Source organism: Brienomyrus brachyistius, chromosome 17 (genome assembly GCF_023856365.1).
Source record: "Brienomyrus brachyistius isolate T26 chromosome 17, BBRACH_0.4, whole genome shotgun sequence".
Classification (NCBI taxonomy): Eukaryota; Metazoa; Chordata; class Actinopteri; order Osteoglossiformes; family Mormyridae; genus Brienomyrus; species Brienomyrus brachyistius.
This window is the reverse complement of record NC_064549.1, coordinates 10298874-10553829: the sequence shown is the minus strand read 5'-3', so window position 1 is coordinate 10553829 and position 254956 is coordinate 10298874. Positions and strand designations below refer to the sequence as shown.

At 45.7% G+C, this 254956-nt stretch overlaps 17 protein-coding genes and 1 non-coding gene across 48 annotated transcripts; 12 read left to right on the top strand and 6 right to left on the bottom strand.

The window, feature by feature from the left end:
* Window positions 1–10183: 10183 nt before the first annotated feature.
* fosb (FBJ murine osteosarcoma viral oncogene homolog B) lies at window positions 10184–19108 on the top strand. Of its 3 annotated transcripts, XM_048980814.1 has the most exons (6): window positions 10184–10487; window positions 10821–10975; window positions 12625–12960; window positions 13231–13338; window positions 13595–13903; window positions 14040–19108. In XM_048980814.1, exons 1-6 carry the CDS (start codon window positions 10424–10426, stop codon window positions 14103–14105), a joined length of 1038 nt encoding a protein of 345 aa, XP_048836771.1. In that variant the 5' UTR covers window positions 10184–10423; the 3' UTR covers window positions 14106–19108. The 3 variants fall into 3 exon arrangements, with proteins under 3 accessions (XP_048836771.1, XP_048836770.1, XP_048836772.1); XM_048980813.1 differs by having other exon boundaries at window positions 13595–19108; XM_048980815.1 differs by lacking the exon at window positions 10184–10487 and having other exon boundaries at window positions 10725–10975.
* Window positions 19109–21534: 2426 nt separating this feature from the next.
* Window positions 21535–28807, top strand: c17h19orf47 (chromosome 17 C19orf47 homolog). Of its 3 annotated transcripts, none has more exons than XM_048981561.1 (8): window positions 21535–21579; window positions 22957–23044; window positions 23852–23966; window positions 24364–24445; window positions 24591–24716; window positions 25033–25179; window positions 26934–27010; window positions 27124–28807. In XM_048981561.1, exons 1-8 carry the CDS (start codon window positions 21561–21563, stop codon window positions 27709–27711), a joined length of 1242 nt encoding a protein of 413 aa, XP_048837518.1. In that variant the 5' UTR covers window positions 21535–21560; the 3' UTR covers window positions 27712–28807. The 3 variants fall into 3 exon arrangements, with proteins under 3 accessions (XP_048837518.1, XP_048837515.1, XP_048837516.1); XM_048981558.1 differs by lacking the exon at window positions 21535–21579 and adding an exon at window positions 22718–22849 and having other exon boundaries at window positions 24549–24716; XM_048981559.1 differs by lacking the exon at window positions 21535–21579 and adding an exon at window positions 22724–22849.
* Window positions 27563–48436, top strand: ttc9b (tetratricopeptide repeat domain 9B). 2 transcript variants are annotated; one of them, XM_048981563.1, is made up of 4 exons: window positions 27563–27612; window positions 31671–32131; window positions 44458–44640; window positions 44910–48436. In XM_048981563.1, exons 2-4 carry the CDS (start codon window positions 31753–31755, stop codon window positions 45002–45004), a joined length of 657 nt encoding a protein of 218 aa, XP_048837520.1. In that variant the 5' UTR covers window positions 27563–27612; window positions 31671–31752; the 3' UTR covers window positions 45005–48436. The 2 variants fall into 2 exon arrangements, with proteins under 2 accessions (XP_048837520.1, XP_048837519.1); XM_048981562.1 differs by lacking the exon at window positions 27563–27612 and adding an exon at window positions 28945–29862.
* Window positions 48437–51060: 2624 nt separating this feature from the next.
* map3k10 (mitogen-activated protein kinase kinase kinase 10) lies at window positions 51061–74730 on the bottom strand. Its single transcript, XM_048981758.1, has 11 exons — window positions 71590–74730; window positions 61128–61308; window positions 60851–60999; window positions 59921–60096; window positions 58945–59191; window positions 58722–58844; window positions 58178–58316; window positions 55562–55674; window positions 54862–55094; window positions 53631–54156; window positions 51061–53104 (listed from the first exon to the last, which is right to left on the bottom strand). Exons 1-11 carry the CDS (start codon window positions 72443–72445, stop codon window positions 52713–52715), a joined length of 3135 nt encoding a protein of 1044 aa, XP_048837715.1. The 5' UTR covers window positions 72446–74730; the 3' UTR covers window positions 51061–52712.
* A 7753-nt stretch (window positions 74731–82483) lies between these two features.
* On the top strand, window positions 82484–130411 carry sipa1l3 (signal-induced proliferation-associated 1 like 3). 5 transcript variants are annotated; one of them, XM_048980466.1, is made up of 23 exons: window positions 82484–82664; window positions 98889–98981; window positions 99173–99277; window positions 103216–104825; window positions 105995–106125; window positions 107369–107557; window positions 107733–107907; window positions 108002–108105; window positions 111465–111622; window positions 111828–112410; window positions 114809–115083; window positions 118402–118644; window positions 119577–119753; window positions 124481–124605; window positions 124978–125096; window positions 125246–125673; window positions 126328–126555; window positions 127185–127347; window positions 127588–127768; window positions 128003–128152; window positions 128747–128873; window positions 129187–129242; window positions 129340–130411. In XM_048980466.1, exons 4-23 carry the CDS (start codon window positions 103496–103498, stop codon window positions 129534–129536), a joined length of 5139 nt encoding a protein of 1712 aa, XP_048836423.1. In that variant the 5' UTR covers window positions 82484–82664; window positions 98889–98981; window positions 99173–99277; window positions 103216–103495; the 3' UTR covers window positions 129537–130411. The 5 variants fall into 5 exon arrangements, with proteins under 5 accessions (XP_048836423.1, XP_048836422.1, XP_048836426.1 ...); XM_048980465.1 differs by lacking the exon at window positions 98889–98981; XM_048980469.1 differs by lacking the exon at window positions 98889–98981 and having other exon boundaries at window positions 129161–129242.
* Window positions 130412–133477: 3066 nt separating this feature from the next.
* Window positions 133478–138612, bottom strand: LOC125711509 (meiosis initiator protein-like). Its single transcript, XM_048980470.1, has 12 exons — window positions 138589–138612; window positions 137627–137670; window positions 137446–137524; window positions 137153–137261; window positions 136902–137033; window positions 135804–136046; window positions 135613–135712; window positions 135051–135274; window positions 134867–134949; window positions 134563–134759; window positions 134376–134465; window positions 133478–134288 (listed from the first exon to the last, which is right to left on the bottom strand). Exons 2-12 carry the CDS (start codon window positions 137659–137661, stop codon window positions 134105–134107), a joined length of 1476 nt encoding a protein of 491 aa, XP_048836427.1. The 5' UTR covers window positions 137662–137670; window positions 138589–138612; the 3' UTR covers window positions 133478–134104.
* A 904-nt stretch (window positions 138613–139516) lies between these two features.
* On the top strand, window positions 139517–146632 carry qpctla (glutaminyl-peptide cyclotransferase-like a). The gene is made up of 7 exons (XM_048981453.1): window positions 139517–140713; window positions 141425–141571; window positions 142091–142384; window positions 144119–144280; window positions 144375–144474; window positions 145219–145335; window positions 145727–146632. Exons 1-7 carry the CDS (start codon window positions 140501–140503, stop codon window positions 145870–145872), a joined length of 1179 nt encoding a protein of 392 aa, XP_048837410.1. The 5' UTR covers window positions 139517–140500; the 3' UTR covers window positions 145873–146632.
* A 454-nt stretch (window positions 146633–147086) lies between these two features.
* Window positions 147087–149495, bottom strand: six9 (SIX homeobox 9). Its single transcript, XM_048981454.1, has 4 exons — window positions 149411–149495; window positions 148491–149038; window positions 147858–148021; window positions 147087–147354 (listed from the first exon to the last, which is right to left on the bottom strand). Exons 2-4 carry the CDS (start codon window positions 148872–148874, stop codon window positions 147201–147203), a joined length of 702 nt encoding a protein of 233 aa, XP_048837411.1. The 5' UTR covers window positions 148875–149038; window positions 149411–149495; the 3' UTR covers window positions 147087–147200.
* Window positions 149496–149950: 455 nt separating this feature from the next.
* On the bottom strand, window positions 149951–158042 carry six5 (SIX homeobox 5). The gene is made up of 3 exons (XM_048981421.1): window positions 157291–158042; window positions 154731–156301; window positions 149951–154507 (listed from the first exon to the last, which is right to left on the bottom strand). The coding sequence occupies exons 1-3, from the start codon at window positions 157983–157985 to the stop codon at window positions 153831–153833; spliced, it is 2943 nt and encodes a 980-aa protein (XP_048837378.1). The 5' UTR covers window positions 157986–158042; the 3' UTR covers window positions 149951–153830.
* A 4713-nt stretch (window positions 158043–162755) lies between these two features.
* On the top strand, window positions 162756–173372 carry LOC125711944 (uncharacterized). Of its 12 annotated transcripts, none has more exons than XM_048981419.1 (19): window positions 162756–163609; window positions 165038–165141; window positions 165405–165625; window positions 165939–166027; window positions 166391–166509; window positions 166828–167048; window positions 167284–167433; window positions 167754–167882; window positions 168032–168079; window positions 168168–168293; window positions 168390–168560; window positions 169714–169820; window positions 170094–170132; window positions 170289–170567; window positions 170828–171138; window positions 171258–171436; window positions 172183–172355; window positions 172591–172808; window positions 172980–173372. In XM_048981419.1, exons 1-19 carry the CDS (start codon window positions 163110–163112, stop codon window positions 173228–173230), a joined length of 3435 nt encoding a protein of 1144 aa, XP_048837376.1. In that variant the 5' UTR covers window positions 162756–163109; the 3' UTR covers window positions 173231–173372. The 12 variants fall into 12 exon arrangements, with proteins under 12 accessions (XP_048837376.1, XP_048837374.1, XP_048837375.1 ...); XM_048981417.1 differs by having other exon boundaries at window positions 170211–170567; XM_048981418.1 differs by having other exon boundaries at window positions 170055–170132.
* Window positions 173373–175446: 2074 nt separating this feature from the next.
* On the top strand, window positions 175447–179377 carry tbcb (tubulin folding cofactor B). The gene is made up of 6 exons (XM_048981720.1): window positions 175447–175850; window positions 176393–176536; window positions 176915–177011; window positions 178106–178297; window positions 178436–178508; window positions 178602–179377. Exons 1-6 carry the CDS (start codon window positions 175731–175733, stop codon window positions 178714–178716), a joined length of 741 nt encoding a protein of 246 aa, XP_048837677.1. The 5' UTR covers window positions 175447–175730; the 3' UTR covers window positions 178717–179377.
* Window positions 179378–180670: 1293 nt separating this feature from the next.
* sdhaf1 (succinate dehydrogenase complex assembly factor 1) lies at window positions 180671–182092 on the top strand. Of its 2 annotated transcripts, none has more exons than XM_048980993.1 (2): window positions 180671–180830; window positions 181557–182092. In XM_048980993.1, the coding sequence occupies exon 2, from the start codon at window positions 181559–181561 to the stop codon at window positions 181823–181825; it is 267 nt and encodes an 88-aa protein (XP_048836950.1). In that variant the 5' UTR covers window positions 180671–180830; window positions 181557–181558; the 3' UTR covers window positions 181826–182092. The 2 variants fall into 2 exon arrangements, with proteins under 2 accessions (XP_048836950.1, XP_048836951.1); XM_048980994.1 differs by having other exon boundaries at window positions 180678–180734.
* A 395-nt stretch (window positions 182093–182487) lies between these two features.
* On the top strand, window positions 182488–194393 carry clptm1 (CLPTM1 regulator of GABA type A receptor forward trafficking). Of its 2 annotated transcripts, none has more exons than XM_048981189.1 (14): window positions 182488–182578; window positions 185491–185633; window positions 187610–187733; window positions 187988–188146; window positions 188316–188433; window positions 188864–188949; window positions 189044–189164; window positions 189520–189764; window positions 190223–190316; window positions 190624–190814; window positions 190927–191022; window positions 192394–192529; window positions 192656–192823; window positions 193140–194393. In XM_048981189.1, exons 1-14 carry the CDS (start codon window positions 182525–182527, stop codon window positions 193316–193318), a joined length of 1914 nt encoding a protein of 637 aa, XP_048837146.1. In that variant the 5' UTR covers window positions 182488–182524; the 3' UTR covers window positions 193319–194393. The 2 variants fall into 2 exon arrangements, with proteins under 2 accessions (XP_048837146.1, XP_048837147.1); XM_048981190.1 differs by having other exon boundaries at window positions 182500–182563.
* Window positions 194394–199777: 5384 nt separating this feature from the next.
* Window positions 199778–208877, top strand: LOC125712372 (endonuclease domain-containing 1 protein-like). 3 transcript variants are annotated; one of them, XM_048982336.1, is made up of 4 exons: window positions 199778–199925; window positions 206968–207294; window positions 207701–207911; window positions 208584–208877. In XM_048982336.1, exons 2-4 carry the CDS (start codon window positions 206980–206982, stop codon window positions 208586–208588), a joined length of 531 nt encoding a protein of 176 aa, XP_048838293.1. In that variant the 5' UTR covers window positions 199778–199925; window positions 206968–206979; the 3' UTR covers window positions 208589–208877. The 3 variants fall into 3 exon arrangements, with proteins under 3 accessions (XP_048838293.1, XP_048838291.1, XP_048838292.1); XM_048982334.1 differs by lacking the exons at window positions 199778–199925; window positions 208584–208877 and adding an exon at window positions 205829–205946 and having other exon boundaries at window positions 207701–208531; XM_048982335.1 differs by lacking the exons at window positions 199778–199925; window positions 208584–208877 and adding an exon at window positions 205877–205946 and having other exon boundaries at window positions 206943–207294; window positions 207701–208531.
* Window positions 208878–217645: 8768 nt separating this feature from the next.
* relb (v-rel avian reticuloendotheliosis viral oncogene homolog B) lies at window positions 217646–229205 on the top strand. 3 transcript variants are annotated; one of them, XM_048980732.1, is made up of 10 exons: window positions 217646–217697; window positions 219709–219875; window positions 221731–222015; window positions 222771–222931; window positions 223110–223201; window positions 224977–225108; window positions 225643–225747; window positions 225943–226158; window positions 226760–226831; window positions 227834–229205. In XM_048980732.1, exons 2-10 carry the CDS (start codon window positions 219741–219743, stop codon window positions 228379–228381), a joined length of 1746 nt encoding a protein of 581 aa, XP_048836689.1. In that variant the 5' UTR covers window positions 217646–217697; window positions 219709–219740; the 3' UTR covers window positions 228382–229205. The 3 variants fall into 3 exon arrangements, with proteins under 3 accessions (XP_048836689.1, XP_048836688.1, XP_048836690.1); XM_048980731.1 differs by lacking the exon at window positions 217646–217697 and adding an exon at window positions 218047–218607; XM_048980733.1 differs by lacking the exons at window positions 217646–217697; window positions 219709–219875 and adding an exon at window positions 219920–220924.
* Window positions 229206–241546: 12341 nt separating this feature from the next.
* On the bottom strand, window positions 241547–244506 carry mrpl28 (mitochondrial ribosomal protein L28). The gene is made up of 6 exons (XM_048981316.1): window positions 244361–244506; window positions 243845–244157; window positions 243578–243730; window positions 243104–243238; window positions 242318–242404; window positions 241547–242205 (listed from the first exon to the last, which is right to left on the bottom strand). Exons 2-6 carry the CDS (start codon window positions 244130–244132, stop codon window positions 242113–242115), a joined length of 756 nt encoding a protein of 251 aa, XP_048837273.1. The 5' UTR covers window positions 244133–244157; window positions 244361–244506; the 3' UTR covers window positions 241547–242112.
* A 42-nt stretch (window positions 244507–244548) lies between these two features.
* gemin7 (gem (nuclear organelle) associated protein 7) lies at window positions 244549–248159 on the top strand. Of its 5 annotated transcripts, none has more exons than XM_048981319.1 (2): window positions 244549–244842; window positions 246184–248159. In XM_048981319.1, the coding sequence occupies exon 2, from the start codon at window positions 246228–246230 to the stop codon at window positions 246612–246614; it is 387 nt and encodes a 128-aa protein (XP_048837276.1). In that variant the 5' UTR covers window positions 244549–244842; window positions 246184–246227; the 3' UTR covers window positions 246615–248159. The 5 variants fall into 5 exon arrangements, with proteins under 5 accessions (XP_048837276.1, XP_048837275.1, XP_048837274.1 ...); XM_048981318.1 differs by lacking the exon at window positions 244549–244842 and adding an exon at window positions 245814–245977 and having other exon boundaries at window positions 246190–248159; XM_048981317.1 differs by lacking the exon at window positions 244549–244842 and adding an exon at window positions 245820–245977.
* On the bottom strand, window positions 244719–244805 carry trnastop-uca (transfer RNA opal suppressor (anticodon UCA)). The gene has a single exon. It is a non-coding gene; the product is annotated as a tRNA-Sec (tRNA).
* Window positions 248160–254956: the final 6797 nt, after the last annotated feature.

Below are 254956 nucleotides of genomic sequence, written 5' to 3'. Positions count from 1 at the left end.
ACGTGTGCGAGAGGGCGACATTCCTTTCCTCCGCCTCTCCCTCTATCTTTCGTCCCTCACTCTGCCTCTGTCTCTCTCCCAGCATAAAATTCACGCTGTTGCTGGCGGGTCCACGATGGGCTGCCGTTGGCATGATCTGGCTGCAGTATATATCTAAAAAAAAGTGATTAAAATGCTTCTGGGACAAAAGGCAGACATAATGTATGACATTCTCCACCCCTCCCCCAAAATCCAAGGCAAGCACAAAATGTGCAGTACTCTCTGTGCACGAAGTAACACATTTCGCCCAAAAAGAAATCATTCGAAATGTTAAAAATGTGGCTATAAAGGTACAGTTCATAATTCTGAACGGATGTAAAATTAAAGCACTTCTATGATCCCATCACTTTACGCATGAAAATCACATACTTTCATGATACAACCTCGTGTCCTGTTTTTACCTGTTTTTTTTTTTTCTTTTTTTCTCCCTGCTCAAGTTTAATCTCCTCGAACTGTACTGTGCAGTCAGCTGTCCCCCCCCCCCCCCCCATGCTTGCTTCTCTCGGAGAGGTAGCCTCACAGATCCCTGGGAGGTACCGATACAGCAGGATGGCCGAGAAGCATATTCCTCTCAGATGCCAATTACGCCCCACCGCAGGTGACTAATGACACGGCCAGGGCATAAAGCCGGCCCACGTACGGCTTATAGGACACGTCCTGTGCTTTGTGCTCTTGACGTATGTAATGAAAAAACTGAAAAGCGTTCTGCTTTAACCATTTACTGCAACCAGTTCAGGCTTGGCTGGGTCTAACTGCATTTTCCCGTATAGGATTCCCCCCCCGCTACCACTGGCCGATGCTGCTCACTTTCCTAATTATACTTGCGCCCTGTGGATTCTTTACCTCGGTCGGCTTTCTCCTCCCTGCCATCCTTCTCTGCTCCTACCCCTTCTTCCCCCTCCATCCTGCCACATTCTCAGCTCCCCCCCCCGCCCCCCCCCGCCATTCTCCCTACCCTGCCAGCCCTCTTCTGCCTCTGTCGGGTTAGCTGCTCTGCCACCCTCTGAGTCTGTTCTTAGCCCAGCTGGTATTCTGTGCGGTAATAGCGGGGGTGGGCACAGGAATAGTGCTGGAGTTGTAATGTGTAACATGGGGGCGGAGGCGGGCGGTGGGGGGGGGGGGGGCGGTACTGGGGAGGGTGGGTACTGCGAAAGTCATGCAGCCATGGCGATGGCACGGCACGTGAAAACGCTGCCAAGATGTAAATTTAGTTCTGGCTCACAATGTTGATACACGCAATACTACCAAGGTATCGTCAGAGGATGTATTTAAAGATGTACTGATCACAGCCCGGTTCTTTTAAACGTACAAAGTATATTTCTATTCAAGGAACTGCCCACGGCTTTTAAGGGGGTTTTAAGATAAGCGACTACATGTAAATATCAGACCCCTCTATTTCTCTGTCGTTCATCTGTTCTCATAATACGGCGTTTTTCTTAAATGACGTGTGGATGTACGCTGTGCTGCTCGCTCCCGGGTATGTGTGTCGTCGTCCCCCCCCCCCGTTGGTTTAGGTCAGGGGTGCTTTGGTGCACAGGGTTACTCAGGCCAGATCCCAGAGATCTCCGCTAAAAACAGGGCCTCGTCTAACCCCGTTAAATTAGTAAAATTTAAACATGGAGCTGCCATTTGTTTCGTATTTTACAGGATCGTCCCATATTTAAAAATAAAATGCCGTGACCCATTCTGGAAATCAGTTAAAATCGTATTGATGGGGATCGGTCAAAATTTTTTATCGTCGCCACTCCCCCGCACTGCCCCCCACCCAGTCCGTGTCGACGTGCTTCTGCTTATGTGGGGTGCTCTTTGCCAACAAGGGTCACTTAGGCCTTTAACGCAGAGCTGAAAGCTTCACCAGTGATCGTACAAAGTTCCATAACTACGGCAATATATTTTCTCGGAATACAATGTTGATATATTAAGCTTATTAGCGTATTTATTGATTTGCTAACTTTATCCGGAATGTGGGGAGGGGGGGGGGGGGGGCTCAGTGGGTTAAGCCTTGTGTCCGTGATTAAAAGATCATTAGTTCAAATCCCCAGGGCTGGTGGATTAATGCTACTATTACATTACAAGCCTGCTCTCCCCTGTGTGCATCTCATGAAGATGGGAGAGACAATATTTCATGGAAATATTTTGTTACAGCTGAAGAACTGCCCAGTTACTCAAGTGTGCCAGTTTTAAGTTCTTTGAAAAGTTAAGTGAACAAAAAAAAACATATAAAAACATTTTTTCTGGGCGTAATGATTGGGTCAACTCAACAGTGTTAGCATATGGCCTCTTGACCTGGCCCGTTTAGGGATTTCTTTATCGGCTACATATGAACGTGGTGATGATCCCATCCAAGCCTGGCTCAGATGTTTAAGTCATGGCCGGTCTGGGCTGCTAATGGCCAACAGTCAGGTTTCCTGCTAGCCGCATTCCAAATGCATGGCTGCACGATTAGCTCACACTACACACTCAGTGTTGTTTGGAAGCTGTCATTGCTAACTGCAACAACCACCATTTGAAAGGTTTTTAAAGTCGCATATATACAAATTTATATTAATTCGTTGTGAGGCCCCAAAATGCTCCTCCTCTAGGTCATACGACCCCCCCCCCCCCCCCACCCACCCCAAGTGGGGCCCCCTAGGTGAAATTGCTGTGGACTTTCGGAATGTAACGAAAGTTGATCATTGCGTTGCATGAGGGCTGAGTGAGTTTTGGCTCCTCATGCTGTAACATATGATGATTAAATCTGAATTTACATCACTGGCGGTCTCATCTCAAAAACAGAAAAAAATGCACTGAGCTTTGGAAACTTGCTCCTCAATTATAGTCCACAAATAACTGACATTTCAATTCGTTGTTGTACTAATTTCAGTGTTCAGTACAAGTATAAAACACAAACCGAGACAAATCCCTGACAGACACTGTATTACCTGCCCCCTGCGTATCACAGAGCCTTAGAAAGTTCTTTTCGAATAACATTCCATTGGTTGGGCTCCTCTGTCGTGGACTCATGTATGTTTTCTTTCGTTTCTTGGTTCAGCTTGCAATCCAGTGGTTGTCTCACCCAGGGCGCGGCGAAGGAGAACACCCTCACTTTGAAGTAGATGCAGAGCGGGAAGGAGGCGAGAGGAGGCCAGGAAAATAAAGACGGGCTGGGGGGGGGGGGACATCTCATCTCACCTGACGTGTTCAGTGACATATCCGTCCCGCATCTTCCACCTGCTCCCCCTCCACTGCCGCTTCTTAATCCATCAAAAAACAGCACTTTTTATAGCTGTTACATAACAGAGACACTGAGAGATGCAACGGGAACCGGGAAGGGGGGGGGGGGCATCAGTTTGGCTCCATCAGCCCACTCCTTAGCTCCCTTTCCTTCCCTCACTTCTCAAGCTGTGCTTCCCTCCCTGGCAGCTGGCCAGCTGAAAGTAGGATACATTTGACGTGCTTGAGGTTACTGCTGTCTGAGTCACATTGCGCTACTGAATACTAACCATCCATTCAAACCCACTGATGAGCATGGCAACGCTCGGGAGGATATGCGCATTTAGTCGCAATCCCTTAAATGAAACGACACCGTAACGCACAGCAAAAGCTCCATTAATTCCCGGAATATCATGAAAATATTAGCAATGCTAATGTGTAGCATTACCTCCAGTCAGTATCTAAGACCAAGAACTGTCTACAGACAAATACAATGTATTTAATATGTAGACATTCTTTTTCTATAAATAAGTCTTACATTTTCAGTTAAACCATCTTTGAATCTCAGTCTTTTAATTATAATATGATTACATTACATCTCAAAGAAGGGATTAGTAGATAATCAAGTATTGAAATGTGCTCAGTTACTTAATCTGTGCTTTGAGATTCAGAATAATAGCAGTTCAGCACTACTGCGTCATAAAAAATAGGTGTAACATCAGAGAGTACTATAATACACTGAAACAGTTCCAGGACTTAAGCAAATTTCAGGAACTCCCAGCTAACACCCGTTTCCATTGTGACTTATTATTACATTAACTACACCGGTAACACAAGCCAAGTGTCACACCCTTTACATAAATACTTAAAAGACAAAGGATTGTCACATAACACTTTCTGAAAAGGCATGTAAGATGTTATCCTGGCACCTTGAACAAATAACACTTGAGGGTAGACACCGATGATTTAAGAAAGTGAAAGCTGGATATCTGACTATTGAATAAAAATGTTAATTATATCAAATTCTGCATGAACTAGATTCTAGAACCTAGTAGAGAAGCTAAGGCCTCAGTTTTGAGCAGTACATGTGGGGGGTTTTTTCACCTTAAGATTACTAAACTTAGTTGAAGTTTTCCTTTCACTTCACCTCCCAAGGAACCAAGCTGCGAGACAATTCATAGCAAATCAGTGGAATTTTTCTCTTGTTTCGCGAGCCCGCGGTGACCCACTAAAACCAGTAACACAAAACAACAAAAATCTGCATGGTGACCAGGAAAACCTGCCTTTCATTTGCTGCTGCACAGACAGCCCACCTTCCCCCCCCCCCCCCCCCAGTCCAGCAGCCAAGCGTAACACAGACAGACAGGGAGCGATGACCTCATGTCGCTCTCCACCAACCCAGATGTTTCCAGCCAGATCAGCGTGTTTCCCTGACCCAACCAGACACTCTCAGACAGCAGACCGAAGATGACAAAAGCAAACACAGGAACAGGCCACATAAAGAATAGCAGAATCCTATAGCTCTATAGCATTATGCTAGCAACACAAATATCGTGGGTCCAGATTCCAAAAAAATACATATTAACTGTGACCTTTCTCTCGAGGGTAAGTCACTTTGGATCAGGTAAATGTATGTAGAATGCAGCTTGTATTCGGAAAGTAAAATGTAAATAAGAAAGGATTAGTCTGCACTACAGACTCTGAAAATCATTTTATGTCCATTAGAAAGTACAGGAAAGAACACTCTAATAACACAATGAGTACACTACACACAGAAATACATTTTAGAGTTTTATTCAGACATGAAACATAACAAAAAGCTCGCAGTTAGTGGTTGAAACCGGTAAGTTTAAAGGTTATTTGTAGAGAAGGGAAATGCTGTTTTTCTTTTTTCCACTCCTATTGCATTTCTCTTAAGTTACACATGCATTTGTGTTTTCCTAGGCAAAAAAAAAAATTTAAATTGCAGACTTCTGTCTTGCCAATATAGCCACATCTGAGCTTCTGTTCACAGGCGAAGAGCGAGTCGGGGACAGCGAGACCAGAGATCCACCTATGTTAACCTCAGCGTATCAAATAACATGAGTTTTGTGAGGCTGGTGTGGCCCAGGTCAGTGGCCGCTGTGCGTATGATCCTGGCCGTGACAGTCTACCTTAAAGTTGCGACACTTTGCACAGCCCTGTCTTAAGCTGTCTGAGAAACTGAAGGAGGTGAAGACAAAGTGTAAAAACCATACCGCTCAGAAGAGGCGCAGGAGAGCAGCTAGTTACACTGGGACTGTGCCGAAAACTGACATAGTTATGTAACACAACAGTCCGGGTATGCAGACAGAATCTCAACAGCTCTGCGCTGCAGCAAAACGAGACTGGTTGCCTGGTTACAAATATTTGGACAGGAAAAGTAGGCCAGGCTGTATTTTGGGTGGGGGCAGGTCATGTGATGAGGGTGAGACTCTCCTGAAGGCAGCTTCTCACGCTGCTGTAAGAAACGGATGCAAAACCCAGAGGATTCATGGCCTGTGTAGTTTTTATATGGCTCCTGTTAATACCTGCTCTCTTATTTTGTTCTCAGCACGTACACATACATGCCTACCAGAAAAACAGAAACTTTATTTATGTAACCCCTCGCCAGATGCAAGCCAGCCTCCCAACACAACCCACGGAAAACCTTACTGAATAAGAGACAAGTCTGTTTTGCTCATTGCACATGGGCAAACATACACATACGACAGACTGCGCTAACTCAAAACAGAAGATGCATAGACTCAGACCTGGGCTAGAACACATATAAACTGCATGTGATTTGCCTAATATTCCTCATGGCCACAACATGACAGTCACAACTCAGCAAAAAGTCATGTGTCTTCCTGTGACTGTGGGGGGGGGGGGTGTTATGCTGTGGTTCCTCACTATTAACACAGGTGTTTATTTCTCACACATCTTTTATAGGGCAATAAAACCCTTTTGAGATGACTAGTTAGTTATTAATGTCTCATTTACTTCTTAGTAGAGCATTTTTTTCAGAATAAATCGGATGTCAATCCTATAGATTTCAGTTAAGCATTCCTAACACTAATCCATTACCGCTGCAAGGCAAGATCTATTTGCAATCTAATATCACACCCTACGTTTACATCTACGTCATTGCATTTGAAAGGATTTAAATAGACATGCCTAGTTCAAATATAGATTTAATGAATTATAGATTTGCATTCAGTATACAATGAAAAAAAAAATAATAATAAAAAAAAATAATATATATATATATTATTATATTATATTATATATAGAATGGAATTTACAAAAAAAAAAAAACCTCAGGCCCATTTCCAAGAAATTAGAGGACAATGTGTTTATGGAGTTTTACTTTTCTTTCCATGTTGGGCAGTTTTCCTTCCGCAGTTCAAAAAACGTGCATTTTAAGGTTAATTATCATCTGTAAATTTCCCGAAGTGTATGCATTTGTAATTAACTGGCACACACAATACATAAATAGCATCACTAAATTGTTTTGGAACACCATAAAATTACAATATTGTGCAAACATTTGCCTTAGCCATGAAATATTGTCAGCTTGCAGCATTTATACTTGCATCCATTTTCTGTAACCGCTTGTCCTATTCAGGGTCGCGGGAGGTCCGGAGCCAAAGGCAGGGAACAATCCAGTACGGGGAGCCAGCCCATACCGGAGTCCCCGGAGGAAACCCCACGACGACACGGAGGGAACATGCAAACTCCACACACATGGAACCCTGGCGGAGACTCGAACCCAGTCGCAAAAGCAACAGTACTAACCACTGCGCCACAGCATTAAACTTCCTAAATTGTTTATATGTGCTACACAATTGAATACATGTACACAACGTATGTCAATAAACTTTGTTAAACTACATTTTATTCACAGACTAACGTAAATACATTGCTATAAACCCCCGCCAACCGAAGAAGTAACAGCTGTATAGAGCGGAAATGCTATTTTAGCTAGCCTAGCTTATCAGCAAGAAACAAACTCCAAATCGTCTCCCAGCCTGTTGTTCTCGGGGTCACAGGCGTTTCAAATGTTAGACACAAACATGTTAAATGTTGCAACACTTCAGTAAAACCTGAGTTTGTCCAAGTGCCTTTGGCGGTATTATCTGATTAGTTTGTGTATACGATTCAACAAACGCTAACGCTTACGCTTGTCACTCAAACTCTTTGTGTCCCTCCCCGCGCCCGTTACTACGGAAACCGGTTGCTAAGTGACAAAAACAAAAAAAGACCCAACTCGAACGTCTTAACGTCAGGCGTTTTGTAACGGCGTCTCTATGGCAACACAACGTTGTGTACACATGCAGACTCGTTGTGGTAGAGAGGGGCTGGAATAAAATCACATGGCGCCGAGTGGGGAAGCTTTCGGATGAGCTCTAATAATATTAGTACATGTATTTAAATTACTTTCAGCAGTATTTTAAACTAAATATTGGTGAATGCATGCTCACTGATGTGTCTCCTCGAATTCATCGTGCGTTTAATTACGTTTAGTTTAACCCAAAGCACGAGAAAATGCAGTAATGCAGCAACATAGCAAATTCCCTAGTTGCTTACGTATTGTTAATTTCAGTTAATGTGGACAGCTATTTACGACATACTAGGTTTTTACATTGTCGTTTTCGGGGTGGTTTAGATTACTTAGGAGCGGATTTAGATGACAAAAAGTAACGATAGCAATGTTGACTTTTATGACAAGGCGTACAGTTATATTTTCTCGCTGTACTTGACTATACCAGGACTAGACCGTTACTTTAGGCCAATAGATTTAAACATATTTGCATGTTATCTCACTGACCCAAAAGGCGAAATTTCGTGCCCCTGGAGACCCACTTTTGTCCCATACTCGTGTGAAAGGCATTGCATGAGGCATGACGTACTATTCGTCTTCACTATACTGCGTGGAGTTTGGGCAACCGGTTTAACGGGGCACAAGACGGTTGGCTGGGCTGCTATGATCTCACTCGTCGATCTTTCACGAACATCGGCTATCCGGATTACTCATCTCGATTGAACACTGACACAGGACTGAACGTTCCCCGTCGGTGACGTTGCTTAGCTGAGTAATTGTTGTTACCCCCTCTCGCTCCCAGCGCTGTTACACGCGCGAATACACGGTCCCCTCCCAGTGACATTTCGCGGCATTTCAATTATTTGATTATTTTTTTTCCACCCAAGTTGTTCAGCGTTTGTCTATCTGCAGCCCCCTTTCCACCTCCCACCTGCCATATTCTCTACGAAGTACTTAACAATGAATCACTATCTGTCCGTTGGAGTTCGGAAGCGGATGATGCTATATTGACAGCATCATTGGCATATTATTTCCGTCATTCCAACCCACTGCCCAAGTTGAAGCGCTTTACACGAGAGTCTGTTTACGTGCACATTTCTTGTAAAACATCTAGCTGATAATAAAAACGCTCCTGTGCTCATTCTTCGGGATTTACAATCTTTCTCCAGTGGCACATTCTCCAGAAATTACACATTAGGCTACACGATTTTCGTTTGTGACAAGTGGGCATGGAAGATGGATGGATATACACATATCCATAAATAAAAATGTATGCTACTTTCAGTTATCTTTTACGCTATATCGATGTTAAAGAAACCCGTCAAGGATCAACATAATTCATTTCAAAGTATTTGAGATTTTCTATTCATCGAAGTTTAACAGTTCAAAAGATACATTTCCTTAACAATATTATATTCTATTTGTAACGCACCTGAAAATACGCATTTTTCTCCTTATCGTGTAAAATGAAACCAGTCAATAACAGTGATGTTAGTTTTCATTCACGGCTCCGATAACATGAAAATCCCCGACATCTGTCAATCTCATTGTTAATTATAACCAAAACGACAATAAATTAGTACCAGCGACAAACAGCAGAGTTTTTGGTTACTACTGATGAAACGCGGAAATAGCCTATTATAAGGGGTCTACCGTTCGCTATAGACCAATGCGCATGAAATAAACATGTTTCAGTAAAACACATTTCAATCAATTACAATAAGCAAATTCAAGTACTGATATATTTGTATTTTCTTCAAAATTTACCTCAGCAAGTGTTTTATGAAGAATCGAAACACCCAGTGTAACGCAGTGAATCAAACTGCACAGAAGCAAGCACTGAATGCGCTGGGACTCATTAAAGGCGTGTCCATGAAATGCGTTTTTTTTCCAAAGAGGTTATCCGTAGGTTACTACCGGCAAGTTCTCCTATTTCATGTCACCTACAAAACGTGACAGAGAACGATACAAAGCGCATTCAAGGTCACAAAACGTGTAAATGATCTGTCTGCTGATGCAATATAAAATGAATAGGTGTACTACACATGGTACATAAGTTTTTTTCTATCCCTTTTCTCTGAATTAATCACATTAATATCAAATAAAGCATATTTAACCATTTCCAATAGCAATACGAATCACAGTCATACAACAATAATAATAATAATAATAATAATAATAGTGACAGAATTCGTGACGCTAACAGTTAATTCCTTATTATAGGGTTTTAATAGTGTAATGAGTTAATTACAGCAGCATTTATATTTACAACGACCGCAGAGGTAATCAGTCAGATCATGCTACTTCAACAGAAGTAAAGCTAACATGGTTTCCTTTCTCAATGTTTCCCCCTAATAGGACGTAAGCGCTGAATTTCGTTAAGAGTACAAAGTAAAGCACAATAGTTTTCATTCATTTTCCTTTAAAAAGTGGGAAATCTCTAGTTGCTTTGATAGTAAAAGTTTCTATTATTAACCGCCCGCGAGCCCTGTACCATTTCTGTGGGAGAGGGAATCCCTAAACGTCATCGCCTTGGATACCAAACAAAAATATAGACATATATGGGCATGTACGTCATCGGAACACCGAGGGCGGAACTAGGAGCTCCTACAATGCTTCGTGTTCAGTCCGATTCATTCATAAAGACGAGACGCCGCTACAGTGGACTGTGCTACTATAAAGTGCGTCCGACAGACAAACAGGATTATTATCTGGATTTATAAACACCTGTATACATTTTTATTACTTCTGACCAAAGGAAAATCATATTAGTGGATCGTCTTTTGTCTCGCATCAAGGAATCTATACAATAAAAATCATCCCGGAAACTTGAAGGAATTTACTATAAACACAACCCGGATTGCCTTCTTAATGCAACTGTTTTGGACGGGAATCGAGAGCATCTCGCAGGAGTTCAATAAAGAAACTAGAGGAGGTAAATTTTAACGCTGTTTATTACATGAACATAGCTAACGTAATGCATCGAGTCATCACATTTTGCAGTTATTCTTAAAGTATACTTAAATGACATTTGTTTAACTGTTCTTATTGTAGATGATTAATGAATGCGCGTACAATTCTTAAAAAACGGAAATATCTCTTACTGCCTACCGAAGAAAGTGCTAATTAACGATTTAACATTTCACTACATAAAAACTGAAATACACTTAAGTATTCCGAGACGGTGGATTGTTTCTGTACCTGAGAACTTATGTGCATGCGTGTGAGAGTAATGTCACACAGCTGATTTTTTCCCCCGGAATTGCAGGTGTCTCGGCGTCTCTCTGCTCCCCCAGGGAGATGTTCCAAGGCTTCCCCGGCGACCTCGATTCCGGCTCCCGCGGTAGCTCTTCTCCGTCTATCGATTCCCAGTATCTATCTTCCGTGGAATCCTTCGGCAGCCCACCGGCCACTAGTGCACAAGTAAGGCACCTTTTTTCATTACGCTCTTAGAAGCCAGCACGGATAGCAATGTCGAATTGTTCGAAATAAAACAATTATGTAAGTAGCAATTATGTTTGCGTTGCATTCATTAATTCGAATAGTTTTAAGTACTAAAATAGATCAAGATAAACTGATTGCTAGAATGCGGTTGCAGAAGATGCGTACTTGCAAAATCTGCTAGTTTACGAATGGAGATATGCTGTCTACCAGCACCATTACGGAATTCGCATTATTTCGGTTTTTTAAATTTTTACACAGTCAAGCATATATTTGGCATCGTGCTCTGAATGAAGGGAATTCATAAACTACGTTTTTATTATCTAGTTTCGCATCAAATATGTGCACTATATGAGAAAGCATTCTATGCACATTGCTTCGGTTCAATCCGATGCAATCAACTCGCGTATAATGTACGTTACAGCATCTAATTTTAGCACCTAACCCGCGCGTTTGGGTAAAGGATTTTTTTTTTTGCTGAACGTCTCCGAAACATATTCCACTTTTTCTGTTTCCACTCTTCCATCCTGAGAAAAGAGACGGTTCGTTTCACATTGCGGAGGTTGACAAGTCAGCAACTAAAGGCTACAGAATCTCACGGCAACGTGTTAGATTTCCAACACGCTACGTAACGGATGACAGTGCCTCGGAACGCTCTGACTGACGCTCGCGACGCACACGCGCGGCTCCGCCCTCGCACGGCTTTCTCGGCTCGCAGTTGCTTCGCGAGGCTCGCTGTGACGTACATGCTTTCTATTTTGGAGTGTTACGTCGCGTTGCTAAGGGGAACCCGGAGGGGGGGAGGAAAGGAGGAAGGAGGAAGGGGGGAATATTCGAGAGTTTTCATTGGTTTGTGCGCGGTCCCCTAGAGCTCGTACCCCGTTCCTCATACGATTTTAGAAGAATGCTAATTAAGTCCGAGCTCATTGCAGTATAACGGATTGCTTATGAGCTGAATTAAGCACCAGCAGGAATGATTTAGGGTTGCGTATAATTTATTTATTTATTTTAGCGTGTGATGCAGACGCGCTATATTTGTCCCTTGCTGTGCCAGCTATGCGGATTCATATACATTTACTATTTCAGTCGCAGGAATCCGCTTCTCGATTGTGTCACACGGAAACGAAAAAAAAAATCTTTGTCTTTGCTAGAACTTACATTTAACTTAATAACAACATGTTAAAAACATTTCCCATGTCTTTCAAACTCTTGCGTTCTTGTGCATTTTATGCGTTATTCTGTATATGTATTAACTCAAAATACATACATACATACAGACAGACATATAATGTATATTAAAAGATAAACCTACATATAAATAAAATGAACGTCTTTTGCAAAACAGCAGACAAAAAGCATAATCATTAACAAACACACAACATAAAGCAAGATGGCCAGACTTCCCAAAAACAGCAGCTGTGGCACTGTTGAAGGTATCTAGTATTGACTCATATTTTCAGAGTGTCTGAAATGTATTTTGAATACATTTTGTATATGTACCATGGCAAATGATGAATATATAATTTATTTAGATGACTCATAAAATGAATATAAATATATTAGCATTTATTTGGATGGGCCTAGGCTATCAATCGCTCTTGTTTTAGTCACATTTGTGTTCGTGCACGCAGGAGTGTGCGTCTACTGTGGGCGGAGCAGTGGTGGGCAGTGGGAGTTGTGGGGGCGGGGCAGGAGTGGAGATGCCCGGCTCCTTCGTGCCCACAGTGACGGCCATCACCACCAGCCAGGATCTGCAGTGGATGGTGCAGCCAACACTCATCTCCTCTGTGGCACCAGGCCAGAGTGGCACGGGAAGCTCCGCTATGCCCCAAGCAGCCTCGCTTGACCCGTATGACCTACCGGGCCCGAGCTACTCGTCCGGGCCCTCCTTCCCTGCTCCTAGCGGTGACACCCCTGGGCCGATCCGCCAGTCCCGTACGCGCAGCCGGAGAACAAGAGATGAGACTGTGAGTGGAGGTGGCTTGAGGGCTTTTTTTTTGGGGGGGGGGGAGGGGGGTGCCATGATGATTCTCCCCAGTTCTTGGACCTAACTCATAATCCTGCAGTGATTTCATTTTTCTCATGTATTACATTCTAAAAGTGCACATATAAAACAAAAGTAAGATATGGAATGAGGTGTAAAGTTTTGCACGCACACTGCACAGCTGCTACTCTGTTTCTTCTTGTCAGTGTAAGGAAACTAAACTTGGTTGTCCACCCTTCCCCCCATTACATAGCTCACCCCAGAGGAAGAGGAAAAGAGGCGCGTGCGTCGTGAGCGAAACAAGCTGGCTGCCGCCAAATGCCGGAACCGGCGCCGTGAGCTCACAGACAGGCTGCAGTCGGTGAGCCCCGTCACACGTACCCGTCAGCACGGCCACGATAAAAATCATGTTATACAGTGCATTACGCTAACTATAAAATAGGCTTTATGATAATTAGCGGGTGTCAGTAATAATTACACGGAAGAAAATAAAGGGGTTGATGATTATGAGAAGGGGATCATTAGTAAGGAGGACTGTTATTAGGGTGGCGATTATGCTCCTCTATTTTATTTTTGTCACTCTCTCACTTTCTTTTCCGCTGCCATATCCCCTGCAGGAGACAGACATATTGGAGGAAGAGAAGGCAGAGCTCGAGGCAGAGATCTCAGAGCTGCAGAAAGAGAAGGAGCGTCTCGAGTTTGTTCTGGTTGCCCATCAGCCTGGTTGCAAAATCCCGTACCACGAGGAGCAGGTGCCCTCGCAGCTCCCGCAGTCCACGCAGCCGCAACAGCCGGCCGTGTCCATCGTGGGCCTGACTGTGAAGGAGGACACTTTCTACCTGCCTCCCGCCTACACCCCCCACCCCTCTGCGCAGCCACCGCAGCCCGTGCAGCCACCGCAGCAACAACCGGGGATGATGCAGGAGGTAGCCTTTTCTAGTTCTTTCTATGCGCAGAATGAGCCTACAGTGGGCGGCCCGTGCCTGGTGGCTGATGCTGGTACTCATGACATCGGCAGCTGCAACCCCTCATACACATCTTCATTTGTCTTCACCTACCCAGAGGGAGCCTGCGGGGTCAGCGCAAACCAGCGGAACAGCGGCAGTGATCAGTCCTCTGATTCCTTGAACTCTCCCTCCCTACTTGCGCTTTAAGAAAACCCCGGGGACACACGCGCACGCGCGCGCGCAGACAGCCGTACATGCACACGCCAAAAACACCCAACCACGCGCACGGAGACGGTAGGACCACGGTAACGGCGGCAACACGGGGCGGCACACGAAGCCCCCGTTCCTTGATACGGATATACAAATGCATTGATACGCAATTAGCCTCGTAAAAACTCATCCTCAGTCAATAGTCTCGAGATCATTTAATAATTTACAACAATAAAACAAAAGTTTGCTCACTGAAAAAAAGTAGCTTTCGTCCTGCCGCTGTTTTGTGTGTATTCTTCATATAATCGAACCAGTGCCCATCTATGCAGTTAATGAATTGTAAATAATTCTCACTCCTCATTTGCATTTCTGCGGCTTCCGTATAGAAAGAAACTTTATTTATTTGCTAAGCAAACGATCATATTGCGAAAAGTCCTCCCCATGTTTTGGTTGCAGCTTCCGAGACCACTATAGCTTTTCGCTAGTGCACCTTTTAGATGTTACACGTTCCTGACGAGATCTGTCAGCTTTTAAGGATGACTTTGAATACCACCTCGAACCTCATACAAACGCATATTCATTTCAATCGTGCATAGAAGCACAAATGCTAACGCTCACACATTTGAGCACTTATCCTCTCCCATTTCCCCCTCCTGTTCTGCTCCTCCTCTCCTCTCTCCTGCTGGGCTAGTTCCCGTGGTGGCTTTCATAACTTTCTGTCTTTCTCTGCCTCTCCGTGCTGACTGTACAGAATGTATTTGTTTAAATGGGAATAGGAAAAAGACTATTTTTTTCGAACAGACTGCAAACCAGTCCCTCACTCCACCCACCCCGTCCATCAGAGTCCACTGTGTGACTTCTTCTCCATTCGTTCGGACATGGAAAGGGGTTGACCGTACCCCTGCCCCCCGTTCTATTTTTTTTCCCTCTGTCCATCTCCCCCATCTCTGTTTCTTCTGTCTCCCCTTTCCTGTCTGTCTGTTTTTCTCCGTCTCTGAAGTCCTCGGCCCCTGAGAGCCCACCGGGCACTTCCAGTTCCTGGGACCTCGACTGAGAGCCAGCTATGCCCCCCTGCCACGCCCCTGCTGTCCCCCAGGCCACGCACTGTCTCGGAAGAGCTGCAGGGAGTTTCGCAAAAGCAGCAATTTCAGTTCGGCAAAAAATAAAATAACCCACCGGAGCAAAGTTCATGCAAAGTGGCGAAGATCCTATTTAAAGGAAACCTGCGGATGCGTGACAAACAAAATGCAAAAAAACCAAGCGAGAGAGACTTGAAAGTTTTAATGCTGTTTCACATATGGTGGGAGATTACTCAATCGGGAGCAATGAGGCGCTTGAAACTGAAGACAGAGTAATGGACGAAGTTTAAAATTAAAAGCGTGAGTGAAAGGGGAAAAGGAGCAATCCAGGAAAATGCAGCAAGCAAGAGGGAAATCATGCTGTTTTCATCCGTAAACCTTCCACTCCACCTGCGGCATTCTGGGAAATACTGCAGCCCTGCCTATCAGCCCCAGCTCCATGCTCATGCGCAATGTTGCCACCATCCTCTGATAACCGTCATTCATTGTCATTTGCTTTGGTTTTTTCCAGTTAAGTGTTTTTTATTATTGTTGTTGTTGTTATTAATAATTATTATTTCTAGTTTTGCAGTTGTTTTGTATTTGTATTACTGGTGGGAAAAAAATGCCAAAATGTGGCTTATTTGATGGTAATAAGGAAAAGGGGGGAGGGCCAATACCATTTCCGTCCCCTTTGCTTGTTTTGTATGACTTTGTTGTCGTTTGTATCTCCGTTTGCCGTCGCTCAGCGACGCTTTGCGAAATGCTTGAGGTTAGGCGGCAATTTTTCAAAAAGTGTTTTTTAAAATGTCAGAGTTAAAAATTTTTCGAAGCTTCTCAATATTTAGGGAAGCGGCCTCAGTGTTTCCTGAATGCCTTCCTCACGCGCACCGCCCCCGGTATAAGCGATGAGGGAATAAGGCTTTTGATTGGCAGGATGATCTGGCGGCCGCCACGCCCCTTTGGTTTCTTTCTGGGAGGCTAATAAGGAAAACAGTGACGGACACGCAGAAGGAGAGAGAAGAAAAGAAAATGTATTTTTGGTGTATGTACTTGGAATTTTTTCTGTGAATTTGTTTGTTTTTTGAGTTTGAGCGAGGGAAATTACCTGTCTCTACTCGAAACTCTTGCCTGATTCTGATGCTGCCGAACAAATGGGACCCGAAGCTTCTTGGTGTTCATGTTATTATCTTATATACTATTACTGCTATTGTTACTATTATTTTAGTAATATACGTTTGGCAACTTCAGAGGCACGTCTTGCACTTTGGACATTTTTATACGTTGAAGCAAATACTTAAGAATACTATATGCATATATATACATGAATGTGTGTATATATAGGTATATATACAGTGATTGTAAAGTGTGAATGTTTGGAATAAGAGTAATTTAATGTTTTCTCAATGAAGAATATGGTTGAGGATAACATAACGTTCACCGTTTGTTTAGATATGAATATTTTTCTAAAACAAGAAAATAGATGAATAGAGGAAAAACTTTCCATAAATATGAAAAGCTTTTCACTGCCTAGGACCTTGCTTTGTGTTTAAATGTGTACACAGATATACATATATATATATTAAAAATATATACTATAAATGTATGTATATATAAAGAGAATATGAAGGTGGTCACTGCTTATTTGTCTGTTGTGATCACAGTTTCATCACAGCTCTGGACCTGGCGGTGTGCCGTCGCTGTAAAAATCCATCTAACAGGTGTCACAAAACACAAAAATAAACGTGAATCAGGTGCTCAAAATCAAGTTACTCACGCTTCAAAGGAATCTTCAACGGTTCACAGTACAATAGGAAAACTTCTGTTGGAAACTTGGGTTGTACATTTGTTCTGCTTTTGTTTTGCTTTATCCGATGTGCTTTGATTAGTACAAAGTGAACTATTTTACTACGATGCTAAGCTGATTTTCCATAGATGTCTTTGTTTTTATATTTTTAACTTCTACCAGACATTTGGTGGACGGTAGCTATGTGTGATGGTCTCTGCTTTCCAGGTAAATCCACCAGTTTTTTTTTCCAGACTGGAAATTTTAAACTTGTATGTAAGTAAACCTGCATCTGGGACCAAAAAACAATGGAGAACAAAAGCGCAGAGGCCCAGGACACGTGGTCTTTCCCAGCCTGACTGTCATCTTCAGGAGGCTAATGTATTGTTAAAGAACCACAGTTCAGCTTCATTTCGTTTCGTTTTAGTGGGCCGTCCCTTTAAGATGTGAAGTGCTTTTTAGGGATTTATTTGAATCCCTTTATGTTAAAAGTTCTTTGTAGATAATTATTCTTCAGCGCTAGGCAGACCTTTCTCATCAAGGTAAACAAAATAACTAGCAAAGCTACCGGGGATAAGTTACATTATTTCAACACAGTAAATCATAATAGACCCCAGAAATAACGTGTGCCTTTGTGTGTGTTTTTTTTTTGTCATATTTATGATAATTATTATTATAAATAATTAGCAGGCTATTATGAATCTTACCGCCTGCCCATTTCTAGTCTATGAAAAATGGTGGATTTGAACTGGATTTACAGTACAATGTGAAATTCCAGACATGTGGTACACGAAAATAGACCAGCTTTATGGACACATGCACAAACACAAGCGCATACACAGACTCATTTCAAATGCTGGAAATAGTTGTGGAGACACTTTCTTAGCACATAATAATTCAGACCTCTTGAAGAAGCCTGGTTTTACTCATGTTTTGAATAAATCAGGCCAGAAACTGTCATTTTAAGTCTATGACCTGGTTCAAAGGCCTTGTTCTTTGAATGTTAGTTTTAAAAAATGAACCGGTGGCTATTGGTGCTTTGCTAGAAGATAATTTTTATGCCTGAACTCTATAAAGCGTTTTTGGGGTTGTTTGGGATTAGGAGGCAAAAACAACTGGGCGATGGGCTGCGTGAATTCTGGACAGTAGTAAATTGTAGCTATATTGTTTGCTTTTCGCAATATGAGATTATTGGTTATGGAGACAATGTAAAAAAATACAGACAATGTAAAAGTCTAGAATTTCCCCATGTGACCTATAAAGTCCATTATAATTGTAATTTAATTTGGACCTGCTATGTCCTATAGCCCAGCCCAGTGTTTGGACTTCCCACACCATCCCACCGTCAAAGATCTAGCTGAACGATTTGCGTCACCCAGTGCTCTGATGGGGCAGAAGCAGAGAAATTGCCCTCCTGGACTGCCTGTGGAGGCAGGCCTGCCAGGACCAGGAATGGAATCATTTATATGAGGTGCTAACTGAAAATCGCTTATGGCCTTGAAGTGTTGTTTGTGGTTAAGGATTTTACTTTTTCTCTCTTCAAACTAATTTTGAATAGGCAAAGGGTCATGCGTGCTGACCAGCAGTCTTGCCCCATGGAAACTAAGATTTAGACGTGAGAGTCTAGACACGTAACCACTACGCTAATGTTGCTGAGTAAATTAGCTTGGTAAGATGTTGGTACCCTTGACGTGATTGTATTTGCCACCTTGCATAATTGAGGTTTGGAGGTGAGAAGGACCACGCAGTGCATACGCTTATATGTAAATGTGTATATTATATATATTATATGTAATATTCTATAAATATTATTTTCTATATTTTGTCATTTTGATGATAAACGGGATATTGTCGCATAAAATATGACCCGGCAATCTCACACATCCAGCAACGGCTGTCTTTCTATTGGTAGAGAAGATTAGTCATTAATAAACTTTGTTGAAGCCAAGTGTTGCAACTGATTTAATTGATTATATGAGGTAATTGATTACATGAAGGGGATTTTTACAACACAGGCCCCCGCAGCTAGTGCTGGCCTGGGACGGTTTTAGCATTTATGGGTTTTTTACATTTCTGTTCAGTTGTCTTAAAATCTCAGTACTTATTTGATAAAAAAAAAAAATAATAAAACCCTGTGCAATAATACATTGAATTATGCGACATCCTGCAGGTTGTTGGGGGTCATGATAAAGGGAGAAAATGCTATTGTGTATGTGTGTGTGTGTGTGTGTGAATGGGGTCGATGCTTTGCAATATCAATGTGACCGACAGACGTCCTGTAACTGTCATTTTTAAAATCTATTGCCAATTACAAGAAGCGCTTTGCTAATGTTGTGATTTGCAGGTTGTCAAATGCACTTTATAAATTCACGACAGGGGACCTAATTGCAGAAAAAAAGGGAAAAAACGGAACTGTAATGCAATATTTTTGTCCTCTGGGAGTAACATGTAGCTAATGAATTTTTAAGAGTAAATGCTTACACTTCTGTGTATATTCAGTGTGTTTTATAAACGTGCTTTGCAGCCCTTGAACTGATACAATACCATGCAATGTTTTTCGGCATTATTTTTCATCTGTGCTCCGGTTAGTACATCACTGTTACACTAAAGGCTTCTTAAAGTTGATACTATGTGAGGGAAGATATTCTTTGAGGGACCGTTCATGTTCCGCTATCAATACTGTGAAGTCATGTAGTGGCTCTCATAGACGTTCATGATTATGAACGGCCCCTGCATCAACGATTTAGTAACCCCTTTGCCTTCCACAAATTAAAACAAACAAACAAACAAATCATTTTCTGGGAGCAGTTTATGTAAATATTGCTTTACTCCTGGTTACATATGTGTTTGCTGCAAGGGGTACGGTACGTGTGGCCATGAGGGGGTTGACGTTTACTAAGGTGATATTTTAAGCAATTTTGATTTAAATGGGAAACATGACTGTTTAGGAAAATTTGTACCGCGGTGATAATGGCCGGACACAACGTGTGCTTACAAAGACACTGTAAGTGTTGTTGAAAGACTGGTTCAGGTGGGTTACAGCTTAGCGGTCTTTGATTACAAAATGTGTCTCCTTTGTTTTAAATTGTATAACTATCAATTAAAGATGTATTACATAGTAATTGTACAATATCTGATTTTTTTTATGTTAGTGCTCAATAAGGGGAAGAGTGTTGTGCGACCATACCTTATTTGTTTCCAAATGGTTGCTGATTCCACAGATGACCTCTAAATTCGTTTCCCTGTCGTGTACTATTTAACAGTATTGCTTCCTTACCCGGACATTGATAATGCAATTTATATAACAGCCTTCTCCATCTATCGCATATACTTCGCCCTCTCTTTAAGAGAGCGGGGAACACCGACTCGGTTTTAAATAACCGTGAAAGCCGAGCGTGCGCCCCCTTTTGGAACTATTAACGACCTGTCCTGTTCTTTTTGTGTAAATCCGTAAAATAAATAGTAACTCGCTGACATTAATGTGGCCAGTAGTTCTCATTATATATTTTCCTATGTATTTCTGAACGCCGCACGTTGGTTCACGTCGCATCTGGAAGATGCGGGTCAAAATCCAGCCCCACCTTCATTACGCGTGGCGTTTGTCCATTTTTATGAGTACTTTTACAATCCCATGAGTTACCGTCAACTACCGAACCTAAACTGCAATGGAGCAAGGTCCCAATGAAATGCACTCTATTTGTGCACCTTTCTGTTACCAGGAAAGATTCCTGATCGCTGACACAATGTCTCAATTCAAATTTTATAATGAAAAAGATGTGTTTGTATAGTGTTGCCGTTTTTGGTAAATAATAGAGGCCCATCCGGTTTAATATGTAAATAGAGCCCAATCTCATGTCATTGAAAGGAGTGTTGGTGCTCTCTAGTGGTAGTTACATATATATTACAAAGACGAAATGGTTTTATAATAAACATGACGGTGTAGTTATGGCTAGATATTTAAGACACGTTGTTGTTCAAATTAATGGTCAGTGAAGTCAGATATACAAATGGGAAAACAAAATACTGTACAAACATTTTTAGTAATAGTGATACAATTGGAATGCAAAAACTTTACATGTTACCCTCAAGAGTACGTATTTATCGGCGCTGATTTGGTCCCTACCAATGTTCAAACCAAACTTACGCCCTGATTAATTTAATCTATATTCACGGTTAGTTAATCCCAAGAAACACTAGACGCACCGCGAGCAAAATATCTGTCTGACATTCTCACACACGCGCGCGCACACACTAGGGTGAGCACCTAAACCATGTCAGGCGGGACACTTTGAGCTGATCAAGTCATCTATACCCAAACCCATTGCAGACACAAGCACTCCACATAATCAGGGCTGTGAATCAAATGTATTACTCTGGATGTGCGAGGACACGATACTACCGAATACTGTGTAACACTTAATTTTAAATCTAAATTAGAAGTGAAGCTTATACGATGTGGCTGGCAGGCCAAAGTCCAGAATTCGGACGAATCGGAATTCTCCGCTGCGTTGCCGAAATTTGTCGAGTGGAAACCGGTTATTTCGTCATCTAATCGACCGGAAGCCGCTGTGATTCAACAAAGATGGCGTCTGTAACAACGGGTAAGTGACAGCGGACCCTACTAACCACTTCAATAAATCGGCAACGCGGTGATGGTTTTTAGTAAGTGAATGCTGTTATGAACTGAGTTTTTATATGTCTTTTGCATTTCCAATGTTAATATTTGTCAAGGAAGAAAGAGTTCTTAGTCCGATTTGGTTTGAATGACACAAAGAACAAGCTGTGTTGTTTGATTAAAAAAATACATCTGCATTATAAATGGTTTGATTTCCGAGGACTGGCTGATATGGGGGGTTAAAGGCACTATGTGGTGTGTAAGAGTTAGGAGTACCGAAACAGTTTCTTAACTTTGATTGCTTGCCTTTGAAGTCACGATACGAACACAATAACTAGTTCTGGTGCTCTTGGTACTCTGAATTGGTATGCACATGTTTGCTAGAGGAACCAGTCGGTCTAGCTACTAGTATTCATGAAATAAATGAGATAGAGCTTTTGTAACTGTGTCAACAGTTTGCGAATGTATGTAGCTGTATAAATATTTGTGAGATTACCAGTAAAACAAATAGTAGCTGGCAACAAAAGAACTCAGATCCTTAATAATGTTTTGCTTTTAAATTTGTGACCATGCATTCTTCATAAGCTCAAAAGAGCGTAAGTCTTGGCTTATAGTTCCTCAGCTATTCTATTCGCCACGTCAAATTTGTTTTTCGCGACAGAAATAACTGGAAAGGAGTGTGCTTGTACTAGTTTGGGGAAAATGCCGCATTGAATGCCCAGCGGACCCGAGCGTGGGACACGCGACCTCATCGGTCTAAAAATAACTTCCAGCTGCCCCATCTAAGCATGTGTCGCCTCTTTTCAACATGGCATCTCCTCAGTTATTTTTGCGCCTGCATTCGCCTAGTAACGGATTAATCGTGAAGGATTTAATTCTCCATCGCGTGCTTTTAAGATAATTAGCACTGAGAAGTATAGAGCAGTGTGACATTTAGGGATGTATATTCATAGCGTGGAGGATGCGGTTTTCAGTTGCAGGGAGATCCTGCATAGTGCCTAGTCACTGAAGCTGAAATCCTCCATTAAAGTTTTCTGCTGTATAACTGTGTAAAATTGTATATGGAAGCTAATAAATTGAATAAAAAAATAATGTAAATATTCTTTTTTATTCCAATAATCATAACAACACTTTTTGGGGGCATAGTGGCATGTATAACAAGCAAGACACAACCGCTTGTTTATGATGATTTATGGAAAATAAAATATGTTTTCGCCCTGCAGATTCTTTTAGTTACAAAGGTCACCTTTTGAAATGTAAGTGCATGTAAGTTGCAGATCGGTTTATTGTAGGCTACTGAAGCCGGCTGTTGTAAAATTGTTGCGATTCCTGAATCCACTCTCTCTTCCACCTCTCTCACCAGCCACTTCTGAGTGGATCCAGTTCTTCAAGGATGCTGGGATTCCTCCCGGTCTGGCTGTGAACTACGCCCTGTCGTTTGTGGATAACAGGTGATAAGTGTGTGAGAGATCTCTAAGAAGGTCTACTTATAAAGTTGTCAGTGTGTGTACTTCACAGATGTCGATAGCATGAAAGCAGTCGGACATTTAAAATGCATTTCGAGCAGTGTCTATACTACAGTAATGGTTCAGGGTTTTATTTTGTACTTGCGTCTTTTATTGTCTGTTGACAGGTACGAGGGTGCAAACAGTGCTTTTATGTAAGATGTCACAGTCTGCGCTTCGGAATTCTAGAGGCAGTATTCATAACTGCACTTAATGTAGTCAAGCCTCAAGCTGTCAGGAATGGTTAAACGTTTAAGGAGGATTAATAACCGTTTTGCAGACACCTCTGTGATCAATGATAATATAATATGGGTTGTCATCAGTCATATGATGCATGTTTATTTGAAAGCTGATCTCCTTCTTCGTTTCCAGATTAGCTGGTTACTGGTATCGCTTGTGATATTTTATCTGTTGGAGTGAATTGAGTCTATCTCTAAATGAAAGCGTGATTTGAAAAAAAATCTTTAGTGTAATTTGATACTGTACAGTATAGCTGTGGGCAGCATGGCGGCTTGGGGGGGGGGGGGGGGGTAGCACTGGTGCCTCACACCTCCCGGGTGGGTGATGCACGTCCCTCCTTCGCTGCGTGTGTATGTGCAGTTTGCATATTCTCCCGGTCATACTCTAGTTTCCCCTCTCAGCCCAAAAGTCATGCAGTCGAAATAATCCACTGACCGAGACGAGCAGGTAGCAGGTGGATTGGCATTGTGTCTGTTTGCAGCAATAGTAACTTGGGGGTTCTTTTACTGGCAGGATCCAGAAGACCATGCTTATGGATCTCAGTAAGGAGATCATGATGGACTTGGGCATCACTGTCATCGGTGACATCATCGCCATCCTCAAGCACGCGAAGCAAGTGTACAGACAGGTGTGGCTGTGTACAGACGGGTGTGCTGTTCGTGTATAAAATATAATCCAAGAGATTAAACTAAATCCTTTGTTACTGACTCTTTCATTGCTTTAAAATATAATGGCCATTATTTCATTCCGTTCAATTTCCGCAGTATATGTTACGCTATCAAGATGTAGGTGCTCTGAGTTCCTGGAAAGCAGATGAGAGATTCTTTGCTTTGGGGTTTGTTTTTGAATTAAGAGAACAGAAGGAGGCTGTGAAATCAACTGGGCGGGGTTATTTATGTGATGTCAGGCATCTCCTGGTTTAACCTCGACATTTAGTTGGCCAGAAGTAACTTAAGGCAGTTTTCTGTACTGGGTGTATTCTGAAAGTAATCGAAACATTTACTCCATGGTTCCCCCCCATCCAGGACATGTGTAAGATGGCCACAGAGGCCATAACGTCGGGACAGACTAGCGTTCAAGCCGAATTGAGGAGAACTGCCAACACACGTGAGCGTCTTCCTGATTAAAACGGCACCGTTTACTGTCATGTAACTTTTTTCTTTTTTGTGTGTACGTGTCATATACCTAATCGTTGCTTGTCTTGGTGAAGATGCTCACGCCTTGTTCGTTGATCACCCCCGCCCCCCACCAGCCGCCACACGAATGATCGCCAACGCATTGAGCAGAGAGTCCCCCCCAAGCACTCCGGTCCGTCGCCCCGACAACTGCCTCTCCGTAACAGTGTCAAACAAGCAGGCGGCCAAGAGCAGCAAAGCAGGTGTGGTACAAATATTTCTGCGGGTGACGTTATCAGATACTCCCTTCCTATATCTTTGCAGGCTTCGGGCCTGCGATGACACGTCACGATGTAATCGGGATTATATGGCCATAATCCCCAGGGCTATAGATGATGAGTGAAACATTTGTCCGGACGCTGGGTTTTCGGTACTGTACGGACAAATGTTTCACCCGTCATCTAAAGCCCTGGGGATTATGGCGCATGCGTCATGTAATCGTGATCATATCGTGACGTGATCCTGACAGCTCTGGTAAGCCCCATCTCATCACTCACCCCCCCCCCCCCCCACGATCAGTGTTGAGCCGGACGGAGGATGAGGGCAGCGGCGTCCCAGTGAAGCGGAGGCGAGTGACGGCAGAAATCGAGGGGAAGTACATCATCAACATGCCCAAGGGGACGACGGCGCGGACCCGCCGCATCCTGGAGCAGCAGGCCAAGAGAGGTGCTGATAAAACGGCCCTCAGTCTCAAGAGTCGGCCCCCCGAATGTTTATGGCCCATTAGCTGTCCACCCTGAATTCGCTGTACCCCGGTCTCCAAGATTTTACCTAACATCAGCCGTGAAATGTCCCAAGAAATGCTTCTAACTTGACGTTCATGTATAAAATATCGCAGCTGCCTGTAGAATTTCCCTGGTCTCTGTTGACGTCACTTTAAGTGAAAGGGCCAGTTAGAATATAAGCAAAATGTCTGGTCACTAATATTTGAAAAAAGAAAAGCTTAGTTTTTCTGCACTTATGAGCATTATGAATATATATGGTCTCACTAGAGGTTTGGGTCCCATGAAAGCACATCACACTGGGCCCCTAACCCGGACCAATCCACCTAACCCAGACCAATCCAATTATGTTGTATATTTTTAAAGACCCCTGTCACTCGGGGGCACTTGGAATTTTCATACCTCACCCCAACCCCCTGTATGCAGAACAAATCATCATCCACTGGTTTAAAAAGAAATTCATCTGTATTATGTGAATATAAAAACGTCAACTAGCACCATGTGTTGCAAGAATAGGAGACAGGAAGAGAGACAGAGATGGTGGAGATGGATGTGAGAGAAGCAGGGAGGAGGAGTGAAGGCGAAGGAGAAGAGCGTTTGCACGCGTGCGCGGGCGGGCGGGCGGACAAGGCAGACCTGGGGTCACTGGGAGGTGCCGCGTCAGACCCCCGGCACGTTTCCTGGGAATGAGAGAAACCAGCCCAGCCTTACTGATTTATTGAATTATTCCTGCTGAAACGACCAGCTGGTGTCTGCTGTTGACATAATAGGCTGTCTTGATATCCCGCATTCATTAAGGAATATATTTATAGGTGAATTTTGGGCAAACGGTCCTACTCCCGATTTGCATAGTGAGAACGGAGATCCGTCTAGAGACTTAAGATCAGGGCTCTAATATTGGCACTGATCCAGTGTCCCAATTAAATATATTTATAGGTAGTTTTTAAACAGATTTGGGACACCACGTTTGTAAAAGAGGACATTTTGAAAATGAAGAGTTAGATTTTGAGTCTTTGGACTACATTAAACCTGTACATGGGCCAGTCCGTTATTAAGCAGTATTGTCGATAGCTGGCTGTTACTCAGCGACTCATTTTCCAATTTCTGTTTTTGAATTCTACCCGGATTGATTTGAGTCAATTCTTTTTCTGCTCAAAGTCAAGTCAAGTCAAGTCCAGTGGGACTTCATTATGATGCCGTCCAAACAGAGGTGTACAGTGACGAGAAATAATGTTCCCCCAGGTTCACAGAGCAACATACAGCCGAGGAAGGGTGGCAGGGGGGGGTCCTTTAATGGGTCACTCATGAGGACAAAACAAAAACTAGGATAATATTTCAAAAGAATTTCCCTTTTTAAACCAATGGATGATGATTTGTTCTGCTTATTGAGATTTCAGTTTTTTTTTTTTTTTTTTTTTAAAAAGTAGGATTTCCTCTGTAAGCATGGGGTCTTATTTGAGATTTGAGGGACTTTATGATTAGAATTTACGCCAGAACCAAGAGTGAAAACAAAAGAAAATTGTGAAAGATCTGTAGTAGTTCACTCTGCGAGAATATAGGTGTCGTTTAAGGGGAAAATGTGGCAGATTTACTGGAACTGTGTATGTGTTTTTCTCGCAGAACTGGAAAATCTCAAATGATGAGAAGCTAAGGATACTTTCCTTTTTAAAAGAATGTTGTTTATCGATGTCTTTTTAGAGAAGGCATTGAAACGTACCTCGGTGTTTGAGCGGCTCGGAGCCGAGACCAAAGCGGACACTACCACCGGGAGCAAGGTGAGCCCTCCGCGTGCCTCCGCGCCTCCTCGCCTCGTTAAGGGCCGATTGGGGAAGGTCCGCCTCAGCCTCTGACCGTCTCCATGTCCGATTCTCCGTGTCCTGCTCCGCAGCCGACGGGAGTCTTCAGCCGGTTGGGCGAAGGTGACGCAGAGGAGGATGAGGAGACGACGGCAGCGAAGGTGGTGAAAGGGGAGGAGGCGGAGAGCGACGAGGAGGGCTCCGTGTTGCAGTATGCCGGCGTCCTTAAGCGGCCACCGGCCTCGCAAAAAAAAGGCCCCGCCCCCTCAAGCCAACTGCCCCGCAGGCTGCTCGGCAAGAAGGTCCCCATCACTCTGCGCCGGCTGGGCAAAAATCAAACCAAATCAAAGCCGCCCGCCACCCCATTCGCCCCCACTCCCCCCGCCCCCTCTACCGCTCGCGCCCCTGCCCTCAAACGCAGCATCCTGAAGAGACTCGGCAAAGTGCCCCCATCGCACGGCTCCGCCGACGCCGTGGGTGCCCCCCCGCCCGCCCCCCCGCAGCCCTCGGACACGCAGGACAGTCGCATCACCAGCACCAGAAGCAAGGGCGGCTTGGCCTTCATGCTGGCCAGCTCTAAGGTGAGCAGCAGCACTGGGGCGCTGGACTGCCAGGGGGCCCAGATGGACCACGCTGGGACGGTCAGCGTCTTTAAGAGGCTGGGCATCAAGAGGACCTGAAACAGGCCTGACCGATGGCGTAGGGCGTCCTTTTTATCCCCTAAACTCCTTACAGTCTCGGTACATTATTCTGATTAAAGAGAAACAGCCATAGCAGTGATGCTCGAGGCGTCCCGACACTCCGGCGATGAAGCGGCACGGGATCCAGGCCGGCTTCATTCCATCTGGGTCCTGCAGGAACGATCTTTGCCTTTTTAATTACCTCATTTCCTGTCCCTTTATTTTTGGCTATTTCGTTTTTCATCGATTTTTAAATATTCTTTTTTTTACACCTAAACCATTGCCTTATTCATGGCAGTTGTTTTTTTTAAAGAATATTTAGGGCATGGTGGAGACAATGCTGGAATCTCATGGTTCCGCACAGTTTCGCAAATGTAGGCGATTTCAGCCTAATCGGGTTTATTCATAAACATCGTATTAACCCACGTGAAGCGAAATAGTTGCGACAGTAACGTAAGAGTGGCAGGCAGGACAGTTCTCCACGGGTGGGGGGGGGGGGAGGGGGGTTTGCCAGCTAACGGGTTGGCATCAGCGGTGCTGCTTCATGCCCTTGGCTGCTCCCTTTTGACAGGCGAATTATCGGGCAGCTATTTTTTATTTTATTTTATTACCTTCATCTTCTCTGCAGCTGAACAGTGTTCTTCCCCAGTTGCCAGATGGCCGTTTGTTCAGTGGGGAATTTAACCCATATGTAGTGTTAATCACCCAGAGAACACCAGGCAAATTGGTCGAGTGATGAATCCTGTCCGCCTGTCCACTCGGTTTCGTGACGTCACACGAGCGGCGTGGATGTGTGTGTTTTTTGTTCCCCTTTGTTGCCAACTTAACCAGCATCAGCTTAGAGTCGAAAGAGCTTCAGATTCATCAATACACTTCCTGAGGTGGCTGTAGATTTTGCGCGATTTAAGCCAATTTTTCTATGCGTGTTATAACATGCATAGTACCTTAATTAGGCCTATGTAAAGTAATTAGCCATACATTTTATTTTGATGTGACACTGTAACTGTGTAATTTTTTAATATGTAATGGAACTGGTTAGTAGTTTCTTTGTCATGCCGAAATGCTCCTGAGATGATAAAAAAAAGGTTCAAAATCATCTAATGGCATTTTCCTGCTTCAGTCTTTCCAAACTATTAAAGAGTAACTTCTGCCATCTTAAGACGGGGGTATTGAATGAACCAAATGGTAGCCTTCGGGAGGGGTCTCTCAGTTGGTTCCAAAAAAAGTGGTGGTGTAACGTATGTGTGATTAATGCCGGCACATGCCGCTCCTTCTGTGAGAAGGTGAACACTGCAACCTGGTGGTAGGTTATTTAACGTGCGTATGCTGTTTTTTTTGTCCAGTCAGTCCCTAATTAGGCTCCTTAGCTAATCTTTGGTCAGTTCTGTTACCTGATGGCTAAAATTAGAACTCTGTAAGAACTCTATGGACGTGTATTTTTATCCATCGATTTGTTTTGTTTTGCTTTTCAAAACAACGGGCGAGGGGCTATAAGCAAAAAGCTGTTAATTCTGCAGTTAATTCTCTGTCAAAAAGCAGAGAGAGTAGCTATGTTGAAGTAGGTAGCATAATGAAGGTTAATTACCACAAAATGCCAAAGAGTCATGGTTGGGCCAGGGCGTGGACTGAGAACCTCAAACATAAGGAATGTTCCCTTTCTGTGCAGCAGTTCTTCCCTGATCGTGACGCTTATTCACCATTGGTCTTTACAGACTTTTCAAAGTCAGCGGTAAAGATGCCTTTTCAGAATATGACCTCCCTTGTTGAAAAGTGCTCAGAATCACATGTATTATTCACTTTGTCCTGCAACGTGGAAGCACAATGAGGGGTATTAACTGACTGCACCATTTTGTTGGCAAAGACCAGCGACCTTCTGAAGCAGATCCACGCTGTGACAGTGAGCGGTTGCATGTGTAAGCCTCGCGATTCCATCCATCCGCCCATGATCCCATTGTAAGTAGGCAGATAAAAAAACTTCCCTTCCTGCACAGCGGTTCCTAGCCGATCCATGTGATGCGTTCCCCTAGACTCCACCTTTTAGACTCATTGCCAAATAAAAATGTTCAACGCGGATGGAAAAATACACGATACCACCACACAATCGCTTAGACAATGTGAAGTGCTTGGTTGCACATTCATCCCGCTGTTCTGGTATGGCCATTCTTTTTAGAATGATTTAAATTTTGTAATCTGTGGTGTTTGGATAATTACTGTAACATATGGAACGCTTTCAGAAGGGTACGTGTCATCCTTCTAAATTGCCCTTTCAGTCACTTTGGTACGTTAATCAGGAAATGACTTGATTGCATTTAAAATTTTATGAATAGAGACGGAATCAGCATCGTTACCATGGTTTCGCCATATCTTCAGTATGGTCTGACTTCAGATCTGCGGAAAATAAAGTTAATGATGTCCAGGACGATAACATCTTTGGATCTGCGATTGCAAGCTTTTGTTTTTAGCATGCCTTTGGCTAGTTCTTTTCTTTCATTGGATGTATTTTGACCGAGCGAGAGACTGGCTGGATTTAGTTGCTCCCGAACACATTTAATCTTGCGGCGTAAGCAAGTAAACAAGTTCTGATCCTGCACGCGCATATAAGTGAAGAAAAATATACCCGCTGCTATTTGTTTTGTTTTTTTAATCACTGCAGATTTATTTATGATGCAGCTTTTTATATACGGTAGTGACAGGCCTATATTTACGACAGTGGATGTTACAATACCAACATATTTATCAGTATAAAGCCTCTGCAATATCTAACGTACACTACATTAGTCTATAGGTATATAAAAGTTCGTTTTGATTGCTTTGACTCACATTGAAGCACAATATCAATTATTTGATGGTCTCCATCAACATTAGTAGCGATGATCACATCACTAACAACATTAATAATAAATAATCTTGTTTGCTTATTATTTGTCTATTTGTTTTACTACAACTAAAAATTAAGTGGACTTCGATTTACTTTTAATGCTGATCTACTTCCAAAAATGTACTGGAATAAAAAAACAGAAGCGATTTTCGGCAATCCAGTCAGCAGGGGCGAAAGAGCGCACGGTCGTTTAATAAAACGCTGACATTTCCAAAAGTATTATTTCAGTCTTAAGACAAAGTAACTATTCATCACTTCTTATTTTGCATGCACGCCCATTCTATAAATATGAATACAACTCTGCATGTAAAACAAACCAAAAACCAAATCACTTTGTAGCACGTCTCTCCAAGTAGAAACTAACGCAAGCGCGGTGTCTGTATAATGATACGTTTTCTACGTAATGATTTATGTAGGATATTTTTGGATTCAGCAAAAAGTAGGGGCCGACTGACCCTCCAAGTTGAGTGGTAATGCAGGAGACACAAAACACGGGGTCATAATTCAGGGCATCGTCGTAGTTCGTAGAGTCTAACGCGACCAAAACTATACGACGTCGTGTTTAAGCATGTTATTTTGTACGTAAGTTATTTTCCATGACCTTTGTTGCTGCAACAGGAGTGCACGGTCGTGCTGTTTTCCTGGTAGCGCGGCGTGCACGGTTGCGTGGTTCCTACGCCGGTGGTGCTGCAGACCTACACGACTCCGCTTTTTCCCACAATGCAGCGCGGCCCCAGCCTAAGTTCGCTGTCTGTGGTGCTGAAGCTGCGCGGACCGGCGGCTCGATCTCAAAAGGGAAAACAAAATCTGGCGATCGTCCTTCTCAGGCATCCTTCTCTGCAACACCACTGAGCCAGTGCACACCGAGGGATAAAAGCAGCACTAAAGAAGCAAAGAAAACAAAGCAAGCAAAAAAAAAATAATAATAAAAGGTTTTCGTGCATTATTCATAGGGAATTCTCACACTACGTTTTGCATTGCATATATGCGTGTGCTGTCTTTTATGTACGCCCCTGTTACTCGGTTTTGTAGCTGAATCCACTATTCCGTTTTTCTTTTGCCTCGTACCCTTTATGCACAGCACGCTGATCCAGTCTTTAGAAAGAAAGCTGACGCTGGTGCCCGAGCATCATGGCTTTCTGCTATCGGGCGCATTGAACGATATGGAAGCCAAGCAGCACTCGATCAAGAGCCTAAAGAGCTACCCGGAGACGGGGGGCCGGAGCCTAGCAGCGGCAGCGGGTGGGGACGTCGGCGGAGGTGGAGTAGGGTATCGTGCCGGAGCGGAACTGGAGATGGACGCCAAGATACAGAAAGCGGTGGACTTTAAAGCGGAGGGTCATCGCTGTTACAAGGAGAAGAAATTTCGGGAAGCGATCGGGAAGTACCACCGGGCACTGCTGCAGCTCAAGGGGGTTCATGTCGCCGAAGGGACCACGGGCTCCGAGGTCAACCTGCTGAACCAAGCCGCGGCCAAGCTTACGGAGGAGCAGCAGAGAGCTGTTGAGAGCACGGAAATCGAGTGCTACGACAGCCTGACGGGTAAGACGGAGCCTCCGTCAGCCTTGGCAGCAGAGCGCCTTTTGCTCCATCTTTTCTGGGAATCTAGTTCTTCCCACTGCCATTGTTCGCTCCAGCTTGCAGCTATGAGAGGAGATGGGGGGAATCGTGGCATTGCTAGGTGTAGGCCGGCATTGTTGCTGGGCTGCTCATTTGGGATCCAATTAATCTGATTTTTCCTTTCACTAATAAGAGTGTATTTATATGGAAAATATGGCAATAAATGCCGTCAAAAGCGCTCGTCGCTTTCGGTTATCTACTCTACTCTGCTACTCTGCTTTTTTTCGGTTATGTTTTCCTGTGCTTCAATCTGTTCGTAATAGAAATGTCCCCCCCCTCCCGATGTTATGGATCATTAATCATTGATCACGCCTGTTTCACTGTACCGTATTCGGTTTTATTCTGCATGCGCATTACACCCCGTGTTCTTTGTCTGTTTAGTTTTGAGTCTAGTTGTTAAACACACGCCTTTATAAGGTTCTCTTCAGCTATTTTAAACGTCCCCTTTGTCTTAGTCCCCAACTCGCATTTGGTAACCCCTCTTGCTCTTGAGCATTCCCCGCATCATTATCCGTGATGTTTTGCTTGCAATATGCACCACTAGTGACAGGCAAGATTACCTGTCGGTTAGGTGATCTGTCAGGTTCGAGCTTATCCTATACGTGTACGACGGAAATATCGCAGCCCTGAGCACTAGGCTATAAGTCGCGAGCACAATATGTTTCTATATACTGCTCTGATCACATTGCACCACTTCGGTGTTATGAGGGATTCTGTGAGAGCATGTTGTTTGATCACAGGTGTAGATTTGGGAGGGGATGGGGGGGGGGGGGGGGGGTCACAGCGGGGGAGCGTGACATCCCCATTATGGGGAGGCGTGTTGGATTTTTCTATAGGTGGGGTAGCAGTATGCTAATCAATGTCTTCATCAAGCATACTTACACGTTAGTCAATTCAGTTTAGTTAAGAAATGTACATTTTGCGGTGAGATTTTGACCATACTGGGGAAATAGTTCTGGTTTATTTTATTACTTCAATTATGTACGGATTAGAATGATTTTGTATGCAGCCAGTGTGTGATTTTGAAGATGCAGGAGAACTGACCTTCCATCAGCTGGCCAGTGCAGTTTTAAAAGAGCGATAACTCCTCCGAAGCTGACCGCTGCAGCATCCTCACGCCCCGCAGCCTGTGTCGTGCGGGGACGAGGCGCGCTTCCATCTGCTTTTATTTCTCTGTTTATTTTCGGTGCTCATCTGGCAGTTCGGTCTTCTCCCTATCAGTTGTTGCTGGAGGCCCGGTGAGGTGTGAAGGATAAAAGGGAGGGGTGGAGGGGGGGGGGGCTGTTTTTACTGCCGCTGCCGTGGGCTTTTATTTTTCTTTCCCGTTCCGCCATTCGAGCCGCTTTTCCTGCGCTTTCAGGCTTTGCATTGCGGACGCCGCGAGATGTGAAATTGAATCATTATATTTGGACGCAGTGGTTTCTACAAACTCTCACAAAGGACTTTTAAAAAGCAGGAGTAGATCGCCGCCCCTAGTTTTAGGGACAGGCTGGGGAGGGGGGGGGGGGGGTAAATGGTGCTGTAAGGCGGGCTTTCGGCAGGAGACAGAACGGACGGCATTATATCTCCTGCATTTATATTTGACGTGCTGTATACGGAGAGCAGCAGGTGTTGGGTGCTGGAAAGGAGCAAAGGATGGAATCCAGAAATCCGATATCCTGTTATTTCCCCCACATCGCTCACAATGACACCAGTAAACTTTGACACATTGTCCTGTAGTGAGTGCATCCCTGTCCCTGTGCCCCTCGGGACTGCCGGTTTGGCGATGTAGGGTCTCCTTTATCACGTCCTTAGGAACTTTATTGAAGGCGATGAACGACAAGGGATGGCGAATACTCACAATCTATGGATTGTCGCACCAGTGAGGCGAAGTCCGGTAACAGGGATGGGGCAGTGGGGAGGGATGGGAAAAATAAATAAGGAAAAATAAATAACGAAGATAGAAAAGACAGAAAGAGAAATAGTGCATAATAACCTATTTCATGTTAAAATCAGTATGATGTAAAGTCTGTTGAATCTGAACTATTTCCTGATATTCCTCATTATTATAAAAGGTGTTTTTTTGTTGTTTCCTTATTTGACGAGACATCACAAGCTGCCCCATTGAGGCTTTGTATTGCAGCTCTAAGTCGGTTGTTTTATTTTCCGCTTTGCACGCACTCTAACTTAGACGCCTGGGTCAGCGGCCGCGCCCTTCATCGCACGGCTATTTAAAGGCTTCGCAGCGCCGATGGAGCGGCAAAGTGCGCCGGGAATGAGCCCCGCGGTCCGTGCAGCGTGCGGAAAGGGCGTCGTCCCCGTCCGACGCTCGTCCGCGTTTGCGCACTCTAAACAAACACGGGCACTCGCGTCCAAGCCTGTTTAGTTTGTTTTGTAGGTGTCGTTACATCGACGAAGGTTTTGCCGTTTTTGAACTCTAAATCAGCTGCGTAGTTGATGTTTTTTATCACTTAACGAGCTGGCCTGGCTGATGACACTCAGGAAGAGCATAATAATATAATGATTATTCATTAATAGCTAAAAATATTTCACCCTATATATGTCCGGCTAATGAAACTCATAAATTTTCCTCTTAATCTCAGCAAATGGAGACAGTGAGCCTCGGTCTACCTCGTAGGTAGGGCAGTTCTACGTTCCTTTTATATCTGATGTTCTATTGCTGGGTCTGTGCTTTATATTTCTACGCTGAAAGGTGAAATCAGCATTTTTGTTACATCATCTCTATTACCCCTCGTTACCATCAATGGTAACAAAGGGCTTAAAAGGATTTATCTAATGTCATGTGAACTTACAATGAACCTCTTAGCCCCTCAGACAAAAGGAAAATCCCAAACTTCTCTTCTTCTTCCTCTGCCAAAAAACGCCACATGTCAAGAGAAATAAAAGAACATGAAGTGAAATGGAGGGGGGGGGGGAGGGGGGGGGCTGCGCGGGCTTGCTTCTTCTCACGTGGGGAGAGAGAGCTGAGGCCTCCGAGTGCCAGGTTTGCAGATGGCATGGCCTTGGCACAGGGCTCGGCTGGGCACTGAACCTATTGTACTGTACCATTCCTTATCACATTCACTGTACTGCGCTGTGTACTGACCCATTCATTGTACTATGCCGTCAGCTTCTACGGCTTACACTGTGCATGGTTGTTCCCTACCAATCACAGTGCTGTCCTGTCCAGTGCAGCACTCTCTGTACTGTCCCCTACTGATCACAGCACTGTCCTGTCCAGTGCAGCACTCTCTGTACTGTCCCCTACCGATCACAGCACCATCCTGTCCAGTGCAGCACTCTCTGTACTATCCCCTACTGATCACAGCACTGTCCTGTCCAGTGCAGCACTCTCTGTACTATCCCCTACTGATCACAGCACTGTCCTGTCCAGTGCAGCACTCTCTGTACTGTCCCCTACTGATCACAGCACTGTCCTGTCCAGTGCAGCACTCTCTGTACTATCCCCTACTGATCACAGCACTGTCCTGTCCAGTGCAGCACTCTCTGTACTATCCCCTACTGATCACAGCACTGTCCTGTCCAGTGCAGCACTCTCTGTACTGTCCCCTACCGATCACAGCACCATCCTGTCCAGTGCAGCACTCTCTGTACTATCCCCTACTGATCACAGCACTGTCCTGTCCAGTGCAGCACTCTCTGTACTATCCCCTACTGATCACAGCACTGTCCTGTCCAGTGCAGCACTCTCTGTACTGTCCCCTACTGATCACAGCACTGTCCTGTCCAGTGCAGCACTCTCTGTACTATCCCCTACTGATCACAGCACTGTCCTGTCCAGTGCAGCACTCTCTGTACTGTCCCCTACCTATCACAGCGCTATCCTGTCCAGTGCAGCACTCTCTGTACTGTCCCCTACCGATCACAGCACTGTCCTGTCCAGTGCAGCACTCTCTGTACTGTCCCCTACCGATCACAGCACCGTCCTGTCCAGTGCAGCACTCTCTGTACTATCCCCTACCGATCACAGCACTGTCCTGTCCAGTGCAGCACTCTCTGTACTGTCCCCTACCTATCACAGCGCTATCCTGTCCAGTGCAGCACTCTCTGTACTGTCCCCTACCGATCACAGCACTGTCCTGTCCACGGTAGCACTCTCTGTACTCTCAATACTATACTCTGTTTCCCAACACAACACTCACTGTACTCTCTCCTACACCAATAACTGTACTCAGAATTCCAGTACTACACTCAGCTGCAGTAACTATACTCAGTTTTCCACCACAGCACTCATAGTACTCTCCCCTGCATCATTCAGTATACTCAGTATTTTAGTACAACCCTCACCGTACTCTCCCCTACACCATTCACTATACTCAGTATTCTAGTACAAACCTTTATTGTTCCCTCCCCAATAGCAATCACCATACTCAATGTCCCAGTACAACTCATTGTACTGTCTCCTACACTAATCACTATGCCCACTTTTCCAGTACAACACTGACTGTACTCCTACTCTCTTCTACCCCATTTTCTATGCTGAGTTGTTCACTACAACACTCTCCGCACTCTCAAGTGCATCATTCATTCTACTCAGTAATTCAGTACAAAAGTTATTGTTCTGTACTCACACTCCATTCTCTATAATGCATTGCCCGCTACCATATTTACTGTACTATACTTTACATCATTAATTTTTCTGTGTGCGTTGTTCTTCAGCTTATTCACGATTTCATTATTTACAGTACTGTACCCTATGTTATTCACAATACTACAGTATATTCAGTCAGGTATAGTGTAATGCTCTGCGCTTTTTTCATTATCTATGAACTGCTTTAACGTAGTATAGAGGGAACAAAGGAAGGAGGAAGTGAGGATATGAGGTAATGGGTGAGGGGCGCGTGAAGTTTTGGTCATCAAAAGGAAAAAAACGATGAAAGGTATCTGGGGAGATGTTCTCTAATTATTATGTTAATTGGCGATATTTTTGCCTGTGATTTTTTTTCCCCTTTGTATGTAGGAGGATGTGAGGAGCTGCAAAAGCGCTCATTTAAATGCTCAGTAAGGGCAGGAGGGCTCTTGTCGGGCTGGTAAATAAGGGCCAGTTGTTTGTGCGAGCGTGTGAGAGCGTTAGCGTTAGCGACAGGGATAGAGAGTGGGAGAATGGGCGGGGGGGGGGGGGAGTAGCGGGGCCCTTATTTGGTTTGCAGTGGGAAGCCACAACATAGCAGCTGGAGGCAGAAACAGATGCCCAAGAAAATGACACAATAAACATGCCGAGAAAGACGAAATAAGCGACAGCAGAATCGCCTCTGTCTGAGACCATATTCCACTTTGAGAATTTAAACAAATAACCATTACGGCACGCCGTCGACACCTCAGATGTCCGTAGCAAGACTCGGTGGAATATAACGTTTGCATTAGCGTTATTTTTAACCCCTGGCAGAAAGATGGCGTGCGAAAATGAATCCCTGGGTTTCTGCTTTTTTTGTAATTTAAGGCTTAATTGTTCCAGCTGTACTGCATTTACAGGTGGTACTGACTGGCGAAGCAGACGCACCGAGACGTGTCGGTTGGGAACAGCACTCTAGCTTTCAGGAGCCTCTGTCAAATATCTGAGCGTGACACAGCAGCTGCTGATGGTGTAGTAACAGTCGCTTGTACCGGTGCAGTAGTGACCAGACGTGGTTTTCATTCGACAGCATGTAAATGGTCGCCCCGCGTTCGTTTCTCTGGACTTTGTTGTGTTGCAGCTTCTTCTGGGGCTTGGTGGGCTTGGACAGCTGCTTTTACTGAGCGCAGCATTTCCTCGCTTCCCTGCAGCCCCCCCCTGACCCATTCTATGCTCTGTATTATGGGACATTAGGGCACTTGAGGACAGCATTCTGCACTGTGATCCCCCGATCCAGCCGGATGTCCCACACAGAGACCGAATTCAACGCCTGGACTCATGTGTCCTGTACTATAACATTCACCGTAACAGGACATGTGTAACACTCCAGCCCCATACTTACAGTACACACAAGAGTAATGGTGCCTCTCTCACACAGTGAATGTGACTTTCAGCATTTGTAGGGAGACCAAGTGTCAGAACCATTTCTTCATGAATAATGAAGCGACTGACAGGAGTGCTGACTCATCTTATGTTTGCTTTCGGATGCACCAGAGAGGTTTACAGGAAAAGGAAAACCATCAATATTTCAGGCGCATTAAAACACAGTATGAACATGGATGACCTTCCACGTTGTTAACAGTCGGATAGGACCGTTGGTTTGGGGTGCCGTTTTTTTTCCCCTTCCAATCTTTGCAGTACGTATAGTTTCCCGGGATGACTCTGGCACACACAGTTACTGAGGCATGCACCAGCTCACAGAGACATAAACCATAACCCTTGTTCGTGGGTGGGCACCCGGAATCGGCCCTGAGTGGTACCACAGAAAACGATGCTCTGACCACGCCTCCCCGTGCATTGTCATGTCACAGCTTCGCGTTCTGTTTCCGCATTCCAAGACCGAAAAAGAATGGCGAGAGGGGCTGGAAAAGAACAGCACCATTTTTATTTATGTTGAGCCATTGTGTTCCAGAATTGGAACTTCTTGCCTATGATGTAATGCTGTGCCAGAAAGTCCTGTTATTAATCTGGAATTGAGTCTTATCTCACCTGAACAGTCAGGGAAGGCGACAGAGAGCAAAGACGGAGGCAGTGGGAGGGCGACAGAAGGGAAGCGAGGATGTAGGAAAGAAAAACATTCCCTGGGTCATAAATGAGGCAAATTATCACAGCGAAAAAAGACCTGAGCAAAAAAATGATAAAGGCTGGACAAAATAAGCAGGACGTTGGCAGTGTCCAATGAAAAACATATATATTCCGAAATCCATTATTTCAGGAGCAGGAAAAGCGCAGCGTTTCTCAGAAACCGCTTTACAAAATAAACCTAAAACAGCATAATCCCTTATCACCACACGTACAAAATTGTAGTTACACTGCTGTCAGTGAACAGTTTAGTATTTTAAATCGTCTTAGGTGGATTGTTGTCAGCGAGGCAAATGTCAGTGTCGCAAACTAATATCACTTTATATTCACAATTAACAAGGATGTTAGTAATCATTAAGTTTATATAATTAGCGATATAACGTAATCCGTACAAATGACCATCATGAATACAAATGTTAACTAGTACAAACATAAATACTAGTTACAATAAATGACTTCATAAAACATCTTTACCATTGGTAAATTAGATGTCAAATGCTGTCAAGTAGACAGAGGAGAATGGGTCTATTCTTTCGATAGTATAAAGTCACAATCTTTGAAAAATATATACGATATAGTAGGAAAGATACCACAGTCTTTGAAGGGAATTTCACAGTGCTCCCTTGTCCTTCAAGTATGATCTTTTGTGACGATATTCAGATTTACAAAAGGATCTATCCATTTTCTGTTCTGTGACCCATCCATAAGAGCCAGCTACTGGGAAGATGAAGAAACATCTTCCTACATTGGCGTGACATTGCATTGCATGGTACATTAACTGAAGAATAGGAGTGGGCGGAGCTGGCGTAGGGGTGAGCAAATCGCGGAGGACTTGATGGCTACCAAAAGGACAATTTTCAGGTGATGATGATAAGTGCCTGTCAGAGATAACTTAAGAGCAGTCCCCGCGTTCCACATGAAGGAGAGGACGCGTCGGTCACGTGCGGAGGGCAGGGATCAGGAGAAGGTTATGATCCGTGAAAGGATTTTAAAGGTGGTGAAAAATTCGCCGAAGGCGAAGGAGATCCAGTCTGTGTCAGGGAGGTGAAAAACACAGCCAGAGGGCGGGTGTCAGGAAAACTGATGGGCGCCAGCGTCTGCCAGAGAACTAATTACGCCAAGACGGACAGGAGTGTAATCACCGCCTGCCAAGACTGGGTTTAAATTAGCTACTCCTCAAGTTTTTGACTTGTCAGAAATGTTTTTGACAGAAATGTCTTCCCAGGTTAGGTTTTAATAAGCGTAATAGAAGGCAGTGGGTAGGAATCCCTATTATAATTAATGCATGTTTTATTTCATGTATCCCTCTATTAAAGGATGCAGCATCTTAAATACACATTGTAAGGACCACACATACACCCCCATATGTATATAACAACCAACCAATTCTTGTATGTGTCGTATTCCGAAAACAAACGAAAAAATACTGTGGCAGATATTTCTATTTAGCATTGTTTTTTTAGCTTAACGGTGCGTCCGTCTTCCAAGGTGGAAAAAAAAGAATTTGCCAAGGCCCAGCAGAAGAAAACAGGCATATCGAGGGCTGATCGAAACCTATGACGCTGACGCATTAGCTGTTAGCGAAAGATGCGGTCATCATAGCTCCAGAGAGTGACCTGAGATTTCCATTTGCTCTCTCCTGGCAGACGTTGGTACATCCATTAGCTTTCATCCTCACCCTATCTCCGTAGGAGGATGGTAGTCTGACAGCGTCTGACATGGAGCCACAAACTCCCAGCTGTTTGCTTGCTGTGAACTTCGAGGCAATAAAACATAAGAAAGTAGGAGTTCCGCCTGGTTCTGTGTTTGGGTTCATTCCCCTTTTTGTGCAGGCTGTATGTGGAGTTTTATGAGAATGAGTGCATTGTTAAACCATGTTCCATGGATATTTTTGTGTAGTCTGGAATTATGTAATCAGTTCTATATCCTGCCATTGGTGGCGTTCTGCTCTGGCTTGACCTCACACTATTAACATGTCCTCCTGCAAAATTCAGTAGCTACTTTTTTTTTTATATCTCAATGCTGACACCTTGTTGTTTTCATCTCCCTGAGGCACCGAGCCCAGTGGTCAGTGCCAAGCGCCAAGCGAAGCCCGGCAGGCGATTAGGGAGACGGTGAGGAAGAGTGTAAACGAGAGAGCTAGGATAGCCATTAAGCAATTAGAGGCAGAAACTGGATCCACTGAAAGCTTTTTCCCAGAGTCCAATGGGAGGCATTGAAGTGAGAAAGGGATGGGTCACGAGTGGCCGTTTGCCTCTTTAGCATCGGCGATGGTTGGAGGAGCTGATGAATGGCTGCACATATTGGGAATCCCTCCAGACCTCCAGGCCCAGCGCCAACCTGTTTACACCCGTGAGTGCCTGTATTTGTTACCACACAGGACTGAACTATTCACTTGGAAGTCGTCTCTGCCTCGCTTTTTTCCCGGTAGCCGTAGTTACCTGCTAGGCGCTACTTGCCGTGCCTTGTTCGTGGCCATGCCTTGTTTAGTAAGCCTGGAGACTCCGATAAAGCTCTGCATGGGTTTCTCTCTCCATCACTTCCTGAAGAGGAGGTAGGTGCCATCACACAAAATTTAGGCCTCTGGGCCGGGAGGATATTTAAAAAAATTTAAATCAGTGTTTTTTTTTCAGAGATAAGAATGTTCCAGTAGCTATAAATACTAGTAATACAGTGACATCACAGCTGCCTGTCCGTTCAGTCAGTCATCAAAGCATCGTCATGTATTCTTTTCTCAGTCGGTGTGCGTCTTGTAAGGCTTGTAGTGCTTTTTCTTTCACATGTGTCATGTAATTATTTACACAGCACTGCTTCATATCTAATATGCTCTCTGCTTTTGTTTAGCAAGTCTAGCCGTTCTATTGTCATTTTCAGGCCTGGTGTCTGTAACTGAGTTTCTCCTCATTGTGTTGTTCCTCAAAGGAAGAAACATGTGCCCCCCTGCCCACCTCCCTCCCAAGACCCTCCTACTCTTGTATTTTCATGGAGGGGTGGGGGGGGGGGGGACTGTCAGGCCTGAGAAGAGCATGAGTGCTGAAACACACACACACGTCTCCTTGCATAACCTCCCCTCCTGCACAGTTTTGGTCACGTTGACCCCCCCCCCCCCCCCCCCCCCCCAACTCCCCCTTGGTCTCTCAGTCCTGACTCATTCCTGCTCCCAGTTAATCACTCCTGACTCATGCCAGTAGCAGGGATGTCTCTGCATGTGTTGATGGGCAGGGGCGGGAGAACTAGTGGGGTGGGGGGGCACATGGGTGTAATGGGCGTGTGCTGGGGTGTTCCATGAGAAGTGGCGACCCAGGGGAAGCCTTAAGTAGCTGGAGAGCTCAGGTGGGGGGGGGGCTTTTCCGACGTCTGTCCTCTACGACCTTCATAGGCTGAGACCTCACCAGGGTGACGTCATGCACACACCCAGAATCCTCGTTTTCGGAGACCCAGAGCGCTGCCGGGCCCCGCCCTTATTTCATTATTATTATCTCGTTTTTTGTAATTTTGCCGATTAGCAGATGCTTTTACCTGACGGCGAAGATCCCTAGTGGAAATGCTACGAAACTTCGATCCTACCCTCTGTCCCCTAAACAGAAGCAGAGGAGGCAAAGCTGGTACATCTACCGGCTTTGCGTTTGCTTGAAAGCCACTCTGCTTACAGAGGGGCTCGCTGGCAGTATCTGATTCGCGAAATTAAAATGTGAAATAAAGCGGATTGTCTTTTTCCCCCTGGCTTCTTTTTAACACACGGCCTTCAAGTCAGGCCAGGAAGTGATCAGGGCGTCTTTTCTGGCAGACAGAGCGATATACTGTGCATCTGTCTAACAGGCATTTATACCAGGGGCGGTTTACAATTTTCCTGGCCTGTCTCCAGTGCTGTGGTCCCCCTGCAGGCCTCCTGTAGTCAATCTAACACCGTGTTTTATGATCTGGCTCTTGCAGTCTGCTGGGTTTTTCCACTGATTAAATCTCGGCTCAAAAACCGCTGTCCGTTTAACCGACGGAACAGACTGAAAAGATCCGATTAAGCTGCTTCATTAAATTATGACATATGAAGCACCATGTAGCATGCAGGTCCGGAGATATGGGTGTGTTTTTTTCTTCAAGGCACAGACCATAATGTAACATCTGCTGAGGGCCAGAATCTCCTGTATTGCTCATTTAGACATTTGATCTGGGTTCTGCGACAGGCTCCATCCATCCATCCATCCATCTGTCTTCCGTAGCTGCTTGTTAGGATTATGGTGATGCTGGAGCTCATCCCAGGACACACAGGGCACAAGGCAGGGGATGCCCTGGACTGAATGCCGGTCCATCCGAGGGCACTCACTCGCACACATAATATCTCGCTATGGGCAGTTTTTTCTTTTGGGCCACGGTAAGAAATCGGATTATCGGCAGGAATCCCGCGCCGGCGCCCTAGAAGCGAAACGCTAAGGTGTTTCCCGCTGAGCCGCCGTAAGCGCGTGGGCTTATAACAACAGCTGCCTGATGTTTCTAAGACGTCATTCGCCCTTTGCTTCTATCCGGCGTCAGTCATTGGGCATCTTAATAAAGGCTGATCGACTGGAAGCTCGTTTTAAATGAACAGCGGCCAACCATTTGATACCTTTCAAGACCCGCCCTGCCAAAGCCTGCTGTACATTTATATAAATTTAACATGCAAATTTTTGCCCCTCCCCTCTGTCTGAGTGTGGAGTTTGTATCTTCTGCCCACGGTATGTGAATATTCTCCAGGTGCTCCAGATTCCTCAGGGTTAAATTTAAGTTTCTTTAAATTGCTAATAGAGCATGAGAGTGTGTTTGAGTATAGGTGTGAGGAACTACCTTATATGGTATACCCTAACCCCAACACTAACCCTAACCCTAGCCCTATCAGGACCCTGACCAGGATAATGGAGTATAGGTTCATGTACAAGGGCGGAGCCACAAGGGCACTGGCCCTAGCTGAATGCTGATTGGCCCCTAGACTGCCCTTTCCCCTGTCACTTACCAAGGCATAACACATCATTGGCTAATGAATGATAAGGTTGGCCTCTTTGTATGAATTATGACCTCCATCAGGCCCTCCACTTTAATAAATCCTAGAATGGATGGATGGATGGCTGTGGAGTTTTATTCAGACATACAGCTGTGTACCTTACTAGCCAAACAGCACTGCAATAACACACAATAAACCTGAGCGCTGTTTGCAGTGTTGCAGTTGCCATGACCTTCAGCAATTCACCTGCATGGGCAGTGAATCAACTTTACATAAGCTGTTGTCCAGAGTTTCATCCAGAGGTGGATAGTAGCAGTCCAGAAAGTACAAATCCAGACCAAGGCTTTGATCCAACTAACCGGTTGAGTATAAAGAGTCAAAGTCACAGAGTACTCAACTGGTTGGTTGAAACAAAACCTTGATGTGAATTTTTACTTTCTGGACTCGAACTGTCCACCTCTGGTTTCATCTACGTCTTCGCAGCTCCAGTCCATCCTGTGCCCACAAAGCTCTCATACAGCAAAACACATACATTTCTTGTATGTTTAGATAACGAATGCCATCTGTCCTCCTGTATCCCAGCATGCCTCTTGCAGTCAGAGCTGGTCAACTATGAGCGAGTGAAGGAGTACTGCCTGAAGGTACTCAGCCACCAGCAAGACCACTTCAAGGCCATGTACCGCGCCGGCATCGCCTACTACCACCTGGGCGACTACGAGTGCGCCCTGCGCTACCTGCGCGACGCCAAGAGCCGCGAGCCCACAGGTAGGCAGACCCGATACCCCAGTACTGTCACCATGGGAACCTCTGAGGGGAAATTCCTTCCAGGATGACGTAGATCAGGATGATCATTGACTGCCTCATACTTCCATATCTGCTCATAAAACATGGAGTTCTGTTGTAATATCCCTGCAGGAAATACAGGCTACGATAAAATGTTGATGCTGATTGCATGAGATGGTCTAGTGTAACCCTCGTCCTGCTTCTTTCTTTTTCTATCCCTCTCTCTCTCTCTCTCTCTCTTTCCCTCCCAGACACTAATGTGTTGCGGTATATCCAGCTGACAGAAATGAAAATGAACAAGAGTGGCCTGCGGGAGCGAGAGAGTGGCAAAGAGGTGGTGGGCTAAGCTCCTCACCCCATTGCTTCCAGTCTAACCCCTCCTTCTGCTTCATCTCCTCCTCCTCCTCCTCCACAATATCCCAATACTCACTATTTCCTCCTTTTCGCTAAACACCTGTGTCCCAGATATGCTGGGACCATAGCGCCACCTAGTGACAGGGGCAAGCCATGCATTCATTCTCCCATCATCCTCCTTATGAGACACACAGACACGCACACACACACACACACACACACACACACACACACACACACAAAAACGACAACACACCTCCCCGTGCTTTCGGACTATCCGCCCAAGCTCATTCTGAGCAAACATGCAAGCCAACAAAATAAACAGGTGACATTTAAATGGGAATTACAATCACGTCCATTCAGCGGTCGAACACGAATTAAAAAAAAATACATGGGACGTTGTTCAGCTATTAAAAAAAATACAAACAAAAAAAATGTACGATGTTTATGTATGTAAGTTTTCTTTCTTATTATTATTTGAAAGATGAGACTACAGAAGGGATTTAGGTGCCAGTGTGTGACTTTACGAGCCACGGTCGCTCGGGAAAGAGGGACGACGGAGTGAAAGAGGCCGCCAGGAAGTCGCAGGTCAAGGCGGCGTCAAACGCAGCACTGTGCCCAAATCGCGCTATGATTCACACCTACTCAGAGAAACAGTGCCCCCCGCCCCACCTCAGGCTATACCACCAAAACAAGAGGGGAGGAGAGAGGTTATGTAAGGATGTAGCCTCTGTCTTTTTGATACTGCAAAGAAGCTGGCCTGTTTTTGATTAATACTATTTTCCTTTTCTTAACTTTCTCGTTCAATTTGGGACTGTTTGACTTCAAGGGCTAATTCCGTGTTCGTAGTTTCTTTGTTGGCTTTTGATTTGACTCGATGTTCTTGATGTCATTAACATTGTAATTCCGATACTTTTTTTCTAAAGGAAATACGAGCATCTCTTATTTTATGGTTCTGAAGCAAAACTCTGTTCTTATATCCTGATCTGTCATCGACTGGTATATCCTGATCTGTCATCGACTGGTATATCCTGATCTGTCATCGACTGGTATATCCTGATCTGTCATCGACTGGTATATCCTGATCTGTCATCGACTGGTATATCCTGATCTGTCATCGACTGGTATATCCTGATCTGTCAATGACTGGTGTTTGTGTTTATTTCACACTTGTCCCACCTTGAGATCTGTGACCGTGTCGGACGTTTCACTATCATAGACCCACCCTTCCCCCCCTCCCCACAATGCCCAGTATGAAATCACTGGAGAGGGTCTCCTCCATTAGTGTCAGAATGAGGAACCTCTCAAACCCCACATTTCGCCGCTCTGCCGTTGCCCGGTCCGCCATTCAGAATCGCGTTGCGTGAGGTGTTGGTGAACGGTGGACCACCATATAATGCAAAGGTGTTGTCTGTGCAGAAAATACTACTACTAACATCTGAGACTGTTCATTAATTTGCCTGTCAGAATCGTGTATTTGCCATTTGAGATTCTTATTTATTTTTCATGTTTAAAGTAAGCTGTCAATGTCACAAATGGGTAAAATATTAGTAAAACTGTAATACTGCTACAACAAGATCTGTACTTAGTCTAATAACATTAAGAATAAAGGAGTTCATGGGAGTTTATATTAGCAAAACTATAGATCTAGTAAATAGCCAAGTCTAAAGTCTGACCCTCCTGCTTCTCAGGGCCAATGGGTCCAGCTGGAGTGGGGGCACACGGCCCATTCATCAACTATATTGTTGGGAGGGTCTTGGGGGGGGGGGATTCCGATCTCACACTTCTTCCCGTGCCGAAGATCCCCTTGCGCCGGCACACAACCCACCTAGCCAGACTTACTGTGGCTTAACAAAGAATGAGGAAAAGCGTTTTCCTGAGCTTAGCAGCGCTTGAGGGGACGAACCAGGTTTCGGTTGCTGGACTTTTGCTAAAACTGACCTGCATGGCGATGGATTAGAAAAAAAAATGTGGCATGGTGCCCAAGTAGTGCACGCACAGGCCGGGGGGGCATGTGGCCTTCCCCAGCGGCTCCTCATCTCTACACTCCTCTTGTTCTCGTCATCTGTGCTGATGAACTCCTTAAATGGGTCAGGGAGGGGGGGGGGGGCGAGATAATCGGTGGCCCATCAATAGTCAGCTTGCCTAAGCAGTAAGTCCCCAGAAGGCTTTGCAGGGACTGTAGCACAGATTCATGAAAGCAGCTAGGGGGCGCTGTCACGACACATGGACTACGGTCAATAACGACTTACCACTTAACCGGATCAGGCATAACAAACAAAGTGTGACAAATGTACAACCTCTGAGCAAATTGAATAAATACACAATTAAGCAAATAACTGGACCAGGCTGTTTCTCGCTGACTTAATACTGCAAATCGGAGATATATCACTTTAATCCAGAGGTGTAATACAGATGTATAGGAGCTCGTTTCCTAAAGAGAAGCCCAGGGAAGCCAAGCCTGTTGACATGCAATGTTTTCTCTGCATTTCTTTGAGGTTGGAACCGTGTTATAATGTTGCCACGGCATCGCAGAGATGTACTTACGTGTCATCTGATGCATAAAACTGCTGTGCCGCTCCCTCTCTCTCTCTCTCTCTCTCTCCCTCTCTCTCCCTCTCTCTCTCTCCCTGTTTCTCTCTCTTTCTTGCACTGGGAAGAGAGCAGTGGCAGATAGTAGCACACTGAGGTCACACTGTCTGGCTCCCAGGGGGTTCAGATTGTCCGCTTGGGACCCATGCGAAGGCTCACGTCTGAAGAGTAAGCCCCGCCCCCTGTCCCTCCCATGCCCCACCCCTGCCCCGCCCCTTCTCAGCCCCACCCCATACCATGTGCTGCATCCCGCCTTCCCACCACAGGCGGCACCTGTATCTGTGCATCGAGAGAGGCTCCTTCCTGTCAAACCTTTGGTGGATCACATCCAGGCAGAACAACAAAAGCACAACTCGAGAAACGTAGACAAGTAAATCGCTGCGTGTTTTGCTTTGATGTCACTTTCCGTATATGTTTGTTGACTGTCCAAGTGAGGATTTTTTGTGGTTTTAAAATTATTGTAAAAAAAAATGGTTGTGCTGATAAAAAAAAAAAGCTTTATTTAATAGGACTGATTTATTTATCTTTGAAAAGTGGTGGAGGAGAGAGTGTAAGGGTCATAAATATGGCAGGCACCTTTAGGCAACGTGCATCCCTGGAAGCTTCCGGAAGTTTGTCCACTCTGTGTTCTGTGTGGGACCTGAATCATGTCTCTGGCCTCCGAGACGCCATACGGAAGGCTGAGGATCCGGAGCGTGCCATCTTAGAAGCTTCCAGAAGCAGACTCCATCTTCAGGGGATGGACATTGATCCTGCGTTTGGTTGTGTAAAAGAGACATTTTTCTGAGAGACTTTTGAATGGAATGATGTGAGACCCAAAAAAAAAAAAGAACCGCAAGCCTGGGAATGCGCTATAGATTGGCATTTGAAGAAAACATGAAATAAAGTTTAAAAAGGGAAGTGAGTGTGCCGCTGTTTTGTGTCATTCGCAGTGAACATCGCGGGGAATTCTCTGGTTTTTTGGTCGATGTACAGAAATTTGAAGAAAAGCACACAAAAGTTTGCTAAGCTAAATTTCTGGAGGTCATTAGCTTTACTGATTGTACTGTAATTTAACAGAAACCACCAAAACCTCTTTTTTTAATGGGAAAAAAAACAGACAACAAGCATTGGGGCATGGTGGCACAGCGCTTAGCGCTGTCACCTCATGTCTCCAGCACCAACGCTTCAGTCTCTGCTATGGTTCCGTGTGTGGAGTTCTGAGGTTCTCTGTGTCATCGTCGGGCTTCCTCTCGGTACTCTTGTTTCCCCCTGCAAAACAAAACCATGCTGAGGTTAATTGCAGTTGCCAAAGTGTGCACAGGAGTGAGTGAATGGTGTGTGAGTGAATGGTGTGTGAGTGAATGGTGTGTGAGTGAATGGTGTGTGTATGTGCCCTGAGTTGGGTTGGAGCCCCGTCCTGGGTTGTTCCCTGCTTTGTGCCCTGCGATGGGTTGGAGCCCCATCCTGGGTTGTGCCCTGCTTTGTGCCCTGCGATGGGTTGGAGCCCCATTCTGGGTTGTTCCCTGCCTTGTGCCCATATGCTGTGGGCAGCCCTGACTAGGACAAGTAGTTACAGAAGATGGGTGATTGAAAAAATCTAAACTAATTTGTGAGTTAACGATATTGTGGAAATGAATCTCTTCGGTTTTGTTCTTAATGAGATAACAAACAAAGCACAAAACACGCACACACTCCAGAAGGAAGCGGTGATCTTCTGGGCACGTTAACCTGCAGTATCTGCCAGCAAAATATGAAGCACTTATTGCCTCCACCCATGTTGATAAAAATCAGCACTTGCTGGATCTCCATGTTAAAATTTTGGGAACATCTCGGCTTCCTGCTGTTACCTGAGCAGCAGCACCTGCCCTTGTCTCCGTGGCCCAAATTTCTTTTCCCAATTCTGCTGTACTGTCATTTTCCAGTCCATTGCCCCCTTCCCGTTCAACCCCCATCCACCCCCACTCTCCCTCAATTGCCTCTCCTAAGGTAGTAATCTGTGTGTCACTATTGACTACCCAGCTTAACGGCTTCCTGTTGGGGAAGGAGGCAGGGAGAGTGACGGGGGAGGGAGCATCAGTGTGTGTATAGAAGCTGAGAATTGTCTGAGGGAAGATTGAGGTTGAGGGAAAAAGAAAAAGTGAGGATTTAAGATAAGCTGGAGCATTATGGGTAATAGTACAATACACTGATTACAGCTCCTTCTGTCGACCAACAAGAAAACACAAAGGTCAGGCCACCATGTTTGGTGTGTCTGGGTGAACGCATGGGTTTGCTTTTTCTGGGGCCACTTCAGGGCCCTCAACCCCCCAGTACAGTGACTGTTTGTGGCCCCATGCAAAGGCGTGATCTAAGTGCCGGTAGACCGAAATTCTACCTCAAGCAAGAGTAAAAGACGATGACTAGTGTGTTCTTCTGTGCCTCGAATGTGTTGCACGCTGAAGGTGCACTCAGTCATTTTCCACCCACTTCTCCAGCGTTAAACACATTTTGACGAACGTGTCCTTTGTCTGCATTTTTAGTGCCCTCACCTCTCGTTCTCTTCCCCCCTCCGTTGCTTTCCGGCTCTTTGTCATGGCTTTTAATAGCATTGCCATGGAAGTGAAATGGTGTTGCTAGGTAACTAGCTGGCGTCTGGACGAGCGTTCGAGTGGAGGCTGAGCCACCAGACAGAGTGGTGAGTGTACGTGTGCCCGTGCGACTGCCCGTGCGAGGCGGTGTGTTCGCAGCTATGAACAACGTCGCATGTGTGCGATTTGCTCATTTTTTGGTGTATGTGCATGAGCCGAGTGAATCCGTGAGTGCGTGTGTGACTTCCTCCATGTCTTTACTTTAAATCTCTGCATTTTGTGGGTTACAGATCAGCCACACACACTTATCAGTCCTCGGTGGCATGGCTTCTGTCATGGCTGTTGCCACTGTCACACATTCAACAGGATAAAGTGTAGAAAACTCATACAAAACAGCCCCGCAAGTGAAACAGGGCTAAGGTTTACGCGCATACATACCGTACAAATCCATCCTGCCCATTTACATCAATGTCAACTTCAATTATGAGCTAAATCTTGAAAATCTGTTGCAGCACATGCAACTAATGCAGAATGTATTTACCTTCGGAAACATATGAAGACAATGTAATACTGCAACCGTACAACATTTTCTCAGTATTTCGTAATCACATGACTGGCAATTATACTTTTAAGGTCTGGCGGCATCTAGTGGACGACTTATGTATTTGCCGCTGAAGAGGAAGTGTTCTGACTTGCGTTCAGAAATGAAAATGCATTCACATCAAACGGTAAAAAAAAGACATTGGAAGCATAGGAAAGTGGAGGGTATTACCTGTAGTCTGTGTACTCCTGAAACGTTCCTGACCCAAGCTGTTACAACAGAACACCCAGCTGTAGAAAAGGGTAAATCTCCAAGTCACTATATTCAGCAAAACGCACGCAAGTCATTTCAGCAACACAGCATACATCAGTGGTCAATGGTCATTTATTCACACCTTGACAAGTAGGCTAATCATTCATTTATGATCAGACAGCTGCACTCAATGACATCATTTAGCCTCAAACTCCAGAGGTGTGGATCCACGCGCTTCATAACGGAACATCTGTCAATTGTCCAACAAAGGTAGAAGCTTGGTTTGTTTGTTGTTCTGCTTTATATATATTTACATATATATACAGACAAATATATACAGAAAATCCCTGGGGAAAGGTTCATGAGAACAATAATTAATTAAATCCTTTTAGTAATAACAATAATTATAATAAATATTCTGAATGTTCTCAGTCAGGGGGAAATGTAATCAATTTGATTCAGCTACCTAAAATCACCGTGTCCAAATAATAACAACAGAGTTCTGAAAAATAACAAAAAACATAAACACTTCAAAGAGATTCTGTACATTGTATGTCTGCTACACTGTAATGTGTCTTTAAAAAACAAACAAACAAACAAAAAAAAAACTGGAAAGACAACAAAAAAATGCCAGTTCAACAACACAGCTACTGGCACATAATAAATAGTTTCTTTGCTCTGCCGATGGCGTGAGGTACGAGACGCACACTTCTGTGCGGACAGCGGGAAAAGCTCACGGCATCCTTCACATCTGTGTTTGCAGTACTACAAGACAAAAGCGGGCACGTTCGTTTCTTTTGTTTTGTTCGTCCATCTCTTTATCTCTTCCCACTGTATGTTTGTTTACTTTTCACTGACTGATTGAGTCCAGAGATCAAAGGGAAAAGCCCGGCCTGGCTTTGTCGTCCAACAGGAATGCCTGATTTGCAGTGCAGAACAGGTAGTGCGAGCTGAACGAGTGAGAGCTGTTTGCCGCCCGTAGCGACGACCTGCTCTGAGGGATACTCCCTATTTTTGTCCTCTGTTTGCTTCTCCTCACCCTCCCCGTATTGCGCTGTAGTGGGACCTTCCTCCTCACCTAATCTGCATTGCCAAGACTGAAAAGCTCAGTCCAGCTGCAGAGTCAGGGCCACGGATGAGGTTCTAATCCCACCTTACATTTGAAGCCATTTCCACTGCACAAGAACTGTGTCATGTTGATGTGGTGACACAGAACTCTTCTGCACACTACATCTGCTGAGTACAGGCTACAGTAGCACGATGGCTCGGACTTTTATGAATGGCTGCTGGATCGCACACACAGACACCCATTTGGAAAGTATCTAGAATAGAAAGTAAAATGGGGTAGTTTGGGGTGATATGTTGTGGCTTGCTGGCTCAGTGGAGCGGTGGTTGAATGTTCTTCCTGTGATGTGATGCTCTCTGGCTATTCTAGTTTTTTTTAGAATTTCTAGAATTCCAAAGACATGCATTTAGGTGAATTGCTCATAGTATGCGTGCGTGCGAAGCAAAGTTTCCCAAGCTGGTCCTTGGGAATCGCCAGACAGTACACATTTTTTGCTGGGAGGGAGCAAAAATGTAGACTGTGTGGAAAAGAGAGGTGAGGGAGCAAAAACATGGACCGTCTTTGGGGTCCATGAGGACCAGGTTAGGAAACACTGCTGTAAAGGACTGGCATGCAGCCCCAATCCCCCTGACACCCCCCCCCAACCTTATGTAGTGCTTGGGGTGGTGGCGGGTGGGGTGAGAGTGAGGATGCTGGTGCGCTAGGAGAAGTGCTGCCCGCACAGGGTGGTGCCCGCCTGCTGCCCACACAGCGGCACAGTGCTGTCCTGGCTCTGTCCCTCCATGTCCATGTCCAGCAGGGACGGCCTGGCTCCGCCCACGCCGCTGTCCCCTGAACCCAGTGGGCTGTCGCAGCTGCTGCCCGGCGAGGAGCTCAGCGTACGGGACAGTGACGGCAGCTTCCAGGGGTCCATGCGGGGGCGTGCTGGCGTGGGGCGTGGTCGTGCCGCAAACTCCAGCGTCTTGGGCCTCTCAGGGGCGCCTGTGTCCTCGGGGTCCAGCGTCAGGGGGGGTGGAGCCTTGCGGCGGGGAGCCACGGGAAACAGAGTGGAGGGATCGGGCAGCCGAGGTATTTCCAGGGTTTCCTGAGAGGCTGGGGGAGAAGGAGACCCCCAGTTACAGGAATGATGTATTTAAATCTCTCCTAGGATAATGATGCAGTGCAAGAGTTAAGAGCTGATAATTATTTCCAGAGGAATTAATAAAAATAACAATAAATGTTTAAAGCAAGTACCCATGATATACTATCAAGGGGTGATACTAGTCTGTTTTTTAAGGTGGGGGGCAAAACTAGGGGCCTGATTCATAAAGAGGCCCAACTTTATCTTCAGGCAATGATATGTTTTGCATTGGTAAGTGACCGGAGAGGAGGGCCAATCAGCATTCAGGGGGGGCAGTCCTCATGTACACGCCCCTGTACAGGGAAATAAAAACCAGGAGGGACTTGTACCCCGCCCCACAGTATTTAATTTAGCTTCAGTAGCCCCCCTCCCCCCCAAACAATAGACCTTTGGTCAAAGACAAAGAGGTTACTGGCTTCTTTTCTTATAAATGGTTTTAAAATTTTTTGTTAATTATTATCTGTCTTGCTGACAGTTGGTCATTTGAGTTGCATTCACCTGTCTTCTGTGTGGGGGAGGTGAGAGGGGGCAGTGGCGCGCTGCCATCTGAGGGGGTGCGGCGGTGGCCCAGCGTTTGCGTGCGCGGCCGGATGGCCCCGTCGGAGGGGGTGCGGCGGTGCCCGCGGCTGTGCCCGCGGCTGTGAGCCATGGCGGCCGACACATGCGTGGGCGTCAGCGACTGATTGGGCTCGCGCTTGAAGCTCTCCGCCCGCAGGTCCAGAAGGGGGTTGAGAGCGGGGGCCTGGACGGGCGGCGAGTGTCTGACGGGCGTGGCCTGTGGCGGATCGTCGGGGTCCGAGGGCAGCAGCGACTTGGTGGAGTTGCAGTCGGACAGCGAGGACAGCGAGAGCAGCGTGACGGAGGGCGACGGGTCCAAGCTGGGTAGGATGGAGTCATGTGCCCGGCCGTGCGACAGCGAGCGGCTCGGCGGCGACGTGCTGCGGCGGAAGCGGCCCGCCCGCTGAAACAGCCCCTCCTTCTTCCTGCGCTGCTCCTCACGCAGGTCCTGCTCGTCCTGGGACACCTGAAAACCGCAAGGGGGACACTGTCATGTCACGTCACCACCTGCTTATCACAGCCATTCGCTCTCTACTTCCTGTCTGCATCTTATGTGCCAGACGGGGGCGCTGGAGGGGCAGGGAGACCCTGGCACAGTGTTTCCCAATTGGGGACCCACGTTTTTGTAGGGAGCAAAAATGTGGACTACATGGCAGGGAGCTTGGAGGGAGCAAAAACATGGACTAACTGTGGACTGGATTGGGAAACACTGCCCTGGCAGATTCAGGGAGCCCAGCACTTGACAAGGGTGGCATCCAACTCCCTGAGCCTAAGTCATTGGCCAGTAGGGTTAGGAGCCTTAATGACATAAACACACCGCACCAAGCAGAAAATATCAAACGCTCAGCAGCTTGGTCAGCACACCTACTATAAATGGTTATTGTCCAAATTAAACCGCTTAGCTAAGTAACGGCGTGCCGTAGAGAGTGACCGGGAGCACATTTTTAGCAGATGGATGCAAGATCCAGAGCGGCTGACAGCGACAGTTTGTTTGTCCCTTCTTTTGTTTGCGTTTCGTTTGATCCCCCGTCGCTGCCACTTTCAAGCTGCTCACTCTGATACGCTGCTAACAAGAGCTTCTCTGAACAAATAACTGCTAACTCTGTTCTTTGTTTTTGTCCAAGCGGCAATGGGGAGGTGAGCACCCCCTCCCTCGCAACCCCCGCAGTACCTGCATCCTGCCCAGCTGCAGCAGATCGTGCCCCAGTGCCACAGAGGCCAGCACAGACGCACAGCCCAGCAGCAGCATGTCGCTCTTCTTGCGCTGGCTGCAGCGGCGGGACAGGTCCGGCCCCCCCCATGCGGTTGGGCCCACCCCCACCCAGGAGGGGCCGCCGTCCTCCACACCCCCGTTACTGTCGGCCTCCAGGGACATGGAGGAGTCCTGGGACTCGCAATGCTCCTCTGCAAGGGAGGCATGTAGGGAGATAAATGAAAGCTGATCACTGATAGATAGATAGATAGATAGATAGATAGATAGATAGATAGATAGATAGATAGATAGATAGATAGATAGATAGATAGATAGATAGATAGATAGATAGATAGATAGATAGATAGATAGATAGATAGATAGATAGATAGATTATCTATCTATCTATCTATCTGATAGATAGATAGATAGATTATCTATCTATCTATCTATCTGATAGATAGATAGATAGATGGATGGATGGATGGATGGATGGATGGATGGATGGGTGGGTGGATGGGTGGATGGGTTTCTGATGTGTAATGTAGAATGTTTAACTGCATAGACTCACAATAAAGACTAGTGGAAACAATGGAAATACAAAGAATAGACACACAGTGGCCCATTGGTAACGGGGCTGGGGACCAGCGGCCGACCGGGAAGAAAGGTGCCAACCTACCCATCTCGTTGAGGCTGGAGAAGGCGGCACACATGGGGACATGTTTCGGGGACTTGCCCAGATTGGGGGCACTGGAGGACCACTGCTTGCATCCCTCCCCCAGAGACTTCAACCTGCAGCAGGAAAGATAAAGAGAAGGTCCAGCGCGAGCCGCCACTGCTTAGATCACAGTCACCCAGCGATGCGAAAAAGCAGAAATGAGCATAGAGGTGTATCTCTGTAGATGCCGAACAAATCAAATAAGAGATCAGTTCCTGATTTCACTTCCTATCGTTACTTTCATGTTCTCAGTCAAGGACTTGTGTTTAGGTGTAGGGTTGATGCTGAAAGCCCAGGGAAGAAGACTGCATACAAATCAGGGTCCTCCATCTATGTCGGACAAAAGTTAAAACAGGCCACTTGTGCTTCTGTGCACGTGAAATGGAGCCATGGCACAAGACTGCTATGCGGAAACAGCACGAGCAGCAGAGGAGAGGCTTAAATGTCTTTTTATCGTGCTGCCTGCAGGCAGCAGGATTCTCAGCTTACTCTCAGCTTAATTGATACGTTTTGGAGGGAAAGTCTAAACTGGCCAAGAAAAAAATATATACTCGATGGCGTTTAATGTCATGAGGCCCCAAGGGCAGGGACTGATAATGTGTCATAATAAACTGCAACGAGAGTGACAGTCTGCAGAAATAAAGGATGCACTCATTGGATGACAGTCCTCGGCTGTGACCCGCACTCAGGGGACGAAGGCCAACCTCTTGGGGGCTGTCAGCTGGTCACTACACGCAAACCACCCACATCAGCGGGTAAATGGCATTGATTAGCTGGGGGGGGGGTGTATGGTTGGCCCCCCTTTTGAGGTGATGTTCACAGGGTGCCCTGGGGTGCTTAGAGAACGTTAACAGGGTTCTTTATGGCTTTGGGACCTTTCCTGCTGCCTGGATCTGCATTAGAAGAGAAGACCGATACCTGAAGTTCATGGCCATGCAGGGGTGGAACTGGGAATTTTGGGCCCATTGACAAAATATCACCTTGGGGTCCCACAGTGCATTCTGCCAAATTTGGGGGTGGGGGGGTCACCCTCAGGTCCCTTGTAGTCCAGGGCATGAGGAAACATAAGCCACACCCCCTGGCGATGACCCCTTTTTCCCCCTTTCACCGAAAGAAAAACAGACCTACAGGTTCAATTAATTTTAGAAGAAGATGCTTTTATCCAATGAGAATGCAGGGTCAGACAGTTCCTGGAGATATAAGGGCCTTGCTCAAAGACACAAGGTTACAATCACTCTGCCAGTCCTGGGATTTGAACTCCTGCAGTCTGTGGACAATTTACACCTTGCTTTTAGCAAGCAAGCCCACTACCTTTTTTTTCTATAGTGTTTGAATGCTCGGGGGGGTTGGGCAGCCAGCTGACCTTGGAACCCGCCCCCAGATTTTATTTCTCCCTATTTGGGACTTTTTGGTTCCTCTCCTCTATTGGCATCCGGCTGTCAGTAGGTACTTTCACACGAAGTTCCAGAACCCGGTCCTGGTTTACAAGGCACTGGCCTATCTTGGCTTTTGTAGTTCCTGAACGCTTTTGTGTGTTGCTTTCACACTGCACAACAGGAACTGGGACCTTTATGCTAAATAAGCAGGGGAGACGCAAAAAATTAAACTTCACGCATAATTTCATACAAAATTACACCGCCATGCCAAAATGATAGAGAATAAATAACTCATTTCGTTAGTTGTTTGTTAATCATCAGGGCCTTTTATTTATATTTTATTTACATGACCCATGATTCTTATTAAATCTGGCCATTAGATTGATCTTTCGTTTTCCTTAGAATAAAAAAATTATGTAATATTATCCCGCTAATAAGTGCTGGCAAGTTTCATTGCCAGTCTGGTAATATTAGACAAAAGTATATTGGTTAGTGATCGAATTTTCCGATGCAAGAATATGGAGACGCAAGTAAAAAAATGCTCCAGTAAATCTCTTTTTCCGCACTTCTGTGACACTTCCAAGTTAGCGGTGGTGCTTGTGGTCGACCAATCAGCAAGCTCTGGCTGTAAGTGCCGACCAATCAGCAAGCTCTAACTGTAAGAGCCTCCCTAGTAATTCATGTTCCAACAAAAAGTACCGAGTCTGGAGTAGGTAGTAAAAAAGGGTTCTGGAAGTGCCTCGGAGGAACTAAAACTGGCCCAAGTTCCTGTGGTGTGAACGCGACAAAAGTCCCTAATTCTGGAAAAAGGTTCTGGCTCCAGAAAAAAATCCCAGCAGTGCGAAAGCACCTTTTCTTTCATTTCTTTGTCTTCGCTTTTGCCTGTTTTTGAATTATTCTCTATAAATGATACAGCTCCCCATGCAAAGCTCCTTGGGGTGACTCTGTTGTGAAAGACGCTATATAAAAATAAACTGAAGTAAAGGAATATATGTCGGCCAGACCATTCCAGCGGACTACATGCTGCGCTGCAGTACTTGCGCATGCCTCCATTTGAGCCATTTCGTCTGGAGGTTTTGCTGATCCCCGTCTGAAGGCTGCACTCTCAGGAACTCAAGCCAAACACCGCTGGGCTCGCCAGTGGCGCAGTTTACGCAGCCTGTTTACACGGCGGCGTATCCGCGAGCGGCACCCCACCTACCTGTCCTCCCCGCCAGGCCGCTCCCTCTGGTGGGTGGAGCTTGGGCCCCAAGTCCGGCCCTTCTTCTTGTGGACCGTCAGGTCCTCCTTCTTACACACGGCGCTGCGGCCCCAGGTCTTGCTCCCGTCGCTGGGCGTCACTGTGCGGCACATGCCGGTGTTATTATACACACCGGGCACAGGCGAAACCCTCTGCGTACACGAAACGAAAACACTGGAGGCTGACCGGACACCCCCCCCTTCGGCCAGTTGAGCTCATCTTTGCCTTGGTGCTGAGCCATGCGGGTGGTTAAACCTGAATGGCCCAGAGCCAGGTTGGGTTTCATCGAGTTTCGCTTCTCATTTAACGGCATCAGTGTACCGTGGCTGTGACACGTACTGCATCTCTGTCCTAGTCTACGTATTTTTATGCATCTCTTTGTGCTTCAGTGTTAATGACGCTCATCGGAAGGTGCTTCATGCTTCTCCAACATAGTAGAGCCGTAATTTAGAGCTGCCGTCCCACTGCCTGCACACCACGGCTCGCTCCCCGATCTCACACTCACAGCGTATGGCTCTTAGGCGGGGAATCACTCCAGGACTGGCTGGGGGGGTGGTGCTCTCAGAGCCTTGAGGTTTCCTCTTGTCTACACTGGGAGAGGCCTGTACTGTGATTTTGTGCTCAAATCCTAAAAGGAAAAAAAAACAAGGAAAAAGGCACTCAGGCACTTATAACCTCCTAATTGGCTGGATGTACACCTTGGCAGACGCAATTCCCCCTCCAGTCACCAGAGGGCAGACTGATGCGGTTGCCATCACGGCCCATCTTCAGCAGGCGGCTCTTCTTGAAGTGGCCCTTCCGCTTCTTGACCCGCGGCTTCTCCTGGTACATCTGGTGGATGATGATGTTCAGCTCGCGCTCCACGATGTCGATCTCCCGCTCGGCCAGCTCCTGCTCGCGCCGTCGGAGCAGCTCCTCCTGCTCGCGCTGCTCCTCAGCCGCTCGCGCCAGCGCCTCCTCCCAGGACCGGAGCTCCTAGAGATCGGAAAAGAGTGAAGAAGACGGTGGATCAGAGACGTGAGGCCGATGCTGCCTTCACGGAATTATGATAAATACAAGTTGCCGACTTGGAAGTTGCACATGTTTGCCCCCTCAACTCATACTTACAAGTGTCAAATTCTGAAAAAAAAAACCTGATACCTCAGTTCCCAATTTGGAACGACCTTTAACCTTTCAATATAGCAGACAAAAGGACACTTTCAGTTGTGGATGGTACGTATTTGCTTCTTTTTAGCAACAAAACTATCGTTGTAATCTGTGTACACCTTACTTGGTACAGAACAACACTACTTATCTGTCTATCCAAAGCAAATGGACCGTAGCACAGTGCAAAGATATCAACTTCACATCAGCTCACGTTAGCTGAAATTTTGCATCCACTGCTTTTTCATTTTGCTCTGATAGCAAAGCATTTCAGTACGACATACTCGTGATTCCAACTTGTGGGAAGTAAGATCTTCCAACTAGCACATGAAATGAGCGTGAGACACAGGTAAACTGAACGTAAAAGTGAGGAGAACTTCTTCGAAGTTCTTCATGGATGTTTTCCATTCTACATCTATGATGTAAGGGCTACAGGTAAAAGATTTCTGCAACACACAGTGAAAAAAACCTTCTCCAGACACAGTTAAGACACCCCCCCCCACGCGGTACAAGTGTAGATATTCCTTCAACCCCCTCCAGCTGCACCATCTCTTCCCTAACCTTCTCCTTGGCCCGCAGCTCATCGAACATCTGCTGGATCTCCAGCCTCCAGTCCTCTTGTAGAGAGTGGAAGGACTCGAGTGGCATCTGGAACATGGCCAACTGCTCGATGGCCTGCATCTGAGACAAGATGCTGCTGAAGGAAGGGCGACTGTGAGGGACAGGGCTCCAGCACTCTGACGCAGGGAGAAGAAGAGCAGAGGAGAAGAAATGATGGGGTTAAAGGAGGAAGAGATGCTGAGAAAATTACATTTAACCAAGCATCTTATAGCAACTGACATTCCTGGAATTCCTAAAACCAGTTATTCTCACACATCTCTTATGGTACAAAATGACAGAGATTTTGCTAAAATAAACCCCACAAACCCCACACTTCTTACAGAAAAAAAACTACATTTATTTACAATATCTTTATTCACATCGACATTAATTCCATCTGTATTTCTCCCTGAGTAAATTTTTTGCAAAATGTGTAACTGTGTGAAATGCGTGTTTGTGTCGAACAATACAAGCCATCTAAGATTCATTTAAATGCCCTGCGTTCATTTCACAAACAGTCCTACATATACGTAAATGATTATAACTCCAACTTGGCTAATGCTCCTTTAAGAATCGGAAACATATGAACAGGCCTGAATACAGAGAATAAGAAACAAAGAGCAAAGAAGAAAAAAAGTAACAAAATCAACAGAAAATACGCAAAAACATACAAATCAGGACCAAAGCAGTGACAGTAACTGTTATCTAAAAAGTGTCAGCTACAAATCTGTCAGGTATGGGCAAAAAAGCAAGTCTGACAGTTACACATAATTCATCCCACCACTAGGGGCAACAAAGTCAGATACTGGGAGATTTATTGTGGATATTGGAATGACATAGAGATAATAAGTGCGTGCCGATTGTCAGTGTGCATAGAGCAAACATTCTTACCTTCCAGGAGGCGAGCGAATGGCTCTGGACAGGTGGAGGGGATGGGCAGGGTTAGCTTACTCATGGCTACTCCATAGGCTACTGCCAGGGCATCGATTTCCCGGTAAGGAACCTCTCCTGTCAGCAGCTCCCATAACAGCACCCCAAAACTGAGAAAGAGAGATCATAGCTGCTATTCAGGCTAGCCCACAGTAAACGCCTTGTATGGTCTCCTGGTTGCCTCTTCCTTCATTGCCCCACCTAAGCCGATTATCTATGTGCCACCCCTGTCTCCTACCTCCAGACATCACTGCTCTTGGAGAACAGGGACAGCTTGATGACCTCGGGGGCCATCCAGGCATAGGTGCCCGCCGCACTCATTTTGGTGGTGCAGTGCCACTCCCGTGCCAGTCCAAAGTCTGTGATCTTCAGGGTCTTGCCAAACAAGTCATCCCTCTCCATTTTTTCCAGAATCAAAACTGCAAAGGAGACAAGAGAGTTGTGGTAGGTATCGGCAAAAAAAAAAAAAACACATATTTGAGCTCAAAACACCAGGCAGTCATCCAGATGTTCCCTGTTATATTACAGCCCTCTTCAGGTGAATCTGTGCAAAACTTTTACTTGAAATAACCCAGCCTGAGATGAACATATACCTCAAATCTTTAGGAAAAAGACCCGCATCACATAAACCTAACAGCAAACAGAAATTAAGTAGCTAAAGGTCTGAGCAGATGTATTCATATTAGCATTTTGCACCACTAGCCTGTTTTATAAGGCTTGGTTTGCCGCGGGGGGTGGATTGAGTTGGACCCGGTCTTTTGGAGAAAAGTTCAGGGGCGATTCTAGGATTTTTTTTTTGGTAGGGAGCATAAGAGGAACCATAATTCATACAGAGGGGCCAATGACTATGTTTTGGTTCAGTAAGTGACAGGGGAGGAGGCCAATCAGGGGCCAGTAACTTTTCAGCTGGGGACAGTGCCTCTGTGGCCCCGCCCCTGAGGAGGATCCATTACGACATGGTAAACATAACATAAAGGTGAACGTGGTGTAAGAGAGATGTTCACTGCTGCACACAAGCAGACCTCTGTAGCCAGGAACCGACTGTCCTTTTTGTTTTCCGATCCAGCGTGACACACAAAACCGAAACCCAATTTGTGGCACGTGCAGATTTCTTGAAGATTTGTGCTGAAATATCCCACCAAGCCACTGAATAAGCTACCCGTTAGGAAGCCTGCGATGCATCGTAAGACGAGGATTACACGCAACTCTGGTTAACAAATACTGCCTTATCGGTACAGTAATCTCAGTTGCTGTGGGGTGCGTGATTAACATAAGATAACCCAGCGATTTCTCTGTTCATTACTCAGGTGAAGTTGTTTGGACGTCTCGCTGTTTCACACGAGGCTGCATCTCATATGAGGCAGTGATGGACCTCCGGAGCACTCCTGGGTACGGCCACAGGGCCACTGAGTGGAAGATCTCTGTGGCAGAAGAGTCTGTAGGGGTGACTCAATGGAAATAATTCAAAGTGAGGGTTCAATACAGGGGACGGCATGGAAGTTCAGTAGGTAAAGCCTGATCTCTGTAAGTGGAGTCTGCAGGTTCACCTCATGCTGCTCATTTACTGAAGGTACTTCTTCCAGTTCAAAAGCATGTAATTAGGCTAACGGGTGTTTCCACAGTATATTGCACCATGACAGACAGGCATCCCATATAGCAAGAGACTGGGATAGACCACATGCCCCCGTTTGACCCTGACTCAGGATAAGCATTCGGGTTGGATAATTCAGCCACAGGTTTTTTTTTTATATGAGACATATTAATTCGCTTCAAACTGACTGAAAAATGTCCACTGACAATTTCCGTGCCACCACATCCAGACTGATTTGTGCTTTGCTTTTCAGACAGAAATCCCGCTCTTTTGACACACAAAGAGACAATTGACAATTACGATTCGTAACCCAGTGGAGGGAAATTAGTTTGCATACAAGGTCACCTGTGTTCATGTGCCTCATAGGAGAGTAAGATGGGATATGAGATCACTAATGAATTCCTATGTACCTGTATTCATACTTGTACAATGGTCAAATAAAGTATCATCACTAAACAACTGGAGAAAATTTGTTTTAGGTGTTTGTTTTAGCATGGATGAGGTTATATTCATATGCTGCATTTTTTCATGCGTCTCCGACTGAGAGAATGCTAAGTACGGCTACAGTGACAGTTCGGGAGTTTTGCTGCAGTCATCTGAGAGAATTATTAACAGCGCACTGACCTGAAGTCATTTTCAACACGTCCCGGCTTACTGAGCGATTCCGAGCTGGATTTCATACTTCCTCCTACATTTCCGCTTGCGGACAGGCTATGGAAATGTTTTGAGTGTCAACAGGGCTGACTGGTTTGAGGGGAGGGAGCGTGTTTGCCCTTATCTCCAGGCCTATGCAAAGAGAGGTGGAGAGTCCACAGCCTGGCTTTTGTTTGATCAAGAGCCCGACCAAACCTACCTACACGGGTGTGCTTAGTACAGCTGCTGCATTTAACTTGGTTACTCATATGGGTGTTTTCCAATACCAATACACAGGCCCGAAGAGTGTGTCTCCGAAGATATAACATACTCAACCAGAATTAATATTTTTTAGCTATTATCATGGCAAAGCACAAAATGGCTTGCATGCTCTGATTGTCAGCAAGTAGTTCAAGAAGCCACATCGAATACAGAAAGTGTTTGTTTGGTTAACCTTTGTTCCGTGATGTTATTATTATTGAAAAAATCTTTTTAAATATTATTAAATGAAATATAAATGAAATGAAACAACAGGGGTATACCCTATGATACTAGCTATTCAACATATTTCAAGGTTCTTCTTATTGTCCTTACTGGAATCTATCATGACAGAATACTGAAGCCAATTCAAAAAATAAAAATATAAATGTAAATGTAAACACTACATGAAAGGCACATATACAATGGCAGAACTGTAATACTGTGAGATAAGCCTTTTTCAGGCTAATGAAGATGGTTGTGTTCTTGTGCCAGGCACCCTTCACAACCAACATGGAGAACCTGCTGTTTGCTTGCGCCGTTTTTCATTAGCTGTTAGCATTATCCATTAGCATTAGCTGTTAGCATTATCCATTAGCATTAGCTGTTAGCATTATCCGTTAGCATTATCTGCTAGCATTAGCACGTGCGGGGGGTCTCGTGCCCTTAGCGCTGCCAAGCTCCGGTCTGTGGAACGGCGCCAGACCGGGGGACTACGCAGCACTGTCTTCAGAGTGCCTTGGCGGTAGCGAGAGGCCCCGTGTGATCTGAGACGGGGAGCCCACTATGCTGGAGAACTGCATATCTGTTTGTGTGCATGCGTTTGTGTTTCTGTTTGTTAAGCTGAAGTATCATCTGAGGCAAAAAAAAACAGAGAAAATGAAAATAGGGGCAGGCTGCTGACAATGATAATAAGCCATTGTCCCCCCTCCCACTCCTAGCCATGCTCCTAGAACCCCCTCCTCCTGCCTCCTCGTTTTCTAATTCACTGCGTCTGTCACGGTGAGGGACAGCGGTCTCCCTAAGGCTGTGTTTGTGCGTAAGAGAAAGGGGAGGGGTCAGGGAGAGGCAGGGGCCAGGGCCTTGGGGGGGTAGTCTTTGCGTGGGTGCCCTTGCAGGCCGTGTACAGTGACATGGTACATGTTGATAAAGAGGTGATTGGATGAGACTATGGAGACCCTTTTTCTGGACGGGTGAGGCAGTTACTGGCATGCTGGGGGGGGGGGGGGGGGTGGACTCTAGTGTTATGTAACTAAAATTCAGCTGTTGTTGTCATGTCGCCACACAAGCCACAGCAATATCCTAGAAGGGGTTAATTAGCCCATGTTGCTAAACAACAACAGCTAACACCTGTTTTCACAGCTACCCCTTTACAGGAACCACATGGTCTCAAAGATGCTCAGTTCGTCCGTCGCCTGATGCGCCTGGGCTACCAGATCGGTGCTGCAAATACACACCTGCTTCATAGCTGCCGTTGACCGCCGACTGCCGTTAGGTAAGAACGTGGGCTTGTTAGGTCATCAGCTCAGGCCCCAGAAGCTACCTGGTGGTTTGCACCCTTAGATAAATTACTTAACCCAAACTGCCCCAGTAAAAACACCTGTTCGTATGTAGCAGTGGATAAAATGGCTGAAGCTGATCTGGATGAAAACGTTACCTAAGACAATAACCGTGATGTTCCCGTTCTCCGCTGTTTTCTACAGTTACACTGTGGTGCCCTCAAGTGTGGTATGGCTGCCAGTCCCAGGTTAAGCTAGACTGCGCCCTCTCCTCCTACTGTTCCTTTGTTTACCACCCTCTGCCAAGCAGCCCCCTCACCCTGGCTCCTTACAGGTTTATAACATTTTTCAAGATCCGATTCCAGTGTGACACGGCCAATGTGATCCTGAAGGAGCCTTCTGAGCACGCTGCTTCAATAACAAGGGCTCTGTTTAATGGAGAGCCCCCGCCCTGCCGGGTAATCGCTCTCCCCCTGCCTGCATTTTCCTGCAATTTCTGGTGGAAAGTCGATGGAAAAGTCAGCCAGTGAAATATGCATGTTAAACATCCTCCATATCAACATTTGGTGATGCTACTTTTAGTCGTTATGCTCCGATCCAGTGGAACAGCCTTCCTGAGGATGGAAAGGGTCCTGAAAATAGTGACATTTAAAATAAAATAAAATAAAAACTAAAAACTCATCTATCTAATCTGGCTTTTATGTAATGTCTTATTTTCTCATGATTTCCGTATTTATGCCAGTAAAATTTTTTTGTTGTTTCAGTCTTTTATTGTTTAATTTTTATTAATAATAATACTATTTTATTATTTTTTTTTCTTTTTATTATGTAGAATTTCAGTTTAGAACTTTTTTATAATAACAAAATCAAATCACTTTTATTGTCATGTGACTTGTCACCAGTACACAGGTCCAATGCTTGTGTCGGTCGCCTATAAAAACACTTTGAGTTGAGTTGTTTGATTGATTGACCTTGCAGGGTCATGGTTATGAAGCGACCAGGCACCCACCGCAGGAGGCAAAGGGGCGGGCCGAGAACATCCTGGATGGGACACTAGTCTGCCGCAAGACACCACTCGATGGCGACACCACCTACTGGTGAGAGTCAGTCAAATTCACTTCTCTGGGAGTCCTATGCTAGCATGGCTAGGAGGAGCTGTGGGTGAGATCTGCTGGTCAACGGGGGTTAGGAGGGCGTAGCCTAGGATAGCATATGCATTTTTCAGCGGGGGGGGTGGAGGAGGGGCAATGTTCTTGCACGAATGATTCATAATGTGACACTGTAGAATGGGAGACGTTAGTCTCAAATAAAAATCACACAGCAGAAACACAGGGGTCAAGTGTCAGGCTCACTGGAGGCTGTGGGGTTGCAGCGTCTGTCTGTCTGAGCCGCGCTGTTGGGTAGCCGGCTGCCATGCTATTGTTCCTTAATGTACCACCCCCCCGCCCCCAATCCCACAATCCCCGGAGACGTGGTAGGCCTGTATTTTCACTTCATTACCACACGGAGAAAAAAACCTCCTCACTGGCCTGCTTTTGAAGTGACCCCCTCCCCACCCTACCCCACTATCCAGCTTCCCAGAATGCAGCTGTCACTTACTAAAGGCACTGGCACTCAGGAGGATAGAGGGAATGAGCAAAGAGGAAAAGAAGGGAGAGTGGAGCAGAGACGGAGGAGGGCGGAAAAAGGAGGAAATCAGACTAGGATTTGGGGGGTGGGTGGGCAGCAATAGAATTAGGAGATATGAGAAGGGGAATCAATTACTCCAGCACTCCGAAAGTCCACAGAAGACCACACCATAACCACCAAGACGTCTTCTCCTTATCATGGATACTGTGTTTCACTCACAATGATTGTAATAATCATAATCTATCTATAAAGAGATGATGGTCTGCTCAGGTGGTCACTATAGCTTTTATCGACTATTTTATCTTCGAGCTATATGAAGAAAAGACTTCTCAGCCAAAGCATCTGCTCAATAACATTAAGTCTCTAAAACAAGTGCATATCTCACCTGAATCGCCTGAACGTCTTAGTAGCTGCATATTTCTGAGCATATCAGGCCTGTGATGTTACATGTATTCACTGTGTGCTGTTCAATGCATCGCTTTCGGTTTGCTACGCACAATGAAATGAAGGAATACATTTATGGAAACGGGCGGAACCTAAATTCACAAGTAGGTGATCGACAAGGAAAACACTATGCTGATTGTGGCTGTGACCTGGTTACGGTCAGTGGCTCGTAGTCGGCAGTTTGGGAACATTTCGCTTTCCCAGTAAATAACACCAACACTGGAGAGAGAGTAGTGGATACGACGAAGACTGTCTGTTGGGTCTGTTATACAGACATGTTGCTGGAAACACATCCAACACTTGAGACAACATCACCCGAGTGTGTGGACAGCAGAAGCAAGGCAAAAACAGCCTCTGCAAGTTAGTCTCCCTTTGGGATTAAGGCTATAGGGGTGTTTGTCGGTACAGGTGACTATACTCAGTAACAGAGAACGTGGGATTCTGACGGGCATCTGTCTGTGGGCAGACTAACTTGCAGTTCATTATGGTTGTCATAATTTAATATTTTTTATTTTTCCTATAGAGGGTTCCATGGTATTGCAGTGGTTAGCACTATTGCCTCACACCTCTGGGACCTCAGTTCAAGAGGCGTCCAGGGTTCCATGTGTGGTGTTTGAGGGTTCTCCCTGTGTCATCATGGGGTTCCTTCCAGGTGTTCTAGTCCCCCCCCCCCCCCCCCAAGTCCAAAATCATACCAAGGTTAACTGGAGTTACCAAATTGCCCGTAGGTTTGTGTATGTCCTGCAATGGGTTAGCACCCCATCCAAGGTTGTTCCCTGCCTTGTTCCCTGATTTCAAAGCAAATTATGTTTATCCTTCTGTATCAAAACTGCACTGAACCCAAAATCGAGGTTTGTGCCAAACCATGAATTCTATTCTTGCTACCTTGCATTTGTCTCATCTTTAAACGTACCTGTTTTCTGTTGCTATTGCTGAAAATGCAAACTAAAAGCTTTATCGTTCATACTGGGGAATCACACATAACTCCTCAAGATTCGACCAGTGGGACTGAACAAAGCAAACCCACAACTGCTGCAAAACACACTCAGCCACACCTCGGGTAAAACCACAATTGTTTAGGCAGGTGGGGGGGGGGGGGGGGGTGAGACAGGATCTCGCAGACCAAAAGCAGCCACCCCAGCTTAATTCACAGCAAAACCAGCAAGTGCAGCAGAACCCAGCTCCATAGCTGCACACGTTCTCAATGTGCTCCCTGGCCAGCTGGCTACAATCCTGCCCTGCCCCCCCCTGCAGGACTGAGGTCTAGGGTGTCCTCCCAGGCTTAATAATCACACTCAGCCAGCCTATATCTGCTCGCCTAGTAAAATCTGCGCATCCCATGGGATCGCTTCCCACTTTCTCTCGCCGTCCAGCCTTGAGGGGTCTCCCGAGCCACTGAGATCCGTTTAGAGGAAGATCCTGATTCGCTATGCCGTGCAGACGCTGTGACCTGGCTTTACTGCCGGCAGCTGACCACTGCTCGGCCTCCTGGCTGACATCAGCTGGGAGCACCTCCCCCCTCCTCCTGCTGACTCTGTGAGACCAGGGACACCCAGTGCAAGGTCCCCAGCAGAGGCGTGCAACTCCATCGCCCACGGCCACCTCCCGTGCCTGCCGGTACCCAGATGTTTTCCAACAATGCCCCTCTTGCAGAAGGCCCTGGTCGCTGGTACCCGTGCCGGGTGTCTAACTGTCCCTCCCCCGCCCCACCAGGGCTCCCACATGCCACTCCACGCTTCACCACGGAGACCTCAGACGCTGGGGCTGCACGGTGGCTGCGTCGACATCACAGGCATGATCTTCAGGGGTTTTCCAGTGCAAACCCTCAACGTTACCATGACGTTAGCGTGGCTCCCATCATCTCCTGGTTTGGCGATTGGGGTCTCAGCAGATCCCACCCATTACCATCATCGCTTAGCTCTGTCCGAATCCAAAAACACACGGCGAGAGCCGCCGTCTGGCGATTAATCTGTGTCGCTGCGAGCTGGGAAACCACAGGCCCCGTTTTTTGATGTAACACTTCAACCTGTCCCAGTTAATCTCTTTTCGCCAGTTGATAATTAATAAAACAGAAAAAGGACTTAACTAAAAGGCAAAAGAAAACTGCTCCACGTTTACGTTCCCATGGAGCGGAACGGCGCTGGGATTTTGTCGCTTTTTTGTACTTTGCCCTCTGTGCGAATAACCCCGTACGAACCTGTGTAAACTAACCCCTCCCCCAACCATTGTCCACTCCCTCCCCAGCTTGTACCAGGCTTTTTTTATCCCCTCTTTACTCAGCCCCTACTCTTCATTTTTTTCATCCCACGGTTCAAGGTCTACAGTACGTAACACACCTCCCTCTGTGGCCTTCCCCAGGCTCCCCTAGTGACCCTTGTCGTTGTCAGGCCGTCCCTGGCTTCAGCGTGTGATAGAGGGGTCATTGTTGCTGCCCTGCAGCACTCTCGGCTGGGCTACAGTTTTCCTCTGTCTGAACCTGATGCTGGCGATTGTCTCGCCAGATCTTGCCCTGGGATTGGGTCCCATAACTCCTACAACATGAAGACGCCAACCATCTCCAGCTTCAAGCTTCTTTTCTTAGAGCTGTCTCCTCTCTGCTTACAGAGTTCCAAACGTGGAATGTTTAGTCACACGTCACGGGCATTTCTGTCAAAGTCAGGCGTGATCCTGTTTACACAGCACTGCCCTCAGCATCTCGGCGTTCAGCTAACATGCCAGTGCTTCATCTGAGGCGCTGAGCTGTTGCCAGAGCTCATTAAAACCGCAGCGCTGCGCGACGTCAAATTACAGGAGCAAAAAAACGACACAAAGCGACTCAAAACTCAGATGACATTCAAAATTATTCAAAATATTTCAAAGAGGGATAGAGAAGGGGATTGGATATCTTTGAAGTCAGGCTCACCATCCAGATTGTGTTCCAGATCTCTTCTGGTCTATGGAACGAAGCCAAGTGCTGAGAGTTTATCAAAACCAAGGGAACCTCTGTTTTTTTAAAGGAACATACCCGCTTAGTGTCCAGCTAAGCACTCTTTGATTTTCCACCCTGACCTATTTACCCACAAGCTGGTTAGCAGACAAGGCAAAAGCCTCGTTTGCATTTCAAAACACACGTTCATTTCAGGCCCAAACAAAGCTGACTGCATGTTAACCAAGCCTTTATTGGTGTCCTGTCCGATGCCAGATGAAAATAATTAATGGCCTTGAAAACGTACACCTCCCTGGCACTTTCTGGAGTACCGCCCCGGGCCCCAAGCTGCATTTTGTTGACCAGTGCAACTGATGAGTGTGTCACCAGCAACTGGGTCACCACGACACTCCTTTCAGTTCGGTGGATAGGGGCTGTCCCCAAGCCATTGAAACACACCTGGTCTGAGTAGGCACAAAGACGTTAGGCGTTACGAAAACCATCATAGCCCCTCCACACTACAGTCACACCCCAATAGGGGAGATGTCCTCATAATACATCATATTGGCAAGATTACAGTGTGTAATATTTATATTTATGCAGCATGCTACTCTAGATGAAGCTTTGCTAAATATATGCCAATAACAATTAAAAAAGTCAATCTGAGCACATTTCCGTATAACCAAGACTCTATAGACCTGACAGCCATGTGCATTAAACCACTTAGATGCTAGATGGAGTCTGGCTAATGATTTAATGACACAGAACAACCGCAAATTCCAATGCACTTAACCTCTGCGGCAGAACATATGTGCCCTCATGTGTTCTATCACAGGTAATAGTGTGATAAGCCGCTGGTTCCTGTCACCATGTAAGTCAATGATTCCCTGGGGGTGAAGGGAAGGGTGAGAGCGATAGATGACACAGCGCTTGGCACGTTTCCCAGAGGTTTTGGGAAGGTGGTGTTGGTGGGGGTGGCGGTAACTGGGACAGGACTGTGGGAGGGTGGTGCACACGGCCGGGAGTCCTGGCTCTGTGCTGAGCAGGGCTACATTTTGAAAAGGATACATGAGACCCACACACCTGGACAATAAGCTAGGGTGTAACTTTAGACTCCCCAGGGCTGCCATTTTCTTTTTCTTTCACATTCTCCTCCTTGCACGAGCTCTGGTGCTTCAGCGTGTAACGATCCCGAGTCGCGGAGTTGATATTTACAGGATGGAAAACGGCCGTGTGACTCGACAGCCCTGTACCAACACCTCAGCAGAGACTAAAGGGTCTACTTTTTGTCATACTAATGGTTTGGCTACGGTAACTGACATGTCGCTTTCAAATCTTTAAGGATCATGATTAGTTTTTTAAAGCCTTGAGAAACACAAAGAGATGGATGTCTCTAAGTGCTCACAGCAGACCAATTTGAAGGTCTGGTATCAACGTATTCCTTCACATGCCAACACACAAACGTACAATAAAGGTTCTCATCCAGCACTAAGTGACAGATCTCCCGAGATATGCATGCATAATCTGAAGGGTTAACACAAAGCTATTCAAATCACTATCCTCAAGGGCTGAGGTTTTCCAACCTTTCTTTACCTGTAAGCCAGGTGTGAAGCCTCTGTAGCCAATCATAATCAGGAATTATTAAACTGACTGCCCAGGAGAATTAACAACAAGGCCTGGATTTGGAATCGAGGGCCTGATTTGAAGAGCTCCGGTTAATGTATCCAAAGACACTACTCACTATTGCTGGATTTGAGGTCCCTGTGGATGATGGGCACTATCGCCTGGTTGTGCAGGTAGTCCATGCCTGTGGCAATCTGCACGGCCCAGTTGACCAGAACCCGTGGCGGCACCTTCTTCCCAGCCAGCGCCCGGTTGAGGGCACCTCCTCTGGCGTACTCCATCACCAGGCACAGGTTGGGCTCCCGCAGACAGACACCGCGTAGAGCGATAATGTTGGGGTGTCGTATCATCCAGAAGAGACGAGCCTCCTGCCGCACGCTCTCAGCCGTAGCACTGATGTCTTCATCCGGGTCCTGGCGAGCGGCCTTGACCGCCACCTCCTCGCCTCGCCAGATACCCTTGTAGACTTTACCAAAACCACCGGCGCCAATCACTTCTTCCAGATGAAGTTCCGCAAAGTCTATCTCAAGGGGGCTCTCGCCACCCGCCACCAAACTACCCGAAAGTTGGGGGTAGCTGGAATCTCGCCGGGTCACGTAGTTACTGGGGAAGATGCCCACCTTGTCCTGGATCTTACCCGTCCACCAGCCCTCATCCCCAGACACCTTGGAATCTTTGGAGAGTACTTCCAGCAGATCTCCACGCCGCAACGTGAGCTCCTCGTCGGCGGTCGCCTCGTAGTCAAACACTGCCGTCCAGAAGGGGTTGGGGCCGCCTTCGTGGTGGAGGTGGGAGTCAGGCGAGCCTGACGAGGACACGGCGGAGGAATCCCAGCTGCTGCCATTCTCAGCCGGCCCGGCACAACGAGCCCGACCTTCTACCGGGGGACCGGAGGAAGAGGCCTGCAGGCAGCACCCACAGTTGGTGCAAGGCAAGGGGGCGGCACCGGCGTTCATTCTCGCATACGGGTCCATGGTGGCCTGCAGGTTACCGGTGTGGGTTCAATAGCTGGCACAGATTGTGATTCAGCGCAGGCAGAAAATCCATGTATGGCCCATTCAGCCTTTCTTCATGAGAGATGAGAAATCGACAAAGCTGCTGTGCTACTGTCCCATGGCACTGGGATGGTCAAAAAAAGTTAGGATCGTCAGATTTATCCCTGCCGCATCCTTGATATGTTATAATTTATTATAGCTGGCATTTTCTGAAGGGGGGGGGGGGGGGGGTTCTTAGGAGATGAGCTAACTGTAAATCTGTGACTCACGAGAAAACAGTGCAGAGAAAGTTCACGCTTTCCCATCCTGCTCTTCCAAGAGCATATGTCAGGTGGCCACAGACCTCACTTAAAGTTATTTAAGCATCTTGTCTGTACTTAATATATATTCCCAAAGAAACTCTTTAGAGCACTTAGGTTCAGCCTTTGATAATGGTGCCTTTGATTTGAATACTTGTAGCTGATTAATCTCATATGACAGCAGGCCTGCAGAAGGCAGGCCTTTGTAGCGTATAGCTTTTCAGAGACAGCTACGGTGATCTTTAGTCTTTCCGGACACCGCTGCGTTGTATTGCATCACAACAGTCTCGAATATGGGGTGCTGCATAATCGGAGTTGAAAACAAAAACGGTGATCGCTTCCGATTGTAAGACGATTTCTTTCATGATTGGTCTCATAGATAAATTGTTTATTAACCACCATTAATACGGTCTAAGAAATGACACGTCCATGTCTCGGAATGTATAAAACCAGCACCTATTGCTATAGGTATAAGACAAACCAGAGATTAAACTGAATCCGTTTATAATAAACCCTTATAACATATTATTCAATTAAAGAAATAAATACATCTCGATTTGTTTAATAATTAGTTACAACTAGGTACAAAACGATCGGTTCACATTGGCGAACACTACATTATCTGTAGCCGACATAAGCCCGACACTCTCAATTTAGTTATACTCCTTAAACCGGATAACAGGCTGACAGTCAATCAGTAACCAAGCACGGAATTTCGCTTAATGGTTAAAAATATTATACGGAAAAAACCTCAGACGTGTAAGCCGAGCGTTATTGCCCTTGTTGGTCGCTGCCTTGAGTTAATCCCGCACACTGCTACGCATAAGCCCGTTTAATACCCATAAATAGTGGTTAAGAAAATCACTCTTCCATTTTACAAAGTGCAATTACATAGGACACATAATAATTAGGTGCCCGTTCATTTGGCATTAGGCCTCTATGAATGAACGTATAATAACTATTCGGCGGTCATATATTACTTAGTCATTTTGATAAAAATGTTCACGGAGTCCCACCGGATAGATTACACAGTAGTCAGAATGAATACCCTAATCCTGGGTATGTTTACCCGTTTAAACAGCGCAAGATAAATGGCAATGAAACGGTGAAACCATAACCTGTCCCTTTCGTTTAAAATGTTTTGCTAGTCTGGCTGTTCACGGCTGCGTCCATAAAGCTCAAATTATTATCGCGAACAGATGCAGCAAATTGCTCTACATTTTGACACCGAGAAAACGATTTTTGTTGCATTTCTGCTCGATAACATTATTCGCAGTGGTAAGGTAGTCATCATCCATTCATTTTGGTGGAACAGAGCAACCTACCCTATCCTTCTCTTCCGATCCACATAGCTATTCACATGCATGCAAGCATATACCTTCCTGGACACTCATATCCTCATAACTAACGGAGCTCCCCCGTGGCAAAACAACGTCTGGCGTTTATAATAGCGCAGTGTTGATCTTGGGAAGTCAAAATTCATGACGCGAAGAAAACGGACGATTAAATCTTCTTCGGCGATGAGTTTCCTTTGGCTATCGAGAAGTCCGTGGAAGAACAATCCACCATCTTCATTGTAATAATATTAAGCATAATAACGACACTGAAAGCAACACAAGTTATAATCCAGTAACTCCGGTTCCGCTGCTATGAATATTCAAAAACAAAATACTTGGTCCATCGGTTATATCGTGACACCGGCAGTTAATTGTATGTACTATATTCCATCCGAAATCCTCGTCGCATGGGCGTGTGAATGTGTCCCTCTGAGTCCACCTTGTTTTTACAGTACTACAACATCATATCCCTCGATTTAATGCGAGCTATTCTACAAGGTTTGTGTCCCTTGGGGTCACTCAGTTGGCCATTTCCCAATCGAAATCAAAGTATTTTCTTCCCCACGAAAATGTTCCATTCAGCGGACCGAGCTGTCATCGGTTGCGGCTGACTTTGTATCCAAATACACCAGCTGGATCGGGGGTGGGGAATCCACGGGGATTCTGGGAAATGTAGTTGTTGCGATATCAAGGAAGCTCATACATACTGGTTACTGGGAAATAGGGATGGCACCTGCATTAAACTGTAAGCTTGGAAAGGGTTACTTAAACCTATTAAAATGATGAGGGAAGCAGCACTGTTGAAATTAATTACATAGCGACAGGGCTGCCATGGAAGTATTGTTATGTTACTACATAACAATACTATGTAGTAAGTGAACAATAAGTAAATTAAAAACCCGTGTCGTATATCCTGCTACTCGTCTTCCGCGTGTAACCCTTCATATTTTCTTGATTCGCAAACTGTAATTTACATTTGCCCTTTGGAAAAGTTCCCGTATTTACTGCTTCCTTCTGTTTTTGAGTTGATTTTAATGCACGACACTGTTATTAACTGCTGGCGTAAACATCTGTTTCGAAAAACATTTTTAAAATATATTTTTACTAATTTAATTTAATGTGTCTGTGGGGGAACTTCACAGGTGATTTTAACATTGTAAGACAACAAAAAGAAATGTTTGCGAATTTGCTAGCTGCATCTGAGGCACTGGGGTTCCTGATTGGATACGCGTACAAAGTTCTCTGTTCCTGATTGGTTGGCATAAGTTCAATCCAACGTGTGACAAGAAAGAAACGGAGCCGCCGGGAGCTTTGCTTTATGACAGGGGAAGTACGTGTTGGCTTAAAAAAACCCTTTCCTGACATGGGCCACCAGCAATACAACACTGGTCTAGAGAGCACAGCAGAGGTGCTGCTTCCTGGGATCACTCAAGCGAATGACTCCTTATGATATTGTACTGTTGTAGCCTTGAAAGTACACTGATATACTGTATTTCAGTATGAAACTCCAGCTTCAGGAAAGTCCTAGAGAGTATCATTAAGGTAGAGAGCACCAAACACACCCCTGTCACCACCTGTTCTCCCTCCTGCCCTCTGGAAAGAGATACAGGCCAATTTGCTCCCCTATGTCTAGACTGAGGAATGGATTCCATCCCAAAGTCATCTACCATCTTAACCAGGCAAGAAACAACAAACTCAAATAACGTCACCCCAGCACACCCCACGAGCATTCTGTATGTACCCATCTGTCAACCTGTCCCCCCTCCCCCCCCCCAAAAACAACTGACTGTTCACAGAACTGCTGCTTTCTAACTATATGACTGACGGTAATTTACACTGTTATATATTGTATATGATAGTGTGTGTGTGTGTGTGCGTGTGCCTACAAAAGGCTTTGGCTGTTTCAGCTCTTCCTAGAATCTTCGGTAACCACACAATATACCACATGTTGAGCTCTGCCACAGGCACACGTTGGTTGGCTAATACCTCGTAAAAATTAATTTCAGGAGCTGGCAGCGAAATTTAACAAATAATGTACTTGGAATGGTTGGTATGCTCCCCAGGAAAAGGTTTGGAAAACAAGACTATTTTTCTAACCTTCCAACTAGATATAGATTTTTATTTTTTTTCACTTATTATTGTATTAATGTGCACCTTGAATAAGTGGGCTTGTCATTATGTCTATGGCTGCTGTTAATGATGAGATAAATGCAGTCATCTTCCCTTCTATGTGACGCAGAACAACTCACGAGCAACAAAGGAATATTCACCAAATGCAGTGGAATCAAAGATCAAGGGAACACTGGCTGTTTAGTGAAATTTAAAACGTTGTAGAATTTTCATTTCCTTTAACTCATAATGTTTGCCTGTTTATATATGTTGCTTCCAAAATAAAGCACGGGTATGTTCATTTATCACGTTATCAGGTTCTCCCATCGTCTGCTCCTGTACCTGCTGATGTTGCCACGTTACACCCTCACCTGCAGGTTTACAAATGATTTGCATTTGACTTTGATTTGGACAGGATATGTTTATCTCAAAGTTCAGTAAAGCACAGAAATCTAAATGCCATATAAGTGACATTGTAGCAAAACCAGATTTTGGACTTCTTTTGGGAAGCACACCCATAATCTCATTCCCCCATTGTGTGACTTAAATCTATTTATTTAGGCTCTAATGTGTGTCTGACGCATCGACAGCAGTGGTTTTAATCCCAGTTCTGCTCTGTGTGTGGACTTTGCACGCTTTCCCTGTGTTGTGTGGGTTACCTCTGGTTTTCTCCTGCAAATGTGCATTTTGGCTATCTGGTATCTCTGATTTGCCCATAGTGTGTGTGCGTGTGTGTGTGTGTGTAGGTTATGTATATATTAAATTGTGGGGACCAAAATCTGTTATTGTAACCTTGTGGGGACATTTTTTCGGTCCCCCAAAGAGGAAACTCAATTTTATAAAAAAAAAAAAAAAAAAGGTTAAGGCTGGGTTGGGGTTAGTGTTGCCATGGTTCCAGTTAGCGTTACGCGCATAGGAATGAACGGAGAGTCCCCACAGAGATATAGATACCCAGTCTTTGTGTGTGTGTGTGTGTGTGTGTGTGTGTGTGTGCCCAGTGATCGCATATCACCCAGGGTGGTCCAATACCTTGTACCCTATGCACCCTTAATAGGCTCCCACCCCTCATGACTGGATTTAAGTGACTGGAAGATGGATTAATTGCTTGTAAGTCGGTAGCTAGGTAGCTTAAGCACTCATTGTTTTTATGGTGATGGCATAGCGCCCATCGGAAATAAGCAATCTAGTCATTTGTTTTACTGGATAATATAACATTCTTGTATGTGTGATGCTGAATTAGACCACTGATAAAACATCTGTCCTTGATTTGTACATTTTATATAAATATAAACATTTTTAAGAATTTGGGCAGTTTAAATAAAACTAGCAATATAAAAACAATTGCATTACTTATCCTATTGTGGGTTTGATTCCCACTGGATTCCAATTTTCCTCCCACGGTCCAAACATTTGTGATCAGGTGACTTAGTGCCGCTGAATCACCCATTAAATTGACCCCTAAATTAGCATAAAATAAAGCAATTGAACAAAAATAGCAAGACATCTGATATTGCTGTTATTCTGTTTCCTTTTCAAAGGGTGACACTTAAGAGGGATAGTTTCACTCTCTCCCATTATGGTCTCCTTGGTAGCAACAACCAAGGAAATTTTTTGAGTGAACAGAAGCTGTTCAGGGGTAGGGTTGGCTCTGGCCCTACAAGGTGGGGAATGAGAACTTTTGAGAGCACAATCCCTGAAAAGAGGTAAATTGTACAAGCATTCCCTCCAGCTGGTGTCAAGCTTTCCTTTAACAGACTGAGGTGGAAGCTGGAATTCAACTTCCACCTATCCACGTTGCATAATTGCTTATCCAGTAGAAGGTCACGGCCAGCCCGAACCTTATGCCAGGAAGCAGGAGGCACGAAGCGTGCGGCACCCCAGACAAAATCCCGGCACCCGTCAAACAAGAAATAATCATCTCATTGAGTCACAAAGAGAAGATAAGAGATGGTGATGGGTGATTCAGTAGGTTAGGACTCTTTGCTTGTGTTTGGAAGCTCACTGGCTCAAATCCAATACTTGGCAGAGTGGTTTTACAGTTGGGCTCTTGAGCAAGGCCCTTATCCCCAATTGCTCCAGAAACTGGTTTCCCCTGCTTTCTCAATTATACGTTGCTTTGGATAAAAAACATCGCTAAACATATTGTAAGATTATATGTATCACTTAACTAAATCATCCATTTATCCATCTGTTTTCCAACTACTTACTTGACAAGGTTAGCAACATCAAAGCAAATATATATTTTTCTATTTATAAAGCCAGCTATTGGGACAGCATGGCTTTTCGTGGGTTTGCACAATAACCTCACAATGCTTGTGAGTTTGATTCCCACCATTAGGAAACCTGGTTAATTACCATGCTGTCCTTGTACTTTACCTGCTTTTGGATAATTGTCCTGACTGCCATGAGAAATTATGCCTCTCATTAAAGTGAGAGATCACGTAACAGTTGAACGTTCGACAGCCACCTTTCCCTGTCTAATTGGCCCTCTGGATTTTGCTGTGCCTGCACAGACAATTAGGCATGATGGGAGGGGGGGTTTCATGTCACTTGGAGGTCTTTGGAAGGACATAATGTCTAATTTAGTCATCAAAAACCTGAGAAATAAGAGAAATGTCTTTCAGTTAACTCTGAATATCGCTGGAAAAGACAATATATAAAATAGCAATTGTGTGTTTTACAAGGCAGCTATTTGCTGCATTATTCATCCTTAATGTACCTTCCCAAAAAGAATTGATCTATGAATGTATTTGATGGTCCCCGTGTTTCTATGGAAACATGTAAACATGAGGGTTAGTGACTCTAGAAAATCAGCATTTATGAATTGTGAACAGAATCAATCCATTTATGATCGCTATTCCAGCTCGTGGTTTTAATTTTAACTCTGAAGACCAGGGACAGCATTAGACTTTGACTCCTTCTGCTGTCTGTGACTTTTCCTTGGCTATTGCTACCAAAGGAGACTATAATTGGAGAGAGTGAAGCTGGCCCTCTCAGGTGTCACCCTCTGAAAAGTGAAAGGTCGGAAATATAGGCAGTATTTGCCAATAAAGAGTATGGGCAAGCCCCATGAGCGATCAACATTAAAGGGACCCCCCCCCCAGAGTTTTTCTAGGACCTGGTATCTCTGACCCAGTCTGGGATCAGTTCCAAGGAGGCATGAATCTCCTCTGGAGGTGAGTCGTACCCATTGTTGCTCAGAGATTAACAGAAATGCCAATGCCAGCCAAACTAGTGTCGCTGGAGGGTGGGGGGCAGAGGGGTATTCACCCCCGGGGTCATCACATTAGGGAGGGCCCATTGTAAAATTTACCAAGGGGGGTCCTCCCCCCCCCCCCCCCGTCCCACAAAAATGCGCAAAATGCCAAAAAAGTTCAATTGTGTCCATATATTATGGTATATAATAACCAACAGTCTCTGAAGACTTATACTTTAAAATATAGATTTTTAAATATTGCTCCTTTTCTGAAATCAGACCCCTAAAACAATCCCTAAGTGCAGCTGACCTCCCACATCAAGGCACATCAATGAAAGCAAATAACAAAGTATGATGGAGGAGGAACTCGTTTGTCTCCCTTTATGTTGTGTGGAATATTTTAACTCCTGTATGTTTTTCACTTCACAAATATTTATTTAATAAAGTGAGAGAAATTATATATACATTTGGTATATAGATTTCACAGAAATTAACTGATTTATTATACAGCTTGGCGGTTCTTTTTGGATCCCTTCACTGTTTTTATTCAACCTGTGAATATAGTATAGGCCACCAGATGGCACCATTGGGCTGCCAGACGCATTCGTCTTCTGGAAACTTCCAGTTCTGGACCTGTGGCAACTCCAGAGTATTTTCAGGGGAGGTGCATGGATGCGAGGGGGGATAAGTAGATTATTGAGATATAACAACCAGTGAAATACCACTGATGAGGAATAGAGATTTGTCTATTTACATCATCACAGGAGTGCATTGTGGGTGGCATTTTTGGGATATCAGAACCACGTATGGAGTTGCATATGCAGAGAACAAGAATTCTCTCCAGATTCAGTCTCATACTCAATAAGTACCAGAGTGCTCCAGGCAGCTGGAAAGCACAAGCCTGCATGACTGGATACGTCATCTGCTCTTGTTTCCCTGTCATGGTTACAGCCTCTTCTGCTCCATCTCTACCCGATCTGGTCTCTGGGATGGTGTTTGAAGCATTATCTGCTCTGCTGGTGCTGATGGAGTGAGTGATGCAGAATGGCAGCTATGACAGCCTGTGGGAGGCGTAGGGCAACTGGAGCTGCAGGCTCTGAAACCCTAAATGTTAGTTGCAGGGATTGGTGATAAACTACAGAGGGTCTTAAGTCAAACCTTTTAAATAACTGGTTCAGCTGATTGATAATCACCAGGTTCCCCTGGGTTGCATTCCCAATCTACCCTAAGTCATTCTATATTGTTAAAAACCAGATGAATGTTCTGCAACTAGCAAAAAAGTGGAAGTGGCCCACAGATTCTGCACCCCCATTGTTGTAGTAGACGCAGTGAGTGCAGGAGGGTGTCGATCATGCCGTGCTCTTTCACAAAAGTGGCTGAAGAAGAAGCCATCGGTGTGTGTGGGCGGGAAGCAGGGCTTGATCTGACAGGGGATGCACACAGATGTCACTAGCACCCCATTGGAAAAAAACTTATAAAAACCATCCCTTTGAAAATATACCAAACCCCTCGGGATCCGCCTATTTTTTTTCCGTAATTCTCACTCATGTAAAGCTAAATCTACCTACTTTATCAGGGGTACGGAACTGACAGACTCCAGACAGAAACACAATGATCCTGACAGGTCCCTGACCAGGACAAAATAGTATTTTCAGGGGCATTTAGCATTAAATATTTTCTTTGTTTAATTAGTTCTCACGTGGAATCATTTTTGCAAATTATTCCTACCTTTGAATAAAAATGTACGAAGCGCAACTTTTTAAGAAAATGGGGGGATGTATGCCTATTAGTTTTATACTGTTTATCTTTACAAATCACTAAGAATACCACCTGTAAAAAATCATTAAACACGATTTTTCTACAAAATCTAGAAGGACCAGTCAAATCACAACGTACCCCAGCCCCACAGCTCTCACTTTGCAGAATGTCATATCACTCCGATTTTACTGCACCACGGAGCACGGTTGTTGAACCGCATTCGCATCATTTCATTTCACACACAATCCTGTAGATGTCGCTATACAACGATGAAATGAAGCGAAGCCAGGTCGTATATCCGGTGTATCATTGACCGCTTTTGCGTTTTGCCCCAGGTCCTTACTGAAGGAGTTGCCTCGCTTTGCCCAATTAAGGATTTAAAAAATCCATGAAGTTCCCAAAAACCAAGACACGAAACTTTGCTTTCAAATCACTATCTACACCCATATTTGCTTAAACAGTGCAAATAAGAGCGCAGCTCTGGTTTGGTATAATCCTGGCTGTCATTCCAGTCATTGCAGTCCTTTATTTCTGCTGCTGTCAGTCACGCGTAAGAGTAAACCTGTAATTCCTATTTAATTTCCTACTTATGCAATATTTCACACGAATCGCTAATCTGGCCGAGTCGCATAACGGATAGGTCAATACTTATTTACACCGAAACCCACACAGGCTGATAATGTTGAATGAATTATACCATGTTGCTGCAGAATAGCTAAACACTATGTAATTCATTACGTAATGTTCGACACAACAGATCAAATATCGGCATCTGGTATAAAACACATTAAATGCTGACATAAAGGTCCAGGCGTCATCATTTTACGTCCCAAGTAGGGATTAATCTACCAAAAATTCAAAAATTGACAAGCTCGTGATGATAAATGATAAATATTTTTTCTAATACTACACTGAGGCAAGTCTGATTAACAAATACAGACCTGCCTTATTTGCGGTTTTTTACATACAGGTATGGTATTCCGTGGGTTTTCCACAATAATCAAAGATAGAAAAACTGATTTGCTTGTTCAGATGAGAAAACGAATAAATTAAAACTCCGGCATTTCAAGAATTTCGCTTTGTATCTTATATGAGTGTCCCTATATTAACAGGGATGCCCCGATGAATGGTATGGAAACACTGTGAAAATATAAGTATAAACGGCACCATAGCCCTGCAGTGCCAGTGCAAGCGACATAGACCTACAGAAAGAAAACGTACAACCACAACCCCGCATTTTACGCTGCCGCACATTACACGCTGCACAGACGGCAGTCAATCTGCGAGTACAACACGCATGTTCGCGCAGGCGCAGTGGGGGCGCGAGAGTGTGAGACCGGGGTGCCGCGGTTTCGGTTGGTTGGGAAGGCAATAGCTTGCAGCCAGTGTAAGGAGTGGTGGGTCTAGGGACGACGGGTGACGGTCAACCTTACTTATGTGGATTGTGATTGTTTCAGTGGGGAACATAAGTTATCCTTAAGAGCAAGAAGCACTCCGAGGTAAGAGACTACTTGTCCGCCAGTCTCCCTGTTAAAACTATACACTTAGTAATTGTCCGTCTCTGGTGGGAATACAGCTAGCTGTGTTCAAAGTAGCTAACTGGCGTGCTAGTTAACTCTAATGCGCACAGACATCCTTTGCTTGCTAGGTACCTAGCTACGCGCGTGGACTGATCTCCAACCATACTCGTTTTTTACCGTTGCCGCAGGTTGTATCCTTGTTTTAGTGTAGGTCGATTTCATTATCGCTAGATTTTATTCGTACCATATTACTTTCTCTCCAGTTACATTTCACAAAGTACATACTATGCCTGGTTCTTCCTGATATGCCCTTTTATTTGTACGCATGCGTGACGGTGTCGCGTAGTCCGCAGGCTTTGTAGTTTTTCTTGACTTTGTGTTGCAGTGACGTACGGGGCTGTGTGTAAATATGCGAACTACAAGTTCCATGTAATATCACGCAACCCCCCCCCCCCCCAACTCTTTTAGTGCCATATGTGAGACGCTGCTAGTTGGTCATGTAAATAAGTAGTAAGGAGTTTCTGATCAGCTTTACTGTAGGCAGATGGTTAAAGCTGTAAAGTTATGAATATCTTGAAACGAGGGCTCCCTGTCCTTGATGGTTTAATACGCAATTAACACAGCTAATCTTTGAGGAGAAGGGATAGTTGAAGATCTATCGTGCATTCGGCGTTTTGTAATTTGAACCCCATTAAAGTTTAACTTTTCCCTGGAATTATTACATTTAGACGTTTCCGTATTACGACTGTGCGCCGTGTGAAATCAGTGCGTTTAAGGTGCGGCTTAGTTTCTCCAGTTTCACCCCTGAGAGCTGCTGTAGTCGGGCGGTGGGTCTGAACGGGAAAGCCCGTCTCCGATGCCGTTTTTCCTGCTTTTTGCCGGAGGATCCGAAGTGGCGTTTGCTGCCTACATGACTTTATATCGCTGCCGGAGAGGCTGTGCTGGGCTGACGAGTTTCGGTATGCGGGGCAGGCAGGCGAGAGGGCGGGCGGGGGTGGAAAACATGGGAGCGCAGGGGGCGACGTGAGCGTCGCCGGTGCGATGTATTTAACAGCTCGCTGCAAACTACGGGGTATAATACTTAAAATATACAAAAGAAAAGATAAAAGCCTTTTTTGCATAAACGCGGGGAGCGTCCCTTTTCCTTTCTTCACTTTAATTTGAGTTTGGTTTTTCTAGTAAAACGGTATTGCTGATGATCACGGTGGTTTATACAAAATATCATGGGGCGGTTATTTTTATTGGATAACTTTACATATATGTCCTTTAATAACGTGAAATAGCTATGTCAATTTAGAACTAATATTAGTGATCATCACGATCTTGTCTTTTTCTTGATACGTATTCTTGAGATTTTGGTGTCCTGATCATTCAAGCACTTGAATATATTGCGTTTAGCAAATATACAGAGTAAGGATTAATTTCCCATGCAACTATTGCTGCATCTAATGCACAGCATGTTCGTCTTCTAAATATTTACGCTGGACAGGGTCACTGGGTACACGGTGTATATTATGTGTTTTTTGGACAAACTAAATGCAATATACAGTATTCATTATGCAATTGTAATATGAAAAATGAGAATAAGGGTATAGAGTTTAAACTGTTGGTAAAATTTTATTTGTTGACTGCTCTTAAGGAAGCGGCTTGATGACATAAGAGTTTCTTGTGCCATTTACTTGTCCTAGTGATTTGTTGACTGAGAAATTATGTTGCAAAGGGGCTAGTGACTTGCTGTCGAGATGTTATATGGTGTGAAAGGCAAATGGTTTAGGAATATCCTGAGAAGAGCTCTGTGGTGCTTGCGAATTGCTGTCAGTATGCAGAAGCTGTTGTAATTCTTTATGGCTTAATTTTCTTAAAACAAGGAACTTTAAATAGACTCAATGTGTTTTATTCTGTTTAATGATGTCAGCATGGGAAATAAATGGATTATTAGATGCAGTTGGTACTCGTGGCTGATCTGGATAAGAGTGGTGACGCTGTAATTTTGGGAGTATTTATAAACGAAGATATTGGGCAAATCGTTTAAAAAGGAAAGAGAATTTCAGACTTTGCAAGACTCAGAATGACAAGTCCATCTGCTTTTGATTGGGCCAGAGGAAGAGGGGTGGTGTTTGTGTCAGACTAACAAACTTTTATGACCGAGTAAATGCGCTTTTGATCTAGGAGTTCGTTTTTTTTTTCTTTCTGGGAAAATGCCGGCGCTCTGCACTCTTTAACGAGTGTAACATACACACCTTTTCACTTGAGGCTCACACTACTGTCAATTGAAACTCAATAGTGAAAGTTCCATATGCACGAGTTTGCTCTGATAACGTTATCCGACGTGCTGTTTTTGAAATGCAGCCACATGCATATCAGTACAATCTCTTACACAACTGGTTGTGCATTTCCTGCATGCATAATTAAGGAAGCTTTTCTGAACTAAAAAAAAATCCATATATAACAAATAACGCGCAGAACTGTTTTGGAATCTCATCACTTCGGTGCTTCACTTGTTCATTTCGTACACGTATTCCTGAAATTATTCACCTTAGAACGTGTGTACCCCCCCCCCCCCCCCATGCAATTTAAGGAGAGAGTGGGGGCTCCCAATCCAGGGCTGCCTGGGGTTGTTTGACTACAGTAAATATAGCCTGTTGGTTTTAGCAGGAGGATAAACACAGATGTCAAGTGAGCTGGGTCTCCTACTGGCCACAGTCTCTCTTTTTTTTCCCCTCCCCTTGTAGGCTGCCGTATGGGGAGAAGCGGAGCTTTCAGAGCTCCGGCCGATCTTTAAAAGCGGGTCTCTGCATGCGCAGGCGCTCCTGGTTAGCGATGGTGGCGGCCGAGGACAGGAACGCTGCGGTTAGGAGGTTGCGTCCCACTAGGGGCCTCCCCGGGGGACTCTTGGGTGGGGAACTTCAAGCGGCATACTGAAGTGAAAAATTTTTCAGCTGTTTAATTAGGCCGAGCGCTCAACCACGAGCCGCCCGAGCCTCCTCGGGTCATCCACGGGAGCGTTTCGGCACCGAGACCTCAGGATATGTTCCCACTCTCGCTTCTGTGAAAGAGGTTGACTTTTATCACTTTGTTGTGACTCCCCGTGGAGAATCTATGTGCCCGTTGCGTTGGCATCCGTTCTTGTCCACGCTCCCTAACAGAGTGTCAAAAACCCAGCTCTTATGACCCACCCTCCTGCCTCCCCCTTCTCACATATTCTCTGAATAGCTTGGTATTTTTTATTTTTTTTTAAACCCTCTCTAAGTAGAAAATGAGAAATATTGGGTTATTTAATTTGGCTCAGCGGAATGTGGTGCTACAGAATGGGACTCGCGCTCAGCTTGGAGAGCGAGACCGGCTAAATTCCTCTTAGGAGCTGGGCAGATTTGGATTTGGGATTTATAACATCCTGGATGTGTAAGGGTCTCTTATAGGCCTAGATTTTTTTTTTCCGTACTTCAATTACGCTCAAGGATGGATTCATTTCTTCCCGAACAGTCGAGTGCTTCTTCATCTAATGCAAAGCTGTGCCAGTGAGTAATTGCTCTCCTGACCAGAATTAAAATGGGGGGGGGGGGGGGGAGTTCCACTGCATAATATTTGCTCCTTGTTTTGTTGGCCGCTTTTCAGATCGCAAGTCTGGCCAACCTATGGAGGCAATATCGGAAGACTGTGTTACATTGCACAGTGTGGGAGAAACGTTGGATGCTTGTTGGGGTGGAGGTCAGCGGAGAAGAGAAGGTGTTGGTGGGGGGCTGGGGGGGGGGCGGCGATTTTACTGCTAGAGGAAATGAGTCTGAGCCTGGGAGATGACAGGCCGTGAATCATCGCTGGTCATTTTTTTTGAGCACTTAGGTTGGTGTTAGTGTGTGAACAAGCGTCGTGAGCGTGAGCCAGATGCTGCTTGAAGTTCGTAGAGCGCTGCGTTGGAAGTCAGTATCGCGTCGATGTCTCTTGCACACCAAGAGGCTTTGAAGCAGTTTCATGGCAAGCAGGAATGAGAACAAACTGCCCTGGAGCTGTTTTCCTGTTACAGTCAAGGTCCTGGCTTAGGGTTATATGCTGATACTGCTGCTGGAATGACTTGTTTAGTGAGTATTTGATGTTGCGTTGGATCTTCCAACATCTTGCCTTAAAATAGGGAAATGCCAGATTTACAGGAGTTCATTAACGTAAAAGTCGTATCAGTAAAGCCTTTTCTTATAGGAGTGAAAGAAATGCTTAAATTAGCCAAATAACTCTAGTGATAAAGAATGTTAAGGGTTGTGGAATGTGGACATGGTGGGTGGTGTGTGGTTCTGTGAGTTAGGATTCTGTGCCTGTGATCAGAAGGTCATTGGTTCGAATCCCTTAGTCTGTAGAATGAAGTAACCGTTTCGTCCTTAAACCCAGCTGCTTTGATTTTCGATTGTACAGTGGTACCTTGGAACACGAACTTAATTTGTTGGTTGAGTTGCGATTTGGGGGCGGCATGGTGGTGCAGTTGTTAGCACTGTTGCTTCACACTTCTGCGACCCGGGTTCGAGTCTCCGCCTGGGTTACATGTGTGTGGAGTTTGCATGTTCTCCCCATGTAGTCGTGGGGTTTCCTCCGGGTACTCTGGTTTCCCCCCCACAGTCCAAAAACATGCTGAGGCTAATTGGAGTTGCTAAATTGCCCGTAGGTGTGCATGTGTGAGTGAATGGTGTGTGAGTGTGCCCTGCGATGGGCTGGCCCTCCAACCTGGGTTATTCCCTGCCTCATGCCCATTGCTTCCATGATAGGCTCCGGCCCCCCCGCGACCCAGTAGGATAAGTGGTTTGGAAAATGGATGGATGGATGAGTTGCGATTTGGTCAAGGTCCAAGTCGGAGTTCCCCATAAAAAGTAATTTAAATGAATATAATCCGTCCCAGACTCCCAAATGATTGTCTATTTAAACTTATCTACCTAACTAACTAATAATAAAAAGCATTAACAATCAATTTAAAAGTTATGAAAAAGCACACATACAAAAGCAATAAACACAGAATAAATGACAATCCCACATTCAAAAGTGAGGTCAGACACATGTGCATCACCTTCAAGTCTTGCTATAATCTCCTTTTTAAGTTCTTCAGTTACTCTCACTACTTTCCTCTTTGGTTTGCTGCTATCACTGCAAACTTTCTTAGGGGCCGTGATCACTGTGTCGCTAAACATGCTCTAAATAAAGCACTCGGTGGAGAGTTACCGCGAGACTGAGAGCGATTCACAGGCATCAGCATCCCAGTAGATCCGTTTGTCTTTGTTATAGTCCGTCAGAGACGCGTCTCGATCGTACAAGTTTTAGCAGGAATGGTTGAATTCCTAGTTATCGGTCAAGGTACAAGTTTAAAAAAAAAAAAGAAAAGAATCGACAGACCCTTTCGATGTCCGAGTTGGTCGGGTTAACATGCATTCGAGTTCCAAGGTTCTGCTGTACGTTACTTTGGACAAAAAGTATCTGCTATATAAAACGTAAATGCGAACGATCCTTTTTATTTTCGGAAAGATTAAACTCGGGGCCCCGCTGTACACTCGGTTAACATAAATGTTCCCGTGTATGAATGACTGCGTTTCCCATTTACAGTATTTCGGTAAGCTACTCTTCCGAGGGAAGAAAATGCAGGAGCGGCTCTCCGCCAAGCGAGGCCGTCGTTGACTGGACCACGAAGCGGCATGATGGAATGCGACCTCGCAACGGCCCGATTCATGCGGCTTTCTGGTCCGTGGCGGGCCCCCGGTATGGAGTGGGGCCCATAAAAAGAAAGAGAAAAAAAATCTGTGCCCATTATGTAGTTTTTCTAGCAAGTGACAATGGAGGAGTTGAGCTTTGTAGCATGTGCTGGTGGTGCTGTCAGGCGGTGGTGAGGGGTGGGGGAGTCAGATTGCCAGGCTTAGGCTGTTGGGAGTTCCACCAGATGCTTCAGATCCACCAAACCCCCTTTTCCCCCGCTAAAATTGGCTAAAACTGAGAGAGAGAGAGACCAATCAGGAATAACCTTGAAACTTCTGCACAGCAGACCCTGCTCCGCTTTCTCAGCCAATACGCCGTCCTCCGTCCCCTGTGCCGCGAGCGTTTCTGATACTGGGAGCAAGACGGTTCTCCTGGGGTTTCAGGGGGGGGCTGGTCTGGAGAAGACCTTGCTAGCCTTGACGATATCCTCTCTGGCAGCACAGGATTGGGTCCGGCTTGTTTAAGGAGGGTTAGCTCGGCTCTCGGATCACGAGGTTCTCTGAACAGCACGCCGTGATCGATGTGCTGACAGTTCAGCACGGCGCAGTGTGAAAAGGGTCATTTACAAACCTCTCGCCTCTCCTGTGTCGTGGTTGTGGGCGGACCTTAAAGGTTCCTGTTAAGGTCTTGGGTCCCAACCTTTGAGCTGACCTCCCATAATTCCAGCTTGTCGTTTTAATGGTTAACTGCAAGTCCAGGGCGGTAGCTGAGGAGTTAGTGCAGCAGTGTAGATTTCATGCCTTTTAAGTGCTAGTTCAGATGTCATCTGTCCCCCAAGGGACTGAATTGGTTTCTGTCCTTTTTGGTCTTTTAAAAAAAATAAATAAAAATATCCAGAGGGTAAGGATACCTGCGTATTACCCCACACGCCGCGTTCGAATGTGACGTACAGACAGGCACCGCTGATTTATTTATTTTTTTCCATTGCTAATTTGTTTATTGTTGTCCTAAATGTAACTCAGCCGGACTCATTGTCATTTACAGTCTCGTTTGTTCTCTGTTGAATTGGATTCTCAGGAAGGAAGTCGTGGGTATTTTTCAGTAGAATGGGTGACGTAGCTCTTCATACAAGGGATGGTGTATGTGAATGAGCATGAATGTTCTCGCAGCCTGCCGTGGATTATGTCCTTATTGTGTCCCAGATCGTCGGCAGGCTGTAGGATTAGAGCTTCCTCTGGCCTCGTGATTCCTACCGCGCCACCCTTTCCCAAGCCGTCCCGGAAGGGACACAGGAAGCAGGCGGGAGAGATGGTTTTTATTGTTTGTTGGACTCTGTTGTAAGTGTGGTGCTGTTTATCTGTGTTGGGGGAGCGATAAAGAGATCTCTGGGCTGTTGGTGGGGGCGAGGAGAGTGAAATATAAGGGGGCGTGTCTCCTGTGACTGGGGCTGTACCACTTCCCCACCCCCCCTACGCCGGGGCTAAAGACGGGACAGAAACGCTGGGGGTGCCCAGGGGCGAGGGTGGATCCCGAGCGTGTGTGCAGGAAAGTGCTCCCATCCCAGCCGCATCTCCGGGAGCGCTGGGCGTTCCTATGTGGCACAGCAGGGTGGCGCTGCTGGTTTCGGTCGTTTTCGGTGGGGCGGGGTTTGGGATCTCGGCGGTAAAGAACGCCGGCGGCTGAGGCATGTGCGTGCTCCGGGGGCTGCTGCTCCTGTGCCGTCGCGTCTCCTGGTCCCGCGGTATCTGAGCGGCTCGCTCATGCGCGCAGCCGCTCTCTCGCGGTCGCATGCATGGCGTGAAGCCTTCCGACCGCCAAAGCCCCAGGCAGGCGCTGCCAACACCTCTGGCCTGTGGCACCTTCGGTTTTCACAGTCACACTCGCTTTCCGAATGGCTCGGTGACGCCAGCAAATGTAACTGTAAAGGGTTTGGGGCGTCCAGGCAGCCCCCCCCATCTCTGTCTGGTTAACACAGCTCTGTGTCCACCCCCCCCCCAAAATAAATGTACACTAATTGCTCTAAATGGTGTCCATTCATTTTCATTGAATCTGGTCCCCCCCCCCAGTTAAAGCTCAGCCGCTCTGTTCATAAGCCGAGCTGGTGACTCTCCTGGCCGTAACGTTGCCTTCCGATTGGCCTGCTACACGCAGCCCCCCCACCCCCCATTACCTACACAGAGGTGTGCCGTTTATATGCAGACTGTAAATATCAGCCATTAAGAAGTAGTTCTCCGGCCATCAGACCAAGCTGCCCCCCACACACACACACACACACACACACACACACACACACACACACACACACGCAAACTTTTTGGGTGGTAGTTAGCTCACGGTTAAGAAATGTCAGTATTCCAGCATGTGCGTGTTGTAGCAGAGTGTGGCTTTATATCGTGCTGATTATCACTGCTGGCGTGTTCCCTGCAGGTTCCTTCTGGAAAGTTCCTCCGAGGGGCTTTCCTCTGCAGGTAGAGGCTCCTCCTCCGTGAACCTGAATGGCGATGACTCAGCAAAGAGCAGGCCATCTAAAATGTGGCGGGAGGGGGAGGGGGGGGGAACAGAGGCTAATGTTCCATGTTTAGCGAGTGGACCATGTCCGTAGAGGCTGAACCCGACATTACGGCGGCTGGGTGACGCTCTATTCTCTCCTCAAGCGGAATGCCACCCTGCCCCCCCCACCTTTCCCCTTGTGTCTAGTTTTTCCATGGCCTGGCAGGGTGTCCAGTGAAGGCGGCCACTTTGTTCCGAGCACTGTCCGGCATGATAGAGTGCAGTGTCGTGTAGGAAACTGATGTGGTGGGGGTGACTCCCACCAGGACAACTGTGACTCCTGGGGGTAGTTTGTGAGGATGTGAGGGAAGCCCTTGGGGTTACGAGGAGGCGGGGGCTGTGTTTGTGAAGGCAGGTTGAGCGGGAGCCCCCTGCGAGTTCCTGTGCCTGACCTCAGACAGCAAACAAAGGCTCTCTTTGATGAGCTAACTGCCATGTGTTGGGGGGGTTGACATTGTACTTTAACCCACTTAACGCACAAGCTTCTGCGTTAATCTGCACTCCGTCCTATCCTTCACCTCTGCACGACCATTTATCTTGTGCCTGAACACTCAGCTTGGCATTTGTCTGTCTTTGGGGTGTGTGTGTGGCCCCCCCCGTAGTCCTCCGCCCTCTGCCCTGAACACACTGGACGGCGTTCAGTTCATTCCTGGTTGGTGCCGCTTGCTTCGCTCCGTGGTTTTGTCCTCGGCGTGTCTGAACCTGCACATGGCTCCTCTCTTTATTTACATGGTGTCTCCTTTCTACATCTTTACACCTTTGTTTTGTCTGGCTGCTAGCCCCGCCCCATCCCCTTGGGGGCGCTGTGGGTATTAATGGAGGTGGGAGGTTGTTGACTGAGCTCATCGCCATGACATCAGCCCACTCCTCATGCCTGGTATTACTTCTGCAGTGCCACTGCACAAGGGGGACCGGGCTGGCTTCCGCTAGCATCCGCGGCTGTTGTCGCCCACCCCCCCCCGCCATCATTGTTAGCGGCACGTGAATAATAGATGGCTCTCCCTAATGAAAGAGGGGAGGGGCTACCTCCAAGATGGTGCGGGGGCTGGAAGAGCGAGCCGGGAATTTTATGGGGTTTAACTTGCATAAGTTTGCCGGCTCTGCTTTTTAAAGCCGTGTTTCGAGAGCGGGAGAGAGGCGCAAACGGGCGGATGGGGGTCGGGAGGAGGGGCAAGGCGGAGGGAGAAGGAAAATGTGGGGTGGGGGGGAGGTGGCACGGGTTCGGGGCACCGGAGGGGGGCCCGCGCGCCATCTGGGCGCGGTGCGGCGCCATGGATCTGCCGGGCTTCTCACAGCCGGGCCACACTGCCCTTGGAGCAGAATAGCAATTAGCGTCGGCTTTCTCTGCTCTGTCTGCCGACCTGTAGGAGGCGCTAGAGGGGCCCGCAGCTGCACCGAGGAGGCTGGGGTCAGTGCATGGCAGCGGCCTGTAACTTGGGTGTTTATTGTGGGGGGGTGGTGGGGGTGGACTGGCTTCTCAGAGAGTCAATATTGGCTTTGGACAGCACCTGGGTTTCGGTTTCAGGGCGGATCGGGTTGGGCGGTGAGAGAGAGGCTCAGCTTCGGTGTGCTACCGTGCCATCGCAAGCCTCCCCCCGACCCAGCCATGTAGCACCTGCTGCCCCTGAAAAGGGAAGCTACCACCTTCTCTTTTTTTTCCTGTCTCTTCCCACCTCCCTTCTTGCTGAGGAAGTTCTGTACTCGTCGTAGCCCCAGAGCTTTCGCTTGTCCTGAAGGCTCTCTGTGACTGCTTTCCCCCACAGCTAAAGCCATAACAAACAGCCCTTACCCCATCCCACCCGGGGAGAGGCCACCCACCAGAGTGGGATTTTGGGACTACAGGCAAACCCCCTCCCCCTTTCACTTCCTCCATCTGTCTACATCACACCCTCTGGGAGGTGGATCTAGGTGGGAGGGAGGTACACGTGCCAGTTTAACAGCACCTCAAAGCGCGGTGGCTTGGGTGGAAGCACCACGCTCTTCACCCCTGGTTGACATAGCCCCCGCCCCCCCCCCCCAACATGCCGATGGCCACCCATGAGGTCTGTGAAGCTCCCTCTTGTGTATGTTGACTCTTTGGATGGGGCTGGGTCCCAACGGCAGTATGGTGTGACAGTGGGTTTGTATCTCACCCAGATTCAACTTGGCGCTCTATTTGGTGTTTGTTTGTTCTCTCTCCTCCCTATAGCGCCGCCCTGCTGGTGGTCGGTACCTGCCGTGAGCTAAGTACCCCGCCTCCACCTGTCGCTGATTTCACAAAAATGCAAGTTTCTGTATCTCTGTGTGGAGAAGGGGCGGTTCCCCATTGGCCCTGTGGCCGCCTGCCACCTGCCGCTGCTGTCTGTAACGCACCAGGAAGTAGGCCTGTATCTGTGCGGCACAAGGGGAGAGTCTGAGTGCCAGAAGCCAGTTGGCTGCCTTTTGTTGTGGGGCATGTGGGAGCCTGCTGGCAAAGCCTGGGGCACATTAAAAATGATAACGATAATACAATAAATTCACCCCTCCCTTCTTCACGGTGTAGACAGGTGGTTTTGCTTTATCGAAGGAAGAGATAACAAAGAAGTGTGTGTGTGTGTGTGTTTGAAAGAGGCAGAGTAAAATAGGAAATGTGCTCTTTAAATTTAACTAGATGATGGAAAACTGAAGATTACTAACCAAGTTAACTGACCTTTCTTCACCTTTCCCCGTGTAACACAGGCGTACATCTAGTCAGACTGGAATGCGGGTAGATTAATCGCACATCCGTCTATCTGGCAGAGTCAGACAGTCAGCCATACTGCTGGTGTACTCTGTCCTCCAGTAGAGTGTTCGGCCTATAAGCTCCCATACCTGCGTACCTTCTCTTCCCTGTTGAGCCGGGAAATTCTTGGGCTGGTACTGAATCCTGCCGCTTCCTAACTTGACTGTGGCTAGGAGAAGAGGGGTGATGGAGGGCTTAGGGTGCTACTGCCCTCCACCCTGACTTGGTCTTTTCTCTCTGATTGGGCTTTAGGAGGGTGTGGACTCTTTGCCCTTTTGACCCAAGTCCTGCTCCTCTCTCCGTCCTTACAGCCGCTGCTTCCCCTTCCATCCATACACCGGTGTCAGGGTCCTGTACCTGCGGGCTAGGAGAAGAGGACAGAGGGACCGGGGTTTGTTTCAGAGGGTGACACCCCCGCGTTCGGTGTCCGTTTAAACCTCACGCTCCTCAGAATGGAGGATGTTGGGTGTGGGCGGTTCTCTGCCTGCCTTCGCTCAAAAAAAAAAAAAAAAAACAACGGCCAATCTATCATCAGTCATGGTTGCAGTGGCTGTCTGAGTCAGCGTTACTCATCGTTGTCACGTGCGCTTCGTCCCTGTCGGGTTCGGAACGGAACTGCACGGGCCACATTTCCGAGGATCGAGTCACAGGCCTCCCCGCCTTCCCCGGCGGCTCAGACAGCGCCGGCCTCCTCTCTCGAGCCGAAGCGCTAATTGATGAATTCCATTCCAGTTCCCCCGGATCCTTTAGTTTTGGTTTAACGTGCTGCTATAGCTGACAGATAAAGTGCTAAAACAAGTAAAGCGATGAATGAACCATTAATAGGGCTGGACTGTTCGTTATCTGCAAAATTTAAGGTTGTGGTGGGTGGATGTTGTTTGGATGCTGAGTCCCACATTAAACCTCATGCAGAAACTATCAGGCAGCAGGGTTTGGACCTTGCCGCCACATCCTCTGTTGGTAGAAAGGATCCCAGCGTTTGACACGTTTAGAGTGACCTCCTAATTCCTCTCGTTCCTCTCCAGTTCGATGCCTAAATCGAGCAGGATTGGAAGCGGCTTTCTGTGTAAGAATGTGGAGCTGCGCTCCGTTTGTTGAGCTGGCTTTAGAAGCGGGCGCGCGTTAACCCCCCCCCCCCCCCACCCGGCCTCATTCCCAGGCTCTCATGCCAACTCCGCGTCTCCCGTTTCCACACACAAACCGGTCCGGCAAACAATGTGCCACGATACTGGGGGGGGGGGGGGTGGTCCGCAGGGGCCATCCTGCCTGCCAGTTTCCCACCCGTTTCCAGTCCCCCCCCCCGCCCACCCTGGTGAGTAACGAGGTCAAACCCAATATTGGCCTCCCGCAGATTCGGGCCGCTTTTGCTGGGCCGGGCCTGACCTGCTCCACTTCCGCAGACGGGACAGGAGCCGGCGTGTGGACGGCCCAGCTCCGAGAATCAGGGCTGCCGTTCCGCGGGACGCCTTCCGGGAGTGAACGGCGACGCATCCAGCCCTAATTCTGTGCTCGAGCACCTGCTGCTTTCGGCAAGCTGCTCCGCCCTATAACTGAATTCCTTCGGCCCTGATTCTTCCTCTCTGCTCTGACTGTCCTGACTGGTCTGCTCCGCGCCCTGGCGCTGTGCCTGACCCATGCGGGAGGCTTAGCTGCACTATCATTAAATAATGACATTCTTGTCATCGCCGTCACCGGTGTCGCTCTCCCATTGGCCAGGAGCCCTTATCTGGGTCACATGACTCCCATACGCCCCATTAGAAGCTCCGTCCCACAATGGAGCACTCAGAGTTCGTTAACAAGGGGTAAGTGATCTGCGGAGATGTCTGTGAGCCCCCCCAACCCCCTGCTGGGGGCAGACAAGCGGGCCTCAGTGGGTGGTAGCCCTTCTGTCGCACCCCGTACTCCTAGTGGCCTTATTCATGGGGACAGAGGGAGCCGAGGGGACAGTCTGGGGCAAGGAAGGGACAACAGTGTCACAGATGTCCTTTGTCTCTGGTACTGTGCTGTGTACTTTGCACGGAGTCTCTCTGCAGGCACCAGCCGCGCGCCGTACCGCTAATGGTGTGCACTCGCGCTATTATGTATCTCCTGGGGGGAGGGAGTGGGGATGAGCAGGGACGGGGCGAGTCCACAGCCGCTTTGGTGTCCATGCGGGAACTGATTTTTAGAACTTCTCAAAGAGAATCGCATCAAAGAACCTTTAAATTAAACCAAGCCAAAATGAAATCAGATCAGTCGCTATTAACTGCATCTGGGGCCTAAAACTTAGTTTGAAGGCTCTTATTTGTTTGTCCTGGGTGGGATTGCATGGGAAACGTGATCTTGAGGGGTGTCCTAATCCCGCCAAATCCACACACTATTTCCTCCCCCAGGACGACAGCTCCAGCACCTCCCAGCTTAAAGTTCAGAAAATCATCTAGCCGCTGTGTGTTTTATACTTTAACCAGCAGTTTACCGTGTGCTAATCCTGAGATTACCGCGGTAAGATCCGGGTGTTGCTGTAGCGATGCGCTCGCGTCCAGGCCTCTCAGAGCTCCACTCCAGATGCTTTTACGCCCATCAGCATTCCCATTTATCCCAATTACCATGTCTGGAAGCTTCCGGAAGCTCCTGCCCCCGAAGGCCTGCTAAGCACCGATTTTGACATAAGGGGGCAGCTGGTGGTTCGCAGTCATTGTGAGTGAAACGATGGGGGTGGGGAGGGACGCAGTAGGGTTGGGCAATTAATCGGAAATTAATCAAAACCGACATTCAGAACCTCTAATCGACAAAATCTTGCCCATGTCGGTTAATTTGCTTTTTTAAAATTGCTGACTGAGGAACTCCAGTGGCTTGTACCAAAGAAAAACGCAGTTTCCATTGTTTGGACACATTGTGGTTTTAGTGAAGACGACACTGAACACAAAGGTCAAATGTAAACACTGCGGAAAAACAGTTTCCGTTACTAAAGGTAATACCACCAATTTAAATTATTTAAATACAGTGGAAGCTGCATATAGTGATCACGTTACAATGATCAACTGCTTAGACGGATCATAAAGCTCGGGACAGAATCATTCCTGTACAAATACTATTTAAATAATTAGCTTTTAATAATCACGTCGTCTGCTTACAGTGTTCATTTTAGGTCTTTTATACGTAATATATAGAAAAATTAAGTGGTGATTTTTATTTTCCTTGCCTCCTTTGCCTTGTGGTAACCCCATCTGCTTCTGGTTAGCTACCCATGGCTAATGCTGCATGCACAGAAAGCATGATGGGAAAAAGCGAGTTATTTTCTCTCATTGATGAATGTAGACTCTTCGAGGTTTATGGTAACCTGAACAACTAGCCAGTAATTTCTAATTAATAATAATGGATGGGTGGATAAATGAAGTGACTCGAGTTTTAATTGCGATCTGGTCGGAAGAACAGATACAAGAAGATCAGGATAACATAAGAAATAAAGTATTTTGTATAATTTACCATGACATCGCGGTATTGGACATTTTTCGACTATTGAAATGCGATTTTGTTGTAATAAATATTGGGGTATTTATTAAAGAAAAAAGGAGGTTTTTCACAAACCCATCTACGAGTGATTTAAACAGCAAGGTTAAACGGTGATTTCCTCGAAGAACGCATGCAGCACTCATGCAAAAGCAGTGGAGTTGAACTGTAAACTGATTTTTCAACATATACTAGATGATCTTGAAAAGGAAAACGTTTGTAAGAATTGCCTGTGCATAACATATGATGTAGGTATTATTATCGCAGGTTCTCCAGTCCGACCATTTTTTCGAATTAGGTACAACGTACCTGGTCATTTGTTGTGAGAGTTTAACCCCTGGTCTGTAGCAGGGAATGCAGGAATGCTGTGCTGGGTTCCATGTTGGGTCAGTTCTGGGTCAGGACAGGCTGGTTCTGGGCCAGACAAGTTCTAGGTCAGGCGGGTTCTAGGTCAGGCACTTCACGTTTGAGTGTGTGATCCTTGGAGTTGGAGATGGGGGGATGGGAGGAAGGGAGAGGTTGGGCTCCACACTGAGCTGGTGTCCCTCTCTGTCCCCCCCCCCCCCCTTTGAACTGCGGGTATGCGCACATGAAAGCCCCATTACTCAGAGGGGTGGCTGCTTCTCATTCATGTCTGAATCGAGTTGCTCATACTGTGGGATGATGGCAGAGCAAACTTTATTAATTGCGTGTGACCACTTCTGCGTGTGTGTTTGTACAAGTTGGGGGCCTCGTTAGCATTACAAGGGCCCCCGCCCCCCAGTCCTAAGGGCATGATCCACATGCAGGTCAGCGCGGGGAGCTGTCGGAAATGTAGATCAGCTACCATCTCCATAGCAAAGGATCAAAGTACGCTGGAGGGAAAGACCAGCCCCCCCAGGCTCTTAAATATCAATGCAGAGTGGAGCTCTCAGCTGGGGGGGGGGCGGGGGTCACTATCAGGGGCTGGTACAGCTGCTTTGTCCTCCACGACGGCAAACCACTGATGAAGATGACGACGATGATGATTTCGTACCTGGAACAGGATGTTATGCATTTTAACGCCAGTCATCTTTGACTGTAGGCTTTAAGAACACAGCTGGGGGGGGTGCAGTTATGTAACTGGAGGAGGCTTCTGCCTGTGAGGCTTTTCTTCTTTATTTATTCCTATCTACCTATCAGTCTGTGTGTCTGTTATCAGTCTATCTGACTTGAGGTTGGCGGTGTCGGGCTGCGTGGAGAGACGTGCGGCAGCCGGCTTCGTCTGTTCCCTACTCTTCTCTTCTGGTTTTTTTTTCTCCCCCCCCAGTGTTAACAGCCTGCTGTATTCCTACTATGACACGCGTCAGGTTGTCAGCGTGTCAGCTTGCATGTGGGGTTCGTAAGGCTCCTGCGTCACGGGCCACTTCCACACGTGCTGCTCTCCATCGCTGTCTCTTCTGCAGATTACAGAAACCACAGCTAATGGCCCTTTCGCTAAATATACCCCACAGAGACTCTGCCTGCCTGCCTGTCTGTCTGTCTGTTTCTCTCGGTCTGTCTGGCTGCTGCCCTGTCTGTCTCTCTGTCCCCCTGCCTTCGTCACACTCATTCCGTCCTCGCTGCTGCGGGCGAAACTCTATTATGGTTTGTTGACCGGATCGCTCAGCCACAGAACCGGGCCTCTGGAGCCAGGAGTGTCATTTCTACTTGGGGGGGATCCGTAATAACATTTGGCCTCTACCTGTCATGCTCTCACTGGAGTCCTGCTAAGGCTGAGATGGTATTGATGAATGATTTAACAGATCATTGAGCCCCGTGCCTGTCGTTGAGGTGATACCATCTGTCTGCTGTTAGTGCTGCACATGCCGGATGGCCCCCGTGGGGTTCTGTTACAGGTAAGGGGGGGCGTTAGCAACTGACGGGGGTGTATTCACAGGTTGGGTGCTTTCGGGTGCAGGGAAGTGGGGGGGGGGGAGCCAACCCCTATTGTATTATAACTCATTACATATAAGTAGAGTAAGTCGAGGCTTGTCGACCTCTGTGCCCTGTAGCAGGCGTCCTCTGACCCCTTCTCCTCACCTTCTAGGCTGTCGGCATCTACCTCAGAGAAGCCCGGCCCACCCCCACTCGCCGATCCGCAGACGTGCATCCCTCAGCAAGCCCCCCAGCCCCGTTCTGCTCCGCTGACCAGGTACCTGGACGCCCACGTGCTAGGCAGCGGTGTTGGTGATCAGGTTGCATGTTTGACACCAGCCTCGCTGCCCCCCCCCCACCAAAGCACCCATCAGTGGGAGTTAGGAATGCTGAGAGCTTTGTCTCTGGTAGAAGTCTCTGAAGGCTTTGGGAACCAAGTTAGAAACTTTCCATAGGAATTAATGGGGAATTTCCCAGAATTTTGCAACCCAAGCAGTGTGTGGCTCAGCAGGTTAGGCCTCTGTGCCTGCGATTAGAAAGGTCGCTGGTTCGAATCCCATTCTTGATGGGATAGTTACATCTCCAGCAGAGGTCCCTGCATAGGACCCCAAGCTTCACTTTCGAGTGAGTGAGTGAGTTATGTGTCTGTTCTCTGCCATCAGCTCGCTTGGAAGGAGCCGCTGTCCTTAAGCCAAAAAATAAAGAGAGAGAGCGAGCGAGCATAGCGACGCTCTCAGAAGCTGGTCTCCAATCTGACGTTGCCGCGGACGCCTCAGGAACGTTGTATGCCTCTGGTTAAAACCAAAAATACAGCAACATAGATGCATACTGTCGAGGGCTGCAGGGGGGGAGGTGGGTGAAAGCTGTGAGTCTCAGATCCTTCATACCAGATTATCATCTTTATGATAATAAATGAGACAGGCTCCCCCTTCCTTCACTTAATAGTATGAGCCCCCCCCCCCCCAGGAATGTGGGTCTGAGGGTTCCGGGCGACCCGTAACTGCGCAGCCAAGCGTGAGCGGCAGTGGGTCCCGTGTGCGCAAACACGTCCCTCACGTGCGCCTCTGCCTGTCGCCGTGGATACGGAAGCCTATGAATGTGTGTGTGTCATCCGTGGGACGCGTGTGCTGACGAATGCCTCCTTACTCCTCTCCCCTAATGGGCATCCAATCCGCCAGTCTGTGCCCATTCTTGCTGGGGTGCCACGAGGGGAAGAGGGACCCTCACACATGCACGACTGGAGAAAATGTAGTAAAAACATTGGTTTAGTTATTTCTTGGTTATTTTTCAGCAATCGATTAACCGTCTAATGAAAGGTCACCATTGATTTGTGTGAGGATGTCTGCTGTTTAAATAGCCCTGCCCTAAGCTCCGCCCACGTCCCGCCCTTTCCATGTGCCGCTCACCCAGACACGCCCACCCTCAGACCACACACACAGCACAGCTCCACCTGGGTGCTGGCTGGTGTAGGCCACATGCTTCTGGTTTCTGCAGAAGGTGTGCGAGCTCCTATCCCAGCCTCTCCGGATGATACATCGGCCTGGTGGCCGTCCCCAGTGTCCCGCCGAGGATCCGGCCCTAGGCAGGATTACGCGATGTGACCAGAATGTCCTGCTTTTTTCCCTCGGCCGTTTAAAGGAAGGTCATGGTGACGTGTTCGTAGTTTCAGCACCCTGACCGGAAGAGTCGAGGCCGGAAGGCCAGCGTGACCTGGAGAACACCACTGCCCTGAGCCTTTCCGGAGCATTCTGTCGAGACATCTCAGCTCCCCGCCATCCCCACTCTTGAAATAAATCATGTCTCAGGATCTCTGGGGCAGCACCCGGCAGAGGCAGTGACGGACTGGCTCCATGCCCTTCGGTACGCTCACGGTCACCTCCAGCAGGCCCTCGCTCGCTTACTCCCTGCTTGGCCCGAGAGCTCATCCCTTGAATTATCCAGTTGGTACGACGATGGGCAGATACTGCAGGAAGTATCCCACAATTCTTAATCCTAGAACGGCTGCGGAGGCAGAATGGCTGGCCGCGGCGGGGGTGTCTGACGATGGCCGACACTGAAAGAGGCTATATCACCTGACCCCCCCCCGCCCCTCCCCCAATGTTTCCTCATTTGTCCCTGCCCTTGAATTCTGTTTTCTCTCTGGGGTGGGCCGGCTTGTCGCAGCGGATCCTCAGCACATCCCGTGACGCCCTCCGCCCTCCCCCTCCTCATCTCACCTACACGCCTTGCGGCAAAGAGAAACCCTCCCCACCTCTGATTCTAAAAATTAAAATACAAATTCAAATTCCCTAATTCCCAGTAGCAGTGCCCCTAATGTATAATCATCCCGGCCTGTAATTCCCCCCCACCCCATGCGCCATCTTTACTGTGATTAAGTAGATATAATTACATCTCGTGCGTTTATTTGCGGTTTGTTGGATTAGGTTGCAGGAACTCTGAAGCATTTTTTTAACCCACAAATGAAAGAGGAGAGCAACACCCAGTAATGCCTTTGGAAGCTCAATTAATTACTGGTTGAGTAATTAAAAGGAGTTAAAGTGTGCCGTTCGTCTGTGGCCGGGCCGTTCTGAACCCGGGGCATTTTGGCGTCTGGTCGTCTCATAAGCAGCTCTAATCCCGCCAATCAGCACTGTGCAGGGAGGGTTTCTCTTCTGCCGTATATCCACCTGGTTCTCTCTCTGGACGGGCATGGGGTAAGATCTGTGTTCTGGGGAAGGTCCACTGCCACATCTTTGGGAAAATCCCCTGAACGGACTCTTGGTAAACCGTCGCTGAACGGACTCTTGGAGCGGTCGCGGGTGGTGCGAGGTTACCTCGACCGCGAACGCGGGTGCTGGGTGCCAGTGGAGTCTGTGGGATTTGGGGGGCGGTCAGAAGAGAGCTGCCAGAGGAAAGCCGGAAATCCGTATCGCTCTCGAGGGGACGACACTCTGTGGGAGACTCACCAACAGTGTGGGGGTTTCCCCTTCCCTGTCCCGCTTTCTGGCAATAGAAAGAGACCGTTCCCGGGGGGGTGACTCGCGGGAAATGGGGCCGACGTTCTGATTTATCCCATATTTGCTGCAGACCATCTGGTGCCCTGTAAACGGGCTCTGCTCTGTGTGGCATGTTTACACTGATCGTCTGTCAGATTAAACTGTGGCTTTCCTGAGGTAACGGTAGTTTGGCCCAGTTGGACATGGGGTCCATGCCCAGCCCCATCAGAGGAATGCGCACGTGGCAGACGCCGCCCAGCCGCTCCCACCAGAGAACTGGGTATGTGGGGGAGGAGGCATGGGGGTGATGTTAGGGTCCCCATCACGCTGAGTCTCCTCCCATGACACTGCAAATGTACCGTGTTGATCTCGCCGGGAGACGCAGAGAGGGAGCAGGCGGGGGGGGAGAGCGAATCGCTGACACTGTGCGAGGGGGTGGGGGCTCTACAAGCAGCTTTGCGAAAGTAGGTCATACTTTATTTTAATGGCTTGTTTGTGCTGCGAGGAAACGGCTGCGGCGGCGAGCGGAAAAGGCAGCAATGAAGGGTCATTTCACACGGCTCATCTGCCTAATCCGGGCTCCTCCGAGAACATTCCTGCTGTCCCTACATTCCCAGTCGCCCCCCTCAACTTAATTCCTCTCTCATTCTTAGTAGTGCCCCGCTGCCCCGTAACGCAGTCTGTCCTTCACGCCGTTTGTGTTCCTGAAGTAGGTCACAGCAGGTTAAAGACGTTGGTTGCCGGGATTTACTCTACGCCAAAGGGGACCACAGCCAAGGACGCGGTAAAGCTGTGGTCCGGCAGTGAGCTCCGGGAACCGGGTCGGGTGTCTGCCCACCGATCCGACTGCACTCGCAATCTAACGGGTCTGAGCCAAGGTGCCTGCAAGGTGCCTCGTTCTGTGGTAGACCCCCATCCAGGCAAGAAGAATGACTTAAGTTATTGTACTTGAGGGTGGTGGCCACGCCTCCGGTCACGCCCCCAGCCCCACCTTCAGCCAAGCAGGATTATAACTTCTGTGGTTCTCTCCATTCCCCTTTAGCTTGTCATAGCAGCGATTTTTGCACTCCCTAGGTGCTGCTGGTGCTGCTTTGGGTTTGGGGGGTATCTCTGTTGTCTGTAGCCTGATTCCCCTTCCTGTCAATTCTTCTTTAGGCTGGTTGTTCTCAGTCCAGCGGTTGCAGTCACAGTGGGGGGGCGCGACCTTACTCACAGCGACCTGTCTGTGTTTCTTCCGCAGGTCTGAGCCGTTGGTGTGCTGAGCCCAGCGCTGTGCCAGTAGCGGAGCCCAGGGGAGGAGACGACCCCACCTCTCATCATCGCCCCTCCCCCAGCGATGCGTGCGGGAGGCGGCCCAAGGGACAGCACGCCTCCGCGGCCTCTCCTCTCCTCCTCTTCCTCCTGCAGCTGCTCGTTGTCCTCCTCCTCCCCTACCCCCCCACCGCGCCCCCACCCTGCGGCAGGATGCCTGCCCCTTCCCCTCCTGCTCTCCCCCAGGCCCTGAGCTCTGCCCCAAGACCATGAGCTCGTACAGAGACCGAACACATTGCGCCCCTGAGCTGCTGGAGGTGGAGGGGGGGCCTCCCAGCTTCTGCTCCCTGCCTCCTTCCTCCCAGACCCCCCTGTCGGACTTCCACATGTCCAACGGGCACTCTCCGTCCGAACCATCGGCCCCCCCTCGGGTGTGCGTGCCCAAGATGGGCGTACGAGCACGCATTGCCGAGTGGCCCCCCCGACGGGAGCGCTCACAGGAGTCGCTACTGGAGAACGGGCATGGAGGGCAGTCGGGACCCCCTCTGGGGCGTGGCACCGTGCCCCGCATCACGCGTCTGCAGTCGAAGGACGTGGAATTCCGGGACGGGATTCGGGGCGGCTCTCCCAGGCTCTTTCGACCGGCAGCGCCACTGCGTCAGCGTTCGAGCAGCGAGGTGACCCTGAGCGAGCAGGACGATGCGGAGGCGGAGGTACGGGCAGGGCTGTTCCGCGAGTACGGCAGCACCTCCTCCATCGACGTGCAGGGTGTCCCAGAGCAGAGCTTCTTCGACATGCTCAGCCAGTTCCACCAGGAACGGCCCGACCAGCGCAGCACTGCCCCCGCGCATCTTGGGGAGCTCCTTCGGGTCGAAAACTCTGCCCCCAATACTGCCCCCAGCCCCGCCCTCCAGGCTGTGAGCCCCACCCCCCGCCTCGATGAAGGCCCCCTCCGGGTTAGGAAGAAGAGTGGTGGCACAGAGTCTTCACTGGGCACGTCGTCGCTGTTCCGTAAACTGCGCAGCTCCAGCCGAACCGAGGTGGAAACGGTGCGGGGCGACCTGGACGAAGGGCGCCCCCCAGAGGCCAGGAGGACCTGGCACTGCCCAAAGAGTTTTGCCCACTTCGACGTGCAGAGCATGTTGTTCGACCTGCATGAGGCCTCCAGCCAGCGTGCCCACGTGGCACAACGGCGCAACACCGCCACCGGGGCGTCAGCTGCCTCTACTGTTTCCCCCCCCGCCGTCGAGCCTGGCTTCTCCAGCACAGAGGACCTGCTCTGCCCAGAGTTGGCTCCCCCTCTTGGCTCGGAGGCTTGCGACGACACTCTGGCGCCGCTGCTGCTCAGCTGCCCACACTTCTGCAACGAGACTGGCGGCTGCTCCGAGCGCAATGTCAGCTTCCTGAGCTCGTGGGCGGGGGTGGGGCCGGCGGGGGCAGGGCCGGCGGTGGGCACGCGCTGCGCCAACGCCAGCGTCTCGGTGCTGGAGGTGCCCCCCGATCAGCAGCTGTCCACCCGCCTCGAGCGTTTCAAGCACTACAGCATTGAGCATGTGGACCTGGGCGCGCGCTACTACCGGGACTACTTCCACGGCCGCGGTAAGCACCCGTGCCGGTGTCTCCCTCCGCGCACTCTATGTAAATAATGGGAGGCTCACAGAGAACCTTCTGGAGGCCTGGAAACAAGGCCGGAGTCGTATCCGATGGCTTAATTCAAGATTTACCCACTAGAAATTGGCAGCAGCAAATAATGAATCTTGGCTCAGGTTGGATTTAATAAGTCCAAATGCATGATTTTGATACCATAATAAAATAAAACACAAAATAATTTCAGATCATCTTGAGGGGGCAGTGTGTAATTCAATGGGCTGAGCCTTTGTGTGTTCAGAAGGTCGCTGGTTCAAGTTCAGCCTCGGCACGTCTGCGGGTCTTTTGAGGAAGGCCTTTGAACCCCAACTCCCTGCGGCGCAACACCAGGTGGCTATAGTTCACGGCCCAGCTTACTCTGGCCTTCAGAGAGCAAGCTGGTGGAGGCTTGAAGAGAATTTCCCCATAGGGATCAATAAACTAACAATTGTTGTTATTTATTTATAAGGGTTTTGGGGTTTTGGCTATTTGGGTACCCCTGCCTGTGAGCGGGAACCTCACCTTCATTGCCATGCTGGTCTCTGACTGATTTCGTTACGAATTTTGCATTTTGGTACTTAGTTTTTATGGGAAAATTGAGGGTGAAATTGACCAATATTTTTGGTCGAACTGTTGAATTCCAATAGGTAATTTTAGTGCGGTTTTTGAAGCAATGACAAGGTTGGCAAAAAGAGTGAGAAATATCCTAGATTTTCAGAGGCATGATGCGTTGAATTTGAAGTGTTTCGGCCCAGTCTTTGCACTCTTCTCTAGTCAGTACGCTTACCTGCCGGTACCTTCTAGAAAACATCTGGCGGCAGAGCGTGCTTCGAGATGACCCCAGAGGCCATCCCGCGAGCGTAGTCTTACGTGTCACCACCATGCAGACAGAAGTTGCCTTTGTACGGTGCAGCCGCGGCTGTAGCGACACGGCTAACTTTACCGCCGCGGTCCCGCTCGCGGTTACCTAACAATGTAATCGCTGTTGGAATCCGCGCTGGTGGTTGAAAGCGATTTGTCAGGCTGCCACCCGACGACAAAGATGCCTCTGTCTGTGCTCAGAGTGTTTTTTTGTTTTTAAGTAACTTTTGTCGCGGGAGTTTCATGCCTGTATTTCACCCTGCCCCCCCCACCAACGCCAGAGCACTCAACCTACTTTGGGACAGACGAGAAGTTGGGTGCAGTGGCTGTCAGCATTCGCAGGGAGAAGCTGGAGGACACCAAGGACTTGAAGGACCAGTACCAGTACCGGCTCATCTTACGGACCAACGAGGTACTGCCTGTCCCGTGTGTGATGATGTGAGACCCCCCCCCCCCCGAGTAGTGATCAGGAGATGGCGGGAAATTCATTACGGGCTTACAGAGAACCTTCATGAACCCTGGAAATGAGACTTCCCGACGCACGGTCTCGCCCATTCTGAACAGAACCAGAACTCCTTTGGCACCCGATTGCCCTGAGCCCAATCAGGATTCTGCTTCTTCCGGTCCCTTTGGCATCTGAAACGGCAGCGTGATACTTGTTGATGCTCTTTCTCCCCGCGACTGTAGTGCAGGACGGAGACTGATCTCTCTCTGACTATACCCGCCCTCGGTCGAGCTCGACTTTTGGGGGTTGCATGTGTGCCTCCGTGTGAAAGAATTCCGGATCTCCATTTCGCCGTGCCTCTTGTTGCTGTCCCTCTCACCCAGCCCCCCCTCGCTCCTCTGATCTGCTGAGTAATGCCTCTGGGTCTCGCTTCCGGCCCGGTGGCTCCTAGAGGGATCACACGGCTGCCTGGCCGCATCAGCTCAGCAGGGCACAGGTGGCGCTGCCTGTGTATACAGCCCTCTGGGCATCGGGACGCATTATGTCAGTGGCACGTAACACGGCACTGTGCCAGCCCCCCCCCCCACCCCGGCTTGCAGATTCACCTGACCTCACTGGTTTTAATGTAACCGTCACAATGCCGGCCCCCAAAACTACTAATAGCCTACCGAGCAATTACAGTGATACCATTCAGAGTACTCACACCGGGAACAAGAGAGAAAGATTACAGTACAAACAGGAAGTGAATAAATGCCCCCTCCCCCGTAAAAAATGACTGCCCCAAAGTCATCCAGATCAACGGTAAACAAGCAACAATCACAGTTCCTAATCAATAGTCAGCGATTTAAAACAAGTATGTTGTACTACTACATATAACTGGCAAATCTCTGTTATAAACTTAATACCATTGAGGTGTGACTAACAGGGTAATAAATGCTTTTTATATGCTTGTTTAATTATTGAAACTTTGCTCCCTTTATGAATCAGACAACCAAGAATGTGCAAACTAACCTTCCGTTTATGATTTTGATGGGAGTTAAAGTAGTTGCTTAGTGGAGTGGGAGGGTCACTGGCTAAATAGATTTAATATACTGCACTGACGTGGCTGCGGGTTCGAGTTTCTGTGTAATGTTATGTCACATGGTCCGTCCGTCTTCTTCTTGCTGTCCTCCTCCCTCTCGTCACTGTCCTCGCCTCTGCTTGCCTGCAGATGGTGACACTGCGTGGGTCAATCCTGGAGGATGCAGTGCCTTCAACGGCGCGGCACGGCACAGCGCGGGGGTTACCGCTGAAGGAGCTGCTGGAGTGCGTCGCCCCCGAACTGAGTGTGTCCTGCCTGCGGTTGGCGCTGAACACTCCCAAGGTCACCGAGCAGCTGCTCAAGCTGGACGAGCAAGGGGTGAGTGTCTGTCTGGCAAGGGGAGGTCAAGGGTCAAAGGTCACGGAGGACGACAAATGGCCGACAAGTGGGGTGAATGAGCAGAGCGGGGGGGTCAGGGAGGTCGGCCGGATGATCGACAGGCGGAATTGTGCAGGGCTGGGTGTTCACGTGTACCGTAACCCCCGCCCTATAGCTGAGCCAGAAGCAAAAGGTGGGAATTCTGCTATGCCGAGCCGGCCAGAGCACAGAGGAGGAGATGTACAACAATGAGGAGGCGACGCCCGCCTTTCGCGCCTTTCTCGACCTGCTGGGGGAGCAGGTGTGCCTGCGAGGGTTCACCAAGTACGCCGCCCAGCTGGACACCAAGAGTAAGAACCCCCCCCCACCACCACTCTCAACTCCCCGCTGCCGTGCTTATGCTCAATATCCAGCGCGGCTGATTGACTGCCCATGTGTTTGCAGCGGACTCAACAGGCACGCACTCCTTGTACACCACCTACCTGGACTATGAGGTCATGTTCCACGTGTCCACCATGCTGCCCTACATGCCCAACAACCCGCAGCAGGTAGGGGAGCTGTGCGCGCACACACACACACACACACACACACACACGCACACGCACACACGCAGACACGCGCACGCGAGTGGCCTTTACAGGAATCCAAACATGTTATTGTATCCTCTATGGCGCGAGGCATAGGAGCCCGACCGGCTCCACTGGTTACCGCCGCTCTTGTTGTTGATGTTCATCTTCCTCTTTCGTTTTCAGGCCTCGCTCGCAGCAGGGTGTGGCCGCCCGTTTTTGAGAGTAGGGGGAAAAAAAATGCCGCGCCGTAACCGGCAACACCAGCCCCCGCTCTCCCCACGACTGAGCGTGTGTGTGTGTGTGTGTGTGTGTGTGTGCTCCTCATGTACGTGTGGGATTATCGATTCCTTCGTGCAGTATTTCCGCTCGTCTCTGTAGCAGAGGCAGGATTTTCTAAGGCTTTCTTTTAAATATCCAGGGTTTTTTTTTGGCAAGACCGGCCGAGCGCCGAACCGTACAGAGTGTTTGTGTGCCAGGGTGGCGGGTTTGTGCAGCGAGACGTGTAACCCAGGAACTGGCTGCAAGAACAGCCGGATGCGGGAACACATTAGACCTCCAGGGGGCAGTGTTACATCACCGCACTGCACATGTTACCCAGCGGTCTGCCTTGTGTTTTCGGGTAACATCTCGAGTGAACTCAGAGATGACTGCGAGATTTATGAGCTCCAGCTTTAATCCAGAGCGTGGGTGGGCGGTTGGACGTGTGGGTGGGAAGCTGGGGGAGCGAGGACGGGGGGGGGGGCGGGCATACCTATCAAAGAGGCTGTTGTTCCGGAAGCAGATGCAAATGTCGAGCACGGTGAAGGAGGTGCTCTGGTACAATGGGGGTGGTTCTGAAGCAGCAGAGGTCCCTCCCACGTAATAAATCCCTTTTGTCAACATGGGGTTTCGTCCCGCTGAGTGTTGACCTCAAACGCACGAGGATGTGTGTTTGCATGCTGTCTGAAACGCATTAGCATTCTGGCTTGCAGTTGTGTGTTCCCAAAGAACCGTATGACCAAGAGAATCAAATTTAATACCGAGGTGAGTGCCTCATACTGCCTGCGAAGGGGTACAGCATGCCTGTGAATGACATCACCCATCTTAGTCTGAGACAGCATATAATAAAAAGTGCCACTATGACGTAACTATGTTAGTAGGGGTCGTCACAATTTGCCTGCTTTTTGTCACTCTGTGCTATTCTGTGCGCTTCCCTGAATTTTTACAGGCCTTCACCCTGCTGATGTACAGAATTTTGCAAAAGTCTGTTTCAAAGCCTCCCCTAAGGTGACCCCAGTATTTGCAGCAGCCATTCAATGTACCCAAATGCTTGTTACTTCGACCGTTAGCATCTATGCCTCGTTAAATTGTTTAGCTCATTAAATTAAGTGAGCTGGTGATGAAATTTCACAAATGCATGGAATGGCTGGGGTGCCCCCGAGGAGAGGTTTGGGAACTGAAGCGGTGTTCATCTATCATTCCAGTAAGATGTCAGTAACTTTTTGGAGAATAGAAGAATTTCTTAGTAATCTTTTTTAACGTGTTGCCATTAATTTGTTAAATTGTGTTCGAATGTTAAATTGTGCTTTTTTTTTCCTCGAGCAGATGTACGCTTGTTGCAGATAAATAGCTTTGAACATTTTCTTTGGCTACTGAAGACTTCTGCTCAGTCATGTATCTTTCAACAAAATAATAGCAACTTCTGAAAAGTGTTGTCTGGGATCATCCAAGCTAGCCCCCCCCCCCCCCCCCCCCGTTTAGGGGCGTAGGCATGAGCATGCACTGTCGCGGGTCTTGGGGACGGGTTGTGTCACTCAGTGTGACATAACCGCGCGGCCCACTCGGACGGTGACGCGGGTTCGTGTCTACATGTGTTATTAATAGCGTGGGATTAATGCGGCGTTGTTCTGCTCTGTGCCCTGGCAGAAAGGCTGCCTCACACGTCTTTGCATGCCGAGTAGTGGCATGCATCAAATTGTCACATTTTTTTTAATTGGGGTAACTGGAAGGTAGAGGAAAGGGATTCAGTGGAAAGGAATTAGATGTTTAATTTGAAGGGAATTGGGGAGGGGGGACAAATGAAATGGAAAATGAAAACTTTGGCGATTTTGAAATTTATGCTTTTAAAATTTCAAAATTTTATGAAATTTTGAAATTGCACAAGTACGAAAACAGGGACATTGGAATGGTTCTTATCCCGTCTGGATGTCCTTTGAGACACAAGCATGCACACACACACACACACACACCACACACACACACACACACACACACACACACACACACACACACACACACACACACACACACACAAACCTGCACTCGTACCCTTATGGGGACCGTCCATTCACTCGTATGTACAAAACCCAAATCCCAACTGACAACCTTAACCCTACCCAGCCCCAATCTTAACCATAAGTAACCAAGCAAAATACAAGACATGTCATTTTTAGTTTTTGATCGCAGTCACAGATTCTTATAAAATTGAGTTCCCCTTATGAGGACAAAAAAAGATGAGTCCCCACAATGTCAGAATAACAATTTTTTTACCACATTGTGGAGACATTTGGTCCCAACAATATAATGTATACCTGGACCACAGACGCAAGACAGAACCACACATATGCAGTTGAGAGTGTACCTTGGGTTCAGAGCACAGGGTCAGGATTTTTCTCTGGCAAAGTGAAGCATTTCAGGGGGGTTAATGGATGAAACATGTGACTATTCTGCCCAGGATGGGATTCAAACCAACAACATTCTGATCATAGGCATGAACAATCCCCCCCCCCTTCCGTGCCAGTCAGTGTGAATTCGAAATGCAGTAGTTCTGTAGATGCAACTTAACGCTTCAGTTAAATTTCACAAATGTGTTGCCAAAAGTAGAGAGACTGATCTGGGTTTGACACTGCGGCCAAAACTCACCAGCCAGTTCCTGGGGATTGTTTCAGTTCTCGATCATCAAAGGCTGTCAGGCTGTATTCGGATGTCACACATTCTGACATGTTGCCATCATTCTAAAGTGTCGCCTGTAGCTCGCAGGGTCGATCAAATACCCAGCTGCCGCAGAGGTTGATGGCACCAGGAAAGCGCGTCAGAGCTCTTGAGATGAGAGCGCAGTGCCCAGTTTCACTCCCTTCTTTAACCGTGTTTTTTTTTCTAGAATGTTTTGAGAAGTACATGGTTTGTTACTTTGCCCGGGCAGCTGATAGTATTACGTCAAAAAAAAAAAAACAGACAAAATTCCAGGCAAGAATCAAATTTAAATGACCAACTATTCATCTTGCAAATGACGCTCATGGTCCAGCGCCGTTCCAAGCTTTTATTTTCACACCGTCTGAGATTGTGACCTTCCTCCTCAGCTCCTGAGGAAGAGGCACATCGGCAACGACATCGTCACCATCATCTTCCAGGAGCCTGGCGCCCTGCCCTTCACTCCGCAGAACATCCGCTCGCAGTTCCAACACGTCTTCGTCATCGTTCGTGTGCACAACCCCTGCACCGATGACGTTTCCTACAGGTACAGAACGTTCCATGTCCTTCAAGTCTCAGACGCTTCTTGTCTGCTCACTTGCTACAGTTGTCGTACGTTTACTGAGTGGCATTCTTGAATGTTTCTGGAATGTTGACCGCCCAGGTAGAACATTTTTTCCATAATGGTTGCCATGACGCCATAATTACACACGATTGCCTGATCGATCGTCCCCCGCCCTTGCAATCCGCAGCGTGGCTGTGACGCGCATGAAGGACGTGCCCATGTTTGGGCCACCCATCCCCAATGGCGTGACCTTCCGCAACCCGGAAGTGTTCCGGGACTTCCTGCTGGCCAAGGTGATCAACGCGGAGACCGCCGCCCACAAGTCGGAGAAGTTCCATACCATGGCCAGGCGCACGCGGCAGGAGTACCTTCGCGACCTGGTGGAGAACTGTGCCAGCGGCACCTTCCTGGACTCGGCAGGAAAGCTCAACAACCTCATATCGCTGGCCTCCAAGAAACGGGAGCGGGCGCGAGCCCGCGAGGGAGCCGAGCTGGGAGCCCTGGGGGCCGTGACCTGGCGCGTGAAGGCCCAAGACTTCAGTGGGGGCGGGGCGGAACTGGCCTGCGTGCTGGGCATGTCCGGCGAATACGTCGTGCTGGTGGACTGCGCCACCAAGGAGGTGGTCTTCAACTGCTATTGCGCTGACGTCATCGGCTGGACTCCTGAACGCCTGGCCCTGAAGATTTACTATGGCCGGGGTGACCACATCGCCGCCAGGGTGGCCGAGGGCTGTGCCCAGGACATACGGGAGATCGTCCAACGGCTGAAGGTGAGGAGGGGTGGAGCTTGAAAGGGAGCGGAGCCACTTAGAGGCGCACCTCATGTCCTATAGAACAGTGGTATTCAGACTCTGTTTTGACAGAGCTCCCCTAGAGCTGATATATTTGTCCTGATTTCCCATTCCCCCGCCACGCAAACACACCCCAAATTAACTTAACACATATATTTTTTTCATAATTCACCATCATATAATATGTACAGACATATAATGTGTTCACATTAGTTTTAATATTTCTAAAAGCTGCAATTTTGAAATAGTTTTGCCTTCAGAACTGTAGAAGCCTTTCGGATGACAGGTGAAACATTTAAGGACATCAAAAAAAGTAGTACAGGTGCATTCGATTCAATCCTTTAAGATATAAGATGTTTGCCTAGGGATGGTCAGAATGACGATATTACATCATGATTGATCTCGGAGACGTCCCCGATCAACTGTTGGTGCAAATCATCAAGTTCTTGATGTTTGTCTGCCACTAACGTTGCCAAATTTCACATAGAACTCCAAAGGCCAGTGATAACGTGGGTCCGTGCTACGTTGCCAAACCGGCAGAATGATTGAATCGGAATCAAATGGCTGAGCTGATTGGCTGAATTATATCATGCGTCTCTATCATAGTGTCTCTTTAATGCGTGATACATTTGAAAAACAAATCAATGTGAATGGTACTAAAAAAGGACTGGACTTGAGTAGTATGACAGTGGTTTGTCTATGCATAGTCAGATATTTCACAAAGCTGAGCTATCTGTGAACGTGGTCAGCATTTCCAGAGGTAATACAACAAATCTATTCAGCCACCTTACAAGGAAGCATCTAACACAACTGTTAAACAACTGTTTAAAATAAAGTTTAACTCTAAACTCCTAACTTTAATGACCATTTAAAATATATTGCAGTACCCAAGTGTTTTAAATTATGCTAATGGTTAAATCCCTTGGCTCGTTTCAGTCTGAATATTCTTGACCGTACATTTCAAAATTGGGAAGTCATGGATTGTGATTGTTACGAAGGTTGCCATGTGATTATTTTTTTTTCTTTTAGAACAATTGCCCATCCCTAGGTCTGCCTCCACCTCAAACCCGCTGTTCTTTCATTGTCCAACAGGGGGGCGCACCCCGCATTTTGAATACCACTGCTGGGTGATGGATTCGTTTTCAGTTTTGCTTTTCTCAAACTATTGCCGCGAGTCATGAGGTGTTGGCATGTGCTTGCCGGTGTGAGAATTCCTGGCAAACGAACAGATTTGTTACACAATGGCATTTATTTGGCAAAGAAACGAAAACATAAATTCGCATACATTTGCATGGTGTCACCCAGAAGCCGAGGTTCACTGATGTCTGACGCACAAGACGAACCCAGTGCAATCGTTACTTCTCCTGTGAACGAGCTTTCTAGTCATCCAAAAATTGGCAGCTGAACACTTAACGGTTTCCTTTGTCGTTCTTTTGTTCGATTTGATGTATCCTAGATAAGATTAGATTTATGCCCAGAGAGAAATTCATTGACATACAGTGAAAGACGAACACACAGTGCGCGGATCCAAATTTTAGCCCATTTAATTGTTTTGCTTTAGTCTGGATTTAAAGCTTAAGCAAATTGCCAATTCTGGCAGTTTTTCTTGACCCTGTTAGTCATGTTATTAGTCTTCATGGCCTGATTAAGTTACAGTAGGGGATGGGTTCGAACACCAAACAGACAAATTGTCAAGGAGCAGCTTCTGCCCTGTTTAAGCCACTGAACTGACCCGATTTTATTTATAGTCTGCATTGCAATTGTTTGTTTGTATCTAGTAGCTGGTTGCCATGTTTGCTCTCTCAGTGGGTGCATGGTAGGTGCACTACCAGTCAAGTCTTTGCATACCGCAGGGTTTTACCGCTTTTCCATTTATTTCATAAACGGCAGATTTTTTTTATTCTTCTTAAGCATCGGAAAATTGAGTGAACAACTATAAATGAAAACATAAGTCAAATAAAACAAGTTTCCTTTATAACATGGAAAGAGGATGCAACAGTGCATGTTAACTGGTTGTGTGGCGATGGCGTTGTCAAATTCTAGGCTGTCCTTTAACTTTAAATGCATTAGCTAACTGTTACATCCCCTGAAACAGAGCAGTATTTAATGTCGCTTGTGGAAAGAATGCCGCGTTTTCTCTGCTGTTATAACTGTTACAGGATGGTCCTTTGATGAATCAAAGAGATACGACACTTTCTTGCTGATAAAGGTTCCCAAATGGTGAACACAGAGCATATTTATTTGTTAGCAAAGAATTCTGAGCGTGTTTTTAGTAAATATGAAGTGAGTAACATGCATGTGCAGGAAATCTCAGTGTGTGCAAAAAATTGTGTCTGGTAGTGCATGCAAATTACTAGCTTTGTGCCCCCCACCCCAGGCCCTGACGGTGGGCTGTGAGACGGTGGACATGACTCTTCGGCGGAACGGTCTGGGTCAGCTGGGGTTCCACGTGCGGCTGGACGGCACCGTGGCCGAGGTGGAGGAGTACGGTTTTGCCTGGCAGGCCGGCCTGCGGCAGGGCAGCCGCCTGGTGGAGATCTGCAAGGTGGCCGCCGTCACGCTGTCCCACGAGCAGATGATCGACCTGCTGCGCACCTCCGTGACCGTCAAGGTGGTCATCATCCCGCCGTACGACGAGGGAGGGCCGCGCAGGTGAGGTTCCGGTCGGGTGCGGGGGAAGCCAGCAGGCTATAAGCGCGAATTTGGATTCCGGGAGCTGGTGGGGAGGGGGAGGGGGGGGTGCATTGCGTGGGTGTCAGCCTGGTGGGGGTCGCGTCGTCAGGAGCTGCTTCTGCTGCTGTAGCATCCTGCGAAAGGCTGGGGGGGTGCGTGTGAAGGAAATTTCACGCCCCTCCCCTCTGCTCCCTGAGGCAGGCCCCCCCCCCCCAACTCACTCGTTGCTGGATAAAGTCGCCTCATCCACCGTAGCCTGGAAACAAGGCCTGAGATGTGTGTGTGTGTCCCTATTGGGCAGATGCTTAGAGGCATGGACACTGCTCCCTGATCAGACTGGGGGGGGGAATCACCCAGTAAGCAAAGGTCACTCATACACAGACCTGAACTGGTTGCTGATTAGGCCCTGGTGTGATCATCCATCCATCCGTCCATCCATGCCCCCCCCCCAGGGCACCTCTCTCTGAAATGTTCCAGAGAAACAGATTGTGGGAGATTAAGACCAGAAACTGGAGGAAAAAAGAAGAGTAACGAAAAGCAGGGGATGAGCAACTGATGCTCAGTCTGTGTGGGGGGGGGGGGGCATAAAAGGCAGCTAGAAGGTGTTTGGGGAAGGTAGCAAAGCGCACTGATCGCGAGGCATGCCTGAACACTGCCTAGGTGTGAGAGGGAGAGTGGGTTGGTGAGAGAGAGAGAGCAAGAGAAAGAAAAGGGTGCTTTTCTCTCCCTCCCTTTCCTCCTCCTCCTCTCTTCCTACTGGAGGAGAGACAGCGAGGACGAGTGTGAGAGGAGCACAGGGACGTGGGGAGAGAGAGGGAGAGGGAAGGCGCGCGCGTGTGTGTGTGTGTGTGTGCGCGCCTGCATGCGCGTGTGTGTCTGTGCGCCAGAGAGACAGCGCGTCAGGACAATGGCAGCGGAACTGAAGCCTGGCGCTGGTGTCTCCACGGGCAGAGGTGGGAGTCGGGGGGCGAGGGGATGTAGACGGGCGGGCAGGCGGGCGGACAAAGCTGTGTCGGGGAGGAAGGAGGCAAGGGGGGGGGGGAGAAACACAGCCGTCGTGGCGATCAGTGTTACGACCGCTCCCTTAGCTTGTGTTTTGGCTGCTTCTGCCTCGCTTACCCCTGGCCTGCTGCCTCCGCTTGCAGGTTTGTGTGTCTCCCTGTGTGTGTGTGTGTGTGTGTGTGTGTTTCTGTCTGTCTGTTATTACTGTAAAACGCTTCTAATTCAAACAGTCGGGATCGATGCTTAACATCCCCAGAGCATCCGGCTCGCCACAACACGTTTTCCCGTAATTACCTGACCGGAGGTGTCGGCATGTCCTAACTCCGTGTGCGTTCGGTGTCTTCCTGAACGCCGCGGGTTTGCCCGGACTGGTCTCGGATAGGGCGCTGCGGACCGCGGTCGGCCCCCAGACTTAATCCGAAAACGGGATTCGCGCCAAGGGGAAAGTCACGGCGATGCGATTACATCACGATTCCGATAACGTGATGATGGGGAGCCGCGGTCGGAAGCTGGATGCGAAGGTGAGGCTGTGTGAGGTGTGAAGTTCGCAGGGGAACATGGGAGACGTAGTTTAGTGTTTGGTGATGGCTGGGTACGCAGCTGGGGTGGAGGTTACCTGGGGATGACAGCAGGAAAGTTGACAGTCCAGTTAAAGGAGGAGGGGTCGGCGTTAAGGCAAAAATAGCCCCTGTTTGGGGTCATGATGCCCAGATTGTGGGGGTCAGATGTGTATCCATGGTAACAACATGCTGTGTTTATGTGCACTGTTTTTGTTTCTCATTTCCTGTCATTCCCGTCGTTCGGTTGTTAAAGTGTGGGAAGATGAAAACTGCAAACCGGGGTCCAGCAGGACCAGAAGTATCACAGCAGCAGGATTTAATCATGGGCCTCTGCGCTTCCGTCTTAGTTAATCAAAATGTGTAAGAGTCTGACCCTGAATTGAATTTGACAAAATCAAATCCGCTGCCGTATTTATTTTGATACTTCGCTGATCTTTAATTACTCTTGCAGTAGAGAGGATGACGAGGGCAGCAGTGGAGAACATACCTTTTGCTTTTCATTTTCAGTGCTTCTGCTGGACTTGGGACTTGGCCAGACGAGGTTGTACTGGATTTATTGTGTGTGTGTGTGTGTATGTGTGTGTGTGTGTGTGTGTGTGTGTCCTGAGCTGGCTTGCATAAAGAGTTTAGGTATTTACTAGTACATTTACCGCCCACAAATCTCTCTGTTGTACTTGTTTTCCTGATCGTTCTCCAGCGTGTTTTGCTTCCTGTGTCTCGGATGTTGAGGAGAAGCACCTGCTGGGGTCAAGGGTCAGAGGTCAGGCTTGTGCCATCAGAGGTACAATGGCTGCACTGTTTACCACTGTACACCAGTTGTTAGGAAGACGGTTGAATCTAGTTCTACAAGATTTCTTCTCGAGCTGTTTCCCCCCCCCCCCCCCCCCCCGCCCCCCCATGGCTAGCTAGAGATTTTCCGCTGATAACACAGGGAGGTTGAATAACGGAAGACTGGTACAACATGAAACGGGCACTGATGTCTGCAGCATTAGTGCTCTCCGCATGGCAGTTGCTGAAGGTCGATCCAGTGGACTGTGAGTTTGCAGGAAAGGCTGTCATGGGGGGTTAGAGTCTACACACACACCCGGGGGGGGAGGATTCACATGCTTGCATGCGAAGGCTGCACAGCTGGGTCTCAGATGAATGACCTCTCCCTCCCCCGCCCTTCTGTGTCACCCAGCTCTGTCTGCTGATGGCCAGCAGGCTGGACTTGGGTGACCTTACTTTGGCGAGGTGGGGGGGGGGGGGGGCGCACACCCCATAAAAATTAGCATTTTCGTCCACGTTAAGGGCGACCTTTTTCGGACGAGGGCTGGCAAGTGTGTGGCGTTCAACAGAAAAATGCCGGGCTTTGTCTGTTAAATCTCTTTAATCTGCCGTTTCCGTGACGATGGTGGTACTGCTGTCCCTATAGCTTTAGCCGCAGTATGTGTCTGTGTTTATGCAATTTTTTGGGGAGGAGGGGAGGGGGTGTTACTGAGTAAGTACCTGCAGTGGTTCAGAAAACTCCGTAAGGCCCGTATAATCCACGAGTTGTTCGAGCTCGAGGGTGACATCATCGCCGAAGTAATGAGGGGAAGTTCTGGTTGGGGAGGAGGATGCTGGCATGTCCCAGCATGCTGCTCGTGGGGGGGGGTGTTGCTCTTCCTGCACTCGGTGATTAGTGCAGCTGGTACGCGTGTGGGTGTGTGCACTGCCATGCGTTCGCGTGACCCTGCCCCCGTGCATCTTATAGGGGCTGCACTGAAGAGTACGAAATGAAGACGGTGGAGCAGAAAGCCGAGCCGGAGCCAGTGGCGGCAGTGTACCGCCCCTCCCACCGCACTCCCGCCTGGCGCTGGGACAGCCCCCCCGCCACCCACAGTGCCGCCACTCCTCAACGCTGGACCCCAGTGGGGCCTCCACAGTCCCTGCCTCGTACCCATAAGGTCGCGGTGCCCATCCCATACAGGGAGGTCCAGCACCTTCCCACCAAGAGGTGAGACTGGCAAGAAGAGAAAGTGTGCTGTGTCTGTCCATAGCTGCTTATACAGGAAGTGCGGGGCACAGGAAGTGCAGAATCCAGGAAGTGCAGAGCCCAGGAAGTGCAGGGCACAGAGCAGGGGACATCTTGGATGGGATTCCAGTGCAGCACAGAGCACATGCATGTTTTTCTCTCTCTCTCTCTCTCTCTCTCTCTCTCTCTTGCTCGCTCTCTCTCTTTCTCTCTCATATACACACACACTTTGAGACACCATTTCACCTAACGGCTAAATGGAGGATTGTTCCATTTGTACCACGCCTGCTCGTTATACTATAAAGAGCCGAGCTAACTGCCAGCATTTGTTAGCCGTAAAACTAAAACCGTCGAGGAACCGCTGCCCCGCGACACTGGCGCAGCCCCTGCAGACTTGACGTTTCCCGGGGTGACGGCCGCTCCGCGAGCTCCATCTGCAGCGTCGGCCCCCGTCTTTGGCTGCGGCGTCAGGCCATGCTGCCGTTCCTGTCCCCCGCGGTGCCTGTGCTTCCGCACTCTGCGCTCTCGATCCTCTGCCGTCTGAACCTCTGGAAAAGGTTTCTGCTTCCGCGGAGCCCGTTTAGCGGAATGAACGCCTTTGCGTTTCCTGCTCCGATACGATCGCGGTAAACATTTGTCAGCATATTGAGTTTAGCGGTAAGTTGACACAAACTGGGTTGTATGTATAATTAGCAGATAAATATGCATGTGGAACACTGTGGGTTTAAAAATACTTTGTCTTTGCTGTACATTAGTATTAATGAATACATAGTAGTGACAGAAATAGCACTTGCAAGTTTGAAAGAGGGGAGCATAATTTTGCTGGCGCTAAATGTGCCTCCGGATAAGCTCTGAAGTGTACTTATGGATGCCTTATCTGATCACTCTCCCTCCACATTCTGCCTCCCCTCCAGGCCAGTGAGCTTCCCTGAAAATCATTACAACATCCCTCCGACAGGGGGCGACAGAGTGCTTCCGTACCGCAACCCCTCGGCCAGCTTCTCTGCTCCGAGTTCAACGCTGGCCACAGCTGGGCTCGGGGGGCCAGGTCTAGGTGGGCCTTTTGTGCGCTACAAACCTTCCCCCGACAGGTCAGTTCTTTGAGTGACGACTTGCTCTGCCAGTCCTTGTGTAGCTCATGCCCGGCCAAAGCAAACAACCTTGGCTCAGCACCATGAAAACATGTCATGATTTGTGCTCTTGAATAGAATGTAGCATTGAATTTTCTTGCTGATTGACGGACTAATATTTGTGCAACTATACCTCATTTGTCGCACCCCTCAAATGAACCGCACCTAGAATAACAACCAGAGAAATTCCTCTTCCAGAGATACTAATGAACACTTAGAGGTGTTGAAAGCAGCTACAAAGACAATCTCTTGCATGATCTGGCAACCATTAGTTAGTAACCTGCTTGGTTTTCCATCCATCCATTTTTCAAACCGCTTATCCTGCTGGGTCGCGGGGGGTCCGGAGCCTATCCCGGAATCAATGGGCACGAGGCAGGGAACAACCCAGGATGGGGGGGCCAGCCCATCGCAGGTCACACTCACACACCATTCACTCACACATGCACTTCTACGGGCAATTTAGCAACTCCAATTAGCCTCAGCATGTCTTTGGACTGTGGGGGGAAACCGGAGTACCCGGAGGAAACCCCACGACGATATGGGGAGAACATGCAAACTCTACACACATGTGACCCAGGCGGAGACTCGAACCCGGGTCCCAGAGGTGTGAGGCAACAGTGCTAACAACTGCACCACCATGCCGCCCCCCCTTCGTGCTTGGTTTTATCTTTGGTTTTATCTAAGTCACAATTTTGAGGCCATTCTTAGCATTAAGAGGAAAATCTCGTTCTACAAGTTGTCGGTCTTGTTTCAGAGGGTTGTTTTGTGCCTGGAATTTTCCGTCGCATCTTTTTGCTTGCAGTCGAAACGAGCGACTGGCTCAGGATGGGCTCACTCGCAAAGGCCCACAGGTCCCAGCTTTCCTGTCTCAGTTTCAATCGCATCTCTCATCTAATGTCTCTTATATGGGCTGTTATGTTAAGTGAGACTAATGCATTTCTAAAGCAACGGCAGAAATCTGGCTGATGATGTTTACGGGGATAAGCACAGACTGTTCCCTCCTCCTACGATTTTCTGTGTGTGTGTGTGTCTGCGCCTCCATATGTTTGCGCATGCCTGAACTTGGCTGTCTCTCTGCCTGCTTGATTCTCTCTACTTACTCTACGCCCATCAGTTTGCAGTCCCTCCCCAGGGCTTCATGCTCGGATCTGTCACCTTCTCCCTCCAAGGTTGTTATTTTGACCTTCATTGGCCTGAACTTGGTGTGGCTGCAGTTTTTGTTTTTTTTCCGGGCTGCAGAATTTCCTTTCCCTTAGTAACCTGTCTGTAGGTGTCGCATGTGCGGTTAAATGCTTACATAGAGGCAAACGCACGCATTGGCTAGTTTGCTGTTGGACTCAGCCATTTGGATGGCTGCCCTGATTCTTTTTGGGGGAGGGATTTATTCCGGCAACTGTACTGTTCTCCAGTATAAATTCTCTGCAGAAACGAGATCGGAATGTTGCTGGTTCAAATCCTTGGGTTGATAGTGATTTCACCACTGGTTGCTCTCACCTCGCCAGTTGCTCTAGGGGCTTAACATTTTAAGTATCAACCAGTATTTTTTTTCCCCTTTTCAACTACTGATCACCAAGTAAGATATTTATACATTTCAGTTAACAGGGCAAACTCCCTACATTTAGTGTTGTAGCGGCGCTGCTCGAGTAATGATGAGAACTGCTATATATAATGGTCATGTTGCTCAAACAAAGGCAGTGCTACTATGTTGCAGAAAGGAATCCGCAGCCAACAGGATGCACACAAATCTGCTTGTTCAGTCCGCTGCCAAAATAAATATAATAAAGGAATCAATCATAAAATATCACTGCATACCCCGACTAGCCGTAGCTGTTATTAAAAAGTACGCAAGTCTCCAATACAAAATAACAATGGAGCACAGATAAAGTAGTAATTAACCAAACTTTAGGAACAATACAAGTCTGAAGACATCTAGTTTGCATAAATTTTACTGTGTTCAAACGCAAGAAAAATCAACACTAGTCTCGCATACATTGCACTCGGTACTACATACAGTACTGCACATGGCATTTTCTATCAAGCCATTTTTATATAATATAACAAAACATATATTTTATGCCCCTGTATGTTCAAAGGTACTACTGTATACATTGGGAACACAGTGTTTCAGGCTTATTGAAAATGCAAAATTGACGGCACTGAATGTAAAAGTTTAAAAGTTCATGTGAGAAACGTGAGATTCCACGGCCATAAAGGCAGCTGAGACATGAGTGTGAGGCTGGTTGGTGAGACAAATGCGCGGCATACATCAGCCAAGACTTTAAAGATTATATGCTTTTATGTGATCCAAATCATTTTCGGTATTGCTTTTGGCTTACGTGCTGTCTGCGAATTTCTGCGATCTTTCAGCAAACGCCAAAAGTATTCCTGTTTAATTGATGACAGGCAACTTGTGAATGACCGGAACTACGAATGTCAAATGCGCAGATCTGATTTCAACACAACCGACGTGACTGCGCCCACGTATGACTAGCCATCACATCACCCTCACTACTGTTCACTGTATGTCGCACTAAGGCTACTGGAATTTTTGAGATTTTTCGGGGTTGGATCGGTTTCTTAAAGAATAATGTTACACCGACTTTTATTCTGCGGAAATCGAAAGATTAATCTGCTGACCAGATTGAATAGTAAATTCTAAACGTTTCATGGGTTGTATAAATAAAAGGCTGTGTCTTCGTTTGATCGTGATTAATCCCCCCAATAACTAAGAAATAATTAATTAATAAAACAACTTTGCTTATCCTCCATTGTTTACGGGTGGCGCTGTAGGTTTGTATTAAAATACGTGCTTATTTAGCATAAAGGTTCCTGTTGCACAGTAGGTCAGCAACACACGAAAGTGGCCTGGAGCTGCAGAAGTTCCCGGTGGAAATTGCATTCCCTTCTTCTGTTTGATTAATGACGTCAGCGATTAGTCAATAGCTACTTGACTTTTTCGACGCAGCTGTCGACTTCAAAGAAATCTGAAGTCTTGCAACCCCCTAGCTGGTAGCAATTATGACTAAGAGATAGCTGCTCAGAGTTATGTTCACAGACAGTGACTGACGCTTGCCACTTCTCCAGAAGGCCTTTTGTAGCTGGGAGGTGCTGTAGCACATAGGACATCTCTTAAATTTGCGTAGCCTCCCCCTGCTTTGCTCCACTGCAATACCTGCAGTGCTGGTGCCTCGCACTTTTGCGTCTCTGCGAGCGCCCGGGGCAGCTTGGCCTCCGTCCCGCAGGCCTGACAGGCAGCGCGCCGAGTACCGTGGCGTACGTGCGGTGTTTCCGGGGAAACTCCGGGTTTCTCGGCGCGTGGCAGCGATTGATGGCTGCCAGGCCGGCGGGGAGTGGGGACAGCCGGTTTACCAACCCTGCAGGTAGTGACCACGACCAGAGCCAAATGAGACGTAAGAGGAAATCATTACTATGCCAGCTTTTCCTGTTCATCTAGTGAAGTGAGCGTTCACCTGTTTTTTTTCTTTTTTTGGTGTCAAGGAAGGTTTACGTCTGTACAGACTGTGTTCTTATTGACAGTGAATATGTAACCTTTGATATCACCAGTACAAGATAATAAATTGGTAAGCTAATACCCAGTTTGTTTCTCCCAAGCCCCTCCTTCAGAACATGGCGTCAGTGGTGTGGTTTGTTTGTGCTTGAGTCCATCACAGGATTTGGTTGCCATGGCAATGTTTTGGATCATGCTAAATACATGCATTGTGGGCAGTGCCAGTTACAGACAGGGGGCGCAATTGGTGAAGCTTACGTAGGGCAGCATATGGACTGCAGGCAGTACTGATTGTGGTGTATATATTGAGTGTTACGTTAGAGCTCTCATCAGGTTCATAGTCTGGTCTTTTAATGAGCTGTAGAGTGTCAACTTCCTGTGTAGACAGGAAGTGCCTGTAAAGCGGCATCTCAGAGGGTTTGTCCCAGCCGAGGGTCTCGAGCAGCAGTGATGTTGGAGGCTGGAGTTTGCAGGCCTTTCCACTGTGTCCTGAAGACCTTCTCTGTGACCAGCATAACTGTCCAGTGAGGACTTGACACTGGACCACATGAAGCCTGGATTGGGTCGCTGTAGCTTATGCTGACATTGGTCAGATTTGTGCATGTGTACTGGAACAGTGAGGTCCACGATTCCCAACTGCCTTACATGAAACCCTTAGCTTGGCAACCGCGATGTAAAAGTTGGGAACTGACTCTGGGTTGGACCACGGACTCGCTGCTTGGCGCACCGCTGCACTGATGGTCCGTGTAATTAGGGGATATAATTAGAATGCTGAGCTGACTCATGTCTCCTGACCACACATCCATTCATGAGCCTTCTGTGTTTGTAGTGTCTCTATCCAGGAGCAGGGGCAGTCAGTATGTCTGAATAGTAGTGGTGGAGATTTCAGATCCATAGAGTATAAATCCAGGCCAAGATTTTGTTTCAACCAACCAGTTGAGTATAAAGAGTCACAGTCACAGAGTACTCAACTGGTTAGTTTGAAGCAAAATCTTGGCCTGGACCTGAAATCTCCATCTCTGCTGACTAGTAGTAGTGGTGGTGGTGTCTCCCTGGCCACTGAGTGCATCTCTAAGACATTTGCAGTTCTTGCATGCTTTCCTTCGATTGGCCAGCTCACCGGACATGCTGGCCTGTACCTCAGCATCGACCGGTAGTAACGGGCCTCTCTCCCTCACAGGTACGGCATGTCGCAGCGCCCCCTACTGGGCTACGAGCCGCACATGAACCTGGACATGGCATCGAGCGGGGAGTCGTCGTCCGGATTCACCAGTCAGGGCAGCACCATGGAGCGGATCAAACCGGGTATGGCCCCCCTCCACTTCTCTGCTGCCCGCCACCTTGCAGCGCCACCCTCCGCAAATGATACCCTTCAGAAACCAAAGTCAGTACTTCATACATCAACAAACAAGGGGGCTCCCCTGGAGACTTGTGGCCAGTCTGATTTACAGCTGCCTGTGGCGACTGCCCTCTGGTGGTCTTGGAAGTGAAAAATTGCACTAGGGCCATTGTGCCTGTTAAGATGAAGCCTCCGTCTTTCAATGGTGGAATGCTCCGGAATGATTTGACGTGGACCCCATCCTCTTGGAATATATTGTAATGCATTGCAGGTTACTAGCAGCGTATTTAATATATGCCCTCAGTCTCATTAACACGTCTTGCCACATGCCTCCCCAGAACCCCTATGGCACATGCCGGTGTCCTCACGGGTGCCCCCTGTGGGTGGGGGAGGGACGCAGAAGCGTTCAAGCCGGCAGGATCCCCCCGGGAAGGACTCTCCCAACCGCCACTCAAAGGTGAGCGGAAAGCGGTCCTGAGTTTGACTTTGAGGTTTGACGCTAAACAAGATGATCTTTTATGTGTCTTGGTTGATGTTGCTTTTTTTTTTTTTGCGCTCTGACTTATTTCATTTGTGTCTCGTTTCCTGCACCTCTCTGTACGTCAGGGGGAGGCCCAGTACTCCAGCCACTCCAGCAGCAACACGCTGTCCAGCAACGCCTCTAGCAGCCACAGTGAGGAGCGCTGGTTTGACGGCGGCATGGGCGGCTCGGGGGGGCTGGGCGACCCGGCGGAGCCAGACCTGGACCCCCTAGCCAAGGGCGGCTCCAGCGACAGCGGCATCGACGCCTCCACCCTTTACACCCCGAGCCCCGGCACCAAGCCGGTGAAGCCGCCCCGTAGCCACCTCAGCTCCCAGAAGCCCCTGCACGGCTCGGCCACCTACAGCGGCCTCCAGGAGCTCGCCAGCCGTTCTGGGGATGGTCGGAGGAGGGAGTCGTCCCCGGCCCTGCCTGCCTCGTCCAGCCAGAGCAAGAATTACCGCACTCGCACATTCCCACCACCGGGGGCCTCGGCGGACTCCTTTAAGCCCAGGTGTGGATTCCTGTGTGTTCTACAGCAGTCATGTCTGCCTCTAATGCCTGATGCGTCCCAAAACCAAGTAGACACTAACGCGTCGAGAGGGGAGCCGCCTAAGAAGCCCACGAGTCCCTCCCTATATTCCCAGGAGTTCCCACCTCCTCCCCCAAATGTCTCCTCCGCCTTCCCATCATCCTGCTCCTCACTGATTGACCTCCAGTTAACCTTGCTTGCAGTGCACTCGTTAGCCAAATCCCAGCAAGGGGGCCGATGACGGCCCTTTGTTCCGGCCCGAAAGCGCATTCTTTCCCGCCCACCCCCATCGCCTGGCTGCTCGCAGATGGTCCAGCTGGGATGGGGGGAATTAAAAGGTCGTGTCTATAACTGGGACAGGCTTGCCTGTCTCAGCACTACTCACGCAGAGTCGATATTCTGGGGGGGGGGGAGGGGGGGGGTGTACCCACGGGGGGGCAGGTACAGCAGAAGGGCACAGCAAGGGTTCTGCAGTCGTAGATGGATGCACTGAGTGATGAAGGCTTAGTAGGTGTAGTATATTTTTTGTAGTAGTAGTAGTATGTTTAGTAAATATCTATTTGGTTGGCAGCTGACTTGACTGTGGGGAAAATGGGCGCAGTTCCACGACTGACCCATTCTGTGTTTCTTCTACAGCCGGGCCTGCTACACCCCACAGGGGTACAAGACCCCACCGGCAGACAAATCGCGGCCTGTGAGGGCCACCACCATCACACCGACCTTGGGGACGTCGCAGCAGTTGTCCAGCTCCGTGCCCAAGACCTCTTACAGCAAGAGCAAACACAACGCCTGGCAGCACCACCAGAGCTCCGCCACGGCCAGCACCTGCACCGGCAGCAGCTCCGACAGCAGCAACAGCAAGAAGTATGCCAGCTTATTTACGGGATGCTCTCTGTGGAACTGTAACTGCGGGATTCAGGATGGTCTGTGCTGAATTTGGGAGTGTCTCTGCGGGATTCAGGATGGTCTGTGCTGAATTTGGGAGTGTCTCTGTGGGATTCAGGATGGTCTGTGCTGAATTTGGGAGTGTCTCTGTGGGATTCAGGATGGTCTGTGCTGAATTTGGGAGTGTCTCTGTGGGATTCAGGATGGTCTGTGCTGAATTTGGGAGTGTCTCTGTGGGATTCAGGATGGTCTGTGCTGAATTTGGGAGTGTCTCTGTGGGATTCAGGATGGTCTCTCTGGGATTCAGGATGGTCTCTGCAGTATTCCAGATTCTTTTTGCCCTACGCGTTCTCTGTGGGATTGTCTGTATGGGATAGTCTTTCTCTCACAGAGATTCTGGATTCTTTCTGTATGATGGTCTCTGGGATCGTCTCTACCTGATAAATCGTCTCTATCGCCTCTTCGTCTTTTGAATAGATCTGTACTTTGTCTTACATTGGAGGGTCTTTGTATACTTTCTTTATTTTTTTACTCCTAATCTCTGTCTTTGCACTTTATGGCGGTAGTTGATCACGTTTTGATAGCGTTGTCCGCACTCGTGCGTTCAGGCAGGTGGACGTGAATTCGAAGAACGTATTCGGCCAGCCGCGCCTCCGCGCCTCCCTGAGGGACCTCCGCTCTCCCAGGCGTTCCCACAAGAGCACTATCGAGGACGACCTGAAGAAGCTCATCATCATGGACCAGCCCAGCGAGGCGCCTCACAGAGATGCGGTGAGGGCCGCGGGAATGCGGGCATGCGCAGTCACACCAGTGCATGTCGGCACGTACACATGTCTAACAAACCAAGCAGCTGCTTTGGGCCCAGCGGCCACCAGGGGGCGCCCTATGTGACACATCTGTCAGAATGCGAAGAGAAATAACATATGACAACTAGCTTGTGTCAGATGTAATAAGCAGTATTTCCTTAGACCTGTCTGCTGTTGCTCAGTCTGTCACCCCAAACGTCCGCAGTCTCCTCGGCGGAGCCTCCAGCGCACCTTCTCGGACGAGAGCCTCTGCAGTGGCCGGCGGGACTCCAGCTTCGCCAGCGCGACGCTGTTCGACACGCCGACCACGCAGAGTGACCTGCTGTTCACCTGCACGCTGCCCACGCGCCGACACGCCCACAGCTCGCACGTGCCCAGTAAGAAGGGTGAGTGTCGCTTTGCGTCGGCCAGTCGGCAGGCTCTTGCTCAGGAAGCCTACTTTGCTGACCCTGGGATATGAACCTTCCGTTTACAGGCCCGGCGTCCAACCCGCATGCCGCCTGTTTTACCATTGACTCCCTCCAGCGCAGTATTGGCACTTTGCCGCGCCGTGCGATGGAGTGTTTTCGTTCTTGGCCTCATACCTGGGCAATCTTACGAAATGTATCGTTCGTTTGCAGTACCGCTGTCTGCCTCTGAGCTGTCATTGACGGAGGTGCGTGACAAAGTGCCCCCGCTCCGCCGTCTGGACCCCGGACTCATGCCCCTCCCTGACACAGCCTGTGGCCTGGAGTGGGCTAGCTTGGTCAACGCCGCTAAAGCCTACGAGGGTGAGGAGGATTCTGGGAAAAGGATACGATTCTCTCTCTCTCTCTCTCTCTCTCTCTCTCTCTGCATATTTGTGTCTCTGTCTAATTTACAAAAGAGTTGGTGGGTGGACGTCTCGGTATCGCTAAACGCAGAGTCCACACAGTCCACCCTCTCAGCGGTGTCACCTGACACTCCTGGGAGGCAGGAAGCTGATTTGTCTCACTGGCGAGCTCACAAAGCTCCTCTGTCTGTGTGCCGTCCGTCAGTCGTCCTGTGGCCCGTTTCACCCTCTCGTCGGGTGGAGAGACTCAAGGAAACCCTGTCATTAATATATCTACCTGGCTGATGCATAATCCTGGGGCTCACAAACCACCTTGGCCCAGTTACGGGTCTTTTGGATGGGCTTTGCAGTAAAAGTTCTCCCTTAGGGACCACTGGTTGTAAAAGCCACTTGTGAAGACAAGGAAATCTTTGTCCCCGCCCCTGTGTAAACCCCCCCACCCCCCTCACTTTTTCTACCTATGCTGTATGCTATAGATTGTTTCCACTGTGACTGAAATGAATGATGGCAGTACTTACGATGCATTTTTCCTGGGGGGGGTTGTGTATTACAGTGCAGAGGGCGGTGTCCCTCTTCTCCCTCAGTGAGCCACCAGTGGGGGCCACAGACCTGCGACTGGCCCCCAGCCCGATCCATTTTCATACGGCCCAGACCCCTCGCACGACACCGACCTTCGGCAGGTAACATACACCATTATCGACACCACCCATCACCCACACATGCATACCAGTGGTGAGATGTACGACCACGCACAGCTGCTCTCTCTCACCCACATGGAGACAAAGATTTCTCTGCAGTGCTCTGCAGTGTCGCGATTCAGCTGAAGTGCCATCTTGTGGTCGCATTTGGTACTGCAACTTGGATTTAGCGACTGAGCCTTACGTAGCGGTTCGTTTTTTTTTTTCCTTCTTTCGCCCAGCTGTGCTAAATCTGTTCTCTTAATGGGCACATACGGCTGTTTTTTCAGTGACGAAATCCCCAGTGATCTTTCAGGCCGCCTCTACCACCTGGAGGTGATGCTGAAGCAGCTAAACTGCGATCTAGAGAAGGTGAGTCCCATCCTCTCCGGTTCCAGCACTGTCGAGAAGAAGAACCTTGTGTTCCTGCGTATTATTTTTAACGCGCGTTCCTCGTCTCGTCCTCCAGGAGAAGCAGGACAAGGTGGCCCTGCTGGCAGAGATGGCCAACCTGCGGGAGAACAACCAGCGGCTTCAGGAGGAGTCACTGTCGGCCAGCGAGCAGCTTCGCAAGTTCAGCCAGATGCTCACTGCCGCCCAGGGAGACAGGAAGTGACATCGGCACTGAGACAGGCCAGCTTCCACCGGCCCTGCGTGTGGCATTAGTGAGAGGTGGAAGGGAAAGGTGGATAAGGAGGGACTGGAAAAAGCAGGGAAGACAGGAAAACTGGCATAAAGGAATAGGACTCTTCCCAGGCTTGAATTTTTGAAGAAAAATGGTAACAGTGGATAAAGCTGTTTGAATGGGGGAACTGTATAGATTGTGGTACGATGAATGAGACCCGATTGGTCACACTGTCTGGTCACGTGTTGCCCCCGATCATGTCTCGTTAAGGTACTGCTACGCTACCCAGACCCCTCCCACCTCACCCCACCCTCCCCCCCCCCAAAGGAAGGTTTGCTGCAAACTCGCTGGATGCAGTTAAACGAAAGGGGTGGAGCAGACCACCGGGATACCTGCGGAAGGGGGACTGTTAAACACTACCCTGTTCCTCCTCTTTCCAGTTCTTCCCCAAAAGCACCTCCTCACTTGTCTGACCCGATCGATGTTGTAAAGATCGAGGTTGTACAGAGTATCTCCAGCCCTGCCTGATTTGGACAGAGACCGTCCAGGCCCCTCGTTTCCAGGTCCTGGTCGGTGTGAGATGCAGCAGGGCGGGCATATATGGAGGCAGCTACCCTGTGATATACCCGAGTTAGCTTGGCTTTGACTGGAACAGGTACAATATTTAGTTAATATTATTATTGTCTAAGTCTTAAATGTATAGAAACACATAACAGCTTGTATTGTCGGAATATGTCCAAGATTTTTTTATTGCAATTGTTGTTTTTTTTTCCACTCTTACTGTTGATTTTTATTATATAGAAGTCTTATTTAATCCTCTGTCAGCACTAATCCTTGCCGTTTATGAAAAACCGAGCTGTTGGTCATTGTCCCTAGAGGTCTATAAGAAGTAAAATAGCCAAAAAAAAAAAAAAAACATTTGCAGGCATGTACTCATTCATGTCCAGGCTGGTAAATGAGAGACTGGACTAACTAAATATAGCCAAGTTTCTAAGAACCAATTTCCCATGCTGCGTGGCAGAGCATTTACGAGAATTCATGGCACTGTGCGAGCGGGAACGGTACTATAGTCTTTGCTCTGCTGTATGACCTTCTGAAACAGGCGTAGCATGTTATACCTAATGCATAGAACTGTCAAACAGCAGATGAATATCCAAAGTCTAAGATCACGCAGGATTAGAGAACGAAGGAATCGAAATCCACATCTGATAGCTGGCGCACCCTTAAAATGACCCAAGTTTACGTCATTCACGCTCGAGGTCAGTAAAGTTCTTTGATCTCCTCGTATAAATATCATTTTGATAACCGGGGGGATATTAACATGGTCCTTTGAGTGCACAGATGCTATTGGTTTCTGACAGAGTTGTCCTACTGCATTACGTGGGGGGCAGTTTTATAAATACTGCCCTTACGAAATTTTGGCAATGTGATGCAGCATTGCATATGTCCTGCCAGCGTAATGCGACGACTGAGTTGGTGCAGGACACTAAAGAAAAAGCATTGAATAGCACAAGGTAAACGATCCCTCTGTTAGCTGAAGATGCACATTGAAAATGTGCAATGATGTGTACTCAAATTCATTACTTTCATATAAATTTTTTCAGTACTAAGGGGCTAGATAAATATCTGAATCTTTTATGCTGTACGGTGAATACTTATGATTACTTGTATCTATGCACAGTGGTTGGTCTTGCCATCAGGTGTGAGGGTAACACTCTGTATCTGTATGGACGGACTCAGAAGGGCCCAAATCTCCCGCACGCCGGACGACCTTGTCGCTCACACCACTCAGCAAAAATCCAACAGCCACGTGAAATCGAACAACCGAGATGAATAACTCCAAGAAGATACAGCCCGTAAACTCTCAAAACTGCTGGTCACGACGGATCCAGGCTGTAATCCCTGCTGCCACGGCAAACTGGAATTTAATGAGTGAATATGTCATGGGATGGTTACCAGTTTTTTGCAATAATTCCGGACGATGTTGTTCACTTGTCGGACCCATTTTGCTGTCAGTTTTGAATTGCACTCTTCGGTACTTGCAAAATCGTGTTTGTGGGCGTGTGCGTGTAGACGTCCTGCGGGCGACTTAAAGGTAAATTGGCAACAGGAAGTGACATCACCTGTCGCTCCACAGTTTATCCTATACTGTGGTATCGGATTGTACAGTCTACACTGTATTTAGCTAGGTGTGTATTGACTCTTCTAACACTTCTTAAGATTTAAATACCTCCCAGCAAATACCTGTGTACTAAGTGAACTCAAAGACACTATATTTCTATGACTAGATGCGTAGTTTATATTCCTACACAAATATATTTTTCTGAGCAATTTGTCAGAGAATTTGCGATACGATTCGGGTGAGGGGGGCAGGGTCTGTGATATTTAAGTTGTTTGTCACGGAAAGGGTGGTTGAGTGCAGTCTAAGCTAAAACTGACATTAAAATGTTGTAAGCCCCCCCCACCAAAAAAACGGAACTGTTATGCTAACTTTGAGGCCGCTTGTGAGCTTGTGCAATACCAAGGCAGGGTTAGCATCTCTCCTTTCCAGATCAGGCCCATCTCAGAACTCTTGTCGCTCAGTACTGTTCAACACGGCTGACAAAGTCCACCCCTGTGTCCCCACAAACCTGTACTCTGAACCAACTGGAATCCTCCGTTATTTCTCAGGAGCCTTGCAAATACAAACCGTACTATTTATTTCTATTTATTGTTAATGTGTACGGGTAAACCTGTACCACAGCTGTTGCCAATGACTGGATAAGTGCAAGAGATGCTACTCTGTGACCATTAGGGTTATTTTCGTTTTTTGGTTGTTTTTTTGGTTATACCTGACTGAAATCACCCACTCAAAAAAATATTCTCCAAACGCACAGGCAGACGGTCGGTCTCCTCCTGTCATTTTTCCTCACCACAAAGCGATATATTCATGTAATTGCTACGTCTCTAATGACCCATCTTCAGACGGTATGGTTGAAGTCCTCACATTTGTACTGTAATTACTGTCACAGCCACAAAGCAACTGGAATCTTGTCACGGGTGATATAAGCAGGGATTCTGTTTATGCTTAGACGTTGGATCAGAATGCAAAAGCAGGCTGTGATTCATTGTTCGCACCATCATTGTCTTAAGTTTTTTTTTTTCCCCCTCGTGTTCCTGAAAATTTTTTATTTTTTTTTTAAGTTGGAAAAAAGTCCATGTTTAAAATACTAATTACCATATTCTAATGCTTTGATGTTACACATGCAACAATTATTAATGGAAATTTTAAAAATGGTCAAATTGTATGTAATTTGTATTATGTGTAATATTTTGATAATTTATTTTTGAAACGCATTGGCGATTTTGCAAAGTGAAAAAGGAAAAAAGCGAAATTTAGATGGTACTTTTTTTTTTTTTTTGTAAATGGTCAGATTTTTTTGTACAAAGCTGATTTTAATGTTTCGGGTGTGTTTTCAGTTTCTCTTCATTTATATGTCGGGTACTTTCTGCATGAAGCAGGATTCTATTCTGTGGACAAAAACTTTCCGCTGATCTCTTTGGATGTTGTTTTAATGCGTGTATATTGAATAGTGTAAATTATGTTTTCATTATTTTATAAGAAAAATATATTAAAAAGAAAAAATATTTCCTAATGTGGGAATCTGTTTTATTTAACTTGTAACCATAGTTTTTTTTTTTGTAGATTTTTGTATGTTTGTTCTTTCATCTTTTTTTGTCCTTGGACATGTACTGGGAACACAAAATAAATGTCTCATATAATTTGTTGATTTGCTGACATTTATATTGTCTTCCTCGTGAGATATTACGCCAGGTGTGAGAATGTGACTGCCGTTGGTGATACTGCCCCCTCTGTCCTTCAAGGTGTAACTGCGCCATCACACAGATTCCACACTAAAGGTCTGGATGAAAATGCCACTGCACAATCCCAAGCGTCCCAACTCTAACAGCAGCAGTATTTTTGAACAAAACCTTTTATTGAGGAAAATGGTAACATTTCAGATACTATTAAAATCACACAAACCACTGTATTTTATGCAGAATAGACAAATCCACAGAATCTTCCCAAACTCTGTTGTTCAGCTAGAACATTTACAAATAACTAGCAAGTGGCACAGAGTAGAGCAGCAAAATAACACAACACAATAAACCGTCACAAAGAATAGAATTTACAAAGAAGTACCATAGGCACAAAAATGCAGGGCTATGGCTTCTACCCTAAATTACAATATCAATTAATTTAACAAATAATTCTAAAACAACTCCACAGAATCCTTACACTCAACTCACCCTAGTTTTAGTCTCACGAAAAATGTACTCTTCATTTTTCACTTCCAATAATGTTCTAAGAATTTAGTCAAATTCCATTTAGGCAGAGAGAGACATGGATTGACAGACTAAATTCACAGGTTAAACTTGTACTTCTAGTGCGCTAGGGATTGGTCACTGAGTTTTTAAAAATATGTGCCACCTGCTTTTATCTGCAGTATTTTCATTTTTTTATTTAATGTTTACTGTTTAAAATGATTATTGCTTGATGGACAGATTTTTAGTATTGGCATTTACACGAGCACTTGTGCATTGTGGGTAATTCCACACTGAGCGGGAGTTAAATGTTCTCTGTGCAGCTCAGCGTGTGAGAGTGCCTTTGGAGCATTGCTCTGGCTGCAGTGTAGTCCCTGTGAGCCAGCAGTGTGTGTAGAGGGCTTGGGACAACATCTTCCTCCCCTTCCACCTCACCCTTCAGCTTCACATTGCGATTCTGCTGGCAGCTAAAGCGGCGAGCCTTCATGCTACGGAACAAAAAACATTTTGGGTCAACTTACACCATTTCACGCTCTTTAACGAGTCTGTGCTGCTTTTGAACATGATCTGCAGACCTGTACACGCGCTTCTCCTGCTTGGGCATGATGTGCCACAGATTCGCCAGCTCCTTCGTGACCACAGTGGACGGGGTGCCAGGATGGCAGCTGTTTAGATACATGCCAAGAGAGAGTTTTTGTTACAGATGACTGTGTGGCTGGGGGCTGAGATTAAAGAGGCTACAAGTCTCCCAGAGACCCTCACCGCAGGTAAACCTTCCTGTTGACGCGACAGAACATGATGAAGCCGTTGATGCATTTCTTTTTCAACCTGGAGTGGCTGCCTGGCCACCTACTGATGGTGGATCTTTTCCACGAAGGGCCCCGCTGGGTAGGGCTCCAGTTTGAGTCTTCATCGTCCCTCTGAGAATCCAGCTCTTCGCCATTCCTCAGCTGGAGGACCTGGGGTAGGATCGAGATGTCATTGGCGACAGTAGGGCATGCCAAAAGCGGCCTTGTTCACCATCGAGCTTCCTCCTCTTCTGTGAAAACGCTGCTGAGTGCTCTACCGGATCATCCAGGGAACGTTCCGGCGAGCTGGGAGCTTTGGCAGGGCTGGCTTTGGGGCTGACCCAGACATCTTCAAATAGTGCTGCAAGAAAAAAAAATGGTAGGTTTCCTGTAAAAAAAAATAAAATAGAAAACCCATTGTGTGTCTAAATGTCTTTGTGCGAGTGGATGCTTTTCACACACCTTGCAAGTAATCTTGCCCTTCAGGCAGCAGGTGGCTGGTGACGCCCCGGGAAGGAGAGTTGAGGAGGGAGGGGCTGATATTCAGACTCTCTTGAGTGTCAGAGACTGGGAACAGAGCCAACGGGGATGTCCATTCAAGTGAAGACCCTATGGTAGGAGGGTGCTTCTTATGCACTGAGGTGGTTGACCCCAGCATGTGGTCCTTCAGGAGAATTCCTTCAGTCCTGTGACGTACACAGAGGACAACATGGGACCAGCACACAGCAACCATGACAAAAAAGTTCGGAACAAATTTGTCACATTTAATGCAAAAACAAAAGAGGCTTTAGATGATCTGAGAAGCTCAGGCAAGTTTGTTTTTAGAGCAAATTGAGAAACTTATTGAGAAGGTTGAGATAAATACTATAAGGCTGATGTCATAATACAGGAAAATCCTCCACCTTATGTGTCTGAAAATGAAATTTATGTTATGAAGTCTGTGCCTCAAAAGCATGTTGTATGAAACAGCATTTGCTTTAGCGTAAAAGCCAGATGCAACAACAGAAATGGTGCCAGCACTTACCCGGACAATGGAGAGTCTAGGAAGCTGTCCTCTTCGCTGCCTGTGTGGGCTTCACAGTGGTCACAAATATGTTTTTCAGCCTCTTTTTCCAGGCCCTGGCCTGAATTTTTTGACAGAAGGATTCATTTTAAAATTCTGACTTGAACCACCAAAATTCACAAGACTGAGCCATAAATGGATGACGGTCTCACCTCTGTGTGGAACAGTCTGTGTCACCAGCTGGCTGAGACTGAATCCTGAGTCCAGAGAGCTCGGCAGAGAGTCACTGTCCTGCACTGGTTGTGCCTCTTCATAAACAGATCGGCGCTCTGCCCAATCACTGCATCCACTCTTCACCGATTGGATGTCAGTGGCATCATCGTCTTCACTGACGCTCTCATTTGTCTCCAACATGTAGTGTCTCCTTTGCTTGTCTTGCACATCTGCCCATAACTCTAGCATTTGTATTTCAAAAGTTACTTGCCAGTACAAAACGGAACACAATGCTTCCACGTTGATTTTAGCAGTGCATGCGTGAAAAATCCTCACATAGCTTTTCACGGAGGAACTATAGACAGCATCCTGCTGGTATGGAAACTGCACAGCCTCAGTCCGCAAGTCCCTCCAGCGAATAGTGAGGACAGCAGAGATATCATGGGAACCTCCCTACCTACCACATATACAAGTAACGCCGCAGCAACAGAGTCCACTCCTTCACACATTACCCTCTCCTCCCATCGTATAGCCTGTTCACCCCCCCCCCCTTCCATCTGGAAAAAGGTTCCGAAACATTCTGCCCACCTCCACCAGGGTCTGCAGCAGTTTTTTTCCCCTCAAGCTATCAGACTTCCCACCGACCTCATAAACACTGATACTGTAAGTGCTCATTTACACTACACTGATTTCTGTTAACTCTTTTATTTCCTGATGTACATTTTATTCTCTCCTTATTCTTCCCCAGTATGTACTGTTCGCTGTTTGTTCTCAACTGTTCCTTTTTCTGACCGTATACTGCTCCATAGAAACGCAGTTTCGTTTCACATGTGAGAAATGACAATTAAGCAACGTAACTTGATTCATATGTATATACTTTGTTACACAACACACAAGCCAAAAGAGAACCACTACATTGTAACTAAATGTGCTACTAATGTTCTAATAATATAAGGTAAACTGATATGTAGAAATAAGTCTTAGTCATAAGCTATACTGTGATTAGTATAGAAAACATATATATATATATATGCTAGAACAAAAAAGGACAGTTCTATTTACAAATCATTGCACTTTCAAAGCAGTTTGGCTCTTACCTATGTTGAGAGGGGGCTTGTGAGGCTTGCCACATGTGTGCTTAAGTTGGGCTCGGTGGCAGTTAGCGGGTGGACGTAGTTCTGCATTCGTCTCTGAAAGGATGCTCTCACCTGAGTCAGAATCCCCACGAACTGCAATCAGACAAACATGTGCAGACAAGGTCAGGTCAGCAAATAAGGGCAGACCATCGGGGCCTTGGTATTCCGTGCCACATCGCTAAGATCTGTGCCTGAAATGCAGCTCCCATCACCTGTGCCATGAGCCTTGGGGAGGCAGTGGGATGGCAGGTGAGCCTGTAGCTTCTGTATGTGGCTCCAGAGGAAGTCCAGGTAACGCAGCACATGGGCCAGTGTTTCCTTCTGTTGGGGAGAGAAAGGCCAGATGGGACTGAATGGTGGAGAAGTGGGAGTGGTGGATGAGGGGGGTTCCAAGTCATGTGTCATCTAGACAAAAGAACCAGCTCCAGTCATGGAACTGCACCATATCTCAAAGCCCTGACGCTAAGCAAATAGGTGACAGATACAGAAATAGTGTCCAAAGTACTTTGGTGAGCATGGCGCCTCTGATGGGGAGCATAGCAGCGATCTCTTTCAGGCTGGCACAAAGGTCTCGTTCTTCCTTCCTGCGGGAAGATGCTCATATGCATTGGGCTGTTTATCAACGTATTTGCATCCAATAATCCAGTTACGGCCACGCGGTGATTTTAGGAGGCATGCGGATGTACCTTCGGTCTCCTCGTCGGGATCTCCTAGGCGCCATATCCTTTCTCTGTCGTTAGAGGGGGCTGATGAGCTACGCACGAAAGACAAACGCCGGTCGAAGACAACTTAGAGGGGGGGGGGCGGATTCGCGGGTTTTCGCTGTCCATCGGCTCTTAATTTTCCCATTAAAACCCATATTAGGATGATGAAGCACTTCACGTGGTGTCCCCGTTTCCCCAAGTTTAATTTTGCCGTGCGCTACATGTTGCCGACCGGTGATGGTGGTGGTCACATACCCATCGGCCAGCGTCGGACAAGCTAATATCAAACGTAATCATTACAGACAGAGGTGTAAAGTACTTTCTGGAAATGAACTTTACACCCATGTCTGTAATGGATCACTTTTGTAACTTCTCCAACGCTGTCACAGGCCCACTGGGAAAATCCCCGGTACGCCAGGTGGCCAGCCCGGCCCTGCACGCAATTCAATGTACTTTCTATACATTCTAGGATTTTGATTGCAAAACGAGACCTGGGAGTCACTTTTCTTAGAAAGGGTCAACTTGAATGTACCAAGTTGGGCAAATTAACAAACCATATATAAAAATATACAACAAAATATGAAATTGACCTATACAATACAATACATAGTAATATATATATATATATATATATATATATATATATATATATATATATATATATATATATATATATATATTACTATGACTATACATAAACTTTATAAAGTGACTATACATAAACTTTTAACAGGTTACTATCACTATTTCCTGGCAAAGCTGAAACATTCATACAATGCAGGTACACTACCACTTTTTCATTATGAAAATAACACAAATAACAATAATAATTTATTTTAAAATATATATATATGTGTGTGTGTGTGTGTGCTACACTTTAAGGAACGAACTGGTATAAAAACTCGTCGTTAAGTAATTTGCTATATTAAAAATGTATGTAATACCTGAGCCGCTTGAAAGTGCTTAACTTGCCTCGTCTCGTGTGACGGACAGTGCTCGCGGACGCGCACTCGCTGTCCGCGAGCGCCAGGCTCTGCCTGAATGGACGCCTCGCAGCTCAAGCGGCACGTCATTGGTTGTCACCGTTGCCATGCAGCTAGCCTTCGTAGCCAAAGACACTTTCTATAAGATAAGGTGTTTCTTTGCCATGCTGCTTTATCACAGGGTTGCCGACTCTCACGCATCTGACCTGACACTCACGGTTTCTGATTATTGATAATTGATTATTGTAGTAAATGAAGTTTATTTAGGTGAGGTATTTAAAAACATGAATTTGGAAGGTCACGGGATCGAATCCTTTGGTTGGTGCAGTAATGATACCGCTATTGGGCACTTCAGCAACGTGCTAGATGCTGGCTGACCTGCTATCTGTCCCTCAAAATTTAAGCAAAGCGATTGCTAAATAATGTTATACATTTACTGCAAGCCTGCACACAAGCCTGGTGCTAAGTTAATGCCATCAGCAGTAGATATATTACGATTCATATTTTCTCAGATTTCAGAATTACGCAGTACAGCAAAACTTACTGTACTTTTATCGGTATCGTTCAGAATTGCTTCTACATTATCAGAAAAGCAATGTACCACCGATACATCTCGCCTGATTTTTGGTCATGTTGCGTTGCTTTTGGAAAAATTTAGGAATGTAAGTTTCCCAGGGTCGGGCAACCCTGCCCAAAGGTCACTTGAAACCCCACCTTTAGTAACGACAGGCGTCCATCTGGCTTTGTGGGCGTGGCGTTAATGTCAAATAGGATCATATTCAAACCCCTTGTTCAATTCAAACATGCACTATCCTTAACAATAATGAATGATTATTATGACAGGCGATATGAAATAGCCGAGAAATGTGCCTGTCCCTTTAAGAGAGGGCTGGTTCGTCATCTGTATAACGAGACGGAAGTGGGAGTTGGATTAATTGGGAAGTGTTTGCGGGTGTCATTTAATGCTGTTTGGATCGTGTTTTTTTGTTCTTTAATTTATCATTCACTCTTTTTTCCCTTGATTGGTTTTTACAATGTCATGTTCAAAACTCTACGAGACCAATATGCCAGAAAGGGATGCAGATACGGTCTGGGGGTTGAACACGGAGAAGTGAATGTATTGACCAGTCTGGTTTTACGTGTAGTAATTTATCATGTTTTTTTTCTTTCATATTAACATTAGGTGTGATTGTGCCTTAATTTGAAGATGTCTTTTATATGTCAGTATATCTACTCAGTAGACAAAAGTCGTTGCTTTTTATAGCCTATAGTAAAATCGCGGCGGAACGACATGCGCCGTGTTACCTTGATTTTTACAGAGCAGTATTTTTTAACTACTCTCTTTAAAATAGCAGGGAGTCCCGAATAAACTCGATGCTGGCCAGTCACTTTTGCCCCGTTACGGAAACGCTGCAGAGCAACTTAAAAAAAAACCTTCCGACGTGGTCTAACAGTGGGAAGATTATCTCGCCTTTTCGGCCAAACTCTCACTCGGCAATCGATTACCTCATATCCTGGTTTAAAGCAGAAACAAGCCAAAGAGGCAGGTTTGGAATGAATTACATGCATCGGAGATCGGTTGATGTGATCTGTCTCCCAACGACACACATCATCACGGAGTACAGCATGCTACTATAATATAAAAAATATAGAAAGAAATTGTATGGACCACGTGGGCAGCTACTCTGAAAGTGTAATCGTAAATACAGAGTGTGCTTTCACTGACGTGTACCATGCATGCGCAGGATCCGGACTGATAACTTCTTTTTTTAAATCAACACCGTGCACGGATCTGTGGGTGCAGTACGCGTGCTTTCCAGTAAAGCACCCAGGGACGCCGTAGCTGGGAGGCTTCCTGCCCAGCCGCATTAATATGTCAAAAAGCATCCGGAGGTACAAGAGCGGAGCGGCCGGCAACGGCGTGGCGCTCGGCCGCTGCGAGCGGATCCGGATGCCCCGGGCGAAGGTGCTGCTGTGCTGCCTGTGCGGGTTGCTGGCCGTGGCCATCGCGCTCGGCTTCTACATGTCCGGCGACTTAAGCAGCAGCAGCACACGGACCCACGCCGTGGATCTAACCAAAGACAAGGTGTGTGCTGCAACGTAATCGCATCTGTTAAACCGTCCGATTTATGTAATTGTTGCCAAAGTCTCGTTCAAAATCACTTGCTGATTATTTTGACTCTGATAAATTGGATGAATGTGTCCTGCTTTAAAGCAAGCATTTCCTTAAGTTGCGTTAGAAATGGACAGGCAGATTTCACTGCGCGATTCTCTGGTAGGTTTAATAAGTGGCTGTGGTCATACTGCCATATGGACGGTTTCCATTGATGGGGAGGCAAATACTGAAAACGATTCGGAGTTTGGCATCTGGACAAGACAGTGTCCTGTTTACCATTTTGTCCTGCTGGATGAAACTGGCTTGTCATTTAAGACACGATGATAAACTTATGTGACTATCTTTTCTCAGGGTTAACATCTCTCATGCATCTGCGGTGACAGGCCCGCCTTCTGACTCGCGCGAGAAAATTTGCGGGAAATCTGTATTATTCCATTATAAACCAAAAATTACAGACTATTTGCAAGGTAATAAAACTGTTACATACATTTAATGCGCTTTCAGACTTGTCTAGAATTGAAAGTCTCAGGCCAGCCAGCTGACCAAACTTGGCAGCCCCGCTTCCTGTCATTACTCCACAGATTCACATGTTCCGCCAGGCCTTGCAATATATCAGCATTCTGTCGTCTTCGTCCTTCCCCTGTCACACTCCTGCCTGCATTTTTCTCCCGCCCCGCCCAGTCGTCTCACAGGCCTTCGAAGCTGTCTGCGGCCCAGGTGAAGCGGCTCGCCTCCCATGTCAGCCTGACCCGCTTATGGGAGACCTACCTCCGGCCGTTCCTCAGAGAGAGGCTGCCGGGCACCACGGGCAGCAAGCTGGTGCGCCAGGTGGGCCCCGGGGGGCCTCGAAAAAATGCCTGTTTAATTGCGCTTCAGTCAGTTCGTGTTTCTTTTCTGTGGGGGGACTGAGATAAACCCATTCTTGGGGCCCTACCTACAACATAAATTGCTGCTGTAAGGACCAGAAGAATAAATTGGGACCCCCTAAAATTTTGGGCCCTTTGGCGGTTGCCCAGATTGGCCCTTGCATCCATCCAGCCTTATACACAATACTACACATTTCCTAATATGTTTTTAAAGAAACAGCACAGCATTCTACACGAGGATGCAAACTCAAGTCAAGTGAAGGTTTATTTGTCATTTCAGCCATATACACAGTATACAGTGAAACAAAACCTTGTTCCTACTGGGCCAAGGTGTGCAAAAAAAAAAAACTGCCGTGTTTTACTGGAAATACTATATTTAGTAATACTACTGCTGCCACTGCTTGTTCCTGGTGTGCTTTATTTCCCCGTCTTGTTTATCGCCCTCCTGCCTTCTCGCGACTCCGTGGCTCGTCGCTTTTAGCACATCGTCTCCCAGCTGAGTTCCCTGTCTGCGGGCTGGTTGGTGGAGACGGACCCCTTCAGCTCCCCCACGCCGCACGGCCCCGTCACCTTTTCCAACGTGCTGGCGGTTCTGGACCCCGCCGCGCCTCGCCGGCTGCTGCTGGCCTGCCACTACGACTCCAAGGCCATCCAGCCGCCGCGGGGCAAGGCGCAGAAGCCGTTCGTGGGAGCCAGTGACTCGGCCGTGCCCTGTGCCATGATCCTGGAGCTGGTCACTGCTCTGGACGGCCAGCTGAAAAGCCTCACCCAGCAGGTACCCGCGACGAGCAACAATTCGCCGCGGTTATTTACCGCGCTGAGCAAGAACATATCAACTATTTGAGTCGGCCGTTCGCCTTTTTGTTTTAGAACTGTAGTAACAACCTCATTCTTTTTTAACAGTCAGTGGAAGTTTTCTATTGGTATAGAGTGTGGTTTGTGGGTTAGTGGGTTTGGATGCAGTGTCTCAGGTCAGAAGGTTGCCGATTCAAATCCCATGGTTGAGCAAGGCCCTTAATCTCCAGTGGCTCCGGGCACTGTATAAATCTGCTTCCTCTCAAAAATGTACATCGCTTTAAATAACAACCTCTGCTAAATGAATAAAAATGTAAATCAGTGTCTTAGGCTTTTAATTATTATAATAAAACAAATTTATGCAAGTAGCCTAACTCTAATGATCAAACGTTTAACCACGTCCTTCTCTAGAACGGTTTAACTGAGTACTGCCAATTTTACATTAACCAACATTTTTGGCATTTCTGTAGGAAATCGGGTGGGATAAATGTTTCAATACAAGCTCTCGTTTACCTTACCTGAATGTGGCAAGCTGTAATGAATGCCGGACAGGCTGGGTTTTGGCCGCGGGGACGGTGTGGAGTATAATAGCAGGCGGGGGGGGGGAGAGAGGAGGAGTTTAAGGGGGGAGGAGTTTCGCCGAGGGTGTCAGAGGGAAAAAAAACAACACTTAGTGTAATTAATTTTTTAAATGTATTTTTATATAGTGCACAGTCAGATGCCTGTGAGCTGCATCATTCAGTGAGGGAATAATGACAGTAATGGGAGACGCTTGGGAGAGGGTGAGACACTGCAGGCACTGCGGAGAGTTTTAGGTGCCGACAGAGGGTGTATTTGCCCGGGTCCCCTTGCCCCCCCCCCCCCCCCCCCCCCCCTCGCACAGAAAAACTGCTGACAGCAGCTGCAGTGGGACTGTGGCAGCTGCTTTAAGCGCTGATTTATAGCTACATGGCAGCTCTGCTTGGCTGAATTACCGTCATGCTGCCTCCTGGAACAACAAATAGAAAAGAAAGCAGGTATTCCTGTAAATGGGGAGACGGCAGCCACACCAACACTTTGATGCCAAGAGCTGGGAAACAAGACATATTTCTTCCTGACATCTCTGCTACCCCCCCCCCCTCCACCTGATAATACTTTGAGATTTAAAAAAAAAAAAAAAACAGTGAATATTACTTAGTATTATTATTAAATTCATCGCCAGTGTTAGTTTCACTGGCTGATTCACTGGTGCCGTGACTTTGCTCCTGGTCTCCTTATCCCATCTGGGATGTAGCCTAGCTTATGGCCTGGGCATTCCGCTGATATCTGTAATGAAGTACATCTTCCTGGTGTAATCATATAGGGGGCCTTGGAGTGGCTCAGTGGACAGTCTTGGTGTCATTTCCTCTCTGAATCGCACCTCTACTCTGTGTGTATGGAGTTGGCGCGTTGTGTTTTAGTTGGGCCTGCTCCTCATATTCCAGTTTCTAGATTGGCCATAGTGAATGTTTTTTTGTGTGTTTGGGGCTTATGATGAACTGGCTTCCTGTCCGGTGTTAACCGCAGCCCTGACCAGGATAACCTTTTGGATGGATGGATGGATGGATGGGTGAAAGTTGGGGTTGAATAAGAACACCCACTTTAAGTCTGGCTTTATTTTCAAGGGGGAAAGCCGGTGGCTGTTGTTACTCGCTCGTGTTCATTCCCTTCTCCTCTTGTGCATCCATGACCGCAGAAGGTGCCGTTGACTCTGCAGCTTGTTTTCTTCGACGGCGAGGAGGCTTTCCAGGAGTGGACGGCCACAGACTCCTTGTACGGTTCCCGTCACCTGGCCGAACGTATGTCACGCACCAGTCATCCAGCAGGAGGCCCGCATGCCACACTGCTCCAGGCCGTGGTCAGTGCCTGTCAGGCTCGGACGTGTTCATGTGTGCTGTGAAGTGCGCAGTCCGCTCTCTGGCTGTAATTCACACAGTTATTCATTCTTCCAGGATTTGTTTGTTCTACTGGACCTGATTGGGGCCCCCGACCCACTGTTCGTCAATCACTTTGACAACACTGCCCGCTGGTTTGACCGGCTCATCACAGCAGGTGAGACGTTCACAGAATACTGTGAGGTGAAAATGCATTTTAATACAGTGCACCTAATGTGACAGACATCATAGCCTACCTTAAACATGCTTAGAACACTTACATTAGCCTACATTTGGGCAAAATCATTAACACAAAGCCTATTTTATAATAAAGTGTTAAATATCTTGTGTAATTTATTGAATAATGCACTGAAAGTGGAAAAACAGAATGGAATTGGAATACCCTTCGTAAATTGGTAATATCGTAACGGACCATATCGTAACCCGGGGAGCGTCTGTACTGTGTAAATCCACCTGACCCAATGCTTCGTCCATTATTTGTGTCCTTGAAAATGACAAGATGTATCCAAAATTGTCTATATATGGGGAAAAAAACAAAAGTTGGGGGCTGGCATTCTGTATTAGAAGTTTTGTAGCTTTGCTTAGAGGAGCTTTTGTTTGGTCACCTTCTTCACGAGTATTGTTGGTTGTGCTGAAATGTCGAATCGCTTCACATCCAGTGCAGACTGTTGTACGTTGAACGTTATTACAGGCTCAATGCAGCTGTAGCTTGTTGTATGATATTCTCCATCTCAAGTATTGATTAAGCGCCTTATATGCTCGCTTATTTGACAGAGTCCCTTGGAGCTCACAGCTCTCATCACATTTGTGAAAACACTCCTTTATTATTGCAATCGATTACACGCTTTCCATCCCCCCCCCCAATCTACCACTTAACATCTCCCTCTCCTCCCCACTACAGAGAAACGATTGCACAAGTTGGGCCTGCTGTCTTCCCACCCCAGTGAGCAGAGCTACTTCCGGAAGGATGTGTACCTGGGCCCCGTACAGGATGACCACATCCCTTTCTTACAGAGGGGTGAGCGAGCTCACCACGCACTGGTGCTGTAACGGTCCTGCGGTCGCTGAGAGAGGCAGGAGTGCTGGAGCGCTTGGAATGTGTGTGAAGCTGTTTCTGCGCGATCACATTGAGATTTAGGGCATTTTTTGCAACTATTTTAGCCTTAGGGCCCATATCATTACTTGGTCAGTATGCCAAAACCCAAATTCCTTATAAAATTTGTCAACGGGATGGGAGACTAGGAATTCTTATTTTATTTTATTTTTCAAATCATGCTCTCCACAACCCACTGAAAATAGACTTACAACCCATGAACTGAGAAACACTGATTTAGGCTGTACTACTAAATAGGTTATGAAACCACATGACACGCCTCTCTGTTCCTGCCCCCCCCTTCCCAAATATACAGGGGTCCCTGTGCTTCATCTCATCGCTACGCCTTTCCCCTCCTTCTGGCACACGCTGCAGGATACCGAGGAGAACATGCACGCTCCCACCGTGGAGAACCTGACGAAGATCATGATGGTGTTCTTGGCGGAGTACCTGGGGTTCTGAGAGACCCGTTACAGTGGGGGGTGGGGGGGGGGGAGAGGACCTTGCCTTGTCTTGTTCCAGCAGCTGTGTCCTAATTAGGCATCACGTGCTCATACACCCTGCCATCCAGATGCGCTCGGCGCTTTGTCATCTCTTGGCTCGCAGCTGCTCGGACAACATGGAGCCTGGGCACAGGATAGCGCATGGCCTGGGCACACAAACTTGACGAGGTGGTTTAACATACATATAAGCCAATCAGAAATGGCCACAGGCTGAAGCCACGCCCTCACTCAGTTCCCATTGGCTAAAATATTACTGCTCAGAGTAGCAGCTCATCTCTGTCTAGCTGGTTTTCAGTTAGGAGCTGCTCTGTGCCATGAGGAAGAGGTGAATTGTGTGACCGCTGGAAGTGTGAGTTCCTCCCTCTCTGCTCTGGGAACAGATACTAATACCACAGATTCCGTTCTTATCGGGCTTCTGTTTACTATTCTGAAAGGTTTAAGAAAGGGAACAAAACGTGGAAGTTATTCAACCGAGTCCCTTTTGCCCAGTTCTTTAAAGAAATGAAATATGTATACATATATTTTTAGAAGAGAAAGTATTCAATCTAGAATTTATAATTTGTTTCTGAATGTGGTTTTGAAGCACATTTGTCGTTATGGGACGTTTTTCATAAGGAGTATGATCGAAGTTTGGTACTAATGGTTGGCCTTTATGACCTATTAATGACGGAAGCCATAACTGTCTTTAAAAATGTATTAAAGTCAGACTTTGCATGAAAGATTGCTTATCAGTATAGTGGATTACACAATGTTACACTGCATAGCAACCACTCTGCTTCCCGTTCTGACAGGCACCATTAAAACAAGCAGGGCCCGTTCACCCCTCATTGCTAAATAGGTTAAAGCATTTAGTAGTTATGAGTGGACGATCGTGAGCCTTATACTGTCTCTTCCTTTTATAACACCCTCGTACGATGATTCGGTAGTTGCGCCCCCGAGATCCGAGTCTTTGAGGTATGGGCAAAGCCCTTAGAAAACACTTCAGCAACTCCGAACTGTGTTATAATGATGAGTATGAAAGGAGCTTATGGAAATGCAAGGCTTGGCAGGTCATGCACCATATGCCCACAGCGTTATTCTGTATTAATCGATTAATGAGCAGGAATGCTGCTTGTGAGTCTGCTTTATATTCAGTGCATGACACTTGTACAAAACATTAAGCTGTTTATTCACTATAAAAAGGCATTAAGTACAGATATGCAAAGTAACTAAAACAGGCTAAAACAGCAGACAGTCCGATCATCATGAGTGAATCTCCTCAGGAGTATCCTACTGAGGTTCCCACCTTCATAACTGCCCTCCACCCAGGACGCCCACTGGGGGCTGACGGGAAGGGGGGTGCGGGCAGCTGTACAAAGTGACTGGGCTCCTTGGATGGGGGAAGTCTTCATCGGAACTTGCATATCCTGCTCCGGGGGTCCTATCTGACCCCTCTTCTTCCCTGAGAAAGTACATTTGCTTAATTTGGTGAAATCGAGATTATTTGCCAATGTTTTTGTGTAACTTTTGTTCTGGCATATATGGCCATAGTACAAGTCAATTGTGTCTTTTTGTTAGTCAGTGAATTTCACCTATGTCCATTTTGCAAGGATTATACATCCTTGTAGTTTTACACATTTTCTTATTTGTAATGAAAAAAAAAAGATTTTCCACTGAGAACTTTGCACAAGCAATGGTACATCCATCCAGTCTATTATCGTGAGAGCTTAATCCTCACAGATCTAAAAGGTGTCTGAAAACATTTCATCAGCAGGGGGCAGTATTAGTCAACTTTTAAGAGAGGCAGACTGACCTTGTAGGAAGATGGCAAAAGACAAAAATAAGAAAACTTTGAAGTGTGATTTCTTTCCTATGTCAACGGTGTCCGATTTTAAGGGAAAAAAGAAAACCAAAATGACGATGATAATGCAGAAAGAGAAAATAATTCAAACACCCAGCTCTCACCTATACCGGCACTGGGCGGCCCGATCCCTCTGGCGCCGGTTCTTGAACCAGTTGCTGACCTGTGTCGCAGTGAGGCCGGTGGCAGCCGCTAGGTCTCGCTTCTCACGGGGCGATGGATACGGTTTGTGGCAATACCACTCTCTGAGCATGCTGCGAGATTTCTCCTGTGGGACGGTGTGCGGGCACACACGCAGGACAGAAACACTGCATTGTCTGTCTGACCCACACATATAGACATAAGCAATATCAGCAATATATCAAATTATCACATACTTATACCACCGATTCCTTTGTTTTGAATAGCGTTCATACTTCGGTGTTTAAATATTTACATTTCCTGGTCAATAATTAAAATTACTACAGATTCATATCTAAATTTTCGACTTGCCTGTTTATCGGACAGTCAAATTTATTCGTCATATCTACACTCTTAAAGATTGCACAGCACACATTAAAAGTTACAGCAATTTTACCTACATTTTAAAATTGTCCACCGATCAATTGTCGGTTTTATCGATCTATGAGGTTACAACTGTACACCGGACATTAAAAGGAACAGTACTCTTCTGGTCCGTCGTATGAGACTGCACACCAATGCTATACAATTCAGCCATACTTTAGAAGTTAGTCTACCTTAAAGCAGTAACTCGTCTCCTCTCCGTCCCAAATGGTCCTGGGCAAGGGAAACTTGCGCCGCACGCGATACTTGCCCACGGCCCCCAGGGGGCGCCCCCGCTGCCGTTCAGCCTCTAGATAATGCGCACGCAGCCAAAGCTGCTGCAGAAGTGGGTGACTGCAGGGAGAGAAGTGAAAGCCCTCCAGAAGGCTGTAGAGCTCTGTGAAGCGGCCCTGGTGGAAAACCACAGCCGCGCGGGCCTTCAGCACGCTCTCCTGCCCTTGCAGGCTCGACCAGGCCGGGAGTGAGGACAGGAAGGCCGCCAGGCGCTCCATACTGCCACTCTGCAGGAGCACCTCGCAAACGCACGCCACCTGCTCCGCCGAGAAGCTGGACGTCATGGCGACGGGGCAGTGGGATGGGGCGAGTCGGCCTTTGATGGGTCTCCAAGAGTTTGGCGTCCGATCGTTTGATGCAGGTTCTTCCGAGCAGAGCGAAGAGGGAACCACAGGTAGGCAGGCCAGAGGATCAGAAGCAACACCTTTGGATGACTGGGATCCGCACACTTCGGGGAGGAACCCAAATGGGGGGAAAAAACCAAAACAAAAAAAAAGCTTCAAGCCAGGATTATCCTGCTTGTAGGACAGACGCAGTCAGCGTTAAGAGGGAGCTTTTCACAAGTATTGCCCGTTAGAAAGTCAGATTGGCAGAAAATACCTACACCTCTCAGATTTAGAGGATGAAAAAATGGCAAAAACATTTCCCATGAAGTGTCGCTACTGCCGTTCTTTTATTTTTTACGCAATAATGAATTGCAACATGCATGAGCGATAAGCTGGAATTCAGGAATTGATCTCTGGGTGAAAATCACAAAAAATAAAATGACATCAACAAAAAACAAAATGAGATTAAGAGTCAAAGCGAAAATATAACCAACCTCACACAGGTGTCGGTTTCCGTGGTTCCGTTGGATCGGATGCGCCCAATGCGACTGGCTGTCTTGATAAGCACGCCTATGTTTCTGAGAGTTCAGATGCAAAGTAAATATTCTCCTGGGCTGCGGATCTTCTACTGGTCCCTCCCATGTCTCACACTTCACAGGTAATATGAGAACATAGGGGTTAAAGCAACACACGTGCAGCGACGCGCAAAAGGCTGACGCACTCTCCCGCTTGTGTACGCGCGCACACACACACACACATACACACACGGGGCATAGTTACAGTAACCTCATCTGCTCAGACAGGCGCAGAGACATGCACCAGTAAAATCAGCACTTCTCAGTTTCACTCCTGCCCATCTGCAGAAAAGTGATCAGGGCAGTATGTAAACAAAGCACTGAACATTTAAATCAGAATTGAACCTCATTTCCAAGTCAAACTGGAGGGGGTTTACATGCTTGCTCGCTTATGGATAAGTACACACGCTACATTTACAGGACTCACTTGATGTAAAGACAAAAAACAAGACGATTCCATTCATTTTAAATGTTTATTACAATATCAATTAAATGGTTTATAAAAATAATACCTTTAAGTACAAAAATGTATTAAAAAATGAGGTGTTCTCCACCTTGAAACCAATTGTGTTTAAATACATCCCTCTACTAAAGCTTTGGTTACAAACGGCTGTGTTTGCGGATGTGTGGTGTGGAAGTGGGAGCAGAGGTAATCCAAAGAAACACCAATGACACCAGAGGATCCCGGGGGAGGAGCACAAGCGCACCAATGACATCGCGTGTAAGAACATGACAGGCAGGTACATTTAACTGTAACAGCTTCCATCATTGGGAGAATGTCCCCCCCCAATGCACACGGACACAGACAGACACATGTATTCCCTTGATCTACAAATAGTGTGCACAGCTTAAACACAATGTTTGTACATGACACAGCAGACACCCCCCACACACACACACACCTGAACACCAATACAAGTTCAAAAAAAATAAAAAAATAATAATAATAATAAAAATACACAATTCACAGAATACAAACCTTTGGTAAAGAATTCCTAAACAACTTTAAGTCCTATTTAGAATATATATTTATATATGCGTGCATATAAATGCTTAAAGTTAGTTTAACAGAATAGGTGTAGTTTCTATCGAGCGCCTACTTTTAGTCAGAGATCATCCTGAGGGATTGTAATACTTCCAAAGCGGAGGCCAATTCTGAGGATGCAGTGGAAGAGGTTAGACACAGGCACAGTAACACTGGCAGAGATTCAAGAGCGACCAAGAGCCAGACAGATGCTCTCCGAACTGATTTATGTCAGTCGACAGTGTAGCAAAAATAAGTCTCTTAGGTTCCTCCTTCTGTGCGACTCCCTCCAAATGTTTAAAATCTGACAAGCGACATCACAACTGAGACCCAGTACTGGTTGAAATAGATCAATCAATAGGACTTTAAAAACACAAAAGGCTTCTATTTTAGCAAGCTCACTTTCTCTGCCCAACTCAATCTAGATCATTTATAATCGACGACATGATTCAAACTGCGCCACAGCCTGTACGCCCCAGTACGAGAGCATCAGGTGACGTCATCATAGTGCAGGCAGACAATGAGGATGGATTCCCTTCAACCTGAAGGCCAAGTAACATTCTCTGAAATGCAGAGAACTCGTTTTCTATGTCCAGGCCAGTAATTTAAAAGTGATTCATTTGAAATGTTTGAAACCCCCCAAAAAAAAAAAAAAAAACCACACACTATAAAAACAGTGGAAACCTCCATGCATTCAATCAAGATTTCATACTGATTGGGAGGGAAAGGTTCAGTCAAGTGCAAGAGTTCATGGAAAGTTACTTTCTCAAAGCAACTCAGAAGACGTTCCTCACAAAGCTACGGACCCATAAAATGGTATAAAAAAAAAAAAAAAATTTAACGTATGGACAACTACAAGAGAATGCCAGACCAAGTGTACCTCTCAGACTGCAAGATGTTAAGGCAGGCAGAAATCTAGCATAGAATATCTAGAATCTAGAATATGATCAGCACAAGAGAACAATGACAGCAGCAGTGATGAAGCAGAATTAATAACACCAACTTCTTGTACAGGAGGGTCAGTGCAACTGTCCCTCAGTCTCAACACAAAACTCCCCCGAACAGCCAGGAAAAAAAAAAAAAAAAAATCCTATAACCGTAAACGGTAACGTCCAACTGAAGCCATTTATAAGTATATAAAACATATATTTTAGCCACCAGAGCATGATTTAAGTGTAACTTCAACAGAATGAAAGTGTCCTTCGCTGCTTGTGAACCGTTACACAATCACTCTGCTGTCCTGCAGACGAGCCTTCATGAACTGGAAACCTGGTGCCCTGCCGGTGTAAAATTTGGCAGAAAGACCACCTGTAACAGCAATCAGTGCTAACTCCACTCCGAAGCACTATCGATAGAGTATTTCTGCTCACCAGTAAAAATAATTATAAAATTATTAAATCATGAGATCCTCAGTGATTATTATTATTATTACAATAGCCTGGATTACAGTGATTAAAGGTACCATTACAGGAGGGAAAAAAAAAAATTCCTGCAGAAACTCAGACTGCCAGATGCGTAGAGCATATAATCATTTTCACAAAATTAATGCAAAATTGTACCTCAGCATCAAACATTTCGGGTGGCGGCCCCAAACAAAATGGAGTGATCTTTTAAGTCTGGCTATTTCAGGTTTCCGGAGCAGATATCAGGTGTGAATGTTGACGTCTGGAAATACATCTTTACAGAAACAAAACGTAAATCACTCAACGAAAAAATAAGACTAAACATTAACAAAAAAAAAAAACAAAAAAAAAAAAACTGCAACAACCCACAAACAAAACGCTCAAAACAAAACATTGCATGCTACTTCGGTTCAATGTTTTTTTTGTTTTTTTACACAAATAAAGTAATTAGAAAGTAATGCTATATTTATATATATAAATAAAGATGATTAAAAAAAACCTAAATCTGAAGTGTTTGATTGCATAGTGTAACAAAAAAAATACTTTATCAGTTAAAGTGTTCCTGTTTGTCTGACCTTTTAACCAAAAAGTCAATAAAATTTACAGAATTAAGATCCCAAATGTACCAACTGGAGATATCACAGCCTCTAGCATAAATTTCCGGTGGTTAAAACATTTACGGTACAACCAGCTCCGTAATGCAGTCTAAGACTTCTTGACCGAAATTTAAACTCATAACCAAATCATGACAGGCATGTAAAACACTACAAAAACAACACACTGTCTATGTTCTCCTGGTTAAGAGACCGACATGGCAGGGGTCAGTCGGCATTTCTCGTCAGGCTGCAAAGGGCCAAATGAAGCGGCGATAATGACGTCTAAACTAAGTTATGTGGGGACGCTCTCACAACTGTTAAATATTAGTGTTAACAGAAAGACTAAGTCAGTATGTCAGCAAATGTTGTGTCCAATAGCCGATTTAACATTCGGAAAACCAGCTTAGAGTAGCCTTTGTGTGTAGTGTGGTGCTCTTTGAGGCTGGGGAACTTAAATAAGAGTTAAAAGCACTTGGACATGGAGGAAGATCGTAAGATAAGTCAGTCTGCTTTGTGCTTGTGTGCTTATACGGTCGACACCACTGCATACAAGACATTAAACACCAACTTCCACCTATGTTGCGCCGACAGCCCTATAACGCATTCATACATCTCTCTTTTTCATCCTGTTGGATCTTATTTCATTATGTAATGCACACAATTCATTCATGCAAATTATGTGTAACACGACACTGAATATTTAATCAACTAAATTAGCAGTTAATATGCTTAATATACGTTTTATAACTTTCTTTGCATAATGAAATAAGATCCCAATAGAACACATTTGTATACATTTGCAAACCTATACATGGACTATCAGCATTAACACAATAACCTGTGGTTTTTTTATGATTATGTAAAATACTTTTACATGTTAATGTCTTGGTTACCATGGCAATGCTGACAGTGCTTTTCTTTACAAGACCTTGCCGGGGCAGAGATCATCAGGCTGGCGGGACGACCAGCCAAGAGGCACTGTGTGATGTCATCATTAAAGCATGCTGACGGAGGGCCGGAATTCCCCTATGGATGTTTGCGCTTAGCTGGGAAGTTGAGTTCCTGAGGCCGGAACAGGCAACAGCTGACAAGGCCACACTGGCCTCGTCTAATGCCGACAGCTCCGCAGCTAGGGGGCAGCACACGCTCTCCAGCCAATGGTCATTCTCCATTACAAACCCCTCACGCTCTGACCATTATCTGGACACTTCGTGGCCGCAGAAGATCCCTTAAACACGGCGATGGTGAATCTGGGAGTGTTTCGGGTTTGGAACTGTACAGATCCAATGGAGAAGACCCGGGTTACGACACGCTCATTACAAACCTAGGTCCTCATCCACGGGTACGGACTGGAGCTGTGTTAGGATTTTGGGGTCCTGGTCCATGTCCTCTGGGTCGTCCAGTTGCGACGTACCGCCCGCCTCCTGGTCAGGAGATGGGGTGTGGAGAAGGAGGCCCTCACCAACAGGAAGGGCGAGCAGAGCCGAGTCCTGGGGAAGGTCCCCCTTCCCCCGGACGTCAAACAGAGCCAGGCCTGTGGACGCAGAGAGGGACACGGGGCTCCAGGTGGACGGGGGCAGCTCAGAGGCGATAGGCATACTGGGGCTGAGTGTCAGAATGCTCTTCGGGCTATGTGCAGGCTGCGGGGGGGTGACGCCGCCGGCCGGGCTGTGCGGGGCGATCTCCGAGGCCAAGGCAGACGAGGAACCCTGGCCGGGGCCGGAGTAGAGCGCGGAAGAGCCAACTAAACCTAGCGGGCCTTCCGGAGACTCGAAGGAGCTGGTGGATGAGAGGGCGGTGGGCGCAAGGGAGATGACGGGCGCAAGTGCGATGCCCCCGTTGGTGGGCGCGGGGCCCTCTGGGGCAGGTTTGCCAGGCAGGTTGGCGAGCTGAACCCCAGCAGGTAACGTCAGGATCAATTTTCCCTGCTGGATGCTTAACCCGGTCAGGATGGGGGTTCCAGTCATACCACCAGCGAGGAGGAGGTTCCCAGCTGGGGGCAGGGTTTAGAAGGAAAGGAACACAGATTTTGCATAAGCGCAAGCATCATGCAGAGACATGAACCAGCATACATACTTCGATTTTAATATCTGCCCATTTATTTAGCTCACTCACATGCAGAATGAGTCAGGACTAGCAGAAATGCTCTGATGTGTTAATAGTAGAAGATCGATGTAACGATCGAATCAACGGTAAGTGATTTGTTGGTGACTGACCTGGAGGAGTTTTGGGAAGCTGAAATACTCCGGAACTCAGTAGCTGGACCCCAGCAGCGCCACTGGCTGGGGTCGACAGGCTCTGCAGCTGCTGGCCAACTCTAAAGGTTCCCTGGGTGACGCCCGCACCTGCGCCAGTGCGGGAGGCGAGGATCTGAATGGTGCCTCCTGGGGAGGAGAGCGAGAGGGAGGGGGCAGTAGGGACCACCTGTGAAAAGGAAAGGGGTCCTGGGGTAACTGCGGCCATGGAGGTCACTGGGAGGAGCTGGGGTAACGAGACGAGCTGGGATGTAGCGGTCAGCCCTGCTTGGGAGATGGGGACGACCTGCGTGGGTGAGGATATGGGGATCACTTGGGCGCCGGGTATCTGGAGGGCCTGTGCTTGGGGGAGTGCGGACGTGGAGGCCACCTGGTCACCCAGCTGGAGGGTCAGACCCGGCTGAGTGGCCGTCAGAGGGATGGTGACGCCGCCGTCGCCAAGCGCAGGGGAACCGGCCGGCTGCTGGGGCTGTACGAGACTGGGGCTGATGTGAAACGTCTGGGCTGGGAAACTGGGAATAGAAGCTTGGGGGAGCTGGGAGGAAAGGGGAGATACTGGGACCAGCTGCGAACAGGGGGAGACCTGGGGGCCGGCGTGCTGCACCAGCTGTGACACGGGGATGCCCTGGATCGATGGGACCACCTGAGGCAGGGAGAGCACCTGTGGGGATGAGGAGGCTGATGCGGACGACACCACCTGGCAGACCTGACCACTGGAGGTCAGCTGCGAGGCAGTGGAGGCGAGCACCACGATTTCTGGCTGCTGGGTGCAGAGAGGGACCACCTGACTGGAGTGGATTAGGCCCGGCTGGGACACAGTGCTTTGGATGGATTGAGTTTCCGGGAGTTTACATTTCTGGGCAAAAACCAGGGATGGGAGAGAGCTAGGGGAGGACAGGTTGGAAGAGGACGAGGAGGAAGAGGAGGGGGACAAGGAATTCGGAGATAAGGCTTGAGTGTCTTCTGCTTTACGGCCTTCCTGAATGGGAAGGGAGTTGAGGAAGTCTACGGTGGGCTGAACAGAAGGAACGGCGCCTTCAGCCGCCTTGGCATCGGTAGGCAATGGGAGAGAGATGGTTGTGCTGGAACCGTTGCCACTGTTGAGTACGATGGCAGGCAGACTGGCCTGCGCTTGCAGTGGGTTAACTGCCGGCTCCTCCAGGCCCAAATCCACACAGGCAGACGGTTTGGATATAACCTGAGCCCCATTAAGAAGAAGAGAGGAGTTGGTAGCAACCGAGCTCAGGGTGATGGTGTGGCCGTCTCCCAGTGTCAGCCCATTAATGATGACCCCGCCTCCAGTTCCCGAGAGCAGGGAACTTCCATTGAGGAGCAGTGGATGTGGGGCAGTGATGAAGCTCCCTGTACCATTGAGAAGTAACTGGCCTCCTGTGCTGCAGGGGGCACTAGAGATTGATATGACTGATGCGGTCTGGCAGCCAGGGTCTTCCTGAGACATGGATGTTACGGCAATGTCGTCAAGACCACACCTACTGGACTCATCCTCTGTGCTGTGATTGCCATCCGACTCACTGAAAGAAAAGAAAAAAGGGAAAGTGTTAAACGTAAACAACCATATATAAACTATATACGGAAGTGAGTAAAGTGCAAATTATTAATAGAAAATATTTTCAAATTTTACACATTCGCATGCAACCAGTGGGAAACGTTACGATATTCCCAGATTAAACAAATGATGTAAATAATTACTTGGTAATGACAATACAACTTCATATTCCTTCCGAACACCAGGAACACTGCCAGGCTGAACACATGACAGCCAGGATCTCCCCCCTATCTCTGACATGAATTAACAGCAGTAACTCCGGCATCTCCTTCTCACTTTTCGCCTCCCCTGCCCTCCCTGCCGCCCCGGTCCGCTGGGACACGGTTTCGGGAAACCTGAGCCGAGCAGGGCGCCATCGAGCTCACATTTCACAACAAAGTAACACGCTTCTCAGCCCGGGACGGCGACCTCACCTCGCCTCATCACTTTCACTACCAGCTCATTCAATCCGCCGGCCATTAAGGCAAAGTTCATAAAAACATCCGCATCTCCGCAAACGGATGTTTTTCTTTGTAAACAACACAGGCCTATAATAAACGACACATTCAGTGCAACGAAACCCCAATCCAGACGGGACCTGATGTTGTTCATGCTTAATTATTACTGGAAAACGTACGACCTACAGCTTCATGCAGATCATATGAGGCGGCGAGGATGATTCCAGTCCGTGAAGCATTTATATTTTACATTTACTGAGCGGATCCTGCTTATTTTTCCGGTGTGTTTAATCTTTATAATCAACCACCTAATAATGGAACTAAACGCTTATCATTGCATGGTCACTGATTTCTGCATAATTTACAGCGGACATAAACGCGGATGGATGATTACGGACGCGACCTAAAAATTTTGCTCTGGCGCCCGTCGTTGAAAAAAAAAAACATAGTTTTTATTAATATATTACAGAATAAAAAGTTAACAAAAAGGGGGAGGTTGCGCCGGACGCTGTCGTACCTTTTGCTGTTGGTGCCGGATGGGGTCCGGTCTCTCTGCCGGCGGTTCTTGAACCAGTTGCTGACCTGGGTGAGCGAGAGCCCGGTGATCTTGGCCAAGTGCCGCTTCTCATCCGGAGTCGGGTACCTGTTGCTGGTGTAGCACTCCTTCAGGGCGTTGCGGGACTTCTCTTTGAAGCAGTACACAGTCTCCTCTCCGTCCCATATCGTCTTGGGCAGTGGGAACTTCTTGCGCAGCCTGTATTTGTCCACGGCTCCCAGGCTGCGACCCCGGGACCTCTCCGCCTCTTTATACCGCGCCCGCAAGTACAGGTCCTGCAGGAACCCATGGTTGCTCGGGTGGAAGTCGCGGCTCTCCAGTATGGCGTACAGCTCTTTGAATTCCTCCCGGTGGAAGGAGACCAGCGCCTGGGCCTTCAGCAGGGTCTCGTTGCCACGTAGCAGGTCGGCCGACGAAGGGATGGTGGAGAGGAACCGACCCAGGCGGTCCACGTTGCCCGCCTGCAGCAGCGCCTCGCAGACACACGCCACTTGCTCCGTGGAGAAGCTGAGCGCCGAACTCTGGAAAGTTTGCAGCAGTTGCTCCGAAACATCATCAACCTCCGCCTTCTCTTCTTTCAGCTTCCCGGACTCCGGAGACAACTTCTCCGGGCTGTTCTCTGTTTGTGCCCCTTCCTCCAGAGAAAAGGAAGCCATTTTAGTGTAAATTTTTTTCCCTCCCCAGTTCCTCCTCTCTCCCCGCCGACGAGCGTCTCCGGCCGCTCCGCACGTCACGCCCCTGCGTCTCTCCGACCCCCTTTGGGGACTCCGTGCCACGAACGCTCACTCTAAAACTAAACCATTTACCAAAACAAATTAATCAGCCAGTATTAACTATACTAATAGAGAAGCAAAAAGTCTTAATGAGCCATCTAAGTTTAGAGAAAGAACAGCGGATTAGCTGCGAAAATCCCTTCTACTGCAATTTGTTTTTACTGATCAATGGCGAATCATCTACATATTTATATATTTATGTTTTGCTTGTTTCCTGTAAAGTTAAGATATAAGAATAAATACGCAGCTTTTTTGTAACCAATGAGATTGACTAGTAATTTAACAAATATACTATTTTCACTGCATAGGGCTGGGAATAACAGCGGGTATGCTATAACACGGAAAGTGACCTAAACCTTATCCTTGTGTTATACAAATAAAGCGCATGTGTTTGAGTAACTGATTAAAAGTTTCCAAACATTTCTGAGTATGCATTTTTGTCCGTTATAAAGCAAAAGAAAGGAAAAATGAAAACAGAAAGTAGTTAGTTATTTTATTTCGTCTCCCAACCACATTGTTGACCGGGTTGTGGGAGGGCCTGGAGGCAGGGCTGGACTGGGATTAAAAATCAGCCCTCAACTTTTGCCCATACATGCCCCCCATACATACATACCCACAACGTGAGTTTTTCCTGAGGGGATCCTATGACAAATTTTGCTAGCCCACAGCCCCGGCAGCCCACATAAAAATTGCCCGGTATTCCAGATGCAGAGGTGCAGTCTCTCTTCTGTCTGGGGGCTATATGTGGGAAAAGGTAGTCTTTCACTCTGAATATCAGTCCACTGCGGGACAATGCACAGAATGGGCAATTTAGTAACGGTAATGAGCCTAAATGAATTTGGACTTGGAGTGAATCAGAATCAGAAAGTCTTTCATCATCCTGGGGAGAGGTTGTTTGAAATACTGCACTGAACACAACCACACAATAAAGATGAAAATAGACAATGCAGCATGCCGCATACATGTGTGACTCAGTGGGCTAAGCCTCTGTGATCGGAAGGTTGCTGGTTCAAGCCTATTCTCAGCCTGCCTGCAGGTCTGTGAATCACGTAACCTTCAGCTCCGTGGGCACCACAACAGGTGTCTTCTCGTCTCAGCCAGCTTGCGGTCACCTGCAGAGAGCAAGTTGAGGGAAGCATAAAGGGAATGTTTCCATGGGGATCAATAACATATCGCTTGCAACAATTTATGTATAAAAGTAAATGTCTAGCACATTAAGATGGTGATAAATAGGTGGGAGAATATAAGTGCAGTAGAAATTGCAATAGAAAGATAAACTTGTGAGCGGAGAGACACTGAGAGAACAATTGAACTCTACTGAGCTATTGAATTATCATGCAAAACAGATTTGGGATTTTTTCCAAAAGGATATTTTGAAACAATATTTTTCATTTTTTATTTAATATTTAGCCCACAATACTATATAACAACTTAAGTGTCTACAGACTGTACCTGTTGTGTATATGCAGTGTTTTTTTCTTTCATTATATCAGTATTTTTGTGGATTAAGTATAGTAATAAAAATGATAATGTTACGTAATTAAAATGACACCCTGTAAGGGAACGTGTCCCTTTAGAGATCTGGATACAGCTGATGGATCTTAGCCTCTGACCCTGTTTGTTGTTTCCGTCACTGCAGCAGGAAACCAAATGATCCTTTAGCTCAGGCTCCACCATGCAAATGTTCAGTGTCTAGAATAGAATGCAGCTGAATGCATACCCACCATGCACTGCGGCACTGGCTTTAGCTGCAGTTCTGAGGCAGTGAAAATACATTTTTTTTAGTGTAAACCTTCTTACCTAAGCTTAACAATATTTGGATAAATGCAGAACACCTCTCTCCGTATTTATTATTGTGTGGCAGTGAAACACTGCTTCCTAGACAGTGGTATATAGTATTTTTGTATGAAGCAGAGTACCTGAACACGTGTGCCGGTGTGATCTAGAACGTGTCAGAGTGCCTGTGTAACTCCTGATGTGGATAGGTGCACGTATACACATACAGGCAGAGAGACATTGGGTAATGGGGCAGGACCAGCTACCCACATCTTTACTAATACACTGGAATGTAAACTTCTCCAGAGAGCACAGACAGTCAGACTTGGACTGCAGCTCTCCACATCATCCTGACACTAAGCCCTACCTGTTCAGCCCTGTCAGTCACACCAGCACTTACAACGGCAGCATTTGGTAGCTTTACAATGGTGGGACTTTGACCTTTTTTGTGTCCAGACATGCTCACTAACCCTTAGGCCGGTGTGGAAGATTGTGGGAATGTTAATTTAAAATATTAGCAACGACTAAAGCATTACTGTATTCATCATGCACACCATATATGCACATAGTAATATAGTCTCATTGCAATATACGTCATGCATGTATAGGACTTATGAAGGATTGGCGTCCCATCCTGGGTTATTCCCTGCCTCGCACTCATAGCTTCCAGAACAGACTACGGACTCTGGCAAGCCTGTGTGGAACAAGTAGGTATGAAAAATGGATGGATGGTGGGTGGATATAATATATAATTTCTAGAAATAAAGCGAATGAAAGAACCAATCTTGTTTTTCCAAGCCCTCTTTGTCGTCCAATCAATTATTTTCCTTGTTGATTTCTTGTCGACATTTCAGTGTAGTACCATCAGGATTACATGTGACTGAGTTTTAATTGAATATGGCTTTAAGATGTTAACAGCTGAAACATTTATAGAACAATAGAATAAGTCAATGGAAATGAACTGAAGTTATATATATATATATATATATATATATATATATATATATATATATATATATATATATATATATATATATATATAAAGTAACTGTGATTTTAAATAGCTTATATTAGGAGATGGTCAGTAACATTGTGGCTCAATGCATAGCACTATTGCCTGACACCTCCGGGGTTGGTGTCAGAATCCCATCTTTGCAATGTGTGTGTGTTGGGGGGGGGGGGGGGGATGCATGTCTGGGACTTCTCTAGAGTAAATCTGTCAGTCAAGTTAGGCCAATTGATGCTTCTAAATTGCACATAATGTATGATTTTGTGTGTGTGCCCTAAGATGCACTGCTGTCCCAGACATGCTGTATCCTAGCCTTGTTGCATATGCTGCACAACGTTACCATGAGCAGAATAAGTGGTTAGAAGATTGAATTTTTAAGAGGTTATTTTACCATAACTAAATCCTTTCCCCACATTAGACAGTTTCTCTACTTTCCAAACTCCTTATGTAGTATTTTAATATCCAGAAGCTTTTACAAATTGCAGAATATCGCCACCTCTTGGCCATAATGGAGAACTGCTCTATGATGCTTTCCGAGACGCCTCTGTGATTGGCTGACTAGGTCTGCTTTATGTAATTCCCCTTCCTGTCGTTCTCCCTACACGTACCCCCGCCCCAGAAATACGTTCCCGATTGTTTAATCCCGTACGTGCTACTTGTCGCTATTGTATGTGATTGGTTTGGAAGCCTAGTATGTGGGTGGGTGGAATATTTCAGAATTGGGCAACTGAGCTGCCCGTTTATTTTATGTTGCAGTGCAAGTTACATGAAACAAAAACGATATCTTGTTCTTCATATATCAGACGTGGACAGACTGTTTGTACACTAATTCACTAGCTACGTGTATAACATGCGCCTTGCGGCGTATATTTGCTATTTCTCAATGACGCCTGTAGAAGGTTTTATTCACAGTGTTGCCTTATTCAGTTATTCACAGTATCAGAGCCTTTCCTTATTGGAGAATCATTGTAACGAGGTCGAATTCAGGTCAGTTCAGGATAAATGGACGGTGGCCGTAGGCGGCGGGGGCGTGGCGCTGGCCGGGTTGTGCGGGGTGACCTCCGGGGCCAGGGCAGGCGGCCAACCGTGGTCATAAAAATTCGGAGAACATGTTAAATGTTTTAGAAAATTCTCTGGTTACCAGGATAGTGATTATATTTCAATATCGCAGTAATATTTCTAAGTCCTTCAAAAGATAATTCTTTATCGCAGGCTTCTTTTTCTATTTCAGTTATAGAAGGTGTACTGATATTTATGGTCATGAGGTTCTTGTGACGGGTGCTGGCAAGTATAGCGGTTATCCTGTACTAAACTCTGCAGAATTCCCCCCCCCCCCATTTCCATCCATCCATCCATCCATTTTCCAAACCGCTTATCCTATTGGGTCGCGGGGGCCCGGAGCCTATCCCGGAATCAATGGGCACGAGGCAGGGAACAACCCAGGATGGGGGGCCAGCCCATCGCAGGGCACACTCACACACCATTCACTCACACATGCACACCTATGGGCAATTCAGCCCCCCCCATTTCATTCAATATAAATACATGTTTGATATTACAATAAAGGTTGCCTTAAATTAATGATAAGTATTGGTTTATTTTCACGACGGTGTGATAAATTATAGTTCCAAATGTACTTTTATGACGTTGTAAATATCGGTAAGACTTTGAGCACAATACATAGCTTTATTAGAATTGATTGAGTGTAGATGTTTTGTATTAATTATCATATAATATTTATTTTGGTCTATTTCATTACATATAAGAAAAGCCACACAGAAAAATATGAAAACGAAATTTTGTTATAGCTTTTTAGGTTAGGAGTTGATGGTGCTTTTATTTTGAAAGGGTAACTTTGCAGACGTCAAGACACGTTGCAAAATGCCGAATGTACGCGGTCTTCTGTGGCTGTCTGTAATGGTAAAAATATAAATAATGCAATGTTTGTAGGCGGGAAATATAAACGCTTTCATTACTGACGGCTGAAAGCGGCTTCCCATAAAATATAAACGTGTGAATTATCGACGTGTTTCTTTCCGTGTGAATTTTTTTACATCTATAGGTGTGAAACAACAAGTCGTAAAATGTGTGGTGTGCGCATGCGCGATGCCAGTGTGCGCGTGTAGATAATGCTCGTAGTGGTGGAATGGGGCGAAGGAAAGCAATATACTAAAATGGCTTAATTTCCTCGGGAGTTAGGAGTGCAGACAACGAACACCACGATGTTGTCTCCTGAGTCTGCAAAGCTGAAGAAAGAGAAGGCGGAGGTTGACGGTGTTTCGGAACTGCCGCTGCAAACTTCGGCGCTCGGCTTTTCCCCGGACCAAGTGGAGAGTATCTGCGAGGCGCTGATGGAGGGGGGCAACGTGGACCTCCTGGGTCGGTTCCTCTCCACCATCCCTCCGTCGGCCGACCTGCTACGTGGCAACGAGACCCTGCTGAAGGCCCAGGCGCTGGTCTCCTTCCACCGGGAGGAATTCAAAGAGCTGTATGCCATACTAGAGAGCCGCGACTTCCACCCGAGCAACCATAGGTTCCTGCAGGACCTGTACTTGCGGGCGCGGTATAAAGAGGCGGAGAGGTCCCGGGGTCGCAGCCTGGGAGCCCTGGATAAATGCAGGCTCCGGAAGAAGTACCCACTGCCAAACACGATATGGGACGGAGAGAAGTCCCGCAACGCCCAGAAGGAGTGCTACACCAGCGATAGGTACTCGACTTGGGGGTGAGAGGGGGATTGGATCAAAAAGTTCTGCATCTGCATTAACACGTGAAATTTATACGCCTTAAGACGACAGAAAATACCATGGTAACACATCCGTTTTGAACATCTTAAGGTGTTTAAAATTATGTTACCACTACATCAGATTCTGAAGGGAACCGATACATTCAATCATTAGAAGAGAGAAAACAATTCCTCACTCAGTATAGCTTGTATGAATTGAGGTTAAGAAATAATATTGATTGGATTGGGCTTAAGAACTATTTATTTACATTGTCATTAGTAACATCTGAATTTTTGTAGGCTGCTAGTTTTTGAGAGAAGATGTACCTCGTGTGCTATATCATACTTATTCATTTAACATGGTGTGTTCGCCTAACTGCCCACTAGATGGCAACATTAGAGCACAAATTCCAAACTATTGATTTTTAAATAGATGGACACGAGAGAATTGCGTTGATTTTGATGTAGAGCTGGTATTATTAACGGCTTCTGATTCATAACGTCTTTAGTGCAGACAAGGGGTATTTTTTTGTAATGGCGATGGGAATTTTATTTTACATTGTGACTGAAAAACCAATTGAGATTGGTTTGAGTAAGAATATCAGGGTAAAAAGGTGTGTGTGTGTGTGTGTGTGTGTGTGAGAGAGAGAGAGAGAGAGAGAGTATAAAATTGAGAGACCACAGCAACATTATTAGTTTGTTATTTATCAGTTTATGTGAATGCATCTGTGGAAGATATACATTTTTTTGCAAACTCCAGCCTAGTCCTTCCCTGCTTTTCATTGATGAAGGCCTTCTTTCATGCTTTGTGGGTCTTTAAGAGCTTCTAGCAGTCATAACTGTCCTGACAGTGCACTTCACACTACGGAGCATTTCCCATTCCTTTTGAAGGTCACTTGAGGTCATCCTCAAATTCGAGGCACTGCCGGATAAATTGACAGTCATATGTGGCATCTCTAGCTTCTGCCCTCAACCTGCCTGGTTTTTCATTGTTCCCAGTGTCTCCTGCTTCACCTTTTACTTGTGTACTGCTGTCTCGGAGCCGAGAAGCAGCCTGCCTCACAGTGTAGCCTTCTGCCAGCAGAAACAGGATTAAACCAGGATTTAAGAATGCAGATTATTAAAAAAATAAATAGTGGTCTCTTAATTTTCTCAGAGTTGTATATCTCATATATATGTGCGTGTGTGTGTGTGTGTGTGTAAATGCGTACATGTGTGTGTTTTTTTGTGTGTATGTGGTAATTTACTTCTTTGCAGAATCTGGTGTTATATTAAAATTTGCAACGGGAACATTCCATGAAAATCCTCTATCATGAAAAGCCTTTATCAGACACCATGTGAAAAACTGGCTCCTTTGAACCGTTTTTATACAATTTGTTTTCTGCCTATATGTTATGCATATTCTTCATAATGACTTTGGGTGTTTAGGCGAGATCCGGAGCCTGGGAGGGTAGAACCAGCTAGAGAGCGACTCACCACGATCCGACTGGCTGTTCTTCCGAATGGCCAAGATTCAGTATTTTTACCAAGAGGTAAGTTATGGGATCAGGCTTAGACATGGATGGCAAAGAAATAATGGATAAGGAATCTTACGACTTAACCATCACAAGGATACTTAACTGAGGCAAATGCAATAAAGATGAATTTTATAAAATGAACAATCTAGAGTAGCTTTTGTTTTTAAGGGGTCAGTGTCGCATTGTGAGTAGCAGCCTAATTGTGAGTGTTGTGACATCACAAGGGAACCTGTAAAGCACTTATAATATTTGTGGTTTTTCTCTCTCTTCCTTCACAGTGGGATCATTAATTAAAAAAATCGTGGTTCCACTCTCCATGCCAGAGAGCACGTTTATTGAAAAAATAAGGGCAGAATTCCCTAGTTTACGAGGTGACTTCTGCCTTTGCAGAGTCAACAGACTTAGGAAAATCCAGCAGCTGGAGCTTACCTCTGTCTGTCCCGCTGCAATTAAAGCATGTCCTTTACTGCGAAGATCGGCCGTGTACATCAGACCGATGGTATGTTATTGTCACCTGAATCAACTTGCAGAGCCTCCCTGTGTGAACCTTTTGTGTGTTAAATGTATGTGTGACTGCTGAAAAAGCAATAAATAACGATTAATCACAAAAAATACTTGCAGGACCTCGCAAATATTACTCTGGCTATGACACTGTAGCGTTTTATCAGTGAATGAAACGTGCAAACTCACATCGAGAGTCAATTGCAGAATCTTGTAGTTTCTTAAAGCATGCCTAGACTTCTATTTATCTGTAAGAGGCATGTATAGTGTGACTAATCTAAGAATATGTTGCTTTGTCCTCAATTTAACAGGAAAACAGGGAGGAGGTCGAGAATGTGCATCAAGTGGGGGGTGGGAATGGAATGGAGTGGGAAAGCCAAGACATGGAGGAACAGAAAAGGTTGGAGGAGGAAGTTTTATTTTTGTACAAATAATATTGGATGTATCCTCCTTGTATCCTACTTTTTATTGCAGTCAATAGCCAACCTAATGTTTGAAGGAAGGAAACATCGCCGATGTACTCTAGCTAGCTGAGATTTAAAAAAAAGAAAGAAAAAGATTATATGAAAATGAGTCATTTTAGCTTGCATAGTTACGGTTAGTATGCTAATATTTTGCTACTTCAGGTGTTACAGTAAATATTAGTACCTGGATCATTAAGTGAAAAGCCCCTATCTGCACCTGGAGAAAAACTGGCACCTTCAAACTGTTTATTTCAAATATTATAACATGAGTGATTTTCTGCATGTGTGTTATGTCAAAGACTTCGCGTGTTTAGGCGAGATGAGGAGCACGGGAGCACAGGACCGGTCAGACGGCGGATGACTGCAATACGACTGGCTGCTCTTCCAAACAGCCGAGATACACTCTTATTTCCAAGAGGTAAGTTGGCGGATCTGGCTTCGACACGGGCGAAGGCGAGATCGCTTTATTTAACCACTGCTTATGGCTTAACCATCACGAAAATGCTTCACTTAGACAAATGCATGAAAGAAGAACAAACTATAGCTTTAATTTTTAAAGGATCTTTGTCACACTGAGTAGCAGCCTAATTGTGAGTACTGTGACATCATTTCCAAAAAATTAAGCTCTGTTGTTTTCAGTAACTCAGTTTTGAGTTTTGTAAATTGGTCAAAGTATTGACAAGGGAACCTGCAAAGCACTTACAACATTTGTGGTTTTCTCTCTCTTCCTTAACAGCGGGATTATCCATAAAGAAAATCGTGGTGCCACTCTCCATGCCAGAGAGCGCATTTATTGAGAAAATAAGGGCAGAATTCCCTAGTTTACGAGGTGACTTTCAGCTTTGTAGAGTCAACAGACAAAGGGAAATCCGCCAGCTGCAGCTCTCCCCTGTCTGTCCCTCGGCTATAAAAGCGTGTCCTTTACTGCGAAGATCGGCCGTGTACATCAGACCAATGGTATGTTACTGTTCAATGAATCAACTTGCAGGGCCTCCCAAATGTCACGTAGGTTATAACACAGTGACATTTTATAAGTAAACGACACATGCAGTCTCTCGCATGTACAGGTCAATAGCGGAATCTTCTGATTTTCTTAAATCATGGTTTTAAAACGCCTCGTCTTCTGTTGCAGTTGGAAGAGGCACGGATGGTATGACTAACGGGAGAATACGTTTTATCGTCAATTTAACAGGGGTCTGGGGAGGAGGGAGTCGGGAATGTGAATGTAGTGGGGGATGGAGTTGGAAAGGAGTGGGAGAAGCACAGCGGGTTGGAGGAACCAAACGTGCTGGAGGAGGAGGAGGAGGACGAGGAGGAGGAACGAAACGAGTTGAAGGAGGAGGTATGAGATGAGTCTTTGGTTGGTATCCATACTGTAAGACTGTCGGAACACTCTTAGGCAATGTATTTAGTCATTATTTTCCATTATCAGTTAATTTATTTGTGTCATTACAATGTAGGTCAATGATCTACATCCCTGCCGTACTTTTAGAGCGTACTCACACTAGCCGATCGGTACCTCGCCCAGGCATGTTTCATCCCCAAAGTCCACTACGTTTGACTTTCACTCCTCCTTTTGTGAATGACTGCATTAGGATGGATGCATAGAGTAACTGTCATTCATGCTTTTCGGTTCATCGAAAGCACATTCTGTGATTTCAGGACATGATTACAGATCAGGCCGACGATAAAGCAGTAGAGAGAGTGAGTGTGGGCTTGCTGGAATGCCGTGTCCTGCCCGGACAGCAGAATGAAGAGCATCGGCATTCGCCGGTACTAGACCGAGAAATGGTAGGAAAACGCAGGCGCAGTGGTATGGCCAGCTCGCACTCTGCTAAATAAGGGAAATGTTGATTTTCGCAGCAAAGACTCAGTTTTACGCCATTCTTCTTTGGGTCATTGTGATTGATCAGTTAAAATTAAGTTTCATATGACAACAGGAGAGACGACGAAGGCAGTTTCTGGAGCGTGAGCTGAGAAGAATAGAGGTAAGTTAGTCACGTATCGCCGTATAATACTATAATTCCTGTATTGATACTTATCACATAATATGTGTTTACATGAAATTGTTTATAGGCTATAAATACCAGGAAGAAAATGATGAATTCCATACCAGAGCCTGACAATGGGGTAACAGTCCAGTTTAAGTATCCTGACGGTAGCTTAAGACGGAGACGCTTCCTTCCTAGCCAACCTTTCCAGGTAATTTCTGTACCCCTGCGTCTTGTTCTTCTCCGTTTACAGCTACCTACACTTTATTTTTTAAAGCGATTAATTGATATAAATTTCACTTTCCAGCATATAGTTGCCTTTGCGGGCAGTGAAGAAATGGCTAGTGAAATATTTACGCTTCAGAAGGCTATGTCCTGTACCTCACTGCAAAGCACCCAAAGAGGTTCACTGGCAGACAATGGCATCACTGCACCGTGTACTCTGTACATTCTGTGGATGTTGGGGGACGCACTGGAGGTGAGTGCCTTTGGTGTGCATCAGTTGTGCGCTGTTCTGTGAGGATATCATTATATTTGCTGTATTAATGTATTAATATGCTCCGCATTTTGACTGCTAAATGCATTGGACAGCCCCCCCCCCCGCCCTCCAATGGGCTCACCACCTGTAGGAGGGGCCAAAGGGGTCGGGTGCAGTGTGAGTTGGGCAGTAGCCGAAGGCGGGGACCTTGGCGGTCTGACCCTCGGCTGCAGAAGCTAGCTCTAGGGACATGGAATGTCACCTCTCTGGTGGGGAAGGAGCCTGAGCTGGTGTGTGAGGTTGTGAGGTTCCGACTAGATATAGTCGGGCTCACCTCGACGCACGGCTTGGGCTCTGGAACTTGAGGGGGGTTAGACCCTTTTCCACTCTGGAGTTGCCCACGGGGAGAGGCGCCGAGCGGGGGTGGGCATACTTATTGCCCCCTGGCTGAGTGCCTGTACATTGGGGTATTCTGCGGTGGACAAGAGGGTAGCCTCCCTTTGCCTTCGGGTGGAGGGACGGGTCCTGACTGTTGTTTGTGCTTATGCGCCAAATGGCGGTCCCCCTCTTCAAGAAAGGGGACTGGAGGGTGTGTTCCAACTATAGGGGGATCACACTCCTTAGCCTCCCCGGTAAGGTCTATTTGAGGGTCCTGGAGAGGAGGGTCCGTCGGATTGTCAAACCTCGGATTCAGGAGGAGCAGCGTGGTTTTTGCCCTGGCTGTGGAACAGTGGACCAGACAGAGTCCTGAAGGGTGTGTTGGAGTTTTCCCAACCATTCTGCATGTGCTTTGTGGACTTGGAGAAGGCATTCGACTGTGTCCCTTGGGGAGTCCTGTGGGGGGTGCTCTGGGAGTATGGGGTGCTGGGCTTCCTTATAAGGGCTGTTCGGCCTCCGTACAACCGGTGTCAGAGCTTGGTCCGCATTATCGGCAGTAAGTTGGACTTGATTCCGGTGAGGGTTAGCAGTGTTTTCATTTTGGCTGGACTTCTTAGGAGAAACAATTAGCCATTTCCATGGGTAGTTAGCTGATTTGGGTAGACTTCTTCTTAATTGCTTTGGCAGCTCCTTGCCATAAATTGGGATGTGAAGTTGTGTGTGAAATTAAATGAGCTTTAATGCAGGTTAACATTGTCTTATCAATTGATTTCAGGATATTAAGTCAAACTCCTTCGCAGCACATGAGCAGACGCAAGCTGCACCACCTACCACAGTCCCCACCTTCTCCCCTGCTCCCCCTCCACCGGTCACAGTCCCCACCTTCTCCCCTGCTCCCCTTCTACCGGTCACAGTCCCCACCTTCTCCCCTGCTCCCCTTCTACCGGTCACAGTCCCCACCTTCTCCCCTGCTCCCCTTCTACCGGTCACAGTCCCCACCATCTCCCCTGCTCCCCCTCCACCGGTCACAGTCCCCTCCTTTTCCCCTCCTCTCCTTCCACCGGTCACAGTCCCCTCCTTTTCCCCTCCTCTCCTTCCACCGGTCACAGTCCCCACCATCTCCCCTGCTCCCCCTCCACCGGTCACAGTCCCCACCTTCTCCCCTGCTCCCCCTCCACCGGTCACAGTCCCCACCTTCTCCCCTGCTCCCCCTCCACTGGTCACAGTCCCCAGCATCTCCCCTGCTCCCCTTCTACCGGTCACAGTCCCCACCATCTCCCCTGCTCCCCCTCCACCGGTCACAGTCCCCTCCTTTTCCCCTCCTCTCCTTCCACCAGTCACAGTCCCCACCATCTCCCCTGCTCCCCCTCCACCGGTCACAGTCCCCTCCTTTTCCCCTCCTCTCCTTCCACCGGTCTCAGTCCCCACCCTTTCCCCTGATCCCTCTCCACCTGTCACAGTAACAACCTTTTCCCCTCCTCCCCCTCCACCCATTATAGTCCCCTCTTTTTCCTGTCCTCCCCCTCTACCTGTCACAGTCCCCACCCTTTCCCCTGCTCCCCCTCCCACCCCCAGTCCCTCTAATATCTCCTCCACTCCGTCAAGCCCAGACCTGCAGAACGCTGAAGAGTAGGTACCTGCACACAATGACCACGTCATTATTTGAGCCATATATACTTGTATTATGCAGATAATATAATACTGCTATCTCATACAGTATAATGTATTAATTATGATATAATTATGTTGTTCCTAAGAGCAAAGTGCAAACATATATTTAAAAAAATAATGATAAATCTGCATGCTGACTTAGCAGAACTTAAAATAGCGTTTGTGTGTATTTCAGTAGTGAAACATTTCTTCTGCTTTTTCCCTCTCCCTCCATACAGACCTTTCGTCATTGCTTCTGCACTAAAGACACTGAAGTCAAGGGTTCACCCTCTTGCTCCCTCGGCTAACCAGATAAATGTTCTTCGTAATGAAGAGTTTGACTGTGCTTTGAGAGCCTTTAGGCGGCCTGCCTTTGACCCAGAGTCAAAACTGGACATTGTTTTTATTGATGAGGATGGTCTGGGAGACGGGGCCGCAGATGGCGGAGGGCCTACCAGGGAGTTTTGCAGACTCTTGATGGGACAAATCCAAGAGCACCAAATATTTGAAGGCCCTCAAGAAGCTCGCACCCTGGTCCTCGACAGTGTTGGTATGTTTAAAGAAAAGGAACCGATTTGATATTCATTAAAAAAAACTGTACAAATCAGATCAACACAGCTTTATTTTGATATTACTATGATCACTTATCCAGTGTCTTTTTTTTTCTAGCCCTTCACAACAACATGTACAGAATTGTGGGCCAAATGTTGGCCGTTTGCCTGATCCAGGGAGGTGTGTCACCTAACTTTTTCTCAAGAAGGCTTTTCAGCCAAGCCTTTGGTCTTCCGTCTGTCCCAGCGACCACTGAGGAAGTGGTAGACCGCGGCCTAAAGGCTAAACTGGAGAAGGCAAGTTTAGAAATCATTATACACTTTTGACATGCTCTTGCCTTTCGCTTTGAAATACTAGGAGTGTCCTTTATTGGTGAAACGGTTATTCAGTGAAGTCCATTTGAAGGTAACTATTATAAAAGCCATGCTCCCATTTTGAGATTTCTAGTAGGTGGGTCTGGCTGTTTCCGTAATATCAACAGTGCAAGGCCCTGGAAACGTCACATACTCATAATCACAGTGAAATGGCTTGAGATTTTTAGTTTAGTTGGCAATTCCTTCTTATAATTAAGCAATAACATACGAGAAAGTGTGCAGTTGGACTCAGTTGATTTGGTCGTAGGCACGAGACCGCAGATAACCACAGCTGTGATGTATTGGAGTACAACTGCATGACTTCCAGTATGTTATTCCTTTTATACAATAATTCACTGAGTAGCATTTATTAGGTAACAGTAATAAGCCACAATGGATAATACTTTTGATAGTTTAAACATTAACGGTCCTCCGCAATAAAAAAAAAATAGTTCCCACCAGGCGACTGTTGCCAAGCAAGAGACATTTCAACTCACAGGTCACTCGCTCCCAACTACTTTGCATCATTTAAACTTGACTAAGTAGCGCTTCTCGGATACACCTGTGAAGCGGAGTGATACATCTGATGTGAAATGTCCAAGTGCAGTAATACTCTGATGACAGCACTCGTAGAGCAGCTCTTGTCCAATCAGATTTCTCGGTTGGAAGTAACTGTTGCATAATTTCAGATAAGCAGTGCAGAGACACTTGACGATGCCAGACAGGCTGTTAATGAAGCAGCGGATGAGTTGGATCCGATGGGAGCTCTATGGCACCTCCAGTCCTTGGAGCAAAGGAAAGAGCTGATAGAGGCTGCTGTCCAGTTTTACTGTGAGAGGCGAATCCAAGCAGCCCTCCAACAGTAAGTTGTCTGTGCTGTATTACAAGCGGAAAAAGTTCGACGACAACTGCTGCAAACCAAGTTTACATGACCCCTGCTACCCCTGCACTTTTCTCAAATGCATTTTACCTTCAGTTGATCTTTACACATTTTGAATTATTCGTTCCACTCTAATTAAAACATTTTAAGTTCAGCATGATGGTATTGGAGTAATAATATAAGGTACAGTATAGATCTTTCTTTTTTTTTGCATCAGACTCAAAGAAGGACTGAGTACTCTTGGTGTCCTGGAAGAAGTGACGTCACACCCTCAAGCTTTTGAGAAAATCTTCCTGCAGGATACAACATCCCTGAAGGCCAGTGATATCGTGGGGCTTTTCCAGGCCAGATCTAGATCATTGCCAGGGTCAAATCGGAGGCGGCTGGAAGCCAGAGCTATTGCCTTTTGGAAGGATTGGCTTCTGGAGGTAGAAGGTATGGAGCCCTGTGTCGGTTATTTCCAAATGCCTGTATATTCCATGAATTAAATAGGATACGTCTTTATTTTCTTTCATACAGCCTACTACTGGCTTTGATCCACTCTTTTGTCAATCCTCTTGCAATGTTGTTTTTTTTTTTTTTTTTTTTTGTCGTCTTTCTGTACAGGCGGACTAACCCACCCAATCGATCTTGAGGATGTTCTCATTTTTGCCACAGGCCTGCGCCGAATCCCAGCAATGGGTTTTGTGACACAGCCAGAACTGGCATTTCTCCACCCAGAGGATGGACTAGCTAGATTCCCAAAGGCAAACACATGTTCACTGGTGCTCCATCTACCTGTGGGACAGTCTTACACTGAATTCAAAAATAACATGGAGCTTGGAATAGGCTCTGGGGAGTGCCGAGTGTTACAGTGAATGTTTGGTATTCTGAATTCTTTTGTTTTTCTATGAAAAAACAGCATGTAGAATAATACTTTTACAGAAACACGTTTGATGACAAGCAATTGTATATGGTCTGTTCATTTTATTTTAATTAAACTTGAACAGTGAATTTTGAGACTGCTTGCTTATTCCAAGGCATATCGACAGTGTGATGACATGAGAACCTGTTTAAAAGTGTCATTTCCTAAACTGTCACTAGCTTCACCCAAATGATTTATATATTACCTGAGGTGTTCCAACTGTTCATTGTTAGGCTGCTTAGTCTATTGTCTTTTGAGGCAATTCACTAGAGGATGGTCTTTGGAAATCTTTAAGGATATTTTGAAATAATATTTTTTATTTTCTATTTAATATTTAGCCCATGATACTATATAACAACTTAAGTGTCTACAGACTGTACCTGTTGTGTATATGCAGTTTTTTTCTTTCATTACATCAGTATTTTTGTGGATGAAATATAGTAATATAAATGATAATGTTACGTAATTAAAATGACACCCTGTAAGGGAACGTGTCCCTTTAGAGATCTGGATACAGCTGATGGATCTTAGCCTCTGACCCTGTTTGTTGTTTCCGTCACTGCAGCAGGAAACCAAATGATCCTTCAGCTCAGGCTCCACCATGCAAATGTTCAGTGTCCAGAACAGAATGCAGCTGAATGCACACCCACCATGCACTGCGGCACTGGCTTTAGCTGCAGTTCTGAGGCAGTGAAAATACATTTTTTTTGTGTAAACCTTCTTACTTAAGCTTAATATTTGAATAAACGCAGAACACCTCTCTCCGTATTTATTAGTGTAGCAGTGAAACACTGTTTCCTAGACAGTGATATATAGTATTTTTGTATGAAGCAGAGTACCTGAACACGTGTGCTGGTGTGATCTAGAACGTGTCAGAGTGCCTGTGTAACTCCTGATGTGGATAGGTGCACGTATACACATACAGGCAGAGAGACATTGGGTAATGGGGCAGGACCAGCTGCCCACATCTTTACTAATACACTGGAATGTAAACTTCTCCAGAGAGCACAGACAGTCAGACTTGGACTGCAGCTCTCCACATCATCCTGACACTAAGCCCTACCTGTTCAGCCCTGTCAGTCACACCAGCACTTACAACGGCAGCATTTGGTAGCCTTTGAGTGGCAGACCTTTTTTTATGTCCAGACATGCTCACAAACCTTCGCAAAACCCAATGATCTATATTATCCCACTATGATCTGAGAAACTTCCAAAGATCATCTTGTGATGTTACTACATGCTTGGCTTTCTCAGTCTTTAAGTGCCCCCCCCCCAATGATCACCCATCTGGATTTTGTCTGGACAGCCTTTTTTTCCAGCGCTCTGTCTGGACTGCTGTTGGGTGTCGTCCTTTTGAACACCCCTGTCCTCCTTTTTCCCTCCTCCCTATCCGTCTGCCTTACAATTACTAGCACTATGCTCTCCCGCCCCCAACTCACTGGGTAGCACTGCTGCCTCACACCTCCTGGGCTGGTGTCACAATCCCGTCTTTGGAATGTGTGTATGAGTGTGTGAATGTGTTCATGCATGTCCTCTATGTTTCACTGGGCTTTCCCCAGGGTAATCCAGTCTGTTGACAGTCCAAAACATGCAGTTAGACTAATAGAAACCTCTAAATTGCACGGTGTGTGTGTGTGTGTGTGTGTGTGTGTGTGTGTGTGTGTGTGTGTGTGTGTGTGTGTGTGTGTGTGTGTGTGTGTGTGTGTGTGTGTGTGTGTGTGTGTGTGTGTGTGTGTGTGTGTGTGTGTGTTTTCTGTGTGCCCTAAGATGAACTGCCATCCCATCCAGGGTGCACCGTTGCCTTGTCCATATGCTGCACAGGATGGGCTCCTGCTACCCTGATCAGAATAACAGGTTATTAGACGGATTTTAAGAGGTAATTTTGCCTACTTAAATCATTTTCCAAACTCCTTAAACAAATATTTTAATAGCCTGAAGCTTTCATAAATTGTAGAATATCCCCACCCTGTGGCCGTAATGGAGAACTGCTCTACAATGATTTCCAAAACACCTCTGTGATTGGCTGGCTATAATTGTTTTACGTAATTCCTCTTCCTTTCTTTTTCCGTATACGCCTTCCCACTCAATAAAGTACAATTCCGATTGGTTAATCCCGTACCTCGTCTTGTCACCCTTGTCTGTGATTGGTTTTGTCGCTCAGACTGTGGGTGGGTGGAATGTTCCAGAATTGGGCGGCTGAGGAATCGCCTCCTTGGTTGTATGTTGCCTTGCAGTTACGCGAAACAAAACCGACCGTCACGCTTAAGTCAGAAGCCAAGGTAGTCGCACGTGGAATGGCTATGCCTGCCATATTTTACTAGCTACCTGTATAGCATGCTCCTAGTAGCATATAGTAGCATTTTCTAAACGACGTCAGTAAGGAGTATTTTTTTCGCAGTGGTCAAGTAATTGCTTGTTCGGAAGACAGTGAAAGAATAGACAATATACGGAAAATGGACGGCGGCGTGACAGTGATCACCAACCCCACTGTAACGGTGCGGCTCACTAGCACACTCAATTCGTTCGAGGTAAATCGACGATTCAACAGAGGCATGACAATCGCTGAGTTCAAGGTAAGTGCATTTCAGGACACTGCAAGCGAGGCAATGTACTCACTTGGCCTGTATTGCATATTTGCAAGGAATATGTTAACATAAATCGCATCAGTAGTATTAAAGTTAGCTAACGGACTTTGTATTAGGCTTGCACTAGTTGTCTAAATGATTGCTTAAAATAATTGCGTATTAGGTTACGTCTTTGTAAAGACTTATGAACTGCGTATTTCTGTTTTGTCGCTCATCCATTTCTTATTATTTTAGCTATAGGGTTCGCCGGTATCCTGCAAAACGTTAGAAACAGTCCATTGATTAAACTTAATGTTTGAATCGACTAAGAGCCACATTTTATCGATTCTTTACCCGTAGCTGTCATTGTTTTCTCCATTCAGCGGTCATGCATGCAAAAGGTACATTGGGTGGGGCAGAGCTGCCCCGCCCCCATGCCAAAATCTGTTTGGGAATTTAGTGCGCGCGTGTTTGTACCTTATTCCCCATGCTCATGAAGATTAAAATAAATATAGATAAATACAATTTTTATTGATTTTTGTGTATTTCAGACCAAATTAGAATTGGTGATTGGTACCCCAGCTTCTTGCATGGACCTCCAGCTGTTCAGTGTCTCGGACAAGTTTTTGCAGAAGCTGGATGACAACGAGGCCCTGCTAGGCTCTTACCCTGTGGATGACGACTGCAGGATCCATGTATGTAGCGTACTGATTTGGCTGTGGCTTCCACCTAGGAAATCTTGTGTTCACTTATAATCGAGTCTGTTTCTTTTATTTTCCTGCACTTTGTTCTCATGCCCCTTATAACGAATCCCGAGTAGTCGTGGGATCAAAAAATACAGAAATACCGAATGCACATGGTTTTAATCCTAGGCCAATTGCATCCTCTTTGTCATGACATTTGAAGAGGGTTTGGCAGTTTTCGATGTTTGGCTCTCCCGAATCGCAGAAAAATGACATTGCCGAACATTTCTGAGAAACAATCTGGAGGTGGTTACAGCAAATGCTGGTGTTTTGTGAGTTACAAAATGAACATGTGTTGACTGAACAGATTCCTTTTCATTGTGTATGCAGGTGATTGACCGGAGTGGTGCCCAGACTGGCGAGTACACTGACTTGTCAAAGGTGGAGAAATATGAGATTGCTGAAGATGCCTATGAAAAAAGAACAGGTATACAGGTTATAGCCTGACTACGGGCTCGTCTGGTGCGCATATCTGGAGAATATTTACAGCGGGAAGAAGTAGACTTCAAAAGATGACTGATTTGGTTATTTTCCCTTCACGTCACTAAGTTTGTTTATAATAACAATGGTGGCAAATTGTATTGATGGGTTCAAAGGTTGTTTCATACTTTCCGTGTAGCTCTACTTGTTTCCTGGCAAATTTTACAACATCTTCTACAGTTGCAGAAAAATGCAAAGCATCTTACAGTGCTGTTGACACAGTTATATTTACCAAGATAAAAGAATTGGAATAGTCTGTTTAAATGTCTTTTTTTTTTTAATCTCCATAATGTTGACAGAGGAAAAGCTTTTTTTTTTTTATCCCAACACCAGTTGCTTAGTATTGATGCCTCCATGGACAGACATAATTTTCAGTTTAATTCCTTCTTGGACTTTGCACTTGTATCATTGTGGTGAGTGACTTGGGGAATGCAACCAGGAAGTAGCTATCTTTAGGAGACCGACTGCTATAATACCGCTTCTGCCGCCACAAAACACTGATATTATAGTTTCATACAGTGATACATGATAGTTTGTACAATATTACTCATCTGCTTTTCATTTACTCACCTGTATGCTATTGAATGTTTGTTTTCTTCCCCTCATCACAAGCTGCTAGCTCATCATGACACAAACACTAAGTCACTTTTCATAACCACTTGCACTAATTATCTGTTATTTTGTTATATCTGTTATAGTAATCAGTTACTTTGTTAGATTTATTTTGTTATTCTGTTTTGCAGTGTTACTCTGTTCTTTTTACGCTCTTTACTGTCTCGTCTTTAATCCTCTTGTTGCACTGAGCATGTTTAAGACAAAAGAATTTCCCTTGGGATAAATAAAGTTCATCTTATCTTATCCTATGCTATCTTATCTCATCTTATCTTATCCTATCTCATCTTATCCTATCCAGTCCTAACTTATCTTATCTTATTGTAATTCGCCTTGGTGTATAGCAACCATCATTAAATCCATTTCCAAAAAATTACAGCAGTAATTGCGAAATGGCTGGTTGTGACTGAGGATTATTGCTTCTCTCAGACTCGGCGCGTTCCTTCCTGAAGAAGAAAAAGGTGGGGCGTTTCAATGAGGAGGAGGAGTCGCGACGGGAGGCGGAGCAGGTGAAGCGCGAGGAGGAGGAGAAAACCGCTGCGGCTGCTATCGCCGTCGGCAGCCGCTGCCAGGTGCAAGTTGTTGGGCAACCAACCAAGATCGGCACTGTGATGTATGTCGGTGAGTATGATTAGATTAGCCGCTGATGGTCTGCTGTGACATAACTCACAATGTCCTTGTGTATTTACACTTCGCACGGGAATATATCGAGTATTTAGGTCATCAGGATGTCTTCTTTTTTTGTTGTTTTAATTGCAGGGACTACAGATTTCAAGCCAGGTTACTGGGTGGGTGTGAAGTACGATGAGCCACTGGGCAAGAATGATGGCAGGTGAGGAGAACTACAGTACATGCACAGCCGATTGGTAATCACATTTCTTCTGAGCATAAGTCTGATACTCTGAAGCTTGGTTTCCTTTTACAGCGTCAATGGGAAACGCTATTTTGAATGCCAGGCCAAATATGGGGCTTTTGTGAAGCCGATGGCAGTGGCAGTGGGAGATTTTCCTGAGGAAGACTACGGTCTGGATGAGATGTAAGACTGGTCAGGCCAAGCATCAAACGGAACGGACACAACGGGAACCTGCCTGCGGGGCCTGGTTGAAACGGAAGCCGCTGCCAGCTGATGTTTATTTGTTGCTACCATTGTCTTTGTTTTGTTTAAGATGGTAGTGGAGATCTCGGTTCCGTCTTCTGAAACTTAACATGCTTCTGTCTCAACTGTAGTTTTGCGCAGATGGCAACAGTCGTAACTCCATCATTTTATAATGACAGTCACCGTTCTAATCAAGGATTAGATGTAAACATTGATGTGTAAGATCCACCGCTCATGTGGTTTGGCTTTATTCAGTATTAACGTCTTACCTTTTTAGATGACGGGAGGGTAGCTTGATAGGAAAGTGGAGCTACACCAGATGGATGCCCAAACCATGTTTTTTTTTTTTTATTTTTATCAGCAGTACTGATCTAGAGTCAGCATTTTGTGAAAACGTCTTGCTCAGCATCTTTCAGACCTTATCTTTTCGGCTGATCAGCTGTTTTTTGTTCTCAACATAACCATTTTTTGCTGCATAATAGTGGAATAATTAATTTAATTTGGGTGGCTCTGTGCCACTTGTCACGGGGAATGAAGAAACGGTTTTTGCCCATAATTATTTTTGTATTTGAATCAGTTGTCGGATTAAAGCTTTGAATACACTACTTTGGCTTACATGGTATCATTTTAGACCAGAAACATGTAATTGGTCATTTACAGGAGGGTTGTAAGTTTTATCTTAGTTTAAAGCTCTGATGAAAAACAAACTTAATCCTTTAATGGTACAATGAGTACAATATCTATGCTTGGTTGGGCACTGGTGTTATTTTTTTAGACATTTCTCATGGTCCATCACCGTAAGACACCTTTTTGGTAGCAGTGTACACACCAGTCTAAGATACCCTTTGATATTTACACATTTGCCTGAATTGTATCCCAAATGCACAACAGTGATAGTTAAGCAGTGCTTAGTGGAGTTTTTAAATATATTTTGTAACCAAGTTACAGTTTTTCAGTCATTCAAATACAATTTGTTTAGTTGTTGATTTTTTTTTTGTTGTTTTTGAACATCACAAAATAACCATTCAGTCTGATATCTGGTAAGTCCTTGAAAACTGAAGGGCCCCTTTACCACAGAAGGGTATGCTCACAGGTCCCTCACAGGTGCTGCTGCTTGGTGAGTTGATGTTGCACACACATTTCTCTGGCAATGAACCCCTCATCACACAGTGACTTGAATGGGGGTCAGACGAAGACCCAGAGGTGTCTTATCTTTGGAATAATGAAACCACTGTTGCATGTTTCCAAAATGCTGAATTGACTTGTGTTTCTGTGAAGTACTGATCATTTGTGTTCCAGGACATTTTCAATCAAACAAAATATGTACCTTCGAAATCAAAATTTAATATTTTCAGGCCACTTAAGCTTTTTAATTAGAATGCTTAATTATATTATTTAAATGAGTACCAATTAATTATTTACAATATATGAGGGGAAAATACTGAATTAGACCCCGACCAGTTCTTATTTATATGATCACGAATTACTGGTAGGAAATCTCAAGCAGTGTGATTTACATCAAATTTCCACAATAAGTAGTTGACCTGACCTTGACAACTGGGAGGTTGTTGGTTAAAGGCCAAGGAACTTAAATAGCCTCGGTAAAATTACATACATTTATTTGAAGGAAAAATAGAATTTAACGGTATCCACTCTCCATTGGATAAACGAGTATGAGATGTTTAAATGTGATTAGCACAGTTTAATTTATATTAATTAAATCTGTATAATTCTGTTAAAGTTAACAATCAGAAAACATTAAAATATAATTATATATATTCTGTATCTGTATCACATGGCTTCAATGCTCACATTTGGCGCTTTCCTTTTGGAACTTTAATTTTGAAGAAATTAAAAGCGTCCATACCGGAAGTGTGTCACTGTGTACGGAAGCCGTGGCGAACAGAAAGTCCAAGTTCGCATTTTTCGGCGTGGAGCTTGCTGGCTTGCTCTTTGGCATAGGTGAACCGAAATAACTCTTTGTTTTTTACAAGTACATTTATAACTTGTACTTCTATAGAATTATATCCGGATTGTACTACGCACAATACGTACAAGGTAAAGAAATTGCAGGAGATTTAAGATAACGGTCCATAAGACGTTCACATCGTTTTCCACTAGCTTATAAAACCATTGGGTGGGATATCTTTACAGAGTAGAATAAATTCTGAGATTCTTAATTTTTATGTTGCGCCACAGTCCCAGTGATCGATTAGTATCCCGGCCACATTGTGCTCCTCTTTATGTCGTCTGTTTACGGTCATTAATAAAGGTCATGTTAAGTAGCATTATTGCAAATGCAAGGATTGCATATTTCAGTACCTCAAGAATCTTCCAGTCAGTATAGTACTGGTGATTCTCACTAAATCGTATTGGACGCACAATATGCAGGGCAGAGGTTTAATTTTAGCTGGGTAGTTCGTTGCTGGTCATGTTCTGGTAGAGGGTGTATAGTCAACACGTGTTAACGTGTTAGTCATCACCCGCACATTTCAGGCAGCACTGACCCAGCGTGGCTGCATGGTGACAGAAACAGTCATGTTCTATATTAGATTGAATAGGTGTTATTATCGTGATAATAACATTGTAAAACAATCCATGTCTTTATACTTTTAAATCAGTTAAATGATATTCATATCTATTATTGAAATCCCAAACATAAGTCCTGCTTCAGATCTACCTATCGATTGCTCTTCTAAACGTAGTTGTGTTTAAAGTCATATTCTTAAAACCTCATCTTGTTTTTCTTCTGCTCACCACCGCGTTTTCCCCCTCCTTCCACAGCCATGGTGCGCTACAGTAAGTTGCAGAAACAAGTGCTTGCACTGTACCGGCAGTTACTGCGGGCTGGACAGAACAAGCCTGGCTTTCTGCCCCGCATCCGGACAGAGTTCCGGAAAAATGCGTGCATCCCAAAGAACAATGTTATGCACATCGAGTACCTGTATCGACGCGGCCAGCGGCAACTTGAGCTGATGAAAGATGCTAATACCAAACAGCTCGGTGCTTTTTCCAGAACCTGCGAAGATGACCGGCTGTTACCGGATCCTTAGGAGGTCAAATTTATCACGATTGATGTGTCTGTTATGGGACTTAAGAAGCTATAGACAGACAAAAAGCACCACAACAAAGACAGCTGCTTGGATTTAGTATGTACCCAGACAAGAAACCTATGACTAATGAAAATGTTACCTATTTCATAGGTACAGTAATGGCTGGAAGCTCAATGGGCTTGGACTCAAATCATATCTGTGTACATTTTACTAGTATTTTGAATACTTAAAAGTTACGGAAATGCTAATAAATTGTTTATATATCAACATTTCTTTTTAAATCACAAACTTTGTATTAGAATGTGGGGGAAATCCTCGACTAGGAAGTAGTATCGTTTGAGCCAAGTCTATTGCAAGAATATTCAAGATGGTAAAGGATTCCGAAGGTTTAGCTACATATGAATGTTGCAGGGATGTAAGGTCATATTTATGAACATCATAAACCACTTGATTTAACCATTAAATACATCAGAGTGTACTAGAAAGTGACGACAAGGAAAGTATGTAATTTCGTTGCCATTGAATGAACATGCGACTGCAGAAGCGCTGGGTCCTGGCGTACGCGGTATCCCTCACCAAGATGGCGTATTTCTCGCGACAAAAGTCCGCACGCTGACGTCACAGCAGACAGGTGAAAGATTGTCAGTCACGCGAGCCTATGACCGCGATCTAGCAGTGCGATTCAAGCCAGCAACCAAGATGGCGGCACAGGAGAGTGGAGCAACTCAGCAACCAAACGTGAGCAATGGCGAGGTAAAAATGAATTAAATGTTAAGACGGAAGCCCTTGTCCTCATAGGGGAAAAACGATGGGTTACCCTTTTTTCAGCAAGAGCCGTGACACACACATTCGATTTTGTAGTCTATCGTTACCTCAGCTTGTCATGTTTCCTCTTCAATCAGTGCCGGTCTGACTTGAAAATGACCTCTTGCCTTTAAACGATTTGATATAATACCTACCCGCTGTTTGCCTTCTAATTATACGTGTGAAATATGTAGCACTCCTTTAGTCTAAGACAGATCGATCAGTCTATAGGATTAGTCTATCAGGTTAAGCTAGACCGCTAACTAGCCTGCTTGCTATCTGGCTAGCAAGCTAGGCGCTGTCTACTTTAAATTCCGTCTTACTTTATTTATAATACCGAGTCGTTCAACATATCATTCAATATGAGTGAGACAGTGAAATGGATATAGTGCCCGTAAAATGAACAAACGTTTAAAGTATTACATTCGTCATTTGGCTATGGAGTCGAGTCAGTGTAAAAAATGGTGACGGTATCTAGGCGGCATGATAACTAGCCATCGCTGGTTACCTAGTTGATGACAAACCTACCGATTTTCCCAGTTGAACAGACAAACCCAGAACCGTTTGATTCTGTGACTAGTTACGTGTGACATGTGAATTAACTTCGGATGTTGGCGTATAACAAACTAGGTGTGTGCGTAGGTTAGACACGCTGCAATTATCTCCACGCTTAATACTGTCGTTAGCTACCTGAACTAGCTCGCTCGAACATGAATCGGTATCTGGGCAACTCGACGTCTCCTCCTTTTGCGTGGCGACGAATCTGACCCAGGAGCTGCTTGTCAAATAAAAATACAGGAATAATAGCTCACAATTCGTATCGTTATAGTTCATTATCTGCTTTCACGGACTCGACGTAAAACCGAGACGGGCTGTTACGTTCTCGGTGGCAGTGTCTTAGGCCATCATCACAATCGTCTGTAATACTCCAGTGAAGTTTAAAAAGACACCTTTATGGTGTAAAGGGAAAAAAGACTCCCCAGTCACGGGCGACATCACTGCGAAGGCACATTACATAGAGGGGTGTCGGTGGGAGGCGCCGCTACGTGCTTAGCTTCTCCTTCAACTAGTTGCATTTGAGACGGACGCGCGAACTCGACCGTGACCAAACGGTGGCTGTTGTGTGAAAACCCGAATAAAGCGACTCAGTCGTTTTTTTTTTTTGTGGCCCACAATCCCAAACACTCTGCCCCTCATCCAATATCCCCGTAGGGTTTGCGGCTGTTAAACATGACGGCCAAAAGTTTCAGTAAAAGGTCACAAGTGTCAGACGGAAACTAAACAGACCGGTGTCGTCACCACCATGGTTTTCCTGGCATCACTAGTCGTGATAAAGTCGCGATCATTAGTTGACAGTTTTTCATCGGTGTATAGCATTATTCCTTATTGTGCAAGGGTCGGTAACACAAACCAGTCTTTACTTAATACTCCTCGACTTATTAATATCCTTGGCAGAGTGAGCACAGGCATTAATAAAGACTCAGTTCAAGTTTGAATTTCATACTTTCTAAATCAAGTGCTTTGCTTAATGATTTTATTTTATTGTCCATTGGTTTTGTTCAGTCATTTGTTGAAAGTTAAAGCCCTAATATCTACTACCCAGCATCATCCCCTCTATTCGTTTTAAAACCAGGTCTCATTTTTGTGCACCGATGACATTTTGGGTTGGGGTGCCGTCTGTGTGTTCCAGCTGAGGCATTGAATATTCATGACAACATGACAGAATTAAGCATGAAACAACAGTATTACTCATTACAGTGTTGGTTTTTAAAAAATACTATTTGGGTTAAATTAATGAAATGAAAAGGACTGGGGTTGCTTTGAGTAATGTGGAAATGCTGCACTATTGTAGTTCGTAAGGCTTGTGTAAATTCCATTTCTCCCTTGCCTCCGTAGTACTGTGTAGGATAAATATATACCGTGCCTGAGGGAATGGTGCATTAGTGGTGCTTGGACCTGCTTCAGTAGCAGCATAACCGTTTACACCTCACTCTGCTAGATTGAGGACACCAGTTTTCCAAGACATTCACGAATAGGTTTCGTCAGGCTCGTCTTGTACAGACTTTCACCGTTTATTAACATGGATTAGGCATTTGTTCCATGCCCTGTAACCCCCAACACACCCACAGTGTTTTGATGTCTTGGGTTGTCGTTTTTGTATTTAAACAAACCCTACTGAAGGTATGGGCATGAGGTTAAACATTACCCCAGCAGATTTAATTTAAAATCTTGCTATCGAATGCTCGGTGGGTAGCATATTTCCATTGGGAAAGTTGGCACTTAGGCATGGATCTGCATAATTACCACCTCAGGTGATTTTTTATTTATTTATTTTTTTATTTTTTTTTTTTTTTAGGAAACAGATATCAGAGTCTTGATGCTACTTAAGTTACACCTCCTAGAAATGAGCCTTTAAGCTCCTTGCTTATTGTGGACTTGCATTTGCAACAGGCACATTTTTCACTTTAATGGAAATTTGTGTTTTACACCTGTGAACAAACTGAACACGCATAATTTTGCCCTGATTTATGTCTCTCCATGCTCTGGGTTTTTCCTTTTACGATTGATAAAAAAACCCTTGTAACTATCTTAAAATTTTGGAATGGTCACTTTGGAAGTTGAAGATACTGACTTTCGTCTTGGTACTGGTCAAATCTGGGTAGTTTAATTTAAAACTCATTGTGAGTGATAATCTGATTTTTAGTTTTGGTAGCAGAAATGGAAGTAGTACTGCTTTTTGAGTTTTATTTTTTTTCTCTCATCACGTATGTGGTTGTGTTTGTTTAAAATCAGACACGGATTGGTAGACTGTGTTTGAACACAGTCGTTGACCTGTTGCCTGTCCACGTTTGACTGCACAGGTGAGCAGTAATGGGTCTGCAGGTGGAGACCAGGCTGTTCAGGCTGCTGGGACTGCACAGGATGCTCAGCCGCAACAACAACAACAGCAGCAGCAGCAGCCACCTCCCAATGCATGGCAGGTCATCAAGGGAGTCCTCTTCAGGTGGGTCCGCCTCATATGGTCAGATCAGGACAGCGAGTTCCCCTTCTACCCACAGCTTTGTGGCTTCCGGGCTACAAGGAAACAGGTTTGGGAAGATGCATCAGAAGAATGCGCCCCTATAAATTATGTGCTGGAACAAAGTGGAGGCAACCATTGAAAAGTCGCACCTTTCAGGACAAAAGGATGTGCTTAAATGTTGTAAAATAAATCACAAGAGTGTCACTGGAATATTGATCCACTTGTCGCTTACTTGCTAGGCAACTTTAAGTCCAATTGGTGGTAATTCTCCTTATAACTTGTTTTTGGAAGTGGATTATGTTCATATGAGGTTATTTTTGAGAATTTACCCTTTCATTCCTTTCCACCGTATGTAAGTTCTCTACCGTGATATTCTCTGCATTGAGTCATGTTATGGTATGTCCTGAAAGCAGGTTACTTCTTGTTTAAATATTTTTTTACAGTGATATGATTCGTATGTGGAATTTACATATCGGAACCTTTAAACATAATTTGTTTTAATTGATTTGTATTAAGTGGTTATTTTATTCTCAATTGTTTTTGGAAGGCTAGAATTGCTGTAAATGAGGTTAAGCAAGCTAAAGTTTTGAACGGCTTTATTTGAAAAAGCCTAAGGTAAATATTTCATTGGCCCTCCTGAGAGACTATCGACATATTTAGGACTCCCATGTGTGGATACGAGGAGAGTGTTTGGAAGACTCTTCTGGTCAAGTTAATTAGTGTCTGAGGGCTGAATCTCTCACCATGCAGGTGTGTGTGTCTATGTGTTCATGTGTTATTGTTGCCATACAATCCCTAGGGGAAGATTAGTAGGATTATACAACTTGCTTGGCACGTTCTTGTTTTCTATTGTCGAGCTGTATCAGGACATGCTGCAGTGCTTCAATTGGTCCCATTGTTATTCTCATAGCTGACCAGACAATGCTTTGTTCTACTCTGGTCCATACCAGGAAACCCTATGGCCATGAACTGGCCACTTTTCCCACGCATGTCCAATTGGGAGTGGCCTCATAACTCCATCATAGGTCACCCCGTCAACTTACGATACCTGCACCCCAACAGGTGTATCGTCACACATCCACCTCATTTCGCTTGACATGCGGTGGGTTTTGTCCTCAAAGCAGTGCATTTGTCGAGAACTCTCTGCGCGATTTCAATGCACAGCTATTTAGGAGGAGCAAAGCTCTCGAACTCATTGTGTGAGCATGACCCAGTTTGTCTTCTCGGCCTCCAAAACGGCAACAGTTAGTGCTGGTTCAGGTGTATAATACCCCGGTCCCCACTGTCGGATGCATCATGCACATGCCACTGGGGGAACTCTGCAGCTTTTAACTAGGTCATTCTGACTTTGCATGCTGTACTGTCATGCAGTGGGTGAGAGTCACTGCATTTGCAGTTTATATATTTTATTGTGTACTTATGTTATAAAGGCAAAGTCGGTCTATCTTTTAGCTGAGATTTCTGCAGCAGAACCTACAGTTTTCAATTTCAGATACTTAACCAGTGTTTCTAAATCTAGTGAGCATTCATACACTTAATGTGTCAGTCAGTGCAACAGTAGCATCTGTTTACTTTTTCTAAAATAACACACCTCCCCAGTGCTGCAGTCTGGGTTGCTTATTGTAATTGAAATCCTGCTTAGCTCATTCTTTGTCTCATTCTTGGTTAGAGGGATGGTGGGAAAAAAAAGGATATTTCAGACAACTTGTGTGGGAAGTTCATTGTAAGAAAGCAAGTAATTTTGTTCAGGTCTTTTACTAGTGGCTAATGTTAACAGCAGCTATGAATGCTGGGTGTTGATTTTTTTTACTTAACCAGATTTTTGTTAAAAAAAACTTGAGTGCCTCTTAATGAAAGAAGTCGGATGCAAATGCACCTCCCACTCTCAGCTCGCTCTGGAAAGTTGCCGCGTGCTGATGTCCCCCCGCACAAACCTGTCACTCTATCGATCCCTGTAGGATCTTCATTATCTGGGCCATCAGCAGCTGGTTCCGTCGGGGCCCGTCCACGCCAGACCAGAGTACCCCAGCCGGAGCCCCGCGAGTCCCCAGCCGCAACCTGTTCCCCAAGGACACACTCATGGTATGCAGACCCAGTCTGCCCGGCAGCATGGGCCCCCCTCATTACAGCGCGATACAGAAGTGAAAATATCCACAACACTTGAAGGGCTGATCTGGAGGTCATGGTGGTACCGGCATAACTTGTGGATGAAGATAAGGATTGCGTTTTGTGGATGAACCAGTATGCAATTATTTCTCAAAAACTGCCGATAGAAGCAGCTACGTGGGTTAGAGATTACGTTCTCATTAAGTATCTCCTCTCTCTACTCTGTCCAGGACTTGCATATATACGTCTCCCAGAACGAGATATTCTCAGACTTCAACAATAGTGATGCTCTTTTCTGGAGTCAGCGAGACCTGGTGTACGGAGACTGGACCACGGGGGAAGCTGGGGATGGTTGTTATGAGCACTATGGGGAAATGGACATTCCTGAGGTAAGTTTTTGGGTTTGGAGTAAGCAGCTTTGGGTATCGAGGGCGACTCTCAGCCCTGGCTCTCCAGCCAGTCTGTTTATAGCTCTGTAATTCTATATATTTCTAATGTTTTTATCTATATATTTCTAGTTTATATTTTCTAATGCTCATTCCTCTCCTTGGGATTCAGAATGTGAAGCAGAATGGTTCCCTGTACATCCATGTCTACTTCACCAAGAGTGGGTTCCACCCAGATCCCAAACGCAAGGGCCAGTACCGGCGCCTGGCCACAGTTCATAGTTCTCGAAGTAAGAGCTCCTATCCGAGACATCTTTGCAAAGCGTACCGACACTGTAAAAAGCCCACAGATATACACCACCTTGTATTCCATACCTATGACGTTACCCTTGTTAATCTGTGTGAGAGCTATGGACATAGCTAGCATACATAAGAACATAAAAAGTCTACAAACGAGAGGAGGCCATTCGGCCCATCAAGCTCGTTTGGGGAGAACTTAAGTAATAGCTCAGAGTTGTTAAAATCTTATCTAGCTCTGATTTAAAGGAACCCAGGGTTTTAGCTTGCGCTACACTAGCAGGACGACCACTCCATACTCCACCTACACGCTGTGTAAAGAAGTGCTTCCTCAAATTCATTTTATAATGTTCTCCCTTAACGGTACGTAATTCTTTGGCGCGAGAGAGTTTTCCAGTGATGATTTCTTTAACCCTCCCGCAGTGCTGAACAAGTTCAAACGCAGGAAGTTCCAGAAGACAAAGAACCTTCTCACTGGAGAGACAGAGGCTGACCCTGAGATGATCAAGGTCTGCATATCATTTAGCTTCTACGTAGATAAATAATTGTATTGCGCTATCGGAACACTAAAGTTTGTGTTTATCTGGGCTTGTGTCTTCACAGCGTGCAGAAAGTCACGGTCCGGTGGAGGTGATCTCCCACTGGCACCCAAACCTCACTATCAACATGGTGGATGACCACACCGCCTGGGTGAAGGGCTCTGTGCCCCCACCCCTGGATCAGCGTACGGCTCACCCCCCATTTCCACATCATCCCACACACTGTAGCTGAACTATACACTTCCCACCCAAAGATCTTTGCATTGTTGAAAGCTGCGTACTTTGGGTTTACCCGACTCTGTGGTGTTTCCTTAGACTAACGAAGGTAAATTTGGATCAGCGTTACTTACGGACTGTCGGTGATTTTAGAAATTTTAAAGATATTTTATACACCACATCTCTCAATCCCAGTCTAATTTGTCAAGTATAATGTGGACGATAAGATGGATAATGATGATTAATCCTAATATGGACACGCTTGAGCATTGTAAATATAGTATTTGACGACAGGATGACTCCTTCCTCTCCCTCCCTATCCAGATGTGAAGTTTGATGCAGTCAGTGGGGACTATTACCCAATCGTGTACTTCAACGACTACTGGAACCTGCAGAAAGACTATTTTCCCGTCAATGAGACGCTGGAGAAGCTGCCGTTGCGTCTGTCCTTTTGCCCCCTCTCGCTTTGGCGCTGGCAGCTCTACGCTGCCCAGAGCACCAAGTCCCCCTGGAACTTCCTGGGAGACGATACCTACGAGCAGTCCGACGAGGACCAGGACTCTGTCAAGGTCAGAGCCTTGGGCCCTTGGAATTAGCTTAGAGTAAAGGGGTGCTGGGGTAGCACGGTGACGCGTTCACAGCAAGAAGGTCCTGGGTTCGGTTCCCGGGTCGGGTGTAGGGCCTTTCTGTGTGGAGTTTGCACGCTCTCCCCGTGTTTGCGTGGGTTTCCACCGGGGGCTCCGGTTTCCTCCCACGGTCCAGAAGCGTGCAGGATAAGTTAATTGGCATCTCTAAATTGGCCCCGTAAACATGTGAGTGTGTGCGCTTTGCGGTGTGTTGGCGACTGCTCAGGGTTGGTTCCTACCTGTGCCCATTGCTCCCAGGACAAGCTCCGGTCCCCCCCCCCCCCCCCCCCCGTGACCCCATAAGTGGTTTTGGTGATGGATGGATGAATAGTTTATAAGGGGAAGTAAAATTGTTCATGAGTATAAATGATGAACACTTAAGAAATGGTCTCTCTCCACAGGTGGCTTTACTGGAGACCAATCCTTATCTTCTCGGTCTGACCATTGTCGTGTCCATCGTCCACAGCATCTTTGAGTTCCTGGCCTTCAAGAACGGTACTGACTGGAATTGGGATCGAGCTGTTCTTTGGATGGATGGTCTTCTTGCCATGTGTTTTGTGTCTTGACTGTTCTACCTTTGACTTTTTTCTACCTTGTTTGTCATATTGCCTTTTGCCAGGGTCGGTATCTCGTTTGACAAGGATGTAGAACAATAGATTGTAATAGTAGATTACGGTTGTAGATTATGTCTTGCGTCTGACAGGGTGGATTTTCTTATGACTGGACATGTATAATGCTTTTAAAAATGGATGATTGTGGTCATAGTTTTTATTCTTACCCCGTGGCTGTATCCCTCTTCTAGACATCCAGTTTTGGAACAGCAGACAGTCCCTTGAGGGTCTCTCTGTGCGTTCAATCTTCTTTGGGGTCTTCCAGTCTCTGGTGGTGTTGCTGTACATCCTGGACAACGAGACCAACTTCGTGGTGCAAGTCAGTGTCTTCATCGGGCTACTTATTGACTTCTGGAAGATCACCAAGGTTGTGGACGTGAAGGTGAGATGTGCGGCATGCTTCTTGCATGGTTCCTCCACCGCTCAAACTCAGAGGAGCAAACCTTATCTTCCTTGGTTGTAACAGACCTGGATGCTTTTTTTCCCCCCTCCAGCTGGACAGAGAGAACAGAATTGTTGGATTATTTCCACGCTTGACTTTTACAGACAAGTCCACGTACGTCCAGTCCTCCACCAAAATCTACGACGACGTAAGAGCACATTCCGGCGAATACATATCGGCGTTAAGTTCTGCAGCATCATCTACTCTCCAAAGAATTTCCTTAGCAGGACTGCTCAGTCCTTTATTCCTTATTCTTCTATTTTTATGATATTAATATCACCCTAAGAGTTACAAAATTGATTTCTAAACATCACTTTTCGAAATGGGTTGCTGAAATTGTTCTTCACCTTTGGTACTGCTAAAATATTTGCCCAGTTAACACAGCCTGATTCGTGCGAGTGTAGCGCGGTGCTGTCATGAATGAATAAGCACGTCCTGAGAAATTTCCTGCGCCGTTTCAGTTTAAAGCCACAACTAACCGCACGTGTGTGAAATGTCAGCTTTCTTTGAATATTTCTATACCCCTTCCCTCAACCCTAAGGACAGTTTTCTAACAAACTGAAGCATTTACACTTTTTTAAAAACCCTCGGGTATCATCTTGCCACACGTCTTGCACTCTCTCTGGCTGTAGTTCATCGCCACACTCATTGCCAGTTGCAATAATTCTCACACTACCGGATTTGGAGTCGAAGGGTCCGGATATTTAGCCTGCTAGAAATCTGACAGGCGTCTGCAACACATTTGAACTAATTGAGCACTGATTTGCCAGTGCCAAGTCATCACTGAGTTGCCTGCATTTCCTGACAAAAGCACATTCTAGGATGATGATTTAAATGAGTTGGCATATTGGACGTGTTTCCAGAAAACTCAGAGTTTGGTGTAACAGAACCGACAGACAGTCTTATTTGCTTTCTCTGTCTGGCGTTGGTGTAATTGTTAGAAAGCCAGAATGTTCCCAAAGTACTTACTAAAGTGATCTAGCACTAGCTCTAACCAACTCAAAGCCCCCATCAGCATAGTGCTTCCATGTTGATCATCTACTTGTGAATTTAGGTTTCACATACGATGAGTGCCTACCATCTTTACTTTAAAATGTAGGCCTGAAATGCTCGTCATCAAAATCTGTTTAAAAATTGCAAACATTGGTTCTGGGCCAGTCGCTGCCGATTCCCATCCCGAATTGGGATGAGAACCTGAGTGCAGCCATGTGACGGGCGATACCTCAGTACCTTAAGGGCCTTGTTTAAGGGTCCAACGGAGTAGGATCACTCCTGGCTTTCACGGGATTCGAACCCGCGGCCTCCTGACCGCTGGCACAGATCCCTGGCCATGGAGCCACTACTCCACCCTACATAATGAGTGATGCATATTTTATGCACTACACCTCGCCCAGACCCCGATGTGTGTGTTGTTTTGCTGTTGTGCCACAAGTTGGTTGCTTTTTCTTGTTTGTTTATAATTATTATAAACCTATTTATGACCACTGACACCCCCCTCCCCTGCCGTTTGGTTCTTCAGATGGCTTTTAGGTACCTTTCCTGGCTGCTGTATCCACTGTTTGGCTGCTATGCAGTCTATAGCTTGATATACATGGAGCACAAGGGCTGGTACTCCTGGGTGCTGGGGATGATGTATGGCTTCTTGTTAACCTTTGGTGAGTTACCTCCCTGAAACCCACACGCTTGGTGTTAGAAGCCTGACCGCAAGCAAGTGATTTTTTTTTTTTTATCTTTTTGTTTTTTTATATATATATATAACCTGTGGTTGTGTTCTGCCCCAGGCTTCATTACGATGACACCACAGCTCTTCATCAACTACAAGATGAAGTCTGTGGCCCACCTCCCATGGAGGATGCTTACCTACAAGGCCCTCAACACCTTCATCGATGACCTGTTTGCCTTCGTCATCAAGATGCCCATGATGTACAGAATAGGCTGCCTGAGAGATGGTGAGTTCGTCACCCTGCACACATCGCAAGTTCTTTTAATCAATGAACATTTTTTTTTCTTATCTTTCAATATCTTATCGCCCTTATTGCCAAACGCTATGATGTTCCAGATGCAGTTTTAAATATGTAACTTATTGCAGCGACAGTGCTAATGAACCTCAGACCATCCTTACCAGTTTACTTTAGTTTTTTTTGCTGCATATATGATAGCCTCTAGGCATTTACCCTTGTCCTCCGCAAAATCTGTTTTTGGTTACTTGCCTCGCTAAGGAGTTTACTGGGTTCTCTCTCTCCCCCCCCCCCTCTCCCGCAACAGATGTTGTGTTCTTTATCTACTTGTACCAGCGTTGGATCTACAGAGTCGACCCCAACCGTGTTAATGAATTTGGCACCAGTGGTGTAGACCACATCAAGGACAGCACAGAGCAGGGGCCTGCAGGCAGTGAGGTCGCAGCCATCTCAGACAAGCCAGAGGGGGAGAAGAAGAACGATTAACTGCACAACACCACCCCTTTTCTCCATCTTTACCTAGAAGCAGAAACCAGGCAGAATTTCTATTCCATAGGCCACTGAAGTGAGACGGAGTCACTTTTGTTCTGTAATGGACACTACAGCAAATTCAGTAAATTTTTCTTCCTCTGGTACAGTCTGCAACTCCGATCATATTTAATGTAGACTTCCCATTTTTAAAGAAAAGAAACCCCCTTTTTTTGCAGTTTAAGTGAAGTAAATGTTGTACTGTATTATGTGTTTTGGATGCGTAAAGTTGGTGTTTTGGAGAGCTGTGTGTGGTCAGTGGGAGAGGGTTGGGGCACTATTTTGTGGGCAAGGGGGGGCTCTAGTGCATATCACGGTGCCGTATTTTAAAACGCGGCACAAGAAAGACCATGGGCACTCTCTTATTTTCTCTCTCTCCCTCCAGTCTGGATATCTTGTGACCTTTTCATTCCATGTGTGAGTATTAAGCTTGGGGAAACCTGATTTAACATTGTAGACAGTGCTGTGGGCTGGTAAATGTGCTGAGCATAACTGTCCAAACAGTATCTAGAAAAATGAGCCCTGAATTGTTTTAATAAACAGTGGTTGATGTCCAAGACACAAAAACAAGAACAGCCTTGTAGGTATTAATATACAATAGTAATATACTTTTTTCCATTTTTTTTTGTATGTTCTAAAACTGTACAGAATTTCAGCTTGTATTAATAATACTGATGTCAACAGTCTAGCAGTAGCTATTGTGCGACAAGTTGTTTTGCTCTGGACTGCTTTTTTTTATTTTATTTTTTAAAATTCTACAGTCTGCAACTGCACTCCGAACAGGGGCTGCAGGACCCCACCTTTTTGAAGGAGTGAATCCCAGTGACCAATGTTTGTTTGCGAACTATTCTCTTGCAGTTTGTTTTTTTTCCCCCAGAACTTGTCTATTGTGGAGCGGAAGTACAGTTTAAAGGTTTTATTCTTTGTGTACGAATGTCTGCAAATTTAATTTATCAAGAGAAAAAAAAGGAAAACTAAACCACCACGTAACTAGCTGTCCTGCTTCCTGACTATAAAGATCAATGTAATGTAATAGGTTCTGGTAGCTTTTTTTTTATTGCGATAGTTGTAATAGGGATTCCTCCTCCCATCTGTGGTTGGCAAAAGTGATAAGCACTGGTGAGTGAAAACCCAGAGCTTTCCGAGGGAACTCCTGCATCAAGGTTGTGTTTTTTCTGATTTCGGTAAGGGAGACTGAAGAGGGTGTTCCTACTTTATTTTGATGTTGTATTCCCAGAATGAACTAAATTGCATCATACCTAGTATAGTCATTCCTAAAGAATTCTGGTTCTGTATGGTGACAGGTTTTGATAGACCTTGGAGTAGAACTGAAACATCTCTCCTTAACTCAGCGGTTCTGAAACTCGATCCTCAGGCCCCACTGCCCTGCTTGTTTTCCAGCTATCCCTGCCCTACACACTGCTGATTGACTGAACACACCTGATCCAGGTAATCAGAAGCTGAAAGACAGCTGGAATTGTGTGTGAGGCAGGGATAGCAGGAAAACAAGCAGGGCAGTGTGGCCTGAGGACAGAGTTTCAGAACCGCTGCCTTAACTAATAGTAAATTAATCCCAGAGACACGCCATACACTAGAAGTGGTGTTTTTGCGGAGCAAGTTTTTCCCCATTCCTGTGCTGAAATGCGTAGTTATATCCTAAATGGCAGTTGTTCACGTTCAGATTATGTAAAGTAAGCAAGGCCTGAAGTACTGACATGCTCTGTGGTGTTCCAAAACTACCAGTGCCGTGCAGTGTGGGTAATGCATTAAATAACGTCTAAACGGCATCCTGAATGGAATTGCTATGCGCGGAGACGGACTGCTTTGGTTTTTATTGGGAAGATTAGTGAGTTCGTCATTTTAGTAGTTTTACGGTAGGGGGCCTGGTCAGGTCATAAAAAAGATGCACATTGTTGGCAGAAGACCCAACTGAGATTTTACCAGCCTGTGAGGAGTGTGGACTACTATCCATCTTGCCAGAATCTTGCATACTTCTTGCTTTTGTCGTATTAGCAGTTCCTTTAAGGCTTATGTAGCGTTATTTGAGCACTTTATAGAATAGATGTGCTGTACATTAAATCCATAATTCTAGCTCTGGATAGAAATTTTGGTCCTCAGCCACTGGTATAATCCATATAGACATCGGCAAGAATGTAAAGATATAGGGGGGCGGCCAGCTTTCCTGATGAGAATCATGTGCAGAACTAACAGTAAAAGAGGGATTACAAGCCCACGTACTCCAACGGGTAACTGTTCAGGCCCCAGGAACAGAATGCAGACTATTGACTTCATAAAACAGGGCTAGGCAGCCTTATCCAGAAAGGGCCTGTGTGTGTGTGTGTGCTGCAACTCCCTAATGAGATCACTAAGTAGAGGACTGATTGGCTGAAGAGTCCTCCCACCTGGGTTTGATCAGCTGGCCTAAAGGTTACCCCACAAACCTGCATCCACTCTCCCACTGAGGATAAGATTGCTCACTCCTGCCCTGAAACACACATACTCAGTTGGTGTATGACGGCTAGCTTTCGCTTTTCCCATACAAGTCCTGGCCGGGTTGTTTGCAAAATAAGATGGTGGCTTAAGCATACGGAATGCTGGCTGTCAGCTGGTCGTGTGCTCAGCTTTTACTTTTATATTGGTTTCTCTGCCTGCCTTGTCATATTCAGGGTAACATCCAGGTCTTTCTACCTGGGCTATAAGAAAGGGAAAATTGTAACAGGTGGTTTAAGACCCTAGATGAATGTAGGACCAGCTGTGGTTGTCACTGTTTATGGTAAAGCAAAATTAGAATTTGAGTGTTTCATAAGGCCAGGGTGTAACTTGGGTGCCCAAGACTGTTAGCTATTAAATTGTCAGCACAAATTTGTAGTTGTGTTGCATATCCCGAAATTTCCTGTTTCCTGTCATGATCCTTTCTCACCACAAGATGGTGCTGGAAACACATTCTTATGCCTGGAAGTCCACGTTTCTCCACATCTGTTTTAACATTTCTCTGTTGTCAAACGTGTAATGTGCAAATCCAAACTATGCATTTGCTGCTGGCCACTAGCAGTCATGACACTGGGGCTGTTCATATATCAGGAACATGAGCTTCGAAAGGTCTCTACATGTCTCTTACAACGCGCCAATCTGTGAAGGAACATAGTCCATACCAGGGGTCTCCAACTCCGGTCCTGGAGAGCTACTATCCAATAGGTTTTCTGTCCCACTTGGCTTCTGACAAGCCACACCTGTTCCTGGTATTTACCTGAGAACAGGTGTGACTCATCAGAAGCCGGGTAGGATAGAAAACCTACTGGACGGTAGCTCTCCAGGACCGGAGTTGGAGATCCCTGTCTATACAGATGCATCAAATCAACATTCCTTGGATGCAAAACTAGAGCCACTCAGCAACTGTAAACAAAATAACAGCAAGTTCTCTCCCCACATGTTTACACTGTCGTTATGTTGCATTAACTGCAGAGGCTATCCTAATCCACGGGGGGGGGGACTTTAGCACTGTGCGGGAAAACGAGTTCAGAACTTCGTGTTTCATTTAATTTGGGGACTTTAGCTCTGCATTTAATACTGTTCTTCCGGATCTAATTTGGACAAAACTCTCACAAGTGTCTGTGCCTGGTCCGCTATTCATGTGGATCAACAACTTCCTCACAAACAGATCACAACGCAGAACTACGGACCATCGGCACTGCAGCTCCATGGGACTGCATGCTTTCTCCTTTGCTCTCCTCTCTACACAAACAACTGCACATTAGGGGACCCCCCAGTAAAACTCATTAACTTTGCAGATGTTATAACCCTGATTGGACTGATTCAGGAGAGAAATGAGTCAGCATACAGAGAGGAGATCGAGAAGTTGATGGTGTTTAAACGACCTAGAACTCAATGCCTAAAAAACTGTTGAGATGGTGGTGGACTTCATGCAAAGGCCCCAGGGGTGGCCAATCTTACCCTCAAAGGGCCGGTGTGTACGCAGGTTTTGGGGTTAACCTGTAGGTCAGCTGTTCAAACCCAGGTGTAAGGTCTCTTCAGCCAATCAGACTTCAGACAATAATTAGTAATCTAATTAGGGAGTTGCAGCGAAACCCACATACACAGCAGCCCTTTCTGGATAAGATTGGCCACCCCTGCGGCCTGTACTATGAAGCGGGGTTACTGGCTTACCAGGGTAACTTGTTGGATTTAAGGTAGTCTGGGCAAAATGTAAGTGAACGAATATGAAGTCCATTTAAACTGTGGTACCTTAAATCTGACAAGTTACCCCGATAAGCCAGTAATCTCGCTCCGTAGTACAGGCCACTGGTCTAGAATCTCCGCTGTTTTTAGGGCATTTGGATTGTATGTGTGTGTTTCAGTATACAAGCCTTTATGTATTTTAAATTTTAAAGTAATTCATTTCAAATGAATGACGTATAATCTACAATTATTTACATAGAAATATTACTTGCACATTAAGACATAAGCACTCATTCCTGTCATATAATCCATGATTATACAAGGGGTGGTAATAATTATCTGAAGTCCTTTTTGTAACTTATGTGTTTCATAAATGACTGAGAATGGTAATAAACATGGCACACAGAGCAGAGATGTTAGGGTTAGGTACGGTATTGACTTTGGGGGTTATGCGTGTGAAACGACAGAGCAAATTTGATCTTCCTTAAAAGGAGACACACACTCAGCGCCCTCCACAATTATGGGCACCCCTTTGTAAAGATTTGTAGAAAGGGTTAGAAAACAAATCCACCTTTTGGTGAAGTACCTTCATGTCACACTGAAAAAATAAGGCAAAATCCAACCTCTCTTGTGTTCTTCAGCTCAGTCCACAGTATTTCAATGGGCTTCGGGTCAGGGGACTGAGAGGGGCTGGGAGATCCAATGACGGCCCGGTTTTCGTTTCCTGGCAGAAGCAGCCAAATTCTGATTTTAAATGTCCTGCTATTTCATGGAGTCCATAATGCCATGTACTCTAATGAGGTTCCCTGGGCCTTTAGAGGAAAAACAGCCCCACAACATCACAGAACCTCCACTATATTTTACAGTTGGGATAAGGTTCTTTTCATTATAGCCATCCTTCTTTTTACGCCAAACCCACCTCGAATGTTTATTGCCAAAAAGCTCCATTTTTGTTTCATCAGTCCATAGAACACGGTCCCAGTCAAAGTTGCGTTTTGCAAATTCCAGGTGCTTACGTTTGTGGTTAACCGACAGACAGGCTTTTCTCTGTCACACCTTCCAAATAATCCATTAGCATGAAGGTGGTTGGATGGTTTTTTTGGAGCCGTGGTAACCCCAAGATATTGCTTGGTCTTTTATTTCACCAGCAGTGATCATCCTGTACATGGGGGGAAAATAAACAACCTCTTCCAGGCAAGTTTGTAACAGTTCCAGTTGATGTCCTCTTTTTTATTATTGTCCAAACAGTTTAAATTGGCATTTTCAGGCGAGTAGCTATCTTTAATCCCCATTCCCTGACTTATGAAGGTCAGCACACTTCTCCCTCATTTGGTCTGTGTGTCTCTTATCTTTCCCATGTTGATGGATGACTAAGGGAATTTGGCCTCTGTGTCTCCTCATGTTTGTACCCCAGTTACTCAGGAAGTCGTGGATTACAGCATGAAGGTTCCTACACACTCCAATCAACTCAAAGACGTACAATTTACATGGGAAATATGCTGCAGTTACATTGTGTTCACTGTAATTTACGTGGGTGCTAATAATTTTTAACTAATAATAAAAATTTCTTGATGAAGGATTTGTTTTTCTTTGATGAAATTTATTTCAATGAAAGACTGGGGTTTTTTTCTTCATTTTTTTCGGTGTGAGATGAAGCTACTTCAACCAAAGGTGGATTTTTTTTCTAACCCATTTTACAAATCTTTACAAGGGGTGCCCATAATTGTGGAGGGCGCTGTAAGTTTGCCGATATTTCAAAATGCGTTTTTTAAGTATGTCCAGTGGTTAGTTTTAGTGTAACGGGAAATTTAGTGTCAGTTCCCATAAAATAGACTTAAGTTAGGATCTAGGAGTAGTTAGGATTGTGAACCTATAGTCTACGGTCGAAATATTTTCTTCATACGCAGAACCGCATGCAGCCTATGTAATATCATTTTGCGTTGTTTTACATTAATCAAAAAGTGTATTTGTCGGAAGCTGTGCATAATTTTAATTGGTTTGAAACATTCTTATTTATAAATGTCAATATTAATGGTAGTCTGCATATGGTCTATTTACATCTATGACGTAAATAATGTATACTAATACAGTACAGAAATTATGTTTATGTGGGCATTATTGCAACAGTTATATATGCCGAATCATTGTATTTATATTCTCAGTATAACAAGGAAATCGTGACTTACTCAAATGAGATCAAAAGGAGCAACGTCTTTGTCGGGGGGAGGGGGTTGTGTGTGGTCACTCTGCGTCACTAGAGATGCACTGAAGGAACAGCATTACAGACCTGCGTAATCTGTGATCGCCGCTTTATGAGACAGCGGTATTTAACAGAGTTACATCTACGTAACGTTCCAGAGAACCAGCATTAATTTCTGATTTGCTTGAGGTATGATCAGCTCTTCTTTAACGTATTACGCATTTGGTGATTGCTCAGTTTTCTGGTGTGTGTGTATATATATATATATATATATATATATATATATATATATATATATATATATATATATATATTAGCCACACTCAGGTACGAACAGTTTATTTATATTCTTTGCAGTCCAATGTTCTGAGATGCGTATCCCTGTAAAAGCCAAGTTAAACATGAGTATCAGGTACTGAGAATGGTCTAGCTTAGGCTGCCCACCCTGAAGGGTAAAGTGATGAGATTTTTGGAGATTATTACATCAAGGAACCTCACATTCATCTTACAGCCTGTGCCTTTCCTACAGTGGTGCAGTGGGTTTGAGTCTCTGCCATGGTTCCGTGTGTGTGTGCAGTTTGCATGTTCTCCCGTGTCGTCGTGGGGTTCCCGTTACACGGTAAGGTAAATTGGAGATTGGAAATTGCCCGTTGGTCTGTGTGGATGGTGTGTCAGCGCCCCGCCTTGGATGAATCCTGGCCTTGCGCCAGTGGTGTTCAGGATAAGCTCTGGATGCCCAAGATTCTGCAGAGGACGGGCATGTAAAGAAAATGGATGGATGAATTCCGATGCTGGAGCTGTCAATCATTTCTTATTGTAACTGTTTTGCCTTCGTAATTTCAGATGGCTTCTTCCCTTTCTTCCGCAGTGAGATCTGACCATGCAGCTCATTTCCCTACTCGGCGTCACTGTGCTCCTTCCTGCCCTGGTCCTGCCTGAAGTCATCCCACCTCAGATTGCTGCCCAGACACCCTTTGTCAAGTGTACTGAGTTCTTTGTTAAACAAGAAGAAATTGTCATTTTCCCAACCATCTTCAATCAAAATCAATATAAACAGATTTGCCAGAAATACAAGGATCGGTATGAATTTGCCACCTTATACAACACAGAGCACAGGATTCCTGTGTACTCTGCTTATCTGTACCAAGGAAAAGAAACATGCAAACGTAGAAATAAGTGGTACATAGAACCTCAGGTAAGTCCATTTATGTTAGATCTCAAAACAATAAACAAGGCTTGATGTAAATTTACTAGTTACCCACAATCATTGCATAGTTATTATGTTACACGCCAAAACAATAAGCAAGATTTTGATGTTAAAATGCTAAATTATTTGCATTTAGTGTTGAATCCTATCAAATTTATAATATAAATTATACAAGTCAGGTTTCCCTGGTGAATTCCAACACGTGTCTTTTATATTTCTAGCTTGATGACCCTAATGGTTCTCCAAACATGGGCCCTAAGAGAGGTGTGAAGGGAGCGGGGACACACCAAGCCCTGACTGAAGACTATGGGAAGCAGACAATGTATGACAGAGGCCACCTGTACCCCGTCTTCCACACTTTTCAGCAGTGCACAGCAGATGCCACCTTCAGTCTGACCAACGCGGCCCCCCAAAATCGATATTTCAATCGGGTCAAATGGTTAAATAAGGTCGAGAGAGCAACAAAAAACTTCTTAGATGCCAACTGCACTAGTAGACATGCCTATGTTGTTACAGGGGTTGTGCCAGGAACAGGAAAGTTAAATAATAGGGTGATTATACCATCTTTTTTCTGGAGTGCCTACTGTTGTCTAGATGAAACCTCAGGGAATCCAACTCACTCCAGGGGTTTCATCAGTCCTAACAGCAACGTAGACAAAATTCCGAACATTACTGTGGCAGAACTGGACCGTATACTGAGTGACCAGAACCATTATGGCGTTCCTTTTTCCGTGTTCGGAAACCGCTGCTGATACAGAAACACATCAGTGCTGATCAATGAAAGAGCATTTGAATCTCCTGCCAATCCCTTTTTTTTTTGCTCGCCTATTTCCTGAAAAGCTTATGTAACCCCTCCAGCACCCCAGCAGACGGACGGTCACGGGGGGGCCTTCAGCCTGTCCCAGGCAGCGTGGGATCACCCTGGGCGGACTCTGAGTAGTCTGCCGCATGTCACTAGTTAAGCTAGTTATTCTCCAATCAGACGTCTGTGAAAAAGCATCATATACTCTATGTATAACTTTCTTGCCAAATAAAGCTAAAGCAACACTGTGTGGTTATTCCAGGTGTGGTTTGTTTAAAAAATCCTGTTTGTATGCAACAGAATAATGATGAATTTACCAGCACCTGAACCTTGCCCAGGATAAGTGGTTGGCAGATGGATGGATGGATCAGGACTGGATGGTGACAGAGGAGTAACTGCATGTAAAGAAATGTGTATATATGTGTAAGTGAAACGCATTGTCTGTGTATCACAAACTGTTATTTTTTTATGTGCATAAATAAATCCATCCATTTTGCAACCGATTATTTAGGACAGGATCACAGATTCTACATGCTGGATGAGATGCCAGTACATGGCAGGGCACACACAGGATAGGGTATACCTATCCTTATGGGGCCCGCTCATTCACTTCTATGGGAAAAATGCTAACGCTAACTATGACAACCTTAACCGCCACCCTGCCCTAACCATAACCATAAGTAACCAAGCAAAGTACAAGAGTTTTTGCATTTTTAACTTTTTCATAGCAGTCACTGATTTTTATAAAATAGACTTTTCCCTTATGGAGACCAGGAATCCGATATACGCTCAAGGAACCATTTCGGTTCCTGCCCATTTATTTTGTGGTTCCTGCCTGGCTACTTCGATAAGCAGTTCACTGTCATGAGCACGCAGCGGCTTCCAGACTCAGTAGCGGGGAATGCCCCCAGTATATCTACCCCTATGTTTTCCATTAAACACCAGTATGAAGCTGAAGGGGCACTGGATGGTCATGGGGCGCCTTCTGAGGACCTGGCTGGGGACAGTACCTTCCCAGCGGCGGTAGAGGAAGCCATCACGCTTTACCAGACCCTCATCACGGGACTGAGAGGCTGATTTCCTGCCATTTAGGCATCTGTTGCTGCCAGAGCCAGTAAGCAGTTGTGAAAGCTCTAGGTCTGCTTCCTGGGCCTTCCGTATCTCAGATAGGTCCAGGGCTGGACTTCCACTTGCTGATCTGCTGAGAGCTGCGGGTGCTCCTGCCTGGGCCGGTGCTGCTGCATCCTCAGGTCTTGCTGCTGATGTGGTACTGGGGTTCACCACTGGCGGAGTTTGGGCCTGACTTGGGTTATCCTTGGCTGGGGCACCTTTAATTGTACTCAGTGCTAGGGACTCAGCACCTATGGGAGGACAGGAGGGTGACTCTGTCTGAGTTGGGGTCACCCATATGGGGTAGGGGATGGAATGAGGTGAATCCTTGCTGTTCGCCCAGGCCATTGTGTACGTCTCCACCCAGCTCTGCTCTACCCTGAGACAGTGGCCACATGCTTCCTACCTCACAGGATCTGCAGGACAGGGCATCCGCATTACTGTCAAGACCAAGGTACTGGGCCACATGTCCTTCAGGCTCCCGGAAGCGGAGCAGCCAGACAAACAATGCATGGTCAATCCTCAGGGTTGAAGGGGGGGGGTTCTCCCAGGACCTCATAATAGCTTGAACCTCTACTGCCCCTTTACGTCCTCATGAACAGCCACCTTCTGTCCCTGTAACTGCGTTTGATTTTCCTCAGACTGCCTGCCAGCCATTCTGTGTGCAGCTCTCCCAGTTATTCTATTGCCACAGTATTTAACTTTGCTACAACAAATCTCGCAGACAGACATATTCATGTCTAGCTGTCAACTTACTTTGTAACCAATTCATATTTAAATTGAGACGGTACTGGAAAGGTCTCTGCACACACGTAGCATCGTGCCAGACTCATGCATATCAGCGCCATAATAAAGTCAGGCGGCGTGCAACTGGGAAAATGTATTAGTAATAACAAATATCACCAATGTAAATAGCTGCGTGTTTTTAGCATGCATTGTGTTGTTTTTGCGTCGCTGGTGATGTCATGTGTAGTGTTTAACGCTATTTGTCATGAATAATGTGTGTGCGTGCGCCCACCGTGCGGCATGTAAGTAGTCAGGGTGCCTAACATGGTGGGCAGTGTGTGTGACTTCTCACAGCTGCTGCCATCTGTCACTAAAAGCCATGCTTTTATTTTTCCTGCGCTGGTCTGCGTCTCACTATTATCGCGCTGTGACCATGTCTGATATCTGGGCCACCATATTGCTGCGAAGTCAGTGCAGAGAGACATGCTTTAGAGAACATGCGGAGGTGAATTGTGCGCGGCTCACACCCCTCGCATGGAGCCTGCACGCTGCTCCCATCTGGCAGATGCTATCGCAGCATTAAAGCCTGATTGGCCAGATTGTGTTAGAGCTATTTTCCCACAAGCCATTAGACTGCTAAACACACTGCCTGCCCCCCCCCACTCCCCACCACACACACCTGACCTGTAAACTGACCTCAGCTTTGCACTTTTGCACTTCATACATTAGCCTTATATGCTGCTATGTGCGCAAAACACACCAGTGTTACATGAATATTTAATCTGAACTGCTACTGACCATATGCACAAACACTACACACATAATTACATTCCAATATGGGTCTATTTGTCTACACTTTGGCTACTAATAACACGTACAATTTCTGAATGTTAAACACATCATCTGTACCACATTTTTAAAATTCTTGTCTATATTACTTATATATGTGTTTCTCTCTCTTATTATCTCTTATTATTGGTAACTGTAAAAACTAGAGCCACAACATCTCATCTCTCTATATGCATGTATGTTGCTGAGATGACAAAGTTCACTTTGACTTGACTTGCAGTTGACAGTCAGACACATTCATTTTCACACAACTGCCAGAGAATTGCCAGTGGCACGGACAGGGGAAGTCACCAGTACACACACTGAACATCATCGGGGGGAGGGGGGGTTACAAACACACCGCAGCAGGGGAAGCACTTCATGAGAAGGCGACACGCTTACATTCACTGACATAACTACACATCATGGACATTATTTACGAGAGGATAACCTAGTAAAATAACTTAATCATGAGGACATAGCGATTCCCAACAATGGACGAACAGCGTGGTGTCCTGGCTGCAGCTGGGCCAGTAGAAGCTGCCCCACAATTCCCTAAGTGTCTTTACCGCCCCGAGGTGCCCGGCTCCTGTCCTGCCTTGCATCGCCCATTGAACCGTGGGCCGAAGGCTCCGGGCAACTAGCAGCTGCAGCATCGTTTGATTGCCACTCAGGGACTGCCAGCACCGGTACGGCAGCTCGCCTTTCTCCTCCAACGCCCCCCCACTGGTAGTAGAGGGCTTTAGTCTATGGCTCCAGTGGGGAGAACCTCCCCCCCCCCCCACAGGCCGCCTCCCTTCTGCTAGTCCCTCACTCAAGGCAGCACTGGGTCACTCGCCTGCTCCGCAGTGGCAGTGACAGCAGCCAGTGCTGGACCTCAAAATCGTACCCCTGGGGGGGGGGGGCTCCAGTGAATTCACCAGCTGTCCGTGGGCCAGCACTCGCCCCATCAACTTCTCGAAGGTAACTGGGGCATTACAGAGCTCAAACAGCACTGAGCAGAACTGCCATAGACTGCAACCGATGGTGAAAGTGATCTTAGGTTCGGCATCTGGTGCCAGTTTGATCAGGCAGTAGCCACTTTGGAGGTCAAAGGAGCTAAGCACACGGACCTGGCGATGTTGCCCAGTGCACCATCGATCCAGGGCAGCGGATATGAGTCCTTCTGGTTCACAGCATTCAGACACCAGAAGTCCACTAAAGACCATGACCCATTCTTCTCCCAGACTAGGACTGCTGGTACAGCCCATGGACTGTCCGTAGGTTCCACGGCCGCCATTTCCCGAATCTTCGGCTCTTCAGTCTTATAGTGTTTACAATTGAGGGGTTATGCATATGAGAGAGCTGATCTTCCTTAAAAGGAAGCACATGATGCCTTACGACTATCTTAAAAATGTGGCTTTTAAGGACGTCCAGTGCTTGGTTTTAGTGTAACGGGAAGTTTAGTGTCAGTCTGTGAAAAATAGAATTCAGTACAGTTAGGGCTGTGGACCTATAGTCTATGGTTGGAATATTTCCTTCATATGCAGAACTGTCTGTAAGTAGTATAATTTTTATGTTGCTTTACATCAATCGAGAAGTATATTTACCGGAAGCTGTGTAAAATTTTAATAGATCTGAAACATTCTTATCTATAAATGTTAATATTAATGTTAATCAGCATACAGTCTATTTACGTCTGCCTGAACAGTGTGCGATGTAAATAGTGCATTCGAGGTACATAATACAGATATAATGGTGATACAGGTATTATTGCAACAGTGATATGTGCTGATTAAACTTGTATTTTCAATTTAACAAGGAAGTCATGACTGCCATAAATGAGATCAAAAGGAGTAACGTCTTTGCGGTGGGGGGGGGGGGGTATATTATTTAGTACATTTGGTGATTAGTTATAGTGCTCTGCTCAGTTTTCTGGTGTCAGGAAATTGATGTTTCCAAGTCTGCTGAGCAAACATTTCGTACCAGGGCGTGTGTGTGTGCGTGTGAGCGGGTATACGTTATCTTATGGGGACCAAATGTCCCCACAACGTGATGAATACCCATTTTTACCTTATGGGGACCAGTTTAAACATGAAAGCCAAGTTAAAAATGAGTATCAGGTACTGAGAATGGTCTAGCTTAGGCTGCCCACCCTGAAGGGTAAAGTGATGAGATTTTTGGAGATTATTACATCAAGGAACCTCACATTCATCTTACAGCCTGTGCCTTTCCTACAGTGGTGCAGTGGGTTTGAGTCTCTGCCATGGTTCCGTGTGTGTGTGCAGTTTGCATGTTCTCCCGTGTCGTTGTGGGGTTCCCGTTACACGGTAAGGTAAATTGGAGATTGGAAATTGCCCGTTGGTCTGTGTGGATGGTGTGTCAGCGCCCCGCCTTGGATGATTCCTGGCCTTGCGCCAGTGGTGTTCAGGATAAGCTCTGGATGCCCAAGATTCTGCAGAGGACGGGCATGTAAAGAAAATGGATGGATGAATTCCGATGCTGGAGCTGTCAATCATTTCTTATTGTAACTGTTTTGCCTTCGTAATTTCAGATGGCTTCTTCCCTTTCTTCCGCAGTGAGATCTGACCATGCAGTTCATTTCCCTACTCAGCGTCACTGTGCTCCTTCCTGCCCTGGTCCTGCCTGAAGTCATCCCACCTCAGATTGCTGCCAAGACACCCTTTGTCAAGTGTAAAAAGTTCTTTGCTAAACCAGGAGGAATTGTCACTTTCCCAACCATCTTCAATCAAAATCAATATAAACAGATTTGCCAGAAAAAGGAGAATCGGTATGAATTTGCCACTTTGTACAACACAGAGGACAAGATTCCTGTGTACTCTGCTTATCTATACCAAGGAAAAGAAGAATGTGTTCGTAAAAGTACCTGGGACATAGAACCTCAGGTAGGTCTGTTTTTTTACACCTCAAAACATTATCCAAGGCGTAATGTTAAAATTTACTACTCTTGTTACCCACATTTATTGCATAGTTATCATGCTACATGCCATGAACTCCGTTTATCTGTACTGAGGAAAAAAAACATGCAAATGTAGAAATACCTGGTACATAGAACCTCAGGTAAGTCAATTTATGTTAGACCTCAAAACAATGAATAAGACTTGGTGTTAATTTACTAGTTACCCACAATTATTGTATAGTTATTATGTTATTAAGCAAGATTTCGATGTTAAAATGCTAAATTATTTGCATTTAGTGTTGAATCCTATCAAATTTCAAAGACTTTATAATATAAATTATACAAGTCAGGTTCCTCTGGTGAATTCCAACACGTGTATTTTATATTTCTAGCTTGATGACCCTAATGGTTCTCCAAACATGGGCCCTACAGAACATGTGGAGAAAGCAGGGACACACCAAGCCCTGACTGAAGACTATGAGAACCAAATAGAGTATGACAGAGGCCACCTGTACCCCATCTTCCACACTTTTAAGCAGTGCACAGCAGATGCCACGTTCACTCTGACCAACGCGGCCCCCCAAAATCGATCTCTGAATCGTGGTAAGTGGCGTGTGCAAGTTGAGAAAGTAACAAAAAACTTCTTAGATGCCAACTGCACTAGTAGACATGCCTATGTTGTTACAGGGGTCGTGCCAGGAACACAAACGTTAAATAATAGGGTGATTATACCATCTTTTTTCTGGAGTGCCTACTGTTGTCTAGATGAAACCTCAGGGAATCCAACTCACTCCGAGGGTTTCATCAGTGCTAACAATAATGAAAGAAACATTCCGAAAATTCCTGTGGCAGAACTGGACCGTAAACTGAGTGACCAGAACCATTATGGCGTTCCTTTTTCCGTGTTTGGAAACCGTTGCTGATACAGAAACACATCAGTGCTGATCAATGAAAGAGCATTTGAATCTCCTGCCAATCCCTTTTTTTTTGCTCGCCTATTTCCTGAAAAGCTTATGTAACCCCTCCAGCACTTACCCAGCAGACAGACAGTCACGGGGGGGCCTTCAGCCTGTCCCAGGCAGCGTGGGATCACCCTGGGCGGACTCTGAGTAGTCTGCCGCATGTCACTAGTTAAGCTAGTTATTCTCCAATCAGACGTCTGTGAAAAAGCATCATATACTCTATGTATAACTTTCTTGCCAAATAAAGCTAAAGCAACACTGTGTGGTTATTCCAGGTGTGGTTTGTTTAAAAAATCCTGTTTGTATGCAACAGAATAATGATGAATTTACCAGCACCTGAACCTTGCCCAGGATAAGTGGTTGGCAGATGGATGGATGGATCAGGACTGGATGGTGACAGAGGAGTAACTGCATGTAAAGAAATGTGTATATATGTGTAAGTGAAACGCATTGTCTGTGTATCACAAACTGTTATTTTTTTATGTGCATAAATAAATCCATCCATTTTGCAACCGATTATTTAGGACAGGATCACAGATTCTACATGCTGGATGAGATGCCAGTACATGGCAGGGCACACACAGGATAGGGTATACCTATCCTTATGGGGCCCGCTCATTCACTTCTATGGGAAAAATGCTAACGCTAACTATGACAACCTTAACCGCCACCCTGCCCTAACCATAACCATAAGTAACCAAGCAAAGTACAAGAGTTTTTGCATTTTTAACTTTTTCATAGCAGTCACTGATTTTTATAAAATAGACTTTTCCCTTATGGAGACCAGGAATCCGATATACGCTCAAGGAACCATTTCGGTTCCTGCCCATTTATTTTGTGGTTCCTGCCTGGCTACTTCGATAAGCAGTTCACTGTCATGAGCACGCAGCGGCTTCCAGACTCAGTAGCGGGGAATGCCCCCAGTATATCTACCCCTATGTTTTCCATTAAACACCAGTATGAAGCTGAAGGGGCACTGGATGGTCATGGGGCGCCTTCTGAGGACCTGGCTGGGGACAGTACCTTCCCAGCGGCGGTAGAGGAAGCCATCACGCTTTACCAGACCCTCATCACGGGACTGAGAGGCTGATTTCCTGCCATTTAGGCATCTGTTGCTGCCAGAGCCAGTAAGCAGTTGTGAAAGCTCTAGGTCTGCTTCCTGGGCCTTCCGTATCTCAGATAGGTCCAGGGCTGGACTTCCACTTGCTGATCTGCTGAGAGCTGCGGGTGCTCCTGCCTGGGCCGGTGCTGCTGCATCCTCAGGTCTTGCTGCTGATGTGGTACTGGGGTTCACCACTGGCGGAGTTTGGGCCTGACTTGGGTTATCCTTGGCTGGGGCACCTTTAATTGTACTCAGTGCTAGGGACTCAGCACCTATGGGAGGACAGGAGGGTGACTCTGTCTGAGTTGGGGTCACCCATATGGGGTAGGGGATGGAATGAGGTGAATCCTTGCTGTTCGCCCAGGCCATTGTGTACGTCTCCACCCAGCTCTGCTCTACCCTGAGACAGTGGCCACATGCTTCCTACCTCACAGGATCTGCAGGACAGGGCATCCGCATTACTGTCAAGACCAAGGTACTGGGCCACATGTCCTTCAGGCTCCCGGAAGCGGAGCAGCCAGACAAACAATGCATGGTCAATCCTCAGGGTTGAAGGGGGGGGGGGTTCTCCCAGGACCTCATAATAGCTTGAACCTCTACTGCCCCTTTACGTCCTCATGAACAGCCACCTTCTGTCCCTGTAACTGCGTTTGATTGTCCTCAGACTGCCTGCCAGCCATTCTGTGTGCAGCTCTCCCAGTTATTCTATTGCCACAGTATTTAACTTTGCTACAACAAATCTCGCAGACAGACATATTCATGTCTAGCTGTCGACTTACTTTGTAACCAATTCATATTTAAATTGAGACGGTACTGGAAAGGTCTCTGCACACACGTAGCATCGTGCCAGACTCATGCATGTCAGCGCCATAATAAAGTCAGGCGGCGTGCAACTGGGAAAATGTATTAGTAATAACAAATATCACCAATGTAAATAGCTGCGTGTTTTTAGCATGCATTGTGTTGTTTTTGCGTCGCTGGTGATGTCATGTGTAGTGTTTAATGCAATTTGTCATGAATAATGTGTGTGCGTGCGCCCACCGTGCGGCATGTAAGTAGTCAGAGTGCCTAACATGGTGGGCAGTGTGTGTGACTTCTCAGAGCTGCTGCCATCTGTCACTAAAAGCCATGCTTTTGTTTTTCCTGCGCTGGTCTGTGTCTCACTATTATCGCGCTGTGACCATGTCTGATATTTGGGCCACCATATTGCTGCGAAGTCAGTGCAGAGAGACATGCTTTAGAGAACATGTGGAAGTGAATTGTGCGCGGCTCACACCCCTCGCATGGAGCCTGCACGCTGCTCCCATCTGGCAGATGCTATCGCAGCATTAAAGCCTGATTGGCCAGATTGTGTTAGAGCTATTTTCCCACAAGCCATTAGACTGCTAAACACACTGCCTGCCCCCCCCCACTCCCCACCACACACACCTGATCTGTGAACTGACCTCATCTTTGCACTTTTGCACTTCATACATTAGCCTTATATGCTGTTATGTGCGCAAAACACACCAGTGTTACATGAATATTTATTCTGAACTGCTACTGACCATATGCACAAACACTGCACACATAATTACATTCCAATATGGGTCTATTTGTCTACACTTTGGCTACTAATAACACGTACAATTTCTGAATGTTAAACACATCATCTGTACCACATTTTTAAAATTCTTGTCTATATTACTTATATATGTGTTTCTCTCTCTTATTATCTCTTATTATTGGTAACTGTAAAAACTAGAGCCACAACATCTCATCTCTCTATATGCATGTATGTTGCTGAGATGACAAAGTTCACTTTGACTTGACTTGCAGTTGACAGTCAGACACATTCATTTTCACACAACTGCCAGAGAATTGCCAGTGGCACGGACAGGGGAAGTCACCAGTACACACACTGAACATCATCGGGGGGAGGGGGGGTTACAAACACACCGCAGCAGGGGAAGCACTTCATGAGAAGGCGACACGCTTACATTCACTGACATAACTACACATCATGGACATTATTTACGAGAGGATAACCTAGTAAAATAACTTAATCATGAGGACATAGCGATTCCCAACAATGGACGAACAGCGTGGTGTCCTGGCTGCAGCTGGGCCAGTAGAAGCTGCCCCACAATTCCCTAAGTGTCTTTACCGCCCCGAGGTGCCCGGCTCCAGTCCTGCCTTGCATCGCCCATTGAACCGTGGGCCGAAGGCTCCGGGCAACTAGCAGCTGCAGCATCGTCTGATTGCCACTCAGGGACTGCCAGCACCGGTACGGCAGCTCTCCTTTCTCCTCCAACGCCCCCCCACTGGTAGTAGAGGGCTTTAGTCTATGGCTCCAGTGGGGAGAACCTCCCCCCCCCCACAGGCCGCCTCCCTTCTGCTAGTCCCTTACTCAAGGCAGCACTGGGTCGCTCGCCTGCTCCTCAGTGGCAGTGACAGCAGCCAGTGCTGGACCTCAAAGTCGTACCCCTGGGGGGGGGGCTCCAGTGAATTCACCAGCTGTCCGTGGGCCAGCACTCGCCCCATCAACTTCTCGAAGGTAACTGGGGCATTACAGAGCTCAAACAGCACTGAGCAGAACTGCCATAGACTGCAACCGATGGTGAGAGTGATCTTAGGTTCGGCATCTGGTGCCAGTTTGATCAGGCAGTAGCCACTTTGGAGGTCAAAGGAGCTAAGCACACGGACCTGGCGATGTCGCCCAGTGCACCATCGATCCAGGGCAGCGGATATGAGTCCTTCTGGTTCACAGCATTCAGACACCAGAAGTCCACTAAAGACCATGACCCATTCTTCTCCCAGACTAGGACTGCTGGTACAGCCCATGGACTGTCCGTAGGTTCCACGGCCGCCATTTCCCGAATCTTCGGCTCTTCAATCTTATAGTGTTTACAATTGAGGGGTTATGCATATGAGAGAGCTGATCTTCCTTAAAAGGAAGCACATAACGCCTTACGACTATCTTAAAAATGTGGCTTTTAAGGACGTCCAGTGGTTGGTTTTAGTGTAACGGGAAGTTTAGTGTCAGTCTGTGAAAAATAGAATTCAGTACAGTTAGGGCTCTGGACCTATAGTCTATGGTTGGAATATTTCCTTCATATGCAGAACTGTCTGTAAGTAGTATAATTTTTATGTTGCTTTACATCAATCGAGAAGTATATTTACCGGAAGCTGTGTAAAATTTTAATAGATCTGAAACATTCTTATCTATAAATGTTAATATTAATGTTAATCAGCATACCGTCTATTTACGTCTGCCTGAACAGTGTGCGATGTAAATAGTGCATACGAGGTACATAATACAGACATAATGCTGATGCAGGTATTATTGCAACAGTTATATGTGCTGATTAAACTTGTATTTTCAATTTAACATGGAAGTCATGACTGCCATAAATGAGATCAAAAGGAGTAACGTCTTTGCGGTGGGGGGGGGGGGTATATTATTTAGTACATTTGGTGATTAGTTATAGTGCTCTGCTCAGTTTTCTGGTATCAGGAAATTGATGTTTCCAAGTCTGCTGGGCAAACATTTCGTACCAGGGTGTGTGTGTGTGTGTGTGTGAGCGGGTATACGTTATCTTATGGGGACCAAATGTCCCCACAACGTGATGAATACCCATTTTTTACCTTATGGGGACCAGTTTAAACATGAAAGCCAAGTTAAAAATGAGTATCAGGTACTGAGAATGGTCTAGCTTAGGCTGCCCACCCTGAAGGGTAAAGTGATGAGATTTTTGGAGATTATTACATCAAGGAACCTCACATTCATCTTACAGCCTGTGCCTTTCCTACAGTGGTGCAGTGGGTTTGAGTCTCTGCCATGGTTCCGTGTGTGTGTGCAGTTTGCATGTTCTCCCGTGTCGTCGTGGGGTTCCCGTTACACGGTAAGGTAAATTGGAGATTGGAAATTGCCCGTTGGTCTGTGTGGATGGTGTGTCAGCGCCCCGCCTTGGATGAATCCTGGCCTTGCGCCAGTGGTGTTCAGGATAAGCTCTGGATGCCCAAGATTCTGCAGAGGACGGGCATGTAAAGAAAATGGATGGATGAATTCCGATGCTGGAGATGTCAATCATTTCTTATTGTAACTGTTTTGCCTTCGTAATTTCAGATGGCTTCTTCCCTTTCTTCCGCAGTGAGATCTGACCATGCAGCTCATTTCCCTACTCGGCGTCACTGTGCTCCTTCCTGCCCTGGTCCTGCCTGAAGTCATCCCACCTCAGATTGCTGCCCAGACACCCTTTGTCAAGTGTAAAAAGTTCTTTGTTAAACCAGGAGGAATTGTCACTTTCCCAACCATCTTCAATCAAAATCAATATAAACAGATTTGCCAGAAATACAAGGATCGGTATGAATTTGCCACCTTATACAACACAGAGCACAGGATTCCTGTGTACTCTGCTTATCTGTACCAAGGAAACAAAACATGCAAACGTAGAGATAAGTGGTACATAGAACCTCAGGTAAGTCCATTTATGTTAGACCTCAAAACAATAAACAAGGCTTGATGTAAATTTACTAGTTACCCACAATTATTGCATAGTTATGTTACACGCCGAAACAATAAGCAAGGTTTCGATGTTAAAATGCTAAATTATTTGCATTTAGTGTTGAATCCTATCAAATTTATAATATAAATTATACAAGTCAGGTTTCCCTGGTGAATTCCAACACATGTGTTTTATATTTCTAGCTTGATGACCCTAATGGTTCTCCAAACATGGGCCCTAAGAGAGGTGTGAAGGGAGCGGGGACACACCAAGCCCTGACTGAAGACTATGGGAAGCAGACAAAGTATGACAGAGGCCACCTGTACCCCGTCTTCCACACTTTTCAGCAGTGCACAGCAGATGCCACGTTCACTCTGACCAACGCGGCCCCCCAAAATCGATATTTCAATCGGGTCAAATGGTTAAATAAGGTCGAGAGAGCAACAAAAAACTTCTTAGATGCCAACTGCACTAGTAGACATGCCTATGTTGTTACAGGGGTCGTGCCAGGAACAGGAATGTTAAAGAATAGGGTGATTATACCATCTTTTTTCTGGAGTGCCTACTGTTGTCTAGATGAAACCTCAGGGAATCCAACTCACTCCGAGGGTTTCATTAGTCCTAACAGCAACGTAGACAAAATTCTTAACATTACTGTGGCAGAACTGGACCGTATACTGAGTGACCAGAACCATTATGACGTTCCTTTTTCCGTGTTCGGAAACCGCTGCTGATACAGAAACACATCAGTGCTGATCAATGAAAGAGCATTTGAATCTCCTGCCAATCCCTTTTTTTTTTTGCTTGCCTATTTCCTGAAAAGCTTATGTAACCCCTCCAGCACCCCAGCAGACGGACGGTCACGGGGGGGCCTTCAGCCTGTCCCAGGCCGCGTGGGATCACCCTGGGCGGACTCTGAGTAGTCTGCCGCATGTCACTAGTTAAGCTAGTTATTCTCCAATCAGACGTCTGTGAAAAAGCATCATATACTCTATGTATAACTTTCTTGCCAAATAAAGCTAAAGCAACACTGTGTGGTTATTCCAGGTGTGGTTTGTTTAAAAAATCCTGTTTGTATGCAACAGAATAATGATGAATTTACCAGCCCCTGAACCTTGCCCAGGATAAGAGGTTGGCAGATGGATGGATGAATCAGGACTGGATGGTGACAGAGGTGTAATAGGCTCCATGTGTACAATGTCTGAGACATATTTCCGTTCGATATGATATCGGAACTCTAGCTTCCTGTTTGTGGGGTCGGCGGCCAGCCTGAAAGCAAAACAGGGACGTGGTGCTGAAGAGCTGCAGATATTCAGGTTTTTTTTAAATATATATATAAAACGAGTAAGAAGACAGCGGCACCTATTTATCAGTATTTTTTTTTCTTATCAGAGGGTTACCAACTGTCATGCATCCGGGGTGACACTCACGCTTTCGATTATAAACCGACATTTAGTTACATGAAAGGCTTTGGGAAGTTTGCAAACCCTACAGACTATTTATAAGTTCGAGTCTCAAATTGCAAATGTCACACCAGCCAGACGACAAAAGGTGGTGAGGCTGATTATCCTTAGTAAAAAATGTACAATTAAGTATTTTACAATAGTTTTGCTAATAAAAAAGCATTAAGTGATTGAAGTGTTTAACGGAGAAAACAGAAATGAAGCGTACAGGAAAAGTTTTATGTGTCAGGTAAAGTTATCAAAAGGGAACCAATGGGGAAGGATTTTAAACACTTATTCAGAGCTGACTGGAAAACGTGCTCACGCACTGTATTTCAAAATAGGTCTTCCACACATATATTTGCGTGGCGATGAATAAATTATCGCGGCAGAATTATTTAAATCACCATTACCCCATTTACTTACTTTGATGTGAGGTGGCACTCGGGGTGGTAATAACCACCTTTACAGTGTTCAGTATGTGTGCTAATGAGAATAAGCAAAGAATCAAAATTAAACCGGCAACTGAGACTGTGAATTGAAAAAACAATGCCTCAGTTTTTAAAAATAAATTACGGAAGCTCAGTAAACAGATGACAGACATGTGATCGGCGTGCGGCTTGAAGCACCATCCACAAAGATACGGACAGAATTGACGACAGGCCTGTACAATCTCCAGGGCTACGCAGTAATTCTGCTCTCTCATTGCAGGGGTCGCGTCGAGGACAAAGGGCAGCGCAGGATCAGGGTATGTCAGCATCGGGGCTTCTATAAGTGCGGTCCTCAGGTAGTTAAAGGTGGCGGCGAAATCGGCAGTCCACTCCAAGAACAGATGCAAAGTGCCAGCACAGAACATGTGCAATGCTGGTCTTGCCAATGAATTGCAATTCTGACTCGACCCTCTGCCTCCCCAAAAACTTTTCCCAGTCGAGGCTGTAAGATGATCAGTGCATCATCACTGCATTTCAAAAGTTACCCAGGCATGTACCCGCATGGTCTCCGTAGTTCCAGGATGAGTAGATGGTCACGGGGAACCTGGACCCTCTCCCAGGGCAGTTTGGGATTACAGTGGGGCCCCATTTGTGGTAGACATTGCCATCTAGTGGCAGAGTCGTGCATCGACATTGGGCACGCGTAATTACGGGTATTTGTCGTTGGAGCTTTCAGAGAGTGAAAACGTTGAAAACGTATCCACCTGCTCGCCTATGTTACGCCCTTGACACAGTACAAATCTGTAACTTGGAAGTCATGCAGTTTAGTTAAACAATATTTCATACCTTTCCTTTGGATGCGTTTGTCATCTTATAGAAATATTTAGATGGCCAAGTTATGTCTATTGAGTGACTAGCATGTGCACGTAGCAGTCGCGTGCCATATCTTCATGTGTTGAAGAAATTACTGAAATTACTGAAGCGATTGTTAATCTGTTTATTATGTATTATAATGCGTGCAGTTTACATGTATGCACAGTACAATATGTATGTTAATTGAGGCATATTTGTTTGTATTTGCAGCTTTATACATGCAGTTTTATGGGGTTGTCCTGAGCACTTACTGGACCCGTGTTTAGCTCGCTGTCCAGGCGGTGTAGAGCCGCACAGCTGACGACAGAAGAGCGACCAACAACAGTCTCTGCATGATGCTGTTGATGCTCTTACAGGAAAACGAAAGAAACACACCCCTAACCCTGGTGTGTCAGGCTACAGTGCTACTCCCATCTGGTTATGATATGCAAAATTATGCGTATTATATGCTATATTCAACCACAAAAACAAATGAAGAATTGAGATGTATAAAACGCTGAAAAAAATATAAAACTTAAATTGAAATTTAAAGTCAGGTTCCCTTTTCAAGCGGCGTTTCCGTTTTTTGTCCAGCTCTGGCCTGTAAATACTGCTACTTAATCACGTGTCTTTTGGTAAGCGCTCATCGTCGGGAATTATCGACCAGTAGATGGCAGTGTTATTACGTGTTATTTCCACCTGTTGCACTTTAGAATATATACATTTAATAAACAGACATTCTGTAATCGATATATATGACCAATAAAATGTGTGTCATTTTCGTTCAGTTATTATACAAACAATGGCTACCATGGAGCATTTACTTTAAATGTGACATTTTTTATTTCAATATTGACAGCTTTATTCAATTTCCATTTTTTCCCTATTCTTTTCTTTACTATTTTATAATTACTACGACCAAATATAATTGAACTACGTTAAGAATTAATAGGTCCCAGTACCCTTACAAGGAATAGCGGTTAGAAGATGGTTGGACTTAATATATATTGTACAGCCAATAGCGCCCTCTATGAAGGCAATGTAGCATGCAGCGTAGGGTGATGCAACACATGGAAACTCGTGTTTGTCTTGCCTGCCTTTGAACAAGACGCGGTAAGATTTTCTTAATCTTAAAAATTGTGCCCTTCCACGACATGAAACACTAACAACATCCAGAGATGTTAAACTGGATTCCGAAAGGACAGATCGCTGAGCAGGCATAAAAAGTAGACATTTAGAATTAGAACCTAATTACTTTGCAAATCCTATATTACACCTTACAGCGCTATAGAATTAGGTGTTAGGTTAGCTGATAGTGTAAGTTATGTAATAAAACATCCTGGTTTTACAACTCGCTTTTTCAGTTGTGACGTCACATTAGGTACCAGAAATAAGCAAATGTAATTTATTACTATTTACCAAACTTCGATTTTACTTTCCCATAAGACCCATATTTATTACGAGCACATTAAGTATATGCTTCCCACAATGCTTAGTAAATTTGTATGCACGAAGTGTTTCGTATTCTGTTTAGGCTGGGTTGCTATGAAGACGCGTACTGGGGGTTTCCCAAACACTGACGTAAGGGGATTTCCACATTTCTACACCAATATTCAGCAGAGATCCATAGCTTACAACGATAGTGGGAGTGCACTTTAAACGAACGAAAATCCGCAGTGCTACAGGCGCATTTCATATTTACTTCAGTATGAGCTCAGCACTTGGCGGTTCAACATCGTCTGGGACCAAGAACGATAACTAGCTAGCTGCAAAAACCTACCTTAAAATTAGCTGTGGAGGAATAGTGAAACAAGTTTACGTTAATTCCAACAACGCCGACATTTGTTTTGAATTCATCTGTATAATGCAAATCCAGACATAAAAGTGCGTCGCGACAACATCTCAAACTACCAAGAATCGGTAAATATCTGTAAAGCAATAAAATGAAATTGAATATTTGAAAAGGGGCTGCTTAATGTACGATGAGAAATGGGCTCCACGGACGAAACGCACGAATACCTAGGTACGTTTTCTTTTTTACCCAAGATATCAACTTGAACTGTAAAGTGATGTCGCAGTATTAACACTGCTGTATAATAATGTTTTTTAATTTATTAAATATGTTCATTTGTGGTTTGGAACTGAAAGCAGTGGCATCAGTATTTGTCTGCACATGTGTACAAGTATTTAATGTAGCTTTAACTGTAAAACGGGACACGGCCTACCGCGCGACGGGTAGAGAAGTCGCCTTATCGAAGTTGAAAGTCGCAGTCGAGCATGCGCACTCCCTCCTCGCCAGGAGCGAGACGGGGCAGTGCCGTAGTTAAAGGCAGTGGTGCCGCGTGGGGATGTGTACTTAAGCTGGCACGTGCTCGGTGCATGAGCGTCTGTAGGTCAGAGTCCGTCATTTTTCTGCTATTTAACTTAGGTTGTCAACAGCGTGCCGTAATATAATGCTGTCATAATATGGCGTGGTCACCTTGGCGAGGGGCTGAGTTACGGTGCTGAAGCTGCTCGCGTTTGGTTGAGGAACAGGGTCAAAATACAGTGAAATCTGACTTAATCCTCAGAGACATGCGTCGCGTGATTTCTGAGGTCTATTACGTTGGTGTTATTTGATTGTATAATAGTGCCACATACAGCCAGTTTATTTGCTGTTTTTGTTAGTTACATTTCCATTTCCCTGCATATAACGGAGATCTGAGTGCTTTATTAATGGGTTAAATATGTGCTTTCAGCATTCCTTTTATATATTAAATTTAAGGAGTATGTAGCACAGCTGAGGAAACGTGATGTTTGCATGTCCAAAATATTAAATGATCAGTCGATTTTAATTACTTCTGAAAAATACTTCTGCAGTGAAGTACCTACACAATAAATTCATTCTCCTAGGCCACACATTTAACAACAATGCTACATATTCCGTTATAGAATGAAAATTTAATCCATGCCTATATTAAGAAACTCCAAAAAGGTACTTTTATTTTCAGTTTGAAGGGGGAAGATGTAATTTATGAAGTATTTGCAAAATATTTTATTCTCTATTAATGTTTAAATCACCATTGAATGCTATCTTGTATATTTAATAATGCAAATGAATGAAATGTGGCTTTATTCCCTGCAGATCTAATTGATGAATATTTGTTGGAAGAAAACATGTCAGCCACCCCAGTTCTGCCTAGATCGCCTCAGCTTCCTCAGACCTCCAGACTTCACCAGTTGAACTCAGCACCTCCACCACGGGAACGGCGTGCCCAGCCAGTACTGGTGCCCAGAGGAACGGGCCCCCAAGTGAGTACCCCCCCCCCTCCCAAGCAGCAGGCTGTGTCCATGTTATGCTGTTTATGGGTTAATGGCTGTAGCTTTCAGTCTGGGCGGGTAGCAGTGGTCTGGATTTCTTTTTGCCTGCTGATAGGTCGCACTAAACATTGGCTTAATTATTAATGGGAAATGAATTACAAATTGAAAAGATAGACAGTTAGTCTTGTCTTTGGTGCAGTTTGTGAGAATCTGCTTGTTTGAGGATGGTTATTACTGCATGGTGACAGTATTGGTGGCACTTCTTGTAAATGGAGTACGGATTTGAGAACTTTAGCATGGATTAGATTGGCATTGATCGTATTATGGTGGACAACCACTTGCGTGATTCAGTCCACTTTGAGTTTTTGGCAATGGATTTAAAGTATGAGCAAAAGAGCCTAACTGGAAGTACTTTTAAGGGCAGTAGTTTCTGCTGGGTGGGGGGTTGGTCATGGAGGTGGTGTGACGGTTTGTAATTTGATTCCTACTTTCACTCTTTTCTTAACGGTATTCTATAACTGACTTCGGCCGTCATGAGAAAACGTACTGCATACTCAGGGTCACGCCCCCAGCTCCACAACAAGCCCCGTGATTGGTTGGTTCTCTCGGGAGTGAGTCAACTTCCTTGTCTTAAGTCATGCTCTTATTGGCTGCCTCAGACTGCCTTTGTGTCGATGCCTTCCGCTTGCTCCCGGGCGTGCTCGGACACAAACACACACTCGCATACACACAAGCGCGCGCATGCACAAACACAGACGTAAACCCCGCGGCGAAAGACCATGTATATCCTTCTCTTTTAACTCAAGTAGGACCGGAGTCTGTTTATCCTTTTCATGGCCACTTAATGGTAAAATATTCGGAAAAGCTGCAAGTATTGCCAGAGTTTGGAAGAAAGAAGTAAAGAGAAACCCTTTTTGGTTTTGTTAGATGTAGACTGCTGCGTTTTTTTTTTTTTTTCCCTTCCCTCTTTGTTTTGAAAAAGGCATCTTCCGGTTGTTTGGCTCTTTGTAGCTGGCTGCTGTCGGGTTGCAAGTAATAAGGTATGTGATCAGCCCGAATCGAGTGGGAGGGCATGTTTGGTTCGCTTTCAGCGCTGGGAAGCAACCTTTTAGAGTGGCCGGCTCTGTGACGGCGCCTTATCCTGCATTTCACAGCGAACAAAGGCGGAGATGAAACTGGCAGGGGACGGAAACATGGTGGGGACCGTATATGACTGTAGGAAGGAAGTCTGATACAGAGCGTAGTGTAAGGGCAGGTCGAGGTGAAATGCATTTGGGTCAAACAAGGACACGTGAATCTATGGAGAGACGCAAGAAAAATACACGGCCATTGCCCGTTTAAGGAAATGCTCAACTTTTTTTCCCGGTGTTCCTTAAAATCTGAAATGCGAATGTGCTTTTCTTTTTGATTGTTTTTAAGTGAACGCTTCCAGTAGGCAGATGCATTTAGCATTTGTGGTTTTGTGGATGTAGAAATTGTTTCGCAATATGGTTTAATGTACTTGTAAATGTTTTCGCGTGAGTAAGAGTAGGCGTATAAATGTAATTTGTAGAAATAGTTCAAGTATATTATTTTCTGTTGGATATGTTAGCGTACAGATTCCCTACATAGTCCTTGGTTTTACTGAATGGAGAGAGAAATGTACACAAGTAAGAAAAGTATTAGTAAATGTATTGAATTCTTGTACACTACTTTTTACTATACTTTTTACTATACTCTTGACCTTGTTCTCTTCACTGTTGGTTGTCACATGTCGCTGTAAGCATCATGCCAGACAGATTCCTTGAGCTGACATGGCTTGTAATAGCCCCCATTCTGTAAATTGTTTACATCTGTTCCTCCGCAGCCGGTGTTTCCAATTTGCCGGTCCAGTCCAGACACCATGGCCTCTCCCATTTCCAAACATGGAAGCACATCCTCTGCGGTCCAGGCGTCAGTGCCCAACAGGATGATGGCTGTCCAAGGAGCCACCGATCATCTGGAGAAGTTCCTGGATATACCAAAGTGTCTCATTGTGGAGCAGCCCAAAGAGCGGGGCATGCGCTTCCGCTACGAGTGCGAGGGGAGGTCGGCTGGCAGCATCCTGGGGGCCGGTAGCACGGAAGCTAACAAGTCCCTCCCAGCGATTGAGGTCAGAATGCAGAATGACTCATTATTAATAGTATTTCACTCATATCTAGAATGCTGCATCTAGACAGCGAAACACCCAGCTAGTATCTATTGTGATTTGCATTCTTCTAAAGATGTTTAAAAATAGTTTTTTCTTCCAGACCATTTGCATTGTTTTGCAAATATTTTGTGCTATTACTCAATTGAATCACACGGGTGGGAAGGACGGAGAATTGGGAGATTTAACTGGAGGACTTACAATGTTAGCATCATTAGGCTGGCCTGGAGGTTTCTGTTTGGAATTGGGGTTGCAGGGGTTTGGGGCAAATTGGAATGTACCATCGATCCCACTGCAAAAGGGGGGTTCCCCGTGTGGTTTGGGTTGACGCTTGTGAAGTACTGCCTTATTCATTCTAAACAAGTGTGCATGGAAAATGTGTGTTCAACTGCTATAGAAAGTCCCTTAAGGACGGGTCCTTGCCAGAGACTGGGGATTACCCCCTGAGTGCGACTCCCATATTACAAATATAGTGAAGCGTGCCTTAAGGCTTCCCACTGCCTTTATCATGTATGGAACACTAATTTAGTCACTGCTTTCCATTTTCTAAGTAAAACTTCCAGTGTCATAATTATAGTGCAGTGCCAAAGCAGTGTGCCAGTGAAGCGTGCATGTTATAGCGTAATCAGTCACACCTTCTGTTGTACTCCCTCATGACAACTGGAACGGAGGGATGACCAAGCATCTCTGCTTCTTCCTCTGATGCCTTATTATACCAGATCCGGGGCAGCTTGAGGCAAGTGAAGAAGGCGAAGGTCATCGTGTCGCTGGTGACTAAAGATATCCCTCACCGGCCACATCCCCATAGTCTCGTGGGTAAAGACTGCAACGATGGCATCTGCGTCGTCAACCTCAACCTTCGCACCCACCCAAAGCACAGGTGTGCCACCCTTCCGTTGACTTTAAATCTTCTCTAGCACATTTTACCCTTCCGAAATTCACCGTATAGCTCACCCCCTACAGATATTCAGACATTTCCATGTCCTTTTTCTCTATCGTGGATGATGCAGGACTGTCGTCATTAATGCCGCGTCTTATTCCTTGTATGACTCGTCCAGCTTCGCCAATTTGGGGATCCAGTGTGTGAGGCGGAAGGAACTGGATGCTGCCCTGGAGAGACGAAGGAAACAGAAGATTGACCCGTTTAATAGTCAGTGAACCGCCATTTATAAACACATATGGCGTGATAATGACCAGAGTGCGGGGGGAGGGGCTTGTATGTATTCATGGGAAAAAACAACGTACATACAATACAGATACACGGAATATTGGGTGCAGCCCTTAAAGTGTCAGGGTTTTCTGATAATGTGTGTCCCGTTTTGACCAAACGCCAAAGTCAGAGAGTGCAGCTGGATAGACGGAACTGCTTTAAATTCTTCTTCCTCAATTTTATCATCTGCTTCAGTGTGAAATATTTCTGCAGAATATCAGCCAAGTTATCGAACTGAAAGCAAGCTTTTATTTTTTTTTTCAAATTTCAGCAGTGATAAGGAGAGTGTCTTCCATTCCCTAACCGGTTATTTCTTAAAAACGGACTAATCCAAGCAGATTTAAATTCACATTAGTGGTTGTATGTTCTCATGAAACAGGTTCTCTATGTGACAGAAAACAGCTCTTAATTGCTGACTGGTTTCAAGGGCTGCTAATTGGTGATACTGGTAGGGCAATAGTTATTAAGTAACCGAATAGTAGAAGCCCAACTGAAACGTTGTGCACACGTCCATTTTCTGTAGGTCTCTACTGGGCTTTTGTTGGATTATAGCAGTATGGCATCTGGTTGCTTTGTCTCAACAGTTATCATACCCGGTGTAGCATTCAGCAACACTGCATGATGGGGATTTTTGCCTCAGATGCTATCGCAAAAACTACAACACATGTTCAATTTACAGTAGATGGGCCGATAAATAACAATGCTCTATACAGTGTGTAAATATAGACTAGATAGGGGTGGACAATCTTATCCGGAAAAACCCGATGTATGTGGGTTTTCACTGCAACTCCTTAATGAGATCGCTAATTAGAGGACTGATTGGCTGAAGAGTCCTCACACTTGGGTTTGAACAGCTGACCTAAAGGTTACCCCAGAAACATGCACACACACACACACCGGCGCTTTACGGATAGAATTGGCCACAATGCAATTTGTACGTCGTCTTAGCACAGTGAATACACTGCAGTAAACAAAAGACAGTAACTATAAGCTAATTCAGTTGCTTGGTGACTCCCCGGAGGCGTGTCTGCAAAATGAACGCGATCATATTTTGCGTGTTTTTGTGTACCTTGGCGCTAGTATCGATTAGCACGCTGCATCACTTGGTTCAAATGCTGATATGTGTCTTAAGCCACGTTACATTAAGGCGGCTTTGGCACAACAATCATTCTCAGATCTAGTAGCAGATCACAGCCTGAAAAACTGGTTCTAGGAAGATGAATGCATGGCTAAGGAGTCTGACACACGCCTAATCAAAGCCGCTCCCAAATTGCTCTCCGCATGTCATCCTTTCCATAACGTCCAGCCACACATGCAGTTCATTTTCTGATATTAAACGTACGGTTTCATTTCTGCCTAAATTATGTTTACATTTCATGTTTACGGATGCAGTAATTTCAGGAGTCAGATTAAAAATTTAATTATTACAGAAACATAACAGTCAAGGATGCAACTGAAGTGTGACGTTCAATAAAACCATTTAGACAGGAGAGATATTACTGGACACTTTGAAGCTTTATTCTGATCGTTGGTTTCTTTGCGAGTCAAACTTGATGAAATGAAAATAGACAGTGAGGAATGCGAACGTATATCAGGACAAATACAGGCAGCATTTGGAGGTGTTGGCAGGGATGTAAGACCTGCGTATTGTTCCTATGATAAGTGCTAGTGAAGTTTCATAATGATGTGGTTCCGGTCTTTCCACCCGATCACAGCTGACCACTCAAAGAGCATAGAAGACATCGACATGAACGTGGTGAGGCTCTGCTTCCAGTGCGAGCTGGAGAAGGAGGATGGCGAGAAGATGCAGCTCAGTCCCGTGGTGTCCAACCCCATCTACGACAAGAGTAAGCGTTCGAGACTCCATTTGTGTGTGTGTCCCCCCCCCATCCCTGAAGCCCCATCTACTAGAAAGCATATCGCCAACAGTGGTGCAGAGTATAAGAATTGCTCAACGGCACAGCCTTGAGAACACTTATCTTCTCAATGTGTGACTGAACCCCCATCAAAGTGCAAGTGCGAATATCTTTTGTCTTGTAACTAGCTGCGAGCATCAGCATAACTGTATGCCACTTTTCATACTTTATTCATTGAGTTGTTCTCTTTCTCAAAGCAAAAACATACCCCGAGAACCCAAGCCCTAACATGGAACAAGCTGGGCTAATAGTAACCGCTCACTATTCTCTTTTGACTCCGTCTGAGTGTCATAAGAACTCAGTTATCAGTTTTCACAACAGCGCATTCTTCCCGAATTCCGCGGCGCAGCTCATCTGAAGAAATAAAGAGCATGTTGACCTGCTGTCGGCCTGAGAACATGCTTCCTTGTTGGCCTTGAAGCAGGCGTCGGTGTTAATTGCTGTGTGCTTTACTCTCGATCGCAGAAGCAACCACCACTTCGGAGCTGAAGATCAACCGTCTGAATGTGGTACAAGGGTCTTGCACCGGCAAGACAGAGATATACCTTTTGTGCGACAAGGTGCAGAAAGGTGAAGTTTTATGCTAAACAGCTTTGTAGACACATGTTAGGGCCTATTTGTTGATATGGTAATTTGTTTAGGTTTCGCGTCATTATTAATTTACTAAAGCATTACAGCACGTATTAACAAAGTGTCACCGAATACGAGCAAGCTAGTCTGCCGATTCGGTGCTCTAAGAGGCAACCTTGCTTGCACTTCACACAGATGACATTGAGATCATCTTCAGTCGGGACAAATGGGAGGCCAAGGCAGAGTTTGCACAGACGGACGTCCACCGGCAGATTGCCATCGTCTTCAAGTCTCCACCCTACCAAGAACGTGACATCACAGAAGAGGTGGAAGTAGATGTCTGCTTGCGTCGACTCTCTGACCACATGAGCAGTGAACCTGTCAAGTTCACCTACCTTCCACACAACCCAGGTGAGGTCATCCTGCCTTCCTGCCCATGCAGTTCAGAAAGTAGTTCCAGTCGTCCCCCAGGAAGAAAGCTGAACACGCGTGTCTTAAACTGATGTGGTTTCTGCTGGACAAACAAGGCTATATTCATACCAAAACCTTCAAAATTCCCTATGACTCATACGCATTGTTGTGAAACACAGCCTACACCTCGGATGTTAACGGTCGCTCCTGAACTGAGGCATCTGTCTGTGAAAAAATGTGCCTTGGCATTCGCACGGAGAAGATTTAACCGAAAGCAAAAGTTTCATAAAGGAAATTATTGTCACTTTGAAGAAGTTTCAGCCCATCTTGCTTATTTTGACGGTTTTAAAACTGTAACCAGTGATTAATACAGGGTGACCCAAGCGTGGGTCAACAATGAAGTCACTCATATTTTGTGTTCAATGAAACTAACAACTTCTAACTTCTGCCTTTTATCACAGTAATGCTGCTTCAGTGATGTTGCTTCAGTAATGCTGCTTCACTGATGCTGCTTCACTGATGCTGCTTCACTGATGCTGCTTCGGTGCTATGGTGAACCGTAGTTTAACATTGTCTAAATGATGTGGAACTCTCTCTGCAGACCCATATGAAGTGAACCGGAAGAGGAAAATAAAACCAGATATCAGTTTTAAGGATGGCTGCCGTGTTGCAAGTAAGGATTAGGGTTTCGCGTGAAATGTTCGGTGTTAATTTACTGTCTATTAGTATCTAGTTCTTGCTGTATGAGTATGTATTATGGGATTTCTGCTGCCACTTTAAGTACTACTGATCGGTTCTTAAGCAGATGGTTAGAGCAGTGTTTCTCAAACCTGGTCCCGGGGACCCCCAGATGGTCCACATTTTTGCTCCCTCCCAGGTCTGTCTGCCAGGAGCTGGTAGGGAGCGAAAACATGGGACTGTCTGGGGGTCCCTGCGGACTGGGTTGAGAAGCACTGGATTACAGTGTTTCTCACCTGGGCTTAATGTTGTGCGATTTGGGTATACTCTTAATGTTGTGCCTAGGGGTATACTCTAATCTGAGGTACTAAAGCATAGTATAGTTCAATGTACACTACTAGTCAAAAGTCTAGACATGCCCACTGAAAATCGTTTGGTTTTCGACAAGATAGCATCAGTGTGCTTAGGATTGTTATGTAGAAATTATTATCTTTAACGAGGAGAGAGATGGAGTGCTGTGAAAGGTCACCTGGCCCCTACAATCCCCCGACCTAAACCCTACAGAGCTGGTTTGGGATAAGTTGGGTCAATGAGTAACAGCAAGGTACCCAACTTGTGCCCAGAACTTGTGGAAACTCCTTCAAGGCTGTTGGAGAAGCATTCCAGGTGGCTATATCTGGAAGCTGGTTGAAAGAATGCCAACAGTCTGCAGTACTGCAGTTCATCGAAGCAAAAGGGGACTAAACACTGGATAAAATTTTGATATATTATTGCGGTTGATGCAGTATTTCACTGCCTCAAGGTCTTTTACTATTAGGTAAATAACATTGCTAAAATAATGATGACATGCCGTAAGTTAGATGTCTCCAGACTTTTGACTAATATTGTATATAATGTACTATTACTGTGTGTGATCTGTAAATAATATTAATGCAGTTTTATACTTCTAAATCATACTAATATTGCCTTTTCTGTGCTCTACATTATCTGTCTCTAGCTCAACACCAGGCAATACCTGAACCAACCAACTGCCAGTTTAGCTTCCCTTTCCTTGCCACTGAGCCCAGCTACCCAGTAGCAGACCTTATTGGGGCATCTACCAGTCAGTCGTCGCAAGATTTGAAAGATACCCATTACAGCCCCTCCCTGGACTTAAAACGGGAGGATATTAGCGCGGAAGATTTTCAGAATATCTTAAGGATGATCTCCAGCATGGATGACAGTGGAGCCATGATGCCCTCAGTGGCCATGACCCCCGGCTGCCAGTCCCAACAGCTTCAGCAGCAGCACATGTTCCCCGACGTGGGGCATCAAACCGAGCCCATACCGTTGGACCTGGAAAACATGAACTTGCTGAACATGGACCAGAATTTCATGGAGAACCAGCTGGACCCGGATTACTATAATGACGTGTACATGTACAGTCAGACCCGCAGCCAGCAGGCTTTCCTGCCGGACCTGGTCGGGTCCAGCTCGCAGGCCCTCTGCGCATTTGACAATGATGGCATTAACTGTGTCAAAGCGGAGACACATACAGATCTGTGAAGGATATGAAGTCAGCACCTTCAGGCTATGACATATTGTATAGGTTCTGAACATTGCTATCATCATTCCAGTTATTTCTAATGCTTAAAATATTAGCAAGAAGGTTATAACATAATAATACTGATGGAAAATGATTTGCCTTTATTGAGAACTCATGGGGGTGAAGGGGAATTTCCACACCCGCGTATCGTCCCTCCTTGTCTATGTCAGTCCATTCAGGTCCAGGCCTTTTGCTTTGATGTGACTGTCGGAGATGTTTCCTGGTTCACTGAAGACACAACTAAGGTCCAGGAGAAAACAAGGGACCCAATCAACGGGACAAATATCGCTGAGTACAGTGGCGAGCTGCATGCTACTGTAGAGAGTTTTCTTGTCGTTGGGGACCTGGACGTGTTAATGCGAACGTGCAAACCATTTGGTAGGACAGTTGTGTTCGCATTACAGTTAGATACAGGTCACCTTATGATAATGAATTTGAATCCTCAAGGTGGCCAAATCTGATATAAGCGAAAAAAATCGGAATTGGGCAGTGAGGTGTGTAATGTGAAAGCAGCCAATCAAAACGTTAGTGGCAGATCAGACAAACTGTCGACTCGCTAATGTGTTCGTTACAGATAGTAACCTTACATGCTTTGTCTTCAACTTTAGAAATTAGGCACTAGTTTTGCATTGCACTTCATGTATAGGTATTTGTAAAGGTTGTTAATATATGTATTAAGTGTGATCTGTGATGTATTTTCGTGGTCTGCTGCCCAGCTGTTCCCCAGGGACAGTTGGCTATGTCCTGTTCATTTTCTGTAATTAAATAAACATGTCAATAATAATGTTGTCTTTCTTGTTGCATGTTTATAGTTTGTGCCTGTTAACAGCAGCTATCAGTGATGTTCGATTTGCTAGTTAGATCTTTAGAGCAGGGCTGTGTAAAATAAATAATTTGGGTTTCTCCATCTTATTTTGATATTCAGATATTTTGTATCACATTATGGCTTGAAATTGGTTATTATCAGAAGAACTATGTCACTCTACATTTGCACCTGAACTCTATATACATCCACCAAAGGTACAAACTTGAATATATATGAATATCAAGTGATAGATTGGCAACTCATCCTGACTTACTGTATATGCATCCACCAAAGGTACAAAATAGAATATAGATTAATATCAAGTGATAGAATGGCAACCCATCCTGGCTTACTCTATATGCATCCACCAAAGGTACAAAATAGAATATAGATTAATATCAAGTGATAGAATGGCAACCCATCCTGGCTTACTCTATATGCATCCACCAAAGGTACAAAATAGAATATAGATTAATATCAAGTGATAGAATGGCAACCCATCCTGGCTTACTCTATATGCATCCACCAAAGGTACAAAATAGAATATATATGAATATCAAGTGATAGAATGGCAACTCATCCTGACTTACTCTATATGCATCCACCAAAGGTACAAAATAGAATATAGATGAATATCAAGTGATAGAATGGCAACCCATCCTGGCTTACTCCCTGCCATACGCCCATCATTTCTAAGATAGAGACAGGAAACAGTGGACACAGAAAATGGATGGAAGAAGAACAAATTAAAGTGCAGTAGTGAAATCATATGACTGGAATCGGCAGCATTGTAACCATCTAGCAATACAGGATTATAAGGGGCAACCAACCGCTTGATGTAATAATTGGCATGTTCTACCATGTTAATGTGGGTTTTCTTTCACAATCTAAAAACACGTGATTAGGTAAATTGGTGTATTTTGCCTGGGGTGCGTCCCTGCCTTGTATCTTTCGGGATAGTATTCGGAGTCCCCAGAACCTAGTACTGGATAAACAGTTATGGTTAATAGGTATATTGAGAAGTGGATTTGAATTGAAAGATGACTGAATCATGACATTATAGGTACAGAGTTTCCTTTTGCTAATGTCTTTCTCACGTCTGTCATAGTTTTCATACAGACATTCTTGGCGTGACAGATTGCATGACCATCATCGTCTCGAAATTAAAGACAGGGGTCTTAATAAAAACATTTGAAGCCGCACCCTGGCCTGCCAAACCACAGCTGCAGCTCGAGTTACACTCTGATTTGCAGCAGGACGTGGAGTCGGCTTCCTGGAGAGGAGCTCGCCGAGGAGAAACCCGCTGGCGCTGTCTGCGGGGGTAGATAAACCTTCCCTTGGCTGACAGGAAACGGTCTTGGGGAGAAGCTATGAGCAGGTCCACAAGCAGCTCGTCCCAGCTTGCTATGCATTCAGGCCCCCCACTGTCAACCCCCTCATCTTGGTTCAACACACAACTCTACAGGAAGTAATATTTTTTCTACACGTCTGGGTTTTGTTTTCCAGTTACACAGAGTCAGAAGCACATTAACATGCTCAGTGGTTCCCCTACCATCTTCTACGATGGTGAGGAGGTCTGTCAAGGTGGGGGAGGGGGTCGGTGACGGCAAAAGATTTAGACCTCGGTGAGGGGGGGGGGAGGTAAAATTTTTTTCAAACAAGATTAGTTGAGGCCCCTTTTTAGCAGAGACCCCTAGCCATTGAAGCACCCCCACATGCTACATATTTATTTTAACATACATGTTATACGTGTCGGCAAACACCGTATATCTCGGCTTGTGTGCCAGGCACAATCACGTCGTAATAACAGAAACGCCCTCCTAGTAAGCGGCTCTGCATGTACAGGATACGAATTTGCTGTAATGTACACAACAGCAGCACAGTGATTTTGGGAAGTGAGTGGTGGGGACCGTCATGCTAAGGGAGAGCTCTGCTATCTGGTGCCTTTTTGCCTGGGCTGTGCTGCTTATAATCTCATCTATTTTTAGCTCGCTGAGTTTGCCAGTCAGAAATCTGTCCACCCACACGAATTCCAGACCCCAAACGCGAAGCCAATCAAAGCGAGGCTCTGTCTGTCTCCCCACCTCCCACAAGCCCAGGCCAGCAGGATCAGAATACCGGCCTTTTCTTGTGCGTTCAATGTGCATAGTGTCACTATAAAAAAAATAATTGGCCACAATGTTGGCTGCTTCCCAAAGTAGCGAATCATTTTTTTTCCCATCAGCAACTGAGAGAAAATTCTTGAATAAAGACATATCAGTAGGTCCCTATTCTCTGGTTGAGAAGTCAATTCAAACGAGCTTCCCAAAGCTGTAATGGTTGAATGAGGGTGGGCAATACCCTGCTGAAGTTCCTCATTTCGTGTTCAGGGTAGTCAGATATGGCCAGTCACATGTTAAAGATTCGCCACAATAAAGTTAATTCACTCTGGAGTTTTTGAACTCCGCAGCCTCAACAAAGGATCCATTCTTCTGCTGTCAAGGTACCGTCTTCAGGACGTCGACAGTCATCGCGCACCAGTTAATCATCACACAGGGATGATCTGCTAACACTGACCAATGATTGGATGGATTAATGAATGTTCTCTTCAAGCACTGTGGCTTTTTACCAGCTACTCCCACCTTCTCTCACAATCTGAAAAAAAGTTGCTCAGTTAAAATGTATCTGATCAACTTCATGAAAATGATTATGTAGTTTGTATCAAAATACTTTTGTGTTCAGCATTTTTGTGATTCCCATGATACAGAAAATACTCTGCCCAAAACTGCATGTGATGAGCTAGAACGTGATTATCTTAAGTGCTTCAGATTATTTGATATTACTTGTCTACTTTCACATTTGTATCATGCTTCATCTTGTAGCGAAGTGCTATTGTTCCCCTACTTGGCCAGCAGAGTAGGTGTGTTGGTGAAGGACCAGATGAAACAGATCTGGAGAATATGTACAATGGAAGTTTGTAAAATGTATTTTTCGTAGTTTTAGAGTACAAAATACTGCACTTTATTTTGATACATTGTATGGTTGATGTTATTTGAGGCTTATTTGGAAATACTTACACTATTTTGTATCCATCCACCCATTTTCTGTAACTACTTGTCCTGTTCAGGGTTGCGGGGGTTTCGGAGCCCGTCCTGGAGACTGTAGGTGGGGAACAACCCAGGTTGTGGCACCAACCAATCACAGGGCACACTCACACACCATTCACTCACACACCATTCACATCTATGGGCAATTTGGTAACCTCAATTAACCTCAGTATGTTTTTGGACTGTGGGGGAAAACCGGAGTACCCGGAGGAAACCCCACGATGACATGGGGAGAACATGCAAACTCCACAAACACATGGAGTCATGGTGGAGAATCGAACTCTGGTCCCTGAGGTATTAGTAGAAGCTAAGAGCATCTGATATGTGGTTTCTCTGGAGTGGTGTGTGGCTCTGTGAGTTAGGACTCTGCCTGTGAAGGTTATCGGTTCAGATCCCAGGGTCGGCGGAATGGTTTCACTGTTGGGTTGCTGAGCAAGGCTCTTAATCCTAGTTGTACTGTATCTTGAGTTACAAGAGGCTGCCTCATAATTACCGTAACTCAAAACATGGTAAACCATAATTGACTACAAATGGATGAATCTCTAAACTCTAGGTTTGCTAAACCCCATGGAAGTCCTTTTTCGGCCGTTTGGCTCTGTTCGGGTTGAATATGAGGAGTTTTATCTACTGACCGCCACCCATAAGCCCCCATGAAACGAGGAGGGGGGTGCCGGCGCTGTTCTGGTGTGTCCAAGCGACTCAGCTGCCCTGGGTTCAAAGTGGATAAGGCCTTAAAAAATATATTGCATTTATTTCGCAGATGCTTTTATTCAAAGCAATGTTGAGAAAAGCAAAGCCTGCCAGTCCCTGGGACAACTGTGGCTAAGGGCTTCGCTCAAAGGCCAAACAGTGAAATCACTCTGCCGGCCATGGGATTTGAACCAACAACCTTCCCAGACACCAAGTCCTAACGCATAAGGCCACACACCACCTGGGTGAAACCAGGTATCAGATGCTCTTAGCTTTTACATTTATAAACAATACTGTTAACTCACCAGATTTCAAAGGACGCGCTAAAATAGTGTTTAAAAAGCGCGGTGACTTCATGCCCACGTATCAGGCAGTATAGAATGCAAAAGGTAAACAGCAAAAAGCTTCACTGATGATATACTCGCATGCCTTAACAGCCTGTATTTTCAGTGCTAATACATCAGCAATGATGACCTTTTAAGAGTCACCTGAGAAACACTGTCACAGTGTCATACGTGGTGTATTTCATATATATGATATATGATATCATATGTATATATATATATATATATAAATATATATATAAATATATATATATATATATATATATATATATATATATGTATATATATATCAGAAGGGGTTACGGTTCTCGTGCCTTTGTCCAGAAGGGGTATGGGTTCACAAAATCAGAAGAATAAATACAACCTCAGTGTAAAACCACCGACTCTGCAGATTTCATTTAAAATTTATAAAACCTTTCAAAGTTCACACACAGCTGTTTTCTCAGTGACTTGCCATTCTGTGCCAATATGTATGTAAATAAGGCTGAGGGTCTGAGCCCAATGGCAGGGTGCTTATGCTGTGTGCCGCGCTGGCTTGAGGACAGCTCCCTGGTAAATAAATGTAAGGAAAGTATACGGGGCCCGGTACCCAGCCGAATACTTGCTCCATTCTTAGCCAATACCGGAAAACCGGTTGCAGGGAAAATCCGCAATGGGACCTCAGCCACTGGATAGCTCCCAAAAATAGCTTGCGGATGCCAGGGCACGCACGGGCGTGACATCAACACGAGCGCAGGCCGTGAGACCCGAGAAACGGAGAGCGGGAGGCGAGGGCCGGCGGGCCGCGGACAAGCAAACGGCAGGCGGCGTCGCCGTTTTCCGGAAGTCACAAGAACGTGAGTTCATCACGAAAATAAAGCGACTGTTTTTTTTTTTTTGAACGCGGCACGTTTCACAGTCAGATTCATCATCTGTTCTTGGAATTGTGAGAAGTGAAATGTGAGAAGGAGTCCCGTCCACATCACCTCCACTGGAATAGGGAAGTAACATCAAATGCATTATGTTTCTCATAAAATGTCATCAGATGCGTCAGACAACCATTTGGAATCTGTGCCACAATAAAACAAAAGGGCTCTGAAAAGATAGTGCCAGTCAGGTATTGTTCATAAGTAGCCCGCATTCTATAAATGTGGCTTCCTCATGTTGCCGTTGGCATTAAGAGCTGCCTGACAGGCCTGGTCTGTTTAGGTGAGATGAGGTGACGTTGGTCATGTGCTGGTCTGAAAAAAGAGATCAAAGGAACACATGAATATTTGACATGTATTATTTTGGTTTCAGGGTAAGACGTTAATTAAAATGACATAAGAAAGATTACGAAGTTTTCAAATCAGTCCCACGGGGCTGGATTGAAATGATCATATATGACGGACTGGAGATGATGAATGCGTGTCTTTTGTTTTTGCTGTTTTGTAACTGAAGTTTTACTGAATATTGCTCTCAGCAAAATTATGAATGTCAAGTTCTGTACTCTTTTTATTGCACTCGAATCAGTTACTCCATCTAACAGATATTATGTTGCCAATATACTGCAAAAGAAATTGCCGTGTTACCCAGTGTTTGATTTAATGATTCTTGATGATTGTTAGTTAATTCTGATACTGCCTACTGTTCAATACATTAAATCAGTTTAGTCATACACCGTTACTACAATGTAACTTCTTCTCAGTTAACTATTTATTTGTGTATTTGCCTTTTATGCTTTTTTTTGTCTTTTAAATGCAATTTTAAAATCTTTTATTTGAACGTTTCCTGCAGAACACCCAGAGCGCTTTGAATCACCTTGTGTCTGTATAAATGTCACGCCTCGCCTTACTTCCAGAAGCTTCTACTTGTCTTGTGTAATACAGCGGTAATTCAGTATTCATCTAACCTGACGCAGGGTTGTAGCGAGCTTGGGCCTTATTGCCGGAAATGCTGGGTTCCCCCTGGACAGGCTGCCAGTTGATCACAAGGTGGAAAGGAGCAGACAGCTGGATGTATAACAATGACATAATGCTGCCTACTGACCTGGCAACATTATACCCAGGTGTCAGTCATCCATCCAGGGCTGGCCTGACGTTTTATCATCTCTCCACCCATTCCGACAGGTTGATCAGATGAGGGGCCGGGGGGCTGCTGGGCCCGAAACAGCTGTTTAGTTTCTTTATGCCTTGTGCTCGCCCTCCATCCATCCATTCATCCATCCATCTTCCTACTATTTATCCAGCTATCCATCATCCATCCATCCCTCTCCTATTTATCCAGCTATCCATCATCCATCCATCCCTCTCCTATTTATCCATCAATCCATCCATCCTCCTACCATTTATCCATCCATCCATCATCCAATCATCCATCCATCCATTCATCCTTCAACCATTTATCCAGTACAAGGCTATCAGGAGCCTAAATCCCATCGCAAATACCACAGGGTACAAGCCATGGAACACCCTGGATATTACTACTCCATTGCAAGGCACCCACACACTATGAGAAATTTACATGGCAGTTCCCCCCCGGCTTGATTTCATCCTCACAGAAGCTGTATAAGAGGAAGAGCAGTATGTGGTTGGCCACAATCCTTTTAGGCTTAAAGGGCACTGGCTAAGGTCGCTTTACAAACCCTGCTGCCCGATTCCACTCAGTGTGTAATATACCTTTCCAAAAAGCTACAGAATCCTTGCATTCTCATCATTCATGAGTCATTGGTGACCAATGAGATGTGTGGAAATGTACATGTCAGGCCCCAGCTTAGGGGATAAAAAACCACTTCAGGATCACAGACTCTAATTCCTAAAAATCATCTATTGTCATCATTTAATTGTGACAACAATCTTCTGTCCAGTTATTGATAAATGGTATACGGTGTTAAGTTACTAAAATGTGATATTAGTTTTCAATGTTATACATGGGTGAATTTTTTGGTACTACAACAGGTCTCATTTAAATTAAAATCTACAAAGAGAAACATATTTTGTAAGCTGCCACTAGTCAGTCAAAACTGGCTGATTAAAGCACTTGATTATGGTTTGTAGACAGTTTAAAAAGTTTTGAAATCCAGTCACACATTTTCACAAGTGACTATAGTGTAAGGTTTGGTGCTAGAATCCACTTTTTACTCTTCATTTCTGTGTTAATATCCAGCTGCTGCTGTTTCGTGTTTTTTTGAGACATGACTGTAATGAACACTTTTTGACCATGGCACCAAACACAAGAATACCTCTTTAATTTAACTACTTCAGGTACCGCAACTATAATCAATGATTTATATATTTATGTACTTAAATACAATTAAACCTATGAAAACTGTGTATTATCCTGTAGGAAAATCTCCAGCATGTTTCTGATGTGCAAGTAATGGCTACTTCTGATTGGGTCCTCAGAAAACCGGACGTTTGGATCATTTTTCAGATCATACTTGATATAGAAAACTTACATGAAACCATAACGCAGCCTGACCAAAGTTTGATTACCTACAAAACGGGAAAAACCACTTTACAGCCCTTCAGTATAAAAGACCAGGATACCAGCATGTGACTTTGACAACAGAGAAAAATTGTGGGAAAAAAACACTTCAAGATTTTTTATTTTATTCAGTCGTAAAACTAACTGGTTTGGAGTGATCCAGGAAACTCTTTATATTATCTGCGCCATTTCCACTTGGATGAAGTTATCTCTAACTGTGATCTTTTATTACTATTTTAGTTTTTGGCTGCCATCTTACTTTATAATTGAGTTTCTCTGTTCTTCCTGTTCTCCTCTTGCCCTGCAGCAAAGCTGTGGAATTGCTTCCTGTTAGCTAAGAAAATGGAGTAGTCCGCATCACCTGACCTTTTATATTACGATTTGTATTTCATACAACAACAGCGTATGAATTACAGCGTAATTACATTAATGCCGTTTCTTACAAAATCAACAAATTAAACGAATATTTGATTCAATCGAAAGGCTGAGGCCTAGTATGATAAAGCAGTTTCAGTCTGTGAATGTGCCTCTTGAGTGCCATCTAGTGGCTGCTTTGGAATACACAAGGAATCCAGGCCACGTTTCTCTGCATTTCTGAATTTGCATCAGTTTCCAAGCCCCTACGGCAATATCAGAGGACTGAAGAGAGGAATCGCCTAAAGACACAAATAGCGAATAGCTCAGCGGCTAAATGGAGCTGTAATTATAATATCCCTTGGGGTCAAAATGTCTCAAATAAAGACTCTGCAGTAGGTGTCAGTTAGATACACTTGTACCTGAGTGTTCATTGTTCATGTTTGGGATGTGCTATTTCACGTGTGTGTCGCTTTGGACAAGGTATTATTTGTACCTGAAGAGGTTTGTTGCGTAAAATTACCAAAATGAGTGAATGAGGATAGACTAGTGAAAATGGTCTTTAAGTGAGGTGGGTATCGCGAGGGCTTGAGTTCTTATAAGTTTTTAGGACTATAAAGTGGCAAATGACCATATATTTCTCAACCACTTGTCCAGTAAAGGGTGAGGTGGCCAATACCCAGACAGCATAGAGGGCAAGGCAATTTCAGCTAATGTCTTTAGTCTGGAAATCAGTGTCCCAGAGGATTCAAAACCCCCAAGTCCAGAGGTGTGAACCAGGCAAATAAACCATAATTAAATCCACATTGTGTACAGGAAATTGCTTTGGTTGTAGTGGGGTAAATTCCAACTGCATGACATAAGATATATTCAAGGCCAATAAGGGAAGTTAATGGTTGAATTATGTTGCAGAGTGAAATGAGTTCACAGGGCATGAAAGAACGAATGGAACCGTTTCCATATATGGGCCAGATTCCAGTGCCACTGCATACATCAGCAACATTTAAAGATCGTCTTACAGGTCGCTCCACAACTTCGAGTAGAATATCAGTATTTCTGAAAGCTTACAAAACATTTAGAAATTACAGTAAAACATAAATTGAATGCAAAAATATGCATTATTCTTCATATTTTCATGCATACAATAATCTTATTTTACACATTCTCTAATTATTTCGCATTATTTTCTACATTTGCCAAATGAAAAACATATTCCTGGCTGACTCATCGTTACTAAGGACCTTGACCTACAATGACATATGTTATTAAGTGCAAATTGGGAAGTGTGGATTTACCCTCGATCTACCCTCTGTAAATAAACAGCACAATGAATACATGCAACAAAAACGACTTATTGCTCCACTCTGATGACCAGTCGAAGGACTGTGAAGGAAAACCAGGCATGAAGGCCTGACCAATGCACCTGGCAGAATCCTTTCCTGGAAATCAGATGGTTTCTGTTTCATGAATGTTGCTTTGAATAGATCTGAGGTGAGTTCTGAGAACAGGGGCACGTGCTCCAATTTGTGGTATTAAAAAAAACAGCCGAAGCAATAAAACAAACTGAAGTCTGGTCAGGGACTGGAGCTGCGTATGTGCTGCCGATACATAATGTGTGGTTTCGTACCATAGATCATCTTTACTGCATGTAAATAAGCGCATTTACCAAACATCACACTTCTTATGATAGGGACTTTCTGTCTGAAAACACACTTCCATGTTCAATCAGTTGTTCTCCCAGCTATTATTGCTACAAGACCCTGAGATCACCTGCATTTACCTTAAAAACTCTCGCATAATAAAAACTTTCATGAAAATGCCATATTCTTTAAGTTGAGCTGCAGTAGTATTGGATCCATAACAGGAATGATGGTGACGCATCACACCCTGAACATTTATTTGAACTATGGCCATCGGAGGCACTGATGGAGACTTTGGGCCCCATGACATCATATCATATTGGACCCCAACCCAGGCCAATCCAATTATGTTCCAAATTTTTTAGGGTACGTGTTACTCATTGGCTCTTGGAATCGTTCATCCCCCCCTGTCCTTTACAGCACCCGAAGCTGCCAACAGGCAGAAGGTCAGAAGGTTCAGAACAGTTGGAGACCACACTACAAGACTCTAGAACAATTTTTACCCCAAAACCATAATCAGGCTGATCTGGGTGCTGAAGGACCCTCACAGATAACCTCCATGCTCCGAAAAAAGCACCAGTCGAAGATTCGGATGGATTAGACATTCTTGAACTTTGTGCTTTAATAAGGATATTAATAAGAACAAGTTTATTGTACTCAGACACCAGGAACTCAGCAACAGATAACAACCGAACAGGAACTATCAATACTTATTTGCAGCTTCACCTATGTCCTATGCATATAACCCCCATGCTCGGCAGTGATAACTTTGCCGGATTGAGTGCCCTCATCGGCCATAAATGTAGGACATAATATGGAAGTGAAAAGAATTCAGCGGCATCTCTAACGTGCTTCTCTTATTTGCAAATGAAAACTCTTATCTTGTGGGTAGCCTTCAAACTGCATTTCCTCTACAGAGATACAACTGAAGCCAGTTATACCGAGGCTGATATACCTGAAGCAGCCAACTATGGGAGAAACAGCTCTGATTATGGTGCACGTTCACCAACACATTGTTTCCACTTCCTCATGCAACATCGCAGCATGTTTTTTTACATCCAGATTTGCATTAATTTCTCGTCGAGATCTTGCATTGATGGTAGGAGCTGAATCACTCCGTAAAGTCTTCCCCAGCATATCTCAAAGACTTTCAGTGGGTTTAAGGTTAAAACTCAGTGGTGGCCAATTTGTGTGTGAAAATGACTGTTCACGGTTCCCGAACCAATCTAACAATTTGAGCTTAATGAATCTTGGCATTATTGTCCTGGAATATGCCCGTGACATTAAAAAGAAAAAAATCCTTTGATGGGATAACCTGCCCAGTCAGTAGATTCAGGTACTCAGCTGACCTCACTTTATTGCTGCATAATGTTGCTGAGCTGCAATAATGATCCAATCACTGGCTAAATACTTGCTGATTTAAATTCAATAGATGACTTTTTTTTTTTGGCCAGGCAATGTAACTATTACCTAATAAAAATGTGAAACTGTCTTCTTTAGGTAATAACATCACTGATAACGTCTTAGCTGAATCAAAATAATATGACGTTTATCTGTGAAATAACCTGACCACAAACGCTCAAAAACAACGATGAATATCTCTGAGTATGACTTGAAATTAAATGGTTTCCAGGAAGGTTTATGAAATCGTATGTCTTCTTTATGACAGTTGAACGTGTTTATGTACCATGTTGTGACATTAATAATCAGGGTAATTCCAGGACTTAGACAGGGACCTGCACTACAGATACTCACTGATGCCCTTGGCTGGTATTCCCCCGCAGTTTGAGAGCCAATAAGGTGCTTTGTATCTTTAATATACCTAAGGGAGTTCCCAGCGTGGCAAAGGTAACCACAATCCACAAGATCAAAGGCCAAAGAGAGAAAGCAAAACACACTCCCAGGGGTCAAAACAAAAAGCAAACATTTGCATATTTGCTATTTCTATTTACTTTCTACTTTTTCTCCCCCTTGATAAGGATGGGCTTGAAGGTGGGCATGATACAACAATCCGTTTATTGTTCCCCTAAAACTGAAGATATTTTTTTGACGTTTTTGACGGAAAGTCTCATTTTAAAGATAACAAACCATTTTATGAGGTTAACTTCCTCTTAGCATACATTTTGAGACACACTTATTATATCACAGCAGTGACATATGAATGACCCACAGACATCCTTTGTAGTATGAGACAATAAACTGCTCGCAGGCAGTTGGTTTTACACGCAATGGATTCCCTGACATTTTAATGGCTGTTGTTTTTGTGGATGTCTTTACTCCTACACCAAAAATAAAGCCCCTTTCTACCTCCTGCCCTCCTACCTGGAATCATAATTACTATAAACTATAACTTCGATATGTGAGGCACATTTCATCGTGCCTCTCATCATCACTGTATCTTCACTCCAGCCTCCTCCTGTCTTCAGACTCGTGAAAAGTGCCACAATTAAAGATCACACACCTCTGCCTAAATGAAATGCTCCTCGCTTGGCAAACGTGAGGTCCCTGGCTTCATTTACATAACTTTCGAATAAGAAAAACAGCCTACTATGAAATTATATTTAGGGAGAAGTCATGGCTGAAGATGAGTCACAGTAAATACTACAGATAATTAGTGGTTAGTCCACTAGATTGATCAATCTGGTTAACATCTGAAAGACCTTGTTGCCAATTATGTTAGGCAGTCATGAGTTTAAAATTCTTTAATTAGCAAATCCTGAGCACCCACTCGAAACCAATGAAATTTACTGGAGAAACACAGGTGAAATATCTGTCAAATTTACTTTCTTGCTGCAGTAAGGATTAAAATTACATAAACATCTACACTGTACAACTACAATATATTTTTTTTAATTTAGAATTATTTGAACAATTTCATTGTAACAATAGACTTTATGGGTCGGTTTAGGGTCAAACTTTTGAATGAACTGGTTTAAACCAAACCCACACTGAATGTACAGGTGGTGGTGGACAGAACATCGGTATCAGAACGGCACGGAACAAAAAGACAGACAACAGTCAGCACTCATAACCTTCACGAATGGTGTTCATTTAACTAAAAAAAAAATACAACTTTAAAAGTGGTCAGTGTCCCAATAGGCTTGATGATTTTGAATCACCACATCCCAAGACGGTTTCAGCATCACAAAGCATTAGGCACTTAGCCACTGACAGAATGAGAAGCAGTTTATTTGTTTTATATAAATAAAAGATCCATTGAAGAAATGTTCAATGGCATGTGCCAGTAAATTCAGCTGTAAATGGTGGACCAAAAGAAGAAATGAAGATTCCTTGCTGGATGACCTAGCCACACTGTCCCGGGCCTTTATTACTTCTCAACCACCTTAGGTTCAGACAGCTTCTGAACAGAAAATTCATGCACAATATCATCCACACACTTGAGGAACAGCGGTGTTGGTTCCTGTGAGGAGATACGGAAACACACAATGCAGTCACTGCATCGCAGTCACTGCATCGCAGTGCGCTCTTAAAACACAGCCTGTTCCTGGTTGCTTCACTCCTCTATCCATTACCTTGTGTTCCAGAAGCCGCTGCTTCTCCACGGCCTCCTCCAAAGTCAGACCGACCCACTCAGCCTCCTCCTCAGGGACCACGAACTGCTACTTATGTTGAGGGCGAGATGTCAGAAATTTCACAGGCTTGAATGAACATTTTGCCAGTGCAACAGGATTAACATGCATTTAGTAAGAGCCACGGGATTCCAAATGAACAGTGTAAACTGTCCCATCCATATCATAACACTCTTGAAAGAGATGCTCTTCAGTGGTAAAACACTTTGAATGCCATTTTTGTTCCGGTTGGGGGTCTTAATTCTGCTTGTTTCAACTTATTTTTTCATTTTTAAGATTATACTGGCATGATTTTCCCTGCATTTTGGCTTAAAGGGTGGATATAAAATTTACGATTTGTTTCATGAATATAAAACCTATCATATGGCGAAATAAAGGGAAAATTTTACGCGCAATTTAAAAAAAGATACTAGTAAATATGCTCTAATCAATTCTCGACCATATACAATTTTCACCAATTAAAAACAAACAAATGAACTAAAAGTTTAAGTTGGTTCTAAATAACTGTCAATGAACAACTTGGTCAAACTATTAATGAATCAGATGCTCAGTATAAACAAAAGCCAAAAAGTATAATGTATTGCCAGCGGAACATCTGATCACCACTGCCATACAATAAACTGCTCCCTTAACATTACCGTGCGATTCAGACCAACAAGCCCCCTAGCTAAGTAGTAGGTTGTGAAAATACTACATACCCATCTTAAAGCTACAGTTACGGCAGCCCACCTTGTACTTGTTGTAGATCCTCTCTCTGCGAACTGGGTCTTCGGGGTAGAGTTCTGTGTCTTTGCGGGCCAGGCGGAGTAGCATTGCCCTCTTCAGGTCCATACCAAGCTTGGAGTTCAGGTCAACTTTTGGGGTCTGAACACAAAACACAGGGGAGAGGAGTAAACCGCTGGATGTTCTATACCAGTGATTCCCAACCCCGTCCACAGGTTTTTCCCAAACTGGTCCTCGGGGGCCCCAGTCAGTCCATGTTTTTGCTCCCTCCCAGTTCCCAGGAATGTGGAGCAAAAACATGAACTGTCAATACTAATACAGAAAGACAACAGAAGACCAAGACCGAGACCAATACAGTATATTACCGCAAGAAACACTAGATAAAATACGATGCGCATAAGCATGAAACAGGTGCAGCATCCTATTAAATATGGCCCATATCATGCAGTGACTTTTGTAACATTTTTAGGAAACCGCCACCTTGAGAATATAGAAGTCAAAGCCATAGCTTGCGTCAATAAGGTCCAGGGTGCGCATAGTAACTGTGATTTGAAACTTGTGGTCCAAGATTTCACTGTATAGGTTTCTGTCAAACAACTGAGGCCTCCAGCATTTCTTCAATCGAGTGGAGAGCTGTTAAAAAAAAACACAATATACCATCAGATAAACATTTGCCACTTTTAACAGTACCGCTCTGCTCATATCATCCATGTGTGGAGGACAGATCGCCAGACTGTGCAGACCCACCTTATCGTTGTTGGCATACTTGTACCCTGACACCCACCCTTCTCCTCCCCACAGACCATTCTGTGACTCGGGGGGGTAGTAGACCTCTACTGGTACGTCTTGCACACGTTCTCGGATACCAGTTTTGGGATTCAGTCTGTATTTAACCCCTAGGGGTTTCCAGTGAACTGGCGTAGGAGACCTTGTCTCCTGCAGAGAGCGCAGATAGTGCTCGGGTAAGCGTGCATGTATCCCCTTCTTAAGTTTTAACGTTTCCCATAGCCGAGGTGCGTACTTGTGCAGGGGCATCCTTGGAAAGGCAACGAGGTTCACTCTGGAAAATAAAACAATACACCGAATTAGGCCGGATCTCACACGTTTACATTAAATGTAATGCAGGGTATAGCATTATTTAGTGTTTGCATAGCCTGACGCGTCAACACAGATGACCGAACCCCGTTAGGGCATTGTGCAAACTATGCTACATGGCTGTAAAATTTCAACTAATCGATTTTAACTAAATATAAAGAAACTTACCAACGGCACATGGGCAAGTCGATGAAATAAAACGACACAAGACAACTTCCGGTGACGTCGCCTCTCAGCCAAGGGCACGCGGTCATATTTCCGCGACGGCCGAAGCGCTCACGTGATCAGTCTTTACGTCGCTGTTTCGCGGTGAGCGCCGCCATTGGTTATTCACACACTGCCAGTCGAGAATTTCCTATTATTGTGCAGCACTATATTACGCAAATGCTGTGAAGGTTTAATGGGTTTAGCAGCATGTACCTGCCATAAAATAAAATAAAGGGCGAAACTCTGCTTTAGTCGATGAAATAACACGAATAAACCACCTATTATTTCGCTTTTATGTAATTTGTTAAAGGGAATATCTCGCCCGAAAGGTGGAATTGAACCACTCTGCCGCTAGGCAGCTACAGGTTTGAAGCCTGCACCCCGGACCACCGAGGATCATCCGGGCATTATTGGAAGGTAACTCCAAGCTAATATATAGCTCTGTAAGTAAATACTTTTTCCTTTCACGGTTGATAACGTTGCTGATTAAAACATATAGTCGTAATATTACAATAATACATCGATATTGATAAAGCTCTTGATATAACTGTGCCGAAAATGTTCGACCATTTCCACATTTAGGTGAAAAAAATGTTTCTGGATGTAATGCTTTGCGAAAGAATGCAAAGCGTACAGGCTGCTATTGGCTGTTTCTGCCTTTCACGGGGTGGAACCTACGAAACAATTAACATAACTTGGGGACTCCGCATATCGTAGGAAACCGAGATTTCCAGCTAGGTACAGACAACACATTTCCATTTAAATGCACATTTAAATTTTGAAATATGCATAATACAAAATAAAAGAGTGTAAATAATAAATGAAACACGTTACAGAATTGCTATACGTTCACTATATAATCACTATGTCACAGTAAACAATCCTGTAAGCCAAGGTTACAAAAGTAAAGTACAATAACTGAAAATGTTATATATGATAATTAAAATGCATTGATTTTATTTTTTACTTTTATTTTTCATTGTTTAAAAACCGCCATGAAGGTGTGACGTTTGTTATCACAATCAATAATTGGAATTCTAAGAAAAAGATGAATGAAAAGATCGGTGTTCAATAACTGGGGTATTGTGTGACTTTGCAATTTAGAACAGTGATGGCCAGTGGTTCTTGTAGCTAGGCCCTTAACTCCAGTTGCTCCAGGGACTGGGTGACCCTGCTGTCTAAATCGTACACCATTTGGGATGTACAATTTGGAAGCTGCTAAATAACACAGACAGTTAGGATTTACACAGTCTGTCTGAGAAATAGGTGATAGTCCCTTGATCTGCCATTGTCTCAAATGTTAGACTAAAGGATGAGGATGTATTTGTTAGCTTCTTCAATGAAAACAGTCTGTTTAACTGATCTGGACTCGCGCCTTTCTTGCGTTTTGGTTGGGATCACAGTGACATTACTTTGCTGGTGCTCTGATGACCCAACCACGTTTTACTGTAAATTTACATTCCAGGACGCTAGGTGGCAGTAAACACATTTCCTCTGCCTTTACACTAAAAACCGCAGAACCGAACAGAAGCGTGGGAATAGATGAGTTTGTAAGGCATGAAACGGAACTTGAAAGAGGTAAAATTGGTTAAGCATTTGCCCCTTATTTGCTTACATACGCCACTCGCTTTGAACTAAAACGATATCCACCGCAGGGTTTTTGATTTCAGCTCGCTAGCAACTGTCTAGGTGTTAAGGTGAATGGGTATTTCACTAGGAAGATCTCAAGTGATTATTGATTCTGGTGTGAAATTCACGTGTTTACAACTGTTTCTTTTTCTCAGTTACAGGTGCGCATAATACATTTCATGACGCCCCGTATGCAAGCATGAAAACGCCAGTGTCTGTTTTGCGTTTGCCGCGGGGGCCGGATCCCAACAGTCGCGGCTTCGACCCGAACTCTCCTCGGTTCCTGGCCCTGTGTCCCGCCACCGTGTCGGCCTCTTCTGCGGCGGACGCGCACGGTGCCGTGCTGCGAGACGAGCAGCGTGCACGCTCGCTCCTGAGGGAGCGCTTCCTGCGAAGCCTGCTGGCCATGTGTGGCAGACCGGTGCGCTTCAGCATGTACGAGAAGGTTCAGGTAGAGGCGAAATTCGGTGCCTCGGATATCGACGTGCTCAACTTCCAAGTTTCGGATTTACAGACTCCGATCGGAGTACAAAAAGAGGCATTGCTACGTTGCCCAGATATCATTACGTACAGCTTTGACATCTGAGATTAGTGCTGGTGAACTAACCTCCTGTTGATTAACGGATTGTGAATGTTAACGGTTTTTCCTGAACACACTTACAAATATCTTCAGTATATGAGGAAAAATAAAAGAGCTATGATACAAAGAGCTATCAATTCTGAATCGCTGAGTGACATTTTTACCTGAAGAACACTTAATGCAACTTTGCTGTGCTGTACGCCCTTTTTCCAATTTCTACTTAATGCCACCAGAGGGCGATGTTGCGAGTGTCTCGCAGATTAAAGTGTATGGGCGAAGACTTAAAAGAAGAACAGAACATTTCAATCTCCAGTGATTCTTCTGGAAATAGAGGAAATGACTACAGGTGGATTTCATATATAATTGTCTGGAAAACCGTTTTTTTTCCTGCTACTATAAGTAAATTACCATTCCATTTTCATTTCCAATTCTGTCACTTAGATCCTTCAGTATGCTCTGATATCATTGGGGGTTTGAGGTGCTATGAGAATATACATTAACATTGTAAACATATTAGCATATGATTTATGGACTTGTTCAAATATGTAGTGTATTTATTTTCAGATAAATCCTTGGTAATGTGAGCTCATAGACTGGTACCTGAGGTGTTCTTGTGATTGATGGTAAATGGCCTTTACTTAGAATGTTTTTGTACAAGGTTTGCTTTGAAATGGTAAATAGCCCATTGCAATAATGATTAGTGTCATTTCATCTGACATATTTTCAGCTTCTACTGATAAATTTCTTTGCTTATATTAAGTTTATTGAAACTCGGCTCTTGCAGAATTATGAGTTGGTAATTTTATACAGAATTCTCGAAAGACAGAAATTGGCCGTGTTGTAAAATAGGATCTCCTTTTGAAGCAGACCTTGTAAGTCAATTTCCTGGGGGCTCATGGTATGCTTAAGTTCTTAGGCATGATGGTGGTGTTGATGGAAATCTGCTGAAGATGGTTTGCGAGACGTTTGGGATCTTTTTCTCGGTATAAAGGCCCGTTTATAGGACAATCCAAAGATGGACATTGTAAAGCATTTTGATTGATGGTTACCTTATTCAAAGCTCCTGGACAATAAAATAAAATATATTTAACTTCAGTACTAGCATTGATTCACTAGTGGGTAGCAATAGAAGTGTAGTTCCCTCAGTGCAAATGCTTAAAGGATCCACTATTATCAGTTTTAATTGATATCTAAGTTACAGTAATGGATCAGCTGGTTTTTGTGGGAACTTCTGTGGAAGGATTCCTGTATCTTCCCCTCAGTGTTTGTCTTCCCTTAATTATTTTTGAAAGTATATGTACGTGGCTGCAATTCGCCACACTGGTACAGGAGATCTGGCCTGCTCACTATCAGCTGAAAGGAAGCACATTCCTCGCCTTCCTGTTTGTGGACCTCTTGCTTCCCGTCAAGTGCTGGGAAAAATGTCTGCGATGGCCTGCAAAAATATATATGCAGGTCTATCTCAATGTACATTTTTTTGTGAAGGTGTTCCTACTTGGGCTTAGTCTTAGTTGTGCTTAAATGTTTAATAAAGCTTTTTTTTTTCTTGTACGGAGCTAAATCATTTTTCTGTGACATATAAAAATAAACTGGATGCGAAAGAGTGTTGCACTTTCTGGCCTTGGACACATGTTCAAGATGCGTCACGTGCCGCTGGACGGCGCACAGCTCTGCTGCTGAATGAAATCTGCGTTCCTCAAAGGTTAAAGCTTGCAGCTCATCAGCGTCTCCATCACCACTGTCCATTGCTGACTGCTGGGCTGGTTGGAGGTGTGAGGGACCGGCTGCAGACAGACTTCTCAATGGCGAGCCAGACGTTACAGAGAGACTCATGTGTGTTCCTCTGCCATATTGCTTTTTAATCTTTCAACACCGGCACCTCCTGGCACCCGAATCGCCGTCTTTCCACACATCCTCTCCTTCAGTGCGTAACGACGGCGCTTCTTGGTGAGACGTTTGCCTTCACGCAAGCGGGTACGAATTTCGACGTGCTGTCGGCAAACCTCTATTGCTGAAAATTGCTCGTTGCCGACTCTTCGGATGGAATCGGTTGGACGTCTGGCTTGGTTGTCATTAACTTCAGTGCTCCACTCTTGCAATTCTAGGTCATACCAAGTTAGAAGTTCTCCAGGTATTTGGCTGCCATGGCAATACTTTGCTATTTTCTCTATACAGCTTGCTTTCAGAGGGAAAGTGATTATAGAGTGAAAGATCAGGTTTATCATCAAGCGTCTCTAATTAAATCGGGGAAATTAAGGGTGGTTAATGCATCGCGGGTGTGTCCTCCTCCAAGTCTAATTACGTTGAAGGAAAATCAAATTAAGTTTAGCTCATTTACCCTGACACATGTAGAACAGAGAGGATGCGGAATGCTGCCCTCTGATCTAATAGACATTTCTGCGTATTTTGAAATGCAACTAAAACAAACAGCCCTGAAAGCGTTCCTTTACTTAGGCACAATGACAGACTGCAGCATAGACAAGATTGATGTGCTCCGTTGGGAGAGAATCTCATGCTTTTCACTTGAACCTTCTTTCATCTGTCCTCCTCCATCTGTAATCTTCTCTCTGTACCTGAACGTAAGTTCGTAATCATGTTGCTGCATAGAGAATTCGGCACCTCTGAGTGAAGAACCCAGCGTATGTCGCGACATATTGTCTGCTCCACGTGAATTCGCATGCAGGATAATGCTCATCGTCACCTTGGTTTAAGAACCACTGCGGGTCAAATGTTGTTTCTGGTTGAGGTCTAGCCGCTAATATTTCTTTCTGGGGACCAACCTAAACAGGAGGCCGAATTTTGGGCCAATAAGTCATGAATTTCAGTTTGATCCGACGGACGAATCCACACTAAGGAATTATTCATTTTCATTGGAGCCCAGCAGAAGTTTTGTTACAAAGTGTCTGTTTTTGCCCACAGATCTCCAACTTGTGACTAGCGTGAGGTATTTAAAGTTAAAGAATCCATGTTTATTTTCTTTACATACAGACCCATTAGTGTTGGGCTCTCTCAGACCCGGCCTGGATACTTGGTTCGGTTCCCGACCCGCGGCTCTGTTTTGTTTCTACGGGGAAAAAGGGGGGTCCAGGCTGGGGAGTGTTTACTGGACGGTGCCCATTGTGGTGTCGACAAAGGGGGGACTGAGTCACTGGCCACTTCCATATTTGTTTTGTCCACTGGGGAATGTTGGAGTCACTCCAGGGATTGTAATGGTACAGGAGTGTTTGTGGCCCATTGTGGAATGGGGCAATGCCGTGCATTTCGTCTTGCTGAGTGTCGCTGATGATAAGTAAGGAACCTGTTCCCATGCTATAGATAACGGACCCATTTGGTTCTGTGAGGAAAAATGCTTGCCCAGGAACCTGGCAAGACAAAAAATGAGATAAAAGGCTGAATGTTCTGATGTTCGACATCCTTCTTCCTGTTTAAATCGAGACGTCGAGACAACGGCTTGGAAACGCTCCTGAGCCAACCTGTCACACTTCCCTCTTTTATAAGCCTTGTATCTGTTGGATGATTGTCTATTTGTTTTCACCAGAATGCGCTGTCCTATCAGATGGCAGAGTTCATTCTGTGTCGCTCGGGAATCATGGGTAAATATTCAGGAGCAAGTTTGAGGTAGTAGGTGCAGGTGGTTGGAAAGCTCAACCAAGGGGCTAGATCTACCCATAGGTCCATGTGCTTTGGCATTAAGTCATAACGAAAGGGTGATCCAACGTTTTACAGAAAGCAAGCTCATTTTAGGAAATAACACTAAAGGGTTATCTATGAAAAATATGTACTGTTGTTTACTGTTTAGATTTCATAACATATCCAGGAATATAAGATGGTGACATGCAGGTGATCTGTTCTTTCAACAAACCATTAGAATATAGTTTATAACTTTCCTAGTTTTTCATTGTTATTGCCAATGAATGTAATTTCTAATGGGAAAAATGGTTACTTCTGTTTATCATTTAATTACATGCTAATTATTTTATAATGAAATTTTTGTGTCTTTGGAAGGAAGAAAGAAAATTCTGAAGATGTAACTTGCTGATAGAGTAACTGACGAGGATTTCATCACAGGTGCTTCTCGACTTACGATGGGGTTACGTTTCGATGAACCCAGTGTGAGCGGAAAATATTGTATGTCGAATATGAATATGGTATGAATAAGTAAGCAAATAACTACTGTTGCTTAATCCCTAAGTAAACAAATAAGTACTGTAACTAACGAAATACTGGTAACTGAAAAGTAAATAAATGCATGATTGGGAAAAAACACTGTATGATATGTTGTTAAACACTGTATGAAATCTTTACGCTCACGATCGCTACATATTACTTTTTTTTGACATGTATGTAATGAAATATCTCCAGATGCTCAGATTCCTGTCTGGTGAACGACTGGACAATGGAAATGTGTGACGTCGTTCCCTTATGTGGGATGCATGGTTTTCACACTGGGAGGTTTCTTTGCTCTTATTGGAATGATACCCAGTAGCTGAATGTGTCAACAAGTATGGCTTACAGGGACGAATAAGGAAATGACAATGAGTGTCTGGGGAGACCATGAAGAGCTGGGCATCCTTCGCAAGGTGGTTGGGTGTGTGGTACTGGTTTAGTCTAGACAGGAAGCGGTGATATATGGGCTCTAATTACTGAGAGATGTATCAGGATGCTTTCATCTACATGAAAGCCCAGGGGCCCCTCCCCAGACTAAACACAGGAGGGGATCTAACTAATGAGAGTCGGAGATACCGCCCTCAAGCAGAAATCCTCGTGGTCCGAACCTCGCCCGTGACACGGGGGAAAACCGCGAGGCCAGAGTTGTCTAGAACATTCCTGTAATCAACCAACCTTGGATCTAGAAAGCCCAGCTCAATACTCACACACTGTCTTCTGTCATCGTCTTGGTGGTGAAGGCTACAGGTGTTTCAGCAGACGCTGTACTCTCACGCTTTCACATCAACGTTTTCTGGAGATGAAGTACAGGTTTACTGCCTTTCCATAGCATTAATACTGACCCTGTGCTTTGTACTCGATCAGGGTTCCCAAGTTCCTGTCCTGGAAGGCCAGAATCCAACACAGTTTGCACATCTGCTTGTTCGAACGCACCTACTAAACCTGGTAATTAAATTATTAAGATGTGTTTGAGCAGCGATGCTGGGTTCTGGATGTCTAGGACTGGTTCTGGAGAACCATGTACCAGACCAGCACCTCTGCTTCCATAACTATGTAAAGTATAACTTGTCCCAAATCGCTTCTATTGTGGCAGCTGACAATTTAATTCCAAGGAACTTCTTAATCACAGTTCTGGTGGTCATAATGTGTGTAGCTGTCTGGTTGTCATTAACCTACTAATTACCAGTATGACTTCTCATAAAGTCCTGCATAGACTGAGCAGGACTAGGGTTAAGTGCTACCGCTCTGTGGCCAAAAGTTTATTTTCATGAGCTGTTTCCGTATGTGGACCTAAAATTGCATGACGAGATTTGGACTGGAACATTTGTGATGTTCTCCATGGAAAAAATAACCCCAGTTCATCCATCCATCCGTTTTCTAACCACTCATCCAATACAGAGTCATAATGAGCCTGGAACTGATCCCAGGTAGCATAGAGCACAGGGCAGGGACACCTTGGATGGGACAGCAGTTTGTCCTTTGAGCACACAGACACACACAGACACACACACACACTCGCGCGCACGCACACACACACGCACACACACGTATGTTTATATTCATATCTTTGCGGATTCTGTCTATTAATTTCTATGGGAAAAACCCTAATCCCCACCTAGCCCTAACCTTAACCATAAGCAACTAAACAAAACAGAAGACTTTTGGCTATTTTAGTTTTTGGATTGCATTCACAGACTTTTATAAAATTGAGGTTTCCATTACGGGGTCCGACAAAATGTCCCCACCAGGTAAAATATCAGGTTTTTATAATATACGCATGTCTGACACACACAGACACATGCAGAGGAGGAACGTGGCAAGGGCAAGACGAGCAACGGACCCCCCCCCCCCCCCGTATTGGTTTCTTCGTATCACCCATCACAGAAGCTAGTTTGACATACATGGAGGATGGCGAATAGGTCGAGAGGATGGGAATGAGGTGTGGAGGAAGAGACAGGCTTAACAAAATGGGGAGTAAGTAATGAAAATGACAAACGGGAGAACAAATTAGGCACCAGGGCTCCTGAAGGGCTTTAGCGGGGAATCGACACCAGACAGCAGGAGTTTCTTCGGGGCCATGAGCAGAGGCAGATAGTTCAGGCCCAGAAAGTAAAAATCCAGACCAAGGTTTTGTTTCAACCAACCAGTTGAGTCCTCTGTGACTGTGACTCTTTATGCTCAACTGGTTGGTTGAGACAAAATATTCTTTTACAGGATTTTTACTTTAAGGACCTGAACTATCCACCTCTAGCTGAGAGAAACTATTAGAAGATGTAGGTGAAGAGAATCAATTTCCAACCAGGTGAGACAGAGGGCACTGCATATGGAAATGGTTTATCGCAGAACGTCTGCCACTGTCGATTAATGTTTTTCAGATAGAATTTGGTTGCCCAGCATTAATGGGAAAGTGCCTAAACAACACTGGTCAGCAACATTGCCCAGCAACATTACTCAAAAAGTTGCCCAGTGTATCATCACCCAAACTCCACCCGCATTTGGATGATTTCTCCACCCGCATTTGGATACACCCCTCCAGCCCTCTCTCCCATCTTAAAATTTCATTTGATGGTGTTTCTTTATTGGGAAACATTTCATGTTCCATATATTTTGCATTAATGGGTGATGTCTACCCCTGCGATGGACTGGCACCCCATCCAGGATGTTTCCCAGCCTTGGATGGGCTCCAGGCCCCCTGTGATTCGGACCAGAATACGTGGTAAAGAATGGATAGATGGTTGGTTGGATGGATGGATGGATGGATGGGTGAGGTATAAATAGAGGGATGTGAAGCAGAATTAGACAAAGTAAAATGTACCAGAAGTGATGTATTGTAAGCATTCGGATGAAACGTGCATCCCAGTCCTTCCGTCTCTCTCTTCCTCCTTTTGAAAGGGGCCTCTGAGGGAATCGTGATTTATGACCACTGGCTGGGCTTGAACCAACAACAAAAGCAGTTAGGTAAGACTTTGCTGTAATAATAATTTCATAATGATGAAAAAAGACTGAACGATGGGAAAGAACGCAGTGTCTAAAATGTGGCTTCCTGCTGGAGCGCAGTCTGTTTGTTTCCTGGGGCAAAAACACCATCAAACTCTGCCAAGTACTAAGTTTGGACTTTCTTGGACTGAAAAAGTTATATTCCCACCATTCAGTGACAGGACTTGGGAGAGCAGGCTTCTTGTTAGCCTTTAAGGCTGTCTGTACTACATTTCCCCTGTCTATACCTCATTTCCCCTGTCTGTACTACATTTCCCCTGTCTTACCTCATTTCCCCTGTCTGTACTACAATTCCCCTGTCTATACCTCATTTCCCCTGTCTGTACTACATTTCCCCTGTCTATACCTCATTTCCCTTGTCTACACCTCATTTCCCCTGTCATTTTTTACATGCGGTCTCCTAAACTAGAGGTAGCACCTAAGAGCTGCCTTCTGAAGCGTGAAGACTCAGCAGGTGCTCCGAATTCTTTAGCCTGGGAAGTAGGAAGTGAAGCATCACTTTATGGGTGATTCCAGTACATGTATTCAGTACATCTCTACTAGCACTGGCACTGGTACGAATAACTGTGCATTGTTAGTATTGCGAAGCTTGCGGCACTGCCTGGGATTGTGTGCATGCGTGGTGAATTGGCCTTCAGTGGTCATCATCTCTACAATGGGATACTGGAGACACTGACAAAGAGAGCTGCAGAACTACTTCAGCTTGAAAGGGAAGATATTTGAAGCATTCTCTCTCATCATTAACTTTCCCTCTGTGACTTATGTAGGGCAATGATTTTAAAATGTGTCCTGCATGAGCTGGAGGAGAAATGGTTCCCAGCACTAACCACCCCCCCCCCCTCACCACCAGCACCACCCTCCTGCCCCCACAGTCACAGTGACACTCAGTTTTTTTCTGTTCACTCCCCTCCTTCCTGCTTTTATCTTGTTTCTGTTCTTCTGCATCACCGAGAGAATGTTCCCAGGGTGGCCTTTGGGGTGGGACAGGGGACAAAGTAATTGTGGGTAATTAAAGTCACCCCCCCCCCCCAAAAGTTCTCCCTTATGATGCTCCCCCTGCATCACCTCCCCCCCTTCATCTCTCACACACTCTTACGTCAGGATCAGGACATGAGTCCATTTCCCCCACGTCTGACAGACGCGAGTCCACCTGCTCGCTCTCCTTCCCTTCCGGAGACACTGAG

Bases quoted from the DNA above. Each gene is read 5' to 3' on its own strand.
- c17h19orf47 (XM_048981558.1), top strand. From the start codon at position 22,786: ATGGAAAATAAAATATGTTTTCGCCCTGCAGATTCTTTTAGTTACAAA. The intron at 23,967-24,363 runs GTGTGGCTGTGT...CCCCCCATCCAG, and splicing joins CGAAGCAAGTGTACAGACAG to GACATGTGTAAGATGGCCAC. The intron at 24,717-25,032 runs GTGTGGTACAAA...CCCCACGATCAG, and splicing joins GGCCAAGAGCAGCAAAGCAG to TGTTGAGCCGGACGGAGGAT.
- sipa1l3 (XM_048980468.1), top strand. From the start codon at position 103,496: ATGAGCTCGTACAGAGACCGAACACATTGCGCCCCTGAGCTGCTGGAG. The intron at 107,908-108,001 runs GTAAGAACCCCC...ATGTGTTTGCAG, and splicing joins CGCCCAGCTGGACACCAAGA to CGGACTCAACAGGCACGCAC. The intron at 108,106-111,464 runs GTAGGGGAGCTG...CTTCCTCCTCAG, and splicing joins TGCCCAACAACCCGCAGCAG to CTCCTGAGGAAGAGGCACAT.
- fosb (XM_048980813.1), top strand. From the start codon at position 10,424: ATGCAACTGTTTTGGACGGGAATCGAGAGCATCTCGCAGGAGTTCAAT. The intron at 10,488-10,820 runs GTAAATTTTAAC...CCGGAATTGCAG, and splicing joins CAATAAAGAAACTAGAGGAG to GTGTCTCGGCGTCTCTCTGC. The intron at 12,961-13,230 runs GTGAGTGGAGGT...CCCATTACATAG, and splicing joins GGAGAACAAGAGATGAGACT to CTCACCCCAGAGGAAGAGGA.
- relb (XM_048980731.1), top strand. From the start codon at position 218,574: ATGGGCTCCACGGACGAAACGCACGAATACCTAG. The intron at 225,109-225,642 runs GTAAGCGTTCGA...TCTCGATCGCAG, and splicing joins CAACCCCATCTACGACAAGA to AAGCAACCACCACTTCGGAG. The intron at 225,748-225,942 runs GTGAAGTTTTAT...CACTTCACACAG, and splicing joins GTGCGACAAGGTGCAGAAAG to ATGACATTGAGATCATCTTC.
- six9 (XM_048981454.1), bottom strand. From the start codon at position 148,874: ATGACGTCCAGCTTCTCGGCGGAGCAGGTGGCGTGCGTTTGCGAGGTG. The intron at 148,022-148,490 runs GTAGACTAACTT...ACCGTCCCACAG, and splicing joins AGACGAGTTACTGCTTTAAG to GAGAAATCTCGCAGCATGCT. The intron at 147,355-147,857 runs GTGAGAGCTGGG...GTACTTTCTCAG, and splicing joins GCCGCCCAGTGCCGGTATAG to GGAAGAAGAGGGGTCAGATA.
- LOC125712372 (XM_048982334.1), top strand. From the start codon at position 206,980: ATGCAGTTCATTTCCCTACTCAGCGTCACTGTGCTCCTTCCTGCCCTG. The intron at 207,295-207,700 runs GTAGGTCTGTTT...TTATATTTCTAG, and splicing joins CCTGGGACATAGAACCTCAG to CTTGATGACCCTAATGGTTC.
- qpctla (XM_048981453.1), top strand. From the start codon at position 140,501: ATGTCAAAAAGCATCCGGAGGTACAAGAGCGGAGCGGCCGGCAACGGC. The intron at 141,572-142,090 runs GTGGGCCCCGGG...CGTCGCTTTTAG, and splicing joins GCAGCAAGCTGGTGCGCCAG to CACATCGTCTCCCAGCTGAG. The intron at 145,336-145,726 runs GTGAGCGAGCTC...CCAAATATACAG, and splicing joins CATCCCTTTCTTACAGAGGG to GGGTCCCTGTGCTTCATCTC.
- mrpl28 (XM_048981316.1), bottom strand. From the start codon at position 244,132: ATGCCCCTGCACAAGTACGCACCTCGGCTATGGGAAACGTTAAAACTT. The intron at 243,239-243,577 runs GTGGCGGTTTCC...TTTTGTGTTCAG, and splicing joins TTGACTTCTATATTCTCAAG to ACCCCAAAAGTTGACCTGAA. The intron at 242,405-243,103 runs GTGGGCTGCCGT...CAACATAAGTAG, and splicing joins GGATCTACAACAAGTACAAG to CAGTTCGTGGTCCCTGAGGA.
- ttc9b (XM_048981562.1), top strand. From the start codon at position 29,771: ATGTTCAACGCGGATGGAAAAATACACGATACCACCACACAATCGCTT. The intron at 29,863-31,670 runs GTATGGCCATTC...CTTTATGCACAG, and splicing joins ACATTCATCCCGCTGTTCTG to CACGCTGATCCAGTCTTTAG. The intron at 44,641-44,909 runs GTAGGCAGACCC...TTTCCCTCCCAG, and splicing joins CAAGAGCCGCGAGCCCACAG to ACACTAATGTGTTGCGGTAT.
- map3k10 (XM_048981758.1), bottom strand. From the start codon at position 72,445: ATGGACCCGTATGCGAGAATGAACGCCGGTGCCGCCCCCTTGCCTTGC. The intron at 61,309-71,589 runs GTGAGTAGTGTC...TCTCCTTTGCAG, and splicing joins GGACCTCAAATCCAGCAATA to TTTTGATTCTGGAAAAAATG. The intron at 55,675-58,177 runs GTAGGTGGGGTG...TTCCTGCTGCAG, and splicing joins CGGCCTGGCGGGGAGGACAG to GTTGAAGTCTCTGGGGGAGG.
- tbcb (XM_048981720.1), top strand. From the start codon at position 175,731: ATGGACGGCGGCGTGACAGTGATCACCAACCCCACTGTAACGGTGCGG. The intron at 178,298-178,435 runs GTGAGTATGATT...TTTTAATTGCAG, and splicing joins CGGCACTGTGATGTATGTCG to GGACTACAGATTTCAAGCCA. The intron at 178,509-178,601 runs GTGAGGAGAACT...TTCCTTTTACAG, and splicing joins CTGGGCAAGAATGATGGCAG to CGTCAATGGGAAACGCTATT.
- six5 (XM_048981421.1), bottom strand. From the start codon at position 157,985: ATGGCTTCCTTTTCTCTGGAGGAAGGGGCACAAACAGAGAACAGCCCG. The intron at 156,302-157,290 runs GTACGACAGCGT...CTTTTCTTTCAG, and splicing joins TCCGGCACCAACAGCAAAAG to TGAGTCGGATGGCAATCACA. The intron at 154,508-154,730 runs GTCAGTCACCAA...CCCTGCCCCCAG, and splicing joins GCTTCCCAAAACTCCTCCAG to CTGGGAACCTCCTCCTCGCT.
- sdhaf1 (XM_048980993.1), top strand. From the start codon at position 181,559: ATGGTGCGCTACAGTAAGTTGCAGAAACAAGTGCTTGCACTGTACCGG.
- clptm1 (XM_048981189.1), top strand. From the start codon at position 182,525: ATGGCGGCACAGGAGAGTGGAGCAACTCAGCAACCAAACGTGAGCAAT. The intron at 188,434-188,863 runs GTAAGAGCTCCT...ACCCTCCCGCAG, and splicing joins CACAGTTCATAGTTCTCGAA to TGCTGAACAAGTTCAAACGC. The intron at 192,824-193,139 runs GTGAGTTCGTCA...CTCCCGCAACAG, and splicing joins AATAGGCTGCCTGAGAGATG to ATGTTGTGTTCTTTATCTAC.
- LOC125711944 (XM_048981408.1), top strand. From the start codon at position 163,110: ATGTTGTCTCCTGAGTCTGCAAAGCTGAAGAAAGAGAAGGCGGAGGTT. The intron at 167,049-167,283 runs GTATGTTACTGT...TCAATTTAACAG, and splicing joins CCGTGTACATCAGACCAATG to GGGTCTGGGGAGGAGGGAGT. The intron at 171,139-171,257 runs GTATGTTTAAAG...TTTTTTTTCTAG, and splicing joins CCTGGTCCTCGACAGTGTTG to CCCTTCACAACAACATGTAC.
- gemin7 (XM_048981317.1), top strand. From the start codon at position 245,827: ATGACCCAACCACGTTTTACTGTAAATTTACATTCCAGGACGCTAGGT. The intron at 245,978-246,183 runs GTAAAATTGGTT...TCTTTTTCTCAG, and splicing joins TGAAACGGAACTTGAAAGAG to TTACAGGTGCGCATAATACA.
- LOC125711509 (XM_048980470.1), bottom strand. From the start codon at position 137,661: ATGGCGCCTAGGAGATCCCGACGAGGAGACCGAAG. The intron at 136,047-136,901 runs GTAAGAGCCAAA...TACAAATGCTAG, and splicing joins CAAGCCCCCTCTCAACATAG to AGTTATGGGCAGATGTGCAA. The intron at 135,275-135,612 runs GTAAGTGCTGGC...TGTACGTCACAG, and splicing joins CTAGACTCTCCATTGTCCGG to GACTGAAGGAATTCTCCTGA.